We start from the raw sequence: 282346 nt of genomic DNA, 5'->3' as shown, positions 1-282346 counted from the left end.
TTGGACCAAAACACTAGACTATTTCTCTACCGGAGAAAATTAAGATTTAATTTTTAATTTAAACCCATGATGTTATGGGTAAAATGATTTTTGGGCATCGGTGGAGAATACACGCTATACGAAGGAGAGAAGGAAAAAGAGAAGATGTGCAGACTACCTCACCGAAAAGATCTCATCCCCCGACTCCATCGAGTTCCTCCTCCTTCCCCAGAACGATGCCTTCCACTACTCCAAAATCCCTAGTGCCCTCGATTCCAGCAGTAACGGCAACCACATCAGTAACGGCGATGGCGATTACGCCGCTTCAGTTTCTCACGACGCCATATCCAAGAATCTCCGACAGGAAGCTCATATAGTAGCCGGATCTCGAGTTCAGGTGGCTTCCATGACAAAGGACTTATCGTAGTCAAGAAGTGACGAGAGAGAAGAAAAGGGAGAGAGACACAAGGAGAGATAGGGTTTTTAATAATTTTAATTGTTTCAGATAAAAAATTCTTCACTTATTTAATTTTTAAATTATGAGTGGGTCCCATTATTGCCAAGTCATCATTTAACAGTCAAACTGACAGAAAATTTAATGGAGGTTTGACATTACAACAAATTCATAAGTTGAGGTATGACATCGCTATGTTTAAAACATGAGCTATGAGATTGTGGTTCGATCCATAGTTGAGGTAGTTTTGTGTAATTTACCAAAAAATAAAAGTAATACAAAGTCTAATAGGAAATATCTTTTAGATCCCAAAGGATTTCCCAACTTATCTCTCTATTTAGGATTTACACAATCACATTACGCCAATATTAATTGTAACCAAATTATTATGGATTAAGTACCTAAAACTTCCCAACATTTTAGTGTCATTCCAAATTGGTCTCAACATTTTCAAACATTCCAAAGAAGTGTCCAACTTATTGAAAATATTGCATCTGAAAAGTCTCAATTAATTTTCTCATTAAATGTACATGTGACAATGGGATTCCACTTATTTGCTTACTTGGATACTAAAATAATAGACATGAAGATGAAAAAAATACTAATTAATAAACAAATTCAGGAATAAAATGAAAAACAAAATGAAGATTGGAAAACTTCCTAACAAAGAAGAGGGTTAAGAATTTAGATAGGGTTTCAAGGGGTTTGTTTCTACTCATATAATTTCCTTTTAGTTCTTCTTTGTAGGAAGTGAAGATGGTGGTAGCCACATCATGGCAGTTCATACCATTTCAGCAACCTCCATGACCTTTTTCTTGATGTTGGCGGCTTGAGTTGTAGGGTGATGTTGTGGTTATGCGTTGGGTTTAGAGGTGATGGCCTGAAGAGGGTGCTAGTGACTGTTAGTTGGTGGAGGCCATGTTTCCATGACTTTCTATTGATGTTGGAGGTATAGTAAGCCTTAGTTAATTTAATTGAAATTTAATTGGAATTTAACGGATGTGGCATTTTCAATAAGTTGGATACTTATTTAGAATGTTTAAAAAGGTTAAGACCAATTTGAAATTACACTAAAAGGTTGGGAGATTTAGATACTTAATCCAATTATCATTTACTAAGATTTATCTTGTGTGAATTATGTGTAGGAAATGTACAAGTAAAAATTTCCACACAAGCATAGAAGAGAAGAAATAGTGTGGAGAATGAATTACACGTAAGCTTAGGCCACTTAGTGCTACGATCTAGTAGTATTCCTCTTCACTTGTAAGTGAAATGTCTTAGGTTCGATTCTTGCCAAAGACAAATTTGAACCACATTATTACTAGCTCATTGTGAGGCTAAGCCCACCCTTTCCCTTTAATGTAGATAATATCGTTTGTTCAAAAAAAAAAAAAAATTATACGCAAGCTTAAAATTACTTTGGAATACTTTTGTAACCAATAAAGAAAATACAGGTAAAACCTTTATACACCGTGTGGTGTGAGCCAATGATACTTTGATGTCTAAGTTAGACTTGAAAAAGACATCACAAGCTAATAAGTTTCTTGGCGAAGGAACAATTATATTTCTATAAATGAGCATGCATATATAGTTCCAAGTTTGATCTTGAGGATTCATTTGGGCACGCATGTCGCTTCTTAAGTAGTTGCTGGACTTTTACTTTTCTTCCTTTTTTAGCTTTTTATCTTTTTGTTATTTATTTTATTTGGTCTCGTTAAGAAAGTTTAATTATAAACACACGAGTATCTTCCTATCAATCTAACTTCTTATATCTTCCTATCAATCTAACTTCTTATTACATAGAACCTTTCCTTCTTCTTCTTAACTCACAACTTCTCCTTCTATGAGAACGTAAAAAATAAAAAACACCATAATAATATGTGATTTTGTTCAATACAGTGAGACAATCTATTTCAATTGAAACATTGTGTAGGTTGCTTAATTAACAAAATTAATTTAGATAAAAGGAAAAAAATAAACACAATTGATTTATTCTATAAAAAGGGATTTTGGTAATAAAAATTGATTTTGATTCCAGTTCTGAAAAATTGTAAATAGTTTCAATGAGAATTAGCTCTATTTTCATTCATGACAGTAACATTTTAATTGGAACGTCCAACTCCGAGTCATGTTTACTCCGATTCTTGTTTACCCTGATTGCTACTTACTCCGAGTCATGTGTTACTCCAATTCCTGATTACCCCGATTCCTACTTACTCCAATTTTTGTTTATCCTACTTCCTCCGATTCTTGTTTATTCTACTTACTCCGATTCTTCGTTAATAGACGCATCCTACGTGTCTTCACAATTCTTCGTTTAACGCTTCATTGATGGGATACTTGCGCAATATGTACTTCCATGCCTAAGACCACTTGAGAATATCGTTGAACTTGAAATCTTCTCTTAATAATTAGGACTGATTCGGAGATGCTCTCAAACTTCTCAAGTGACCCTTCTCAGAAAATACAAGTTCAAATTGCCTGCCAGTCCCTCTGAAGGAGGAGCTAGGTTTTCCGTTTTCCCCATGCCAATGCTTCCTCCAGAGTCCTTGAGGGAAGTTCATCCATCTCCCCTCTAGCGCTCCAGCCTTGGCAGCTTTGAGAAAGCAAGCACCATACAGGAGTTGAAAAGAACACGCTTGCATAGTTGTACTGCACGTTGTTGCTATTGCTGGGCAATGCCATAGCCGTAGATGATAGACAATCTGCTGCACGGGAAGTATGTTCTTTCCAATGGCATGTGATCTCTAAATTACTCATGAAATACTTCCACCCGACATATGCAAAGTTCTGTAATGGCATAAAAGAATTCAAATTCATTCCCCCATTACATTACACGATAAACTTACTATTTCTCATGATAACTTGATATTACTCTATTAGTTATTATTGTGTATGTTGCAGTCCTATTGGATTAGGAATGTGATTGTATAAATCCTAACATAACTATGATATCCTTATGGGATTCTACCATATCTCTTAGACTAGATATTATCATATTAGGGTTGTAATCCTAAATGGGTAAGGAATTAACCTTTCCTACTACTATAAAAAAAGGCACTATGAGGTGGAATAGAACGCACCTCACAATTACACGTCTCTCTCTTCTCTCTCTATGCCGCACCTCCTCTTTCCCTCTTCTTGCCGTGTTCCATTGATTAAATGACAATGTAGAACTGAAACCAAAATTACAATCTAGGTCAAATTCCTTACCAAAGTGTGTTTGGACTCGTAGTTCCTACACTGCCCAAGGTAACCCTGTTGTGTTACAAGTGGGAAACGAAGCGTATTGAGATGAATGAAATAGTGTGATATGATGCACGCCAACCATCTCGACTTCAGAATTCTGGACCGACGATTGAACCATGGGTATTTTCACCCCTATTTTCTGCAGATTTGACCCATCCTGGCTCAAATTTTACACTTGGAGTCCATTACACTTTTACCACCCATAAAGAAACCTACTATCCAAACTCTTCCATCCTGCGTAGCGAACAACACTTGCCCTAACAAGTCAAAGAGTTAACAAGCGCCCTCGCATAACAGACGACTTTGGTCAATAAGCTTTTACAGTGTGCCTTAGACGAGGTCTCCCGAAATAGGACAAAGGCAGACAACGACCCTTTTAAGCAGCATCCTGGCAAATAGCCCCTTCACTAGCCATGAATCGAGTGTTCAAGCAGCATACACTCCCGCCTGGGCTCTCGGGCTAGCGTATGCTCTTGTCTTAAGAGCGTAGAAGTGTGCACTCCCGACTAGGCCCACAGACAAGCATACTTTCACCGTTGGGACCACACTCCCATAATTAACATGTACAACCTTCCAAGCTAAGTGTTTATTCGTGGCTAGGCCCGCAAGGAGCATCCTCTACCTCACATCGGAATAGGCAGCATGACGGACAGAGAGAAGTAGTTACCTAATCTGGCTTAAGTTCAACCCGCAACTTACAAGTAACTTACTCACCTGCCAGGAATGGACCACATGCACCACAGCCGCGGGATAGACGAACCGAGCATAGGGAATAACATCCTAGACCAACAGGTCATGACCGGGGGCAGACAGAAGCTCTACTGCCCTAGCAGAGGCAAATTCAAGAAGAAATAGAGAAACTCATCACTAAGCGATTACGCGGATTTTAGTGCATTAAGACCACTGACGTAGCACTCAAAAAAGACGTAGCCTATATGAACAGCTCACCTTTTATTGACAAGATCGAGCAGATGGAACCACCCCATATACACTAGCAAATTCAAAGATTACTTCTGTTCCTACAAATACAGTAACTCAGCCTAATGACGGGCCGGGGGTAGACGGGTACCAAAATGACACACAACCTTACCACCAAGAACCAGGGGTAGGTCTTGTTCTTATCACCCTAGATGATTCAATACTGGAGCAGCACATCACCAGTAGCCGAGCGCCGCAGACTTAGTGGTTCAATTTTTCCTGTTGCGCACAACTTGACCCAAGCTGGCCCCAGCTCCGTGCTTATATCTGTGTTTACCCGCTATTCGGCTCCCAGCTTCTGGCTTCCGGCCCCAACCCCTGCTAGCAAAAGACTTAACGGTGAAGAAGCTTGCAATCCATTCAGATTCTCAGCTGACCACCCATAACTTTTCAGCGCGAAAATGTAAAGTAATTCCCTGACACCCATATGGATAAGCTCTTCAGTGCGAGAGGGTACATTAATTCCCCGACATCCATCTGGGTATGCTCTCTAGTGCTAGAGGGTAAACTAATACCCTCGACGCCTTTCGGGGTAAGCTCTCTAGGGCGAATGGGTAAACTAATTCGCCAACATCTATCTGGATATTCTCTCCAGCATGAGAGAGTGAACTAATTTCCCGATACCCATTTGGGTATGCTATCTAGTGCGAGAGGGTAAACTAATTCTTTAAACCCATTTAGGTATACTCTTCAAAGGAAGGGGGTAAACTGCCTATGTATTTCCACACAACTACTCATTTTGATGTGATTAGTTAAATAATTTTCATATTCTACGAATCTTTATCATGTTGTGATGCAGGCTACACAACTCAAAAGATCGAATACTTGAAGATCAGTTAAGCAACAAATGGTTAAAAGGCAACAACCGATGGCAAACTCAACAACTCGATGCCCTAAGAAGCCAAAATTCACGAGCATAGTGACTCTGTTGGATCATCAACTTTTTTCAAAGCAGCATGCCCAACCAACAGTTCTATGGCTAAAAGTTTTTCATGACGCTTTAAGCAAGCAAAGTTTAAAGAAAAACGAAGATAGAGTAAAGCGAAGAAAGTAGTTTATTAAATTTCTAGCAAATAGAAATTGATAAAATTATACGAAGATCACCAGAATATGACATAAGCTAAATAGAGCAGACTACTCATTTAGCTGCTTGGATGACCGTGGGCTCTCTAGTAGCCATCCTGCCTTCAGCAACCACTTTTTACTTAATAGTTTACTTATCTGACACTTCTTCTATAGCAGCTTCGATCTTGGCAGCTACATCCTTGATTGCTCCATCTACGACAGCTGAGAAATCAAACTTAAGCAGTTTCCTCCTTTTTAGCAAACAACACAAACGTGGCAGTAGCAGAAAAGCTTTGATGCATCTTTAACAGCCAAATCCATTTTTCCAAGTGATGGCATTTCGTAGTCAGTCTCTAAGCTCTCGATTACACTTACTGACATATGTTTGGGCATCATACCTGAAAGTGTAACCCAGGTTCATACTAGGACCACACAAGCTCAATTCCTAGATCCCTATCTATTAAACAGTTTTACCTTTGTGCAACCTTACCTTACGTAAGATGAACTCCTTTGGTCTTCACGAAGTGGCAGCTCCACTTGAGCTCTTCACCTTATGGTACAGATATCAACTCAAATCACGAAATGATATGATTTATGATATACATATAAAATCTATTCAAATGACCAATCATATTCTCCAGTTAAACAGTTGAAAGAAGAATCTAACTTGAATCCAAAAGCTTGGTCTAAAAATGGATTTAAAGCTTAAAACTAGACCAAGAACTTAATGCAAAACCTTAAACAATGTAACCCTAATATACAATGATTGGGTGTTTAATGCATGAACTTAGTTTTGCAACTAGGGTTTCATAAATAAGGGGGAGGAAAAAGGTGGAAGCATAAATACTATATCTCTCTCTAAACAATATGCACTAGCAAAAACCCAATTGAAAAGGAACCCTAGCTCCCTAAAAGCATCAATTTGTTTTACTTACCAACTAAGAACACTTGTCATATTACAAATTGATCAGAAAATATTAAGGGCTGAGATCTGACCATCAGCATAAAGCTGTCAGGAAACCTATGTGGGTAGCTCTTAATTTGCATGCCTAGCTAGCTGGAAAGCAGCGAGCAATTTTGACTAGACAACAACACTAAACAGAATGCATATACATGACCAACACCCAGACATTTGTGTTAATATTGTCTTCTTACGGTAGGCTGCTAAATCATATTTTTGTTGCATTAACCATGAATCTTTATTAACATCAAAAAGTAAATTGATATTTTATATGTAATATAAAAGAACAAAATAGTTAGAAAATAAGAGCACATCTGCAACTACACATTTTACCTTCACAACAGCCCATAATTTATCTCGCAAGGATCCCTATCGATGAACTCAAACTCACTGATCCAGCACCTAAATGTTGTCCTTAGCCATTAAATTGAACACCAATTTGTTTGGCCTTTGACACAACGTTATAATCTACCATTGTTGGACCTCTTCCCTTTTTATTTTTTGCTTTATTCACATCATCACATGAGTCCATCTCGTCACCATCTAGCAAGTCATCAAAATCCATAGACACCTAAAAATTGAAACCAAATATGTAGACAGAGATTAACAAAGGAATGTTTTGTGCCCTAGAAGAAAAAATGAATTTGGAGAGAAAGATTTCGTGGAGTAACCAAATGCAACTACCAGACCACTCAATTGAAACCAAATTTATAGAGAGAGATCAGTGAATAATCTTTTGCATCCTAGAAAAAAAAGAAATATTTGAAGAGAAGGATTGAGGGGATAACCAAATACAACTGCAAGCAACTGATGGAAATTTTTTCGTGGGTTTTTAATTACTTTTACTTTCCAATAAAAAATATTTTTCACTTTTATTATATTGGTTGTTTTACAATTATATCGTCATCATCCGAACCCTTGACATCTTCACACTTCTCCGTTGCCGGTTCTCCAACTAAACCACCCACCTTTGCTCATACATTTGAGGGACTGGCCAAATCAACAGTCTCTACGAACTCATTCCAACCCTTTTCCTCCACAGCTCCCATTACCTCTTCCCCTCTTGATCCCTCGCCTTCCCTCATTTTGTCATTGTCCCTTAATTCCTACTCTTGATTCCCCTCCTTACCCACTGGTTTTTCCTTCCCTCCCTCTAAACCATTTTTTTCTTGACCCCTTTTTCACCACCATCATCTTCTTCTACCTTTTTTTTTTTTTTTAATTTTCTTTTTTTAATTTCTTCTTCTTCTACAATAGTTTTTACATTACTGCCAATTTAACCACCATGGCCTTCTTTTGTTTCCACTTATTTATCTCCTTCCTCTTCTTTTGCTTTTTCATCTTGTGCTTCGTCATCCCTTTTCATGTTCTCATTCTTCTTCATCTTCTCATTCTTCTTCAATTTTTTCTTCCACATCATTTTTTCCTTCATCTTCTTCCTCGGTATTCTCTTCCACAAGTTTTTCTTGTACTACCCTCCTTAATTCCTCCACCACGCTTGACAGCTCTTCCACTTTCTTCACCAAATTCCTGTCTGATATATCCTTCTCATGGGCCAACCGTGTGAATGACACCTTCAACTTTTTCAACTACATTTTCAAATCACCGATATCATTTGTGTCAATAATCAAGTACTCAACAATCACAACATATGCATCGTCCACCCACATCTAGTACTCTGTGTTCCTCTCCGCTTCAGTTGGAACAATTTTTCTAATCCCCACAACCTGCCATTTAAAGCCACACATCATAAATACATTTCTCACGCACACAATATTCACACACATGCACTTTTAGTCATACAGTTCAAAATTTTATACCTCTTGGCTCTCGATTATAAACAACTACAGTTGCTCGTGGATCAACTACTTCTTCATTGTCTTCCACCATAAAATTCTTAGTGCAGCTGCTGGATCTACCATCTTGCAGTAATGTAAGGGCTTCTCAAGTTGGGGAACTTTTTCGTATACCTACACCTGCATGTATTCATCAATTAATGAATACTCAATCACATTAGTAAAGCTAATACTACCAATGAAAGTAACACTAAGAGACAATGAACTATTTATAAGTATTTTACTTTATCTGTAACAACCCATCCCTAATTTTATAATTTTATTAATTTTAAAAGAGTGAATTGACGAAAATGCCCCTAGAGGCAAGAATGTTGATTTTCATTGACCATCGCATAGTGAGACGTATGACCCATTATTTAGGGTATTCTTGTAGTAATCGACGATAAGAACACGTGGGCACAAGCGGAACCGAATTCAGAGCTACAATGAAGATTCTACCGATTACTGAGGACATTTTTGATAAATTCACTATTCTAGATATGCCCTTATTATTTTTAATATTTTCTTGGGAGATTTTTTTCTACTTTTTCTTTCTATCTGGTGGGATCCCCACTCCACCTATCTCGTGTCCCCCAATCCTCTTGGACCTCTCATTTTCTACCACCTCACCCCACTCCCATCTCTCAAACTCTCATCCCTTTCCCTTCTTCCTCGGCAAGCACTGAGAAGGTGCAACAACCTCGAACCACCACCAATTGTCGTCGCTACATCAAATTGAGACACAAACTCCATTACAACTTTGGATTCCTACACCTTCTGCCATTTCCTACAAGCAGCCCAACAGGTGTGGGACATTTATGGAGCCAAAAATAATCCCAAAAATCATGGAGTTGACACATGGATTATTCCCCAAGAAAAACAAGACTAACCCTATTAAATGAGTAGGGAGCAATCTCATTCACCACGCGCAGCTGAGTTAGAGCAGGCAGAGATCAATGACTGCTCAAGACACCCCTGCCCGTAGGAAAAGTCGAAGGTATTTATAATAGGATAATTCCTTATTCTTATCATAAATACATTCCTAATCAGAGAATACCTCTTTCAAGTAAGTAATCCTAATCCCATTTATTTAGGATATTTACCAACTTACTCCAAGATATTTGTTTACACAAATATCTTGGAATATTCTCACCCAAAATACCACCTAGGGCCGGCCACCCCTAAACACTAGAGGGCCGGCCCATACTCCTCTTCTCTCCTTTAAATACCCACTTTATCTCCAAAATTCATGAGGCTTTTGCTACCCGCAAACTTCTAAACACATTCTTTTCAGAATTCTAACTTTTGCATCGAAGATTCTTTGGCCAAAGCCCCCCTCCCCGGGTTCGTCATGGGCGTGTGAGGCTTTTGGCCTTAATTTTAGGTGTTATTATTTTGCAGCCGCAAATTCGTCAATCAAGGGAAGGTGGAAATTTGCAATTGGAAAAAGCTTTGAAAAACTGCTATATAATTTATTATAAACTATTAAATAATACACAATAAAATTTCTATAAATGCAAGAATAACAAGGAATAGAAGAACCTTAAGAGATCAGAATTTGATTCTACAACTTTAAGACAAGATTGCCCTTAGTGGTGCCTCAAGGTTTGCATTGGCAAATGTCTCCCAGGATACAACAATCTTTCTTTTTGCTGAAGTAGCATTCCGCTCCACAAAGAACAACGAACCAAAAGTGTTTAAACTCTCTCATTATCAGATACTAAACTACTCTAATTTTTAATTGATTTCTAGATGCAAAACTATATCTAGAATGCTTGACTTGGTGGTCTATTTATAGGTTTCGACATGCCCCCTTTTCAAAGGTTGTGTTTGCTTTGAAAAGACAAAGGATGCAATCTTTGTTCAACAGTCATATCACAACCTTGTGGAAAAGCTAGAGGAAACCGTTTCGTTTTCCAACTGATATATACCAAAGGTATATATAGCCAATTCAAGACTAACCCATTTTTCTATTTTAATTTCCATTCACTTGAATATTTAATATTTAAATATTAATAATAGGGTAAATTACATTTTCATACCTCAAATTTGGGGCCTATTTCAATTCCTTACAACATCTTCAAAACATTTCACTTTCATACCTTAAGTACTATTTTATTTCAAAATAATATATCCGTTACATTTTCCATCCATAGATCCGTTAAGTGCTGACGTGGCTGCCACATAAAGTATTTTTAGGAATGAGTCCAATTATCTAATTATATGTTTTTATTTCTTTTATACTCATTTTATATTTTCTAAAAATATTAAAAATCAATTAAAATCTTTTAATATTATGCATTTTCCAACTCCAAAAAAATATATTTAATATCTTATAATAAAAAAACTAATATACTAACATAAATTTATCTGGAAAACTTTCTACCCTAACTCAAGTAACAAATATATGAATGTATATAATACCTATACGTGAGATATGAAACCTAATTAAAAGGTAGAAAAAACATAACATACCTACAAGTAAGACACATTAATCTGTGACAGGTTGATTATAAAAAAAGAATTTGTCATATAGGTAGATAAATATAATTAACTTATGATATAGGTTGATTATAAAAGTTAAAAATAAAATCTATAAATGGGTTTTAAAGCAGGAGGAAGAACGAGAAATAACAAAAAAATAAATAAAAAGAAATAAGCAAAGAGATAATTGGGAAGCAATTTGATTTTTATAATAAATATTATCATTGAACAGATAATTATTGATAATTAAATAATTAAATATAACAATTGGACTTATTTTAATAAACTGGACTATTCCTACTATTGGCTCAAAAAATTGGACTTATATCAAGTTTTCCCTAATAATAATAACTAAGTATAAATTGTTTGTATGAATATATTTTTGTATATCATAGCAGCTGTACATAGGTAGAGATTTATACGAGGATGCGATGCTATTCTAGGTAAAAGAAAGCTAATTACAACCAATCACTATAATTAATCCAATCCTCTTATTGTGTCCTACAATCACTCCAAGCCATATATGTTAGTTGACTATTTTATTTCCTTTAACACTCCCCCTCAAGTTGGAGTGTGGATATCAATAACACCCAACTTGCCAAGATGCGAATGGAAGATAGGTGCTCTCAGTGGCTTTGTAAACATGTCTGATATTTGACGTCCCGTGTGCACATGAGAGGTCTTGACCTCTCCCCTCTGAATCCTTTCACGAACAGTATGACAATCCAGTTCTATGTGTTTGGTTCGTTCATGATACACAGGGTTCGCTGCAATATGTAGAGCAGCTTGATTGTCGCAGAACAACCTTGCTGGCTCAGGATGGTTTACACGCAAATCGTTCAATAAGTTCCTTAGCCAAGTAAGCTCACAAGTGGTTGCAACCATGGAGCGATACTCGGCTTCTGCTGAAGATCTTGTCACCGTGACTTGCTTTTTACTTTTCCACGGCACAAGTGATTTACCAAGGAAGATACAAAAACCTGTCACTGATCGGCGTGTGATCGGACATCTAGCCCAATCCGCATCACAGTAGCCAATCAAATTAAGTTGATTCACCGTAGGAAATAGTAACCCTTGTCCTGGTGCTTCTTTCAGATATTGGAGAAGACGATGTACTGCCTTAAGGTGATGAAGTGTCGGTTCTTGCATGAACTGACTGAGATTATTTACTGCATACGTAATATCTAGCCTTGTAATGGTAAGATAGATCAATTTTCCAACCAAACGTCGATATCGAGTCGGGTCCTTGAGGGCATCACCACCTGTTGTCGTCAACACTAAATCAGGTTCCATAGGTACCTTGGCAGGTCTTACGCCAAGCAAGCCAGCTTCCTCCAATATGTCCAGGGTATATTTTCGTTGGCAAATGGAGATCCCAGCTTTGGACCGTGCAACTTCGACACCAAGAAAATATTTTAATGGTCCGAGGTCTTTAATTCGAAAACATCCACTAAGAAATTGCTTGAGTTGACTAATGGCTTCCTTATCATTTCTTGCAATGATCATGTCATCAACGTAGAGCAACACCACAGTAATAGAGTGTCCACAAACCTGAGTGAATAACGAGTAATCCGCATGAGACTGTTGAAAGCCAATTTCTTGAATGGTAGATGAAAAACGTTGGAACCAGCTGCGAGATGCTTGTTTGAGTCCGTATAATGACTTGTGAAGTCGACAAACCATAGTCTCCCCCTGTCGACAATAACCAGGAGGCGGTAACATATAGACTTCCTCATGCAGTGCACCGTGAAGGAAAGCATTTTGGACGTCCATTTGGTGAAGAGACCAGCTGCGAACAACAGCAATGGTCAAGAGACAGCGGACAGTAATGAGTTTAGCAACGGGAGCGAACGTCTCTTTGTAATCAATGCCTTCGCGCTGCGTGAACCCTTTGGCGACAAGGCGAGCCTTGTAGCGTTCGATGGTACCGTCGGAATGGTACTTGATTTTGAAGACCCATTTACAGCCAATGGGGCGTTGGTGAGGGGGTAAATGAACCATAGTCCAGGTGTGATTGGCTTCAAGGGCTTCAATCTCAGAATTCATAGCTGCAAGCCAGTGAGGGTCATGGCGGGCCGGCTCATAAGAGGCTGATTCAACCAAGTGAGAGACATTATGAACAAAAGAACGGTGAGCAGGAGAGAGACGAGAATAAGAAACATACCGTTGAAGGGGATAGCGCGTGCCGGACATGGTGGAAGAGATGGCGCTGGGCTGAAGCAAAGTAGCATGATGGGTCTAATAGTCACGAAGATGGGCATGTGGATGTTTAATGCGGTCGGAGCGACAAAGGGGAAGAAGGGGTAGCGGAGGAGACGGCGCAGAAGCTGGCGAGGAAGTGGTGTCGGGGGGGTGAAAGAGGGATGTCAGGAGAAAGTGAGGGAGTGGGTGATGGAGGGAGGTCAGCATAGCATAAACACCCAAAAACCCGAAGATGAGAGTATACAGGTAGTATCCCATGCAAGAGTTCATAGGGAGATTGATGAGAAAGCAAGGGTGTTGGAAGGCAATTGATAAGGTAACAGGCAGTTTGTACACTCTCCCCCCAGAACTTTAAGGGTAGGTTAGCTTGAAATCGTAAGGCACGGGCAACATTCAAAATGTGACGGTGTTTGCGTTCAACGACCCCGTTCTGTTGAGGGGTGTAGGCATAGGTGTGTTGAAAGAGGGTGCCATGTGTGTCTAAAACCGATCGCAGAGATACGAATTATCCCCCATTGTCTGCACGGAGGGTTTTAATGTCACGATTAAACTGGGTTTTGACCCAAGAAAAAAACGAGTGCAACAAGGTTTGTGTGTCTGATTTAAATCGCATGAGATGAACCCATGTGAAACGAGTAAAGTCGTCTACAATGGTGAGGAAGTAACGTGCCCTAGAGGGTGTATGGATTTGGTGTGGCCCCCAAATATCACAGTAGATCAAATCAAAATGTGCAACTGATTTTATTGAACTGGAAACAAAAGATGAACGAGTTTGCTTTGCTAAAGGACAAACATCACAAACATGTGTAAAATCAAAAATAATTTCTGGAATGGTCTGGGATAAAGAGTGAAGAGGAGTTGAGGATGGGTGCCCAAGACGTTGGTGCCACAGTACCGAGGTACGGTTGACATGGTGGGTGAGATGAGGGTTTTGTGTTGGAGTGAGGTAGTAGAGTCCATTAAACTGCTTGCCCAGGCCAATCATCCTCTTTGTAGCCATGTCCTGCACAACACAAAAACCCGGGTAGAAAATCACATTACACTTCAATGCCCAAGTCAACTTACTCACAGACAATAGATTCACACGAAATTGTGGTACATGCAAAACTTCATCAAGGGTTATCTTGGGTGACAGTTTAATAGACCCAATGGATTCAATCGCAGCATGTCCGCCATTTGGTAAACCAACAAAATCATGTTGGGTTTTAGTGTGATTATGGCTGGGTGATAAGTGAGAAATATGATATGTGGCCCCGCTATCCACGATCCAATACAATGTTGAACGCGGATCATGTTGTGTAAAATTGCAGTTGGGTGTATAGATACCTGTTGCATGTACAAGTGGCAGATTGGTACCAGTCTTATTGCGAAGAAGGGCCATGAGTTGATGGTATTCCTCGGTTGTGAACGTTGGTTGATTGTTGGAGGTTGTTGCTTTGGTTGGGTCAATCTGAGCAGCTGGCAACGGTAGTGTTTCAACATTGTTGGAGGCTGGAGGTGCACGCCTATTTCTGGGCTGCACATTCTTCCCGTGCCATTTGTGTCCTTTAAGGAAGCCAATAAGGAAAAAACAACATTCGACTGGATGTCCTCCGTCACAGTAGCTGCATTTGAAAGTCTTTCGTGAATTAGGGTTGTTGGCACCATAGCCTCATTTTGGTGCTGTCGAATGACTGGTTTGCATTGCATGGGCAGTGGGTTCACGACGATTCACCACATTCAATTGGCGTTCGTGTTGAAGAACCAATCCATGGACTCGTCGTGTATCCGGGAGTGGGCTCGTCATCAATATAGAGCCTCGTATGGTTGAGTAATTCTCGTTCAGTCCTATTAAGAACTGCATGACTCTCTCTTTCTCTTCCCTGTCTGCATGTGCCTTGGATCCCTCGCATTCACAAGTAATGGGCTCATGATATGATGCTAATTCATCCCAAAGAGCTTTTAATTTTGTGTAATAATCTGAAACAGATAGCTGTCCTTGTCGGTGTTCGGCAATTTCTTGTCGAATCTGATAGATCCTGGAATCGTTGCCTTGCGAGAATCGATCCTTAAAGTCCCTCCATGCTGCTGTCGCAGTTTTGTAGTAGAGTATACTGTGAGCAATGTTGCCCTGCACGGATTGCCAAATCCAGGACAAGACCATGTCATTGCATCTCTGCCAAAATGTAACGGATAAATTATTTTGAAATAAAATAGTACTTAAGGTATGAAAGTGAAATGTTTTGAAGATGTTGTAAAGAATTGAAATAGACCCAAAACCTGAGGTATGAAAGTGTAATTTACCCCAAATTTAATACTACTATTTAAATTATTAAATTTCTAACATTTGCATCTACAAACGGTTATGGCGGAAGCAGTCTAAATCCAGCTCAAATGAATTGAAAAGTACGTCTTTTCTTTGGAACCCATTGCACAGCCTCCAACTAAAGTCCCTTGATTTTCTTCATTGTTGTTTAGAACTTATGTGAGGTCGGACAACACAAGCACATACCAACTATAACTGGGTTTGGGACAGGAAACAAGTTTTCGAATGGGAAGGGTGTTTTTTACGGCAATGATGTTTGAGCAAACGCATGAGACGGAGTGTTTTTGTAAGAGGACAAGACTTACATAATTAAGACGAAAAGTGTTGATGTTAGGGGTACAGTTTAAACCCAAGAAGGTTTGAATCCAGGTCGGGTACCATTTTAATTAAGTGACGGATACTTTATGGTCTCGGTTTCATCCTAAGCTCATTCTGATGGAATCATTTTCAGCTGTTCAATTTTCAACCAATGAACCACATTCCGTTCCCACGCATGATCCGGAAATTGTTGTTCACACCTTTGAAATCGCGATCTGGTTTAAGTGTATCCTATGGTCCTTGAATTTAATTTCCTTTATAGCTAGTAGGCCCCAGTACGGTTGGTGCGTGGTAGTTAAATTAGTAGCTAACTGACTATGAATTTTCATTAAACCCTGATAATGATTTTGCGTGGGACAATTATAATAAATAGGGGCTTTTAGATCCAGGTCCAAAAACGTAAGGAAACTGTTGTTCACACCTTTGAAATCGCGATTATGGTTTAAGTGTATCCTATGGTCCTTATGGTCCTTGAATTTAATTTCCTTTATAGCTAGCAGGCCCCAGTACGGTTGGTGGGTGGTATTTAAATTAGTAGGTAACTGACTATGAATTTTCATTAAACCCTGATAATGATTTTGCGTGGGACAATTATAATAAATAGGGGCTTTTAGATCCAGGTCCAAAAACGTAAAGTATTTTTAGGAATGAGTCCAGTTATCTAATTATATGTTTTTATTTCTTTTATACTCATTTTATATTTTCTAAAAATATTAAAAATCAATTAAAATCTTTTAATATTATGCATTTTCCAACTCCAAAAAAATATATTTAATATCTTATAATAAAAAAACTAATATACTAACATAAATTTATATGGAAAACATTCTACCCTAACTCAAGTAACAAATATATGAATGTATATAATACCTATACGTGAGATATGAAACCTAATTAAAAGGTAGAAAAAACATAACATACCTACAAGTAAGACACATTAATCTGTGATAGGTTGATTACAAAAAAAGAATCTGTCATATAGGTAGATAAATATAATTAACTTATGATATAGGTTGATTATAAAAGTTAAAAATAAAATCTATAAATGGGTTTTAAAGCAGGAGGAAGAACGAGAAATAACAAAAAAATAAATAAAAAGAAATAAGCAAAGAGATAATTGGGAAGCAATTTGATTTTTATAATAAATATTATCATTGAACAGATAATTATTGATAATTAAATAATTAAATATAACAAAGTAGACTTATTTTAATAAACTGGACTATTCCTACTATTGGCTCAAAAAATTGGACTTATATCAAGTTTTCCCTAGTGTTTATCTACCTATATATCACAAATTAACTGTGTTATCTACCTATACAATAAGTTTTTGTTCGTAGTCTATCTGTATCATAGATTATTTTGTATTATCTATCTATACAATAGGTTTTTGTTCATAGGCTACCTCTATCATAGATTCTACCTACATCACAAATTTTTTATCTACCTCCAGCAATGTTTCTTTTAATTTTTGATAAACTTATAAGATTTGTAATAATGTCTTTTTAATTAAAAAACGGGTAGATAAAGGTATTTGAAGATTCAAATTTTAAAAATTCAAATTTAAAGAATTAAAAAAAAAATTCCAGGGGCAAAACAGGTGTAATAGAAAATGAAATAAAATTGGACCCAATTCAAAAACAGCTGAATTTTTTGGACCTGAATCAAAGTGTCAGTTACCTACTAATTTAACTACCACCCACCAACCGTACTGGGGCTTGCTAGCTATAAAGGAAATTAAATTCAAGGACCATAGGATACACTTAAACCAGAATCGCGATTTCAAAGGTGTGAACAACAGTAAGACACATTAATCTGTGACAGGTTGATTATAAAAAAAGAATCTGTCATATAGGTAGATAAATATAATTAACTTATGATATAGGTTGATTATAAAAGTTAAAAATAAAATCTATAAATGGGTTTTAAAGCAGGAGGAAGAACGAGAAATAACAAAAAAATAAATAAAAAGAAATAAGCAAAGAGATAATTGGGAAGCAATTTGATTTTTATAATAAATATTATCATTGAACAGATAATTATTGATAATTAAATAATTAAATATAACAAATTAGACTTATTTTAATAAACTGGACTATTCCTACTATTGGCTCAAAAAATTGGACTTATATCAAGTTTTCCTAGTGTTTATCTACCTATATATCACAAATTAACTGTGTTATCTACCTATACAATAAGTTTTTGTTCGTAGTCTATCTGTATCATAGATTATTTTGTATTATCTATCTATACAATAGGTTTTTGTTCATAGGCTACCTCTATCATAGATTCTACCTACATCACAAATTTTTTATCTACCTCTAGCAATGTTTCTTTTAATTTTTGATAAACTTATAAGATTTGTAATAATGTCTTTTTAATTAAAAAACGGGTAGATAAAGGTATTTGAAGATTCAAATTTTAAAAATTCAAATTTAAAGAATTTAAAAAAAAAATTCCAGGGGCAAAACAGGTGTAATAGAAAATGAAATAAAATTGGACCCAATTAAAAAACAGCTGAATTTTTTGGACCTGAATCAAAGTGTCAGTTACCTACTAATTTAACTACCACCCACCAACCGTACTGGGGCCTGCTAGCTATAAAGGAAATTAAATTCAAGGACCATAGGATACACTTAAACCAGAATCGCGATTTCAAAGGTGTGAACAACAGTAAGACACATTAATCTGTGACAGGTTGATTATAAAAAAAGAATATGTCATATAGGTAGATAAATATAATTAACTTATGATATAGGTTGATTATAAAAGTTAAAAATAAAATCTATAAATGGGTTTTAAAGCAGGAGGAAGAACGAGAAATAACAAAAAAATAAATAAAAAGAAATAAGCAAAGAGATAATTGGGAAGCAATTTGATTTTTATAATAAATATTATCATTGAACAGATAATTATTGATAATTAAATAATTAAATATAACAAATTAGACTTATTTTAATAAACTGGACTATTCCTACTATTGGCTAAAAAAATTGGACTTATATCAAGTTTTCCCTAGTGTTTATCTACCTATATATCACAAATTAACTGTGTTATCTACCTATACAATAAGTTTTTGTTCGGAGTCTATCTGTATCATAGATTATTTTGTATTATCTATCTATACAATAGGTTTTTGTTCATAGGTGATGCGTTACGAATGTGACACACAAATTAAACCCTATTTGTGACAATTGTAGTAATGATGTAAGTAGGGATCGTTCTAACCGGGGATTAACTAGGGGTGCTAAACACTTTAAACTGACTCAAATAAATAAAACTAACCTTTAAAACACTTAACTCACTTAACAAAAACTCAAAACAAGTCCACAAGACTCCAAATACTTAAAAACACAAAATAAAACAAATACGAATGACTAAGACTTAACAAAATATGGGGGGATTGTGTTTGGACGAAATTAAATTAAATGGACAGATTGTAAAGAAAACAGACTGTAAGACAAATTGTGATAGACCAATGGATGATGGAATAGCTAAGGGGTTCTTCTCCACACATGAAATATATGCAACGTAAATCAACTTCCAGTTATCACTTCAATAAGTTATGAACCTCGCCACTCCAAGTTAATTAGGTCCGCTTAAATTAACCTTCAGATTTCCCTAGAATCATTGAATTGGATGAATATGCATCGCAAACAAATTATTCCTAACAAGTTCTCTATATGAACAGCATGATAAAGATACAAGTTAGAATCATTACGTTCTTTGGAAATCATAAGCATCGACAATGCATTTGTAACTATGAAAAGCATGATACGCTTGCCAGGAATCTACTTAACATGATCGTGACTAGCAACCTTCACTACTTGTGAATATAAATTCATAACGATTAGGTGAAACAAACTTATATCCTAGCACCAAATTCAAGCATGCAAATTAAGTGTGCACTCTCAATCAACATACAAGAATAAGTTCTAAATCAAACGGTTAAGCAAATTGTATTCACGACTTATGCAACGATAACTGGAAGTAATCAACTTATTTCACATATATAATCATGGTTTCGAATACACCTTTAGCCAAAACGAATTTAGTCAATCATACTCAAAGAAAAACAAAGATTACATGAATTAGACATTGAAATATAAGATAGAATACACCTAAAATTGTTCAACAACTCAAAATGAAGAGCCAAACAATCGCGTGAATCTATCCCTTTTCCTTGCTTGCGGCAGATTGGATAGTGATGGTTTATGGGCTGTTTTGATGATGTAGAATGGATTTTTGGGAGTGTAGAGGCACGGCAAGGTGTGTAGGTTGAGTGTGGATGGGTGTTTGATGGTTGGAAGGTTTGTATGGTGGCTGGAATGGTGGCTGGAGGGCACGGCAATGGAGAGAGTGGCTGCAGTGGTGCTTGCGGCTGAATGGGAATTTATATCCCCCAATGGAAGGGGAATGCACGACTTTATATAGAAATGGGAGAGAATGGATGAATGATTAAGAGTGCATGTGGCTCATGGTTTATGGGAGAATATATGGCGCAATGATGATGGGAGTGACAGCTAGGGATTTAATGTTTAAAGAGGGAATAAGCTGGAAATGGAAGGGGAATGCACGACACAAAGGGAGAGCATGTGGCTGATGAATGAATAATGTCATGGTGGCTGAAATAATGGGAGTTAATGAATGTGACAGCTAGGGAATATGGAAGTGTGGGGCTAAGGTTGGAATAATGTGATGGTGGCTGAAATAATGAAGGGAATGAATGGAAAAACAGCTAGGGAGTGAATGATTAAAGGGTGCATGAATGGAATGATTAAAGAGTGAATGAATGGGAGAGCATGTGGTTGAATGATGAAGTGGGAAAGCTGTAATTGGAAGGAGTGGAAGGGGAATGCACGACAATGGTGTTAGAATGGGCTAGGCCCTTTGTTTTATGTCCTAAAGTGCATACAAAGCCTTCAATTTCGTCCAACACTTTGGCTCCAAGCATAAGCTATCCATCCTTAGCCCAAAAGTGCTCCGAAAGGCTCCAAAATGCACTTCTTTGCTCCTTTAGCCCTTAGAACCTGAAAACATACGAAAATAACTTAAAAGACTTAAAGAACTAAGAAATAACAACGTAAATGCACAAGAACAAGCCAACTAAGTTGCCTAAATATGCTCCTATCAATAGGCTACCTCTATCATAGATTCTACCTACATCACAAATTTTTTATCTACCTCTAGCAATGTTTCTTTTAATTTTTGATAAACTTATAAGATTTGTAATAATGTCTTTTTAATTAAAAAACGGGTAGATAAAGGTATTTGAAGATTCAAATTTTAAAAATTCAAATTTAAAGAATTAAAAAAAAAAAATCCAGCGGCAAAACAGGTGTAATAGAAAATGAAATAAAATTGGACCCAATTCAAAAACAGCTGAATTTTTTGGACCTGAATCAAAGTGTCAGTTACCTACTAATTTAACTACCACCCACCAACCGTACTGGGGCCTGCTAGCTATAAAGGAAATTAAATTCAAGGACCATAGGATACACTTAAACCAGAATCGCGATTTCAAAGGTGTGAACAACAGTAAGACACATTAATCTGTGACAGGTTAATTATAAAAAAAGAATCTATCATATAGGTAGATAAATATAATTAACTTATGATATAGGTTGATTATAAAAGTTAAAAATAAAATCTATAAATGGGTTTTAAAGCAGGAGGAAGAACGAGAAATAACAAAAAAATAAATAAAAAGAAATAAGCAAAGAGATAATTGGGAAGCAATTTGATTTTTATAATAAATATTATCATTGAACAAATAATTATTGATAATTAAATAATTAAATATAACAAATTAGACTTATTTTAATAAACTGGACTATTCCTACTATTGGCTCAAAAAATTGGACTTATATCAAGTTTTCCCTAGTGTTTATCTACCTATATATCACAAATTAACTGTGTTATCTACCTATACAATAAGTTTTTGTTCGTAGTCTATCTGTATCATAGATTATTTTGTATTATCTATCTATACAATAGGTTTTTGTTCATAGGCTACCTCTATCATAGATTCTACCTACATCACAAATTTTTTATCTACCTCTAGCAATGTTTCTTTTAATTTTTGATAAACTTATAAGATTTGTAATAATGTCTTTTTAATTAAAAAACGGGTAGATAAAGGTATTTGAAGATTCAAATTTTAAAAATTCAAATTTAAAGAATTAAAAAAAAAATTTCCAGGGGCAAAACAGGTGTAATAGAAAATGAAATAAAATTGGACCCAATTCAAAAACAGCTGAATTTTTTGGACCTGAATCAAAGTGTCAGTTACCTACTAATTTAACTACCACCCACCAACCGTACTGGGCCTGCTAGCTATAAAGGAAATTAAATTCACGGACCATAGGATACACTTAAACCAGAATCGCGATTTCAAAGGTGTGAACAACAGTAAGACACATTAATCTGTGACAGGTTGATTATAAAAAAAGAATATGTCATATAGGTTGACACACCTCGACCGAGATCAGGGCATGCTGGCCGTCACACGGAGGTGACGTAACCATGTGCACGTGCGGAAGCTAATGAAATAGTAATATAAAAAGTACGAATAATTAAAAACTAGCATACAGAGTACTAAAACAAGTGCTAGCGTATGTGAGACACAAGTTCAGAGCAAGTCTACAGCAGTCCAAAATAAAAGATGCGACAATAGTACACCCGAAGGTGACCCTACGCTGGTGAGTGTCTGTCAGAAAAGCCGGAAGAATCCTCTGGGAAACCACCGAAACTGCTAAGCAACTAAAACCTGGAGGGGCGCAAAACAAAAGCGTGAGTGGGCAAAAACAAATCTTTTCTAAAACCATTTAGTAAAATACATTCTAACCCCTCGCCGTAAAACATGTATACTTCCCAAAAAATAAACATATACGTATGTATAGATATGCCAATCATGCTCAAGAATATGCCATGTCAGAATCTCGTAATGGAAATGCAAGTGCTCAGGTATAAATCATATCAATAACATATAAACTGCCAACCGGAGTCACCTAACGTGACCTGTACGGCTGCATATAGAGCTCAAATCTCAATCTTAATACTAAACCTGCCCACGAGTCGGAACCACCTAAAGTGGTCTGTACGACAGGCCTGGGTGTAACATATATATACGCTCTAGTGCTACGATCACGTGAAGGCTGTGCGAATAATCGCGGGTCACCTACGAGTCGGAACCACCTAATGTGGTCTGTACGACAGAACTGTGCACCTAACTTGGATCCAAGCTGAGCGTGTGGTGCGGGAGGTGAACATCACGTGAAGGACTGTGCCTTACTCTGGGTGGGAGCACTAACATCGGGGGTGCAGGTTACGAGCTCTCTAAGCATCTCAAACTACCACTGAATGTAAATATGAATAACACTTACCTGGCACTTACCTGTGCGTCCACAGCACCCAATATGCATATGTATATATATATATATATATATATATATATATATATATGCAACTACTAACATAACCAACGATGCATGAATAATGAGAATGTAATGCATGGCATAAACTAATAAACATTAATTCAATTTCTGGGAAAATATAGTATATAGGTATATACGGAAAACCAAAAGCCCACTCACTGGTAAGAGGAAGGGTCGTAGCCCCCTTGCCTCGAGTAACCACGCTCGTCCTCGGGATATGTATCACCTATATGCGAAATAACTACAAAAACATTAATTTAAAAGCACATAACCAACTTCTCGTAATAACTTCTCATACATTGCTCAAATTGGACAAATGAATATACCAACGTGCTCTACACAACCTCAGGATCACAACCATATTTTTAGAAAAAAATTTCTCCGCCGCACGCGCCCCCACGCGCCGGCCAAGGCACGGCCACGCGCAGGCACATGCCTGGCACGCTGACAGCATCAACTGACGCCGTGAGGAATATTCCGTTAGTTCTAACGGATTCCGTCAACGGCGTCAGGAATATTCCGTCTCCTTCCTCGGCGAACCTCCGGTGACGTCGCCGGCGCCGGAAAACTGGAAAAACTTTAAACCTTGATTTCTCTCGCGTTTCTCAACCATTTTTCACGATTCTTGTACCAAAATGACGCCTAGAACTAGGAGAACATAAATATACTACATTTGAGGGTCAAAAGCTACTCGATCATACCTGTCCAAACCTCCCAACTCCGGCCAACTTCGAACGCAGTGATTCCGACGTCAAAACCCTTCAAACGAAGCACTCCGAGGCTCCTTGGGACCTCACCAAGGCACCTACGAGATTCAAAATCCCAAAAACGTGCTAAATTATTTTTGCATGAATAGTACTCAAGTCGGACCTTGTGAAATCGACGTGAAAACGTCGGAGTTCTTACCTGAAAATGGTACGATCGTGCTCCTCTCAACCCCACGAGCTTGAATATGGGTTTAGTTCCCTCGATCTGCAAAGATTGGATGGGTTCTTGGTGCGTCCGTACGTATGTGTTTGAAAGGGAGAGGAAAGGGAGCACGGGAGAGAGACAGGGAAAAAAAGATAGAGAGACAGTGAGAGTGAGAGGGTGTGTGTGTGGCCCAACACATGCCAACACAACCCAAAACAGCCACTAAGCGTAAACGAAACGAACTAGGGGTAAAAATGTCATTTCACACGCACGTTTTAGATAATTTCGGGACGGGATGTCACATAGGTAGATAAATATAATTAACTTATGATATAGGTTGATTATAAAAGTTAAAAATAAAATCTATAAATGGGTTTTAAAGCAGGAGGAAGAACGAGAAATAACAAAAAAATAAATAAAAAGAAATAAGCAAAGAGATAATTGGGAAGCAATTTGATTTTTATAATAAATATTATCATTGAACAGATAATTATTGATAATTAAATAATTAAATATAACAAATTAGACTTATTTTAATAAACTGGACTATTCCTACTATTGGCTCAAAAAATTGGACTTATATCAAGTTTTCTCTAGTGTTTATCTACCTATATATCACAAATTAACTGTGTTATCTACCTATACAATAAGTTTTTGTTCGTAGTCTATCTGTATCATAGATTATTTTGTATTATCTATCTATACAATAGGTTTTTGTTCATAGGCTACCTCTATCATAGATTCTACCTACATCACAAATTTCTTATCTACCTCTAGCAATGTTTCTTTTAATTTTTGATAAACTTATAAGATTTGTAATAATGTCTTTTTAATTAAAAAACGGGTAGATAAAGGTATTTGAAGATTCAAATTTTAAAAATTCAAATTTAAAGAATTAAAAAAAAAAATTCCAGTGTCACATCCCGGCCCGGGCGGGACGACTTCCCGGGCCCGCTCCACCACCGTAGCACGATATTGTCCGCTTTGGGCTTACCATTCCCTCACGGTTTTGTTTTTGGGAACTCACGAGCAACTTCCCAGTGGGTCACCCATCATGGGATTGCTCTAGCCCCCTTCTCGCTTAACTTCGGAGTTCCCATGGAACCCGAAGCCAGTGAGCTCCCAAAAGGCCTCGTGCTAGGTAGGGATGAGAATATACATATAAGGATCACTCCCTCCCAAAAGGCCTCGTGCTAGGTAAGGATGAGAATATACATATAAGGATCACTCCCCTGGGCGATGTGGGATGTCACATCCAGGGGCAAAACAGGTGTAATAGAAAATGAAATAAAATTGGACCCAATTCAAAAACAGCTGAATTTTTTGGACCTGAATCAAAGTGTCAGTTACCTACTAATTTAACTACCACCCACCAACCGTACTGAGGCCTGCTAGCTATAAAAGGAAATTAAATTCAAAGACCATAGGATACACTTAAACCAGAATCGCGATTTCAAAGGTGTGAACAATAGTAAGACACATTAATCTGTGACAGGTTGATTATAAAAAAAGAATCTGTCATATAGGTAGATAAATATAATTAACTTATGATATAGGTTGATTATAAAAGTTAAAAATAAAATCTATAAATGGGTTTTAAAGCAGGAGGAAGAACGAGAAATAACAAAAAAATAAATAAAAAGAAATAAGCAAAGAGATAATTGGGAAGCAATTTGATTTTTATAATAAATATTATCATTGAACAGATAATTATTGATAATTAAATAATTAAATATAACAAATTAGACTTATTTTAATAAACTGGACTATTCCTACTATTGGCTCAAAAAATTGGATTTATATCAAGCTTTCCCTAATAATAATAACTAAGCCCTAATAATATCGCGTACCAATCATGATTTTGTAGCTACGTATTAGATTATTTCATTCACTATAAGTAAAAGGCCAAGTTATGGCCAACTTTCCCATCCCACAATCACTTGTCTCATACAAGTGTAATACAACGTCCTTAAGAAAAGAAGGCAATCCATAAAATTACAAGAAAAGCCCGTGGAATTAGAAGCTGCGTGGGACGTCCTTAATATCATGGGTCTTTTGAGGATTTGGGTCACCCTTCTTAAGACTCCTTGTGCAAATTTTTTGGGTAGGGAATGGAATCTGCTTGACATTGCCACAGCTGGTATGCTTCTGAGTGCGCATGTGCTTTGTTTGTTTGCACCGTTTTACTTCACATGGACGGCATTTTGGGTGGCGTTTGTGCTATTGTTCGTCACTGGTTTCGGAGTAACTCTTTCTTACCATAGAAACCTTGCTCATAGGAGCTTTAGGCTCCCAAAACTGCTCGAGTACTTGTTTGCCTATTGTGGGGTTCTCTCAGTTCAGGTACGTATGTCAAAACATCTCATAGCAATAACAACACTTTTTCAACTTTTGTTATTTTTCTCTTCTTTCTTCTTTGTATATTTTTAGGGTCTATACATTTTTAATAGGATCTGCATTAGGTTAATGAGAAAAAGCTGCGTTTGATGTGTTTATGGTTTGCAGGGTAGCCCGATTGAGTGGGTGAGCACACACCGGTACCATCACCAATTTACCGATACGGAGAAAGACGCTCACAGCCCACTTAAAGGATTTTGGTTTAGTCACATGGGTTGGATTCTCGACAGCCGTTCTCGGTTTGGAAGAGTAAACCACACACTTTCTCTTAGTCTCTAAGCTGATAACTTCCTCACATGTTATGTGGTAGAATATCTTTGGTACAAATACTAATACTTGTTTTGTTTAATCTTCAGTACGGAGGTCTTCGGAATGTTGAAGACATAAATAAGCAGCCATTCTATGTGTTTCTTCATCATACAGTCCTTTTACATCCATTTCTCCTGGGATGTATACTATATTACATCGGTGGATTTCCCTTCGTGGTTTGGCCAATGGTGAGAGAGCTAGATTTCTATTTTCCCTTTTTTTTTCTTTCTCTTTCCATCTTTGAGCATATATGTATATAGCTACAGAGCTAGCCCTCATAAGTTTGAATAATAAGTTCCTTATGATTTCAGGGCGTGAGGATGGTGGTCGCTTTCCATAGCACTTTCCTTGTAAATTCGGCTGGACACACTTGGGGATATCAAGCATGGAACACCGGCGATCTCTCAAAAAACCTTTGGTATATATTATAGGGATATTCATAGTTGCGAGATAAATATTCATTTTGAAATTTATGTTAACATACAAACATATATATATATATATATTGTATACATGTACGTACAAGTATTTATTTATGGATAATCTTGAACTTCTATAGGTGGTTGGGGCTGGTTGCACTTGGTGAAGGATGGCACAATAACCACCATGCTTTTGAATACTCAGCACGACATGGCCTCGAATGGTGGCAGATTGACGTGACTTGGTACATCATAAAATTTCTTGAGGCTCTAGGGTTGGCAACAGATGTGAAATTACCGTCGGAGGCTCATAAGCAACGTTTGAAGGCTAAATCCATGGCTGCTCAAGATTAGGTGGCTTGGCATGCCATGATGTATGATGGAGACCTTTGCTTGCTGGCTAGCTTAAACTTGTATTTGCTTATTTAGTTTACGATAAGATGTTATGGTTCATGCATGGTCATGGTATGGACCTAGCTTCTTGTTGATAATGGTTTGTATTCTTGTACTAAATCAATGCTCTACTTCAGAAGATGATCCTCGGATTTGTAATAAAGTGGTTTGAATTATAAGCAAGTTCGAAACAAGAGGAATTATAGTTCATGTCCAGTTAGATGTGTGTGGTTATGACATAATAACTTTCAGTCATTTTTTTCTTTCTTATATCGTTTACGTCATAGCCTCAACATTTTTGTATAATGGTAGTTGGGGCACTAAACATACAAAAGTTAAGGACGGATGGTATCAATTTTATCACTCTGCTTTCCTGTTTGAGAAAGGGTAATGTTAGGAAGACTAAATTTGCAGATAAAACAACATAGAAGTTGATGATTGGAATATTACCCTTAGTAATGCAAGGAAGACTAAATTTGCAAACTAAATGATGTGTCACTAATAGGAATGAGCATGTTTATCAATGCTTAAGTAATAAGCCTATCATTAACTTCCATGTCATTTAGTTTACAAAAATTTTGTCTACAAATTTTGTCTCACTAGCATTACCCTTACTTAATTGTTGATTGATGTGCTTATTTCTTATTAGTGACACATCATTTAATTTGCGAATTTAGTCTACCTAGCATTACCCTTTGAGAAATGCTAATTAGGACACTTGCCCCCAAAGCAATTCTAAAAGGACTCTCCACCCACATGGAGTTTCACTTCCCAATTAACTTAATCTGGATTCCAGGTTCTAAAAGACGCTAGGCACTAGTCGGGCAGCAGGTTAGGCTTAACCCCTAGGTGACTAGATGGGGCCTAGGCAGACTAGGCGGATTTAAGTAAATTTACTATGTATCGTATAAACAAGTGCCTATTTATATTTAAAAAATACATAATTGTATTGAGATCATAAATTGCAAAATAAAGTGAACATATAGATTATAAACTATTAGAACATACTAAAGCAGGGGAATAAGCATATAATGAGTGTCATCCAAGTACTCAACAAGTCTCTTACATTTTATTAAAGAAATAAAATGCAAAATGAAAAGTTATCGATTTTCTGTCTAAGTGAGAGTCGCGATGTAGGCAACGTTAGGCGAAAATTTTTAGAACAGTGCTACCAAATACAACTAATCATAAATTAAATTGAATTAAATTTTTTTTTACACTAACAGGTAGGAAGTAAATTTAGCCTCACAATGGGCTAGCAATAATGGTTCAAATTCACCTTTGGCCAGAATCGAACATAAGACCTCTCACTTACAAAGAAAGAGGAATACTACTAGCCGTAGTACTAAATGGTAAAAACTAATATTATTCTCTCTCCCTTTCCTCCTTCCTCACCCTTTCTTCTTCCCGATGAAAGACTTGAAATATTATAGTTTAAAAATTTTGAAATTATTCTTAGCAAGAAAAGAAAATTTAGTCACATCATCCTCACATGATTACAATAACAAATTGGGCGAGAAAAGAAACGGATTCAACTCGTGAAAATTGCGCGAGAATTTTTCCAGTTTTAGAGTTTAGATCTTGGGTTGTATTTCTTGTTTAGATATTTAAGTTGTGAGGTTTTTCGCTAATTTTTTAATGTGATTGTGCAACTTTCAAGTTATCATTACTAATTCATGGTGTGGAGCAAAAAATAATCCAAAAAACATAGAGATGACACGTGAAATTTTTTTACAATAAAGATGATATTACCCTCAAGGCATACTGGAATTTTCAAGCACATGCAACGGACAATAACGGTTCAATCAAGAAGAGTCAAAGGTGATCTTTATGAAATTTATTCAAACTTCCCTCGTCACTCCCTCGTTGACTTTATTCAATAAGGTAACCTCTAAAACTTCATATTTAATTTGGGAATAATTACCACGATAATTGCAAGATATTATTTCACATAATATCTTGCAATAATTCACTTAATTCCACCTTATATGGCCAGCCATTCTCCATCCAAAGGGCTGGCCACCCTCCTATAAATACACCACTTATCCGACTAAAATGCTAACCCGTTTGCCACTTACAACTCCTAAAAATACATTCTTTTCAGAATACGAACTTTGGCATCGAAGATTCTTTGGCTAAAAGCCCCTTAACATTCATCGTGGGCGCTTTTGGCATTAACCAAAGTTGTTATTATTTTGCAGGTGCATTTTCGTCAAAGCAAGAGACGACGAAAACCTACATCCACAAATTAGTGCTTTCGTTGAGAGTTTGATTCACACACTCGAAGAAGACTCTCGTATTCAAAGTTTCTCATTTCTCGTTCATACGTAAATTTTTCATATGTTCTTATTCCTAGAATTTTTTAATTCTTTGAAGCTCTATGGCAGGGAGGCTGTGAAACAATAATAGTTGTAGCCCACGAGGCAACAGCCCAGTAAGCAGCTGCATATTAGTAGGCCCACAAGGCAGCAATAGTAGCTGCACGAGGTACATCCTAATAAGCAGCTGCAGAGCAACAGGCCCACGAGGGAGCAGCCTAGCAAGCTGCTACAATGCAGCTAATCCAATACTTGCGAGCCCAAAGCCAGCGTGAGCCTAGCTCACCTCCAAGCCAAGCAAGCCAGACCAACCTGGCCTAAGCCGCAACGACAACTCACTCAGCCCAGGTACAATGCGCTTCTAGTGCCGCACCATGCCCGCATGTGACTTGACCCATTTCCACGACCTAGCCCAATCCCATGGTCCACATGGAAATCTGACCAGTCTAAGATCGGGTTAACCGTCCCGACTTCATATTTTTGGACCGACGATTGAACTAAGGGTATTTTGGCCCCGATTTTCTGCAGATTTAACCCTTCCCAGCTTAAATTTTGCACACGAAGTCCACTACACTTTTATCACTCATGGAGAAACCTACCATCCAAGCTCTTCCATTCAGCATGACAAACAACACTAGTCCGAACAAGTCGTAGGAATAACGAGTGCCCTCATGCAACATACGACCTTGGTGAATCAATTTTTACAGTGCACTGAGATGCAAATTGCCAAAGACGAGGTGTCCCGAAGCAGGACAAAAGTAGATAACAATCTTTTCCAGTAGTGTCCCTGCAAATAGCCCATCGATCATCCACAAACTTAGTGTTCTAGCAGTGTACACTCTTGCCTAGGTCCTAGAGATAGTGTATATTCTAGTCTTAGCGCACGGAAGAGTGTGCACTCCCTGTTAGGCTAAACCCTCAATGAGCGTTCTTTACCTCACATTAGAGTATAAGCACGGCAGACAGAGAGAAGCAGTCGCTCAATCCGACTCAAGTTCAACTGGTAGCTTGCGAACAATCTGCTCGCCTACCAGGAACGTTCCTCATGCACTGCGGCATAGACGAGCCAAGCACAGAGAAAATCAGCCTAGACTAGAAGGTCACGACCAGGGGTAGCTGAAAGCTCCGCTGCCCTAGCAGAGGCAAATTCAGGAAGAAGTTGAGAGACTCTTGACCGAACGACTACATAATTTCCAGTGCAACGAAACTACTGACGAAGAACTCCGACGAGACATAACCAACATAAGTAGGTCACCTTTCATGGATGAGATCGACCAGGCAAAACCTATGCGCAAGTTCAACATGCCACATTTCACCTCTTTAAAGGGAGATGAAGACCCGGAAATAGACCTAAAACACTACCGTAACGCGACAAACCTCTACCGAAACAACGACGCCCTCATGTGCAAGATATTCGCCACTACTTTGCAAGGCGAGACATAAGATTAGTTCCACATTCTACCGCCGCAATCTATACAAAGTTTCAATAAAATTTCTTTGGTTTTCACAAAAGAATATTCATCTTATTGCTCGATCAAAAAGAAGTTCGACCACCTATTCAACATCAAGAGGAACCCAAAGGAGTCACTTCGTGATTATATGAAGATGTTTAAAGCAGAGAAGGCGAAGATAGTCGGAAGCAACGACTTGATAGCTACTGCAGCCTTCCAAAAATGACTCCCAACAGACCACCCATTAATCGAAGAATTGATCATGGAAAAAGATCTAAATCTGCCAGACTCATTCGCTCTGGCAGAGAAGCATACACTTTGGGACAAGGCTTGGCAAGCAGACAAGGCACTCAAGCAGCCTTGAAAAGAATTGGCAATAGTTTAAAAGAAGGAGGATGGAAAGCAGTACAACAACAAAAGTAGGCCAAAGACCAAGCATAAGGACCGATCCCCTAAAAGAGGCATGATGCCGAAGAACTATACTTAGTTCTCAATCCCAATCCACCAAAAAGTCGATCTACATAGCCCAACTTGTAGAAATCGGCTTGACACTGAACAAATGAAGCCTCTAGCCCAACCGTATCACTCTTCAGCTGCTCGTTCTCCTCGAGCAAACCAATACGGACGTACTGCAGGTCATCATTTCTTTCTTCAGACTTTGGTAAGCCCATATTCTGACCCCTCACCCTCCCTCACTTTCTTTAAAATATGGCAAACTCGAAGTCAAACGGCCTACCAAAGAGTCGATCTACATTGCCCAACTTGTAGAAATCGGCCTGACACTGAACAAGCGAAGCCTCTAGCCTAACCGTCTCAGTCTTCAGCTGCTCGGGATCTTCCACTGCGCGGATTTCCTAAAAAATGAAGTCATAGGCACGTACAGTCACAGCCAAACCTACTACTCTAAGAGCACTCATCCATAAACTAGTTACTAGTAAAAATAACATAAAGAAATGTAACCAACGTTTATTGGAAAAGCAACCCTAAAGATTTGGGACCAAAAACGATTAGCGATGACCATTGAATAAGTTTCTTTAGCTTGAGTTGGGTTAAAATCACGGAATGTATTTGCACCATCACCATCTCTAAATGTGTCAATGTGTCTTGCTTGTAGGTATATTATGTTTTTTTCCTACCTTTTAATTAGGCTTCATATCTCGCTTACAGGTATAATATAGAACATTCATATATTTGTTAATTGAGTTAAGGTAGAATGTTTTGTAGATTATTTATATTAGTATATTAGTTTTTTTTTTAATTTTTTATAAGATATTAATTAGATTTTTTGGATTTGAAAAATGCATAATATTAGAAGATTTTAATTGATTTTTAATATTTAAAAAATATATAAAATGAGTATAAAAGAAATAAAAACATGTAATTAGATAACTGGACTCATTTCTAAAAACCACCTATATTTTTGGATCTAGATCTAAAAGCCCCTTTTTTTTTTCTTTTTTTTTGGGGGGGGGAGAGAGAGAGAGAGAGAGAGAAAGAAAAAGTACTTAAACTAAAATCAATAATATAAAGAATTTGATGATTTTATGGATCTATTTGATTTTATGATACTATACATAGATATAATTTACAATTTTCTCAAGCCGTGCAAGGAGAAAACTTCTTATATGTTTCTAGGGGGAGTATTATTCATCTATCCCAATAAGCCCTTTATCAAATCATTGCAATTGATGTTAGATCCCGGCGAGAGGGAAGAGATCTTTATAAAGTGGGTTTTTATGCCGATAAAGAATCAAATCTATTTAAATGTTCCTACTATTCTATATGTCCTTGAAAAGGTGCTCAACCTACAGGAACTGTTCATGATAGTTTAAAAAAAATAAAAAATAAAAAAATTGGATGATTTGTATATAGCCTTATATAAATTTTTTGTTTCTTTGCTATTTCCTCTTTTGTTCTATTTATATTATTCCTATAAAAGAGTGTCTTTTATAACAACAAAAATCTATTTAGATTTTATTGATACTAACTTTATTGATATATAAAATAGAAAAAAAAAAGATTAAGTGAACAAATAATAAATAAATGAAGTAATCAGGTCTATAAATACAAAATTTGAGACTACTGTCAACGAGTCAAGGAACAAATAGAAAAACACAAAGGATGCCTGTATCATCCTACATCGCCTAGGGGAGTGGATTTTGTAAGCCTTAATTGTCACATCCCGGCCCGAGCCCCCACCACATTTCGGGCTCGACTCCACCATATCACGATATTGTCCGCTTTGGGCCCCGACCACACCCTCACGGTTTTGTTTCTGGGAACTCACGCGAAAACTTCCCCGTGGGTCATCCATCCTAGGAATGCTCTCACCTGAACTCGCTTAACTTCGGAGTTTCAATATGCAGATGTAAGGTGATGTCTTACTTGATTCAAAGTTGGATGATGGAAATAAAAATGGTATGAAAGTCGTATTTTCCTTTTGTATTGAAGTTTGGGCAGTGTTCTATAATTAATTTAATCATTATCCAATTCAGTTTATCTTTCCATCCGATGCTCATTTGGCTTTATATCTGGTCTACTGTTGACGTTGTAGCTGCGCAGTGTGTCATATTCATGTTCTATCAATAAGAATTATGAGAAGTTATTTGATATTTGTTCTAGGCGATGATTGTCGGGACACCTCGATATTCGTGTTAGGGAGTTGTAGTGCGGACCTTAGGTGAGTGGGTCTTTTCCTTTTTGTCGTATATATATGATTGATAATTCCATAAACGCTTTTAAATTTATTTATGCACTTTATGCCATGTCATATATATATATATATATATATATATATATATATATATATATATATTCTAAATATTATGAGATGGTTGAGTTTTAGATTGCGTTATGGCATATCCATATCCATATTACCTACATATAATTGTTGTGAATGCTTTGAAGTGCTAAGGTGCACGCGGGACGCGCAAGTAAGTTCAGGTGAGTTTATGATGTTATTTGAAATGATTGAGTGATGGCATGACTATATGTATGTTATAGGCAACTCCGACCTTGTTGTACAGTTTGTAATAATAGGCAACTCCAACCTTGTCTTACAGGTTGCAATAATAGGCAACTCCGACACTGTCGTACATGTTGCAATAATAGGCAACTCCGACCCTATCGTACATGTTGCAGTAATAAGGAAACTCCGACCATGTCGTACAGGTTGCCCATGAGTCGTACAGGTTGCATTAGGAAACTCCGACTCCTGTGTCAGCATAGATTGAGGAACACCAGATTTTATTATACTATTGCTGATATGTAGTGATTTGGAATATTTATGGATTTACTATTGTTTTGCAATTCATTTCATACTATGTCGTAGTATGACTTTTTGGAAACCATACAGGTTTTACAGCGAGGGTTATAACGTTTTCAAAAGGTTTTTATTAAAACTTCATTTTTAGGCCCACTCACCTTTGTTTCTTTTTGCCCCTCCAAGTTTTAATAGGTGAGCTTTCTTATCGACGAGGATTTGTGGCAAATCTTGGTATTGAAGATTACCTTCGACGGTTTGATTCTCAATCCACTCTATTGTACTTTACTTATGCTCTGACGTCACACGTGAAATGGGTTCATTCCCTCTCACAGTGCACTCTTGTATTTAGGCACTTTTAGGTTTAAATTCATTCACATTTTCCACATCACTACATTTTATGGCTTCCTCACCTTCCAGGTGTCGGCCAACACAGCTCAATTCGGAGTCCTAATGGACATTCCGGGTCGGGATGTGTCAATGTCACTTGCTTATTATAGTGAATAAACCTCATTTTTTATACTTAATTTATTTTTCCACTAATATTGTATCAATGTTGTGTTGTATAGAAATGTTATATATAGTTCCAATCCAACACAAGGTCTTAGTTTTTTTTTTTCCCATATTTTTTCTTATGATTCTAACAAATTGAAATTGGAATTGTTAGTTATATGTATAAATTGTTTTTTCTTTTGTATTCTTTTCTCAACATTCATATTGACAACAGTGTATCAATTAAATACAATCTGATCATGGATAAAAGGATCCATTTATATCTTTGTCCCATAGCTTTTATTTCATTCAAATAATGGGTTCTTGTATTATTTGTGATACAAGAAGCCTTTTTTTTAATTAAGATTAAACTCAATAAAAATCTATATATAATATAGAATTAATGGATGACATAAGAGACAATGAACTATTTATAAGTATTTTACTTTATCTGTAACAACCCATCCCTAATTTTATAATTTTATTAATTTTAAAAGAGTGAATTGACGAAAATGCCCCTAGAGGCAAGAATGTTGATTTTCATTGACCATCGTATAGTGAGACGTATGACCCATTATTTAGGGTATTCTTGTAGTAATCGACGATAAGAACACGTGGGCACAAGCGGAACCGAATTCAGAGCTACAATGAAGATTCTACGAAACACCGATTACTGAGGACATTTTTGATAAATTCACTATTCTAGATATGCCCTTATTATTTTTAATATTTTCTTGGGAGATTTTTTCATTTTCTACCACCTCACCCCACTCCCATCTCTCAAGCTCTCATCTCTTTCCCTTCTTCCTCGGCAAGCACTGAGAAGGTGCAACAACCTCGAACCACCACCAATTGTCATCTCTGGCGAGCCAAACCTTCAAGCCACTATCAAATCTCGCCACGTCGATGAAGGTTATCAGCGTTCCAGCCCAGAAATACAACCAAGGTTACGAACTCGATCTCCATATTTCCCAACAAGAACATGATTTTTCGAGCAAGATAGGCCTGTGTTTATAGGGTTTAGGGACAAAAACCACGCGGGGATGCTTTCCCCAGTTTTTTCGATAAGGAGCCCGAGTTTTGCAGGCCATTTTCGACCAAACTCTGATCACGACTCAACCTTAGATTGGTATATTTCAATTCCTTATCTCATGAGCTTCATTTTGACTTTTGTTTCATTGAAAATGGTTAAGAATCAAGGTCGAACATAGCTCGAGATCCAAAAACCCATTTCCGAATCCAAACCCAGGATCCGACCAGGCCTATTTCTGAAATGAATCTGGAATATTGCTCGAAATATTCCTTGCGTTGACCTTTTAAAAATTTTCTTGGAAACCCTCCTAGGTTAATTTCGACGCCCCGGGTTCATTTTTGACATCCGTTTAGTGAAATTCCAAAGTTTTAACATAGTTGACCGCCTCGGCAACTCAGTTGACTTTTTCAGGTTGATTGTTGACTTTTCATTGACTTTTTACAAAAATTAATTGGGACCCTTCTTAGGGCATTTTGATGCCCTGATTTCAAATCCGCCCTCTGTTTTTTGAAATTCGATTGTGTAAAAATGTTCCTTTATTAACCGTACTTAGTACGATTATGTGAATTTACATTAGTACGTTATATATTTACGTGAGTGGTTTTATTTTCACATGAAATGCATTGCAAGGATCTTCGACGCCCTCGAGGCAGGTTCTACCCGACGACATGATTTATGAGGGGTTTTTTCTTTTATATAGTGTGTGTGTATGTGTGTGTGTGTGTGTGTGTGTGTGTGTGTGTGTGTATTTGTTTAGTTTCCATACATACATCTAATAATGAATTTTCTATGTGAAGCCATAGTTAAATTAACGTTTATAAGAAATGTTGTAATGATGAGAATTAGGAAATCATTATAAATCCTAAGGGATGCCTTAATTATAGTTATGGTTATGAATAGTATTATGTCGACATGAATTACCGATTTACCCCTGCATGATTTTATTTATGTTATCTGCTCATCATGTGCTACATTGGTGTTAGCGCTCCGCCAGGGCCAGGCTTCACGTGTATGTTCACATCATAATGTACGCTCACTTTGGATCCATTGTAGGTGTCAGTCCTGTCCTAGATTGATATAGGCAATTAGGACTCGTATGTGATGCGCATAGCTCCAGTGTTCACGTGATTGTAGTACTATAGCATAAATCATTATTACATCCAGTCATGTTCATGTTAGAATACCTCTGATGAGCTCATGTGTCAGTATAAGTCGATGGGCGCCTAATATTACATGTTCATTTATGCGAGATAGTGTGATTAGTGGATGTCATATGTTTTATATGTGAAGTATCATGATTTATTGTATTTATGAAGTATTAATGTTTACGGTAAGTGTGTTCATACTATACGTAGTATGCTATATTTGGAAACTAAACTTGTTTTACAGCGAAGGTTATATGTTTTCGAACAAGTTTTTTAAAGCTCTATTTTAGGCCCAATCACCCTTGTTTTTCGCCCCTCCAGGTTTAGTAGTAGAGTTTTCGTGTGGCAATGATTCTTGGCAAATAAGGGTATAGGAGAGTATCTTGTTGGCATAATTCTTATCTTACTTTTACTATATTTTACTTATGCTCTGCCATCACATGTAGACCTAGCAATTTCTTACATGATCCGTTGACACGACATGCAAATGACACGAAAATAATGAGTTTTGGGTCAACACGATAACAAATCGGGTCGTTATCTGGTCACACGATAAGAACCCGTTAATAACGGGTCCTTAACAGGTTTACACGAATGTGACACGAATAACTTGTTTCAACACACTTAGAAAAAAAAAAGTTTTTTGATGATTTTATTTCTTTTTTAACTACTAAAATAACATACTATAAATATTTATTACTGTATTATTATTTTATGTAAATTTAAATTTAAGTTTTATTTATTTATTTTTATAGTATACCATAGGCAAAGAGCGAGATTAAAAAATTATAAAACACATTAAAATTAAAGTATCAAGTAATTTAAAAATACCGAACACATTAAAAAAATTATAATAACTAATTTATAAGTGCGAAAAATGTGGAAACATATGCAAAGGCTCGTGATCGCATCTTTTACGCTTTGAGTATGGGTACAACGTCGTTTCAATTTTTAAAACCATACAAACCTTCATGAATAGTATTTTTAAGGGAGTTCAAAATAAATAAAATTCATCATCATTAATCTACAAGTCCAAAAAATGTGAAAGCATGTATAAACATGCAAGGTTCCTTAACCTTGAAATACAAGTCCCTTCATTCTACATATCCTTGAACACTTGGTATTCTATAGTAATGTACTAATATTTTTTTATTAGACTCTTATTTTGGAATATGTAATACTTGAAAGACAAATATTTTATATTTTTTATGTTTCGAAGTAATATTTATGTGACAATGTGGTATGCATATACTAATTTACTATTATGTTTTCTAGTTTTTTTTCGTCCCTTATGTTTTTTATTCTCATTATTTATTAATTTAAAATATATATTTTCTTCAACGGATAACGGGTCGAGTCATATTACCTGATAATACAAACGAGTCGGTTTCGGGTCAAGTCATATTATCTATTTACTTTAACAGGTACTACATGACACGACCCTTTAAGATATCAGGTATGACACGAACATGGAAAATATGACACGAATGTCAGGTCTAATCACGTGTGAAATATGTTCATTCCCACTCACATGCGCACTCTTTCAATTAGACAATTTTAGGTTTAAATTTACTCACATTTTCCACATCACTACACTTTATGGCTTCATTACATTTCTGGTGTCTACCAGCACAACTCGATTTGAAGTCTAGGTGGACATTCTGGGTCATGATGTGTTATTATCCCTATTTTTATCTGAGAGTTTTTTGTTCTTTCATCGGATCTGTTCATTTTTACTATGTTAAGAATCTAATAAATTAGAATGTTAATTTTTTTTTCTATTTTAATGTTTTGATTAGTTTGGATTGCATTGTGCAATTCAATCTTTTCTTTTTATTATTGAGATTCCGATTGTATCTACATATTCTAATTATTTTATTTGGGCTACTAACTCAACAGTAGAGTACTCAACTTTTTAGTGCAGCTATCATCCTTTACACATTTGTATGCAGTGGTGAAGTTACATAAGAGCAAAGAGGGGTGGCCGCCCCTCCCCTCGACGAAAATCAAGCCCAGGAGCAATGGTTCCGCCCTTCTGGTCCCGTCGGAAGTGAGCAATCCCTTCTGGTTCTCTGGTTTTTGGTGCTCTGCAACAACAGCAGCGTTACTGTGTTTCTATTTTCTATTTTCAAAACCTAGGCCAAAATGCCTCGTTTGGACCTGGGCAAAGAAAAAAAAATTTAGTAGAATGGTGCGTTTTGGTTTCTAATAAAAGGTGTGATAGCAGGGACCATGCATTGTTTTGTCATTTAGTAGCACGTGATCGTCGAAGCCTTAGCATTAACATCCTTCTATTCTTCTTTCTCGTGGGATTTTGAATGATTTCAACGCTGTATTTTTCTTAATAATTTTGATATGGAATTGGAACTACGTATGCTAGCAAGATAAATATTGGCTTACATTTTAGTAGATAAAGTGTTTTTTTTTTTTCAATCAACCATGTGTCTCAATAAACAATTGCACATCATCAATATGTTTATACTAACACATTCGACGTACTTGTGCACCCATTACATATGTACAATCGACCAAACCACATGTATGTACCCAATTATTAAATTCGTCATAGAGTACAAGAATTTCATTTTATTTTCACTAAGTTCGTCATAGTGTGGCAGTTTGTAATTAATATTAATAAATTATTAACGTCATTGTTATTGTCTACTATCTAAAAGGATTTGGTTGTCTACATTTTTTTTTAACCTTACACCCATTTAAACCCGCCCCTCCCCCCCTCCAATTCTTGGCTTCACCACTGTTTGTATGTATCAAAAGATTCGTCCATACCATATGTAGAGTTTGTAAGATCACAACTAATCCTGAAAGGAATAAATGGAAAAATCAGCATGTCGTATAAATGGATAATTCTGAGAATATTTCATTCTTACCAAATAGGTCCAAAACCTTATTTAAATTTTTTGAATTCTTATCGTGTAATAAAATAAATGAATTTGGTCGAGTAAATAAATGGGTAGAACCCTACTACGGTTCCAATTATAGGAAAACAAAAAGTAATGAGCTTCTATTCTTAATTTTTGAATGATTACCCGATCTAATTAGATGTTAAAAATATATTAGTGCTTAATACGGGAAAAACTTTTCGCATGAGTGGATTATAAATTTCTTATGAGTCCTAATTATTACCTATTACCCATTATGGGGTAGAGATAAATGTGTAGAAGAAGGCAGTATAGTGATAAAGATTATTCAAAATCAAAAGAGTGATTGGATTGAAATAATAAGGGACTTATATCCATCTTGTTACCCTAGAATGAACATAAATCAATTAGATGAAAAAAAAGAGGCTAGAGAGTCTATTGAAGAGTCTTACTTGTTCCGAGATATTTTCTTACCGTAATACCTTGTTTTGATTGTATTGTACTATGTATCATTTGGTAACCCAATAAATCCCCTATTTCTTTTCTTGTTCAAATTTAAAATGGAAGAATTTCAACGATATTTAGAACTACCTTGTTTTGACTATATCGTACTATGTATCATTTGATAATCCCAAAATTCACCTATTTCTTTTCTTGTTCAAATTTAAAATGGAAGAATTTCAAGGATATTTAGAACTAGATAGACATCAGCAACATGACTTCCTATACCCACTTATCCTTTGGGAGTATATTTATGCACTTGCTCATGATCATGGTTTAAATAGACCGATTTTGTTGGATAATGTAGGTTATGACACTAAATATAGTTTACTAATCGTAAAACTTTTAATTAGTCGAAGGCATTAGCATAATCATTTGATGACACTAAATATAGTTTACTAATCGTAAAACTTTTAATTAGTCGAATGCATTAGCATAATCATTTGAGTATTTCCGCTAATGATTCCAATCAAAATCAATTTTTTGGGCACATCAAAATTTGTATTCTCAAATGTTGTCAGAGGGATTTGCAGTTATCCTGGAAATTCCGTTTTCCCTACGATTAGTATCTTCCTTAGAGGAGACAAAAATTGTAAAATCTTATAATTTACAATCAATTCATTCAATATTTTCCATTTTAGAGGACAATTTCCCACATTTAAATTATGTATCAGATATACTAATACTATACCCCATTCATCTGAAAATCTTGGTTCAAACCCTTCGCTATTGGGTGAAAGATCCCTCTTCTTTACATTTATTAAGACTCTTTCTTCACGAATATTATAATTTGAATAGTCTTATTACTCCCAAAAAAAAAAGTGATTTTTTTCAAAAAGTAATCCACGATTATTCTTGCTCCTATATAATTCTCATGTATGTGAATACAAATCCATTTTACTTTTTCTTCGTAATCAATCTTCTCATTTACGATTAGCCTCTTCTGGTATCTTTTTTGAGCGAATACATTTCTATGAAAAAAAAAAAATTATATATATATATATATATATATATATATATCTTGTAGAAGTCTTCGTTAATGACTTTCAGACCGCCATCTTATGGTTCTTTCAGGATTCTTTTATGCATTATGCTAGATATTGATTTTTCTTAGAATGATACCCCTAATATCAAGAAAAATCAAATCTTTCTTCGAATGAAACCCCTTTTCTGATGAATAAGTGGAAATGTTATCTTATCTATTTATGGCAATGCCATTCTTATGTGTGGTCTCAACCAGGAAGGTTTTGTACAAACCAATTATCCAAGCATTTCCTTGATTTTTTATTTTTATTTTTTTGGGTTATTTTTCAAGTATGCGACCAAACCTTTCGGTGGTACAAAATCAAATACCAGAAAATTCATTTATAATGGATAATGCTATAAAAAGCTTGATACATTAGTTCCAATTATTCCTTTGATTGAATTTTGATATTATCGACCGATTTGTGCATATATGCAGAAATCTTTCTCATTATTACAGTGGATCCTCATGAAAAGAGTTTATATCGAATAAAATATATATGTGGTATCCCGTCCCCAGATTTATTGTATTTTCTTCTCAATAATAATGAAATTATCAAAACAACCTTAAGATACCAAGCAGACCTTCCACGTGGACCTCAATTTTCCCTTCACTTTTCAACTCTTATTTTTATAAACTAGTTATGTGTAAAACTATCGGGAGAATTTTAAAACTTGAATTGCGACCTTGTGCAGTGCATCACTGCCTTCTTGTGATGGGAGACTGATTTTGTGCAGTACACCCGTGTGAATCATGCATCAGCCTTATTAAGGCTTTGTGCATATCAATGTTTACCCTTAAATTTTTATTATTATATTGTCGCAAATGGATATTACATAAATATTTATTTGGGTTTTAAACACCCTACTCTCCCACTCCATCAGACACCATCATTACTTTTCCACTATTAAATCTCTCTCACTTCTTCTCTCTCGTTCCATTCCCCATTTTGTTCTCATGTGAGCCGGCCCTCTCTCGACCCCTCACTCAACTATCAATATACATCATTACTCACACTCTTTCTTCCACATTAAACTACACATCACCATCACTCCCTCTTTTTCCCCTCACTCTAGCCGGCTCACTCTCCCTCCCAATACCTCACTCTCTCTCTCTTTCACTCACATCCCACTGACATCTCTCCCACCTCTCTTAACTCTCTCCCGCAGCTCTCCTTATCCTTGCACACTCAATTCTTCCTCTCGACACAACCCAGGCGGCCACCATACCACGTCCAAACATGACCCAAACTCACTGAAAAATCACCTAAGCTTCTAGAACTTGTCCCTATACTCAAGAAAGCAAGAAATATGGAGAAAACGAAGAAATACTAAGATCAAAAAATGAACAAACCCGACGAATCGAAGCCCTCCATCTCAGTAAGGTGAACCTCCCTCCTTTAATCTGGACTTTTATAGTGCGTTTTACAAGCTTGCATGCAAGTTTCTGTGCGCTTAACGTATGTTCAATGGTCTGTGATGCATCATTTATCTCTTCAAATTCATAAGAATTCCTGAAATGGGAATGCAAAGCTCCACAATCTTCAAGAAACTTAGCATTGTTGCTCTCCACTATTCTGGTGAATGCATTAGGAGAGTAGAACCTGAAACCTTTGGATTTTTCTGCATAACCCACAAAATAACAACTAGTAGTCCTCATGTCTAATTTCTTTTCATTGGGATTATAGAGTTTACATTCACAGCTACAACCCCAAGTATGAATGTGAGCTAGACTAGGCTTTCTTCTTGTCCATCTTTCGAATGGTGTGGATGCAACAACTTTAGTTGGTACTTGATTTAAAATGTAAGTTGCTGTTTTGATTGCTTCTCCCCAAAGAAATTCTGGCATTTGTGAATGAGAGAGCATACTCCTTACCATCTCCTTCAAGGTTCGGTTTCTTCGTTCGGCAACACCATTTTGTGATGGTGTACCAGGAGTTGTATATTGAGCAGCAATTCCTTCTTGTTCCAGAAAAATGGCAAATAGTCCCTTTTGTTGTCCTTTCTCTGTGCACATTCCATAATATTCACCTTGGACCTTACAACTTTAATTGATTTCCCCAATTGTTTTTCAACCTCTAACTTAAATTTTTAAAAACAAGTTAAAACTTGAAACTTTTGAGAGATCAAAAATTTAAAAGCGTATCTGGAAAAATCATCTATGAAAAGAACAAAGTATGAATTGCCACAGATGGTTTTTGTTGGAAATGGTCCACATACATTAGTGTGTATAATCTCTACAAGATCTTTACTTCTTGTTGCTGTCCTTTTGCTTGTTGAGTTTGTGGTTTTGCCCTTAATGCAGTTAATACATTCTACAGATTCATTAAGGTTCAATTTTTGCAAAATACCATCCTTGATTAACCTCATTAATTATCCTTTCTTTCCAGATATGAGCAAGTCTTTGATGCCAAAGCATATAAGATTTGTCATCAAAGGACACACGTTTTGAGGCTAAATGTTCTATATTGAAGCATTCTTGATGGTAAAACTTGCCAAAGATCACCATTGGGAAATGCATAACCAATAAGATTGTCAAACTGATTCTTGAAATAAAATTTAACCTGATTAACATCCCCTACAAATAAAAAACCATCCTTGACAATTTGAATTACAGAAAATAAGTTCCTTCTCATGGAAGGAACATAAAGTACATTACTTAAATTTAAAACATAACTAGTTGATAATCTTAGTTTGACAGAACCAACAGACTCAACTACAACTTTATTCCCATTTCCAACATAAACATTGTAGATCTCCTTACTTGTTCTCTTCTAGCTTTGAAATCCCTGCAAAGAATTTGTTGTATGTATTGAACAACCTGTGTCAAACCACCAAGAGTTTTGAGGAATGAAAACCATATTTGACGCTACTGTCACAAAAACATTAATTCTTGATTAACCAAGCTTTAAAACCAGGACAAACCTTTCTTAAGTGAACCTCAGAATGACCAAAATGACATCTTTTGACACCACTATTATTATTCTTAGGTCCATGAGCAATGGAGGTTGCTTGAGTTTTTGCAGGTAACACAGTGGATTTGAACTGCTTCTTGGAACCAGAAGTTGTGCCAGCAATTAACACAGATTTCTTGAATGCAATTGACTTCTTTCCCTTGTAATTCTCATTTCTATGTACTGTAGTAATCTTCCCCTTGCCTTTTCCAGCATTCACAAGGTTGGCAAATTCACTAGTCTCAACCCTCGTCTTCTTCAAATCTTTCCTCTTCTTGACAGCAAATAGCAATAACTCATTTATACTCCAAATCTCCTTCTGTGTGTTATAACTCATTTTTAGTTGCTCAAAATCATTGGATAAAGAGTACAGCGCCATGTGCACAAGAAATTGATCTGTAATACCAATATCCATTGCATTCAACTTATTTGCAATATTGACCAATTTTAGCAAAAGTTCACGAATGCTCCCAAAACCATCATGTTTTGTGTTAATGAGTGTTGACAAACGTGCACAAGTTTCAGCCTTGTCTGACCTCTTAAACTTCTCTTCAACTCTGTCCATATAATTCTTAGCCAAATCACAGCTAGGAATTCCTCCTCTGATGTGTTTCTACATCGAATTCTGCATGATAAGCAAGGTATTGGAAGTATCAGTGGTTATTAGGGTTTCCTAGATATTAGGATGGCTTCCGTGTTATCAGGTATTAAGAGGCTTTGTCAACTGTTCAAGCTTGTGTCTGCCCGAGTATTGGTTGTTCCCCAGGTGGTTAATAACCGGGTTCCTTGTGTTTAGGAGTCTAGGTTGTCAACTCCCCTTAATCATAGAGCCAATGCCCTAATTTCAGTATTGTTGTTTTGCCTTCCCTAAGCCATCTGTTGTGGCGTAAATTAAGGAAGGCCTTCTCCCTATTTATGTGGGTTGTACATTGTAATTACTTTTATGATGAAATACAAAAACACAACAAAGAAAAACAACATGGTATCAGAGCAGGGAAAATAACCTGCTTCTGCTTTACTACTTGTTGAGCGTGTTCATCCTCCAACATGGCTGAAGAAAATCCATTAAGATCAGATGCTGAAAGTTCACCGATGATTTCATCCGGGAATATGCCTGAGATGGATGTTAATCCAAATCAAAGGTTAAGCTCAATTCTGTTGAATGAGTTTAACTATTTGCCTTGGTCGAGAGCTGTATCCCTCGCTCTAGGTGGAAGGTCCAGGTTATGGTTCATAAATGGGAGCATCGAAGTACCTGATGCTTCCTCACCAAACTATGAATCCTGGCTTAGCAAAGATCAGCTGGTTATGTCGTGGCTCATCAATTCCATGGATCGCAAGCTAGCTGAAATATTCAGCTATTCGGAATCCTCATTTCAGCTATGGGAGACTGTCAAGGAAATGTATGGCAGTCAGAATAATGTTGCACGAGTCTTCCAACTGAAAAGGGACATATCCAATCTACAACAAGAAGGTAAACCATTTGTGTAACTCTTAGGGAGCATGAAAAGCATGTGGAATGAATTAGAAACATATCGTCCTCATACGATCGATGCTGCTGTGATTTGCAAACGAGCAGAAGAAGACAAGATATTTCAACTTCTGTCTAGTCTCGATTCAGAATATGAAGATCTACGAAGTCACATACTCATGAACTCTGAACTCCCTTCCTTCACCAGTGTATGTGCAACAATCCAACGTGAAGAAGTGAGGAGGAAGGTCATGAACATGGGTACAAAGGCTAGTGTACCTGATGCCAGGGCTTATCTGACCAACGAGAGGAAGTACAAAGGAAAGCACCCACATTTGAAATGTCAACACTGTAACTATACCGGTCATGTCAAGGAAATGTGCTGGATTTTACATCCAAAATTAAAACCGGACTTCATGAAGGACAACAAGGGTACACAAAGGATGAACCGTACTGTACATCGTGCCAATCATGCTTCTGCCTCTACTTCTAAGGGGTCTGACACATTAAAAACCTTCACAGCAAATCCTGCTGAACTCATGAATGAGTTTGCATTGTACCTTCAAGGCAGGAAAGGAAGTGATGGAAGCAACCAAGGAGACAACTTGGAAGAAGAAAACTCGATGGCTTTACTAGGCAAGTTTGCTGGTTTCCTGGAGGACTCAAAAGCCATACCCCAAGAAGACATGCAAGGTATCATGAAAGCTTTTAAAACTGCTCTTAATATAAATATGTTGCATGATTTTTGGGTTGTGGATTCGGGTGCCACAGATCATATGACCAACCATATATCTAAGCCTAATAAGTTTGAAAAATTATCAAATCCCTCTCAAGTTTCAACTGCAAATGGGGAGAATGCAAGGGTTTTAGGAAAGGAAAAAATAAACCTAATGTCTGATGTAATTGAGTCAGTGGCCCTATATGTTCCTTCCTTTCCATTTCAACTCCTTTCTGTGGGTAAAATCACAAAAACCTTGAACTGTTTGGCCATATTCTCCCCTCACAATGTCATTTTTCAGGATTGTGCCACCAAGAAGACGATTGGTGAAGGGTTTTTCCTAGATGGTCTCTATTACATGTCAAAGAACAATCCCAGGGGGTTCCAAGTCAAGTTCAATCCCATTCAAGAGAACCAATTGTGGCATCAACGTTTAGCTCACCCGGCCCCAACCATTTTGTCGACCTTGTTTCCAAATCTAGGAAAGGATGTAACCTCATGTGAAACCTGCCATTTGTCTAAGGCCACTCAGTTACCTTTCAAATCTTCATTGTCCAAAACTAGTAGATGTTTTGAACTAGTTCATTCTGATGTATGGGGACCTATTAATGAATCTTTTGATGGTTATAAGTACTTTGTGATCTTTGTGGATGACTTCTCTCGAATCACATGGTTATATCTTTTAAAGTATAAGCATGAAGTAATGGAAGTGTTCAAAGACTTCCATAACCTTGTTAAAAACCATTTCTCCTCTCAAATCCAAACTCTCAGATCTGATAATGGTACCGAATACACATCTCATATCATGAAACATTATTTAAGCACTCATGGCATCATGCACCAAACAAGTTGCGTTGGTACACCTCAGCAAAACGGTGTTGTCGAACGAAAAAACCGTGACTTGCTTGAAAAAACTAGAGCTCTAATGTTACAAATGAATGTACCAAAGAGATTTTGGTCTCAAGGGGTTATGGCAGCTGCCTATATCATCAATAGACTCCCCAGCCGAGTCTTGGAGTTCAAGTCCCCTCTTGAAGTTATGAAAGGAAGCAAGATCGACCTCTCACATCTTAGGGTTTTTGGCTGCATATGTTTTGTCCACATTCAATCTCATCACCGAGACAAACTAGATCCCAGAGCTGCTAAATGTATATTTCTTGGTTACTCTTCTTCACAAAAGGGATACAAGTGTTATAATCCCCAACTGAGGAGATTACTTGTGTCCAAAGATGTTCAATGTGAAATGACAAGCCAAAGGGATAGTAGTATTTTAGATGTGTTCCCACTGCCAAACGTCGAGCTTGAAGCCTCATCAGAACAAGGTCACAACCATGAAGTCACAGATGGTGACATTGACGGCTGCACCTCAGGAGATACACTGCACGAAGGTGGGGACAACCAAGATGATACTCACACTGAAATTCAAGGTGTCAATGGATGTGAGACACCTACTCCTGCTCCACGCCGAAATCCAATGCGTGCGAGACAACTTCCCACAAGGTTTCAAGACTTTGTCACCTACAAACCCACACATCCCATCTCCAACTATGTGACGTACAGAAGAGTGACACAGGAACATGCATCCTACCTAAGTAGCATTTCACGATATAGTGAACCTCAGAGTTTTGATGATGCCAACAGCCAAAGAGTGTGGAAGAAAGCAATGAATGAAGAACTTCAAGCCCTAGACCAACACAAAACCTGGACCATCACCAAACTTCCAAAAGGCAAGAAAGCCGTGGGCTGTAAATGGATCTACAAGTTCAAATTCAATTCAGATGGATCGATTGAGAGACACAAAGCAAGGTTGGTGGCTCGGGGATTCACTCAAACGTTTGATGTGGACTACAAAGAAACATTTGCACCGGTGGCAAAAATGAACTCAGTCAGGGTTCTATTGTCTGTGGCTGTAAACAAGGGGTGGTCCATATACCAAATGGACGTAAAAAATGCATTCTTGCATGGCGATCTCCAAGAAGAAGTCTACATGAAGTTGCCACCAGGGCATCCCCAAAGCAATGAACCTGACTTAGTATGCAAATTGCACAAATCTATCTATGGGCTAAAGCAATCTCCCCGAGCTTGGTATGCCAAGTTAAGCTCAGTACTCATCAGCGTTGGTTTCAAAAGTAGCAATGCAAATTCCTCACTCTTTGTTCGAACTGGAGCAGTGGGCAAACTGGTTGTACTGATCTATGTCGATGACTTGATAATCACGGGGGATAATCCTGACGAGATCTGCAACCTGAAACAATCTCTCAGACAAAGGTTTGCAATCAAAGACCTTGGAATCCTGAAGTACTTCCTAGGTATAGAAATGGCAACCTCTCACAAAGGACTATTCCTTAACCAACGGAAGTATGTCCTGGACTTACTCAAGGAAGCCAACATGATCGATGCAAAACCTGTCATCACCCCTCTCGACAGCAAAATGAAACCTACCTTGGATGGCACGCCACTCACGGATATCAGCTATTATCAGAGGCTGGTGGGTAAGTTGATTTATCTAACCATCACCAGACCCGACATCACCCATTCTGTGAGTGTCGTGAGCAAATTCATGCAATCCCCAACACTCGAACATCTGAATCTTGTTAAAAGGATCATACGTTACTTGAAAGGTTCCGTGGGACGAGGTATCATCATGAAGAAGAATGAAAATACCCAAATCATGGGGTATTGCGATGCTGATTGGGCAGGCAACGCCATCGATCGTAAGTCCATTACTGGCTACTGCACATTTGTAGGTGGAAACTTGGTCACCTGGAAGAGTAAAAAGCAAACTGTCATTGCCAGGTCAAGTGCAGAAGCCGAGTATCGTGCCATGGCTTCAACTGCATGTGAATTGATATGGCTGAAGGGTCTTCTGTGTGATTTGGTTGAACCAACCACACTTCCTATGTCCTTATTTTGTGATAACCAGGCTGCAATGCATATTGCATCCAACCCAGTGTTTCACGAGAGGACGAAACACATTGAAGTTGATTGCCACTACATTCGGGAACAAGTTCAGTCACAGGTGATTCAGACACACTACACCCGCAGCATTGACCAACTGGCCGACATCTTCACCAAGCCCTTGGCCTCGCATCAGTTTCAACGTCTTCTGTCCAAGCTTGGCTCCATAAATCTCCTGGATCCAGCTTGAGGGGGAGTATTGGAAGTACCAGTGGTTATTAGGGTTTCCTAGATATTAGGATGGCTTCCGTGTTATCAGGTATTAAGAGGCTTTGTCAACTGTTCAAGCTTGTGTCTGCCCGAGTATTGGTTGTTCCCCAGGTGGTTAATAACCGGGTTCCTTGTATTTAGGAGTCTAGGTTGTCAACTCCCCTTAATCATAGAGCCAATGCCCTAATTTCAATATTGTTGTTTTGCCTTCCCTAAGCCATCTGTTGTGGCGTAAATTAAGGAAGGCCTTCTCCCTATTTATGTGGGTTGTACATTGTAATTACTTTTATGATGAAATACAAAAACACAACAAAGAAAAACAACACAAGGACATTTGATTTGCCCTAGCCCATCTTGCAAAGACTTCTCTTTCTTGTGCAGTACTCTGATCTGTCAATGCAGAAGGTTGACGAACCTTGAATGCTATGTTAAACTCCAACATACCAAGATTCATTCAATCTGCTGCTTCCATGGCTTGAAATTATTGCCATTCAATTTCTCTACATTCACCAAACTCATCATGTTGAAACCTGTGGCCAAAAATAATTACAAAAGTTTCTTGTCATACTTTAACTATAGACTCAGTCGCACCTTTGGGCAAGAAACTGTCTATATAATGAATTAGTTCCATATTTTGCATAGCCAAGTCATTGACTACAAAAACTATCCTTATAACAGTACCTTTGGGTAAGTTAGAGCACAAAGATAGATTGTAATCCATTACTCATTATACACTGATTATACAAATGAACCCAGTAAAGTCACTCCTTGGGAAGCATTTTACTTGTTAATATTTGTAAATCACACTTTCTGCATTATTCTTTGATTTCTGAAAAGTATCTAGCCCTACACTTTGGTGTTATATAGACTCATCTCAGAATATTTCCTTCTGTCATGAATGCAACATCAATTACATTTAAGTAATGATTCATTAGTGTGCTCATTTGCAATTCAGACCTTTTATTGCATAAATCATCAGGCATATACATACATACATATATATATATATATATATGTCGAATTGCAACTAATTGATACTTGGTAAATTAATAACTGATTGAAATAACAAAGATACAAACGATGCAATTCACAGAATTCAAATTTCATGTACTGATATAATATTGCATGCTGATACCAAAATTGAGCACTGTCATGCACAGCGGAAGAAAATAGCCATTCTTTATCCGGAAAAAGGTTTCAGTTGTGTGGCTCTGATACCACTTGTAAACATATTTATGTATAAGGATCGATTACAACTAAACCAATATGACAGTGCTTGAAACGATAATTAAAATTGTGCATGATCATATTAAATGCAGTATGTGCATGGTTAGGGTTTGTGATAGTATAAGAAATATATTTCTTCGAATTGTGCATGATCATATTTAAAATTGTGCATGATCATATTTCATCCAACATAAATGCAGTATGTGCATGGTTAGGGTTTGTGATAATTAAAATTGTGCATGATCATATTTCAACCAACATATAGCTTTCACACCTCTCGGTCTTCACCAACTCCTTTGCAAGATCATCAATTCCTCTCAATGATGAAAACTCACTATACTCACTATGCATCTTCATATCATGAATGTAATTGTCAAGTTGAATTGGAAGATTTATAGGGCCCATACAATCAAAATCTTAAAGATAAAGTTGGGCTAGACGAACAATTTTTGCTTTGTCAAAAGATGCAAACGTATTTATCGAACTTAAACATGCCATACAAAGAAGCAATTTGGTGTTTACCTTATTGAAGCGATCATTCAATTCCTTTAATTGCGTATCAGGACTTGAAAATAGAGGTCCACACGATAGTAATAGAAGTTTGTGAGTCTTGGAGCTTTACTCCTTGATTTTCCGGGTACAAAACGCAAATCCTCCATGTTAGGAATGACAATATCATGCTCTTGACAAAACTTTTGTACATCATCAAGCAAGTCCCCAAAGTCATCATCTCTCAAGAATTGTAGTCTTTGCTTGCATACTTCCACTTACGTCATCGCATTCACAATATCTTGATCTTTCTTTTGCAATGACTCATTTGTAATTCTCAATATGAGTCTCATCAAAAAAAGGAGAAACACAAAATCAAAAGTTTGTATGTCATGGAGTAACTTACTTACTTCACCTAAATTGTCTTGGTTGGTATCATCCTTAATCCATTTAAGCACCTCCACCACAGCTTCAAATATAACAATAATACTAACTATAGTACCATAATGTGAGTTCCAACATGTATCATAAGGACGCATGAGACTAATCTCTTGATTTAACCCTCTACCCGTTTCAAGATCACCAATATCAAGACCTTTCTTAATTTGTTGTAGTTGTTTCTCTCTAAATGCATCACGACGCTTACACGATGATCCAATAGTATTGACCAAAATACTAGCATTGTTGAAGAAAATGGCGACACCCTTAATTCCCTTTGCAACGGCTACAAGAGCTAGTTGAAGTTGGTGTGCAAAACGATTAACATAAAATGTTTGAGGATACTTGTTCAAAATCTTTGCTTTAAGGCCATTTATTTCTCCTTTCATATTACCAGCTCCATCATAGCCTTGTCCCCGTAAATTGGACATACTCAAATTTGTTGAGCAAATAATCTCTCAATGGCCTCTTCAAGCGAACTACTAGTTGTAGAGGAGACATGTTGCACACCCAAAAACCTTCAATCACTTCTCCTTCTTTGTTCGCATAACACAATACCACCGCCATTTGCTCTTTAGTTGAAGAATCACGTAATCCATCAACCAAAAGAAAAAAAAAATGTACCTTCCATATCTTTAGTAATTGCACCAATAGTTTCGATGGCACAAGCACGGACAAGATTTTTTGAATATCAGAAGAAGTATACTTGAGATTCTTGGGAGCATTCTCAAACAACCTTCCTAACTTTATCATTATGATCGGCAAGAAATTGCATAAGCTCCAAATAATTACCCTTATTGCTTGATTTGAACGATTCATCATCGCCACAAAAAGGCAAACCTTGTTGCAACAACCATCTTGTGCAATTAAGTGCGCCATGCAACAAAGTGTGATAATTAATGCAAACTTCATCAGTTTGTTTAATCACAAATGTTTCGAAATGTTGCTTTTGCGTCATCAAATCTCTAGCTTGTTGTAAAGCTTTATTATGAAGACTTCTAACACCTCCCTCATGACCTCGAAAATTGTCGAGTCCTTTCCTCCAATTTGTAAACCCAATCTCAGTGAAGACATCACTTTCGGCATTTCCCTCTTTATCACACTTGAATAGATAGCAATACAGCAAAATACAGCATCTTTTACTATACTATACTCCAATCACTTAAAATTATCAAACCAACGGGTGACAAAACATCGATTGTTGCTAACTTTTCTAGGCATGATGTGGTCTTTAGGTTGACAAGGATTATATTGGAGATAGTGTCGACGAATTGTTTCACGATAATTAGGTGGATAATCAAGCATTCAACGTCTATGTCCAGAGTCTACAGGAAGATTAGCCAGTATTTCATCCAACTCAATTACCTCACTTTGTTGGGAACTACCCGGAATACTCGAAGAAGGAATATTTGAAATATTCGAAGGAGGACTACTCGGAATATTCGAAGAAGGACTTAAGCACTATTTCTTATAATATCGTTCCATTATGTAACTGTATATGGAAAAGAAAAAAAAAGTCTTAGACTATTAATCCTAGAGTAAACTATACTATAGTCAATATGAGTACTAACTAATTAAACCAACAATTCAATTAATCAATACCAATATTCATATAAATTATTTAATACACAAAAATTCAATTCATAAATTAATATCAATAATCAATTAATCAATAACAAGAATTCAATTTTTACTCTAGACAATAATTTCATTCAACAATAATCATTCATAGGATTCATATTTATACGCAAAATAACTATATTAGTGTATTACTCTATGATTCTCTATTAATTAACTAAAATTTCGTATTAATTAATCAATTAGGGTTAGGGATAATATAAAATAGAAAGTTAAAAAATTTACCTAAAATTGAGCAATGAGCGGAAAACCAACCAACAAACAGTTGGCTGCTAGAGGTTGGCAGTAGCGACTGGCTTGGCTTGAAGGAGAAATAAGGAACAACAAAACGAGACAGAGGGAGGAGGTGTTGAACCGTGAAACTGTTGCTGGGATTTTTGTGGGGGGGGGGGGGGGGGGGCAATAAGTATTCTAATTTTCAAAAAGTGAAGGCTTCTTTGAATAATGGAAGGCATGATGGGGACAGTGGTGAGCTTAGCCTTAATGTGGTTCAAATTTTTTTTGACAAGAATCGAATCTAAGACTTCTCACTCGCAAGTGAAGATGAATACCGATAAATCTTAGTACCAAGAGACTCTTATTTCCAAAATCACAAGTGAATAAACCATTAAACAGTAAAGGGTAATTTAGTCAAAAGACTGGGGACATTTTGTATCTGCCAAAAAGGCCAACGAAACCCACATCACGGCTTTTGATTTTTGGTCCGTTCCACACATCTTCCGCTTCTGCTGCTGCTGCTTCTTCTTCGCTTAACATCGAAATTACAAATAAAAAACAGAGAGAAAGAGAGAGAGATATGGCGAGAAGGCCGGACGAGGAATACGATTACTTGTTCAAAGTGGTATTAATCGGCGATTCTGGCGTAGGGAAATCCAACCTCCTTTCCCGATTCACTCGCAACGAGTTCTGTTTGGAGTCCAAGTCCACCATTGGCGTCGAATTTGCCACCCGGACTCTGCAGGTTCACCTCCTCTCTCTCTCTCTCTCTCTCTGTATCTCTCTCTCGCTCTCCTGTATATATTTTTATATATATAGATGCATTACACACACACCCCCACGAAACCGATTGTGTTTGTATTTGTTACTGAGCCGGGATTGATCTCATTCTTTATGCTCGTTCTTAATGTTTCTTGAGTTAATTGGATCTGGGTTCTCTGAGAAATGCTTAATTGAACCGGGATTTGGATCGGTTTCCAATTTGTATAATGTGAAATTGTTCCAGATCTGCTAGTTTTCTTGGTTCCAGAATTGAATTCGATTTGTTGAATTCTCGAGAACCGATTCAATTGGGTTTGTTCTTCACTCCATGGGGTACCAAGTTCCATTTTGTAATCTGCTTACTTTTCTTTTGAAGTTTAAGCAGATCATATAGTTACTAATGATGTGAGAAATGAGAAATGGTGTGGAATCAAAGATGGATTGTCCCTAAATCCGATTGCCTATAAGAGAAATCCAAATTCCCTAACTACATACTAAAAACTTGCCCCTGCCTTTTGGAATCGATTACGGGCAGGCATTGTTGGGTTAGGGAGTTTGCTCTTGCTTGCCGAACATTGCCTTATGAGCCCTGAGGGAGTCTTGGGACGGTTGGTCATATCTTCTTTAGTTAGTCTCTTGGTATTTTTGTGGTGTTTAGATTATGATATCTTGACTGCGTTGGCGAGAAATTTATATGTAAAATTTTCAGTAACTTGTTTAAACAAATCTTAGTAGTGGACCAATACTGTTGAGATAACGGATTTCAAGTATGAAGACTGAAGAGGAAGGATCAATACTGGATGTTCACGAAACAATGAGAAGTGTGGATTTCCTCAAACTAGTATGCCGTCCAATGATTAGGACCCTTTATTTTTCAGTCCTCCATCAAGGTTTATAAATTAGACAAAATTGGAAATCATTTGGCCGTATGATAACCATCATTATCATTTCAATTTATCAGATCGTTTGCGTTTGTATGCACAATTTCGATGACTAATGGGTTCCTATTGGGCTAATTTTACCTTAAGTGATCTTTGAAGTTTAACCTAAGAAATGGATCACAAGTTGAAGTGACTGGAGGTTTGATTTCTACATTTTTCAATGATGTAGGCATCTCTTGGTCCGGCCCTGTATGTGGGTGTGTGTTAAACAGGTTCACTTATAAGTTGCTTGTGTTAGTGATACTCTTTCATATGTTTGACCAACTTTTAACTCGTGTTGAATTTCGTCTGTGCTTGCTGAACTTACTGAATATTTTGGGCCAAGTTGCCCAAAGTTAGGATTGGTCAGGTTCATACAAGCAAAGTCTCACCTCTATCACCCACCACTTCATTGCAATTAGATCACATCTAAAAGCTCTTCCTCTTGTAAAAGAATCATGACTTCAATTTATGAGATCCGTTGTGTTTGTATGGACAATAAATAATCTTTGAAGTTAAACCTAAGAAATGGACCACAAGTTGAAGTGACTGGGGGTTTGATTTCCGCATTTTTTCAATGATGTGGACATCTCTTCGTCCTTCCCTATATGTGGGTTTGTATTAAACAGGTTCACTGATAAGTTGCTTGAGTTGCTTGTGTTGGCGATACTCCTTCATATGTTTGCCAAACTTTTAACTCATGTTGAATTCTGCCTGTGCTTGTTGAACTTACCGAATATTTTGGGCCAAGCTGTCCAAAGTTGGGATTGGTCAGGATCATACAAGCAAAGTCTCACCTCTATCACCCACCACTTCATTGCAATTAGATCACATCTAAAAGCTCTCCCTCTTGTAAAATTATCATGACTGGAATATCATGCTCTATAAGACCTCCCTCAGTCGATAAGACAGTATTTTGGCTTACACTTGAGTGGATGAATGTTGTGTTGTTTAAGACCGCCTGTTCATTTTGTCAGGTCGAGGGGAGAACTGTGAAAGCTCAGATATGGGACACAGCAGGACAGGAGCGATATAGAGCAATCACGAGTGCCTACTATAGAGGGGCCCTTGGAGCTTTACTTGTCTATGATGTAACAAAACCAACAACATTTGAGAACGTAAGCAGGTGGCTGAAGGAATTAAGAGACCATGCTGACTCAAACATTGTGATCATGATGATTGGGAACAAGACTGATCTGAAGCATCTACGTGCGGTTGCCACAGAAGATGCCCAGGGCTATGCCGAAAAAGAAGGCCTTTCATTCATTGAAACATCTGCTCTTGAAGCAATCAACGTTGAGAAGGCTTTCCAGACAATTCTGGCAGAGATATACCGTATTATTAGTAAGAAGTCTATCTCATCAGGCGAGCCAACACCTGCAAGCATCAAAGAAGGGAAGACAATTGCAGTCACCGGAGATTCAGAGGTCAATACAAAGAAGGCTTGCTGTTCTTCAACCTGAGGTTGATTAAATTGAGTTTTTCCCGTATTTGTTCTCTTCCTCGTTTCGTATTCCTCTCTGTCGTGGGTTATTGCTTTCAACTTATTCTTGGTGCTTAGTCCTTTGTCAAACTATAATTTATTTTTCCCGTTGCCCGGGTTTTTTCTGTAAGGGGTATATCTATGAGGTATATAACAGTGATGATTAGATGGATGAAACACCTAAGTAAGATTAAGCCTCAAGAGGTTTGGATTGTATTTGTAGAAATACTTAAACAGGTCAGAGCCAAAATTATTACTTTTCACCTATTTACTAGAAACCGCATTCGAACTATTGCTATTAGAAACCGCTACGGTACGCTTGGTTTGAGGGAGTCATGGAGTCTAGGAAGGCTTATGCCTATACTCTCGCTCCGAAGTTGCGATGATTATTTTTTTTCGGTGTTTACTTTGAAACGAAATATGGTTTTGCGGTACTCGATATTTTTTAGGTTTTCTAACCAAAATGATCTTTGAGATTGACATACTTCTCACTTTGGTTCCTGAGATTTAAAATCGAAGGTCCTTGGGTTTGCATACCCTTAATTATTTTGAGTATTCCGTGAAAATATTTGTTCTATAAGAACCAAGATGATAAGAATATCATCAACTTAATAAATAATAGGCTAAAATTATTAGACAAATTTTTAGGGTATTTTTATTATTTCCTTATTTAATAGAGATTTTCACGAAAGACCAAAACGATTGTTCGTGGACAAACTCAGAGACTAGTTTTATTGATTTTTAATCTCAAAGACTAAAGTGAGAAATTATGTCAATCTTAGAGACCATTTTAGCTAAAAAGCCTATTTTTTTAAGAATTAAAAGCATTATGCAAGAGGCTCGTGGTTCAAGTAATCTTGTATTCAACATTTTTTTATGTTTGTTAATAGGAAAAATAAAATGGTACAACAAATTGTTAGGTCATTGCCACGTGTGTTTGGTTAATAATTTCGTCGTTTAATCTTTCTTCCACACATTGTTTCTTCAATATTGTGGTTCCAAAACCGTCGCCTTCACCTAGAATGGGTTTGAAATACTACGACGTGTTGAACAAATCAAGAGAAAATCTAAACCAAATACGGTGTATTAAATCCATCTCCACATTCAGGCACATTGTTTCTTCAATACGGTGATTCCAAAACCGTCGCCTTCACCTAAAATGGGTTGAAATATTAAACAGGTCTCGAACAAATCTAGAGAAAATCTAAACTAGATACGATGTTAAATCCCTCTCCAGATTCATGCACATTGTTTCTTCAATACTGGGGTTCCAAAATCGTCGCCTTCATATGAAATGGGTTGAGATACTAATCATGTGTCGTACAAATATAGAGAAAATATAAACCATATTCAACGTATTAAATCCAACTTCAGATTCAAGCACATTGCTTCTTCAATAGTGTGGTTCCAAAACCGTCCCTTCATCTAGAATGGGTTGAAAAAGTAAACCCTGTGTCGAACAAATTTAGAGAAAATCTAAACTAGATACGGAGTATTAAATCCATCTCCAGATTCATGCTCATTGTTTCTTCAATATTGTGGTTCCAAAATTGTCACCTTCACCTAGAATGGATTGATTGCTAACCACATGTCAAACAAATCTAGACAAAATCTAGACCATATACGGTTTATTAAATTCATCCCCAGATCCAGACACATTATTTCTTCAATATTGTAGTTTGAAAATCGTCACCCTCATCTAGAATGGGTTGAAATACTAACCACGTGTTGAACAAATCTAAAAAAAAAACTAAACCAAATACGGTGTGTAAATCAATCTGGCACATTGTTTCCCAATATTGGGGTTCCAAAATTGTTGCCTTCACCTATAAAATAGTTCAAGACCAAGGTAGACACACAATTATAGTGCAGTCATGTATCGTTCTCTAATTCCTTAACGAGTATTGAATTCCATTTTCAAAATGATGGGGTTAATTATTGAAACATTTGACGACCAAGATAAAAAGGAGGGTGTTAGCTTTGTAGAGCTAAACAGGAGCAATTCAAAACATTGAATCGATGATTTAATAGAGGTATATATTCGCATTATTGTATCTATTCAATTTTAATTCTCTCGTTTTAGCAAACCTTTGTTTTCAATTCTACCAAAAATGTAATATCAGATTTTTGAAATGGGCTTTTAGGTCATTTCCTGTAGGGCATATTGGACGACGCATATGTAGGTTCAGTTCAAGGGGAAAGGGATGTCATCCCACATTCCCTCTGTTGAATTGCAGTGATTTACCTAAAGCTGAATTTTCCAAGTTGATCTCTGGCTCCAAACATACAGGAGAAAAGCTCACTGTAATATCCCTTGTTTTTTTTTTTTTTTTTTTTTTTTTACTTCTTTAGTTTTGCATTACAAGACGAGTCTTGCGCAACAGAAATGTTGCTTCTTTGTAACAAAAAAATCACGGTTTCAAGTCATGAAAACAATATCTTGGCAAAGCAATAATCCCCTCTCCCGACCCTCAAAAAGTGAAGAACCTTATTGACTTGGAATCGCCCTTTATATCTTTAATTTTGTTAATTGGTGTGTTCCACTCAACTGTCCATCATTTTAATTTTGGAATTTGATCCAAAATTCTAAATAAATTCAAATGAAAATTTTAATTCAAACGGATTGACCAAAGTGGCGAGGAAAGGGTCACGAATTTGATTTTCTTCCGTGTAAATGAAAGAAAAACATCAATTAAAATGCTTTAACTCTCCCTTAGCCCAAAAATTCAAATCATTTATTTGATGAAGAATGCCATCAAACCAAAACTTTGTGGAAGGGGCAAAGTGAAGAAAATATCCAAAGGTTTGTAAAAGTTGATTTGATTCTAAGGATGTCAGTCAAACAGGTCGGACGTGTTGGAATGTCAACCCAATCCTAAACAGCCTTTCACAATTCGGGTTTGATGGGCAAAAGTTCATTCAAGTTTAACCAGGTTTGGGTTCACTCGGGTTTTCAGGTCTACCCATCATTTGGGTTCAAACGCGAGTTCGTGTCAATTAAATCAAACTAATCTAATGGCAATCCATAGGGAGGGGGTGCAAAGAACACTCTTAAAATGCAACTATCACTCTTCAATCCTGCACGACTTTTTCCTTGCATTTTTCAACATTTTTTCGTTAATCCTGCAAATTTTTTCTTTCAATCATCGTAGACGTTTAATACCGATCATCTAACAGGCCTAATTCCAGTTTCTCCGTAGACAAAGATTCAAGTAGGCAATATTTTACAAGTTTCTGAAGGATCCACACGACAGTTCGGTCAACACAGTTCCACTGCCTTAGGATTTTATAACAGATTTGATACTAGGAATGGTATGACTAACCACAACAATTGCTGTTCTGCTGAATTGGCTGGCCCTTCATTTCTACAGTTCCGCTCGAATTGTTAGCAGTTGGTTGGTTTCCCATTCTGCAAAATTTTAAACGAAAAAACAATTACGAAGATAAGAGTTTACAAGCAAGTAAAACCACAATTTAGTATCTGTCCACAAAATTAAACAGTAACAAAAACAAAATAAAGTGCTATTCCGTAAGATTCTTTTTTAATACCTCTTCTTCTTTTAGGTGTAGTTTAAAGAAGAAATATATCACAGATTCTGACAGATATTTTACGGTTATCATTGGAGCAATTATTAGGTTAAAGGAGTTTAGAATTATAGCATGGAAGAGTTGATTAGTGGTTTTACTTTTTCTTTATCTCGGCAGCCATGGTTAAGAAAGCCTGCTCAACATTGATCGAGTCTTTAGCACTTGTCTCAAGGAAAGGGATCCCAAGCTCGTCAGCAAACGCCTATGGTGCATCATTACAAACAAGATAGAAAAGTTAAGCCACAGCAAGAAATTATTAACAAATCATTGTTATTTATAGACAGCTTGATAGACAAAGATTGTATGTTCATCAATGGAAAATCACTTTCTCTGACTCCACATTCATGGGAATCATTCAGAACGTCATTAGGAGCATTTCACCTTCCCGGAAGCTCAAACCTCGAACACCCACTCTACTAATGCAAAGCACTTTGAGGTACACTTCTTAATGTCAAAAAGAATTTATATTGCAGCACTATAATATGCAATAAAAATAACCATACTTGTAACTGGAAATAAGAGGTAAATAAACATGCAAATTAAGCAACATGCAAACACGCCCACAGTTTTAACAGTTTTATGGAACGGGTTTGATGCTTTTAGTGGACTGAGCATATCAACTGCCCAAAAGTGTGGTGAAGAAAATAAGCATTTAAAGTAAACTGATTAATTGTTCACGCAACTAAACTACAACATTTACCTTAGCAGTTTGTGTGTCAACAACCTTGTTCTCAACTAAATCACATTTATTACCAACCAGAAGCTTGCACACGCTGTCATTTGCATATCTGTCAATCTCATTAAGCCACTGCTTCACATTATTGAAGCTCTCCATCTCGGTAACATCATACACAATCTGGATGAATTCCAGTAGAATTAAGACTCTTTCATTTATGGTAAAGAATGAAACCACACATTACATTCTAATGTAATATGAAAAAGTCATGCATAGTTAATGTTTCAGAATAGCTTTAAAAAAAAACTCGCTTTCATTAACTACCGACTTTAACATAGAAATGAAAGAAAGATGGTTAAGGTAATATTAAGCGTTTTGATTTAAAGAAAGTAAAATATATACAAAGGGTCAATAATCTACATCAAATTTATAACATTCTCAGCTAACTTCATCATGCAGGTTTGATCAATTGCAGCAAATCATGTGCATCCATCCCAGTTAAGGGTTTCTAGTTCCAGGGGCTCAAGATCTATTCTTACCAATAATTTTCCTCAACCCCGCTAACCCCCAAGGCACAAAAGAAAATACAAAAAGCAAGTAAACAATCTTACAATTATCCCATGTGCTCCTCGGTAGTAACTGCTTGTTATAGTCCTGAACCGCTCCTGTCCAGCAGTATCCCACTAAATAACAGAAAAGATGAATATGTTAATTTCCTACCGAATGTTGATTAATCAACAAGCAAGAGCAATTGAACAACCTATTCAGTTTTCCATGAGGGATCATAAATAACATTTCGAATAAATATCCTGTCTATCAATTTAATACTTCTACTGATCTGCCTAGGTAAGACTTGGTGAACTGGACTTACAACTATTCTCTCATGCAAGAAACATACAATTTTGCAGTTGTTTCGGAACAAAATTTCTGTTAAGTTGAAATTGTTCATCAAGAATGACACTACAGAAAAGGCATGCAAATAGATAGCCAATAATGTTCATTTACATCAGAAGCTTATCAAATTTTGGAGAACAATTTAACCAAAAGTCCAATATACACACAAAAATAAGATAACACCAATTGATTCAAAACCCATAATAGACCCATAACAAAAAAAAAATTATTTTAGTCAAACTTAAACATACATGCTAAATCGGTTATGGTGAGATAGAATTGGTTAAGGTGGTTTGGACATGTGAACCGAAGACATATAGATGCTACGGTTAGAAGATATGATTATGAGACAAAGGCTCAGGACAGGAGGGGCAGAGGAAGACCTAGGAAGAGGAGCTAACAGAAGACTTGACGCAAAACCAAGCGCATTAGCATTCTAAGATTCATACAGTCGACCCCAGTTAGTAGGAGAAGGCTTTGTTGTTGTTGTTATACATGCAGAACTCACTGGCCCCAACAAGTAATTTCATTTAATAGAAAAAGAAAAACGAAAGCAACCGCTACTCACAATCTGCAGCTTGACTGTCTTGCCATCCAGCTCCACTGTTCTGATTTTCTGAAAATAATAAGCAAACGTCAACAAATAAACAAAAACAACAAAGCAATTATACAAATATAAATATATACATATACACATATACACACATATACATATACTCACAAAATCAACTCCAATGGTGCTTATGTAGCTGTCTACATAGGAATCATCCTGAAAGCAAAAATAAAAGGCAGCAAAAGGCATTAATTTGAGTACCAATTACAGAAAAATTAACCTCAAAACCCTAAAATTTATTTCTAAATAAGCACAACATTAATTTTTAAACATAAAGGAGAAAAGAGAATTGACTGACAGCGAATCTGAGAAGCAAGCAAGATTTTCCAACGGACGAGTCCCCAATTAGCAAAAGCTTGAACAAATAATCGCTAAAAAAAAAACCCAAAAAATGCACAGAAAATCGGTAAGATAAAATTCAGGCACGTGATAAAAATTGACAGAAATGGGAAGTTTGGGGGAGAAGGAAAATAGCGCTTACTATTCGTTGCTCATGATTGAGAGTCGGCAAATTGAAATCGAAAATGATGGGGGAAGATTTTTGGGGTTTAAAAGACACAAGGAACCCAAGGGGCTCTTTTGTCTTTGTATTGTTCTCTACTTCCTTCCTTACCTCACGCGTCAAATCCTTGACACTCCAAAAGCTTTTCCCGCGGCCCCACTTTAAAGTTCATCATTTTTTACCTCTGTTTTTTTTTTTGTAGTTTTAACGAAAAACTTACAGTTCATTTTAATGAAAAATTACATTTTTACACTAAAAAATCAAACATGGTACTATTTGTGTTACCTTTTATTTTGTCCTTATCGTTAAAACTCAAAGTTTTTAAGTCATTTTCATTAGTTTTTCTTTATTTTTTTCTTCCGACCCTGGAATAGGTAGGTTACAGTAATTTACCACCAGTTATCTTAAAAAAAAAAAAAAAAAAAAAAAAACTAAATAGAAAATGATGATATTTTGAGTTTTTTGTTGAAAAATTTTAGTTTTGCATTTTTTTAGTATAATGATTTTTTTTTACATGTAAATCACAAATATTTAGTTTGATATCACATTATTAAGGCATATCTATTATTTAATTGGAAGTTATCGCATAAAATTTAAGTTTGCATTGGATCAACGTATGAATTTATTGTTTGATAATAAGACTACCATTAGTATCTTTTGTAATTCAGTTTAACATGATTGTACAAATTATGTAGAGGAGGACTTGTGATTATAATTGAGGTATTCATCTCCACATGATTTACAAAGATTTTTAAACTCATTTGATTAGACAAACAAAGTTAACATGTTAAACAATGGAAGTGCTAGTATGACTTTGCTTGTCTAATCAAATGAGTTCTATAAATCTTAACCATTGGCACGATCCGAGATCTATATGCTTTAGTTTGGGGTTTACCAAAAAAGCAAGTTTAGTGGCTCCTACTCAATCCAGATTCCTTGGTTGCAAATCTGCTCAAGCAAAATATCATCAGAAATATGATTTGCCAGTTGCCACAATATGTGTGCTAATGTGCAGAAAATGAAGATTGATTGTGAAGGAAGCTGCTTGTTTTGTAATGAACGGTCGCAAACAACCGATGATGTGTTTGCGCGATTGCTCACTGGCTGTCGGAGTTTGGAGGGCTAGAGGGATGTTCGTGAGGGACTATGTGACAAGCTTAGCCTGGAGTTGCCTAGGCACAGCTTTGCATTCGCTCTTATGATTCTATGGAAGGCAAGAAACTCTTTTTTGTACCAAGGGTACTGCTGCCGCTGGAGATCTTCGTAAGTGCAGAAGATAGGTTGATTAAATATCTACACCAAGGATTGACTAATAATAATGTAGTTCAAATTCATCTTTGGTGAGAATCGAAGTACTAAGTGGCCTTAGTTCCCTTGTTCTCTTACATTGATAGTTTTCTATCTTTTATATAAGTCTTTTCTTTGGCAAGAAAAGAAGATAATAGTTCACCAAAATCAATTATTTTTTTCTATTAAATTATCTAAAAAATGGGCAACTTCCAAAAGAAAAAAAAAAAAAAAATTAAAGGTCTTTAAAGTTAGTGGGCTTTTATCACTCTTAAATTTGATAGCCCATAAAGATGTTAATTGAATAAATGAGACGTCCAAAACTTCAACGTAGAAGGAAAAAAAAAATGAAAGTGTCAGCGTCTCTTTCAACTTCCTCACGAGAAAGCCGTTGTAGCCCTGCAATTCCTTCACCTCCTCCATGGATGGATTTTGAATTGACTAACATTATTTGACAAAATAATTGCCTTGGTGTAGCCTATATAGTCTTAGGGGTAGATCTCTCCCCCCTGCCGAAACATTTGGAGGGTCCCCGGAGGACCTTCATGGACGTTTTTCCAGCTTTCGGGTGGTCCTGGGACCACCTTGGTCCCTCTATGGATCCACCCCTGCTCACACCCGATAAGAGCAAGACTATTTAGAAACGAGTATGGAGAAAACCTAGCCAACAGAATGAATTGTAAATCTAGTGAATTAACAGTAAGGAAACTTGCACTACAAGTTAACTGACTTTTAATAAACTGATCGTGATTCTTTTCTATGCTTATGCTTTGCTTGTTAAAGATTTCAACTTATAAATACGTACATATATGGTAAACAATGAGTTCTAAGCTCATCGGCCTAAGAACCGGTGTCGAATCCTCGAAAAGGGGTACGATCGATGTCTCCAAGTAGATTAGCATGGACGTGAAGCAAGTTGATTGACCATAACTTTGGTTTTTCATCATTGTCTTCCAAACCTCAGGCCAAATCAAGCAGGATATTCATTAATATTGTGAAGGATTACGTACAAAGAGGATACGGTGTTTTAAGGTGGCCAAATCATTGTCCTCCCTCGCACATTGTTTTTAACGAGTGAGCCGTCTTATTTGGTTAAATCTCAACCTTTGCGTTTTGTGTTTTAATGCGCACAATAGTATCATCTAGATTTAAGGCGAAGTTGGTCCGAAGTGGTGGCCTGCTGCTTGATCTGTTTGTTAGAGCAAAAGGACTTGGCCAAATCACTGTTCATTAAAAAATCAAGGTCCAATAACATATTTAAATGAAAAACGACATTGACACAAATGATTGGAATTTGAAACGTAAGGGATGACATACTAAATTAAAAGTATATTGCAGAGAGAAATTATAAAATTATGAACACTTCAAGGATAGAAGAGTGGATTACTTGCGACGAAAACTTGTCCATTCTAATTCTTCTTAAATAGGATTAGATGGAATGAATTTTCTTCATAGCTAATTCTCTTCTAATCCCTTCCAAATGAAAAGAAATTCACTCCCTCCTTTAAATATCTTGAAATTTGATCATCTCCAATTCAATCCAATTATGTGTATTAAACAAGCCCATAGGCTGACAAGGCATGGCTTGATGGCAGCACAAGATCTCATATGGTTCGAGGAGCCTCTGAACTTAATTGTTGATCTTCTTTAAGAGGATATTCAAACTATGTAATTATAGTGTGACATATTTTCTTTCTTTCAATCGAGTTGAAATTCTGACAATATTTTTTTTCAATACTCACCTTAAAAAACCGTATCCTCTTTGTACGTAATCTTTCACAATATTAATGAATATCCTACTTCTCTAAAAAAACAAACATTGGCAAAATTCAATGATTGAAGTTGACATGAGATCATGATTCATGACACAAAGCTTATCTATAAGAGCAACTGTATGGTATGAGTTCACCACCACAGATGTTTCGATTCAATAATATCTTGTCATATAAAGTAAAACTTACACATAATTATTCGACCAAAACGCTACGACGATGAACCAATTCTTTCTCTTCTCTCACAAACCATGGACATTGTGCACATAATCGAAATTTTTTTCAAAGTGCCCGGTATTTAAGTGGGCACTCCAATTGTCTTAATACAGGTGGAGAACCACAAAAAAAAAAATATAATTTCCTCCACTTATATAAGGACATGTGGAGAACCACAAAAAAAAATATATAATTTCCTCCACTCATATAAGGACATGTGGAGTACCGCTTGAATACCTAGAACTTAGAAAAATCTCTCCACATAATCTAAGGAAAAAATAAGGGGAAATTGGGATTACTAGCCCAGTTACAGACCAACCAACAGAAAATAGCCTAGCTTCAATTAGTTCTCTTTGATGAAAATACTCTTCATTTAAAACCTACTTTTGAAATTGAGTATGTGAAGTTAAAAGAATCCCATATCAGTGGAAGGATAAATCTTGCAAAGGCTTATAAGAGGTTGGACTGCACCCCATATTGCCAATCAATTTTATGGTGGAATCTCAACTTCTTCATGGTATCAGAGTAGGTCCACGTGTGAAGCCCAACGGCAACACGAGCTCCACATCATTTGTTTCGTGTTGTCCACGTATTTGACTTGAAAATTAGCCACATATTAAATGACGTGTGAGAATGTGGACGTAAAAGAGTCTCACATTTTACCTTCACATTAATGAAAGAATAAACCTTGCAAAGATTATAAAACGTTGAACTGATCTCCATATTACAAATTAACTTTATAATAAAACCTCTTCTTCAAAATCATATGGAGGAGATCTCTGAGAGTCATAATTTCAGATATGCCGACCCTTCTCTCTCAACCTCTCCGTCGACTCCTTTTGCTCCCACGCTGCACTCTCTAGCTAAAATCACAAATCCTAACAGAGCATTTGGAAGAACATGTTAAGGAATCTGTTCGGAAGAACATGTTAAGGAATCTGTTCGGAATAACATATTAAGGAATCTGTTCGGAAGAACATGTGCCAAAGTAGTTGCGTGGATGTCTCGATGCTTTATTCTCCTTCCACTCAGAAAATGATAGTGCTAATAAGTGGTGTCATTGAATTAAAAATGTTGTATTTGACATTGATTTTGTTAATTTAAATATATTTGGTTTTCTCCATTGATATCATTTTCGTAGATATTGTGTCCCTTTGGTGATACTATTTTCATCAATTGGATCTATATCTCATTGATACACGATCTACATTATTTATCTCATGTTCGATATTGTGTTGTCGTAGTATGTCGACATCGATTTCAATATTTCATCGAGATAGTGTCAATATTTCTTCGATATGATGTTCATATGACATTGATATTTTACCAACAACAAAGCACAAGCACATCAACGAAATATTAATGCCATCTCAAATGGCATATCGATAAAATATACGATGACTCAAAATATTTTGTTAACAACTCAGAGTAAGCACAAGCACACATAAGTGATAAAAATTGGGTTTACCTTCTATACACTCTTGTTAATTTTGTTCCTTGATCTTTGGGTTTTTCCATTAGCACATCACATATTGTTGAATGCACCCCTCATAAAATATTACTTATACACTTTAATACAAAAAGACTATTTAGACCCCATAAGATTATGAATACACCTCAAAATCATTTTTAGTGTATATTATTTTCTTCAAGCTCTCGAAGCCACTTTCACCCGCTGTTGAACTCAACGATACAATTCATTGCAATGTCATTTATCAAATATCAGTTTGTCTTTATAATATTTCATTCGATTGGCAAAAATCTCTTCAAAGAAAATTGAACCAGTTTGCTTTTGATATGGTGGAGTTTGCTATTGCCTGTTGAGCGTGTACAAAAAACAAATATTGAAAACCTCATGAAGAAACTTAGGGCAACTTGTCAAATTATTTCTCCTTACTCAAGCCAATAGAAGAAATAGTCTTTCAATGTGATGGCTTGATGATGAATTGATGATGAACACTTCCGAAATTATCTTGAACAACCTTTTGAATTCACTTGCTAAGATTGCAATGGCTCTATTCTATTTTTTTGTAGAACTTGGTTTGCATTCGATGCTTTTGATCCAATTTCTTCAAATATGAAATCTAAAATCCCTAATTGACAAAAAACTAAACACTCAATTGACATAAACCCAGATGTTGATGAAGAGTTTGAGCGTTAGGTGTCTTATTATTGTGTATGTTGGTTGTGAGGGTAATATTGGAAAAAATGTAGGGTGTATTAAGATAAATTTTAGTTTAAAAAGTAAAGGTGGGTTTTATTAAGTATGTGGGGTATAGTTCAATTTATTTAATTAAAATGCCAGAAATTAAAAATGGTATGTGAAAGATAAAAATAAATGTGTGAATATCACTACCCTTAAAAATTAAGAGCAATTTAACTTGTAATTTCGTCGAAAAAAAGAAATTGATTTTTTTTTTTTTTTTTTTTTTTTTTTTTTTTTTTTTTGAGAAAAAGAAATTGAATTTTAACAAGATTCGTTGTAAAGAGCTATTAAACTCAATTTTCCAAAATAAGCCTAATCTCAGAACCTGCCTCGTGGCCCAGTTAAAGTCCGAGTCCCCAAAGCCCTAATTTACTCCTCAGTCCTCATCTTCTTCCTAAGCTCTCCTTTCCTTCTCCTCCTTCCTTCTTCCGCTTTTATCACATCGTTATCGTCCCCAAAGAAGCAGAAACCCTAATCTCTCCCCTGGCTTTTCGTCTAGCTCGAGAAAACGCGCGCAAACTTTCATGTAATGCCCTGCCCTGTTCAATCTTGAACCGGAGGTATATTTCTCACTGGTTTTTTTCTTCTAATTTTTTCGGTTTCAAATATTTTTATTTGAGTTTTACTCGAGCTTATCGATCTATGCATTCTGTGATTGAATAGTAAATATTTGTTCTTTACAAATTGCTCATGTCGAATTAATTTACTGATTTTTTTTTTCTCGATGACTTAATTTACTGATCAGAATGAATAGGGGTTAAAGTGAAGATTTTTATTTTTATTTGGAAAATTTGAGTTTCTGAACGCAACTGCTACAATTTCCGATTAAATTTGATGTTTTAGTTTTTAGTATCTATTTGTTAAGATGGAATTTGGATTTCTCTGATTCTTTGATTTGGTTAGTGTAAGTGCATACATGTGAATATGTACGTATGCATGTATGCACAGTATTTAAATACCGATATTGATGGAAATATCGATATGCAAATTTGTGGAAATATAGATGGATATATCGATATCAATATGGGTTGCAAAAGATGGAAATTTACTTAAAAACGTTTGAAATTTAAAATGAAATTCGAGGAATGTCAAACACAACATATAAGTGTTTCTCCGAGATTTAACTGATGTTGGAAATATCTACGAAATCTGTCGATTTTGGCCGAAATTGAAGAATTTCTCCAATATGGATGAAGTTTAGATTCCACTCCCTTTCAGTTCTTCCTCTGATTTTTTGAAACATCAACCATATCGAAGAACTTTTAAACACTGTGTATGTATGTAGTGGTGATGTGTACGTATGTAGTGGTGATAACTGGTTTTTATCTAGCTGAAATTTACCTTCGAATTATGTGAATAACCAGTGCGGACTTGCTTGGCTTTTAATCCTCTATAATAATAATAATTCTTTGCTTTTTTTTTTTTTTTTAAAATTGTGCTACAACCATATTGCCTTTTCATTCACTCAAAGGGGTTAATTTTAATTTGGATGTTTTACTTGCATTTTTATTTGAGGTAATAATGCCCTTGGAACGCTGGTTTGCTTATGTAAAACATTTCACTTTTTGCAGTTTCTGTAAGATTACTGAAATGGCAGCTGAAGGTGGTGGGAGGAGCTTCGCCAGGAGAGACCACCTCCTTGAGATTGAGACAAAGGTTCGAAGCTGGTGGGAAGAGAAGGATGTTTTCAGAGCTGAATCTTGTGAAAAGCCTCCCGAACCTGGGGAGAAGTTCTTTGGAAACTTTCCATTTCCGTACATGAATGGTTTTTTGCATCTTGGACATGCATTCTCACTCTCCAAGCTAGAGTTTGCTGCAGCTTACCATAGGTTAAGAGGTGCCAATGTGCTTTTGCCATTTGCTTTCCATTGCACTGGCATGCCTATCAAAGCGTCGGCTGATAAACTTGCGAGAGAGATTCAACTGTTTGGCGACCCTCCAGTTTTTCCAAAAGAAGTGGAACAGGGGAGTCAGGAAGTTGAAGCAGAAACAGAAGGTGCAAATAGTGGAGCACCTCCAGATAAGTTCAAGGGAAAGAAGTCAAAGGCTGCATCAAAATCAGGTGGACAAGCATACCAATGGGAAATCATGCGTAGTTTTGGCCTCTCCGATAGCGAGATATCCAAATTCCAAAATCCATACAACTGGTTGACATTCTTTCCTCCATTGGCAGTGAAAGACCTCAAGGCTTTTGGATTGGGATGTGATTGGAGGCGGTCATTTATTACTACAGACATGAACCCAGTTTTTGATGCCTTTGTGAGGTGGCAGGTGAGGAAATTAAAATCCATGGGCAAGATTGTGAAAGATGTCCGTTACACAATTTACTCTCCATTGGATGGGCAGCCATGTGCAGATCATGATAGGGCAAGTGGCGAAGGTGTTCAGCCCCAGGAATACATCCTCATCAAAATGGAGGTGGTTGCACCTTTCCCATCTAAACTGAAAGTGTTGGAGGGAAGGAAAGTGTTCCTTGCTGCAGCAACACTGAGACCTGAGACCATGTATGGACAAACAAATGCATGGGTATTGCCTGATGGGAAATATGGAGCCTTTGAAATCAATGAAACAGAGGTACTTATTCTAACGCAGAGAGCAGCACTTAATCTTGCCTATCAGAAGTATTCTAGGGTCCCAGAGAAACCTACTTGTTTGGTGGAGCTCACGGGCCGTGATTTGATTGGCCTTCCATTGAAGTCACCACGTGCAATCAATCAGATTATTTACACTCTTCCTATGTTGACTGTCCTGACAGACAAAGGTACTGGGATTGTGACCAGTGTGCCTGCTGATTCTCCTGATGATTATATGGCCTTACATGATTTAAAAGCCAAACCCGCTCTTAGAGCAAAATATGGCGTGAAGGATGAGTGGGTCATGCCCTTTGAGATTATTCCAATTATCAATATTCCTGAATTTGGAAATAAAGCTGCGGAAAAGGTCTGTGCAGATCTAAAAATCAAGAGCCAGAATGAGAAAGAGAAGCTAGCAGAAGCCAAGAGGCTGACTTACCTGAAAGGATTCACTGAAGGAACACTTATTGTGGGTGAATTCGAAGGATGGAAAGTCCAGGAGGCAAAACCGTTGATAAGGAGCAAGCTCATAGAGGCAAATGAAGCAATTGTATATAGTGAACCTGAGAAGCGGGTGGTGTCACGATCAGGTGATGAATGTGTTGTGGCTCTCACAGATCAATGGTATATCACATATGGGGAACCCGAATGGAAAAAACTGGCTGAGGAGTGCTTGTCCAGCATGAATTTGTATCATGACGAGACAAGACATGGATTTGAACACACATTGGGTTGGTTGAATCAATGGGCTTGTTCACGATCTTTTGGGCTTGGGACTCGTATTCCCTGGGATGAAGAGTTCTTAGTTGAGTCGTTATCTGATTCAACTATTTACATGGCTTATTACACTATTGCTCACATTTTACACAATGGAGACATGTATGGTTCCAGCAAATCTGTAATTAAACCTGAACAAATGACTGATGAGGTCTGGGAGTATATTTTCTGTGATGGCCCATATCCTGAATCATCTGACATCTCGTCATCCATTCTTAATAAGATGAAGCAGGAATTTGAGTATTGGTATCCTTTTGATCTTCGAGTGTCTGGCAAGGATCTAATCCAAAATCATTTAACCTTCTGCATTTACAACCACACGGCAATTATGCGCAAGAAGCACTGGCCTCGTGGGTTTAGATGCAATGGGCACATCATGTTAAATGCTGAGAAGATGTCTAAGTCTACAGGGAACTTTAGGACCATTCGCCAGGCAATTGAGGAATTTTCTGCTGATGCCACGCGATTCTCATTGGCTGATGCTGGAGATGGTGTTGATGATGCAAATTTCGTATTTGAGACTGCAAATGCTGCTATTCTAAAGCTAACTAAAGAGATCGCATGGATGGAAGAAGTTTTAGCTGCAGAATCCTCTTTGAGAATAGGTCCTCCTTCTACTTATGCTGACAGGGTCTTTTTGAATGAGATAAATATTGCTGTGAACAGGACTGAGCAGAATTACCGGGATTACATGTTCCGAGATGCGCTCAAGACTGGGTTTTACGATCTTCAGGCTTCTAGGGATGAGTACAGGCTTTCATGTGGTTCTGGGGGCATGAACCATGAATTGCTGTGGCGTTTTATGGATGTGCAGACACGTCTCATTACCCCAATCTGTCCGCACTATGCCGAATATGTATGGAGGGAACTTTTAAAGAAGGAAGGGTTTGTGGTTAATGCAGGATGGCCTGTGGCTGATTCTCCAGATCTGATCCTCCAGAGTGCCAACAAGTATTTGCAACATTCCATTGTTGTTATGAGGAAGCTTCTTGAAAAGCAAACTTCAGGCTCAACAAAAGCCAATAAGAAGGGTCCTCCAGTTAAAACCTCGATGGAAACCAAAAGGTTGATTGGTTTGATATATGTAAATGAGCAGTTCGATGGATGGAAGGCGGAGTGTTTGAGGATACTACAAAGTAACTTTGACCGAGATACTCGCACTTTTGCTTCAGACAAGGTAATTCTGGAGGCTTTGCAAAGAAGTTCAATTGGTCAGAGTAAAGATTTTAGACAAACCCAAAAGCTTTGTATGCCTTTTTTGAGGTTCAAAAAGGATGAGGCGGTTACTCTTGGGGTCCATGCCTTAGACTTGAAGCTACCATTTGGAGAGATTGAGGTCCTTCAAGAGAACTTGGACTTAATTAAGAGACAAGTGAAGGTGGACACTAAGGGACAAGTCGAGCTTGAAGAAGTAGAAGTTCTGTCTGGTACCGACCCTGATGCTCTTGCTAAAGCTGGTTCACTTGTTAAATTAATAGAGCAGAATCCGCCATCCCCTGGAAGCCCAACTGCCATCTTCTTGACCCGGTAATTATAAACTTGCTGATACATATTTGCAGTTTACATAAATGACTTTCAACTCATTCATAATTTATTTCACACATTTGCAAATTACAACACACATTGAAAACCAAAGTGTACTTTATTTTTTCAGTTATAATTTTACAATCATTATTTAGTGCTGCACTTGTTTGCTGGTCGATGGAGGGGAAAATTACTTTATATAAGATAAACCCTCTACTGGAGGTGAGGATTTAATTGTTTCTTACCCCACCCCGTAATCTCACAAACCAGATTGGAAGAACCAATAATAAAAATAACAAAAACTGTTTACAGATCTTTGATGTGCCACATTGTGTGCTATCTTGAGGCAATTTTGTTTTGGGGTTTGAGGCATGTTATGTGTCACGTTGGTGTAGATATGTTTTATTAACTTTTTTAGCGAAAATTTGTAATGTGTCGCATCATGTTGCACTGGTATATATATGTTATTAATGAAATAAGGCTTGTTCATCATTTGTTAGGTGTGTCTAAATGAGTTTGTGTTTGAAGTATAATGTCAATTTTGGTAATAGTTCGATTTTATGTTGTGCAATGTTCAACTCGAGTCTGGATGCAATGTTTTGTTTTTTAGGGTTTTGAGACTAATCATTGCATCCTTGGTGTTATTCATTAGTATGCATACTTGGTTTCTTCATTGCAAGATTTTGGTTGATTACGAGCAAACTCCTCTTCTTTTTGCTGATATTGATAGTAAGGGCGTCAGTCCCTGTGGAGATCAACCTTGCTTGAGCCATTTGCACTACAATTACATTGTTCTCTTGCAAGTATTTCTATGTGATAAAACCCTGGCTTTGCAGATGGCTAAAATCATATCACTATACCCAAATTATGTATTCTGATTCTACAGCCTTATCTCATTTCTATTTCATCTCTTGTATATCAATAGGTCATAACTCCGCTCTCAAACGTTGGCAATGAAAAATTAAGCCGGCTTGGAAGGTGATCCTTCTATACTTTGCTTGACAAGGAACTAGAGTGATTGCAGAAAGGCTTTCTGCAGTCAAAGCATATGTGGAGTTTTAAGTTACGTGTTGCTGAGAGAATTGCTTGCAGTGAAGATAACACATGTCAGACTTCTCCAATGATAAACTGGGGGAGGTTTTTTTGGGAGTGGCGCCTTGTATTTGAATTTTTGAATATCGGAGTTTAGTTTTGTGTTACTGTTCAGCATGTTGTAGACTTACATTATATCTTCAACAGATGGATATAACTTTTGCTTTAAAATTATTTCGGACCACCATATCGATGGTTTAATTGTTGCGTCCAGTCCAGTATATATTTGCAATTATATTCAGTTCATTCCCAGGGTGTAGGAATCTTTTTTCTGTTGAGAGGAAAGTGTGTTTTTTGGTCATTCAAATTTAACATCCTGTGAATCTGATCCAAGCTGGTTTTGCAAAGAACCGTCTGAGACCTTGGAGTCGGTGTTTTAAGGTGTGACACTGTCAAAGCACTCCTCAGTCTGAGTTCCAGAACTGGGCAGGTAGACAACAGGCACTCAAGAAACTTGTTCGGTCGCATCAATGTCCCGGAAATTACATATCAATGGAACTAGTGAAGCGCATCGACAAAACTTCGCCCTTCCTGGTCGTTTTCTAGTTCTTGTTTGACGCCCGTGAAGCAGGCGTAATTACCAACTTCGAAGTTAATATCATCGAAGTTGACCGCCGCGTGCTAGTAGTTGCCGTTTCTCTTAGCGACAACCGGCAATACAATGATTCTGTCCATCAAGTTCTACTCACCGTTAATCTATTGTAGTCATTGATATTGATACTCCTTGCAATTCTCACAAATATATTTTTCTTTTTAATTATAGAAAGTTTGGAGTACAAAATGAGAATTTTAGAGTACCAATAACAATTTCCTCCTTGTAATAGATGAATATTGGTTTCGTAACAGGTTATATACCTGTGGAAAATTGAACTGAAATCTCTAGTGTAAAAATAAACTGAAATAACGGTTTAGGGTTAAGGAAACACTTAACTTGGACAACAAGAAAACTCAATTCTATTTTCTTCTTTTTCGAACAATGGTTCGTTTCATCGTTTGTGTTTTTTGTGCCTTTCACTTCCGCTGCTACGCTTGTGCTGCTCGTGTCTTTCGTGCCTTTCACTCTGTCGCATACGCTTGTGCTTGTTATGTCGTTTGTTCCTATCACTTTCACTTTCATCAGACTCAGAACTAGCACTCTCATGTTCATCTTCATCTGACGCTTGATTTTGTTCTTGCAATATGAGCCGGGGCATCTGCTTCAAGTACTCGCGCAGGTTCTCAGTGACGCCGCCCAGCCCAATGGATGTGAAAAAGTTAATGGCAAAGCGGGTGTTCTTGGGATTATCCTTTGGGAAAATAGAATCATAACAGCCCTGCATCTGCATTGCAGGATCATTGAGTCGCTCATTCAGCAATCGAATGCCAAGATGCTGTGACAATTCCTGGAAAAGGAACTTGAGGAAAATCCGAGAAGATGAAGTGGTGTCCTCTTCCGTCAGGCGTATATAGGCCAGCACATGCCAGGGGAGGGCGTCTGAGCTGAGTAAATGCGCAAAAAACTTCGCAACATTACGTAGGCTATTTGTTTCAAGACGGTGGATCATGGAATACTGCTGCACAAAGCACTTCTCGAAGTTTTGTTGGTAGACTTTGTTGATCAAGCAGAACCTCTGCCCCAAGAGACCATAATAGCGGCTGTAGGTTCTCTCCTGACTGCAGCATTCCAGAAGCATGATGCATACTTCCATCTCTTGGCCAGGCTCAAGCTTAATCTCCATCAGCTTATGTCCCACCTCCTCGAAACATAAACCCGACATGCTTGTAAGATAGATTGTTCTTCGAAGATTTACGAGATTAGTCTGTGTCTGGTCACTTATTTCCATCCGCTGCTGCTCATCCTCTTCCTCTTCCTCTTCATCATCCTCACTATCCGAAACTGCATCAACTGCATCATAAGTACTGGCTTCTTTATCTTCAGACTCGTCACCGAGAATGGTTTTCTTGAGTTCTATGTACCGCTTTTCGCTCTCGAGGTAATCAGGATCGGGCTGAAAGAGATCAAGGCTAGTCTGTGGATCAATCTCATCTCGAAGAGAAATCTCATGCGTCAACTGATCTTCTTGCTCTACTAAGTCCAGCTCGGGAAGAAAAGCCGGGTGACCCTGAAACTTGGCCCGTTGCTTAGCGAACAAGTTTTCGATCAAATACAGAACTCTTCTCTCTGTCTCCCTGGTAAAGAATTCCACGAAAGCGCTCAAAGATAAAATAGAGGCCTTTAGGCGAAAGGTCCCGAAGCATTGATCCACATTCAGTCACAAAGACAACGGCAACTTCAACCTTGAAGTCTGTAGGATTGTCCAACAGAAAAGTGAGCAATTCCAAAGCTATAATCTCGTGAGCCACCTGCTGGTTCACCAGATGCGCTATGAACTTCGCGGCGGCTAGTAGCCGAAGCTTGTCTTTTCGATCAAAAGCTCTCTGAAATCGTAGCTGAGGCTTGTCTTTTAGATCAAAAGCTCTCTGAAATTGTAAGACGAGTCTTCCCAATAAAAGCTGACCAACCTCAGGAAACTTTGTGTTGACAACAGCTACCAATGCTGCAAGCACATTAGTGAACCAGGGCGACGCCGTCTGCGTTTTCATGCAGGATTGGCAGAATAGACCACGTCCGCGAATCAGATTCTCGGCCAAAATTTCCGGGATTATATACTTGATGTTGGTGACATTCAACTTGTTGACAAGGCCGTTGATACTCTTTCTGAGGGCGTCCCACGTCAACCGCTGATACTCAACGCTTCTCTTATCCTCGACTTGTTTCATCATACGGGACAACTTGAATGGGGGCATGTAAACTCCATGAGTTTCATCATCGTGTTCCAAATAGTGAAGACGTGAATTCGGCCCGCTGTTTTTACAGCCATCTTCGGTCGCCAGCCTCCTCTGACTCATAGAGATCGCCATTGCCGCCATAGTTTTGGTGCAGCTGCAAAAGATAAAACAACCCTATATTAACCCTAAATCCTTTTATATAGGAAGCAAATTTAAAATCGTCTACGAATTGGAATACTAGTAGGAATCGGAAAACTAATTAATAAGGAACTCGACCAAAAAAATAAATAATTAGAACAATTCCTTGTGGAAGAAGGAAAGAGAGAAAGTTATCTAAAATCCTAAAGTTTCTTAAAAATTAGGAAAACTATAAATTTATCTTTTCAGATTTTCACTTGGGTCCAATCTGTTGCATGAACTTTATCTCAAAATATTCTTTTACGATAAAATTTTCATTTGTGACCAAAACACGGTGGTACGTCATGTGTTTTTATATAAATGGTGGAAAATTTTAATTTTTAAGTCATTAACTTTTTAACACACATATCCCACCATTTTGTATAGAGATACGTAGTGTACCACTCCATGTTCCGATTACACTGAAAAATCTCTCTTCCATTACTATAATGTAAGACAAACATGAACCAAAAAAAAAAGAAAAAAAAGATGAAAATTAGACCGATAATTTACATTTTTCAATTGTATACATTCGATATTGTCACGTGCCGATCCCGAGATACATCCAAGATCGACGCATGGCGTCACCAATACTTGTACATGACATGACCAAAATGCAAATAATTTTTTTCTTTTGTTTCATGACTGCATTTAACCTTTGTTAGACCGCCTATGTACCGAAAGACAGAATCCAGCCATTCGAAATTCCCTATTCAATCTAATTTTGTCTTTCTAATAAGAAACCACAATTACCAATATCCACCAACCAATTCTATTCATTCACAGCCAAAGTTCCATAACCTTTATTTAGCAACCTAATCGATTACTACTAAAATTATTGAAAACGGGACTCGAATTTCCAAATTCGATGTCCGAAACCCACATGCACTGCCGTACATATTTTTATTTTATACACTAGGTTGGAGAGCAAAAGGCATTTTCAAAGTGCTAAATACTTTGGAGACAACCGAAGGGCCTGCCCGCCACGTAGTTTAAGCAATTTTTAAGGCCAACAAAACGACATAAAAAAAATAAGGAGATCAAAAGAAGCAGCAGACCTTGTTAATGAAGAAAGATGAACAGTTCCTGCCAACATTGCTTGGAGGCCTAAAACATCCAAGCAACAATGAGCCAGATAGAAGTTTACCTTTCCGATCGCAACCCATCTGTCATTATTCCATACTTGGAGCACACGGATCCTATAATTTTCCATGCTAATCCAAACGTGTAATCTAACCTGCAGAGTTGCCAAAAGGGAGCCTGTACCCTTCACATATCGATAGTAACTTTTTGTAAAACAACATCGTCTTGAATCAGGATAGACGATATCTAAGCCACATTAAGGATTCCTTGAGAGAAAGGGAGAGGAGGGCGGAGTTATTCAACAGAAATAACATAAATAATGATTTAAGACAACGATCCTAATATTTGTATTCTAGTACGGACAAGGCTCTTTATCTTACTTTTGCATTCTAGGAAGAACTGGAGATTTTCCTTATTATAGCCTCACTGCATAAACATCCATTATTCGTAAAATTTCTGGATAAATGAATTTATGAGTTAAAACTCTTGGAAAGAATAAGAGCAAGAGGTTTCCAACAGCTTCTGAATGACCTAGAAAACCAGTGAGAGAGGAGGCTACCAGGCAAAAATAGCGTGGCCTGGAATATGGTACACCAAACTGTAACAGACGCAATATGAACTCCTGCAGAACCAAATTTGTTCTTCCCAATATCTCTATCATTTTTGTATGCTTATCAGATGTCTGCAGCCAGGAGATAAAACAAAGGAATTGGAACAAAATCAAATCAATATTTTACCTACAATTAAGGTAAAACTTTCAAGAATTGACCTCAAATCCGACAACATTTTCCACAATTAACACCATTGGAGGTCGAGATGTGTGTGGTATCAACTCAATAATGTTGAGAAATGAAAATGCCTGAGCATCGCCGGATTGCTTCTGGAGACCTATCCATAAGTAACTAGTGAAAATCTGTTTAAGCCGTTGCCATACATCTGTAAAGACGAAAATGATGAAAACTAACACTGTCGAGTGTAAGGTTGGCCAGGAGGAGAAAGAAGCCATGCATCCGCCCCAATACGGTCGAGATCAGCAGCAGTAAGGCTCTGAATATTACCCTGTACAGACAAGAATATTCAAATTTCAGTGCAAGATGAGCTCAGGTAGGTTTAGGAAACATCATGTCTGAGCAGTTGAAAAGCCAAACATCAAAAAGCAGCTCAAAATACCAAACACCGGAACAAATGGTACTAATCCAAAACTGACCCAATGCAGAACCAGTTGAAAAGCACTTTTAAACCAAAATATTCAAACAAAATGTAAAACATCCAAAACTAACAGCATCTAAGAGATTAAGCGCCTGTTTGGAACTGTTCATGGAATGACAAAAAGTAATTTTTTATAACCAAAAGTGCTTCCGCCTATTTTGGCAAAAAAAACTTAAATAAGTATTTTGGATCATAAAAGCGCCGGAAGCATTAAGCACTTTGCATTTCAATAACAATTTCAACAGATAAAAGCACTTCTACAGAAGCGCTTAAGAGCAGAATGATTCTTACAAAAGCAGTCTCAAGGATCCCTAAGTGCAAGAAACTCAAATTGGGTAGCCATATATATACAAACTTTTGATCCCCAAGTAATCAACAAACACCACAAATTTGTACTTAGGCTGTGCACACTGTATAAAAAGGACCTTGAATTTGGATAAAATTACAAAATTAAACTAAAAAAATGGGAAGAACCTGATAGGGACGGTGGCCGAAATTGTGCTGGTAAACGTCGTTGGCGGTGTCGTTGATGTCGAACGCTTCCACAACTTCGGCGTTCACTCCTGCCCTCATTAGCGAGTACGTCTGACAATCGCAAAGATGCAAACTTGAGCAAAAAGCGTTGAAGAAATAAAAAAACTGGAAAGCAAAAAGGGGTATTTTGGGTATTTGGGTTATCGTATTACCATGCCGCCAATGCCGCAGTAGAACTCGAGGACCCGCCATGTCAGACTCACACAAAATAAGTAATTCAATTCCTCATTTTGATGGAATTGGACTCCTTAATTGGAGGTTGTATTCCAATTCCAAGAGTATGGAGGAATCGGAATCCATTTTTCTTACCCATTATCCTTAAATATTTATGATAGTTTCACTTTTGTCGGCCATCACTTTACCTAGCAAAGACCTCTTGTGCTTGGTTATTTTTCACAATTTCTTGTTTTTTTTAATAAACACTAGCATATATATGCCCACATACAAAGTGTGCGTGTGAACATTTTTTTATTTGGTTTTTAAACAGAAGAAGAGAGGAAGAGAGTGAGAAAGAACGTGGGAGTGCGGATGCAAGGGAGAGACATTTTTTTTTAGGTTACATGTTGTTATGAAGCATCACTACAGCAGAGGTGTCATTGAACTAGGAAGTTGTGGTGGTCTGTTGCATGACAGAAGATCAAATTGCAAATATCTTCACCAAGGGACAAACTCATCTACCTAAAACAACTTCTGGGAGTGAAGCAGGAAAGCTTTAAGAGGGAGTATTAAAGTTAACCTATGTTATCTTTTTGCATGTCCATTTTGGTATTTTTGTAAGTCTTTGCATCTCCAAACTATTGCCACATGTATGGCTTAGATGTTTTGTAAAGAGCTGCCCTATAGTCTTAGCAGTTGTCCTATGTACTGGGAACAATTATCCAAAGGGGTGTGTTATCCACACACCCCTTTTTATTCTCATACACCTCTTGTTAATTTCTGTCCGTTGATCTTCTTTAATTTATCTAATCCGACAGTCGAAAACTAAAAAGGTGTGAGAGAAGTAAAAAAAAGTGTGTGGATATCACATCCCTTATCCAAATAAAAAACTCTTCATGTGAAAAAAAAACCTCCTTTGCTCTCAGTTTTCTTCTTTGGTGTTTATGTATTTTGTGACATCCCATATCGTCCAGGGAAGTGATCCTTATATGTATATTCCTATCCCTACCTAGCATGAGGCCTTTTGGGAGCTCACTGGCTTCGGGTTCCATGGGAACTCCGAAGTTAAGCGAGTAGCGCGCGAGAGCATTCCCAGGATGGGTGGCCCATCGAGAAGTTCTCCTGTGAGTTCCCGAAAACAAAACCGTGAGGGCGTGGTCGAGGCCCAAAGCGGACAATACTATCAGTTTTTATTTGAACCAAAAGATGTTCATTGAAATAATAAATCCAAAGATGCTACATAAGTGCTTATCATCCTCCCCACTTAGGTACACGTATTATCTAAGGTTTGACCTTGTTATTAATCACATCACATCTGAGTAGCTAGAAGTTTCACACAACAGTAAATACAACAAGGTGCAATGCTATGCATAACCAAAAGTGTGATCATGCAATAATTATTATAACATAGAACTGCAGTAAAGGAGCCATCACCCAAAACCTAGAGGATGAAGGCCTCACTGCCAAGCCCACTCGTCCCCACTGATATTCTCCTTAGTCTCGTTACGTCCTGAAGGGGTCAATAAAACAAAATGTGAGTGGACTAGTTTTATCACAATTATAAAATCCTCATTTAAACATAATAACCCTTGTTTTGAAAATATACATAGTGAAAAACTATATAATATAATACTACCATAATAGTAAAGTCTCATTCATCAATATCAATGAAAAACCATCAAGTTAGGTCCAGAAATTATATCTTCCTTCAATCAATCATGTTAGCATCCACTAACATAAGTATAGCAAGCAGGAAATATACTAGCATCAACTAGTTAATCTCAATACCGGTAATAATCATCAACCCTAGCGTCCACTAGAACAAATATAACCTGCAAAACAAATCTACGACTGAAGATAGCTATACGACAAATCACATGATGACCAAGTGGTGAAAATAGATCACAAATGATCTAAAGATATTATAAATATCGTCACTAGTCTCGTCAGCGACTAACATATTAATATGCATCCGCATATCAAGCATATGTAAGCGTGTGTGTGTGTGTGTATTAATGACTAATTATGATTAAGCATTGCTCTTTTTCAAATTTTAATCATTTGACATGGTGATTATTACCATGGTACAGTGGTCGTATGAGGTGGTGTCGACAACAATGTTGGTGCAAGTGTCACGTGGTAATTATTGGCAACATAGTGATATTCTAAGTATTGTCTTAAGTGGCTGCAATAGTAGTAGGGATGGTGATTATGGTGGAGACATGTTGATGGGGTGGTGGAGGAATGGGGGTGGGGCCGTGGTGATGATAGTGGTAGAGAAGCGAAAGGAAAGAGCTCTACAACAAGGAGGTATATACAGTCGTGCAAGGTTACTTATAGGACAAATTTGAGATATCTAACACTTAATTAGACACATATGAACTGTAGTGAAATATGATTGTTAAATTTGAATTAGGATTTGTAGTTATCTCGTTTGTAAAATAAGCATGTTAAGTTGAATCGAACTGAATCGCAGTATGTAACAACACCAATAGGGTCAACAGTGGGAAACGAACCTGTCAATTGAACATCACTGGTGTGGCACGCCATCTCAGCAGCCATGTTAGTCTGTAGCATTATATCTTGCATCTCTTTCCTGAAGTCTGTGTGGTGATGTATTACTCGTAATTTAGCTATGAAAAGATGAAGTTACGCTTTATGTTCTTTTGTGTGCCTTTTTACGTGGACTAGATTTTCCGTTAAGCGTACGAAACTTGGATTTGTCAAGGAATTCTGATTGATCCAGAATGGCTGTTAGAGTTTGTGACTAGAAGATTCTGTTAGGGATCTTCAATTCCAATATATCGAACTCATGTATCTTTTTTCTTTGGATAATGGGCAGTTTGTAATCAGGCTTTTGTTATATGCAGTTGTTAATATGAAATATAATCATTGTAATTACTCGATTACACAAACACAATTATTGGTACAGTGTATATGTGCAGAAATAGTTAAGAAAATTTGACAATGATAGCATAAAACTTTCCAAACATTGGCATAGTCAAATTAGTTAAAGCACTGTCTTTCCTCTCTACACTCAAGTTCAAATCCTCCTAGTTTTCGCTTGAATTATGGCATAAAACTTGTATACAATGTTATTTTGGAACTGTGAAAACCCAGAGCTCCAAGGCATGGTTAACAACAATGAGCCAAGAATACTCCAAAAACCAAATGAAAACCCTAGTCCGTAGCTCGGATGGAACCAACTATCTTCAAGTAAACGACCAATTCCTCCCTCTTTTTGATCACCCGATGAAACTGCACTTTCTACATGGTATATATTGGTATTCAGACCATCTTCCATCCTAATCGAATCTAGAATCAAGGATGAGAAAAATGATGAAGATATGAATTAAATATGTGACATCCCACATCGCTCAGGGGAGTGATCCTTATATGTATATTTCTATCCCTACCTAGCACGAGGCCTTTTGGGAGCTCATTGGCTTCGGGTTTCCGAAATTAAGCGAGTAGCGCACCTGAGCACTCCCAAGATGGGTGACCCATTGGGAAGTTCTCGTGTGAGTTCCCAGAAACAAAACCGTGAGGGTGTGGTCGGGGCCCAAAGGGGACAATATCGTGCTACGGTGGTGGAGTGGGCCCGGGAAGTGGTCCCCCTGGGTCGGGATGTGACAATTTGGTATCAGAGCCTAACCCTGGCCGCGTGTGTGCCGACGAGGACGTCGAGCCCCTAAAGGGGGTGGATTGTGACATCCCACATCACCCAGGGGTGTGATCCTTATATGTATATTCTGATCCCTATTTAGCACGAGGCCTTTTGGGAGCTCACTAGCTTCGGGTTCCATAGGAACTCCGAAGTTAAGCGAGAAAGGAGTTAGAGCAATCCCATGATGGGTGACCCACTGGGAAGTTGCTTTTAAGTTCCCAAAAACAAAACCGTGAGGGAATGGTAAGCCCAAAGCGGACAATATTGTGCTATGGTGGTGAAGCGGGCCCGGGAAGTGATCCGTCCCGGGCCGGGATGTGACAATTTGGTATCAGAGCCTAACCCTGGTTGTGGTGTGCCGACGAGGACGTTGGGCCCTTAAGGGGGTGGATTGTGACATCCCACATCGCCCAGGGGAATGATCCTTATATTTATATTCCAATCCCTACCTAGCACGAGACCTTTTGGGAGCTCACTGGCTTCGGGTTCCATGGGAACTCCGAAGTTAAGCGAGTAGCCTGCGAGAGCATTCCCAGGATGGGTGGCCCATCGAGAAGTTCTCGTGTGAGTTCCCAAAAACAAAACCGTGAGGGCGTTGTCGGGGCTCAAAGCGGATAATATCGTGATACGGAGAAGTTTGACCGTGGCGATGAAATTTAGGTCAGATCCAATACTATCATTTTTTTTTTCCTTTGAAGTATTAGTGGGATTTAATGTTATTTATTATTTTTGTTAGATGCTAATAATGAGTTCAGTTTAAGTTTGCAATTTTATATGAGCATATTGTTAAAATTGTTAGTATTTTCATGGAAGATTATGTTAATGGAGAATCCGGTTTATAATTTTCACACATGGTCTCTAATGTCTACTCACAATACTGTAAGCCATTATCATGACTTCTAAAAGTTGGAATCGGTCTGATCATTCTCAAAGTACTCAAAGTACCCCTTATTTCAATGTAATAGATTGTGGAATATATATACTTCTATCAGTAGAAGGTGACTTAAATAATTCACTAATGAAGTGCACAAGATGACCATTTGCATTTAACTACTCCCATTCGTAAGGAACTTGATTAGTTTTGGATGAGAAAAATAAACTTGGAATTTGGATAAATGTCAGAATTTGTAAATTGACTTGCACTAATTCCATTGTTTGAATTCATAAACATAGGAATTTAGAATTTCCGCGTGAAAAAAACCTTGGAAATTAGGACCTCCAATTCCCAAGTTTAAATTTCATGTAAGTAGGTGTCATTTCTCAATTTATATGATTGAGAGCTTAAAAATAACAAATTCCGTATTCAATTCCATTGTTCTCTTAGGTTAACCAAACAAGAAAATTCATAAATTCTAGAAAATAAAATCCCATCAATTCAATTTCCGTCATTTTACAATTCCTTATTAATCTTAAATTTCTTCGTCCAAACATAGTGTAAATGTATTCATATCGTCACTTATAGAATCTTAGTCTTCACTAATGTCATTGCATATAATTAGATAACATAATTCAGCATTCAACAATATAAAATCTTAGTCTCCACTTATATATCTGTTAATGGATACATGAGATTAGCTTGGCCAAGTAATTCATATGATTCCATGGTGAGGAATAGCTTGACTTACTATCTCAACTTGCGGCATTGGTTAGGTAATGCTCAACAATTGTATTTTCTTCCTACATTTGTTTATGGTGGATTGCCCTAGTCCTGGTGGATACACCTGCTGCTTTCCTTTTCACCGTGCCCTCTACTACAATCCCATCACCTCCCCTTTCCTGTGCTTCTGACATCGTTCTTTTTCTATGTAAGCTCTTAAACCTTTGTAGAACTCATACATGTTGTGGTGAGTTCAGTGTTTGGCTATCAATCACTTTCAATTTTTATTTACATATTATTCATTTCATTGTCTACCAATCTTCACATGTGATAAATAGTACAAGTTAATTTGTAGATTTTGTTCAAACTTTCTGAGATTTGATGTGTCTTCAAATTGTTTAAGTGGAGATCTGGAACCATGACTTCTGCCAATCCATAAAACCAGGTGGTGGGGGAAAGCCATTCAGGGAACTCCGACAGCTAATTAATAGAGACATTTTCCTTTAGAGATTAATTGACGACTTAAGATTCGTTAGAACTACACAGTTTGGCTATGGTAGAGTAAAATAGCGTGATTATCCGCATATATAGTGAGATTATCAATAGCATTATCTATCAAAACTTTTGTATGTAAATAGTGTAAAAAGTATGTACACATCAAAGTATTATCCTTTATGTATAAATAATACTAAATACAAAAAAATTTGTACGGTTTTCATTCCCGCATCACCGCACTGGCATCGTTTGCTAGTTACCATTAACACACGTAACTTAAAGTTTTTATATCCCTCATAGCAAAATTACCATTAATACAGCACCACACAGACACCAGGAAAAAGAGATGCAAGATATAATGTTACATATTAACATGGCAGCTGAGATGGCGTGCGACACCAGTGATGTTCATTTGACATGTTCTTTTCCCAATGTTGACACTGTTGGTGTTGCATACTTCAATTAAGTTCAATTCAAATTAGCATGCTTATTTTACAAATGAGATAACCACAAATCCTAACTCAATTGTGAAAATCATATTTCACTATATTTCAGATGTGTCGAATTGAGTGTTAGATATCGCAAACTTTGTCCAGCAAGTAACCTTGCACGACCAAATACACCTCCTTGTTGTGGAGCTCTTTCCCTTCACTTCTCTCTACCACTACCATCACCACGCCCCATCCCCATTCCTCCACCACCCCAATACCATGTTGCACACCACAATCAGCACCCCTACTATTGCAGCCACTTAAGACAACACCTATACTATCACCATCTTGATGACCATCACCACATGGCACTTGCACTAGCTTCGTTGGTGCCACCACGTCATATGACCACTTTGTCATGGTAATAATCACCAGTTCAAATAATGAAAATTTGAAAAACAGCAATGCTTATTTATAAATTAGTCGTTAAAATATCTATGACAATCCACAAATTCTATTAAACTTTCTAATAGAAGTCTCAAAAACTCCATTATAATCCAAATAGAATTCAGTAAAATTCCACATGGATCAAGCTCAAAATTCATATATTCATAATTCCGTAAAAATCCATCAAACTCTATATACGATACACCACCTAAGATTATCTGAAAGCTACTAGCCCTGATTTCTGAAGCCAGGAAGATTTTGAGCAAACATTAAACAAAAAAAAAAAAAAAAAATTCTACCCTAATTAAAAGTTTAAAACCACACTAGTTTTCTTTGGGGTTGGACCAAGGACCATCTTTGTGCGTGGAAAATTAGGTCTGAATGTGATATGAATAAGGCATGTCACACTTTTCTTTTTCCATTTCGTCTTTTTCTTCTTGACTGACCTAAGAACTAGTCAGCAACGCGTCGGTCTTTTTCCATTTCGTCTTTTTCTTCTTGACTGACCTAAGAACTAGTCAGTAACGCGTTGGTCTACCATGATGTGGAGATGGATGTAGACAAAATAGCAGCTCTTTGATAAGCAATCGTGACTTTGTCTATTGCTTGACCTACACTTTATTAGTCTTGCAACCCTTATGAGTGCAATTATGCCAAGTACCACATGCAGCACGGCCCTTAGGAAATTTCCTGGCCCTGCTCTTGAGCGTGACACGCTTACTGACGCTGGTATTATCTTTCAACATATTGTATTGAGTAGGCCACAATTGGACCTCCTCTCCTCAATAATATGTTTATATAACTGGATGAAAGCACTACAAATTACTCATTCCCCACTCACCCCAAAGACTTGATATATAGTTTATATTAAAAAAAAAAAACCATATGGATAATCCCATGCGAGTTGTTTCACTTCTCAGATTTCTAAGCATTGTAATAACTATTAGCATTTGCTCATGCAATGGCAATCTGATCAGTGCGCCTTGCAAGGAATATGAGAGACAATCACTTTTGATGTTGAAGCAAGACCTCAAGGATCCTTCAAACCGGCTTTCATCTTGGGTTGGCAGCGAAGGAGACTGCTGCAACTGGACTGGAGTTATCTGCGATAAGAAAACCGGTCATGTCTGCGAGCTCCACCTTGGGAATTATTATGAAGATGAGGAATTTTCAAATGAGAGTTTGCGCTTGGGTGGTAAGTTAAATCCTTCTCTGCTCAATTTAAAGCATCTTAGCTACCTGGACCTATACAGAAATGATTTTGAAGGAATACAGATTCCTAGCTTCTTAGGTTCGTTGAAAAGTTTAACATATCTCAACCTTTCAAGAGCAAGGTTTGGAGGAACAATTCCTCCTCAACTAGGAAACCTCTCGAGTCTTCGCACTCTTTCTCTGTTTGCTAACAATTTTGTAGTTGAGAACCTTCAATGGATTTCTGGCCTTTCTCATTTGCAACACCTGGATATTGCTGCTATAGATCTTAGCAAAGTATCACATTGGTTGCAGGGGACAAGCACACTTCCCTCTCAGCTGGTAGAACTATATATGGCTGAATGTGATCTAGGTGTCCTACCAGGCGGAATTTCGAACATGACTAGTCTTCGAGTTCTTGATCTCGATTACAACTCTATCAGTTCTATAATTCCCAAATGGTTGTATACTTTTAGCAATCTTGAAACACTAGTTCTTTCAGAAAATAACTTTCATGGTGAAATTTCAAGTTCCATTGGAAACTTAACAGCCCTTGTCAATCTTGACATATCAGACAACCAACTTGATGGGAAAATCCCAAACTCATTGGGAAACCTTTGTAAGCTGATGTCTCTCCAATTTCCGAGGAACAATTTCAGCGGAAGCATTTCAGAAATATTTGAAAGCTTGTCTACGTGCAGTTCAGGTCGCATTGAGTTTTTAGATCTATCAGATAATAATCTTTCAGGTCATCTGTCTCAGCTTGGTAACTTCAAAAATTTAGGCTCGCTTTACTTTTCAAATAATTCAATATCAGGTCCAATTCCAGTATCCTTGGGAAATCTGTCATGCTTAGAAGGTTTGGCCATTGGTAACAATCAATTAGAGGGTGTTGTCTCCGAAGTTCATTTCACCAATCTTACAAAACTGAAATACTTTTCTGCGAGCGAAAATTCGTTGACTCTGAAAACTAGTCCAGATTGGCTTCCTCCCTTCCAATTATACACCTTGTTTCTAAATTCTTGGCATCTAGAGCCATCAGAGTTGCCTGCATGGCTTCAAACTCAAACAAATCTGTTTGCTCTTAACCTGTCAAATACAGCTCTTTCAGGTATCATTCCTACCTGGTTTTGGAACTTTTCTTCCCCTGGATTACACCTTTTGGATCTCTCTTACAATCAATTGTACGGAAAAGTTCCGAATATAGATTCTAGATCTTCAGAAGTAATTAACCTAGGTTCTAACCAGTTCCACGGTTCATTACCTCTATTTTCTTCCAGCATAACTACACTAGATCTTTCCAACTCCTCATTTTCCGGAACTCTGTTTCATTTCTTGTGTGACAAGACTGATGGGCCAAAACAACTTGCAATTCTTCAGCTTCAAGACAATTTTCTCAACGGAGAAATTCCTGACTGTTTGGACAATCTGCAAAACTTGACAGTTCTCAACTTAGAAAACAACAGTTTGGGTGGGAACATTCCAGCCTCCGTTGGGCACTTAGGACTCCTCCAATCGTTGCACTTGCGCAATAATCACTTATCTGGAGAAGTACCTACTTCCCTACAAAAATGTGAGTCCTTGGTCCTTCTTGACCTTCACAGAAATGAATTTGTTGGAAGCATACCAACATGGATTGGTAAAAGCCTTTCACATTTGAGAATTCTCAACCTCCGTTCGAACATGCTTCACGACAACATTCCTCATGAACTATGCAGTCTCCGAAATCTCCAGATCCTGGACCTCGCGGACAACCACCTTTCCGGAGCAATACCAACATGTTTCAAGAATTTCACAGCCATGGCAAATTTTTCAAACTCGAGAGACCCCATTTTGTTCTCCTCTGAATCATTTGGTGATGATGAAACTTCTTTCCAGTACAACTACATAGAGAATGTAATCTTGGTGAGAAAAGGTAGGGAGGTGGAGTACAACAAAATACTTACTTTGGTGACAAGCTTGGACCTTTCAGACAACTTTATATCCGGAGAGATCCCTAAAGAGCTGACCATCCTCATCTGTTTGCAATCATTCAACTTATCAGGAAATCTTTTGGCTGGAAACATCCCTTCAAAGATTGGTGATATGAGATGGTTAGAATCTCTCGATTTCTCGAGGAACAAACTTACCGGTCAGATTTCTCCAAGCATGTCAAAGTTAACATTTCTAAGCAACTTGAACTTGTCCTACAACTATCTGACAGGACAGATTCCGGAAAGCACACAACTTCAGAGCCTTGATCGGTCAAGTTTCTTTGGCAATAAACTTTGTGGACCTCCACTGGAGAAGTGCAGCACAAACCATGGTGGGAGTTCGGTTTCATCGGGTGATCAAAAAAAGGGAGGAATTGGTCTTTTACTAGAAGACGGTTGGTTCGATCTGAGCTTGGGACTAGGGTTTGCATTTGGATTTTGGAGTGTTCTTGGCTCGTTGTTGTTGAACATGCCATGGAGTACTGGGTTTTCGCGGTTCCAAAATAACATTGTGAGCAAGTTCTATGCCATAATTCAAGAGAAACTATGAGCATTCGAACTGAAGTGTAGAGAGAAAGAGCGTTGCTTTAACCAACTTGGGTACGCCAATGTTTGAAAAGCTTTATGATATTACTGTTGAATCTTCATAACTATTACTGCATGTATAAGTTGTACCAATATTTATGTTTGTGTATGCGAACAGAGTAATTTTCTTGCTAATTTCAAACAAATACGCAATTATCATAATCGTATTCCAAATAAACAATTGCACAACAAGAATCTAGTTACTGCTCATCATCCAAAGAAGTTTAGTTCTTCCCTTTCACTTCTCTCTACTTGCGTGAATCACCTCCTGTAAATATGACAATTTCAATACCATCATAAGTTTAGGCTCATAGCATCAGAATTATTATTTTAAATTGAACATATCATATGCTTGTAATGTCATGACACTATCAAAACAGAAATATTAGTGCCTTCAGATTACTATCATCGAAGTACATAAACTAAAAAGGAAATAAATGCATGCCAAACAGGGGTTTTATATGGTAAATTCGGAGCCATGTAAGGTTGTCAATGAAATGCACAAGGTACCGACAGTTAAGGAGTCTCGAATAAACAGATGGATGTGGATCATATAAACATTTCAGAGTTCATTACGATAAAACAAAAATACAGAAAGTTTACTGGGCAAATTCAGAAAGTGCATGGAAATAGTGCTAAACTAACATAGCTTTTTATGTCAAGCAATACGGAAAATTGATAGAAAATACAGAGTTCATAGAACAAAAGATGAGGTAAACTGCATCAAGCAAGCTGGAAACCTTATAAAAGTTCATGTTCTTTGCACAAGATGAGTCCTGGTTCCCAGCAAAGCTGAAAAGAACCACATCAAAGAAACAGAGGAAACAATTGTATCATTTGCTGTCGTACACCAAGAAAATTGGAAATAGATTGTCCCACTGTACACGCCAAAATGATAAATCCCAACATCATCTAAAGCTTTTGGAAGCAAGGCAAGGCAAGCAAGGGTCCAACCTTGGCCCTGAAAATACAGGGATTTGAAATAAGAACCATGAAACCGAACTCTGTATGCATTCACATGGTAACAAGTAAACCAAGCACAATTCAATGAGTAAAAGGATAATATGGCATTACAACACACTTCATATTCCATGTGATATGCAGAACAAAATAACCAATCTGCCACATACATAATGATACCATCTCATTCAACCAATAATTAATGATAGAACCGAAAGATGGTGCATGATGCATTAGCTAGCAATACATGCAAGTGGGGGGTAAGAATATGGTGATCCTTGTTCCCGGATCAAAAACTTGGTTTTTCATTTTACCTCGCAAAAAATCTAGAATTCAGACACAGAAGTCCTTATGATAAAACAAAAACCATAAGGAGACTAAGTGTTCATCCTTGTCATCACCATAGAACTAAACAGATGTAATTGAGTCACAAGAGACAAGATCCTGGATATGTACAGATCCTCTCTGGTTTAATACTCAATAAATACTGCACATAAGAGCTACAAAGCACAAGCCTTCCGAAAGGGAAAAAGGGTGCAAATATTTACTTCTTAATACGATAAAGTACATAGCTTCCCAATTACAAATTTTACATACTTACATCACTGGACATTGGAAACTTTGGAGGAAAAAAAAAAGAGACATTGGAAACTAAAACAAGCACAACAAAATGTAGCAATATATACTTGTTTCTTACAATGGAGAAAAACCGGTAATGAGATTATTAAAAACAGATGACACGAAACAGTACAGATTTCCCAAGTTTAAATTTCAGTACAGATTGAACAATCAAGATAAGCATGAGAAATTGTAACAATTATTCTCTGATTCTAACAAAGAATGCTACTGAACATCCTAAAGATAAAAGTTATCTACGATTGAAGTTTGTTCCTGGAGAAAGTAAGTTCCTTACTTCCATCAAATATTCATCATTTGAAATGTGAAGTGAAATACGGAGATTTGTCAACAACGCTTCTTGTTCCCAGCTTAAGGACCCAGAAGCATGCATTGCCACCAGAGTATTGCGATAAGCATTCAATTCTAACCTATGTATTCCTGCTGCTACATCCTCTTTTAGTGGAAGGGAAAAGCTTTCATGCGCATACTTTTCCAGATTGAAGTGAAACAGTTTACAAATTCAAAGTATGTTGACTAAAATGAAACAAAACAAAAAATAAGCAAAATATACTCAACCCAAAGCCCCAATATATCAAACTGCACCAAGCTAATGAAAAGCTCCAAATTTGAATACAGTATCAGACTCGGAGTTCTTGGGCAAGCAATTAACACCAAAATGTTTAGCAAAACAATCCAAACGTATTCAATTTAACATAAAAGTAAACGAACAAAGCATTGAGAGCGTATATTCGAAACCCTAGAAATCAAAATTAGAACAGATTTGACTCACCTTGCTTGAGATTTTTGGAAATTCGATCAATACGCGAACAATATTGCTCTGGATCCTTTGTGTACCGGCTTCAATTAGGGATTTCCAGTCTGTAGGGTTGAGAATTGCGAGCTTGGAATTGGGAGGAAAATTAGAAGGTTAGGGTTTGCACTTTCCTGTTTGTGTGTAAGAATATGAAGAAAATGAAATTGTTTACGAATTTATTGGTTTATTTATTAATTTTTTTTTTTTTTTTTTTTTTTTTGGTCCGTTTGAAGTTTTGCCCTCGTACAGAAGGGAGCATACCCTTGGGTTAATTTACACCTAATTTTAGGAGATTTATCACTTTGATTTTTCTAATATGTTTTTAATTCATTTTAAGGAAGTGGATGGATTTTTATTCTTTTTTTATTTATTTATTAATGTTGATTTAGAAGTATTTGGGTGTTTACTTGCTTCTTAAGTGCTCACTCAGTAATACGATTTGGTGGTATTCATTTTCATGTGAAAGTGAGAGGTTTTAAGTTCGAATATAATGGATAATGAATTCGATACCAAATTAGGTTACCCATTGTGTTGTTTTGCCGAACTCTCCCTCCCTTTAGTGTAAAAATATCGATGTACTCAAAAAAAAAAAAAAAAACGCCTTGCTTCTCAAGTGTCCAACATTTTTAAGCATCTTATTCCATCAACAAAAAAATGTGGCCAACAATTTTCTAAACGAGGAATTTGTGTCACTTAATACTACTGTAACATCCCACATCGACCAATAGAGAGAGGGTGATGTGCCTTATATGTACATACCCACCTCTATATAGCACAAAGCCTTTTGGGAGCTTACTAGCTTCAGGTTCCATCGGAACTTCGAAGTTAAGCGAGTTCGTACGAGAGCAATCCCAAGATGGGTGACCCACTGGGAAGTTCTCGTGTGAGTTCCCCGAAACAAAACCGTGAGGGCGTGGCCAGGGCTTAAAGCGAACAATATCGTGCTATGGCGGAACTGAGACTAGGATGTGACACTACAATCTAGTATTCCTCTTCACTTATAAGTGAGATGTCTTAGGATTGATTCTCGCCAAAGACGATTGAACCACTTTATTATGACTCGCCCATCATGAAGCTTAGCCTTACTCTCCCACCCTCCTTAATGTAGATAATATCGCTTGTTAAATAAAAAACGAGAACTTGGTGAACAAGTTTTGCAAGATGAATTGTCTTTGGACTTATTTGAAATTATATTTATAGAGTATTTATGCTCACAGGCACTATTGTACTATTGTTAAGAATATTATTGGAAACAAATTGATTTTTTAATTAAAAATTCAAGTGTTCTTGTAATCAGAAAAAATGAAAAATATTTCCAATCCAATACACCAAAAATATTTGAAATAAAATGTTATTCCTTTTTCTTTTTTTTTTCAATTCTAAACGCGATAGTAGCTCACACGCGCTTAAGTTACTTTCTACCATTGATGCATCATAAAAATTAACGACAGTCACCGATGCACGCGTGCGCATCCGTCCTAGGATTTACACTTTTTTCTTGACAAAATTAACTAAAAACGACAACTAAGAGAAAGAGTCAAGCTAGAGCTGTTGAGACAATTGAAAAAGGAAAATTAGAAGTCCAAGATGGAACAATGACAACATTATTACCCATCCAAGCCAGCACATTTGCCGCATAATTAGTTTCATGAAACGCTCAACTTTCTCATCTCTCTATATTCTATATATACTAAAGCTCAGCGGATTGGCACTGTTCATTAACAGTGCCCACCCGGTTTTGTCCCTCGCCTGCTGAGCAATTTTTTGTCCTTTTCTGGAATTGTGCAGTGAGTTGGCCATTTTGTCCTTTCCGCTTTCTGGTGCCGTTCTCCATCATCTGCGGTTCTTTGCTTTTAAAAATCCAAACAATATCTTTATAATTTTTTTCCTTTTTGGCGCCACAAACTATGTGGCTGGATTTAACTCCTGACAACTATAATCATTTGTTTTGTCCTGCAGTCTATTTGTTTATCAATTTTTTGTCCAAAAACCAATGTGTTTATCCACGGGTAAAACAATTGGTGATTGTTTTGTTTATTATATATATATAATTGTTTTTCTCAAGAACTCCCCCACCGACGACTGTTGCAGCTCTCTCTGAAAGTGGGTTTTCTTTTTTATGCATGTTATTATTTTATTTCTCTCTCACTGTTTCTTTTCCATTTGAGAAAGAGGCAAGAGGAAAAGGGGGATGCCATTGCCATTGCCATTGCCATTGCCATTGTCTGGTGGTAGCAACGAAGGCCCATTCCTCGAAAAAGGAATAATAAAAACAAAGTGGCAGAGAAATATACATACATGTGTGTATACTAATACTCAACAAGATAAAATTACTGTTCATTAACAGTAAGCGGACGAAAGTGCCCTCCAATTCATTTGTTATCTGCCCATTTTTTCCTTTTTTTAACAGTAAAAATACGACTTTGCCTTTCATCTCCACCTGTCGATCACTCCTCAGCTTCTGTCATTTTCAATGGCATAAATGCCCTCTGTTTCTTCTCCATTATGCCGTTTGTCCACGCGTCGCTCATCGCTCCACATTGACTACTTCTCGACCTTTCTTCTCTACTTTTCCCTCCGTTCCACTTTTCTCTCTCACAATTCCCTGCTTCTGTCCCTCTTGAACCTCGATTCCTTTCGCTCTCCAAGGCTACCTTCTCTCCCTCTTCCACCGTGCGATCTTTGTCTCACAAATTACCAACCGCACTTTCTTGCTAAAAAACCTTCACTGCTTTCTCTGTTGCTAGAGGTTGCTTTCTCTTCTGCTCCAGCAGGGCCTTCAGTTCTCACTTAGATTCCAGAGTAGAAGCCCAGAAAGCTAATATGGCAAAGCGAGAGCTTTCCAGCACTCTCAGGAACTTAAAAGGTGAAAAGAAACGATAAAATTGCAACTTTTTTGGTTTTTTATTTATTTTTAGTGTTAATTTCTGATTAAATTATTATTTTCGATAAACCCTTTTAGAATCTGATCTAGGTTTTGCTTAAATTCATCTTGGTGTTGTTTAATTTTGAGTTATATAATTTTCTGGTGGACCTTTAATTGTATTTACATATTAATACAACGTAATTGGGTTATTTTTTTAATTACTGTAGTTTATGCAAAGAGCAACTTAGAAAGAGGTGAAGAAAGAAGAAGATGTCAAACCATACCTTATCACCTCAGGTACCTTTTAGACCTATTGCATGTCAAAATCAGCTTCAAATTTGTGATTTAATATAATTGAATTTTAACAAGTTGTTAGTGAATTTGTAGAATTTTACGTTTAATAACCAAGTGGATTACTTTACTTGGTTGGACCTGTTTTTATAGCTATATTTCAACCTTTCCTCTGATGGCTTTTAACGATTGGATTTCTCGAGTCTACTTTCCATGCTTTGACCATTTCATTTGGCAGGGGGTTCTGGGTTTTGGAGAATTCTTCATTAAATTGGTGGGTTTGTAGAATTGTACCCTTATATTTCTGGGTTTGGTTTTATGTCAGTTTAATAAATTTTTTTAGGTTTTGCAGAATTTTTTGTGATTAAATTTCTGGGTTAAGTAGCGGTTTTTGAGGTTGTGGTCTCCAAAAAAAGGTAATTTTTACATTAATTCTGTGAAAATTTGTATATATCAATGTGTTAGAATATTTAAGGGAATTTAAAATAAAATATGGTATTGGTATTGGTGGGGACGATGTATGGGAATTTTTCAAGGATTATTGGAATCTCATGGTAAGGAGTGATGTAGAAACTTATAGCTGCAGCAGTTGATGCAGGTTTCCTTTCTATGAACCTGATTTTGGATGGGGAAAGCCACCATGGGTGACTTCAGGTACAGAGTTCAAGAATCTAATTGTGTTAATGGATACACGAGATGGGGATGGCATAGAAGTATCCTTGAATCTCAAGGAAGAAGACCTGGCCATATTTGAAAGCACTAAGGAGCTGCTTGAGTATGCATCTTTAAATCCAACTGTAATTTTGTTTAGTATTGTTGAACCTTTTATGATCTTTCATTGTTTTGTTTCTTGCTTCTGTTTTTCTTAGGTGTGTGCTAAATTGGATGTTGGTTTGGTTGTTTCCAATCTTTCCCCACGACTTTCGATACCCAATAGAGAATATGAAAAACCCAACTTTAATTTTGTAAATTTTTTGTCCTAAATGAAGGTAACATGGGAATTTGTTCCGAATGGTGTTCAAAGAACTTCAAACTCAACTTTGTCCTGAATGATGATCTGTTCTCTGGATGTCTGATATCAATTTTTTATCTGCTCAGAGTGATCTGATTTACATCTTTTGCTAGGGTGCTAATGTGCCTCCACCATTCAATTCATTTGAATCTACTGGTCTCCCATATGAGATTCAGAGGTATGGAATTATTCTTCTGTTTTTGTCTCTTTTGTGTAATCCTGGTAAAGTTACCTGAGTGTTTTGTGCAAAGTTATGTGATTGCTAGAGGTCCAATGTTGAGTTCCTCTTTACAAATGCTTCTCAACAATTGAGCCCTTTTTGTCACTATTCATATTGCAGGTTTTGAGCTTCCACAAATTTCAAGGCGTTCAAACTTTACTCTCGAATGAAATGGTAATTAAATTTCTTAAAATTATAGTTTATTACTATAAAAGATAAAGACTTATTTTCTCAGCATTGTAATCTATGTATGTTTACACGTTATCCAACTTGCTTCTACAAAATCAAAATACTTATATCCACCTACAAAATTCTGTTGAAGAAGTGAGATTTTTAAACTGCAGTTTTTCTTTAATTATTCACAAATGTATGTACAAGTTAACGAAAAAACATGTATGCTTTTTTGGTGAATTTAATTTGAATTGTTAAATTTTGGTAACAAAAAAACCTATGATAAATTAAAAGACTATCATTAAATAAGATTTTCTGCTCAGTGTACCTCTATATAGTTCTATTTGAACTCACATTTTTTTTTTTAATTTAAATTTTATTTCTTTGCATAGTCTGGAAAAATTCTGCTTTCCTAATCATTTCACACAATTTTGTTTAGTTTTAAAAGTTTTGCTATAATTTTCTCTGATGAAAGGACATTCTGTGACAAAAAACCAGGATCAATTTGTTTGCAGCTTGAAGATTTCTACTTTCACCAAGTTTATCTCCAACTCCAGGTATTTTCTCCCATTGACAACTTAAAATCAACTGCACTGCACCTCTATACTTGCATAACTCTGTTTTTCTCTCCTCCTTAAATTCATATATGGAGATAGGAAGTTTAAGAATCTTTGTTCCTGCTAATAGGTTTAATAATAGTGACATTTGAATGATCTTTGTTTCCAGGAAACTGATTTTAAAGAATTGTAGCTGATGATTCAGAAAATAGTTAGATTTTTTAAAGCTGACACAGGTTTTTATGAATATCAGGCTTTGAAATACAATGTTGTTCTAGGTTGTCATCTAGATTCCCAATCACATGTTTCCACGGCGGTTTCAAAGAGGTCCTTGAGACGATCAGATGCTGTACTCAGCAGCCACCGTTATAATAAGGTTAGGTGTTGAGGTTTTTCCTTAACTTATTATTCTCTTGGAATATGAAACCCTATGTTTTTCCTGCATGTTGGTACATGTAAATAACACAATGCTTCATAATCTTTTATTTAGAGTTTAATAAATATGATAAAAGTGGATCATAATTTTTACAATAACCTAACTTGGCTATTTTTGAAGGTAAGACCGAGCGTCATTCTCTTGGTCACTAGATGCCTTGAGAATTTATAGTCACTCACCCAACTTGGGATTTGAGTAATCATGAATAACTCGATTTTGTGTTACTATGTGATGCGGTGGTGAGAGGACTTTGGTATGGGAGGGAGGACTAGAGAGAGATGTTTAGATTTGAGAAGGGTAATTGGTATTGAAAATTGAGATGCCTATATACCATGGCAGGGTCGGTTCCAGCTTTTTCTTTTCCTTGGTATGCATTATTTGTCCCTTTCTTTTAATTTGTTAAGTTTAATTTATTCCTGCAATTTTGTATGAACTATATGTGTGTAGTGATAGATTGTAAGGTGATTGAGATTTGTGCAGGTAATTACTATAAATACAAATGGATGGTGCATACAAATTACTATAACTTCAAGAAAAAACAAAACAGATCCAGATACCAATTCACTTCAGTCCCCAAACATCTCGATCCATTCCAGCTTTTTCTCTTCCTTGGTATGCATTATTCCTCCCTCTCTTCTCTTAATTTTTTCTTTTTGTTTAATTATTTCTGGAATGTTGGAACCTGAATTTCCAGAATTATTGTGATTTTGGAACCCTAATTTGGGATGCATGTAAATGAAAAGTCTTATATATTTGGTCTTTGCTTACAACCTCTCTCTGCTCTTTTTCTCTCTCTCTCCAAAACTCAATTTTGAAGTTGTCATGCATTTTTTTTTTTTTTAATTATCACTGTCACCTTTTGATTTGCCTTATGGTTTTATCATCGTACATCATTAGTTGACTACTGTCTTTGTTTTCTTCTGCAGCGTGGAGAGCTGTACAAGGCACTTTCTGCAATTTATTGCAAAATAATGTCAGTTATCCCTTCTTTGGATACAACTCAAACTGGGAGCAAGTCTGGTATCCAAGCTTTACGTTCGTTGCATGTAGCACATGAAAAGTCTAAGAATGTAGTAAGCTTTATTTGGCGGGTATTCCCTCAATAGTTAAGGAAACAATTATTTTCCCCTTTCTGCTTTGAAGAAATAGAATTCTCTTTAGATGTTTAAATTTGTTTCATTCATGATGAGGTTGTGTATAAATTGCATTTGCATTTGTAACTCAGTTTTTGACTCGAACATTGTTTATAAAGATTGCAGGTGCATAATCTTTCATATAATTTTCAATCCCGCAGCAACGCGCGGGTGCAAATTCTAGTTTATCTTCTATATGTCATCTACATTTCTTCCGCATCCCGTTCATCATCCTTCTTTCGCATTACTTCATTGCTAAATGGGCCCTAGGGTTCCCAACATTTTGCTCTAGAGATTATTTTCGAAAACAGTTTCTTGGGTCCGGCTGCAATGGTATATTCCACCCAATGACATGAACTTTAAACAAAATCTAACTGTTGCAAACATTCATTAAATGTCTACATGTAAGATCTAATCGTTGATTTCCATACCGCTCAGACATTAGTTATCATGAAAGAAAAATTGCATCTTCTTCCAACTCTTTCTTTCAAGGTGAAAATTCACTATAAGACATGCACATGAGAAACGTCGGAAAAAAGTTGAGAAAAGAGTGGATTATAGAAATCTTTTGCTGATAAATCGGAGAGAATTCGAAACCAAATCGGAACCAATTTCACAAAATTATGAATCCTCGCACGTCTACACTGAAAACTTTCATACAACATCGAGCAGTATGTGCTCCAACGCTATAATTTAATATACCATAGAAATGACAACATATTATGTTACATGTTAGAGTTAGCAGAGATACCCGGGGAGAGAAGTTTAAGGTTAGTGGTTGATATAGTGAGCCAAACGTATAGCTGTGGGTGAGATCTGCATCTACTGCATTTGGGTGTCTTTAGAATAATCACGATGATCCGACAAATAAGTATTTGAGTAACGGAGCAACCACACTCAAACTGTTCCCCAGCAATGCATAACTGCAGCATAAAAGAAACGGACAGAAAACGTTAGTCTTGCTGAACAACCACTGTCATGCTTAACTGTAATATCCCAACAAAACAGGAAGCTGAAACTTCTTGACATACACCGAATAATTTTCGTCAAATAAAAGGCACAGCATTGTTTATTTTCTGCCAAAATACACATCAAGCTGAACATGAAATAGTGGCATACTGTTGCCTAAGGCTTATGTGCTGTGGAAACTGAAAATCTTCCGGGAGAGAATGCAAATTAGCAAACTAAGTAGGTCAAAGAAAAATTATCAATTAACACACCGAGAACATGAACCTAATAAATGAAGATCCCTAAAAGATATGTCTAAACGAAATTAGCATACCTCCCTCGGGGTAAAGTATCTAAGGTGCTGCTCCTTCAATAAAGATGCTTTATCCTTATTCTTTGGCTGCATGCATGTCACAATTTTGCAAATGTCAAGTAGCGGAAAAGTCATTGAAATTGTTTCTTACTGAGTCATTATGACCAGGAACTGAACCGTGAAGTATAAGAACTTGAAATAGTAACGAAAAAGGATACCCATGGCACTTCCCCACCTCTCTACCAAGCTTAATGGAACAATGTACTGATCTATGATGCCACTACAAAATCCATTCCCTTCATCTTTCTTCAATATTCCTTCAGTATTTGTAGAACCAGTAGTGGTGCCCACAAAATTGGACTCTGATTGGTCACTGCAATTCTTGAATTAAAGAAAGCTTTCTATAGGCTCACAATATTCAAGTAACGTATCCCGGCTCTCTTGTGGTTCATTGAGTTCAGAGAACACTGTCTCATCAGCATTTGCATCCCCAAATAATGGCCCTAGCAAGCGAAGAAGCTGATTATCGAAAACTTGATTGTGAAAGGTTGAAGGTTTCCTCTTTGCCTGCAGGATAAATGAATTTATGTGTTAACTCTTGAAAGAATAAGAGCAAGAGGTTTCCAAGAGCTTCTGAATGATCTAGAAAACCAGTGAGAGAGGAGGCTAACGGGCAAAAATAGCGTGGCCTGGAATAGGGTACGCCAAACTGTAACAGACTCAATATGAACTCCTGCAGAACAAAATTTGTTCTTCCCAATATCTCTATCATTTCTGTATGCGTATCAGATGTCTGCAGCCAGGAGATAAAACAAAGGAATTGGAAAAAAAAAAAAATAAATAAATCAATATGTTACCTACAATTAAGATAAAACTTCCAAGAATTGGCCTCAAATTCGACAACATTTTCCACAAATAACACCACTGGAGGTCGAGATGTGAGTGGTATCAACTCAAGAATGTTGAGAAATGAAAATGCCCGAGCATCGCCGGATTGCTTCTGGAGACCTATCCATAAGTAATTCGTGAAAATCTGTTTAAGCCGTTGCCATACATCTGTAAAGACAAAAATGATGAAAACTAACCTTGTCGAGTGTAAAGTTGGCAAGGAGGAGAAAGAAGTCATGCATCCGCCCCAAACAGTCGAGATCAGCAGCAGTAAGGCTCTGAATATTACCCTCTACAAACAAGAATATTCAAATTTCAGTGCAAGATGAGCTCAAGTAGGTTTAGGAAACATCACAAAGCAGCTTAAAATACCAAACACCGGAACAAATGGTACTAATACAAAACTGACCCAATACAGAACTAGTTGACAAGCGATTTTAAAATATTCAAACAAATTGTAAAACATCCAAAATTAAAGCATCTAAGAGATTAAGCGCCTGTTTGGAACTGTTCACTAAAAGTAATTTTTAATAACCAACCGCGCTTCCGCCTACTTTATGCAAAAAACTTTTTGAGTATTTTTGGGGCATAGAAGTGTCGGAAGCACCAAGCACTTTGCATTTCAATAACAATTTCAACGGATAAAAGCACTTCTACAAAAGTGCTTTTGAGCAGAGTGATTCCTACAAAAGCAGTCTCAAACGATCCCTAAGTGCAAGAAACTCAAATTGGGTAGCCATATATATAAAAACTTTTGATCCTCAAGTAATCAAACACCACAAATTTGTGCTTAGGCTGTGCACACTGTATAAAAAGGAGCTTGAATTTGGATAAATTACAAAATTGAACTAAAAAATGGGAAGAACCTGATAGGGACGGTGGCCGAAATTGTGCTGGTGAACTTTGTTGGCGTTGTCGTTGATGTCGAACGCTTCCCCAACTTCGGCGTTTTTGGATTGCGGGGGAGGTGGGGGTGGGGTGGGATGGATTGGGGTTTTTGGATGGGAGGGGAGGTGAAGAAAGTGGAGGAGAGGGAGGTGGGTCGGGGGAATGGGTAAATTATTATAATATTTTAAACGCATAAAAAAATTATTTTTTTTGTCATGTGGCACAAATTTGGCAGTCACGTCAGCCCAAATGTGTCAGCATTGTTGGCACCACCATCTCATATGACCACTTTATCATGGTAAGAATCACCATGTCAAATGATTAAAATTTGAAAAACATCAATGCTTATTCATAATTAGTCATTAAAATATATGTGTCAATCCAACAATTCTATCAAAATTTCTATAAAAGTCTCACAAACTCCGTTATAATTCAAATAGAATTTCAGTTCCACATGGATCAAGATCAAAATTCAATCAATCAGAATTCCTTGACAAATCCAAGCATCGTACGCTTTACGGAACATCTAATCCACTTAAATAGTGGAATATTGGGAGACTCCTTTGGGGTTTAAAAAGGCACACAAAAGAATATAAAACGTAACTTCATGTTTTCATATTCCCTCATTGTAAAATTACTAGTAATACATCACCACACAGACATCAGGAAAGAGATGCAAGATATAATGTTACAGACTAACATGACTGCTGAGATGGCGTGACACACCATTGATGTTCAATTGACATGTTCTTTTCCCACTGTCGACCCTATTGGTGTGTTACGTACTGCAGTTCAGTTCGATTCAACTTAACATACTTATTTTACAAACGAGATAACCACAAATCCTAATTCAATTGCAACAATCATATTTCACAACAGTTCACATGTGTCTAATTGAGTGTTAAATATCAAAAATTGTCAAATAAGTAACCTTGCACGACCGTATATACCTCCTTGTTGTGAAGCTCTTTCCTTTCACTTCTCTACCACTATCATCACCACGGCCCCACCCCCAATCCTCCACCACCCCATCACCATGCCACCACAATCACCATCCCTACTACTATTGCAGCCACTTAAGACAATACATAGAATATCACTATCTTGCCAACAATTACCACATGACACTTGTACCAGCATTGTTTTCGCCACCACCTCATACGGCCACTTTATCATGGTAATAATCACCATGTCAAATGATTAAGATTTGAAAAATAGCAATGCTTATTCATAATTAATCATTAATATATATACACACACATGCTTATATATGCTTAATATGTGGATGCATATTAATATGGTAAGTCTCTGACGAGACTAGTGACGATATTGATAATATCTTTAGATCATTCATGATCTATTTTCACCACATGGTCATCAGGTGATGAGTCGTATAGTTATCTTCGGCCGTAGATTTGTTTGCAGGTTAAATTTGTCCTAGTGGACGCTAGGGTTGATGATTATTACCGGTATTGAGATTAACTGTTTGATGCTAGTATATTTCCTGCTTGCTATACTTATGTTAGTAGATGCTAGCATGACTGATTGACTGAATGTATGATTTATGGATTTGACTTAATGGTTTTTCGTTGATATTGATGAATGAGACTTTACTATTATGGTAGTATTATATTATATAGTTTTTCACTATATATCTTTTCAAAACAGGGGTTATTATGTTTAAATGAAGATTTATAATTATGATAAAACTGGTCCACTCACGTTTTGTTTTATCGACCCCTTCAGGGTGTAACGAGACTAAGGAGAACATCAGTGGGGACGAGTGGGCTTGGCAGTGAAGCTTTCATCCCTTGGGTTGATGGCTCCTTGACTACAGTTTTTTCTATGTTGTAATAATTATTGCATGATCGCACTTTTGATTATGCATAGCACTGCACTTTGTTGTATTACTATTTACTGCTGTGTGAAACTTCTAGTTGTTATGGTGTGATGTGATTAATAACGGGGTCAAACCCGAGATAATACGTGTCCCCAAGTAAGAATGATGATAAGTTCTTATGTAGCAGCTTTGGATTTATTATTTCAATGAACATTTTTTGGTTCAAATTCTTACACAACATAAATATCTTACTATGGCTTCGTTATTAAGTTGGTTTGTGACGTCATCTACAGATGGGGTCTTATAGTCAATTTAATGTAGATCATCACGTCTCGATCTCGTAACTTGTGTGCCATCATTATCTCCAATTTGAGTAGATTATTGTTATACTTGGTCAAATAAAACTGAGATGAAGAAACAAAATTTCCCTGTTGTTTTTTGAAAAAGGATTTTTATAGATATACGAGAAGATGAAGTAGTGTCCTCTTCGTCAATCGTACATTGGAATACTCTTGGAGAAGCATTTATCAAAACTATCCGGGTGGGACTTTGTTGATCATTGTAGGATTTATGTATTAGATAAATAAAATGTTAATCCATCTAAATGAGGGTGTTTGATTGATATAATTTATCTTTATTATTATTGGGATAGTTAGAAGAAAATTAAGAGATATTCATACTGGAATATACTTAGGATTTTCATGGGCTAATTTGTCGTTCTCCACTCTTCCGAACCACTATATAAGGAAGTCTCGAGTGAAAGAAAAACACAACAAGAAAAGCAAAGGTTTTCATAGTTTATATTCATTCTAGGGCCCGACGACCTTCGAAGTTCTAGACGTACTCTAAATTACATAAGGATGGATGGCCATAGAGTAAAAAAAGAAACAGAAAGAAACGCTTAAATGGATGGAATCAAATTGAGACAATCAAAATCAATATGAAACATGAATTAATTTGCAAAAAAATATAAAAACACGTGAATTATTTACTCAGGGCAAAAGGGCCTGTTGGAACTATCCTTGTGACTAGGAATATTGAAGTGCCTCAACCTCCCTTCTTGTTTTTTCATGTACCCTTCACAAAGAAAAGCCTTGGAGAACTTATCTTCCACATCCCTATTCACATCATGCACAAACACATCAGTCTCTCCCCCCTCTTTGTTCCTGGCCATCATCCCAGCCGTATAAATGGCACTCATCCTCCCTGGTGCTTCATCATGATACCCTGTGGGTGCATCCACCATGATCAAATCCCATTTTATCTCATACACTTCACTGGGCAACCCCTTGAGTGCCAGCTGGCACACGCTATACCTAGGATCACCAACTGCAGTGCACTCAGGCCCCTTCCCAACATCCATGAGACTGTTAGCCTCGTTCACTTTGCTGTCGTATGTGACATGGTACGATTCCAAAGTGGGGAAGCGGCGCCGGATTTGCTCTATCCATGACTCGTCTTCTTCGAGGAAAATGGTGCGTCCGCCGTGGTTGAGGGAAGTCCACATGAGGCTGTCGTGGCCTAGGCCGAAGACGAGGAAGTTGCAGGGCGATTTCTTGTCCAAGACCTTGGATGTGACTGAGATTTCTTTTAGGGTTTGTTGTGGGGTGATGGTGGAGGTTGTGTAGTGGATTAGGGCTTTGGCTAGGGAGGTTGGAATCTTGTTGCAAGTCATTGTGGACTCACAACTAGTTGATTTTTCGTGATCATCTACAGCTTCTTTCCCCGAAATGGGGGATTTTTCATTGGAGGAAGCTGGTGATGAATCAGAACTTGACCTGAAGACAAAGATGACAACCAAAGCAAGGAAAATTCCAAGGAGGAGAAGCTTAACATTGAAAGTTGGATAGGTTTTGGTTCTCATGGTTTGGCTGGTTTTATCTGGTTTTTTGTGTGTCTTTGATCAGTATGTGTGGAGAGAAATAGGTTAAGATGGGAGGTTGGAACCCTAAACCATGCATATATATGTGTGTGCGTATATACATATATTATATATATATATATGCAAGTATGTATATGTAACGGTTTTGATTAATTTGGTAAAGTGAGTTGGAGGAAGAAAGAGACTGGGTTGATGAGGAGGCGTTGCGTTGTAGTACTTGTAATGGATGCTTAAACACGAAGGGAAGGAAGTTGGTTCGGATGCTTAATTGATCAAGACATAAGAGCTGCTAGGATTCTTTGTGAAGCAAAGGGAACAAGTTAAGGTTGGTAGATCTACGAGTTCCATTTGGTTGCAGGTCTCAATTGTTTGGCCATTTTTAAATTCTGAGATTTGTTTAGTGGCTGCTTAATTTCCTGAGTTAGGAGGTGTTGATGATAGGGTACTAGGTTTATTTATGGAGTTGTTACACTCCAAAAACGTATCATAATTAAGTATCATACATACTAAAGCTCGTTTTTGCTTATCCTTCTTAATCAGGGTGTAGTGTTACCCCGCTATAGATTCGTGCCATGTGTTTACAAACTAACCATGAATAGTTCATACATGTAATTATTTCTTGTGAAAAAGAAAAATAATTTAATTAATTAATTAATTAACTTACCATCTACTCTTTCTTCAGTTTACACTCATTAATTTAGTTTATTGGAATCTTAAATTGCCAAATGTATACTTTTCTCTTATATGGTAAGTGAAGTGAATATAGGGATTCCTAATATTCCAAAAATATTTATAGGAATTTTGGATTTCTGATCCAAATTTTTTTTTTAATCAAAATGTTCTTAGCTTAAAAATTTTCAATTCTTTTATAGTTATTTACAAAAGCAAAATATTATTTTGTAAGGGTAATGCTAGGGAGAACAAATTTTTAAATCAAATGATGTGATTGTCGATAATTGGACTGTTAAGTATTGATTAACGTGTTTATTTCTTATTGGTGACATATCATTTGGTTTAGAAATTTTGTCTCCCCTAGCATTATCCATTTTGTAATCAATTTTTGTATTTTTATCATGTTCATTGTTAGTTTAGATACATTTTATTCATAGTCGTTGTAGTTAATCACAGAAATGGATTTAAGTTTTAATCAAATTATTATTGAAAGGGACTCCAGGATTTTGATTCAAGCAATAAAACAAGGGTGATGCTATCTACACTAATTTTTACTTTCTACACACCCCTTGTTAATTTGTCTTTTCTTCTTTAATAAATTTCTACGATCGGAAATTAAAAGAGTGTGAGAAGTAATGTGAGTTAGGCCAATTAGCACAATACACCATCCCCGCCTTGCACCCAAGTTCGTATGTTCATCTCCTTAAATTAAAATAGCTTACAATATTACCTTGTAAAAAATTAATCTACGACAAACAAACTGCACACATCGGAGGCTTATCCTTAATTATATGCACTTGTGAATGTGATGACAAAACCTTCTACTTAATCATATAACTTAAGCTTTTACTTTACAAAGAATGTAATAGAGCTGATTGAGCAAATAGGGTTTCAGCTTGTCTCCAGCATCTCAACACCAAAGCGACGATCTTCTCTCGGCATCTGGTCACGAAACAATTTTCCGGTTTGTCAATAACAAATACCATCATTCCGGAGCAGGTTATAAGTCAATGCCCGCAGATTTAAGACACTTCGAATGCAAAGATTAATACTCGTTCTGAATCAACTCTAGCATGTGATGATTAGTGCTTGAGTTGATGGCGTACCTTGATAAATCGAGTACATATTTGATGTGATATAATCAGAAGGAGCTCCATGCGTCCCAGTTTATCTTTCCGTGATGAGATTTATCAAGTTCTCGAAAGGAATATTTCTTTAATATCAGAATTATGCCGATCTGAGGAGCTCTGGCCTTCAAAATTAAGGCAGTGCAATTCTCTCTTTTGTCATCACCTGCCGTTTCTTACATGCTGAAGTAGGGATTCTGTTTGTCCATTGTCACTGTTAGCTTTCTTGGTTTTGGTCTTGTCCAGGCGAGCTTTGCGGACAGCATGTTGTATTTGTTTCTCATGCTCCTTGAGCATCTCCTCAATGTTTCCTCCAGGGGGCATCAATGGTCCAGAGTAGTGAATCCGGTTCTTCTTGTTAGCATAACCCTGATACCAAACGGAAAATGATTTAGTATTAATCATGTTAAATATTAAATTCTACAACGGCAGTAAACAAAGGTGTAGACTTTTAAAATTAAACATGGAATAGATGAAAATGGTAAACTCCTTTACCATTGCGGACTCCTTCCCAGATGGCTGTTCATCCTTCTTATGGGAAGACCTTGGCCTTTCCAGAAAATGGCGGGACCAATCATGTTTCGCAGAGGAATCCCCATTGTCTAAATAGTTATATCTTCCATTCATCCGCTCCTCTGGCCAATGTGGATTTGCACTTTCTATATTACCATCAAACCGTGAACCACTTCGAACTGAAGCTGAATTAGAAAACCTCGATGAGTGGGCAGCTCCACGATACATATAAGACTTCTGCCTGCTAAACTCCGCACCATTCTTAGAGTGGCCAGATTGCAAAGATCCAAATGCACTTGGGTGCACTGACTGGCCAGAATGGGAGAAGGCATTTGGTGCTGCTCCTTTGGGAGGCTCAATAGGAAAGCCAGAGCCGCTATCCTCTTCCGGATTGTACTTCTCACTGATGCTTTTGGGGTTAGCCTGTCCTTGTCGCTTCAAGATTAGAAAATACATACAACAAAATGTTTAGAACCTAAATAAGTAATTCTTTGCAACAATTTGAGTTTTGTATTTAAAAACATGAAGATATAATTACAAACTTGTAAGGGAATAATACCTGTATTGCATTGGCATCTGATGCTGGCACAGCCTTTGAGTCTTTGGAACTCCCACCTTTCCCACCAGCTGCTTTTCGCCTGGTTCAGACGAGAATAATTTTCAAGCGCGAGTAAAAACAAGACTGATCTTGACTCAAAACACACATACACATCTCTTTCCATTAATTAGGTGGACTCTTGTTTGAATGTGTGGTGCCAGATTAACATCTTGGCAACATAACATGTGAAATATCTAGCAAGAGAACATTATTCTCTCTGTATATAGATACTCTTTAATGGTATGAGTAAAGAGATTTCGTAACCAACGCCTGCACAAGGACCTGAAAATTAGTTAATACAATTTGGAAATGGCTCACCTTCTAGCTTCCTCGTCTCGGAGCTTGGCATCAAACTCCTTGCTCGGTGGGTACTTGGGCAAACTTGATGGATCACAGGGAAGAGGCAAAGATGTGAAGAACTGGGAAACAAAAATAAATAAAAATAGATCAGAAGTAAGATCTAATTTCCAAAATTGTTTCCAATTGACAAGATCACAAAATCCAACGGAAATAGGCAGCATGGTTTCCAAAAGCAAAGAAAACCCGTGATTACCTCACTCTGAAGGGCAGAAGACGCTGTTCCCCGACCTTCAGGTTCTACATCTAGAAGAACCTCTAACAGGGCCAATGAGGATCGAGGGAAGTCCTTGAATGTCTCAGCAACGCATCGCTTGTAGGGATGTGCTGGTTTAAAAATAGTTGCATGTGGCAATTTTGATCTCTTCCAGTATTCTTCAGAAGGTGAGCCACAAAGTTTGAATATCTTATGTAGTTGCTCCACCTTCAAAAAAAATAGACAATGAGATCTCATCACAATCAAATAGCCATTGGTATAGTTGCTAGATTCATGTTAGAGCACAAGGGCTTAACCATACAATATGACATTCATTAGAATCTGGTTACATAATACGTTCGAATCAGCCAAACATCAAGCTCATGCTCTTGAACGACTAGAGTTGCATCTCAGAGTAGTTCAAATTCTTCATGCTTACATTCTAAGTTACAGCGCATATATTTATCAAATGATGGTGGGAAGAAACAAAAAAAGAACAATGCAGTTGTGGCCTATTTCGGACCATTATGGAAAAACCAGTTATCAAACACGTAAGCAAGACTTTGTGTTTATATTCCCCTCTCATACCGATAACACATTCACACACAAAGATACTAAATTCAAAGTTTGCTGTTGGGAGTTTAAGATGACTGAATATCTAGTTTTTTTTTTTTCCACATCTAATACATGTAAAGCAAGCGGACATAAATATAAATACGTTTACAGTTTTAGGTGTATATATCATGAAGAAGCTGGGAAAAATACCTCTGTTCTTCCTGGCATGATAGGCTTCCCAGCAAATAATTCTGCAAGAATACAACCAGCACTCCACAAATCCACAGCAACCCCATAGTCTGTAGAGCCAAGCAGAAGTTCAGGTGGTCGGTACCACAAGGTTACTACCCGACTTGTCAGGGGCTGCTTTTGGCGGGGTCGGTAAAAGGTTGCTAGCCCAAAGTCAGCAATCTTAAGGTTGCCATAATGGTCGATCAAAAGATTTGATCCCTTGATGTCACGGTGCAAGATACCATGACTATGACTATGCTCAAGTCCACGAAGAAGCTGTTGCATGTAACACTTAATCTGCAACCCAGTGCACGAACAACACATGTCAACAGCAAGAAAAGATTAGTCAAACGTCCTGCTACTATAATAAAAATAAGATCAGAAGGATGAAAAGACCTGTGCTTCAGTGAACTTGACTCCAGGTCGTGCTGCAATCCCTGCAAGATCATGCTCCATGTACTCAAAGACAAGGTATAAGCTGCCCGAAACCCTTGATGTAATCAGACCTTCAAGCTTCATGATATTGGGGTGATCAAGCCTACGCAAAATAAGAATTTCTCTCGCCATAAAACGCACACTTTCTGGATCCATATTGGCAAATCGCACCTTCTTCAGTGCAACTATTTTGTTTGAATCAAGATCACGGGCTCTGTACACACTGCTGTAAGTTCCTTGTCCAATCTGCATTATACGCAGAACAGAAAAAAATCACTAGAAATAGGACTAAAATAAAATGTCCTTAATGTGGACACCGACAAGAGAGGAGTAGTTTCAAACTTCTTGGTTTCATGTGGTTCTCACAAACAAGGTATCAATGCAACAGTGAGCATAGATGGGATCCATTAGTACTGTAGGCTTTGTAGCTGAAAACTTCAATAAGAAGTAGATAGTTTTAGTTTTTTTTTTTTTTTTTTTTTGCAGTATGAGTGCATCTAACCTACTTTAAAATCTTGATATGCATGATAAATTTACTATCAGAATGCTATTAAATTTACCATCAGAATGTGCAAGCATATATATCTCCTTACAAATAAAAATCTACTGACACCACCTGACAACAATTGTAAGCAAATCAATCTGACAAATTAAGACTTTTCTAAAGCATGTCACCAAAAAACTAAATGCGCATTATGCTCTTGGTACAAACTTAAAGCAAAACTCCAAAACAAACCCCAAAATTTTAATTTACTCCGAAAAGTAAATGAAAAGAATCAGAGATTCACAATAAACATGTAATATTCACACCTGAAATTTTTTAAATGTAGGAGACGTAATACATTGTTATTAAACGAGAGGATTACAGATATAAAAGCAAACAAACAGACCTTCTCTAATTTCTCGAATGAGTCTGCCTTGAGAGGCACCCATCCATTAATCGCTTCACCTGCCACTGCAGTCAGCCAAGAAGGCCATCCAGCAACAACTTGTGCACCTCTTTCTCCATTTCTTACGCTGGTTATCCTAGTCAGCCCAGACGGTAACTTTCCCCCACTTGCCCCACCCTCCATGAAGGGTTTTGTGGGTTTCTCAGCAACCACCATCTTCTTCTCCCCTTCATCCGATGAAATAGGAGTTGACCCTGCATTGTCTTCTTTGTGGGGATTGGTTATCAACCGCGCAGTTGCATCAGCCCCAACTGCAGCTTCTGACCGTTTTGAAGACTTGTTTGATTTTTGTTCTTTGTCTCTACGATGATTCTCAGAAACGTACTGATTGGCTGACCTTCCTTTAGAGCAAATGCAGCCCATTATTCTACTTCACAGTCCCTTATTCCAACAAGAATACTGCAAAATTCATATATTTCCCAGTGCAAAACGCCATTTCTCAGGCCGAGATTTTTGCAGCGAAAGCATGTAATCCGATCAGCATTGCATCACCACTTTCAACTGATCAATAACTTAACTTCTCCAATCAACAACTTCTATATAATGAATGCACCCTTCGATTAGTTCTTGAATACGAAATGCACGACCAGCAGTTCAACTCAAATTTCTACAAACCAAGGGAAATGGCAAAAGTATAACTCACAAAAGAATCCAGATCTCCGAATCGACGGTTCTAAACGAATACCTACCAAGAACAACAAAAGTATAACTCACAAAAGAACCCAGATCCCCAAATTCAAGAAAACTCCACCAATGCCAACAACCCAATGAGGGGATTTCTCCACACTACCAGTTGATATTAAGAATCACCTAATGTCAAATTCACAAATTACAAAAACCCAGATCGAAGACAAGTCGTTCAATCAAAATCAACCTCAAGCAGGAAACTTTTTGTCAAAAAAGGCCAACGCTTTTTATCCAGTGGGAATTAGAGAGAGAGAGAGAGATGGAATCAAACCTGCAGAAAGAATGAGAATTGGGGAATCAGGCAATGCAGAACGGAATCAAATGGCGGAAAAGGAACAACAGAGCGACGTGACTAAGTAGCGAAAATTTCTGGGGCCAATGTGGTTAATTCCATAAATAGAAAAGGTAGGTAAATTCCAACGAAAGCCATCCAAGACTATTACTTTGAATGGCAAATATTTACCCTTTTGGGAAATTCAAATGTGGGTTATGACAGACGAGCAACGGGGAGATTCTAGAGAGAGAGAGGGGGGGAGGGGGAGAGATTTTAGGATCTGGAATTACGATGAGCCAGCCAACGATATTGAACTCGGAAGAGGCAGAGCTCTCTCAGACACCATTCCACTCTGTTTTCTTCAACAAAGAAACCGAGCAAGTTTTATTTGCTTTGCTTTCTGTTATTGGTAGTTTTAGAGAGAGAGAGAGAGGGAGAGAGAGGGAGAACTTAAAATTTACGTTCGAACAAGAGGCGAAGAGAGCGACATACAGAAGGAAGAGAGAGAGAGATACCACACGGGTAGAGAGTTGAGGTTCTGCAACGTGGCGACATGTGGGTCCAAGATTATTGGTCCCACAGGAAGATGAATGGGACAGGACTAGTCAAGGTCCAGAGCATTTTTACTTACCACCATTTAGTGTGGTATATGCTCATTATCTTATTTATCATCATTAGATGAATTTGAATTGCGAGATTCGTGTAGTGGATAAGCACAAATATCAAAATTCAAACTCATTTAACAATGATAAATAGAATAGTAAGTATACACCATACTAAATGGTAATGAGCAAAAATACACTCGTCAAGATCCATGCTGTCTTTCTTAAAATTTAATATCGTTTTAAAATTCGTCTTATTTTTTTTAATATTTTTTTTAATCGAGTAATTGATAACTGTTAGACAAAAGAACATGACATAATGAATCTCATTCCCATAACTACGTTTTCAAAATTGAAATCCAAATTTAATTAAATGAAGGGGGGTGTATGGATAATGGTGCAGACAAAGAGGAATTGTACAAAAATCCGAATAAACATAAAATTGTCAAACCTTCGTCTCAAAAATTGGCGCCAAGACCTCAAAATTCATGACTATTGTATAGTTCTAGTTGATGGACATTTCAGCTAAGTTTTCCTCTCCCAGGTAAAATGTTCTCCACTTAACCCAGTTCACTGATCTGATTTAGCATTATCACGGCCTTCATTCTTACATTCATGTGTATTCCTTTTAGTTGGCTCATAGTCTTTACATTCTTTGAGGCAAGCACGACACATTGAAAACCCAAAAGTCCTCGGTCATTAAGACATAAAAAATAACTTAATCGAACCATCGTCTTAATTGTTTGATTTAAAGATCTCGCAAAAATTTACAAAATCTCTACACATACATTGTCTGTTGACAGCCTCTAACAGTAGCGCGCATGCAATCATCTTTCCTCACAAATCTTCTCTTGGCATTAAGACTGAAAGAAATACTCGAGCCAAATCATGTGTTGGCGTGTCCAAACGTCTCTGGAAACAGTGGAAACAAAATTTCAAAGGAAGGCTTTGAGCAATTTCTTCTTTTGCTTTGACCAGATCCTACCATCTCCCTTCAACATACCTTTAATTTAGCAGAATATCCAATCAATTCAATCCTAAATACCAAACGAAGACTAAATTTTGACGTGCAAAATGTACTAAGAAGAAATTCGTGTCAAACCCTTGAAATTAGCTCAACATGACCTTTGGCTGGTGGCGACTAACAAAGTCATTGTTGAACATGAACAGTCTGAACACCCCTCTAATTACGGAGAGATTTTCTCATGTCACCGAACATAGCAAACATTTATTGTACAACGATATGACTGGTATTAAATCTTGGTTGCATGAGAGAATCTCTCCTAATTATAGCTCCCCTCTTCAGCTCAATAATAACAGTAAGTAAATTACCATCACGACGTACTAATGGTGCAGACAAACCAAAGATTCAAAAGCAATCACGAAGAAGCTCACAACAGAAATTACTAGCGGAAAGCAGCGTCTCAGTGTCAAACCAAAGATTCAAAAGAAATCACGAAGAAGCTTATTGGCGAAAAGTACACTGTAACTGTCTTTCTTCGGCAACTTTTGATGACTGCAAGTTTTACATTATGCTCAAAAGTCCAAACGCAGGAAACCCATATGAACCGAAACAACCTAGAAAGTCCTCGAGTATTTTCTAATTTCGTACATGATTGACGGTATGGACACTAGATCCTTGTTGAGAGCAGACCCACCAACAACCCTCTTTATGCAATCCGAGAGCCTAGTGTAATAGAGCAACAGCTGAGTCAATGCCGCCCTCAAGATCTCCATACCACACAAGAAGTTGCTGAAAGAAGTTATGACGTCTTTGTGCATCAGTTCGATTGCAGCTTTCCATCTACTTGCAAAGTCCTTCACGAGGGGCTCAACCTCCGCAACAGTTATAGGCTTCTCAGAACTAGCGCTTGGATCCTCCGCTGATAAGGAAATTGCAAATAAGTACATTAATATAAAGAGACTAGAAGGGTATAAGACGCCAAAGCATTATTCATCAAAATACTTACAAGCTCGGGTTTTAACAAACTTGATTAAATCACCAAAATGCTCTAGTAGTAGTTCTTCCTGCAAGGAGAGAGGTGAAAGCTTAAAACAAAAGAAGCAAAGCAAAACCATATACTGTAAAGGGAAGAAAGAACAAAAGAGGCTATACGTTTGCGTTATTTCTCCCATTCTCATCATTTTGATTACAATATACTGGTAAGTAAGAGAAAGCATTTGATTGGCTAATGGCTATAAAACCTAATTTCTTCTTAATTTAAAAACATATAATCTATAACCAATTAACTTTCCCCTTAAAGCTTCCTGGGTGAATTAAAGGAAATAACTGTTTCCACTGATGCAAATCGTTATCCCTTCCTATCTATGAAAAACGGACCATTACTTTTATAAGTAAAATCGACTTTTATCAACTTCATACTTTTACTTGATATGCTTCCATTTATGTTCTTGTTAAAAACTTCTAAAGAATACGCAAGCAATACCGAAGTTCCATATCAAATATGAATTAGAAAGATAAAATGTTTAGCTGATACCCAAACTCATATAATGCAACCTTCAATTTGCACCAAAACATTATCTGCAAGATAGATAGCACGACCAGACACTTACCACAAATAATGCCGTGTTGCTTTTCAGAAGTTCCTCAAAGTGCATTTGAATTTTACCACCTTCTGGATCAGCTTCCTAGTATTCAAATGACAAAAATTGTAAAAACAGCAGCAGCCAAAGCATGCAACTGATACAACTGAGCATGTTCAAGAAATCTTGCCAGACGCTTAAATTTCACCTTCATGTTGATATAGATTCCTTGATGTTCCTTTTCAATTTTGAAAAGACAAAAGAAACTAGAAACTGAGTTTACCTTCAACACAGCAATCGTCATATCATAATTGTTTATCAGAAACACAGTTTGTAGTTTTGGTTTTGGAAATGATTTAGCAAGCTTGATAAGCAAGTCGTCAATAGCCATTCTCAGTCGCTCCAAATTTAATTCAAGCTGCGAATCATGAAAGGATAATTAAGCCCATGAAGTGATCAAGAATCTTACTGAGCATTAAGTTTTTAAGTTCATTTTCTATATCTAACCTGCCCATCTCCATATTCCACATTGAGGTGGATAAGTGAAGCTGTAAATTCAGCATAACGCCTCATGACATAGTGAGGATGAACATCATCTTCCCACAATGTCTTCACATTTGCATTCCGCAGACTGTTTAGATGCAGGTCAAACACCATCTTAAAGCGAGGCCATAGGGCAATATTGACCTGTTAATGTTTCAAATCAGACGGCAAAGTCATTACATGCATTTATGATATAAGAGCCCAATACAAGCTGTGCTTTCAATATGATCCACTTGAAGAAACATAAGTCAATACTAGCAATTTGTAACTCTCTCTTTACATTTACCTATCGTCAACCATCTAAGAATACACGAAAATGCATGCAGAATGCAGATGACAAGATTAGAATGCAGACAAATTAAGGACACAAACCTTATCAAGGTATGAGTCCAAGCATGGAATACGCCGCCTAGACATAATGAGCTGCAAAGGAAGGAAAAAGAATCAGAAATAGAATATCTTCTAGCAAACGCACCACAGAACACAGGTTGAGGGTCTCATTAGAATGAGAATTGTCCAACACTTTCTGTTCAACATCTATAGCCAAGTGACATGTGGCTATGCCACATAGTATGCACAATATGACCATGTCATGAGTTTGTGGTACAAACTACAAAGTAAGAACACTCACATCAGGACCAAACCTAGAAAAAAAATGCAGACAACATGGAGGCCCAAAAAAGTTAACTGATATTTAAAACTATTTGGTTTATTTATATAAGAAAGTTAGAAGCACAAGATTGATCCGGAGAAAGCACAAGGAATACAAGAAGCATGGACAAGTAGTCCATGAAACACCTCAAAAAACAAAAGAAACACGACAAATTAATGAGAAAACCTAGACCAACATACAGACAACCAGGTTAAATAACAACTCTGGACATGATTAAACTCCTTTACAAAAAATATGATCTTAGGAACTGGAACACTACCTGGTGCTGGTGTATTATGCGAATCATAAGCATTACCCCAATAGCATCGTAACAATTTGGAAGTATTGAATTGAAGTGCTCGTCAATTACAGAAAATGGGCCTGGCATTAAAAAACATTAGAAGTCATCAAAATGAACCAAATTTTCAAAAAGAAGCACAGTGAGATCTTCAAAAGATCCAAAGTGATCATCTGAATCTAAACACAGTCACCAGTAATGCTTTAGAATTTGGGAGAAGTTTATGCTCTTTGTACTTATAATCAGTATGCATTTTGCCAAATATTTAACCATAAGAAGATGAATTAAGAATAGCTGTCAGATTTACCTGCAAAAATTTCATAAAATATGGATTCTTCACCAAAGAAATCATCGCAGAAATGATACCTGCATATAAGAGGGGAAAATTGTGAAAACAAATATCATTATTTGATCAATTTTCCATTAGCATTTTAGAAACCATTAATGAGGAGCAGAGGCAAACTCTAGCGTACTCGGAAGTAGCAGTATCCATAAGTAGCTTGTGCAAGCTCCTGAAGAGGACCTCGTATGGATACTTGATGTTGCTGGCTTCAGCTATATGTGGAATCAATGCAGGTTCCTCAATTTCCTGGTAGATAGCAAAATTCAAACATGACATGTTTTTTTACATGCAAGATATATAAAGAAAATGCCATTATAAGAAAACTAACAATAGCTGCCCATTACAAAATCATCATCTATCACATTTATACCAATTGAACATATAAAAATGGAGTATAAGACGAAGTATAACAATCCTTATCAAAATTAAAATACTCACAATTAAAGAAGTTAAAGATCTCCTCAATTTGATTATGACAACAGATTTAAAATGTTGATCATTCTTCATTCATAAAGGCATGAATCATGATACAATGATCAACATAACAGAAGAGCTCCTCTGTTGCTCCAGCCTATCTTGCAATTTTTATATTCTTCAACATATATAGCAGGCTGTTCTAACATGTAATGTCACATTGCTAAAATAGTGGGACAAAAATGGCAACATTCAGCATAATAATCACTATGCCATAAATAAGTTACACAGGTTGCATTAGTTTGTTGATAGTTTTTCGCAACTATTTTTATGAAAAAAGGAAACAACCCTTTAGCAAAGATAATAAAGTTAATATCATTTTCCCATGGGCTTGTATAAAATTGGATTAACGAGTTAGTTGCAGTAACAAAACCTTTAAAATTTTTCTCCTCTCCCCAAGGGCAAAGACAGCAGACCGGTTCTTCAGTGGTTCCCTTCCTCTTAAAAAGAGACTAGTGTTTCTAGTCTCAACACCAATTAAATCACTAGATGTTGCTATATCTAACTGTAATTTCTCAAGTGCTTGAATGTAAGCGCGGAAATGTGCACTGAGAACCTGCAAAACATATAACTGAACTTCAATATACTACATACATTATCCATTTTCTTTTTGCCCCATTTTTTATTAATGGGAAAAGATGTGCCATTATCAATTACCCTTTACAATAGTATTTATAGCATAAAATCCAACTCCTTTAATAAAGCTGCATTCAATGTTAAAATGAGGTACCAAGGAATGAACTTCAAATATCAGGGTCATTTCAACCATGCAGAAAGGCCCTTTTATATGAAGTTATGAACCTTAGAATATTAAAGAAAAAGGCCAATTGTGTATAGAGTACTGGTGGGACAAAATGTAAACAGTTTAAAACAAGGTAATGTATAAACATGCAGCAATAGAATAAAACAAAGTATTTGTACACTATTTCTATGTTGAAACCAAATTTTATAAAATAGAGAATATAGCACCAAATTTAATCAATCAATTAACATGTGAATAAATAAATTTGTGTTTTCTCTTATGCCCCTCTTGTTAGGAGGTTCAAACATTAATTCCTCAGTAAATATGTGTTTTCTCTGCATATAGGTTTGCTTTTGAGCATTTAGCCATGGTTGACTAGTTTTTGACTCCATTCTTTTCTATCATCCTCATTCTTCCGCTCTAAATTTCTTCAACGACTCCTTGTGTCTCTATTAATATTAAAACCTGTAAAATACATAACTAAAAAGTCAGTCCCTTAACTCCCTCCTTCTACCTAACAGATCATTCGCTTCATTCTCCCCTAACTTCCCCTTGCATTGGATATCATAGTACAGTTGCATAGGGCAGCTAAGTGTATCAAAACTCTGACCACCATGAGTTTCACATCTCATGTAAGTAGTTTTTTTTTTTTTTGGGAATTTCTGTCCTCAAAATGACAGGAAGGCAATGCGTAATTTGGATGTCAGATGAAGCAATGAGAAAGGCACTTGGGTTCCACTTAAAAAACAAGACTTTCTAAAGACTTTTTGATGAAGTTGGATACAACCTGGAAGTAAACATTTATAAAGCTTGTAATCTGCTAGTAAACAGTTATAACCTGTGTAACCAGTACCCAAAAAGACACAACAGAAAAAAAAGAAATAAATTTGTGAAGCATTTTTTATGAAGTAGGATACTATCTGCAGTTAAACATTTATGAAGCTTAGCTTCGGCTTTGATGGAAGTATTATAGATCAACAAAATGTACAATCAAAATCACCTAATCCAGAATTGATAATAGAAGAAAACAGAGAGAATTTTAAGTTAACTGGACAATGAGGTTGTGACACTCCCTGTTTATGTATGGTAATTCATCTAGCAGTATTCTAGTTCTTCAATATCATAATTCAAAGACAGGTCATCATTTTTAAAAGTATTGACCTTGTTCATTGTGTCAATGTATGCTCCGCGAACCTCAATATATACATCCTTGCCATGTTCCTTCAGGAAGGAAACAACATACCTACATTGTCACACTGGAATCAGTCAAATAATAAATCAAACAAAAAAAATAAAATCATTCTGATAACAATATCCATACACGCCTAACAGATACCAGCACTCGCACCTGAAATAAACCCAAAACAGCATGCACATTTAACAGATACCTATGTTTGGCAGTGTCACACTCACACATTACTGGTACATGACTGAATGCTATATTTATACAGAAACAATATCACCATGGAGAACTTGTTCTGAACAGCTCAAGGAAGACTACTTTTTACAATCATTTAGCACTACCAACACATAATCCAGAAAAAGGATAGTAGGAGTGGGACACACATAAAAATGACAGACTGTATAATCCAGTTTCTCCTAATCTTAAACTCATGAGACAATCAAATAGTTTCACAGCCGGATTTATCTCGTACGATCAAACTCATAAGTGAATCAGATAGTTTCCCGGCATCAAAATAATAAGCAACATAACTTTTACCCAAATCCTCTAATATCCCATGTAAATAGACCATTATCCTTAATAGTTGCTGCCACCCTGAATATCAGCAACTGGGGCTGTCAATGGGTTGGTTCAATGATCTGAATTCAACTTGAATTTGATCCATTAATATGTGATATCAATGGAAACCAACTAAATAGAATTGAGAATACTGTAAGAAACTACTCACTTGTACTTCAAAAGAACATTCTGCTGAAGGATCTGGATATTTGTTTTAGGTTTTCTCAATGCATAAAGCTTCTGAACAATGAAGTCAAACACCTGTGGAAAGATAGATATAGACAGATGAAAACTCATACATTATGAATCTTTTGTAGAAGAGATGGATCATTGAAATTAAACAGCAGCATAACTTGACAACAACAACAACAAAGCCTTATCCACTAAGTGGGGTCGGCTGTATGAATCCTAGAACGCCACTACACTCGGTTTTGTGCCAAGTCTAAATCATGCCTTGACTGGTTTAAATCATGCGAAATTAACATTTCCAAGAAAATAAATACAAAAGAGCTTGAAGACCTAAGAAAGTGATCAATATTTTCAAATACTGATATAAGACCTGAATTAGTTCGAAACCTAAGATGTGACCAAGTTTTTTACAAACTGATATAAGAGAACCAAGAGTTAGCTCAAAATAATGTACTGAACAATGAAATAAAAAAGAATTCATTCTTCCGTACATAATTAGGGGAACACAATAGAACTCAAATACTAATCCATAACAACTACGAACAAGAATTCAACTAAAAAATTGTCTATATAAAATATGTCAGTTAAAGGTTCTTGCTATAGAGAACGCGGTTAAAGACAGATGGAGAGGTTATTTTCATAATCTTTTCAATTAAGGACATGAAAGGAGTACTTCTTTGAGGTAGTTGAGTAACTCAGAAGAGTGTAGAAACTACTCCTTTTACCACTGAATTAGGATGTAAGAAGTGGTTGTAGCTTTGAAAAAGATGAAGCATAGAAAAACAGTGGGCCCAAAAACGAAGAAGATGTCAAATGAGTGACGAAAGAGCACTCTGGTGCCTATCTACAAGAATAAGGGCGACGTACAAAATTGCATTAACTATAGGGGTATTAAGTTAATGAGTCATATAATGAAGCTCCGAGAGAGAGTAATTGAGCATAAACTGAGGCAAGAGACAAGGGTCTCGAACAACCAATTCGGGTTCATGCCAGGGCGCTTTACCATGGAGGCAATCCATCTCTTACGAAGATCGATGGAAAGATATAGAGATATGAAAAAGGACTTGCACATGGTCTTTATAGATTTGGAAAAAGTGTATGATAGGGTCCCAAGAGACATTCTTTGGAGGATTTTAGAGAAGAAAGGAGTACAAGTAGCATATATTCAAGCTATAAAGGATATGTATGATGGAGCAAGGACTGCCGTAAGAATTCATGAAGGACAAACCAAAAGCTTCCCCATAACTGTAAGGTTACATCAAAACTCATCTTTAAGTCCTTACCTTTTTGCATTGGTAATGGATGAGTTAACGGGACATATTCAAGATGATACTCCTTGATGTATGCTTTTCACAAACGATATAGTGTTGATAGATGAAACTCAGGAAGGAGTAAATGCGAAGCTTAACCTTTGGAGAGAAGTGTTGGAATCTAAAGGTCTTCGCCTAAGTCGATCAAAGATAGAGTATATGGAGTGCAAATTCAGTGCAAACGGAGGCCCAAATGAGTTAGGGGTGAGGATTGGAGACTAGGAAGTACCAAAGAGCGACCGCTTTCGCTACCTAGGATCTATCTTGCAAAAGAACGGAGAATTGGATGGAGACCTCAACCATAGAATACAAGTTGGATGGATGAAGTGGAAGAGTGCATCCGGCATGTTGTGTGACCGTTGCATGCCACTGAAGCTCAAGGGAAAATTTTATAGGACGGCAAAAGGCTGGCAATGCTTTATGGCACGGAATGTTGGACGGTGAAGCATCAATACGTACATAAAATGGGTGTAGCGGAGATGAGAATGCTTCGTTGGATGTGTGGGCACACAAGAAAGGATAAGATTAGGAATGAGGATATCCAAGGTAAACTAGGAGTAGCCGGAATTGAAGGAAAGATGAGAGAAAATCGGTTATGATGGTTTGGACATCTAAAATGAAGGCCTATTGACGCTCCGGTTAGAAGATGCGATCACGGGACAAAGGTTTAGGGCCGAAGGGGTAGAGGAAGACTTTGGAAGAGACTCTAAGAAAAGACTTAAGAGATCTAATGGAAGACGTGACACAGAACCGAGCGCAATGGCGTTCTAGGATTCATATAGCCGACCCCACTTAGTGGGAAAAGGCTTTGTTGTTGTTGTTCAAATTTCAGCTTTTACCGACCATGGATTAGTAGTGTGCATGAGGTTGTAACCATATCATAACTACAAACAAAACATTGAGTGCATAACCTGGTAGTCTAGACTAGAGACTGCGAAATCCCTCCCAATAAATTAGTTACTAGTTAGTAGACAAATACCTCAATTACATTGCTTCCCATATAGCAATGGACATACTCACATGCGCACATGTTTAACTGGCTAGGATGACCAATTTTTGTCACAAGACCACTAGATTTTACTCCTAAGAGGCGTTTACAGTTCTACTGACATAGATCAGGCATGTATGATAAGAACATACAATTACACAAGCAATTAGGTGATCAATATCAGACAGTTTATCTAGCAACTCTAGTACCAACCTTGGAAACTGCTTTCTGTCGGAGTTTTTCAAGCTCGGGCTGAACATCTTTTAGGGCTTTTGAAGTTTTAACCATAAGATCTACTTCTACAAACTTGAGCTTCTTACTTAGAATCTCTAAAGTTCTCATATATTCATCATTCACCTGGATAACAACGACACATTGAGCATGTTAACAGCAATGAAAGAAAGACAACACAACATAATACAAATTCAATATGCCAACTAAAGAACATGTTACTCTCCATTAAGTTTCACTTAAGAAATGATACAGCTGAGATTGTGAGAAAACATTCTTGTCAAGATTATAATGGCACTTTTTTATCATATACGAACAGAAAAAAACGTGAAAAATGATGATATTGCATTTACAAGGATAAATTTAACAATTAAAAGAATAAGATATACCTCGCCTTCAACAATTATGTCTACCATTCTTGGAGGGACTATAATATCTTCAACAAACTTTGCCAATTTTGATTCTGCCACCTGTTAAATGAACATAAACCGGTCATTCATATAAGAAACAAGAAGCATATGGATAAGAAGCAGACCAACTATGCCTACCATCAATTCACCTTAATCAATAATGATGATTTACAGGCATTCCATACCATATTATCTGCTAATCTAGTAAGAAATTTGTACAGATATTATTCCAACAATTTTATAACACAAACCAGCAAGCTACGGAGGAGCATGCCTCATCAATACTCAAAAGGTTATTTGTTAATTGAACTCAAGAGAAGCAAAGACATAGAGCTTTTTATACAAACAAATGGTACCTTGCGATTCTTCAGCTTCAAACCCATGTCCATAGACTTCTCCTGAAGAATTTTGATGTCTGAACTTATTGAACCAATCTCTGACTGGAAAAGAATTCTTGAAGTGTTAATGACATTTATATAATATATGTTAAGGGTGAGGATAATTGACAAACAATCCCCTTAAAATTCTATGGTTTGTTGTATTTATTTAAGGATAGAGTGGCTGATTGCATGTTGTGCTTATTTTTCAGATCACTCCTTGTTCTCCAGTCTTATGCTTATGTTTTTAATAGAAGCTCTTGCTTTAAATTTTTTTTAAAAAAATATTGGAAATAAAATAAAATCTCAATGCAAGAAATTGAAGGTTAAGCAACAAGACTTGAGGAAACCAAATATGAAATTAATAAACCAAAGGAAAAGGAACTGGAAAAAGGAAATGGATATCATTTAAAATGCATGTAATATTGGAAATTTATGTGCTTTTGAGTTGTATCACAGCTGAAATGATACTAGTATTGTTTTCGAGCATAGTTGTGGGATAAAATAAAAATTTAGAAACCGTTTAAAAGAAACACATACTTTATTAATGAAAAACTGGAAGAAAAAAAATATAAAAGTCCATATATCTAACATAACACCTTCAAACTCAAACACTGTACATTCTTTTAAACACCTCCACAATCAAGAAGAATACACTAATTAGAATTTTAGAATATAACTAAAATGGAAATCAAAAGTGGATTTTTTAATGCATTCCTATTAAATCACTGCAGCAAATATAACTGACATGACTCAAATAATGGTACTATACATATACAAAGTATTTGATTGAAGCAAAACTTTATACGCTGGTCAAAAGAAGGAATATTTTTTTCTGTAAAGTAATCCTCCTAGAGATATTGACGAGGGTTTTTATTTGGGTATATATGTTTATGTTAAAGAGTCATCGTTAAATATATTTTCCGCAAACATAAGTGAGAAGCCAGAAGTCTTTCTATCAATATAAGCAAAAGAAGATACAGTCATTCTGTGAGTGAAAGGACCAATCTACCTGAAATCCACTCAGAAGAGTTTCCATCTGTGACAAGATGCTGTCACAATCACGAATTTGATCATGAAGAGATACCAGATTATCACTTTCTTTAATATAGTCCTGCAGTATTGCATAAAGGAAGATCCGAACGATCAAATTAATTATTCCCAGAACCTTATCCACTATATCCACTATATATATAAATTTAATGCAGGAAACTACATGGGAGCCATGCATAAATGATTTTCACAAAAATTAATAACTATGCACCATAGAAGAAGCATTTATGCTGAAAACAGCGAAATTTGACAACATTATTTCCAAATGCACCAAAACACAACAGGATGAAACCAAAATCTTAACCCTTCACAAATTTTCACAGCCTCTTCCAAGAAAAATGAGTACCTCTCAGAAAAGATTTGAAACACATAACAAATGTTTGATAACCAAAACGAGAACAGTTCACCGTGAATAAACCTTGTTACAAGGTAAATATGGTAATCACAAAAAGCTCAAGGAAGTACACATTTCAACAGGAATATTAACACTATCTTATTTGCACATATTATGCACACAAGCACAGCTACTCAAGTGAAACAAAAGAAAAAGAGGAACTATTATCACGATATCAATCACTCGATAAATCTGTTAGAAATAATTCAACTAGGGAATGCACAAAAAATAGTAAAGAGAATGTGAGCGAACGAGAACCTGGATGGAGTCCAATTCAACTTGTCGTATATTGTTCTCAACCCCCTTTGTATGCTCCCGAAGTTTCGTGCCTTTAGACAATATGTTTGCAACTACCTACATTAGATGATATATAGTCGAAAGATTAATGCATTTTAGTGATAACCACAAGACAATATATTCCCAACTTTCTACATCAGATTCAGATGATAGATAGAAGAAATATTGATGCATTTGAGTAGTTCATCACAAGTAATAGAGCGACGAAATTACAAGGAAATTACTGTATTCACTATTCACACAAATTACACATAAGTATTAAAATGGGATAGGTGTCCAACCACATGAATCCTTATGAACTAACTAGCTTATTTTCAAAATGTAAATAAGATCATATGAGTTCTCTGACCAGGAAAAAATCACTTCCAGGAATTCCATTTGTCATGAGTTCATATACTTCTCCTTAGTCAACGGATAATTACATTTCACAAGAACCATTTTCAAAACCTCAAAGCACAGAGAAAAGACCATTCTCTCTTATCACAATAAACAAAATACCAATTAAAAGAAATACGTTGGAACCATGTATTGGAGCATTAAAGAGCATGGAAACTTGAATGTTACTCACATCATCGTGTTTACATTCTTCCAATTCTTGCTGCAGTCCTTCTAACGATATATCATCACTGAAAGGTGAGGAAAAAGTTACAATGGAATCATTTCTGAGATGATGCACTCTCAGACTATAATTTGAAATTCTAGAATACTTATTCCATCTGTCATCAACATACTCAGCATAATATGCGGCCGCGCCGCACATGCATTTCAAGTAAGCAATTTAATTTGCACGCATAAACCTCTCTAATGTTTGTGCATGGCATTACTCATACATGGGTGAATACTGATTCCTAGTGTAGTATCCAATAGCTGTTAGCCAAAATTTGACAATGTGAACTCAATACATCAACTATGTAGATATACGAAATAAGTAAATACCTGCTTGCATCCTCCTCAACGGTCAAGTCCCCAACGAATGCACCCAAATCGAAAACCGTTTTCTGAGCATCACCATTGCTCACATCATAAGAGTCTCCCTGCAAGCACGCAAGCACAATGCCCGCCAAATCGTAATTTAACACAATATTTTCAAAATTAGGAAGCAGATCATACTAATTAAGCTGTTGCTTCATCAAATTGAGCAATGTAAGGTTTACCTCTTTGTTGCTCGAAACATAAGCCATGTTGATTGTTGAGTGCAAGTGATTAGAAGACCCAGAGGACCCCGGCGATGAAGAGAGGTGCGTCTCAGTATACACTGATTTCAGAGGAGTTTGACCGGAAACAAAGCTCCGGCGACGGTGAGGACCTCAATTCCTATAGGGATCCGTGAAATCGAGATTTAGAAAGAAACCAGACTAGAAATTAAGAGCGAGAAGGAAGAAGGAACAAAGCTCCGGCGACGAAGCAGAAGAAGAAGAATCTGAACCGTAATAATGCGGCAGCATATGGGCGTCGGAGTGAAAGTCTGAACGTGGAGGAGGAGGACACACTCTGAACCTTTATAAGGAGGAGGAGGAGGAGGAGGAGAAAAGATAGAGAATTCCGTGAATCCAACTTCAACAGCAACAACAAATAGATTACTGATCATAGGGGCATTTTGGTAATACTATTAATTTCCTTTCGATTCATATGAGTTAATACACAGTATATATGGTTCAATAGGTTTCATATTCTGATTTCACATAGTTTTAACAAATAATTTAATAAGAATCTGATTATGATTCCTCATCAATCTAATTTTTTTTCAATGTAATTTCTCTCAATCTGATTACGAATTAGTAAACAGCTAGGAGTTTAAATATTTTGAAAGAGTTGTATTCGATTAACATTTTAAATAAAGGGTGATTTTGTATGAAATCAATACAAAATTATCATATTGATAATAGATCAACAATATTTATGTTAATTATAAATAGGTCAATCATGTATTGTAACACTTAAATGCATTTAAAATAAACAAAAATTACAAAATATGCCACTACAGTTGGTACCCACTCCAATCGACACCCCATTTCTCATATTTTTTTCATATTTTGGAATGCGTTAATACGAATCAGAGCAGTGTCTGTTTCTTGGTTCCTTATTTTTCATCGCTCACACGCCTTCTATGCTTCATTATTTGCACGACTCTTTATTTTTACATTTGGATTCATACACTACAATATAATGTCCGTTTCCTATTCTATTTGTCTTCTTTTAAATTTTGATTCAAAAACTATAGTGCAATGTCCGTTTCCTAGTTTTTTTTTTTTCTTTCTTACATTTTGATTCAGACACTGCAATGTAGTGTCCGTTTCTTAATTCTGTTTTCACATTTCTATTCAGACACTACATTACATTGTCTATTTCCTGGTTATCTTCTTTTTCCCGTCATCATTTCCACATTTCACGGAGTCTCCCTTGACCCATAAAATTACTTCTTTAAGACAATATAAATTTCATATCATAGAACAAAAGGAGATAGAACCCATCAAATTAATCAAAACACAAAAAGATTTCAAACCCAAAAGAAGAAAACATCAAAACCCATAAAATTCAACCCCAAATTCATCCCCCACAAATGCTCATCACGACTTTACCTATTTTGGGCTCAACAAGAAGGCCTTGCCAGTGAAAGATAGCGGCAATGAGGCGTATGTATTGAAATCATAGCTTTTGGGGTCTGATTTTCGGGTCTTTTTTCTCCTGCAGGTGGTGGCCGTGGTGTGGTGCTGTCGAACAGTCCCACCAAGAACAAGTTGCTAGATTGAGAGTGGGAGAAGGCTAAGAGAGATCGACGTGGTGTCTTGGCGGGGGAAGATGGAGCGCACATGACGGCTTGATTGCATATTTCGCAAATCTGGTTGGCAGCTAGTTGTGGGGTGGAAGAGAAAGGTCGGGCAGCATGTAATCACAATTTTTTTTGAAAAAAAATGAGAGAAAATGAGGGAAGGGTAAAATTGTAACTATGATAATGCCTTAAAGCCCATGTAACATTTATCATTAACCTATTCCTAATTAACAAAAATATATCATTGAGTCCATAACAAAAATATGTCATTGATATATGACTAAATAGTAGTTTTTGTTAATCTTTGACTAAATTACATTTAAATAAATTCATAGACCCTTTACCACAATGGTGGAAGGATGTTAAGTTGCATGACAACGTGAGTTCAAATCTCGTCAGTGACTAATCTGACATTTAATTTAACAAAATCTATCTTTTGACACACAAAAAATTATAACTATATTAGTGACACACCCCGACCAAGATCGGAGCGTGCTGGCCGTCACACGAAGGTGACGTAGCCACGTGCACGTGCGGAAGCTAATAAAGTAGTAATATAAAAGTACGAATAATTAAAACTAGCATACAAGGTACTAAAACAAGTGCTAGTAAGTGAAATACAATTTCAGAGCAGGTCTATAGCAGCCCAAACGAAAACGACAACAGTAGTACGCCCGAAGGCGACCCTACAATGGGGAGTGTCTGTCAGAAACGCCGGAAAGCCCTCAGGGGAAACCACCGCAACGGCTAAGCAACTAGAACCTGGAGGGGCGCAAAACAAAAGCGTGAGTGGGCAAAAACAAAGCTCTTTGAAAACCATTTAGCAAAATACATTCTAACCCCTCGCCGTAAAACCTGTATACTTCCCAGAAAATAAACATATAACCGTATGTATAAACATGCAAAACATGCTCAAGGGTATGCCAATCATGCTCAAGATATGCCATGTCAAAGCCTCATAATGAATGTAAGTGCCCAGGTATAAATCACATCAATAGCATAACATCTGGCAGCCGGAGTCACCTAACGTAACCTGTACGGCTGCATCTAGAGCTCAAATCTCAACTCTATAACTGAACCTGCCCACGAGTCGGAACCACTCAAGGTGGTATGTACGACAGGCCTGGGTGTAACATATATATACGCTCTAGTGCTACGATCACGTGAAGGCTGTGCGAATAATTGCGGGTCACCTACGAGTCGGAACCACCTAATGTGGTCTGTACGACAGGCCTATGCACCTAACTTGGATCCAAGCTGAGCGTGTGGTGCGGGAAGTGAACATCACGTGAAGGACTGTGCCCTACTCTGGGCGGGAGCACTAACACCGGGGGTGCAGGTTATGAGCTCTCTAAGTTTCTCAAACTACTGCTGAAAGTAAATATGAATACCACTTACCTGGCACTTACTTGTGCGTCCTCAGCACCCAATATGCATATATATGTATGCCACTACTAATGAGTGCAATGATGCATAAACGATAATAATAACATGCATGGCATAAGGCAAATAACCCTTTTTAAATCAATTTCTGGGAATATAAATGTATATAGGTATATACGGAAAACAAAAGCCCACTCACTGGTATGTAGAAGGGTCGTAGCCCCCCTGCCTCGCGTGTGCACGCTCGTCCTTGGGGTACGTGTCACCTAAATGCGAAACAACTATACAAACGTTAACTTTAAAGCACATAACCCATTTCTCGTAATAACTTCTCATACATTGCTCAAAATGGACAAATGAATATACCAACGTGCTCTACACAACCTCAGGATCACAACCATATTTTTAAAATAATTTTCCTCCGCCGCACGCGCCCCCACGCGCCGGCCAAGGCACGGACCTACGCGCCCCCCACGCGCGGCCACGTGCCATGCACACTGACGGTGTCAACAGACGCCGTCAGGAATATTCCGTTAAACTGACGGAATATTCCGTTAAACCTAACTGACGCCGTCACTGCCGTTAGGAATATTCCGTTAAACTTAACGGAATATTCTCCTTTCTTCTCCGGTCTACCCTCGCCGGACTCCGGTCGCCGGAAAACTGGGGAAAACTTCAATTTCACTATTCTCCTTCGTTTTTCAACCATTTTCTATGATTCTTGTACCAAAAGAAAGCCCTAGACTAGTAGAATCACGTTACACAACTTTTAATAGCTAAAAACCACGCGATCATACCTGTCTCAAAACTCAAAACTCGGCCAACTTCGAACCAGGCCTTCCCGACGTCCAAATTCGTCCAACGAGCTACTCCGACGCTCCTTAGGACCTCACCAACACACCTACGAGCTCAGAAATCCCAAAAACTCAATGTATAAACTTTGCATGAATAGTACTCAAATCGGCCATTGTTGAATCGACGTGAAAACCAAGGATTTCTCACCTGAAAATGGTATGGCTGTGCTCGCCTCGACCTCACGAGTTCAATGGTGTAGTTGGTTCCCTCGATCTGCTAAGGTTTGAGGGTTCTTGATGTGTGTCCGTACGTTAATGGTGGAAGAGAAGAGAAAGAGAGAGAGACACGGGAGAGACAGAGGGAAAAGGAGAGTGACTGAGTGTGTGAGTGTGTGTGTGTGTGGTCCAACACATGCCACACCACACAAAACAACCCACAACGTGACAAAAACGAACTAGGGCAAAAAGGTAATTTCACACGTGCGTTTAATAATCCCGGGACGGGATGTCACAATTAGTGTTTTAATTTTAAAGTATTTAAAAATACGAAAATTTTAATTAATATTTTAAATAAATTCATAGTAGTAAATTAGTATTCTATTAGAATTTGATTTTAAAATATTTTTAAAATACGAAGAATTTTAAGTGATTTGGAGCAATTTTGTAGTATTTTAGACTTTAGGAAATCAAGCATTTAAGATTTTTAATGATTTTACATAATTCACAAAGGATTCGTTTGGAAGTGTTTTAAAATGGTTAAAAGCACTTTTAGCGAAAAAGTTTTTCGATTCAATCTTTTGGTAAAAATGTAATGAAATCCTGGAAAAACACTTGATCGCCCAAAAGGTCGGGAGGTTCCTCGAACCAAGACTGAGAGACCGAATCATACAGAGTCATCCAAATTATTTTCTATAAAAACTCTTTCAATTATTTTAAAAGCACTTTTAACGACCACATAGAGTCAACGAAACTCCATAAAACGTCATAGGGTTATAACTTTTTCAAAATTCTTTCAATTCCTAACTAAAACCTGCAACTGGTTGGTCAGGTTAAAAGAGCAACCCAACATTTTACAATTCAAGTGCGGGTTTAGTATCATGTTTACTTTTCTTTTGTCAACACAATCGGGTTTTTAATTCGATAGGAAAATGTACATAAATAAAATTGTGGTTGAGGGGAGAGTCGGAGACTTGTGTAAATATTAAAACGATGACATGGATATAATTTTCAAAAAGATTAACAAGTTGTGTTCTCTTAATTATAGTAAAATAATGCTAAAATCACTATCACTATTAGCCAAGATTTCAAAGGCTCGTTTCGAGTATCTTGAGTGCGTTTTAAAAGAAGCACTTATTTTGTGTTTTTTATTTGTTACTTTATCGACTATAATTGTTTGAATCAAATTTACGCGCCTCCGCGTACGACTGAGTCATAGCATTGAAGAATATTTTTGTCAATTTGTATTTCGTTTGACCTATTGTCAAAGATGCATAGTATCGACTCTCTACAATCATTGGAGTAACTTTTACCATGTACGACGCCAAGCCAATGGTGATGCTCATCAGTTAGCTCGTTATGCTTTTCACTTTGACTTTTTGTTTAACTATTTTGAGAATCCTCCAAATCTCATTTCAAAATTTATTATTTAACGAGTACATCAATTAGTTGTTTGTCTGTTGATGAAATTTTGTACTAATGAGATCCTTTCTTATTGAATCTACCGTCGTATTTAGAAAAAATTATTTTTAAGTTGTATTATTCTTTACTTGTATGTGAAGTCTTAACTTCGATTATCGATGTCATGTTCAAACCAAATTATTACAACTAACATATTAAGAAATTAAAATTATATTTTTGCAAAGGGTTATGCTGTTTTAGTCAAAAATGCGTAGAGGAGGAAACTCGAGAATCTACCGCCCAATCTCCCAAAGAATTGTCCTCAACGGAAAAATAAAACAAAAAAATAAACAGCAAAAAAATAACAAACAGGAGACAAAGCAAAGTCACTGTAAACGCCGCCACGACATTGCCACGTAGGCTCGAGAAGAAAGCGAAGCAAGCCTATTAAGTTTTCGAACCACGAGGCTCGGACGACACAGCTGGAAACAGGCTGTCACCAACAAAGTCCCACTCACCTATTCCCCTAACTAGTGTCTCTCTCTCTCTCTCTCCAGTCACTCTGTTCTCTCTCTCTGTCTCTCCCTCTCTCCCTCCTCTCTCTCCTCTCTCTGTGCAAGTTAGGGTTTTCTGATCTTCTCGTCCGATTCTGCACTTCAGGCTTCGGCTTCAGCAGATCACGATTCTCGGCTCTGTAAGATCTCGATTGATCTCCCTTTTGCTTTAATTCGTACTAATTTGTGCCATCGTTTCTTGAATTTAGGGTTTCTATTATGTTTGCGGCTTGCTGTTCTCTTTGTGTTATTCATAATTCGTTTAATTTTTCTGGGTTTAGTTATTTTTTAGTCATTTTTGTGACTTTTGTTTTTCTTGTAATTTCTTCTTGAAATGATTTGGAATATAATGTTTGTGCGAGGTTTATTATTTTGAAATTCGGTTTAATGGTTATGGACTGTTTGGTTGCTGAGAAATGGTAGGAAATGAAAAGAAACTAGATTATAAATTCAAACTATATTTTCCAGTTTTTGGGTCTATTATAATGGATATCAAATAAATGAACAACCTTAGGCTTCCTGGTTTCGTTTTTGTTTTCTTTTTTATGATTTGTTTGCGCATGTCGATATAGCTGGATAGAATATCAGTAGTGTCCATGAATGAGATGCAATACTAAGATTTTTGTCAGATTATAAGAGTATAAGCAGTTTAGAGCAAACACTCTTTTGTGAGAAGAGAGGTAATGTAGTTTGATTGATATTTTCGTAAGCTTTAAAAGCACGTCAATCGTTCGAAACTAGTTCTCACAATGCCGAGGGAAGTATGTTACGCAAGCAATGAGATTCCATCCGCACTTCTTCTTTCTGGACATGTGATCTACAGATCTCTTCTATTACAAAGAGTAGATATTTGGGTGCGCAGACACTTTGACGTGCTCTAATTTTTTATGCAAAAATTGGTACTTGCAAAATCTGACATATTCATAGAATCTGTAATCACTTATTATTTGCCTCGAGTAAAAGCTATTCTTTCATGTTTCCTCTTTTAAGTGGTATGCATTTGTCTTTATTATGTTTTGACAATCTTATATGGGGTTGGTTATTTTGTGTGACCTTTTTACCCTTTCTTTCAGGTATGGCAGTTATAAATTTTTATTGGTGTACTATTGTTTAGCTTGTTGTTTAATTAAAGTTTAAGTTATCTGAGTTATGTTGATTGTAACCATAAATTTTTTAATCTTCAATCTTTGTAAACCCTTGTGTGCTCATGGTTTTCTTCCATCTGTTTTGCAGCTGTGTGGGTCACATAATCAACCTAAGAGCCCAACATTGTTCAGATAGTGTTGGTGCTGTATGGTTGTTCATGGGAATGTCCTGGAAACATGAACTTCAGTAATTGATATATCTATGAGTGCGATGAGAATCTTCTGGTATTACTATTTAAACTGCTTTGATAGTTCTCGTTAATTCTGGGAAGGAAGCGTTTACGCTACCAGAGGATCATTGTATCCATGCTGGCAGAGAGCATGCGTGGAATCTGTGCTTCGGGTAATGCCCCTGACGAGTATTGCTGCCGATACACTCGGTGTGTTGACCATATGTCTAGTTGCTCTCTTGATCCTTCTTGGTTTCCTCTGCATTATTTACTTGTTTTACTTTCGCTCTCGCATTCGTAGTCAGGGTTTTATTCAGCTGGGTTATTTCAGTGGCCCTTGGATTATCCGAATCACTTTCATCGTGTTTGCAGTCTGGTGGGGTTTCGGTGAAATTGTCCGTTTAAGTCTGTTGAGACGTGAGGGGAGAGTGTTGAACGCCCTTAACTTGAAATGGCAGGAGACTCTTTGCAAATGTTACATTGTCTCAAACCTTGGGTTTGCAGAACCATGCCTATTCCTGACGCTTGTGTTTCTACTTCGTGCGCCCTTGCAAACAATGGAGACTGGAATTCTAAGCCAAACGTGGAATGGGAAAACAGCTGGTTACATTTTTTTCTTTTGCCTTCCAGTGGTTGTTCTTCAGCTCTTTGTTATTTTAATCGGACCCGAACTCTACAGGAATGAGAGTTTACGTAAATTGCCTTCCTACTTCACAAGTACAGTGCACAAGACTGATCACATTGCCCTCTGCACTTACCCCTTGCTGAGTACCATCCTCCTTGGGATTTTTGCAATCATTCTTACTGCCTACTTGTTTTGGCTTGGAAGGCAGATTTTGAAATTGGTCATCAACAAGGGTCTACAGAAGAGAGTTTATACATTGATATTCTCGGTTTCAAGTTTCCTTCCATTAAGAGTTACTTTGCTTGGTTTCTCTGTTTTATCTAAACCAGAGCACATTCAGTTTGAAGCTCTTGCTTTCTTGGCTTTTCTTGCACTTTTATGTTGTGCCGGGGTGTGTATATGCATGCTTGTTTACTGCCCTGTTGCGGATTCTTTAGCCCTGGGGAGTTTACAGGACTTGGAGAGTAGGAGAGTTAATGATGATCAAAATGACACCATTTCTCTTATTGCTAACCAGAGTCATATGGAGGAAAGTTCTGGAATCAGCCCATGTAGAAACTCTGATGTGTCAGCAAAGCGTGGATCAATTTCTTTTCGTACTTTGGAAAGGGAGGAGGGTTCTTCTAGGGTACCCTTTGTGGAACTGAGCCTCTTCTCTCCTAGTCGAGATGCATCACCCCCGGACTCACCTCCGCTGCTCGGGTGGCCCATGCGCCCCCTTCCATCATCTCACTCACCAGTAGTTCAAGTTCACGGAACCACAGCTAGATAGAAGCATGCAGCCGCAACTGAGTTCGCCTGGTCAATATCAATATCAATTTTGTGGTAAAGAAAAACTGATTGTAAAGGGTTTAGATTTTTGAATAAGGATTTTTATTCTTGGTTTGTTTTTCTAGTTTTCTTCAGATTAGTGATGGGTTTTTGCTTGCTTGATCGAATTCATGATATGATTTCTCTCGCTCTCTCTGAATCCACCTTGTTTGCTGAAGTGAAGATCTAATTGTATTATTATATGCAAAACCTTTCGATTTTGATTCGAATCTGTTGAGTTGAAACAAGATTTTGTTTTCCGGTTGGATGAGATTAGCTACCAAATTGTAGACAGACTCGTTTGCTCAAAATCTACGGGACTGGTTTGTTGTTTCTCAATCGATCGATCGTCTGAATGGTTGAAGTTATCGGTTGTTACGTGGTGTAATGGAATACCAAGTATTTTAACTGAACCCTCGAAATCGCAAGTGGTTTTCTATCATAGTAGTGGAGAGGAGTGTTGTTTATGCATCACGGTGTTGGTTCGAACTCCATAGGCTCTTTAATCAAACATTTAATCTAACAAATTTATCGTTTGACCAAAAAAAAAAAAAAAAAAACCCTTGAAATCTCTCCAGTTTCGCTGAGGTTTCTGTGCTTAATTGCTTATTTTGCAGGATGACTTGAGAGAGTATTGCTCTTCCAGCTCCTCCACATTTTTCTATTTGAAGTTCTATCTTTGTAACTTTTGGTTTGAATTTTATTGCGGGTCCTCAATATGCTACTTTTGCTGGACCTATAGCTTCACAAGGGGTAGGTAAATTACAATTTCAAAGTGGGACGAAAAGTTTGTGTTTGTGAGAGTAATTATGATGATTAAATTACATTTTGCATTTTCAAGTTTTAAAACACTAGAATCTCATCTACAAATTTTAAATTTTACTGGAATGTCATACATTCCTTGGTCATTTCCTCAATCATAATTATTTTCAAAAGGTTAATAATGATTAGGAAGAAAATAATTTAAAGTTAAAAACCTAAAATGGACCACCCACACACCCTTGCACGGTTCCACCCTACTACCCACCCATCGTCAATTCATTTCCGCCTCACCACCAGCACAGCCGCAGCCACATGCGAAAGAGGTGGAATCTCGAACTCGAACTCGACCCGTCTCTACAAGCAAACCAAAATTTTAAAACTTCGGCTACCCTGTTAGAGTCCGTCTCTGACACTCTGTGTGGAGTGTGGTGTCGTGGGGATGGAGGCGATGGTGAAGAGGTACCAGCAGAGGTTCAGGAAGGTGAAGGATGAGATGGATAGCTGGGCCCTGCTTCAGTCTCGCTTGATTTCGCAGTTCAGGAACGCCTCCTCCATCATCCAGAGGTTGCAGGTCTCGAACCCCCTCTTCTTATCCATTTATTTTTTCCATATGCAGCCACGAAAAACAAACCCACCCCAAAGAAAAACCATTTCTTGATATGCCTTTTGTTAATTTACAACTTGGGTTTCATTTCTTAACTTTGCCTTTTTGATCAGGTGCTTCAAGATTCCAAGAACTACGGCCGTTTGAAAGATGTCGTTGGTATCGAAGAGGCACTACTGGCAAAGCAGATGGAATCATTGCAAAACATCTTCCTTTCCATGAAGAAAACCATGTAAGTAACTTTCCTCCTGTTATTTTCTTTCTGGTACTGGTAACCGGGACTACGGCAGCTAGACTTGGCCCAAAACCGAAAGCAGTGGCTTTTTAGGATTTATACAGCCGACCCCGCTTGGTGGGATAAGGTTTTGTTGTTGTTGTGGTGGTAACTGAAATTTATTATGAATGCATCCATTTCAGTCCTAAACCATGATTATTTCAATTGAAAGCATAGCGTGCTTATTTGCGTATATCTAGTGCTACCAGTCATTTTTTAGGTGGAAAGGGGGAAAAAGGTTAAACTTGTGTTGTTATTTTCAGGGAAGAGTTTCATGGTATTGTACTGTCTCTTGGGAAGATCCATCGTGATGGTAGGCAGATGGTAAAAGGCGGTGCTTCTGGTCAGCTGAGTGTTAAACAACTGCAGCAACGAATTGGTGTAAAGCCCAGTCTTGCAGATTGCTTAGATGGGCTTGTGCTGCTCCAGGACATGCATTGCTCTGAGTATGTAACTCTTTGGTGTCTTAAATGATAATTGTTGTGTGCTAGCTTTGAGATGTCAAACGAGGTTTCGCCAGATGTCATTCCTATTTTTCTGTGACTTTATGGTAATTGGATGTATTGGAAGTTTAATCTAAATTGCTGCAAAATGTCTGGTCCTCTCCTGCCCACACGCACAGTCGCACACCACGCACCAATGTAATTAAACTTTCTTTTCGGGTTATATATTGGTTGAGACTCGAGATCATGAATAATTTTCTCTTTTCCCCTTCCTTTATCAGGTACCTTTTGAAGTCATCATTGGTTTCAGCACTGTCAGAACTGACCTTGAAACCCAGGTGTGCGAAGTACTTATCTTCTAATCAGAACTGATATTTTTACCTTTCTAATTTGTTTAGGAACTTGATCCTTCCAAATGTGAAGAGATTCTGTTGTAGTTTGGAAGATGTTATTTAATGCAACTTTTATTCTTCTTTAGCATGTAACATCGAGGGAGAATGAACTGTGTCGAGATTCAGCTCACCGCCCTTGCAGCCCACCCTTATTTATATGTTTGTAGTTCAACTTTCTCAATTTCTGAGTTTCCATTCCATTTTTTCCGGGCTGGGTGTTTTGGGAGCTCAGATCAGTAGGCTGAACTTTATTTGGACCTCCAGTGTACTTGAATTTTTTATGTTACAGTTACTAGTCTACTATAAATTTGGCACACTTTGGAACTCGGTGTAATCTGCAGATGTGTCAGCCATTTTTTAACATGGTCATATTTCAACATATTTCTTCCTACTTTTAAGAACTAAGCTTTTGTACTTGACGTTCGTTCAATAATTTTCCAGTGCCAGTGATTTGGGAGCACTCCAGCAGCTCTTGGTTGATCAGCCTAACATCCCCAAGGAGGAAGGTAAGATACAATATGTGAGAGGGTTATACCAATCTTTTCAACTATATATGCTTTGAGCCACTTTCCTTCCATTTTCTTGTACAAATATTTGTGTTACGACTGGTTTTGACAAGTTAATTGACGTGGAATTGAAACTGAAACCGTTGCCCTTTTGTTTCATTTGATATTTGGTCAATCATCTATCCTTTGTGGTCCATTTGATATTTGGTAATTCTTTCTCTTCTTTTTGCAGTTCAATTCATCTTTGATATCATATTTGCAGAAGAAATCTGTTGATGTTCTCTGAAACATTTCTGCCGGCTTTCCTGGATCTGGAAGGAAGAATTTGATAGGAATTTTTACCACCTACAAAAGTAGGGATAAAAACACTTAAAAATACTTGCAAGAGTATAAGGTTGTTGTAGTATAGCAACTCAAGCAAGGTCGTTTTCCACAGAGATTGAATAAATAATTTGTGTTTAAAACCAACTCTTAATTAATTATTGAAAACAAAGTTTGGAAAATGTTGATTTTAGAATTTAATATAATAAAAACGAATTTTAAAACAAAACAATTAAAGAAATTAACTAGAGAACAATTTAGATGAAGTCAATTTGTAAAGCCTAGGGTTTCGTTGTTTCCTTAACAATCCTATGCAATTCTATCAATTACTTACAAATTTCCACACACATGCTTTGAAGGTTAGGTTTTCCTAATGCATATTATTTTCGTGATGTTCAAGCGAAAACGTATATCTAACATGCAATCCTTTTGTGATGTTCAAATCAAATATAAATATGCAAGACTCATTAAGCTTTGTGAAAACCCTTTGAAAAACCATGCAACTCTTAAGAGCGTGATGTTTGCCTTAGGTGAACTTACAATTACTAATCACAATAAACCCTCTTCATAAAACAAATATTATTAAGAACATGGAAAGAAAGCACCTAGAAAATAAACTTGAATTGTCAAAGGCTTGTGCGTGCGTTTCCACCTCTCCTTCCCTACTAACCCTAACAGCTAAAAAGTCTTATTTATACTACTACAAAATAAAACCCTAAAAAGTCTTAGAATAAAACTAGGAAACATAATATAAAAAAATAAAACAGAAAATAAAAGGTTTTCTATTTAAACTGAAATTCAGACTTCTTAGAAAATCAAACTTTTAACCAACCAAATCAACTCCGATTTGGTCCAAAAAGGTCTCTTTTGAAAGCTGAAGATGTCCCTTACAAATCCTCAGAAGGAATATTTCTCAAAATATTCCATCTTAACCTTCAAAATGCCCAAAATGTCCAAAAATGTCAATCTGGAAAAGCTGTGCATTGGGCCTTTATTTCATTGCTACGGTCAAACGGCTTAGTATAAAATCTCACCAAAATAATAACCAAAATATACCAAAAATAGGGAATAATATATAGTATGAAATCGACTCATCGGAATTCATTAAAAACTCGAAACCAGTCAACACATACTTGTACTCGAACGTACCAGTAATTCATGCAAGAGTTATTTGATTTGGAAAGTACGAGTGAAGAGTTAGACAGCAAAAGGTCCCCGCAACGTTTTATGTTTGGAAGGGCCCCAGACGGAGAATTCATTGTAACTCGAACTTATAGAAACTGGAAACTTCCTCTGTAAGCTTTCAATTATATTTCTGAATAATCATTTGTACACTGTGAAGACATATATATATAGCCTTTGGCTATTTACAAAGATACCCCTTAATTGCCTAACCTTATAACAGTTCGAACTAATCACAAACATTAGCACAGCTAATTACATTTAGAGATAACAAACTATTTAACAGTAACTGAAATGGGTGACTTGTCATTTTCCCTAATACACCCCTTCAAGCTAAAAGGGGAATCAGAACAAATTCCAATTGGAAGCTTGGAGCACAGGAACTAAAATTGACTTTTGGATAGGGACTTGGTGTGAAGATTAGCTAATTGGTCTTCACTGCAAACATATTGTACTTTGAGAAAATTAGCTAGAACCAATTCCCGAATATAGTGGTAATCGATCTCAACATGCTTTGTACGAGCATGAAAGACAAGATTAGATGCTAGGGAGATTGCTGAGATGTTGTCACACCAAAGTGTAGGCAATGTAGGGATAGGGAAGTGAAGATCTACGAGGATTTTGTAAACCCAAGTAAGTTCTGCAGCTGTATGAGCTAATGAGCGATATTCAGCTTCTGTAGATGACCGTGCAACAGTCCTTTGTTTCTTAGCACTCCAGCTAATGAGATTGGAGCCTAAGAACACACAATAGCCACTTGTAGATCTTTTATCAAAAGTGCAGTCAGCCCAGTCAACATCAGAGTATGCTGAAAGATGGATTGGACCCTTTGTGAACCACAAACCGTGATAAAGATAACCTTTAAGAAATCGGAGAACTCGTTTAGTTGCCTGAAGATGTTGTTCCCTGGGAGCATGCATGAATTGGTAGATCTGGTTGACAGCAAAAGCAAGATCTAGTCTAGTCCAAGTTAGGTATTGTAACCCTCCAACAATAGAGCGATATTTAATGGGGTTGGACAAGAGAGGGCCACTATTATCTAATTTCTTGGAACTAAGTGGTGTGCAGCACGATTTGGCACCCTCTATGTTTGTTTTCTTAAGAAGATCAAGTAAGTACTTGGATTGATGAACAAAAATTCCTTGTGATGATCTGTGTACTTCTGAGCCCAAGAAGTAGTGTAAAGGACCAAGATCCTTTACTGGAAACTGAGAACTGAGTTGTGTGATAAACTGTTGACAGAGTTGAGAGTTAGAATCGGTTACTAGAATGTCAACAACATACACAAGAATAATAACTAAATGAGGACCATTGAGAACAAACAAGGAGGCATCAGATGAAGATTGTTGGAACCCAAGAGAATGAAGAGCTTGAAATAGTTTATCAAACCAAGCTCGAGGGGCTTGTTTTAGTCTATATAGGGATTTCTTCAACTTGCAAACAGAATTAGGAGAATTTGGATCAAGAAACTCGGGAGGTTGTTGCATGTAGACATCCTCCTTTAAGTCACCATGAAGAAAGGCGTTGCTTATATCTAATTGATTGAGAAACCAATTATATTGGACAGCAAGAGTGAGTAAGATCCGAATTGTAACTGGCTTGGCAACTGGACTAAAGGTCTCTTGGAAGTCAATACCTTCTTGTTGATGAAAGCCCTTTGAAGAAACGACATGTATCAGCGCTTCTGTAACTTTTCAGTCCATGATGTTGAGTTAAGGTATTACCGAGTAAATCCCGCAACTTTGAGATGGTTTTGTTGTTCTAGTATATAGTACGATGTATATGCCTGAAGCTATCAATTAGTTTTTACTTTTCAGTATTTTCAGTCCTTTGGAGGTTAAGTACTTGTCAATTTTTACATCCGGATCCTCATTGTGAGGATTTTGGAGATCCGTCAATCTTGTCCATTCATCATATATCGTGAAGTCAGAAATTATTTTAAATATTTTTATTTAAAATTAAACACAAATAATATTTGATAAAATCTGATCGCATGATGTACGATTAATGAACACGATTCATGGATCACTAGGATCCTTACCAAAAAGATCTGGAGAGAATCCTATTGGGAAGTAAAAAACAAGGTTTGGTTTGATGTGGTACAATATTTGGGGGGTACGTTTTTACTCTTACGCAATTTTTTTCGGTAACAGTAATAAAGATTTTAACTTTTAACTGGGAATCAATGCTCTCACTGTTTTGGATTTGCATAAAGTTTTTGTAAAAGTAGCTTTTTAAAAAAGTTGTCTGTCTTAGATTTGCATAAAGTTTTTGTAAAGGTAGCTTTTTGGATTTGGATTTGGATTTGCATAAAGTTTTTGTAAGGGTAGCTGTTTAAAAAAGTTAGAGCTTGGGCAAGGATGACAAGCATAAATCAATAAATAGTTTAATTTTTTTTAATGATATTTATCTTCACTTGTAAATGAGAGGTTTTAGATTCGATTTTCGCTAAAATGGAATATAAACCATATTATTGTTAACTCATTGTAAGGTTGAGCATACCCTCTTTTCTTAGTGTAAATAATATCATTTGTTCAAAAAAAAAAAAAAAAGTTCAAAATCATGGGTCCATAACAGCAGAATCAGAAGTAGCACTACACATGCTTCTAAAAAAAATGGTTTTTTTTTTCATTAAAGCAAGTGAACTATAGTTTACCAAACACTTATCTGTTTTTTTTTCACTCCTATTTATTTTCACAGCACAATAGAAGTAATTTGAAAAGAAAAAAAAACACAGCAACCCCAAATTAGCCCTAACAGAAATGAAAGTATACTTATCCTTTTTTTAAAGATAATAATGTAAACTACAATTGATTTGTACTGAATGCGAAATGACGGATACGATATTATGATCAAGAAGCCTAACTCATGTTTAGAGTGTGTAATTTCTTGATTACCATATCTCAACGACCATACTTTAATTCGACATGAATCATCTTGGATTCTCTTTTAGAGTCGCAAGACAAATCAAGAAAAAGAAAAAAATAAGAAGCCCACCATTTTATGAGAAATTGAAGCCATGTACTATTTCAATTTTTATTTTTTGAAAAACGATAAGGTAATCTCACTAGTTCATGTTAATTTATTTTTACTTAAGCACATTACTCTTCCAACAAAAAAATACTTAAGCACATTGCTTCCAAACTTTCATTTTTTAGGTGATACATTGGCACAAGACTTAAAACATTTACGAATATTAAATTAATTGTCACATCATAATAAAAATCGTTATAGTATAATATGTTTTTACAGTACCATTAATTTGCCTAACCGACTATATTTTGTTGCTAGAACACTAAAAATCGACAACTTAACCAATCAAACAGCGGTAAACCTCCTATAAGTTATGGATTTAATCAGATAAGTGTGTTAAAATAATAAACATACAAGTCTCATTCCGAAATTCAAACGTAAAGAAAACCGAGACACCTGGACATCTCACTCACCAACCAAGAAAACAGAAGAGAAATAGTTCTTCAAATATCTCAATGTCGTTGTCATGCTGTCGGAGTTATATAGACTTTTGTTGGGTTTTATTGCGTTTGGATTGGACATGCATAACGGTCAAAGGCCGGCCTTTAACCTCTATGTGATCAAACCATTAGCATTATCCTCCATCTCTCTCGCCCGCCCTCTCCCTCCCTCTCCTGTGTCTCTGGGTTGGAGTTCCAGTCTGATAACTGTCAGGTTTGAATTATATACACAGTTTTGTTCATCGCTTTGGGTCGATTCTTTTGCATTTTCAAGTCGATATTTTTGTTTTCGATCAAAAAAAAAAAAAAAAAAATCAATGTTTTTGTTTATGTTTATTTGGATTGTTGGGTCGGGTTAATGTTCAGTTGAAATCGGTCATGAAGATTTCTTATCTTGATTTGTATTCTTGTTTCTTTTTTGTTTTTGTTATGAAATTTGAGGTTGTGTGAATTGCAAATTTCAATAATCCTGCGGAATCAGGATGCATTGCAAAGTGATCAACTAAAGTCAAAGGAATGTGGGTCCTACAGTTATCCAAAACATTACTAACTGGGTTACCACTTCTGTAATTTCGATCATCTTGCAGAGGATTCTCTGAAATTATTTGCAGTAGTTTTTTTTTTTTTCCTTTTTTTTTTTTTTGGTGGACGAGAGGGTGGAAAAGGGCATTTTTTTGTTACCAACTTATCGAGGTAAAATGGTAGCTGTAATTTCTATGCCTGTGTTGATGTTCTTAACTTCCAGTTAACTGAAGGCACATGATAAGATGAAGAACATTATTAATTAATCATGTAACTGCGGTCTGTCCGATTAAGTGCTGTTTTGTTTGATACAGGAAACATGCCTGAGAAGAAGATACTGGAGAATGGGTATGCTGAAAGAGATTACGAGCATTCGGATTCTTCACTTGAAAAGGTAGGATCAATACATATTATTTGTAGCAGCATTTCCTGTTTGTTTGAAACAAGTAAATTGAACCTGTTTTTGATGTGTATTAAAGGTTTTGACTTTTAACTTGTCCTTATATTCTTCAAAAGATGAATTTCGTGTACTTATCCGGCTAATTACTGACTTTGCATTCTCTTACGAAAAGCCTGTGACTTTTAACTTCTGCTGAATATGTCTTAGAGGCTTTAGTTTCAGCATCTGTTTCGTATGCATCTTAGAGGAGACGGATAATTGTGACAATGCAACTGTGCTAATAGATGAAGTAATTGTATTCAGTCTAACTTTTCAATGTCTTCATGTATAGAGAGGAAGGCTGATTACTTTGCATCATTTTATATTGAAGACCCACTGTGTTCATGTCTCTACTCTTTAAATATGAAAATTGAAGAAAACGCTTAGAATCTGTCACTGGAGAATGCTGGCTTTGGCCAATAAAAATAGTGGGTTTTTTATTACTTAACATAGTCCGTGTGATGTAATTAAGATCTGACAAGTGACCTAAGACTGTTGATTGAAATTTGTTTGAGACTTGAAAGTTTTGTGCTATTTGGTGCTCTCTAATATGTACTTTCTTTTGTCTATCTGGATTAAGGTCGACCCTGGGAAGCCTGCATCACTGACATGGCAACGAAAATTAAACAGCAAGGGCAGTGCACCTTTGCCATTCACTCTAAGTTTAAAAGAGATAATTCATTTGGTAAGTTTGCAAATTTCAATATAAATGTTTATTTAAAATCCTATGGGTCGTGCGATTTCATGTTCATATCTTGAGTTAGAAACACTTAATTATGTACCCTTTTGGAAAGAGTTAAGGTCTTTTAAACAATATAGAATGAAGGAAGTTTGAAGTACACCATATATGAATGTACGAAGTTTGAAGTGCACCATATATGAAGTTGAACAAATGACGTATTGACTGGAGATATTTCGCATGAAGTTTTGGCCTTAGGCCTTGGTGATGCAGCATATCACTGACTGGTGACTGCCATTTGATATCTGACCTTTACCTTCTTTTATTGTTTCTCTCAACAATATTGCGTGTTTCGTTTTTGGTAGGCTCCAATAGGTATTCGCCTATGGCGTCATATACGAGAAGAAGCTGCTAACGAAAGGGTAATCTTCTTAATGTAAAATGAACATAGTTACTTTGATGATTGCTTATTTTAGGGGATCCATCTAATTGAATTTCTTCCTAACACGGACGCACCTTTTTGTTTTTTATCTGCAGGAGGGCTTCATTGATCCATTTGCCAAGCGCTCTCTAACATCTAGTCATGGTGTCCCCCTTGGTGGTATTGGGTAACTCATCAATCTCTCTCTCTCTCTCTCTCTCTCTCTCACACTCTCTCTCTCACATAAGCATAACCAATTGCATAGTATATAAGTAAGACAAATTTTTATGCATATGTCTATCTTGTTGTGTGTATTTGAAGCTTTCTGGTTACGTTTAAGGTCCATTTGAAAACCTTATCATTTTGGGTTTCAGTTTTTAATTTTCTATTAATTTGATAGAGACGAAATATAGGGAGAAGGTCAAACTTTTATGGGTGCATAGTATTTGCTTTTTTGGGGCAGTTTGCTTGGAGAGAAACAAGATGATTTTTTAAGACGTTGCTGGTGGTGGGGCAGATAGACGTATGTTGTGTATATCATACTTGAATATACATTTATTTGCATATCATATTTGAAGGTTCATTTTTTGATAACCAAAGACATTGTTGAACGTCACAAGATGCAGGGAATTATTATTGAAGCTAAATATATTTACTGTACTCTGTATCTATTTACCGTTTCTCACAGGAGAACTTTTGGTTTTCCCAATTTATTTGTTTTGTGTGTTTCAACCATTTTAGCAGATCAGTTTGTTTGCAAATGTGTCTTATATAATCCTTTTGTTTGCTTTCTTAGGGCAGGAAGCATCGGAAGAAGTTACAGTGGTGATTTTCAGCGGTGGCAGCTGTTCCCTGGAAGATGTGAAGAGAAACCTGTTTTAGCAGATCAATTTTCTGTAAGTTAATTCTTATAGAAAGAAAATTAGAAAATTATGTAAGTTTATTGCTGGCCATCTCGAGGCATTTCTTTGCTAATGCTTTCAACAATCAGAAGTTATATAATATACACATCCTCTTGGGGAGAATTATGTACTTAATGGAGTGCAACACTCTAGAAGCATAATGCATCTCCTCATGTGTTAGACACTGATGGTCTCTCAAAAGAGTCTACAGTTGTTCAGTTAAGTGTGCAGTCCCTTCAAATTTAAGTCCATGATTTCTTTTGAAATCTTTTACAAAAATCAATAGTTTTATGGTACCTCATCACATAACCTTCATTTGATTTTTCCTTAAGTTATAAGATGCATAAATGTCTGATACAATCTCAATAGACGTCCTTTTAGCTTCGCTCTTATCCCTTCTGGAACCTTCTGATAATATTTCATCATCATTTTAACCAAATAGTTGCTGTAGCCTTTCTTATTAGACCTTTTTTTGTTCAAGATGATGTAAAAGTTTCTTCCCTTAATTACTGAATTACAAATGCTGTGCCAGGTATTTGTTTCCCGCACCAATGGTGAAAAATATTCTACTGTGCTCTGTCCGAGGAGCCCAGATGATCTGAAGTAAGTTCCTAAACATGAAACAAGAAAACTTGTTTACTTTTCATTATAATAAGGAAACCCCTATGAATGAATGAATGAATTTACTGATATTGTGTGCATGAACAGAGGAAGTCAAGTTTCAGGGATTGGATCTTGGGACTGGAATCTGAACGGGGATAATTCTACATATCATGCCCTTTTTCCAAGGGCTTGGTCTGTTTATGACGGTAAGATATATCAATTGTTATACATCTGAGTGGTATTATGTTCTTTGTGGGTCATAATTTTCTCTTTAATGCAGGGGAACCTGACCCAGCTCTTAAAATAGTCTGTCGTCAAATTTCACCTTTTATTCCCCATAATTACAAGGAGAGCAGCCTACCTGTTTCAGTTTTTACTTATACGGTAAGAATGTTCTGTGAGAAATATGTTTTCATAAAATCTGTCGCAGCTGTATCAGGAGTTTTCGTTTTCTTTCTCTCTTTCCAGCTATATAATTCTGGGAAGACTTCAGCTGATGTCACACTGCTTTTCACCTGGGCAGTAAGTCATTTTCATTTTTTGTGAATTATTTTATTTATCTTTTTCTTTTTGTATGTTTTCTTGGCAATCTTGAATCGAGACTTATCCCATGAGATTCCATTACAACTAATTCAAAATCATTTCGGCATGTCCCATTCAGAATTCTGTTGGAGGGCTTTCTGAATTTTCTGGTCATCACTCCAATTCAAGAGCATTGTAAGATCTTGTCGTTAGCTTCACTTCTCTTTGGATTTCCAAATTAGACCTTTGAGTTTTCTAAATAACATGCATGTGTACTTAACACATGGCGGTGCATATATATTTTTCATGATGTATCTCTAAATGTACCCTATTGCTCATCACCTTAACTAAAATTTACTCTAACCCACAGTATTTAACCTTTTAGGATGAAGGATGGCGTGCATGGCGTACTTCTACATCACAAGTAAGTTTTCTTTCTTGATGGAAAACAATTATTGAAATGATCTGCTCAATTTATGACATGTTTGTTATGTTATCTACATGTAACACTCATTATTTGCAGATACAGGACTGCAAATGGGCTGTCCCCAGTGACATTTGCAATAGCAGCACAGGAGACTGATGGTGTTCACGTATCAGAGTGCCCTTGCTTTGTGATATCTGGTGACTCAAAGGGTGTCACAGCTAAGGACATGTGGAGTGAGATAAAAGAGGTCAGCAGATTATGCTAACATTTTCATGTCATAGAAGTATCTTCATCCCTTTGTATTTTAATTGTTACAAGGAAGTAGTTTATAAGGCTAGATTTCACTGTTTCAAACGACACTTTGATTGTACCAAATATCTGGTCTACATACAACGATTTTGTCTTTTTTTTATGGGAGATTTTCATTTAATCATTTGATGCTCTTGAAGGAATGGTGCTGGGTAGGAGACCCATTTGATTTTGGTATATTCGAACTATTCTTATATTCTTCAAAAACCTTGATACTTGTGCCTCTTTTGTTACAGCATGGATCCTTTGATTGTCTTAATTCTGCAGAAATGCCATTACCTTCAGAACCCGGATCATCTATTGGGGCAGCCATTGCTGCGTCTGTGGCAGTTCCATCTGGTGAAGTACGTACTGTAACATTTTCATTGGCATGGGATTGCCCAGAAGCAAAATTTAGGGGTGGGAAGGCGTATCACAGGTGGGTGGCCAAACACATGGGGGAAATATATGATATTGTGGAATAGTATTTAGTTATTTACGTGCTGAAATTTGTTTATAAACAGGCGGTACACTAAATTTTATGGAACACATGGGGAAGCTGCTGCAAATATTGCTCATGATGCCATTCTTGGTAATGGTTGATTACATACATTTCATGTTGGTGAATTTTTTTAAGGCTGTTAAATATAATTATTTATTCGAGTGTACCTAATTCATGGTCAGTCACTCTTACATAACCCTTGTGTCATCATCCAACCCTAAGGTACCGTTTGGTACGTGGGACGGGACGGAACAGAGTGGGACAAGGCGTTCCGTCCCACGTTTGGTGCGCCTAAAACGGGTGGAACGAGCTGTTCCACGGGACAAGTTTTGGATGAATTTTCGTTCCACCTCACCCCCCTGGAACGACTCGTTCCACATCCGTGGAACACAAAATTATAACCTCTCCGTCTCCTTCTTCCTCCTTGTTTCCATCCGAGGGCATCTTTGCTCCCGCTCCGTTCCGTTCCGTCCTGTCCCGTCCCGTCCCGTCCCATTCCGTTCCATCCCGTCCCGTCTGCATACCAAACGATACCTAAAGGAACATTGGTCTATAAACTAGGAAGTGGTCACATAGTATATTGTCGCCCGGTCACACAAAGGAGTGTGAAACTCACCTACTCCTTTAACTAGGAAATCCTAATTCACCATATCTTTTGTTATATTATCCATTGATTGTCATCGGTTACCTTACATCCTTTGTTTTTTATTCTATTTCCTTGAAACATAGAGCATCGCCATTGGGAATCCCAGATTGAAGCATGGCAAAGACCAGTTCTTGAGGACAAGAGACTTCCAGAATGGTGAGTTTTAGATGTCTAATCTGATTTGAGCGTATGTCTGATCTGATCAGATTCCTAAGATTTGTCAAAGTTCTCTGCAGGTACCCTGTCACTCTGTTCAATGAGCTATACTTTCTAAATTCCGGGGGCACAGTTTGGACAGGTATTTGTTAAGTTCGAGATTTTTTGCGGTGAAATTTGACAGTTATAGTGAAACATTAGTTAATCTTTTTTTCATATAAATCGTTTTGCAGATGGATCACCTCCGGTCCATAGCTTAAGAAGTATTATAGAAAGGAAGTTTTCCCTTGATAAGTCCTCATTAGGTTTGAAAAGCGTCATTAATGCACCCGAACAAAATGATACTGCTATCGACATTCTTGGAAGGATGACATCAACACTTGAGCAAGTTCACACGCCCATAGCAGCAAACTCTGCATTTGGAACAAATCTCCTTCAGGAGGGAGAAGAAAACATTGGTCAATTCCTTTATCTTGAAGGAATTGAATATCAGATGTGGAATACTTATGATGTCCATTTCTACTCATCTTTTGCACTAGTCATGCTATTTCCAAAACTTCAACTCAGCATCCAACGAGACTTTGCAGCAGCAGTAATGATGCATGACCCCAGCAAGATGAGACTTCTCTGTGATGGAAGATGGGTCCAAAGAAAGGTTCTTGGAGCTGTTCCTCATGATATCGGCCTCCATGACCCCTGGTTTGAAGTAAATGCTTATAACCTGTATAACACAGATAGGTGGAAAGACTTGAATCCCAAGTTTGTTCTCCAAGTTTACAGGGATGTGGTTGCCACGGGTGATAAGAAGTTTGCAGAAGCCGTTTGGCCCGCTGTTTATGTTGCAATGGCTTATATGGAACAATTTGATAAAGATGGAGATGGAATGATTGAGAATGATGGCTTCCCAGATCAGACTTATGATACGTGGTCAGTCTATGGTGTGAGTGCATATAGTGGTGGGCTGTGGGTAGCAGCATTGCAGGCTGCATCAGGCATGGCACGAGAAGTAGGTGACAAGGGTTCAGAAGTTTATTTTTGGCAAAAGTTTCAGAAGGCAAAAGCCGTTTATGCAAAATTATGGAATGGATCTTACTTTAATTATGACAACAGTGGTCAAGCTTCTAGTTCATCAATTCAAACTGATCAACTGGCCGGACAATGGTATGTTGTGACTCAACTAACATTTTAGATATTTTGAATGTCATCTATTCATGCCAATCAAAAGATTCCTTTCACAAAACCATCACACACGGTGAAGTTATTCTCTTTAGTCATGACCTATACAGTACTTTGGGGAAATCATGTGGTTATTTGTTCTTTAGTAATGCATGGCGATGAATTAAAACTTACTGTCTAGCTACTTTGTAGGTATGCCAGAGCATGCGGTCTTTTGCCAATTGTTGACGAAGACAAGGCACGAAGTGCACTGGAAAAGATTTATAATTACAATGTCCTAAAGTTTAAGGATGGAAGACGAGGGGCTGTTAACGGGATGCTACCTAATGGAAAGGTTGACATGTCAACATTGCAGTCACGAGAAATATGGTCCGGAGTTACATATGCTGTAGCTGCATCGATGATTCAGGAAGATGCAATTGATATGGGATTTCATACTGCGGAGGGAATTTATGAAGCTGGATGGTCCAAAGAAGGACTTGGGTGAGTTAACTTACAATCAGTAATTCGAAAGCTCAAGATTGGTAGAAGTCGGACATCAAATAACCATAGGGTGGTTCTTGTGTAACCTCCAAATTTGCTCATATTAACCCCTCCTCTGTGCATATTTCGTTAACCAGATTTACCCTTGAAAGAAATAGTATAAAAGAAAAAACCTCTCATCACCACAAACACAACTATCATCTCTGTCTCCAAGTTCAGTTGAACTTTTAACTTATAGGAACAGCTTGAGCCTGATATCCATCTATATTTGGGAATTTTACAGTCACAAGTTTCAGATTGAGTTTATGAGAGCACCATATCTGTTTAAAGTTTATGTTGGATGTTAGCTTAAACAAATGGCAATACATGACTTCTCTTCCAAGTTTCTGAAATGCGACCATACTGGAGATTGTCAACAATCTCGTTGAAGGGAGTCAAGGGATATATGATCCATTAAATGTTGGCTCACTTGTTGTCAATTTCTTGTTAACTCAACGTATTGATGTACATGTTATCTGCTCTCTGTTTCTCGCTTCCTAACTCCTTTATCATTTTATATCGACAGATACTCTTTTCAGACTCCTGAAGCTTGGACCACCAGCGGCGAATACAGATCTTTAGCTTACATGCGCCCTCTGGCGATTTGGTCAATGCAGTGGGCTTTAACAAAACCACCGCTGTTCAAGCAGGAGACGGAATTAGAAGTGGATGAAGTTATTTTGCTTAGGCACAAGGCTGGATTCTCGAAAGTGGCTCAGCTTCTAAAGTTGCCACCAGAGGAATCATCAAGAAGTATTTTGCAGACTGTTTTCGATTATACCTGCAAGAGGATGTGGCTGTGAGTGAAATTTCTGCCCGCGTATAGCATCTTGAATCGTGATTCTTGTAATAAATCGATGTTTATACCACATATTGGTGCTGTACATTCAATAAGAAGAAAACCAGTTTGATTAGAAGGTATTTGTGTATATTACCATTCTATAAATCCCCTAAGTTGTATTAAAAGATCTGCAACTTCCTTGTGCTCTTCAATTTTCCTTATAAATTTTGGATCCAACTTTTAATAGTGGTTTGTTTTTATCTATATCTATATTATTAAGGCAGAAGGCATTATGGTTTAATGTTTTAGAAGGCTCGCCTCAGGGTGCGCCTAGGTGGCCTCTGAGGCTGGACGTGAGGGTTGCCACCTCTGTTTTGAGGGAGTAGGCGGAAGGTTTAGTTGGAGTTGCCTAGGTGGCCGAGGCGCGCCTCAGGGTGTCCAGGCGCCTCTGTTTGGCTGTTTTTTTATTTTATTTATTTATTTTTTTAACTCCCAAACCCAAATTTTGGGTAGGGTTTTAACTGCCTCGTTTATGTGTGCTTATTGTGTTTTTCATCCTCTATTATATATATATATATATATATATATGTGTGTGTGTGTGTGTGTGTGTGTGTGTGTGTGTATTTTTATAATACATGTGTGTGCTCATGATGATTATTGATTAATAATTTTTTTTTAATATAATATATGTGTGTATATATTAAAAAATTTAGGTCCCGGGAGGCTTCGCCTCACACCTCAGACCTAGGCCAGGCTATCCCTCTCCCTCGGACGCCTCGCCCACACCTTGGCATTTTAATACACTGTTATGGTTAAACATTCAAATAATCTCAAATTGGCCTCTGTTAATACAACCAGAAGAAGAAAAAAAAATCAAATATATAAAATTGTTCGAAATCAACGGAAAAACTTGACCATGAAACATCAAATTGTATATTTTAAATATTATTTTCTCTATTTTTAAGTACCTTCAAAATATTTTAAGAGGTGTGTAATGCCGGTTATAAAAAATGTTTTTCGCATGCAGATAATAATGTGATTAAATTAATTTTCAAATGATTATTTTTTTTTTTAAACAAACGATATTATCTACATTAAGGGGATGAGGGGTGGGCTTAGCCTCACAATGAGCTAGTAATAATGTGATTCAATCAATTGTTTGTTAAATATTATTTTCCATATTCTTAATGTAAATTCTATAGAAACCGATTTTATTATGTAAATTCAGCTGCTTTAATTGGTTTATGAGGAATTTCTTCTAGCATAATCTAAAATTATTCATTTACTTCAAATATTTGTTGTCAATTTATGCAAATAAATACATTTAAAAGGTATAAGTCGCGTGTGACATCCCGTCCCGAAACTAATGAAACGTATGTATGAAATTACCATTTTACCCCCCTAGTTCGTTACTATACGTGTAGTTTTGTGTTGTGTGGTGTTGTAGGACCACACACACTCATACCCTCTCTTTCTTCCCGGGATTCCCTCCCTCTTTCCCTCACTCTTTGTCTCTCTCTGTCTCTGTCTCTGTCTCTCTCCCCGAGTTCTTCTTCTTCTTCTTCTACATACGGACACACACACAAACATACTCAAATCTTCACGAATCAAGAAACCAAGACCACCCTCGTGCTCGTGGGGCTGAGAGAAGTCCAGTGGTACCAAATTCAGGTAAGAATTCTAACGTTTTCACGTCGTTTCGACAATGGCCGAATTATGTACTGTTCATGCAACCCTTAAACTAGCTTGTTTCTGGAATTTTGAAGCTTGTAGTTGTGTTTGTGAGGTCCCAAGGAACCTCGGAGTGTATCGTTGGACGGAAGTGGACGTCGGGATCGTCCTGTTCAAAGTTGGCCGACTTTTGAAGTTGTGGACAGGTATGATCTAGTAATTTTTAGGCCTTAAAACTAGTCTAACGTTGTTCTACTAGTCCTAAGCTTCGTTTTGGTATAAAGATCGTGAAAAATGGTTGAGAAACGAGTGAGAAAACACGATTTGAAATTTTCCCAGTTTTCCGGCGCCGTCACCGGCGCCGGAGTCTCGCCGGAGAAGAAAGGGGAATATTCCGTTAAGTCTAACGGAATATTCCTAACGGCAGTGACGGCGTCAGTTAAGTTTAACGGAATATTCCGTCAGTTTAACGGAATATTCCTGACGGCGTCAGTTGACGCCGTCAGTGTGCATGGCACGTGGCCGCGCGTGGGGGGCGCGTAGGTCCGTGCCTTGGCTGGCGCGTGGGGGCGCGTGCGGGGTCAAAAAATTATTTTAAAAATATGGTGGTGATCCTGAAGTTGTGTAGAGCACGTTGGTATATTCAATTGTCCATTTTGAGCAATGTATGAGAAGTTATTACAAGAAGTTGGTTATGTGCTTTTAAATTAACGTTTTCGTAGCTTTTTCGCGTTTTGGTGATACGTATCCCGAGGACGAGCGTACACACTCGAGGCAGGGGGGCTACGACCCTTCCACTTATCAGTGAGTGGGCTTTTGTTTTCCGTATATACCTATATACATTTATATTCCCAGAAATTAAATAGAAAGGGTTAATTGTTTTATGCCATACATCATATGAATGTCGTTTACGCATCATCGCATGTATTAGTAGTGGCATACATATATATATGTGCGTATTGGGTGCTGTGAATGCACAGGTAAGTGCCAGGTAAATGTTATTCGTATTTACATTCAGCAGTAGTTTGAGATTTGAAGGACGACATGATAGAGATGTGATTAGAGAGCTCATAACCTGTACCCCCCGTGTTAGTGCTCCCGCCCTGAGCATGGCCCAGTCCTTCACGTGATGTTCACCTCCCCGCACCTCATGCTCAGCTTGGATCCAAGCTAGGTGCCCAGGCCTGTCGGACAGACCACATTAGGTGGTTCCGACTCGTAGGTGACCCGCGATTATTCGCCCAGGCTTCACGTGATCGTAGCACTAGAGCGTATATATACGTACACCCAGGCCTGTCGTACAGACCAACTTAGGTGGTTCCGACTCGTGGTCAGGTTCAGTTGTTCAGTTAATGAGTTTGAGATTGGAGCTCTATATGCAGCCGTACAGGTCACGTTAGGTGACTCCCGGCTGCCAGATTATATGATATTGATATGAGTTATGCTTGAGCATTTACATTTATCATGAGATTCTGATGTGGCATATTCTCGAGCATGAATGGCATATTTTGGAGCATGATTAGCATACCTATACATACGTATATATGTTCATTTTCTGGGAAGTATACAGGTTTTACGGCGAGGGGTTAGAATGTATTTTGCTAAAGAGTTTTCAAAGAGCTTTGTTTTTGCCCACTCACGCTTTTGTTTTTGCGCCCCTCCAGGTTCTAGTGGTCTAGCAGATTCGGTGGTTTTTCCCAGAGGGCGTCCCGGCATTTCTGACAGTCACTCACCATTGTAGGGTCACCTTCGGGTGTATTTATGTCGTATCTTTCCTTTTTGACTGCTGTAGACTTGCTCTGAAATTGTGTCTCACATACGCTAGCACTTGTTTTAGTACTTTGTATGCTAGATTTTAATTATTAGCACTTTTATATTACCTTCTTAATAGCTTCCGCACGCGCACATGGCTACGTCACCTTCGAGTGACGGTCAGCACTTCCTGATCTCGGTCGGGGTGTGTCATCGCGCGTAGTACGCCGTGATTCAAAAAATATTTTCTACACACGCTTGAGCGTGTTCATGAAGGTTAGTCTATATTATTTAGGTAGAAGGCGTTATGGTTAAACATTCAAATAATCTCAAAATGCCCTCCGTTAATACAACCAGAAAAAACAATCGAATGTAAAAAATTGTTCGAAATCAACGGAAAAACCTGACCATGAAACATCAAATTGTATATTTTAATGACCACAAAACATCAAAGAGTTGCATTTTTTTTTCTTTTGTAACCAATTGATCTGTATACCCGTACACAAATACATGGAGCAAAACAATAACCTGTAAGTTGGGAGCGACGCACGTGATAAAAAGAAGGAGTGACTAATTTCTAGAAACAACGTTTTAAACTACTATAATCCATTAATTCGTAGGGATGAAATTCCAACTTAAGTGAAATGAACGGCAAGAAATTTAATGTCTCAATAACCGCTCTTTTATATGTATGAAGAAAATGAATTAAGTTGTAGTTACCGCCGCGTGGCAGGTACCCATTACGTCTGGCCAATAGGACTGGAGGGAGTTCCACAAGGCTAGGATGGCCAACAGTTTTTTTTCCTTCCCATCGGACTTCATAAAAATTCTAAATCCCACATCAAATTGTATCTTAAAAAAAAGGAGGAGAATATCAAACTTGTCTGCTTAGTAAAACTTCAGGAGAAATCTCTTGCTGCTAGAGCGGCTTTCCATCGAGAGGGAAACCGCTCTACCATCATTACAGTTTTTTTCATGAACTTTAATTGTTTTGAAAAATCTGACTACCATCAGAGTACGAGAGTAATTCTGTCATTGAAGTTCCTGTTTAATCCCAAATTAATTCCTTGTTTTGTTTACGTTTCCGATTTCCATTCAATCTGGAACTGTTGCCATGTTTTTTTTTCCATCATCCTGTTTTCTTATCCAGTTTAAAATATCAGAAAGGACATGGCGGCGAATCGCAATCAGTGCACATCTCCTCTGCCCGGTGAGTGGATGAAGGGCAAGCTGGTCGGGTCTGGTTCTTATGGCAGTGTTCATTTGGCCATGAGCAAAGCCACAGGAGCGCTTTTTGTTGTGAAATCTGCGCAGTCAAGGGATGGAGTTGATGCTCTCGAGAAAGAGGTTAAGATTCTCGAGAGTCTAAATTCCCCATACGTTGTTAAATGTATGGGGAGGGAAAAGGGTGAAGGGAAATGCATCAATGTGTTCATGGAGTATATGGCAGGGGGTAGTTTGTCAGATGTGTCGCAGATATTTGGTGGCGCATTGGAGGAAGAGGTGGTTCGGTTGTACACCAGAGAGATTGTTCACGGCCTACAGTATCTTCATGAAAGTGGGATTGTGCATTGTGACCTCAAGGGCAAGAATGTGCTCTTGGGATCCTCCGGAAATGTCAAGTTGGCAGATTTTGGCTTTGCGAAAAGGCTAAAGGACTCAAAAGTTGACGGGGCTTCTGTGCAGCATTCTTTGCAATGCATTGGCGGAACACCATTGTGGATGGCTCCTGAAGTTTTGAGAAACGAAGAGCTAGATTTTGCTTCAGATATCTGGTCCTTGGGATGCACGGTGATTGAAATGGCTACTGGGAGGCCTCCTTGGGGGAATGAGATTTGGAATCCGGTTGCTGCTGTTTTGAAGATTGCTTGTGGCAACGAGAACCCTCATTTCCCGCAAAAGCTCTCGGATGAAGGATTGGATTTCTTATCAAGGTGCTTGGAGAGAGACCCCAAAAGGAGGTGGTCCGCGAAGGAGTTGCTCAACCATCCATTTGTGTCCGGAAACTCAATGCGAGTTTCAAGAAAGGGCGTGGCCTACTCACCGGTGAGCACATTAGACAGTAGACTTTATGAAGAGGCTTCTGATTGTTCTGATGAGGGATTGAAGATCCAGGATCGCGATGAGTTCCCCAGCAGCCCGAGTAGACATCCTTTTTCAAGAAGGCAGCATATATCCGAGAATCACTTGGAGTCGTCAGGAAATTGGATTACTGTTAGGTAAATGATTACGAGATCACATTACTACAGCAGAAGAATAAAAACTCAGTTTGTACATGATCAGAAATTTGTGAAAAGATGTAGAGACAGCTAGCCAATAGAGAGAAAAAAATACAGGTTTGTCTGTTTTTCCAAGTAGTTATTTTTGTGGAGGTATATCCTCTCTTTGTACACTCATAGATTTGCAAGCAAAATATTCAGTTTAATTTGAATCACTCTTCATATAACTTTCTCTCAGACATTCTCTAATCGGTTTGATTCCACAAAATGAGAGACGTAGAAACTAGAATCACAAACAAACGCGATGTATATGAATTTTGCTCCATTCCAACAAAAACATTCCTCTACAGCATTTAAAATTTTTCATGAAAAACGCATATCCAATGCTCGTTTGGAGTATAAGGTTTAAGGTTGTTTACTTACTAATGCGTTTGTACATAACATAGTTGAAAACAGAGAATCTGCATGCAGATTGTTCACATATATATGTTTGGCTTTTACAGAGAATTCCTTCCTGCTCACAGTTCCTTCTCGTCTTATCTCTTTAGTTTGAAAGAAAGAATTCAAGTTTGATGAAGTCCTACCGTTTCTTGTCAAATATGGCTCCATTCGTTTTTTTGGGCTATTCACAAATAAGTCCATCTAATCTCCCTTTCACAGTCGAAAACAGTTGAAAGAACCGGTATAAGTATAAAGAAACTATTGCCAAACCCTAACTGTTATTGAACTCGGTACTAACAGTTGATACTTGAATTCTCTTCAACTATATCCACCAAATAGTTGCAAACGAAACATTAGTTTACGAACATGAACGCAAGAGGTTCCCCTAGTGTGGCTGCATTTGGTGGTATCTTTCGAGATTTTACGGGTAATTCTCTTGGTTGTTTTGCGGGTTCAATAGGTTTGGCCTCTTCTTTGGATGCCAAACTACATGCTGTTATTCATACTTTATCTTTAGCTTGGGATAAAGGTTGGCATTCCTTATGGATTGAATGTGACTCTTCACTGGTTGTTCATTTTGTCTCTTCATCCTCACCTTCCTTGACATCCATCCCATGGAGGTTTTTGGTCAGTTGGCATAACTATCGAGTTTTACTATCCTCCATACAGGTTCAGATTTCTCACATTTTTAGAGAGGGTAATTAAGTTGCTGATTGTTTGGCCAATTATGGTGTTGAGCACCCCCGTGTACATTGGTGGGATTCATGCCCCTCTTGTGCTGCAGCTGCTTATTCTCATAACCTTTCTAAGCTTCCTTGTTTTAGGTTTTGCTAAAAGAGGTTTTCAATTGTGGTTATGAATTATTTAATGATCTGGGTTTGGCCTCATGCCCCCCTGACATATTGTATTTTTCTTGTTTATCAATAAATTCTCCTCAAAGTCTCTTCTCATGATAGCAATGCTGGAGTGGGACGAACTTTGTGGCCAAATTATATAAATAAAAAAACATGAACGCAATACACAAGCACAGATCGATCGAGTTCAAATAAGAAGAGGTACTAATATAAAGATTTATATAAATCCTTCCCCCACAAATAGACAACCAATTCACCATCATGATAGACACAGGAATTCATTTGCAAGGAAGCAATGCTTAAGCATTCAACATGCTGGAATTTTTCTTGCACCCGTACAGCTTATCCATGTACCACTGACACTTGCTGATATCACTTAAAATTCGTCGATGCACTGCACAAAGGTGGTCATATAATTATGGGGTTTTTTTTAATCATTCAAGAAGATTAAAATTTTAAAAAAAATCTGGTGATATTAATTATTGATTTTAGACATTTAATGTGTACTTAATTCAAATTCATATTATATTTTTGTTTTTATATTTAATAGAATTTTTTTTGTCAAAGTTTTTATATTTAATAGATAACTTATTTAATGTTATTACATTAAAATTTAAATTTATTATTATACAATTTTATTTAACTTTCTCCAATTAGTGTATCTAAACATCCATATCATAATATATTTTTCTAAATTAGGGTACCGAAATGCCTATACCTAAATATATTATAGTGAATCAGTGACAGATAAGAAACTATGTAAAAACATAAGTGTACCAAAATTCCGTACCTAATTATATGATACTAAATTAGTGTACCGAAATGTTGGTACCTAAATATATTATACTAAAATAGTGTACCGAAATGTTCGTACCTAAACATATTATACTAACCCATTGTACCGAAATGTTCGTACCTGAATATATTTTTATGAATTAGTGGCAGATAAGAAAATATGCAAAAACATAAGTGTAACGAAAAATCTCTATGAAAATATTTTCTTATATAAGATGCCTACCATAATGAGAATTAAAATTTATAATATTTTCATAAAATTTAAATTCATAAAATTGTAAATAAGAAAAAAGAAACATTGAATACATATGCTAGCATTAAATAGAGTCTAGGGACTAAAATTAATTTTTAATCTTGTATAAGACATTTTTCTAAACTTCATCTTATTTAGGGATTAAAATCTAGTTTTCTATATTATTATTTGCCCAAAAACCAAAGGTCATCATATAATTAGTTTGTAGTTTTCGAAAAAAGCGAAAACTGCAAACGGTCCCTGACACAATAAATCTTGAGGAAAATAATGAAGGGAAAAGGACGTAGCGAGCATTGCATACATCTTTTGGAATGCCTTGGAGTGATACTGCAGGCATCTGAACCACTGATACTGCTTGTGTTAGCCATGGTTTGTAGTGTGCAGCAGCAGGAGCTGGAGGAGCAGAAATAGCAAGAACAGCAGGATCAGCAGAAGCAGCAGCGGCAGCGGCAGCGCAGTGACGTGACGAGGACCCATCAAAGCATCCACAGCCCTGTTGGCCACTGCATATCCAATCTCAAAAGCCATACCTGCATGCAACAAGACCAATTCGAATGATTGTAGTAATTATGCACGGTTATTATAAGCAATGTTTTAAAAGGAAAAGGCGTGAGTGAGGCGTTAGATGGATAGTCCCGTCTAGGTGAAAGCCTTCGCCTCACGACTCACGAGACCAATTTTTTAATACATATTTTATACATATAACAATATAATAGTCACAAACAAGTTCAACTTCACATAACCAAGTTTAATCAAGCAATCAATTAATCAATTTCAAACATCTACTTAAGCAAGTGCATATTTATATGAGAGTCTTGGATAATATTTGGGTGGGATAGGTAGTCTTAAAAAAAGAGAAATAAGAAAAAATATAATAAATTAAAAAAAAAAGAATAATATAACATTAAGAAAATAATAATCCAAATAAAAAGATGTTTTCTTTTCTACGGCCAATCATGAGAATATTCAGGAAAATAATAAAAACAAAAACAAAGCAATGCTTATCTAATACTAGCCTCTTTGCACGCACTAACGTGCGTGCGAGAGACATTTTTGCATCACAGCGCTACGCGCCCCAAAGATGTGTTGTTTTAAATATTCTTATATTTCTTAAGTGATTATTTTATAAATTGTGGGTGTGTCTCCATCACAACAATTTCTTATTATTTTCAATCATCTAACTTAGTCTTTTTGCACCTGCTCATTGTACAGAAAAAATGAAATTTATGAATTACACCATGACCATTCCATATTTTTTTTTTTTTGCTTGCTGATTATTATGGTGTCATTTTTTTTGTTTGGCTGATAGAATTTGGTTTCACGAACTAAACTATGCTTGGTCATTATTATCACTTTGGTAATTACTAATTAACAAAAAAAAATAAAGTTAATCAGTGTAGTTAGAATTCTCTTATATCCATCAGTATCGTTTTACCCATATGTATTGTACAGGAAGAAAATCAAGAGTTGGGTTCCCTAGTCAATAAGGGATTAAAAATGGTGGATGTCATTTTCGTTTACTATGATAATGGTGTTATCGTTATGCATGCCTTATTGTCATATTGCCATGTTCCTTGAAGAATTTAGCAGCATATATTCCATCCAATTTGCACATATGTGAGTAATCTCTCATACAATTTTTACTATTTTTCCTTTAAAACAACAACGAAGATAAAATGGGAAAACATAAATGATTAAAAAAATCTGAAAATATGACATGTAATTTCATTTCTAAATACATGCTGATAAAATTTAATGTCCTTAAATCAAAATTTTCAGATTCATAAGTTTTCAATCAAAGTTATGGGACGGGCAATTGTTTAACATCAAGGCATTGGTAGAACACGCACCAAGTAATAATAAACTTGATTTTAATTATGACAAATTCAAACTGCAATGAATAATTTGGAAATGTGAATGCCTCTAATTGTTCAACGTCAAGGGGTATTACTTAAACATGTATGGGATGCTTCACCTATTTGACGTTAAACAAATGTCCAAGTTGCAGCTGTTTCCCTCTCCTATTAATGGAAGTGATTTACTTAAAAACTTGGAAATGTGAATGCCTCTAATTTATATATGGACATTATATAATTGTCAAATATTTAAAAGTCAAGCATTTGGTTGGAGCATAATTCGTTTGATTTTTTTTTTTTTTTTTTATGATTATAAGGGAGTGGGAATAGATGAAATATGGGATAGAGTTTGATACTGGGTAGCTTTTTGAGCATCGGTTTCAAATGCGAATAGAAAATGGAAATTTATATTCATTTACAAACGTAAAGGTGTAAACATATCAATATCAGGATCTGTACAATTTTGGCAAGAAATTTTTCAGACACTCAATATCCCAGAAGCGTAAAGGTAAGCTTATGATATTCTTACAAAAATGCTATGAGCCTCTCTGAAAAATCCTTTAGATATTCTTGGCTATGTGATACGGAGATAGCTTTATCTAACCATTGGATTTTTTGAATCACGTACTTCGAAAATGTAATATTCTTGGCTATGTGACGAAATTATGTGATTGTAAGCATTTATAATGGAGTGTGTGATACTAAGATAGCTTGATTGAGAGTTTTCTAGAAGGCTGGTACATATGATATTGGGAGTTTCGTTACATTCATGCCTCTTCTAGTTATACTCATGTATCAGCGTTTATTTGCTCCCTATCAGTAACCTTTGGAGTTGAGGATTCTAAAAATGAAAGAAATGAACCTAGAGATGCATATGAACTTGGATTTGGAATTTAACGCATGTATAAAACAGCACAGGTACATATTACAATTTTGAGTCCTCAAAGAAACCAAGTGAAAGCAACAATTCATACACAATTGAAAGATCGGATCCTCACCAATATCTGTCACTGGCTCTCCCTTATCTTTTCATTACCAAGAATACACTTTCCCCACCTTCCCTTTTCTTTGAGGCCTGACGAATAGGTCTGCAAACAAAATTGATGCATAAATCTTCAGAATATATTCCAAATGAGATCTAGTTTATGTTTCTATCAATTATTTAGCATGATTCCAAATGGTACTTAGCTTAATTATCGAACTAAGAAGGCACACAGCACACCACTTTATTACAAAATTGGAAAAAAGAGAGTGAAAAATATTCAAGGAATCAATTCCAACTATGTCTGAATTACACAAATCACAGAGCACATCACTTCATTCCAACTAAAATATTGAGCATTCAAGGAATCTGAACTCATAAATGATTACTAACTTTTTTTCCACTCAGCCAAATATGTGGTAAACTGCCAAAAAAAATAAAAAATCCAAAACATAAAAGCTGTACTGAAAAGCTGAAACATGCAAGGAGGGCTTTTGAGATTAGATGAAGAGAAGTTAAGGCTTTTGAGACCGAAGATGAAGACAACCCAGTAGGATAAAAAAAGGGTATCTTGCACATTCCTTTTTGATCATCTCATGCTTCTGAAAGTTAACATGCCAACTAAACCTTTCATATTACATTGTGCGATGAATTTTCAGCATAAATTGTGAAGGAAAGGATGTCGATGGAATGAAGAATCTTCTAATTAACTTCTAACTAACTTCTAACCAAAACAGTGGGAGTGTAATTAAGGTGTTGGATGAGGTAGAAAACATCAGATAGATGTTCTGATAACTATAACTATTTGCATGTATAACATAGGAGGCCATTCATAAAATGCAAACACATTCCGAAAGTGTCGAAAGTGCCAAGGCTAATTAAGGTTAGGGGAATTTTTGGAAATAACTCGGTGCTAAAAGAAAAAAGCCAACTGTTCTGCTATTCTCACCTTTCGTTTTCTTCAAGGCTCACTGCCAACATGAGCTCTACGGCAAGAATAGACTTTCCCACCTTTCCTTTTCTTCGATCTTCGACGAATAGGTCTGCAACCAATGAGTATGTAAAACCATAAAAAAACATGAATTGTATTTGTTTTAATAACTTGAATCGGATTTATAAAAATTGAAAGAGCCTGAAAAAAGAAAATATGACGACACAGTAAGTTGTAGGATAAAAAAAAGGGGGAGGACTGAGGTGCCAACTGAAATAATTCAGGGGGAGGACTGAGGTGCCAACTGAAACATCAAGTATTGGTACCAAAACACAAAAGAACTTAAAAGTCAAAATATAAAGCCTCCATAACAATATTTACTTTATCTCACATCAAGTATTGGTACAGAAAGTTTATACATTTGAAGTAAATCAGTTAAGTTATTGTCATGTTTCCTGCAAAAGATCGTAAGCACCTAACCAACTGCAGCTATATAATACCATGACTTCAATAATAAGGAAACATATAACATTGAGAGGTAATTTTAGACACAACTTCCCCCCCATCTGTTCGGAATGCAACCATCTTTTTGTTCATCACCCTTTGTCTAGTATGATAAGGAAGAAAGGCATACCAACCAACGCAAAAATTCACAGAAATGTGAAGGTCAAGTCAATCTATCCAAAAACTTAAAAAGTAAACTGTGAAAGGAAAACATGCAGTTATTCCTATTTTATTTCAAGATGATTAAATTAAAAGAAAGATCAACCCAAAAAAAACACAAACCAATGTAATTAGACAGATCCTTTAGCAAAAATCAAATCTTGGTAACATCCAAAGGTTCAAAAAACAATTAATCAAATTTGCAGCAATGAGAATGTTCATGAATAAAACCCATTACCAGAAAAAGCCAGTAAATGAAAAATCAAATTTGGGGATATTAATTCATTTCTGATGCAATCAGAAGATTCGAAACACTGCAGAAAGCAAATACAATTCAGAAAAAAATTTACAGATACATTTTTAAATTACAAAGTACCAGAGAGAGGTGGAAAGGAAGTGGAAGAACAGAGATGGAGATTGATATTGGTGGGTGGAGATATAAGGTTCAATGTTTACCCCCAAATCATTTATAAAAAAATTAAGAAAAAAGAAAGAAATACATACTGCTCGTGCTCCTCCTTTTAAACTCTTTGAGAGTTAGTGAGAGTTAGCTTGCTGAAATCAACAGTTTTCAATCAAGATCAACAATCAATCAAGGTTTTCTTCAAGCGATTATGTCACAAAATTTTCAAATTTGAAAGTGTAGCATTATCGAGAGAAATAGGTTTTAGTGTAAAAGAAATCTCTATTTGGTAGGCTCTCTCTAAATCCAGTTCCTTATAGCCTGCAAATGAGTTGTGGAGATAATTTTAGTGAAAATTGGAAAGATTATGTAGTATGCTCGGTAGAGAAGGAAGGAAGAGGACCTTTTTTCCATCATATCGCCACCTCCATCTTTGTTCTAGACAACGTCCCAGCACCTGTATTATAGGTTTGACGTATAACAAAGTTCAAAACAATCACATATTATGCATGTGTTTAGTTCACAAAAGAAATCAATGCTGATATTGTATATCGAAGATATAAAACTGTGTACTTGCCCTCTATCCGATAAAGGCACTCAAAATCAAAAGATGATGGTGAATTGGTGAAGCAGATGCTAAGATTAGCAATTGGATTAGCTTTTGTTCTACAATTGGTGATGCATATGCTAAGATGGCTTTGGAAAACAAAGCGATTGGAGTCATACCCTTCCAAATCAAGAGAAGCAAGTTGGCAAAATTTATCATACATTAGAGGCATACCTTTCTGAACTGTGCAATCAGAGTCGGCATTAAATTGGTAGTAGCCTGAAATTAACAATAAAAAATATATATCAAAATAGAGTCGGCATTAAACAGAGATGCAGGATAAAAATAAAATATGTCACGTATAAAGAGGTCATATTCGTCCATCTCATGCTTCTGAAACCACACAACGAACTCGTGAAAACCAAACTTAGCCTCCTTCCGATTACTCATCTCTAAATACTGGTGGTATGCAGTTGATTAGTGTTGAACCTCCCACCAAACACAAATTAAAGAAAATCCAAAAATTGCTCTTCAAAAGGGAGAATAATAAAAAAATAACTCACGTTTTTTTCGTTTTACTTTTGCTTCTCTTTTCTTCACCGACCTCCTCCTCTGCTTGTTCGTATTCGAGTTTCAGTCTTGCTGCCTTAATCTACAAAACCCAAAATTGACTACAGTAAACACAAAACCCACCAAGGAATTACCTCCATAAAAAATGCCACAAAAAAACACATTAAGCTCCACATTCAATCATCAACCCAAAAACTTGAAATCCCTCGAGAACTTGAACAAACCCCCCAAAAACCAAGGAAAATACAAAAAATCTAAGACTGTATCATATAAAAAGAAAATGCTTACCAGATTGTCTTTGAGTGAGTGCGTGTTCTGCCTCAATGCAATCTTTGAGAGAGCAAGAGTGATGGAAGCTACTAAGGACACATAAGGAAAGATGGAAAAAAAAAGAGAGAAGTGTGCAGATGATGGGACCAAATAAAAAAACTGCAATTGGAAAAAATCTTGAATCAAAGGTTGAAATCGAAAGCTAAATGGAAAGGAAAGTTGGGGTGCACAAAATGGAAAACTTACTTAAATATGGCGATCGGAAGAGAGAAGGGAAGATGAGCAACAGCCAGGAGATTGGGCTCCTGAAAGTGGGCGTCCGGGATCGAAGGTGTGAAGAGGAAGGGCTCCAAGACGACGTCCTGAAGTCTGGTTTCGAAAATTGGGCTCTTTTCGAATATTCATCTGTATATAGCGGTGGTATGTGGGCAGTTGTTGTTGAACCTTCAACTGAACTCAGATCATGGGAATCGTTGAACTGCTCTTTGGTTTCGTCGTGGGAATCGTCAAACTATTCTCTGGTTTCGATCGTGGGAAGTTGGAGTAGGACTGATAACTGAACTGGCAACTGTCTATTCCTTTTCACTTTCCATTAGGTTTCAAATTCTGTAGTTAATGTTATTACCTCTTTATCCTTCTTTTGGTATTAAATCCTTGATTTACGCGGAGTCATTAAGTAAGGGCATTTTAGGAATTATTGAATGCTTCACCAAACTGGTCTTCTCCCTTTATCTATATATATATAAAGTGAGAAGGCCAGTTTGGTGAAGCTTTCAAAAATGCCAAGAAAGCCCCTTCATTTTCTTCACAATTGAAATCCAAAAAAAATTCGAAAATGAGGACAAATTCGTAAACAACCATTACTGAATAGAAAACAAATAAAAAAAAATCTATAAATGGACGTGCTTAACAGTTAACCCTCATAAACTGCTAAGCAGTTATATTAAACAAAAAGAAACAACTAAAAGTAGGGGACGTGATGAATAATACAAACAAAATAACAGGGATAATTTTGTCATAAAAAAATATATTAACAAAATAGTAGAAGCAGTTTCTTCCCACTACCTTGCGATAATGGAAGGAAACTGCAGTTTTCTTCCAACCGTACCAGCAACCGCACTAGCAGAAATACAAAGGAGTTTTCTTCCCACTAATTCACTCAGAACCAACCGCACCAGCAACTTTCATGTAAGCTTCGATCTTCCTCTCACTCTATCTTAGTTACCCATTTGTTGTTCATCTGGATCTTGCTTTGATTAAGCTATTTGTGACTGAAACTGTCGCCTTCATTGCCATCTTCTCCAGGTACCCAACTTCCTAGGGTTCATTTATGGGTTTTTTTTTTCTGTCATTAATATGGAATGGTGACTATCTTACGCAATGGGTGAGATTGGGCATCTACAGAGCTACGTAAAATCCCCAAGTCCAGTTCTGATTTTTCACTCTTTTCATTTTCTTTGTTCCTTGCAGATTCGTGAAAATGATTGGGACTACAGTGTCGAAGCTTTGAAAATTCCATGGATTTACATGGTTGCACTGCTCGAAAATTTCCTCATTAGTTGCTTGGACTTTTGATTAGCATATAGTTCAATTCTCACTCTTCCCGGAGATTACATCTACTTCAAGTCCCATGTCTCCCTTTTCATAAGATCCCAGTACGTTTCTTTTCACCTCCATTTCTCCATTACCCTTTCGAATTTCTCCTTTTTTTTTTTTTCTCTTTTGATTTTGTTCTTGGGGTTTGATTCTTTAGTTTGATTTTACTGCTGGTTTTTTTGTTCTTTTGGGTTTAGTCTCACCTTTTTATAAAACCCAATTGTAAGATAGTTCCTATGTTTGTGCATAGTTTTGTATTTCAACTGTATTATGATATGGGTTTTTTCTCCTAATTTGCTCAATTGTGAGTTGAGGTTCTGCATGCGCAGCTTCTTATGTATGTACCCTTTTTTAGCTGTAAAGCTACATGATTAATCAATTTTAGGTCTGTTGATAAGCAGGTTTCTGCCTATTTTTGTTTTCTTACTGTGTATGTAGATTGGTATGAATAAGTGGCCATACTATTTCAGTGTTTGTTGGGGATGAGAGTGGAATCATAAACCGAATAGCAGGAGTTTTCGCCACGAGAGGTTACAATATCGAGTCTCATGCTGTTGGTTTGAACAAGGACAAGGCTCTCTTTACCATAGTTGTGTCTGGGACTGAAAAGGTGTTGAGGCAGGTTGTTGAATAGCTCAACAAGTTGGTGAATGTGACAAAGGTTAGTGGACGTCTTTAGTATTTCGTGTAAAACCTTTTGGTAGTTTCTGCATTATCTTCACTTATAATTCTGCTTTATCAGGTCGAAGACATCTCAAGGGAGCCACAAGTAGAACGTGAACTAATGCTTATCAAACTTAATGCATATCCAAGTATCCGTGCATAGGTAAAAATTTCGATCATCCAACCAATATTTAGATAATCGTTCTAATATGTTTAAATGATCCACCCCTAAGAATAATCATCAGTAATATGTGGTTTGAATTGATTTCATTGCATTTCAGGCTTAATGACTTGAAGCAACGTGGTGAGTTTTATGCTCTTCGTTCGATTATAGTATATTCTTTTACAATGACTTTAAGTATTTACATAGACAGTTTTGCAATCTAATTTTTTTTTTTATTTATAAGTTTTTGCTAAAGATGCACAATTCAGTTTGGATGTAGCCTTACAATTTTTTTATTAGAATATGATGTTTTAATTGCTCTCTTGCTGAGTAAAGTTTTGGACGGTTTGGCAATGTGTAACTGAAGTTCTGTTTGTCATTGTATCCAAGCAAGTGTTGTTAAGGCATCATTTTGGTCACAAGTAAAGATTTTAAAACTCAAACAAAACATGAGATCCATAAATGATTGTGAATTTTCAGAATTTTTACTTCGTGTTGGTGATGGGAATGAAGATGTTATTATGGATGATATGGTAAAACTACCTGAATGCATGGTGATACCATGGGAGAGTGAGCATTCCATTAATCAATTAATTGCCAAAATCTTCCCTGACTTAGAGGATCATATAAATGATGCAACCTACATGGTGGAAAGAGCAGTGGTAACTCCTACAAATGAAGATGTTGATATGTTGAATGAAAAGATAATCAATATGTTTCCGGGTTTAGAAGAGACAATGTATTCATTTGATTCAGTTGAGGATGACGCAAGGAATTTGTATCAGCCAGAGTTCTTGAATTCAATCTCACTTGGTGGTTTGCCTCCGCACAAGTTAACTCTGAAAAGAGGTGCTCCAATCATGCTTTTAAGAAATATTGATCCGAAATTGGGATTGTGTAATGGTATAAGATTATTGTGTCGTGGTTCTTACTGAAATCTTATTGATGCTGAAATTCTAACTGGACAATTTGCCGGATCCAGAGTTTTCTTACCAAGAATCTCTCTCAAAAGTACTGATACTGCTGGGCTTCCATTTGAACTTACAAGAAAGCAATTTCCAGTGAAACTAAGTTTCTCTATCACTATAAACAAATCTCAAGGTCAGACAATACCACATGTAGGCATTTACCTTCCAGATCATGTCTTCAGCCATGGACAATTATATGTGGCTTTATCGAGGGGGGGTCTCAAAGTCAACCACAACCGTGTTAGTAAAAAGTGGCTCCATAGTAGGCCAACAAGGTGTATTTACACGGAATGTAGTATACAAAGAAGTCTTGCTTCATTCCAGCTAATTATGGTGATTCCTAATAGGTAACAGCTTTATTAACGATAACCTTTCAGTATGCATTTCTCACTTATCAATTAACTATTTTTATTTGATTTTTAATTTTCTCACTATCGTTTGTAGATTGGCAATGAAAATTTGAAGCATCAATCATGAACAAATGGGTGGAAATTGCAGCATTGATGTCAATATGTAAACTTTCTTTTCAAAAGAAACAGTGACATATAGACTCTATGAGTATTGTGAATAATGTACATATTGTTATGTAGGATTTATATTTTGACATTTAAATTGTTTTGTATTTTGCTACGAGTACCTACTGTTTTCATCTACTATTTATTTTATTTTATTTACATATACTTGCTATTGTTCATAGGCTTTAGGTAGGAACTTGCATCTAAAATCGTATGTTGTTTGATAAGTGCATGAATAACATTTAAATCATTATTTTACACAAAGTAAAAACGAAAAACATGATAACTTTTTAGGACGTGCATGATAAAAAAAGTTCCTCTTTGCACAATACATTTAAAGTATATCTTGACAATTACAATAGGAAAAACTAACACAATACACCTTTAGGGGCGCGTAGCGCCGGTGATACAAAAATGCCTCTCGCACGCACGTTAGTGCGTGCAGAGAGGCTAGTATATATAGATATATCTAGTATATGAGAAAATAAATATTATAAATAAAAAGTGAAAAGAAAAGAGATAGTGGAGTAATAAATGTCTTTAAAGTGAGATTAGTTTTAAAAAGTAAAGATAATTGGGTAATAAATATGGCAAAGTGAAGTCAGTTTAAGCATTAAAAAAAGAAAAAAAAAATTAAAAACACAAACTCAGCCTAAAAAACCTAGCAGTCTTCTTCATCTTCTTCATCTCCTTTGTTGGTGTTCATGGCCTGCAACTCAAAGCATCTCTACAACTCTAAAAAATTTCCAGACTTTTGAAACTTAAAAAAGAAAAAGGGACGCACAATCGACACTTCAGGTGCCTAGGCGCGCCCCAAGAAGCCTATGTAAGATCCCACATTGCCCATGAGAGTGATCCTTTTATGTATATTCCCATCCCTACATAGCACAAGGCCTTTTGGGAGATCACTGGCTTCTGATTCCATGGGAACTCCGAAGTTAAGCGAATAGCACGCAAGAGCAATCTCATGATGGGTGACCCACTGGGAAGTTCTCGTGTGAGTTCCCAAAAACAAAATCGTGAGGGCGTGGTCGGGGTCCAAAGCGAACAATATCGTGCTACGGTGGTGGAGTGGGCCCGGGATGTGATGGACCCTGGGCCGGGATGTGACAGCCTAGGCGTGTATTTTGCCGACTCCCTTAAAACAGAGACGAAAATGGTGCAGCCTCGCCTCTAAGGCCGCCTAGGAACGCTCCAGGGCGAGTCTTTTAAAACACTGATTATAAGCAATCAAATGAACAAAAAGAAACTTACCTATCTACGTACGTACGTGCTCTGAATGAACAAAAACATAAATCCACCACTACCAGTTGGAGGTGGAGCTGGAGATGGAGAACGATGAGCTTGGCGAATTGCATGTGCATGGTAACCTAGAGCTGGAGATGGATAGATTCAAATATATATCTTTAAATTGAGTATTTTATATAGTTGATTTTGAGTGTTTAAACATGAATTGTGAGAGATTTTGCACCAAAAATACATTTTGTAGAATATGAAGACGATAATTTGGTGTTATGGCAAGGGAAAGAAAAACAAAACAAAATAAAAAAAAATAAAAAATGTTATGAAACTTAATATGAATGCCACATATATAATTATGTAAGGTAGCAAACCAAGTTAGACTTTCGGAGGCAACATTTAAAAGGCTTAGATAAAAGTCGTAGCATGGTAAGTTTTTCACCATGCACGTAAGGATTTGTCAGATGAAAATCTCTATAAATAGAGGTGTGTTTGTAACCTCAATACAACACATCAGATCAAGAGTAAAAAGTAATAATACATATATCCCTCCCCTCTTTTTACCTACATTATTTGTGTGATGCAGTCACAAAACAAATCCCTCAACTTATTAAAACGTATAAATATGATTATTTTCGTCAATTTCGTTAGACCATTGCTATAATTTATCATCTTTGGCAAATGTTATTTCTTCACTTTTGCCTACTTATAATATAAAATATATTTAAATAAATAAATATAATTGAAGGGGAGGATCGGCCGATCACGCCTGATCGTCCCCATATTTTATAGAATATCCCCTGCTTTTTTCTCCGATTCAGAATATGTGAAGGAACAGACTTGGAGTTGGAGTTGCAGAGAGAGAGAGCTTCTTTATGTTTGCCTACAAACCCAAATCCCTCTTCCCATCTCTTCCAAAACACATTTCAAATTCCCTACTTTCTCACTCCTCCTCCTCCTCCTCACTTGTCTCTGCACTCCCGCCGCGCCCTTCACTCCGCCAAACCAAGCAAGCCCATGCTCACATCATCGTCTCCGGCCACGCCGCCTACTCTCCCCTCCTTTCCCATCTCCTCTGCCTCCTCTCTCTCTCCCCAACTACTACATTTCACTACTCCCTCTCTCTCTACCGTTCCATCAAATACCCATCTGTTTTCGCCACCAATAACATGATCCGCTGCTTCGCAAAGGGCGATTCGCCTCTCCTTTCCCTGCTTCTCTTTTCCTCCTCCATGCTGCGATCCTACGTCAAGCCCAACAACCATACTTTTACTTTTCTGCTTCAAGCTTGCAGCAAGGCTATGGCTCTCACCGAAGGAGCTCAGGTTCATGCCATTGTTGTAAAACTTGGTTTTGGCGGGTATGTTTTCGTGAGGAATGCTTTGATTCATTTGTACTGTTCTTGCTGTAGAATTGAATGCTCGAAACGGGTGTTTGAGGAGAATGTTAGTTCCCGAGATGTGGTTACTTGGAACTCAATGCTGACTGCTTTTGTAAGGGACGAGCAGATTGGTGTTGCAGAGAAGCTGTTTGAGGAAATGCCCGAGAGAGATGTGATCTCGTGGAGTACGATGATCTCGGGTTACGTGCAAAATGGGCGGTTAGAACAAGGGTTGGAATGCTTTAAACGGATGAAGGAGGAAGGGATTAGGGTGAATGAGGCCACATTAGTCTCTGTTCTTTCAGCGTCCGCGCAATTGGGGTTGCTCGAACATGGTAGATTAGTTCACTCCCTTGCTGAGTCTTTGAATTTTCCGTTGACTGCTTGCCTCGGCACAGCTCTGATTGACATGTATGCAAAATGTGGATGCATCGAACAGTCTAAGCTCTTGTTTAAAAACATGCCCCAGAGAGACATTTGGACATGGAATGTCATGATCTGCGGATTGGCATCACATGGCCTTGGGAAGGAAGCACTTGCACTTTTTTACAGGTTCGTTGATGAGGGTTTCCGTCCCGCAAATGTGACTTTCATTGGTGTCTTGGGTGCCTGTAGTAGAGCAGGTTTGGTAAGCGAAGGAAGACGTCATTTTAAGTTGATGACGGAAAAGTATGGCATATTACCTGAGATGGAGCATTATGGGTGCATGGTTGATATCTTGGGCCGTGCAGGATTTGTAGATGAAGCTGTTGAGTTGATTGAGAAGATGACGGTTTCCCCAGATCCTGTATTATGGGCAACACTCCTTGGTGCCTGTAAGATACATGGATCAATAGAATTGGGTGAAAAGATTGGGAACAAATTACTAGAACTGGATCCAACCCATGACGGGCATTATGTACAACTAGGCAGTATATATGCAAAAGCAAGGAAATGGGAAGACGTTCTGAGAGTTCGGAGATTAATGTTTGAGCAAAATACTAATAAAGCTGCAGGTTGGAGCTTGATTGAAGCACACGGTAAAGTTCATAAATTTGTTGCAGGGGATAGAGAGCACGAACGCTCTCTAGAGATTCACAAAATGCTGGAGACAATTGGAACACGAATAGCAGAAGCCGGCTACTCACCGAATGTCACATCAGTTTTGCATGATATAGGGGAGGAAGAAAAAGAGAACGTTATAAAGGAGCACAGCGAGCGGCTTGCGATGGCTTTTGGCCTGTTAGTGACAGAGGCTGGGGATTGCATCCGAATCATGAAGAATTTGAGAGTTTGTGAGGATTGTCATGAGGTAAGCAAGATAATTTCGAAGGTGTTTGAGAGAGAAATTATAGTGAGGGATGGAAGCAGATTTCACCATTTCAAGGACGGAAAATGTTCCTGCCTTGATTATTGGTAGAGTAGGCTTTGCTTTCTGGAGCTATTACCCTGCCTTGTTCACTGATCTCTGGAAAACTATTTAGTAACCATTTTGGTCTCCCCTATCCTCTTCTTGTTATGCCGTTACCAATCGCTCGAGAACCACGATCTTTGGCTCTAGAACTGAACCATTTCCTTGTATATGAGAAGAACTTCCAGATTAATAGGAAGGGAGTGAAATGAATCAAAATTTTCCAGAGTCTAGGAAAATTTTCAATGTGCCCGGACATGATCACCGTTCCACAATCTCCTACCACCACTTTTATGTCACTCCCGTCACCCACTACGACAACTACCTCTGTTTGCATTATCTTACCTTGCCTACCACTCCCATCCTCGCCACCGCCGCTACTGCTACTGCCACCCACCACCTTCACTCTTACTTTGCTACTAGCACCTTGTCACAACCATTACCACCACAACCTCCTATGACCACCTTACCACCTCCTCCCCAAACATGACTTCCACCAACCCCAACATGACTACCACCAACACCACGACAGCCACTATCGATGCCGGGACCACCGCCGCAACCTTTTATGACCACTTTATCATGATCATAGTCATCATTTTAATTAAAATCCAAAAAAAAGCCGCAAACTCTACTTCCATGTAGAATTCAATCAAAATCCACACGATAGCATGGAAGTCAAATAGCTTGTCGTATAAAGTTTATCATTTCCAGCCCAACACACGACATTCTCGATTTTCAAACTAAAAATCTCTTACGTAGAGTTAGAAATGAATAAATTAGACCGTAATATTACGTGGCAGGAATACCAAACATTTAAGTTAAAAAGAAAATTGTACCAAAAAATGGGTGCATTTTTGCTCATCACCCTCAAGTAGTAATTCCCACCACCCTATTTATCACTTTTAGATGAGTTTAATTTTGAGATTTTTGTCTATGCACCAATACAGATCTCAAAATTTAAACCAATTATAATAATATAATTCGCTCGAATTCCTTCCATCCCTTGGATAGATAGAGGGGAGGGCAGAGCTTTTGGTTTGTCATGTTGTCAAAGAGTTAAACAATAGTTTTTGGTGTTGTCAAAGAGTTGAACAATGAAAATAGATGGCGAGTGCCTGATTGAATTGATCGGGTCATGTAGGAATAAGGTTCAAGTCTACTGATTTGTTAAGATGCTTCAGCTGCATACATCACTGCACTTCCACTTGACACCTATTGTAATGATAAAGGGCTCGTCTAGCCGTGAACTTCTCTTAAATTCTTAAAACTTATGTCGCTCCACTCCCATAAAGGTAGAAAACCCATCGCTGTCCTGGATGTGCTACCGAAGGCTCTGGGGAAGTCAGAATAGGAAAGTGCTCATCTTGAGGTTCTAAAGCAAAGATATCCACGTGGCAGTTCGTCCTATTAAGATATTCACGACTAATAAGTATTAGATATTTTACAAATTTTCAACCAATTGTATTACATTTAGTCTACTTGACAGTATAACCGACGAGAGATTTTTCAAAGTATCTAGAATATCAACACATATGCCACGTGTCATTATAGATGTTTTTTTTTTTTTTTTTTTAATTTTTCCGGACATTTCTCTACTAGAAGGTGGCGGTGACCAAAAATATGCTCACCCGAATATAAAGACGGTGTAAAGTGGAGGAGCAGAGCGAGTGATGGGATTCCGCTTTCTTTCCACCCAAACCAAAATGTTCGAGGCAAAATTCCAGATTATTCTTTTCGCATTTGACCCAAACGGCATGGCTTTATTATGAACTGCCCCCCATTCAACGCAAAACGTCTGTTTCTCACCAATATTTTTTGTTTCTACTCTCACAGCGCTAAGCACTCTCGTCTTTCTAAGCTCCTCGTTCCCTCCTCACTGGGTCTTGCGTTTACAGAAAGCGCCATTGCTGCAAACGCAATGGACTTGTTCTTTGAAGGCCTAAGGGTAAAGGTACTCTCTTTTGTTGTTTCTCTCAACTGGGTCTCTTACATTTTCTTTGTTTATGGGTTTACTAATTTGGTAGAACTTGAATACATGAAATGCTGCATAGGAAGATAAACATTCCCACAAAAAATAAATTGAAGAAGAAGCTTATTGATTAGACTTTGGAGCTACTGCATGTTATTGTTTGAAGTAGTTTTTGCTTTCATTTGGGTAACTGGGTTCTTTTTCTTTTCCTTTTTGGTACATGCATTTGGGGGGTCCTTTTTATTTTTATTTTTTTTAAGATGATGAGGTTTTTCCTTGATCTTTTTGTTTTGTTTTTGGTACTGTGATGTTAGCTGATGGTCATGCTTAGAGAGAGAGAGAGAGAGAGAGAGAGAGAGAGAGAGGGAGAGGAGGGGGGGGGGGGGCAGTGGCAGTGGTGTCTTTTTTAACTTTGCTTTGATTTGACAGGTTTAGGGGAAGCTGTTGTGATACAAGAACTTGGGTTGTTGAATTGGCATTTTGGGGTTGAAGAATAGAGGGTTGATCAAAATGCCGAGAAAGAGTAAAAGAAGAAAGGAAGAAATTTGTGAAGATTATTGCTTTCGATGCAAAGATGGAGGAGCTGTGAGGATATGTGATTATAAGTGAGTTCTGAAATTTTACAGAAAATTGAAATACTAGTACTTCATATATTGCATTGAGGAAGGCAACTTCGTCTTTCCACAATGACAGTAGGTTAATTCAGTGGACCCTGGAATCAAAATCCTGCAGCACATGTTTTTTTGTTGGTGCTTATAGATGGCTTTATTTAAATTTAAAACCGGACATGCTATATGAATGTATTCTTTTGGTATTGTTTCAAGATGTCCTGTTGAATAGCATGCTTTCTTTCCCCACAAAATTAGCCATGCACCCATCAGATTTTTTGTTGACTTTTAACTATGTTTAGTATAATGGTTTTTTGGGATTCAGAATTTAGGGTTCTTAGATTTTGAGCATTTAACTCTAAATTCAGGAGTCTGCAATTGGAGAACCCAAAAATTAATTTAATTAGGAAAGCAATTCTCAATTTCTCATTCGTTACATTCTGTCACATTGTAATTTTAACTTAATTGCGGTGTATTTTTAAGAAGTAGCAGGCATGCTAAGATTTAGGACCCCCAGCAACCTGAACGAAGAAAGAAATAAGAAACTAAAATTTAAAAGCGGGACAAGTATGAATAACTATTAGAAATGCATTTTAGGACTGATTCTTATCATTAAGTATTTTAATAAGACCCTATCATGTTCTATGTCATTTGATGAAAACTCAATGGTTATAATGAGAATGGATTACAGAATGTAGGTAGACAGTAAGCTTTCTGTGAACTTTTCAAATTTTATCTATGACTTAGAGCATAATTTGTTTCTCATTTAAATACATAAAGTTATGTGGCTAGATATTTCTCATCTAAAAGGATTTAAGATTATCAAAAGGATGCAACTAGTCAAGGATGAGATTTCAAAAGGAAGAACCCTCCTCCTCTCTAAGTTTTTGCTTTTGGTCTTTTAGTTGAAATGCTCCCTCTAATCTTTCAGGGACTGTCTAAAAGTTTATCATCCTCAGTGTGTCGAAAAAGATGACTCGTTTTTGAAGAGCAAAGATCGCTGGACTTGCAGTAAGCTCTCAATTTATTCTATGATAATGCCTCAGCTTTACAACATGTCATTGTCAATGAAATATGTGCGTTTTATGCATGGAAAAAGGTGCGATGCGTACAATTTTCTATGTTATGTTTGACACTCCCAAGGTATGTATGCATGAAACTTGACCCGATGTATTTTAGTTATTCACCATAAAGATGTTCTCAAATCTTTCTTCAACTGACTTTCGCAATTGTGGCTCTCATACCTTGCATTCAAATTGTTCTAAAAAAAGGAGGAGATAAACTTTGGTGAAATGTATCAATTTCATAAAGAATTTAACAGATATGTTAACTCTTGTAGAAGTTTTGGTGAAATGTGGCCATGGAAGATAATACTTCCTTCAGTTCATTATTATTTTTTCTTTTTCGAAAATGTAGAGTGTTATCAGTTAATAAAAAGTAATTTATATACTTTAGGTGTTATCTGAGTTTTAGTATTTATTATCTCGTCTCTTTTTGCTAGCATCAATTTGTAGAGAATAGATTAGCCAGTTAGTAATATGTTTTCTTGCATTTCAGACCGCCATTCTTGCTTCATATGCCAAAGAATTCCCAAGTTTTACTGCTTTTGCTGCCCGCAAGCTGTGTGCGGACGTTGCCTCTGTGATGCTGAGTTTGCTGTAGTTAAAGGGAGTGAAGGATTTTGCAATCATTGTTTGAAGCTTGCAATAATGATAGAAGAAAATGTGGATGTGGATTCTGATGGGGTATGGTTGTTTCTGATTAATGCTAAGAAAAGACTTCTCTTGTTTCTTCTGCATAATTGAATTTTGTTTCATATGAGAAATCTAAAGTAGGAAACTCTCCCAAGCAATTGTATTTAAATACGAAATCCAAAAATTAGATACTAAACCTAATGTTTTCTGGGCCAATTAAATTTTCAGTCCTTTTGGTTTGGTCCGTGTTCTACTTTGGTCCTGTAGTTTCAATTTTGGCCATCAACCTTGTAGTTAACTGATAAATTTCATTAGGAAAAGTCAAGAAGTAGTAGAATGTCCATGTGGTGTTCACATTTGCAGTTGAATTGTTTACTTTTTCTCTCATAATTTATTTACTTTTTCTCTGAAGTAGATTCAATTTAAACCTGCTTGTTATGCTCTCGTAACATGGAAATGTATTGAGTACAATTGTCTACAGCAACAACAACAACAACAACAACCAAGCCTTTTCCCACTTCTATATGAATCCTAGAAAGCCAGTGCGCTTGGTTCTATGTCATGTCTTCCGTTAGATCCAAGTACTCTTAAGTCTTTTCTTAGAGTCTCTTCCAAAGTCTTCCTAGGTCTTCCTCTACCCCTTCAGCCCTAGACCTTTGTCTCGTAGTCACATCTTCTAACCGGAGCGTTAGCAAGCCTTCGTTGCACATGTCCAAACCACCGTAACCGATTTTCTCTCATCTTTCCTTCAATTTCGGCTACTCCTACTTTACCTTGGATATCCTCATTCCTAATCTTATCCTTTCGCGTGTACCCACACATCCAACGAAGCATCCTCATCTCCACTACGCCCATTTTATGTACGTGTTGATGCTTCACCGTCCAACATTCACAACATCGCCGGCCTTATTGCCATCCTAAAAAATTTTCCCTTGAGCTTCAGTGACGGTCACACAACGCGCCAGATGCACTCTTCCACTTCATCCATCTAGCTTGTATTCTATGGTTGAGGTCTCCATCTAATTCATCCATCCAGCTTGTGTTCTATGGTTGAGTACAATTGTCTATTGCATGAAAATTCCATGAATTAAAGTACAATTGTCTATTGCATGAAAAATACCATGACTCATTATCGAAGGATTTTACTCTTTATTGTTCGAAGTTGACCCCACTAAATGAAATTTATGGCTCCATCCCTGATCATTCCTGTTTCTAGTCATTATGCATATTTGAAGTTTCATATTAGTATCTAATGAGGGTAGAGAGTTAATAATCATGTCCATGGTAAATTTGTAAAAATCATGTTAAGATTGGGGATATTAGAATCATAATTTTTAAAAATTAACTTTGTTTATCACTTTATCTTATTAAGTTGCTTCATAAAATTTGAGATCTATAGATAACGTAAGGTCCAAAAGAGAAACCTTGAAATACAGGATTTTTTTTTTTTTTTTGTTTCTTTTAAATACTGTATTATTTTGTACTTGAAGTTGTTATTTCTTTCATGTACAATTATTTGTAAATACCAATGTTTTAAAGAACTCGCCTCGGGGCGCGCCTAGGGCGCCCTTGAGGCTGGGCGGAGAGGCAAACGCCTCAGTTTTGCTGGAGTAGGCGAAATGCTTCGCCGGAGACGCCGAGGCGGCGGAGGCGCGCCTCAAGGCGTCTGGACGTTTTTTTTTTTTTTTTTTAAACTATCCAAACCCAAAACAACGTCGTTTGGGTAAGGATTTTCAGTCTTCACCCACCATACCTTCGAATTCGACCCATTTTTCTGCCTCTGCCTTTTGCCTTCTGCGGCTCTGCCTTGCTTCTTCTACTCCCGCGCGCCAGAAGCCCAGAGGCTCAGAACATCGGTGTCGCCACGCCGCCACGCCGCCGTCACCTCAGCGCCATCAGCCCAGCCCCAGCGCCGTCAGCAAGATCCCAAAGGTTACGGTTTCTGAAATTAGGGATTTATTTTCTGGGGAAGGGGTTAATAGTTTTCTGGGGTTAATGGGGATTTAGTTTTCTGGTTTTGCATTTTCTGGGGAAGGCCGAAGGTGCTATGCGAGAGAGAGACAGAGAGAGAGAGGAAGAAGCAGAATAGAAAACAGGGGACAGAGCCCACGGTTTTATGTCTGTGTGGCTGCCAAACTGTTTTGCACTTATAGTCTTATACCATAAACTTAATGCTTCTGCCGGCTGCCATAAATTGTGTCCATGTGCACTGCCATAAATTGGCACTTAGATAAATTGTTAGAAATTGGCACTAAAGGGTTAATTGTTAATAAATTAATTAAAGGATTAATTTATAAATTAATTAATAAATTGTTAGAAATTTATTTAGATGAAGAGGATTTAGATGAATGATTTATATATTTGTTTGTATTTTGATTTATATGAAGATGATTTGGATGAATGATTGTTTTCTTTGTTTGTATTACCTTTTGAATGATGAATTTGGGTGATATTACCTTTGAATGATGAATTTAAATGATATTATCTTTTGAATGACTATGGATTTGAATGAAAAATTGAGAATGGATGTTTATTTTACATAGTATTATTTTTTAATATAAAAAAAAATTAAATCCTGTAAGGCTTCGCCTCACGCCTCACGCCTCACGCCTAGGCTAGGCTTCGCCTCGGACGCCTCGCCCACGCCTCACGCTTTTAATACATTGGTAAATACGGAATTACGGATATAGTGACCTGTGGCCTGGTCACTTCTCTGGCTTGTCATTTTGGTTTGTTAAGGGAAGTGAAGCAGGCCTTCTGTGATTTGATGATATAGATCTCCAGATTCATCCTCTTTGTCATCTCAGAATGTGCTCTTTTGTTTTTCAGGGGAGAGTTGATTTCAAAGAAAGAAATACGTTCGAGTTCCTATTCATGGAATATTGGGAAATAATAAAAGAGAAACAAGGCTTATCTTCAGAGCAGGTTTACTCCGCAAAAGACTTACTGAAGAATGGTGAGAACCATACACATGACTCTGACTTCGATTTAAACGAAATTTCTCAAGAAGAAGAAAGTTTTACTGAATCTGATGAAGAAAGTGACGACGAAAATTGGAAAGATAGAGAAGAATACATGCCAGTTGGCAAAAAGAAGAGATCCAAGGGAAACCAGTGTGCAATGAAAAGGAAAGCAAAAGCAACGAAAATAGAGTTTAGAGGATGGGGGTCAAAATCTCTCTTAGAATTCCTCATTTCCATTGGGAAAGATACAACCAAGGAGTTATCACAGAATGAAGTTACCACTATAGTTTCAAACTACTGTAAAGAACACAACCTTTTTCACCCACAGAAAAAGAAGACAGTAATGTGTGATCCAATGCTACAGTCTCTTTTGGGAAAGAAATCTATCAATATAAATAGGTTATATAACCTTCTGGATGCCCATTTTGCTGAGAATCTTGACTTAACCGAGGAGGATGAGACTGACAGTAGTTCTGAAGACAATGATAAGAATCTTATGGTGACTTGTAATAGGCAGCCCAAGTTGGTCTCAGATAGACAACCTCAAAAGACAAATGTAGTTCCACTTGTGCGGAAAACTTGTTTTGCTTCCATAGTTACTGAAAACATTAAACTTGTGTACCTGAAGAGGAGTTTGGTGGAGGAATTGTTAAAGCAACCTGAGACTTTTGATGAAAAAGTAGTAGGAAGTTTTGTGAGAGTCAAATCTGACCCAAATGATTATTCACAGAAAAATTCTCACCAGCTCTTGCAAGTCAAAGGTAAGTTCTTAATGATGGCTACTAATTTTGAATGGTAATGACTGTTCATCTTTTCGTCTGATATTAAAGAACTCAATTCTGTTTGCTGCAAATATTTTCAGCAGTTCGTGAAAGTAAGAATCCTGATACAGTTATTTTAACAGAGTTTTTATCATGGTGTTAGCTGGGGAATACATCTGTTTGGTTTTCATGCAGAGATTACAATGTTTTTTTTCTTATACGAATATTATGACAAAGTAAGATATCATAAATAACGAATTCAATGTGTTAGCTTGATATGTATCGTTGGCCCATTCCATACAGTTTAAGCTTTTGGGGATGGTTGTCTAACATTGGGTCATAGTTTTAGTTGCATAAGGTCTTGGGTTGGAAACCAACAATCTACATTTTGCACATGTTTGATCTCAAAGGTGTATTGTAGGCATTTGCCTGTGTCCGCATGAGTGCACGGATCAGGATGGGGTTGTATATGATGGGGGATGGTTGTCTATAAAATCTCATAACCATGTAAAAGTTAGACCACTAGGAGCTTAATGAGATGCAAGGCTTAGGTTAGGATCACCTCACTACAATGAGCTTCCAAATGGAGAGGCTCCTGATTCTTATATGTTAGAACTGTAATCCTGCCAGTTTTCTCCTTGGATGATCACTTATGCTTTGTATTATCATTTCATACTTTTCTAGGCATACGGAAAACTTCGAGCAATGGTGAAATGAATACAGAAATTTTCATGCAACTGGTCAATATGCCAAAAGATGTACAGGTGTGCGAGCTGTCAAATGATGACTTCTGTGAGGTAATATTGTTGTGTCAATTTTCTTGTAAGATGGTGAAAGTTAACTGACTTGGCTTTTCTTTTCAAAGAACAAAACTAAAAAAACTTGGTTCATTAGAATGGCGTTTATGTAGGTCAAGTTTTTTCGTTGAACAAGGTTTGTAAGATATAACATTTAGTTGTTCATGTTTGTTAAGGGCACTTACTTTGACTCTTGTGCATAATTGTCATTCCTTATGACTCATAGAGATTATTCTTTCTTTTCAAACACAAATTATGGTTACTGTGGCTGAGAACACTTACCCCTATACCCAAGACTAGAGTTAGAGTGTAAACCTCCCCCTGTCCCTACCCTTTCGCCTCCTTTGTGCCAAATAATGAGAAAAACAAATTAAAGGTGCAAACTCAGAAACCAAAATTGCATGAATCAATTAAAGTTACTGCTTTCTATATTTTGCGTGTTTTTCACAGAATGAGCACTCAGTTGGATTGTATGTTATGCAGGAAGAGTGTAAAGATTTACATCAGAGAGTGAAAGAAGGAAAGCTTAAGAGGCCCACTATTGTAAGTTTTTGTTATGCATAATCAATTTAGTGTTTTCTGAAAACTTGTAGATAAATGAAAGCTTACCTTTACAAAAAGTTTTTATTGAACTTGACAAATTTATGCAAATGTTGAATAAGATTTTAACCTATCTAGAATGAAAGAAAGCGGTGGCTTAGGGTAGGTAATTTGGTGACGGGGTCCTTCTTGGAAATGGTCCCGGAGTCTTAATATGGAGAGGGGTTCCCTTTGGCATGCTCTGAGAAGTGAATATAGGTTACATGGTAATACGTTGGGATTCCAAATTAGTAGTCTTCCCTTTTTCCTTTCTTTTTTTTAAAAGGAGTCCAAATTAGTAGTCAGGGGATCAATTTGTTGCCATGGAAAGATATTGAATATAATTCACCAGTTTGTGAATTATATTGATAATGACATTCAATCTGTGATACATCAAATTGATATTGATAATGACTCAACCAATTTGTCCATTGATTCATTCCAGAATTACAAAGATTCTTACTCTGATGGGTTATGACATTACTCGTTTTCTTCTTTCGTTGTTTTGTGGTGGGAAATGGATAAATATGTATGGTTTTGCAATATTGGGTGGGGGAAGACTGTTATTCATCATTTTCACGTTTTTAAAGACTTTCCAGTTTTCATAGTGTTTTCATGAATAGCATGTGTGTAAATTCTTATTTTCCAGCCTGTTGGGATCAATGTCACTTTTCCTTATATATTTACATTTAAAAACATATTTCTTGTACAAAATCAGATGATCCAACTTGATAAATAATTTAGACAGCCAATTACAAACTGTCTATATCTTTTATTATTTTGTAGTATTTCTGAAAGCATTCGTCTTTCATTTATAAATATATTTAGATCGCCTATATAATTTTTATTTAAACTCAATTAATATAACTTTAAGATAAATTAGATTAGATATAAATTATAAAACAAATACTTCTGCAATACTTGGGTTTGCATAGAGTATTTGATGTATTTCAACTTGTTAATCAGGACTTTCTTGTTTGATAGGTGGAGCTTGAACAGAAGGCTAGATGTCTGCACAAGGATATAATGGAGCGTGTGCGTTTTCTTGCTTTAACCTCTAACAAGAATATCTGTTTTCTATGTTATCATAATTTTGAGATTCCCAATAGTTGAAAGTGTGACTATGGATGCCTCACAAATAAGCTGGGGCATGCTTTGGAAAGATATTGACTTCATATTGTTTTCAGACTGTAATATATGATTTGAAACTGTAAAAACGCAAATATGTTTTTAACTGTTAGACCAAAAGTCTATTTAGCGGTGCAATAATTTTTTCTGTTTCAGAACACTTGAGAACAGAAACGGTATGAAAAACAAAACACCATCTTTGGAAAGTTTTTCAAAATACCTACTTAGAGAAATAAAATTACAACGTCAAAATGAGCAAAATCAAAGAACAGTAAAAAAAAAAAAAAAATCACATATAACTGATATAAGTATTATGTTTCTCCCTACTCTCTGTGTACTGTTTTGCCTAATATTTATTTAAAATTCAGCCAAACAGGCTTTATGAAATCTTGTATGGCTTTGTGCTAGGTAACTGTCAGCAACACATCTCTTGTTGTTTATATTTTCTACACTATGCCGTTATGGAGTGTTTGACTATTCGAAAAGTGTCTATTGTGCAATGATCTGTTTTTTCATGTGACTTTCATACTCCAGTATTTGCTCATCTTTCTGTTGTGTGTGGATTTTAACGTTCTTGCTTGCCTTTTGATTTTATGTACTTCTGAATCATCTGGTCAAAAACATCTCAGTGGATTGCTAGAGAGCTGTCTCTGTTGCAAAAGCGCATTGACCAGGCAAATGAAAAAGGATGGAGGAGAGAATATCCTTTCATTGATGTTATTAACAACATAACAAAAAAGTTGGTGTATGACATATGTTGGGAAGGTTTAGGATATTATGATTGTTATAGTATACATGTGTAGTTGTAGAAACCTGGAGATGTAGGGACAAGTTCATATTGTGAAGCAATGTGTTGACAAAATTTACTATGCTAGATAGTTCTTGAATATGGACAGATCTGATATGTTCCTTGGTTCTGTTGCATTTCATTCTTTTTAGATATTTCATTGTGTAGATTGTCTCGAGCTATTAAGTTTCGCATGTGACCCTTTGTTTTTCAGTGACTAGGAAGTATCAAGTGTGCTAGTTGTTATAAAATCTATATTAAGTTGAGATGGAACCAAATGTTTCTAGTCTTAGTTTCTCTCAATTTTACATTTTCAGAAAAGGGTATTGGTTCAGCTCTTTGACTAATCCTACTGCAGTGTCTAGCACATTTCCAGGTCTGGCCTTAATCAAATTGAAATTGTTTACATTGTTAAATTAGAATGTTTGCAACATGAAACAAAAAACGACATTCCTTTGTTCTTTGACCCCCTTGTTCATTAGTTTAGTTTTTTCTTTTCCGTTTTACGCTGGCCATGAGTGGTCGACAGTAGACTCATATAATTTATCCCTATGTACTACTTTATCTAGATAAGAAAATTGTGACCCTTGACCTAAATTTTCTGAATACGCTTGAGCAATACTTGGATAAGAAGCTGCTTCTTGAGAAACCATCAGAACAATTCCGATTAATAAATGAGGTTCCAGAAGTAATTGCAGATATAGAAAAACTTGAACCTACTTCTGAGAACTCTCTAAGCCAGGATCAAACAGAACATGATGGATCGCCTGAATCAGCCCCCAGAGCCAGATGGTCTTCTCAAACTCCCAGAACTGGTCTAGCCAACAGAACTGTCTACCATGCAAAGGGCGGAACAGATCCATCAGGTTTGTTAAGCTTGTAATTTTAAATATTGTTAAGAAGCTTCTCTTGGAACACCGTTGGAACAATCACGATCATTAAATGAGGTTCTCGAAGTGTTCGCAGGTACAGAAAAATTTAAACCTACTCCTGAGAGCTCTCCAAGGAAGGATAAACAAGAATGTGATGGCTTTCCTGCTTCAGCCTTCGAAGGGTCCTCTCCAACTCCAAACACTAATTTAGCCAATGGAACTTTGTGTCTTCCAAATGGAGGAACTGATCCGGCAGGTTTGTTCTAAGCTTCTGTCTCAGAATGATGAGTTCTATATTATTCACTCGAGTTCATTATTATTTCCACTAATCAACGGGAATATGGACATGCTTGCATGCAGAAACAGCGTTCCTAGATCATGACAAACGTTACCATTTGATTCTTAGTTCTGAAAGTGACAAGTATTGGATGTAACTCTCACAGAATTTTTTAGTATCTTGACAATTTTAGACGTCCTAAAATTCTACTCTTGCTTCGGATTGAGGTTGATGAATATGAAATTGAAATTTATGTCAAATCAACTGTCACTCTGCATAAATACTATTTTTGTTAACCCATTCTGTTTTCGATAAATAGTGTTTTCTCCTTACTTGCTTTCTGGTCAGTTTCACTTGGTAATGTGATTTGAGTAACTGGCTCTTTGTGAGGGCAACATCTTTTCTAAAAAGAAAGTGATTTCAAGTGTTAACATCAACGTAAGATACTGCATGATACTTTAGTATGTAAGAGTTTTATTGTTGGTATGTAAGTGTGGACACCATTTTGATGCATCTACTACAGAGCATGGTAGTAACATTTCTACCGGGACTGACTTCTGTAAAGTTGATTAGACAATTTCATATTTTGAGTCCAGAAGTTCGAGGTGGCATTCGTCAAAAGGAGCACCAATTCGTTCAAGTGAAGAACAAGTCTCATAAAGTCTTGTTCTCTGAAGAGTTCGAAAAAAAACATCTTGATTTTGCTTCTCAAGGGAAACCTGATGTCGACCTGCAAGAGCCGCACCATTTTAGTTCCCGTGTCGATATTAAAAGGCGAAGTGAAGAATGTGTTGAGCAAAAATTGAAAAATGAAAGCACATCCAAAGCTGAGTTAATTGAGCTAAGCGATGATGATGAAGATGTACATGATGAAGTTAAAGCACCTGCATCTGAAGACCCAGATTCTGCACTGTGGCATTGTATGAGTCCTCTTGGTGAAACAAGGGGCCCCTATAAAATGTCATTGTTAAGGCAGTGGAACAATTCAAGTCGTCGTCCATTGAAATTCAAGGTTTGGAAGGAGGGTCAAAGCGAGGAAGAGGCAGTGTTTCTTGATGATGCCGTTCGCCAAAGTCTTCCCAGTACGTAGATGTACTACTTTGCCAGTCTCCCGTGCATCCAAGTTGAAAGGCGATCGGGTGCCAAGTGATTTTCCAGAGGCTAATAGGTACGAGTTTTTTGAAGAAATAGAAGAAAACTTTCTTTGTGAATTAAACCTTCAGCCTTTAGGGATGATTAAGCAGACATGATTTGGGGGGGGGGGCGGGCAATGTAAATAGCAAAAGCAAAAGTTGGGTATATTATGAAATTAAAGGAGAAATTAGGAAGAAGGCGATCAAGTGACAATTGATCTTGCATCTTGTTTTGGTTCTAAAAGAAAAGTTACTAATATCCGTACATCGGTTAAAGTTGCATGGAACTTAGGCTCATTTCAAAGTCTTTTGTTTAATGTTTAGTGTGTCTGTAGTGCATCTGTAGTGTTTTCGTGCTTGAGTAGTTCGTCAGTAGTATTCTTGTAGTGCGTTTTTAACAAGTGAGTCTAAAGTTTCTTGGTATTTTGAAAGTCCCTTGTTCAAACATAGGCTTAAAGTTTGGAATGCGAAACCAAAATTACATCCCAAATTTGCTTCTTCACGAATGTAATGTGGGTTTTAATCCAGTCAGAGGATTTACCTCTCCTTATGGTGGGTGTGTGTGGGGTGGGGCCCGTGGGGAGGGACGGTGTGTGCTTAGCTTCACAATGAGCTAGTATTAATATGGTTCAAATTTGCCTTTAGCTTATTAATGTTAATTAATGAAGAAAAACATCGCAATTATTAAACAATATAATAATAATTCGCCTTTTGATAATCCAAATTGATTCCAAGCAAGCCCAATAATTGATTCTTGGGTTAAGAAGTAACGCAAATCATATTACACAAGCTGACGTGGAACAAGGGGGCCGCAAGGTTAGAATTTTTTATTATCTTATACAAAAGGATCTCCATGATTAGCGGGCAATCAAGGTGGCACGACTGAAAAGTCCATTATATTCCCATCCCATGTGGTGGGTTTTTTTTTTTTTTTTTTTTTTTTTAGGGAAACCCCATGGGGTGGTACTCCATGTAGTTTATATTTGGCCAGATTGGATTATTAGTCTCCGTGGTGATATGATATGTGGAAGATAATCTTTGTGGTAAAAGAATTAGGATTTAAGCACCTGTGGTGAAATCTGTTAGGATTTGTGACCAAAATTGAAAATTTCGTCAATTCTCCGTTAATTATTAACACATGAGCTACACATATTTGTAACATCTCACATCGTCCAGGGGAGTGGATCATCTAAGCCTTATATGTATATTCACATCTCTACTTAACATGAGGCATTTTGGGCACTCATTGGCTTCGGGTTTCGTAGGAACTCTGAAGTTAAGCGAGTTCACGCGAGAGCAATCCCATGATGGGTGACTCACTGGGAAGTTCTCGTCTGAGTTCCCAGAAACAAAACCGTGAGGGCGTGGTCGGGGCTCAAAACGGAGAATATCGTGCTACGGTGGAGTCGAGCCTGGAATGTGGTGGGAGCCCAGACCGAGATATGGTATATTAGGCTAAAATGGAACTCTGTTAATTAGTAGCACATGGGGCTACATGTGAGACTGACTTTATCTTTTTAGTCTCACATGTGAGCCTTATGTGCTAACATTTAATGGAGAGTTGATGAAGTTTTCAATTTTGGATCTAAATCCTAGCATACTTCACGATAAGAATTTAAATCCTAATCTTTTTACCATAGAGATAATCTTCTAACTACTTTATCACCACGAACTAATAATCTAATTAAGCCTTTTTATTTTTCAGATTTTGTTTGTTTTAATACTATAAAGTTGCACTATCGCTAAGCAAATAAGTGGTGGCACTGCAACGACACTAAAATGATGGTACGTTTTGTTGAGAGAGGATCCTCGCCAGATCTTTCAATCACGTTCGTTCATTGTACATCGTGCGGTCAGTTTTCGTCAAGTACTGTTTATATTCAATTTTAAATAAAAAAATTTACAATGATTTTTTACAGCACAATGTACGATGAACGGATATGATTTGAGGATCCGGCGAGGATCCTCACTCCGTTTTGTTGGCCATGTATAATATAAACAATGGTTTGACAGTTTGTTAAGGGAATTCAATTTTGTTTGCACTCGAGATTCTGTGTTAGAATTTTCTTTTTAGTAGTTTAATGTAGATATTTTATAGTTTGTCAAAAAAAAAAAAAATTAAAATCATTGTTGTTCTACTTACCTTAATATTTTCGATTAAATTTCACAAACATAGGTATATCATCGACAAAATTAATATTAGCTACCTCAAAATCTAAATTTCACAAACAGATTATATAATATGGAACCTAATGATCAAATAGGAATTGAATCGAATCGAATCAATTTGAAAATGGACCCAAATTAAAATTACACCAAGAGGACAATCTCTTAATAAAGAAGAGGGTAAAGACATTGGATTCAAAGAGCTTGTTTTTGCTCATTTGATTTCCTCATTCGCCTATTCTTGGCTCGTAAAGCTTCTAGTTCTTCTCTTGTGGGCAGTGAAAATGGTGGAGACTGTATCATGGCAATCCATATTATTTCAGCAACTTCCATGAACTTTTTCTCAATGTTGGCGGTTTGATTTGTAGGGTAGAGTCGGTGATTTTGCTTTTGGGTTTGGAGATGATGGCCTAATGGTGGTGGTGTAACCATTTGTTGATGGAGACTATGCTTCCATGACTTTCTATTAATTTTAGAGACAAAGTAAGTCTAGTTAATCTAACAAACTTTTAACTGAAGGTTAATAGATGTGACATTTTCAATAGGTTAGGTACTTTTTTGGAATCTTTAAAAAGGTTGAGACTAATTTGAAATGACAGTAAAAGGTTGAAGAATTTAGATACTTAATCCTATATGTATTTATCACCATCTAACCGTCAAAATGGTACATTGTATTAATACATATAAATATTATAATTAAATCCAAAAAAATATAGTTTTGTATCAAATAACTTAATTTCCTAAACTAAAATTCCAACTTTACTTTTGACTTTCTTTTAATAATAATTCACTTTCTAAGTTGGAGTCTTTCTTTCCAAAGGATATTCGAATTAATCTCTTATGCAATGATTGAAAAGAAAAAAAAAAGACCGAAATCAAAAGAAAAGGAGAAGGGAAAGAGAAGACAGAATGATACCTGTTAGAAGCAAGTTAGGGCGAGTATATGGGAAAGTTAGACGAGCGAGTAGAATACGCGAGTGGTGGTGGCGGCCCATTTCCCCTCCACTATCCAAACATTCCAGCGTGTATAACACTCTCCCGCGGCGCACGCTTCGGGCTCAACGTCTCTTTCAAGTCGTCATCTTTATTTATTTTTTTTAACAAGCAATATTATTTACTTATTAAAAGTAAACTAATATTTTGATTTTATCTCTAATTTAATTTAAAATATTACTATTTATACACATATTTTTATCTTAAATTTATCATTTGATCATGTTGGATAGCATCATCTTTTATGTACCTACAATAAAGGAAAATATTAAGTTTAACCTCACAATGAGTTATTAATAATATGATTCAATTTCGCTTTTGGCGTTTATAAATGAAGAGAAATATCACTAGAACGTAATACTAAATTGCAAAAAAACTTACTATGTTATTTAATAGCAACATCCTTTCATTAAGGACATATTTTTGCTCATTAGCCTCAAATAATAGTTGTGCTCGCCACCGTATTCTTCATGATTTTTTATTTTGAAATCTATGTAAGAAATAAATCTTAAATTTAAAAATTTAAATTTATACAAAAATAATAAGTGGCGTCGTTACCACTACACAATGCACTCTTTAATTTAAACCCACTTCCATGCCTCTTCTTCACCTCCCTCAGTCTCTCTCCCATCCAAATACACTAATTAATTATGATTATTTATTTATTTATTAATAGTTGGTAATCTGTCTCTGTCTCGTCTTTTTCTTCACCAGCGTTTAGAATTGAAACTGGGAAGTGCTGGAAAACGACATCGTGTGGTAGGGGCTTGGCAGTTGGCACCCTCTTTGCATGCGTGCCTTTTGGCATATTACTGTATTCTCGACTTTTGGGTGTCCAAAGACCGACTTTTTTCTTTCCAATTCCTTTCTTTTCTTTCACATTTTGTATTTACAAAACTTCAAGCCCAAACAAACAAAGGAAACAAAACAGAACTTGTCTTTTCAACTTCTTTCTTCTTTTCAAAGTTCCCTGAAAGTTGCAGCGCCAATGATCAATCCTGTAAGCCTCCCTCTCTCTCTCTCTCTCTCTTCTCTGATTATCTTTAACTGTTTTCCACCTACCAACTTGATATTTATTGTTTTCGGGTTTAAAGAATTTGGTTTTGTTTTGGAGTTTGAATGCACCCAAACCATTTTTCTTGTGTGCTGTTTGGTTGCTGCGAAAAAAGTAGTCGTTTTGTGCTGTTTGGTTGCTGCGAAAACGTAGCGGTTTGTGCTGTTTGGTTGCTGAGAAAAAAAAAGGAGTTGAAATGGAAGGAAAATGGAAGTCTGGGTTACCCATGAGTTCAATTTTGTACAAGCTATGGAGATAAGAACTTGAATGTTAGCTGCGACTTTTGGTTTGTTATTTTTTTTTCCTGAAAATAAATTATCTGGATGAGGCTTTGTTAATAGAACAAAGAAAAGTCTTCAAATTTGAGACGGAGTTATGGTTCTCTGCGATTAAAGTTGTAGGCTTGCAGCACATTAACTTGAGAATTTATTCGGGATAGCGAAAGTTGTGTTGCTATGTAGAAATTGGAATGGTGAATCGGTTGAATTGTTTTTCTCTGTTTGCTTATTGAGAAGGTTTGGAGGAAACTTACTGTCTGTTGTCTTTTAACTGCCACGAGTTGAATCCCGCATAATTGATGGAAAATTTGCATGTTAAGTATTGACAAGAATTTCTTCGGCTAAGAAATGAATTCTTTTGCATTGATTTTGGTTTGGATTCTGGACGAATGTTTATGACTACTTGTGCATTGAAATGACTCCTATTTTCGTTCTTCCTTCATCGTGTTCTTTCCTATTTATCCTCTCCTGTCCTGATATCACCAACCAACGCCCTTGATAGGATCAAATGCAATACAGCGTGATTAACTTTTAAGATTACTTTTCTCATTGTTTTTCTCAGGCCTCTACGCTGTCAGACCCAAAGAATAGGTCATTCTACTGCAGTCTCTTCATTGTATCTTCATTGATCTGCGGGGCTTACTTCATCGGTGGTGCATCCATTGCTCAGGAGTACAAGGAAGTATGTCTTTTTGTTCTGCAAGTTGTGTACAGTGTGCACCTTTTACTTCTGTATTAACAAAAAAAACAAAGTTCTGATACCTTTTCTGTATTATCTGTTATCAATTAAATAGTCCCAGAAATCTTTCTTGCAGAAATTAACAAGATGGAAAGTGATCTACAATACACAGAATACAACTTTGCATACATGCAAGGTTTGCGTCTTACTGGGAAGATTAAGTGTTCTTTTTATGGCACTTTAAGTTACTTCTATTGCTGAAAAATTTTCCCCCTTCATCCTCAGAATCATTGCCAACCTTCAGGGAGTGAGGCATTACCAAGAGGAATTGTTGTCAAAACATCGGACTTGGAAGCACTGCCTTTATGGGGTTCATCTGTGAAAAATGTATGCTAAGCTATGGCGAGTTCTTGTTGATTGATAAATGATAACGCATACTTATCCTTTGTATGAGAAGCATGACTTTCATGTTGCTAATAAGTGTGTTATCCCGTCTTCCGTGTGCCTTTTATGTATCATTTAATAAGTGAAGGGCATATTAGTATGCTGGAAACATCTTAGTTGGATGACATGTTTTATTAAACATCACAGTAATTTCAAATATAAAGACAAAGCTCTAAAATGTAATGAACTGTTCAAGTCCCTTTTTTCTTTGCGATATTTTTAGATGCAAATTTTCATCTTACCTTGCTTAGTAACCTTAAGATAATATGGTCCTGTTTGATAATATTTCATTTTCTTAGTTTTAGTTTCACTTTTTGTGTGATATCAGAGGAACAGATATGGGGAAAATGAGGGACGAAGAAGAATGATGGAATGAGAGGAAAATAAATAAAGAAGCATGAATGTAAACAAATCTTAAAACAACTTAGCATTCATTTTATATGCCTTTTGCATTTGTTCTACCTCTCTTTTACCATCATTTATCCAATCTTCTCTATCCCTCATCTCTCCATTCTTCTACATCTCTTCCAATCTCTCCCAACTTAAAATGGTTGCTTGACTGGATTTGTTGTGTTTTCTATTTCCTTCCGAACAAAATTGCTTGTGGCATCTACTGTCCTCTTAAATTAAACATGCCCTTGCACCTGTTTACTTTGATGTAAATCATTATCTCAAATCGGTACGGAACTTTTTAACATACATGTTTCTTTGCAATAGACTGCAAAATGTTGGAGAATATTTTTTTGGACTTTTCGTGCAAATAAGAAAGCTTGAAATTTCTAGTTTAGGGACACAAATTCTTGCCTCCACCTGGTTCATTCCTATTAGTACTCATTATCTGCCTTGTTAATACATTAAAATGTGTTTGTTTGCATATATATCTATATATATTTTTCTTTTATTCTTTTCAGGTGTTTATACTGCCTAAAATTTGCAAAATTCTTATTTCAGGAAAACTCAAAACCTTCTAAGAGCTTGCTGGCAATTGCAGTTGGAATAAAGCAGAAAGAGATAGTGGACAAAATTGTCAAAAAGGTAGTGATACATTTGGCTCATACCCTTCACATTAGAATATTTTCTCCATATTATTCTAAATATCTGCTGTTGTAATGCAGTTTCTATCAAGTGATTTTGTTGTAATGCTTTTTCATTATGACGGTGCGGTGGATAAATGGAGGGATTTACCTTGGAGTGATCATGCCATACACGTGTCTGTGATGAATCAAACAAAATGGTAACGGTTATTCTCTCACATGGTTACTTAAACTAAAGCTAGTTACCCTTGGGTGGGAATGCTCTATACGTGTTCGGATTACATCTTAATGAAACAGTACTGTATGATGACATAGGTGGTTCGCCAAACGTTTCCTGCATCCAGATATAGTTTCGGAGTACAAATATATTTTTCTTTGGGATGAGGACCTTGGAGTTGAGAATTTTGACCCGATGCGGTAAGCATCGTCGCTTAACTTTTTAGAATGATATTGGCATCTGTGTAGTGATTACTGATGAATATTGCATATCATTCTTGTCTGCTATGATCCTAAGATAAAATAGACAATATGACACACATACTTTTATTTTCGGCTTACAAGACTTCTGACTGACATCTGTACTGATAACTTTAAAAAATTCCCATTTGATAATGTTCATGTTGACTGGAATATGGTAATTAAAATGTAGTTAACTGGAATATGAAATGGTGTAATCACAAAGTCATTCAATCAATGTTTGACAGACAAGAAAATAGGAAACTGATTTGATATCACACAGAGATATAATGCATTGTGTTTTGAACATGTCATGCAGATATCTATCCATAATTCAAGAAGAGGGACTGGAAATATCACAGCCAGCACTTGATCCTGACAAGTCAGAGGTGTATCATCCAATCACTGCACGTGTGAAGAATTCAAAAGTGCACAGGTTAGTGTAGGATGTTTTCTGGAAAGTGGATTTCCTTGGTACCTGTAGTGTCTAATGTTGAAGAGACCAATGTAACATAGGACTCTTAGTACTTGGGCTGCATCCTTGCTTTAAACCGATCTCTAAATATACTATAGTCATGAACTTCCAAAATGAGAAAACCTAGAAATTCCAAATTGTATCGTCTCTTTTTATTCCAAATTCTCTCTTCTTTGGTTATCTTATTCAAAACCTAGTATACATAAGTTCATTTGGAGGTTTCAGTTTTGTGGATTTTTCTTTGTTCTGTTGGAATGACAGTTTTGTAGAGTTAGAGCTACAGTTAACTTTGAGAAGAATGGCCAAACCGTATGTATTTGCTTTGTGCTCTTGTACTGTTACCTTATACTCTCTCGCTCGGTTCTTTTGCTTTCTGGCATGGCGACCACTTTTTGGGATTTTGTATTAACTTGTACTTCTCTCAGTATAAGATTTTATTTCGCACTCTAGGATATCAAAGTATACATAGAACTGACTTTGATCTGTCTTTGCCTACTTTTTCAACAGACGGTTTTATAAGTATAAAGGCAGTGGAAGGTGTGACGACCATAGCTCTGCTCCTCCTTGTGCAGGGTAAGCAACTGCCTATGTGCTATTCTCTGCGTGTAACTCTATCAAGCATTACTTTGCTGAAAAGTTTCCTTCGGGTGTTTGGTATGGTCTATTATAACAGTTGGGTGGAAATGATGGCGCCTGTATTTTCAAGAACTGCTTGGCAATGTGTATGGTACATGATCCAGGTACACAACCCCTACAAAACCAATACCAACCACCTTCACAGCATCATTACTTATTTTTGGTAGTAAACAACAGTATACGACAGAAATATTGATGAGTATGTGCAAATATATTTTGTTATTTAAGCCCCGCCATTTTTTTAAATAATGGTGATGCTGAATAATCCATGTAAGTTAAACACAAAAGGATGGCTTGTAGTAGAAACAACCGTTAAACGGAAAAGAAATATTTTGGAGAATTTGTACTATTTTCGAAGAAGAGAATCTGGTTGATCAGGTCAGTAGCCTTGCTAGCAAGTATACAGTTACTATGCACTGTATTTCTTCTGAAATTTCGGAAGTCAAATTGGATATGATAAATCTGTACTATATTTCTATCTTTTCTTTTTAGTAATTTGCTTAGAAGAAACTTTGTCGTGATTATTCTCTGATTATTTATTATCCCTACAGAATGATTTGGTCCATGCATGGGGCCTGGATGTGCAGCTTGGTTATTGTGCACAAGTAATTTTCCTGCCTTATTGCTTCCATTTTTAATTCTCTTAGTTATTGTTCACAAGTACTTTGTGATAACAGAATCTTTTATCTTTCAGGGAGATCGAACACAAAACGTTGGCGTGGTTGACTCAGAGTATATAGTTCATCTTGGTCTTCCTACGCTTGGTGTCTCAGATGGAAATAAGGCAAGCATCATGGCATCTTGGGTCATTTAACTATTTAAAATAGTAACGTGGAAGAATTGTCTTGATTGTTATTCCATACATCTATAGCAGATGCAGCATCATTAGTGTGAAATACTTGGATTGATGCAATCATGCAATATGCAGTCTATAAACATTTCAAACATATTATTTATTTTGTTCTAGCAGGATAAGCTCGCCTATGGTTCCATATTATTTTCTGACCTTTTTCTCTTTCCCATCTATTCCTTTGCATAGGTGACTAATTCCCCAGATCCGTCTCAGAAGGGGGACTCGAAAGCATTGGTGTGTTTTGAATTTTTCCTGTACTTGATTGTTTTGTTTTTTCAGTCAATGTATTAGATTCTTTATTGACCTATAATGTGAGTTCTAATGTGAGTTCATCATTTGTAATTTCAGGCCCCATCTGCCTCTGGTAAAGTCAATGGTAGATCTAAAGTAAGCATTCTTAATTTGTCTAATTTTCGTAAACTGCTCTGTCCTTTTACTATCTCGTATTATCTCCCTCTCCGTGCACACCCACGCATTTGCAGATGATGTAAATATTGTGTAAATTCATATACATTGTTTGCAACTACTTATCCGGCAAATGTTATTTGCTGGCAGGTTAGGATGCAGTCCTTTATTGATATGCAGATCTTTAAGGAAAGATGGAGTAATGCAGTAAAGGAGGAAAAATGTTGGGTTGACCCGTATCAACTAACAACAAACTGAAGCGAGCGTAAATCCTATTTACAGGACATCCATCATGCAAAATGCAAGGTTGGTGGCCATTCTTATACACACAACAAAAACCAGAATAGCGTAACTGTGCATACATTTATCGCGTGAGAATATATCGCAATTGGTGTATAGAATTTTGTGGTGAACCAAATTCATTTGAACTGCCGACTGACGTGGAAGTTGTGATGTGAAATTAACTTACCAATGCCGTATAGCTGGTGTTGGTGCCTGGTGACACAATGCATTGTTGTATTCCAGGCAGGAACGATCGGACTAGCTTTCGTGTTGTGATCATTGTAAATTTCAGCATATAAAAGGATCTACCTGTCGATGTGTGTAAACCTATTGATTCATTGTTTTTTGATAACGTGTGTAAGGCGGTTCAGAGTAATGTTTAGGGTGAGGGAGGTTTTGAGCTTCTGTTTTGTTCTGCGAATTTGCTGTCTGTTGAGATGCATTTGTGAGTAAAGCCACCTGTTTATCTTTGTTGGTTTCTCTCAATTACAACACAGATACAAGATTATATCTCAATACTGAATGACATGTGCTTTCGAAATACAAAAATGATCTTTAGGGTTGCGTAGCGCCTGTGATAATACGCAGGCTCTTGTACGCGTGGGAGGCAAGTAGAATCCTACCCTAATTACAGTTAAAAATTATATTTCTGTAATACATGTGATAATTACGGATGAATATACACACCACAAACTGGGAAAGCCTGATCGGACAAGTTTGGAACGAAGAAAACCATGGTGAGGTTCATGAAGCGCCTTGTTAAGGAGGTCAGCAGGCTGATTGTAGAAGAAATATAGCAAACTCAATGACTGCCAAGAGCTACATTTTCAAGAACAAAATGATAATCAGGTTCAATACGACGTATGCGAGCATGATGAACTGAATTAGAAGCAAGGTAAGCGGCACTAAGATCGTCTCAGTGCGGTAGCTGGGGTATTCAGGGAAGCTCGAAAATTTGCTTCTCATAGAAACTACAAAATGTTTTTATTGAGGGTGACTCCAAACTTGTCATTGGCACCATACCGGGCCACTCCTCAGTTTGACTCTACCTCGGCAGCATGTTTTAAAGAAAGCAAATTTCTTAGCGGATGCCATTACAAATGTGTGCTATTCTGTTGGTGAGCACTTTTTATGGATTTAAAACAACTATATACCGTTGTCTGCTAGGAATGCTGTTTTTTTTTAAGACCAAGTTTTCATCCAGCTACTTGTACGAACGCGCAATTTCTAGAGGAGCAGAGAACCCACACTACTGTATCTCTCGCTTGTCAACAGAGCCATCACGATTGTTGTCGAATAGGTCAAGGATACGGGGTGGTAGAGGGATTAGAGACGACGCTTTCATTGCTTTCTTTACCTCTTCGAATTGGACACCATACATGATTTGTATGGCACACCGGTTTATGCGTTGCACCGACTTTATGAACGGCTAGATTGAATGTTTGGATTACAGCATGCAAATCTCACCGTCCATTTGTGCGGTGCATCCCATACACCGGTGACTCATGCACTGTAGAATTTTCGTGCAACGGATCAAAATAAATGTAGCCGATAGCAAGAAAAGTTAAAAACAATCTCTTCCAAAGAAACAAGATACAGGTGCAGCTAAATATGTAAAAACCACCACATATATAGATCTCTTCTGTATATACATCACATAACGACATTCCAACATCGACTTAGTAAACGGAAAATTGTTTCCAACGTTTCAACAAAAGCACGGAACACCAGACTGGGTTTTCCGGTCCCTTATTGGACTTACTCAATACTGCAACTAGATATACCTATTCTTAGATGGGAGAGTTGCGGTATGGGAAACCCCGAGTTCTCGAGGGTTATAAACGTCTAAAAGTCCAGCAGATAAAGAAGCAACTAAACATGACAAAGCTTCTTTATTTGCTCAACCGTGTAAACCACCCGCAAACACAGATTTGGGTTATGACATATTGGCATATAAACATCTAAAAAGTCCAAAAGATAAGAGAAGCAAATAAAGTTGAAAAGAAGCTTCACCTAAACTGTGGGACTCCAACGCGTATATATTGGAGCAGTCAATATAAGAATAACCCACTTCATGGGAACCAGGGGTCTTGGTTCAGCGGCGGGTCCATAACATTATAACCAACAGGCGCCAAGTGCAAGGGGGAGCCAAATCTTATGTCGACATCTTCGTTGGAATTGTTACCAAATGGAGAATCAAATGCCATCAACTGATCGAACTGAATTTCCGGGGATGAAAAATCTGGATGAAGCATAGGCATGGGGGACTGTTCCGACATGTTCATGTTGTGTCCTATGTCCGGCCCTTGACCATATAAGTTATCATTCATCGGAAATTGAAAGTTAGCCTGCTGCTGATTGCGATCATCTACATCATTTAGGTTTCCAGGATTGCAGTTCTTGTTTTGCTGTATATTACCATCATAGAATGACATAAGCTCGGATATCATTTTCTGCCCATCCTCAGCAATTCCAAGTCCCGAAGAATCAAACCTACCTGACTGGTTCACTGGTTGTTGAATTCCAATTCTCGAAGCATCCAACCTACTTGACTGGTTCACCGGTTGTTGAATTCCAAGTCCCGAAGCATCGAACCTACTTGACAGGTTCACCGGTTGTTGAATTCCAAGTCCCGAAGCATCGAACCTACCTGACTGGTTCACCTGCTGTTGATTTCCAAGTCCCGAAGCATCAAACCCACTTGACTGGTTCACTGGTCGTTGAATTGCTGGTGTTGGTGGTTGAGCAATGGGTAGAGAGAAGCCCACAGGTATCTCATTGTGAATCTGAAAGCTTGACATTTCCAGAACTTGTGAAGAATTATTCCGGTATGGACAATTCAACTGATGATTGTTTCTTGCAGTTATGTCAAGAAAACCTAGACGGTAATCATGATACGGGCACTGCAGATATTCGCAGGTGTAATACTTCTGATCTAACATCATTTGTGGCTCTTCAGCCAGCTGCTTCCTCTTCGGACCAAAATCCGAGTTGATCTCGATGAGCTCTCCCTTAACCTGAGGTAACACCTGCCTCTCTCTTTGTCCAGTGGCTCCAATGTTGAAGTGATTAACAAGAGGTTTGCAATCCTCTATTTCAATATTTTCATCATCATCAACCCCTTCAACATCATAATCACTAGTACCACTGATTGCGACAGACTCACTCCCACCAGCAAATGGAGGTGGACATCTATCAGGATATAGCCTCCGGGCCAAAGCTTCCTCCTGGTTTATAATGGCTAGCCAAGTGGCGCTCTCCTTAGCAGTCATTTTGTCCTGCAAACATTTGGACTGACGAACAAGCTTGCGGATCTTTGCAACATCTGGTGACATGTGCTTAATCACAGCCGTGAGAACACCAACCTTCCAAGCCTTCTTCAGATCATGAGGCTTCTTATATGGGGGAGGACCCTGATCCTGGGAGAGATTTAGTTGAGGCCACCATTCCTCGTTACCAGTAGGCCACCAAGGAGGAGCAACACCCTTCTCCAACGGGAAACGTCTTTGGGGTGGATTGCAGTGCTGCATCAAAGCTGACAAAAGTGAACCAAGAGTGGTGTCTTGGAGCTCCTGTAAGGTGTGAGGAGTGGATGCCACTGCACCGAAGTCTTCATTCTTCCCAGGGATTGAATGATCTGCCTGGTACTTAGAAATCGCAGCTGGGCCATTACGGTCAAATCTTACTTTTTCCTTCCACCATGCTCGCAGATTGTCAGAGGCGCCACTCACCGGTTTTCCTTTTTCAGGGATAATTCCATAAACAAAACCCTGAGCTTTGCAAACTTCCATCATTTTCAGCATATATTTCAGGATTCCATCTTGTGCCCGTGACATCTTCTTCCTCCGCGCTTGTTCCTGTGATTGACGCTGTCTTGCATTATCAACTCCTTCCCTTCCCTTAGTTTGTTCTTTCAGCCTCTTCAATCGCATTCGATCTCTCCACATCCTCTTCTCGAGCTCATCAACATCCATTTCTTCATCACTATAATCCTCCTCCACAGTTGCCTCTTGTTCATGTTCTGGAGCTGCATCCCCTTCCCCAGATGGAGCCAAAAGATAGTCAAGATTACCAGAGAAACCTAACTCCTCAAAGATCCCCATTTAGCACCGACACAAACCACGTCAACTTCTCCGCCCTTCTCTCACTATTAAAAAGATTTCCAATCTTGCGCACAGTACTTAGCTTTAAAACTTCTAAGAGCCAAGATTTGCCACTCAACCAGGAAACGTAAAGAAAATCAAAGCTTCTGCAAATGAAATAAATTACAAAAAACTCAGTTCAATCCAAAATTGTAGCAAATCATAGATCAGGTACAATGAACTAGCAGTAATGATTTTAATTCAATGAACGTTTTAAGTTTACAAGGGAAAGTTATAACTTCATAAATACGGCTAATCACAAATATAATACCGTAAAGAAATCAGAATCACTACCATATATTAGATGGGTATCAATCCAGCAACTAATCCAAGCAAGCAAACAAGGGAACGTAACAGATCTCCTTGTTTTCACATTCAGAATGAAAAAGGAAATAAAAGAACCAAAAGATAATCCCAACACATGGCCCTCATCACTACAAGCAACAAAAGATGCGATTCTCGAATAACCCAGAAAAAACGAGAAAACAACAATCCACCAGGGTCACGAAAATCGCGAGGTAGTAGCAATAAAAACCAAATTTAAGTAACACGTAATACCCTTCAACTGCGAACGGACTAAAGCTGAAAGAACAGAGCCAAGCACCTACAGATCTACTATCATCCAGATTCATTTTCTTCACAATAACACATTATTAACGAGTATTGACAGCACCAAGTTTCGGGTTTTTAATTATTGTTTACACAAACTGATACAGCTCCTAACGCCGGTTTACAGCAAATATACCACCTATCAAAGCAACCTGATTCACTTACTAATCCATTTTCATCATTTAATATAAACCCGGAAATTCAACGGATCTATCAATCGAGATCCAAACATATCATTTCCAAATTTTGCAAAACAAAATATTAAAACACAACGAAATAAAACCCTGGAAATAAAAATCAAACAGAAAATTAAAAACTATAGTAAACAACAAGGAACACCAAACAAAACCCAGAGAGAATCTATTACATATACCTGGAAATGACCAAGAGAAGAACCCTAGAGTGTAAGATACAGTAGAAGCAAACAGATCAACCATAAAATACCTTGAAATGTCACAAAATTGAGAACAAAAATATTTATTTATTAATTAAGCAGATAAGAACAGATTAACCTAAACAATAAACAGAACAATCAGATATGGAAAAAAAACTAATACTTAATAAAAAACATAAATAAATAAAAAAGTAGAACATGAAGGTACCTGATTGATTGATATCATGTGTTTGTAGGAGGCATTGGAGCTCCTTAAGCACTCTCTGATTGCTCAGACAGAGAGAAATGAGAGAAAATTTTCTTTTCTTTTCTTTTAGTGGTCAGAGGAGAGAGAAGAAGATAGAGTGGCGGCCACCAGCTGGCTGTAGGGACAAGGATATCAGGAGAAGCAAGCAACAGTGACCTATTTAACTAGGGTTAGGTTACGTTTTAACCGCGGTTGATGCGTGGGGTAATCTCTTGTTTTTTGGATATGGAATAAATGAAGGGGTAATTGATTTCATTTTTGTTTGTTTGGGTTGCATCTTCAGAGAAATGTCAAAAAATCCATTCAGTAATAACAGTAAAATAAAAAGACAATACTAATGTTTTCTAATCGAAATGTCAATTTATAAGTAAATTTATACGTAGCATAACGTGAAATAACAGCAAAATTTTAGAATTTATGAGAGTGTCACATGGCCATGAAATTTGATATGCCGAGTCATATTTTTGAATTTGGATATAATAGTTTACAACATTCACTAGGATATAGAATAATTATTTAGAAAATTACGTAGTTTTCTTTAGAAATGTTTATTTTATTGAGGTACACATCATTAGTGTACAAACTCTTTTTTTTTTTTTTTTTTTTTTTTTTTTTTGTATTTTTTGTAAAACAATATTATCTATACTAAGACCATCTCCAACCTTTGGGGATAAAACTTAAAAATTTAAGCCAAAAAATTTTAAGTCATAACCTATAAAAGAACAAGAAGAGGAAACGGAAAGAAAAAGAAGACGAAAACGATGAGGAAAAGGAAAGAATGAAAAATAATAAAAGTTTCCGGTTTTCAAGGCGTCAAAATGGTCTCCTTCGTTTGGGAGTCTCTAAGTTGATGTGAGTGATGGGGACTATGGGTGGAGGGGAGGGGTCACACCTCACACGTGGTGCTTTATGAAATGGGGAAGGATGCATGCACCTCTTCATAATTGTCTCTTTATGATTTCTGACCTCAACTCTCAATCGCTATATAGGGTTTTGACCGGTTTTGGTGCTCCAAAGTTCAAAGTGGGACACCAACCCAAATAAAATCATAAATAAAAGAGAAAGGATTTCGGGGATGATACCAATGTGCATGGTTTGATTAAGGGATGCCTGGCATGGCTTCCTAGTAGTTTTATTATGGGAATTGGATCCTCTCTTGAGCAAAGGCTTGGGATCCTCTTGACCTAATAACATGGGTCGTTGGATTTTGATTCAACGGCTATAAACAGAGGACCTCTCTAAAAGTTATAATAATTTTAGCCGTTGGATCAAAATCCAGTGCCCCATGTTAGTGGGTCAAAAGGATCCCGAGCCTTTGCTCAGGAGAGGATCCAATTCCTTTATTATGAACCACCCAACCCACTATGTGGGATTTCTACTTTTTTTTTTTCAAAATTAGATATAATCATTTAAAATGTCTTAAGTTATATGGCATATATGCTTAATGTGTTTTTAAATTTTAGACTTGTTGGATATTTTTTTTATATTTTATTATTCTTTTATTATCTTATTCATGAATTTCATACAAGTATAATTTTTTATGTGTCAATATGCACTTATTTACAAGATATACAAGAAATTTACCTAAATCCGCCTATGCACCTGTCTAGATCCCATCTAGCCGCCTAGGCACTAGGCGCCAACCCACCGCCCGACTAGCAGCTAGCATTTTTTAGAACCTTGGTTAGAAGTGATTTTTCGTCTAAAAAAAGTTAGAAGTGATGCTAGTGCGTATTTTTTTGTTATTGATGTCTCTTGATGATATCAAGCAACATATTTTTAAATTAAAAAAAAAAAAAAAAGGTTTTCTAAATATTCACCTTTGAGTTTGGATGGATTGGACAAGGATCCTCTCCGGATCTTTTTTGTGGGGATTCTGGAATCAATCAATCATGTCTGTTCATCGTAGATCGTGCGGTCAATTTTCGTTAGGTGCTATTTATATTTAATTTAAAAATAAAATTTAAAAATAATTTCTAACCGCATGATGTACGATGAGCGACACGATTAATTGATCATTCAAATCCCCACAAAGAGAATCCTATTCCAGATTTTTATACTATCTTAAGTTCTGTCAAAATGAGTCATGTAAAAAAGACTATTACTACAATTGAATTAAAGTTGATAGACCATTGCTCCAATTGGATTAAAATTGAGAAACAATTTCTCCAATTGAGTTAAAGTTAAGAGACCATTAATACAATTTTCTTATTTCATTTTTCATATTTGTCATTTAGTTTAGCCTTATGCGCTTGGCATTGACTTTTTTTAACAAAAAAAAATCATAAATGCACGTTTTGATTACTATTGCATGGCCAGCAAATAGTCTTATCTGATATACCTGCGAGCATAGAACTCAATGAAACACATTATTATGAGGTCAATCTTGGATTTATATGGCTATTAGATCCGTCCAAAGGTCAATTTTGAGAGACAACGAATAAGGCACCAGAAATGTCAACGTTGTAGTTAATGTCATTCGTATAATCGTATTCATTAGATAAGATACTGTCAATGTAACGTTGATTTTTAAAATTAATACATTTTTAGTACTAGAACGTCAATTTATTTTTTGAACAAAGAATAAATATTTGTCATATTTTTTTGTCAAATAATAAATTTGTTAAATTAGATGTTAGATTAAAAAATCAATGAGATTCAAACCCCCTGTGATAGAGAACCACTTGCACTAGCACGTCCATGTTAAGTTGTTAATATAACACAGGTCGACTTTTAGCGGGTCAATTTCAAAAAGCCTACTCATTATAGAAGCTTGGGAGGGCCGGAAGGACCCATGAGTTGAGCCCACAGTCCACGAGGTGTCAATTCCCCATACTCAGCAGCAATCGAGAAAAACTTGTGCGAGACTCAACGTGCCATTTTCAATAGCACTACGATTCAATCAAAATTTGACATGTGATTAAATTTAAGTAAAATATCTTATTTACATAAAAACTAAAAAATATTATTTTCGACATTAAAACAAATAAAACAAAAACACACATCCAAAGTTCATCCACAGGAAAAGCCTGGAAGATAAACTTTTATATGGGTTGATGTTGATCAATTTCCTAAGTAAGGGATTAATTGGAATTGTATAGACTTTGGTCATGAAAACAATTACATATAATCGAATTCATATTCGTTTTTTTTTTTTTCAATGATGAATCATTTTCTACAAACACAAAACATTTCTCCTTTATTTTTCAAAGAATTAGACTAACCATGACAGGAAAATCTATGAGAATGGAAAATATAAAGCTTATTACCTCAAATTTTAGTCAAACGATACCGACATCCGCGCGGGAGAGTGAATTCTCAGATGATAGAGGATTACTTTAGTTGGGTGATTGGAGTCTACTTTTAATTTTACTAATTTTTATAATATATTTTTAATTTTTATGTAATTATGAAATCTTTAAAGGGTAACATAACTCTGAAATCATAATTAAAAATCTTACCATATGTTAAATTTTGATTGAGTCATAGTGCCATTAGGCATTATCCAATGGCAAGTTGAGTCCACACAAGTTTTTCTCGCAGCAATCAGTACTGGTTTGGTACTAAGGTGTTTTTATAAAAAAAATGGGTATAAAAAAAACTGGGCTCAAAAAAATGTTTGGTAAATACTTAAAAATAGCTTATTTTCACAGTTTTGGATGAAAAAAGTTGAAAACGTGAAGCAACAAAAATGAACTTATTCTCACAGTAGAGCAAAAACAGTTTTTTTTTCAATGCACATCAATACCAAACCAATCAGCACATCACCAGCTGTAGAGATTTCTCTAAGGGCGTGTTTACGTATCCGTAATCGGAATGAGAGTGTGGAATTGAATTCCGATTACGGAGTACTCCAGTATTTACTAAACATGGAGGGATCAAAAAAGCAGTGAGGCCCACACAAATTTTGGAATTCAATTCCTTGTATTGGTGGATTCCCTAGATATAGGTGGTAATCCAATTCCTGATTGTTTGGGCAATCGGAATGACACTTTTGTTCCTTTTATGCCCTCACTTACTTTTTTTATTTCCAAGACTATCCTTTATAAACCTATTAAAGTATATAAAATATTTGATTTGGGACAAGGGCATTTTAATAATCATACTAGTTTACATTCCGATTATGCTGAATTAGTAAACCGCTTTATGAAATTCTATTTCGATTCCAGAACATTTAAGTAAACAGCTTCAACAGGAATCTGATTCTGACTTCTCCTCATTCCAACTCCTCCTCAATTCAATTCCTCCTTAATTCAATTCTTCATATTTTCATTACTGTTACTAAACTCTCCGTAAATTCCAAAACGAACCCCAAACAAACCTACTATTTTCTCTTCCCTCCACCTTCCCACTCTCCGACTCATACAGCATTTCTTGGTCTACACACGATGAAGTGAATTGGGTCGGGTCTTCCACCAATGTCCGAAGAAGAAGATGATGAGAAAACCCATGGCCGTCATCTGCCACCCACCTGAGCCTTCCTCTTCCTCCTCCTGAAACCCTTTTATTCCGTTTCCTCCCCCGCCACCGCTCCTCTTCCCCTCTCCCCCGAACCGCACGATCTCTCCACCTAGCTCTTCTCCCTTCTCTCCCGCCCCAATTGGCAGCGCCACCCTTCCCTAAAAAAACTTGCCCCCTCCATATCCCCTTCCCATGTCTCCTCCGTCTTCGCTCTCAAACTCGACCCCCAAACGGCCCTCGGATTCTTCAACTGGATTGCCCTTAAACCCGGATACAAGCACACTGTCCAGTGCCATTCTTCCCTCCTCAACATTCTCCTTCCCAATGGGTTTCTCCAGGTCGCGCAAAAGATCCGAATTTCCATGATTAAGGCTTCCAGTTCCCCTCAAGATGCCGTTTTTGTGCTCGAATATTTGCGGGCATTGAATGGCGCCGAAGAGTTCGAGTTTAAGCTCACCCTCAGGTGCTACAATTTTCTTCTAATGTCATTGTCTAGGTTTTCCCTGTTTCAAGATTTGAAAGCTCTGTACTTGGAGATGTTAGACGATATGGTTTCGCCAAATCTGCATACTTTTAATTCCATGATCAATGCTTACTGTAAATTGGGTAATGTGGCTGAGGCAGACTTGTATTTCAGTAAGATAGGGCAGGCGGGTTTGCACCCCGATACGTTTACCTAAACTTCTCTGATACTGGGGCATTGCTGGAATAAGGATGTGGATAGCGGTTGTAGTGTTTTCAAGCTAATGCCACAAAAGGGTTGTCAAAGAAATGAGGTTTCCTATACTAATTTGATTCATGGGTTTTGTGAGGCTGATCGGATCGATGAGGCTCTCAAGTTGTTTTCTCAAATGGGGGAGGATAATTGTTTTCCGACTGTGCGTACATTTACAGTTCCTATTTGCGCCTTGTGTAAATTGGGAAGGAAAATAGAAGCTATGAATCTGTTTAAAGAGATGATGGAAATGGGTTGTGAACCAAATGTTCATACTTATACCGTGCTCATTGATAGCATGTGTAAGGAAAATAAGCTTGATAAGGCAAGAAACTTGCTAAACAAGATGTTGGAGAAAAGGTTGGTTCCTAATGTCGTCACGTACAACGCAATGATTGATGGGTACTGCAAGGAGGGAGCAGCTGAGCTGCACTTGGTATTTTGGCTTTGATGGAATCGAGTAATTGTTTTCCAAATGCTCGGACGTACAATGAATTGATTTGTGGATTTTGTAAAAGGAAAAATATACACCAGGCAATGGCACTGCTTGGTAAGATGCTTGATTGGAAACTCTCACCATGCCTATATACATATAACTCATTAATCCATGGGCAGTGTGAAATAGGTCATTTGGAGAGTGCTTATAGGCTGCTTAATTTGATGAAAGAAAGTGGTTTGGTTCCTGACCAATGGTCTTACAGTTCTCTCATAGACACACTCTGTAAGAAGGGGAGACTGGAAGAAGCTCATGCCCTGTTTGATTCTCTCAAAGAGAAAGGCATAAAGTTGAATGACGTGATCTTTACTGCTTTGATTGATGGTTATTGCACGGTTGGGAAAATCGACAATGCCCATTCTTTGTTTGATAGAATGCTTGCAGAAGACTGTTTGCCGAACTCATACACTTACAATACCTTGATAGATGTGTTGTGCAAAGAAGGAAGACTGAAGGAAGCATTATCACTGGTAGAGAAGATGGTAAGTATTGGTGTGAAAGCTACAGTTCATACTTATACAATTCTAATTAAACAAATGTTGAAGGAAGGGGACTTTGACCATGCTCATGGGCTTTTAAACCAGATGGTTAGTTCTGGCAATCATCCTGACCTATTTACTTACACCACCTTTGTTCATGCATATTGCGGCATAGGAGATGTAGAAGAGGCAGAGAAATTGATGATTAAGATGAATGAAGAAGGAATTGTAGCAGATTCGTTGACTTACACATTACTAATTGATGGATATGGACGCATGGGATTAATTGATTGTGCATTTGATGTTCTTAAGCGCATGTTTGATGCTTCTTGTGATCCTTCGCATTATAACTATTCCTTTCTGATCAAACATCTTTCAAATGAAAAGTTGACAGAGACAAGGAATAATATAGTGGGAATGGATTTGATCTCAAATGTCTCCTTAATTGATGTTGCTGATGTGTGGAAGATATTGGATTTTGACATTGCTTTAGACCTTTTTGAAAAAATGACTGGACATGGTTGTGCACCCAGTACCAACACTAATGACAAACTTATAGTAGGTCTTTGCAAACAGAGGCGCTTGGAAGAAGCCCAGAAGTTATACAGTCATGAAAGAGAGGGAAGTTTCTCCCAGTGAGGATATTTATAATTCTCTTCTTAACTGTTGCTGTACATTGCGAAAGTATGGAGAGGCAGCAATCTTGGTGGATGCGACGATTGAGGATGGTTATTTACCGACATTGGAGTCCTCCACGTTGCTTGTATGTGGGCTTCTTGATGAAGAGAAGAGTGAGAAGGCAAAAGCAGTTTTTTGTACTTTGCTTCATTGCAAAAATAATTACGATGAAGTAGCTTGGAAAGTTCTCTTTGATGGTTTACTTACGGGGGGTCTTGGCAATATATGCTCTGAGCTCGTAAGCATCATGGAGAAGATGGGTTGCCGGCTTCATCCTCAGACATATTCAATGTTGATTGAGGGAATCGATAGTCTGTAAAACTGCTGGATTTTTTTTTCTTCTGGGATTTAATTCTTTATCTGTGAGCACTACTGCAAGCAAAGTGATTTTAAACCTTATATTCCCAGAGATCTGGTAAGCACTGTGAATTGTGAATACAGAGTGTTCACACTATAAGATGCCACAAAGCTCATTATTTATGTCTCGGGAGAATATGATGCTGGATTTGTAGTCTTTATTTGCGCTGTGAATGTACCGTCTCTTCAGTGAGCGCATATATGTTTCTCTGGGACGAGGACCTCAGCATTGAGGATTTTGACTCAAAATGGTCAGTATAACCAGTACAATCTGGTAAAACGTTCTTAGCATCTATGTGGTAACTGCTGTTATATTTCACTGTTTTGGCTGATTTGATTTTTTAGATAACTGATGCATGAAATAGCCAGAGACTTATGCATCCTTATTTCCTGCTCACTAGCCAGTAGCCACTAGGTACTAACTGCAAATTGGGAATTGGAAATATTAGAATTTTATGCTTTTGTTTGATGTGGGTGCACAAGAAGTTAAGACCTAAAATGGTGGAATGTCAAATAACAGTTTCAAAGCCATTCGGCCAACGCTTTATATAAAAGAAAATTGGGCACTGGCTTTACATTTGACACATAGACAAATGTGAATGTACATTTAGGCATGATAAATTTCCCACACAAAATTAGAAGGGGGATATTGAAAGGTGTTTGATGTATAAAAGTGATGGTGAAAGTACAAATCCTTTGCTGCTTCAGTTTCAACTTCACCATGCTTGGCAAATATTTGTTTTGGGAGGTAACTGATTGCTTATTTTGTGCTGGCAGGACGATCTCAGCTTTGGCGCTGATGTTCGATGTTGTTCACTCTTCATTCCATGTATTCGTTTGCACAAGTGAGTAAATTAGTAATGCCCTTCCTCCTCAGAAAAAGATTCGAAAACATGTGTGCTTGAATTCTTTGTTAATTTGTTTTCTTGCATTGACAATGGAAACGCGTCATCTTTTTGTAATTTCAAACAGTCTCGGTCCCTTTAAAGTCAATAATAGGCCAAAAGTAAGCCTATCATTTTCTTCCAGTGCAACCACTTATCTAGTTAGTGTGACTTATCGGGTTGCTAGGATGCTGGTCCTGTATTGCAATGAAGATCGCGTGCGGTAAAAGGGGTTAGCAGTGTTTGTTTGCTCCATGCATATGCCAACTATATTAGCAAACCAAATGTAAGAATGCAAGGTCGGTGGTCGCCATTCTTATACTCATCAGAAAACAGAAATCAGTACTGTACGGCTGTGATTGTGCGTGCAGATTATCGGGCGCAGAACCAGCTGAGCTGGGGGAGCTTGGACGGAATTGGCTGGTATTTATTCGATCGTACAGCCTTACCTGCTGACATGATATATCTCAAACAATGTATAGAATTTTCCTGATGATTTCAGACAGCTGATGACAAATATTTCAAGTAAAGGACGACGTATGGTTCCCACGTAATGCAATCCCGTTTAAAAAGATTGTCCAGTAGAGGACGTATGGTTGTACATTTCTTCGGGTAAATTATTAGTGTTCATCAAATTGCATTTGTGTATACAGCAACCTCATTATCTCTGCTCCTACAAGCTTTCGTTTCTTTCTATTTGTAACGGGTTCGATTTGTGCGTGTCATCCTCATCCTTGTAGTTGTTTCGACCCCACCCCGACTCATGAGGACATCACCAATCTGGATCCTGAATCAGATTGGTTGTTGGCTAATTAAAGCAAACTAATTGGTAATCATACTACTAATTCTCAAACAAACTGGATTTGGATGTGGCTTACACCAAGAAACCAAAGTTGATGGAGGCGATCATTAACGAGACATTGCTTCAAATTCCGAAGCATAAAGTGGCAGCAATGAGAGAGGAAGTCATAAGATTGATTCCGAGAGTGCTATATGCAGATCCAAGGGCATCCAGATTGGAGACAGTTGAAGATGCATTCGAAATGCAGAAAACTAGGAAGGACATGAAAGAGGGTAGAGATCCTGGTAATGCTTTCTGGGAAATAAACCCTACTGAATTCGATATGCCTAAGCTTGGGATGAGGGGAAGAAAATTTAAACACAAGTATAACTGAGTGTTTATTAATAAGCAACAATCGTGTTACAATGCAGGTATTTCCAAAAGTTAAATCACATTTGAATTTGGAATTAGCTTTCTCTACATTTATGTAGTACCTTCCCTTTCCTAATTGTATACCAGAAAAGAATGTAGAGTGATGAATGATTACTTTTATCCGCCATCGAGGTCCTTAGCATGAGCAAGCATACATTAGGTTACAATGTTGGCAAACCTGTCTCCTGTTTGGAACTTCAGGACCTCGGTTTCCACACCAGCAATTAGCTACTGGGGCCAATTAATCAAACCTTACAGCGAGCCGATTTAGCTGCTACTTTGCTTTGCATCGCGGATGTGGAACATGAGCTGCAAGATATGCAACTTCAGACCAATCATAGAAATAGAGCAGACACATGCACTACGATATATATACAATTGTCTGCTTATGTAAATGTTCGAGTTTAGAGTATATATCAGAAACAAAACTGAACGAAATCCTGAAACGTCATTTTGATACAAGATAAATATAAGCCCAAAATACATAACAAAATATCTGGATTCCTAATGACTAGGTTCCATTATATTTAGGCATGCGAAGAAATCATGAAAATAAACTATAAAATAATTTTTTTTATGCATTTTCCATCTCAAAACTTCACATTGTGCCTTAACTCTGCAAAACTAATTCTTAAAGGCGACATATTTAAACTTCACCGTTAAAGAAATAAGCAGATAATTGAGACATTACCTTTGTCCCTACATAAAATGTCAAAAGCATGCCTGCCAAAACGGGAAGTCCTGTACAAAGAATATCATCGGTCCCCTCAGAAGCAGCATTGTATAAGGATAACAAGAAACCTCAGGACATGAAATTTCAAGTTACCTTCTCGTTTAAGGAATTGAGAAATCAACCAACTAATCCCAGATGGTCCAATAACAAAACCAACAAGGTTTGCTACCTGCATAAACATTGAATGCTTGTATTGTTAGCATTTACGAATTCTTGTAAACACATAAGGTGATTTCCAGTTTGCAATACCCACTAGTTTGGCAAATGCATATAACACAATACATTTTTAAGTGCTAGGACACTGAAACCAGTGGGATGTGCAAAAGAACCATTGCAAAAATGAAAATGTTAGGCTACCCTTCGCTCTTTAAACGCATATGTTTCAATAAACTGTCACTGTAAAAAAGGCCTTATGTGGCTTGAATCATTTAGCCTTTCAAAAGAGAAAAAGGTAGACAAATTTTGCAAAGGGAAGGAAAAGACTACTAAATGTTTATATTTGACAAGTGGAGAATTTCAGATATATAAGCATCATCAAATTAGTCTGAAAAAAATAGAGCAAAATGACCTTATTATTACTTCCATTTCACTCAAGTAAAAGTGCAAATATCTAAATTCAATACCAGCATCAACAGGAATATAAAAATAGTTATGATTGGTATATGCTTTAATCAAATACAGGATACAGACCATGAGACAAGTGATAGTAACTGCACCAGCAACCGCACTAAGTTCACGAACAACAAATTCCCCATGAGTACTCTTAACCTGACAACAAATACATGACAAAATAATTAGTAAGCTCGACAGATAAAAATAAAGGTTAACATACTCCTCTTCTCTTCGTCTCCCTCCCCTTCTCATCAAATAAGCTTCGCATATGTGTAAGTATAAAATAATGAACTACAACGAGAGAAATCACAAAGCAAAAGGGTTGCCAACATGGTCGAGTTCCAGAGCAAGTTTGCGATTTTTCTTACAAAACCTTCAGGGTGCGTTTGTTGCACCAGACTATCTCGGACTGGACTAGCTTTATAGACTCAGTTGGACTGGCTTAGACTAGACTAAGACCTGGTTTGGTACTGAGGTGATTCTGAAAAAAGCTGGTATCAAAAAAAGCTGGGAGCTGTTTTTGTGTTTGGTAATCATTCAGCTTCAGTTTTTTTTCACAGTTTTGGGTGAAAAAAAGCCAAAAACAAGAAGCTGCAAAACCTAGCTTTGAAAAATCGGCTTTTTTTCACATCTGTTTTGCATAAAAGTTTACCAAACACTATAATACTGTTTTTTTTTTGTCAAAAGCACTTTTACAAAAAAGTTTACCAAACACTCTGCTGCTTTATTTCACAGCCGCTTATTCTCACAGCACAACAGAATCAGCTTTTTTTAAAAGCACAGCAATACCAAACCAGACCTAAGCTGGATTGACTTAGTGAAGCATTTCGTTTAAAGTCGGACTAAAAAGCATAATTAAGGACAAAAAGGAAAAAATTAGTTTTTGTTAACAAAACTTCCTCCAGAATTTTCTAATGCAAAGAAATTGAACCCAACATCAAAATTTTTCTGTAGAATCCAACTACACCTAGCAACCAAATTTTACATTCTCTCAAAAATGTGATTTGAACCCTCAAATTTTACATTCTCTCAACCCAAAAACAAAACTTTCCAATAAATCAATGGAACCCAAAAGCCTAGCTGAAAACCCATCGAATTTTTCAATTGGGAACTCAACTTTCTATTGAATTAACACTCATATGAATTAGAAGAACCCAGATAAAAATCACATTGATTTTTCGAACTTTCAAACTCATCTTTCCATTGATTTTCAATCTTTCCTCATTTTCCAAATTACCCCTCCAATCCTCTCTCTCTCCCTCCCCCCTCAAACTGTCAAATGTGCCCCAAAAACTTAACCCCTTTTCAGGAAGCCAAACATCTGCTTTCTCGAAAAGAGAGAGAAAGCACTGAAATTTCCACAGAGCTCCAAGACTTGTCGTCAAATTCAATGCGATTTCTCAACTGGGGACTCGAAATTCAACCTGGAAGTGGGCGTCCGCCATGGCCAACCTCTCGATCTGCTTCTCGGCTCGCAGCGTCGGCAGTTTCTCCACCAACACGCCGATTTTTGCTGTAACATCCACCGATAGTGGCGCCGCTTCAGCTGTGAGCTGCAGTTCCCCTCCCCCCCGACTTGGGCCACGAAAGAGCAAGCACCGCGACGCCTTGGTGACAGCGCCATAGAAGAAGCGGGGACTGTATGTCAGTGAGCAAAACTTGGGGATTGGATGTCGGCCTTCCTCTCTAGTCCCCCTTAATACCAAGCGAAAGCTTGGGATTAGATAGCCTGCTTTAGCGAACCCCGGAGGGCCTCGTAGTCGAGACGAGTCCCATTTATTTTAGTCCGAGGACATACCAAACATAGTATTATAGTCCTACTTAAGCCAGTCCCTCCTAAGGAGGTGAAACAAACGCACCCTCAAAGTACAAGATTAAGTCCACGATTTTTTTTCCCCTAAAGCTTGAAAGTCAGGGTACATGCTTCAAATTGATTACCATCCAACAAATCAGAAACCCCTAATCCGCAAGCCAACAACAGCTAACTGATTGGGTTTATGGGAGGTACGAGAATTGGGATGATCATCCTCCCATTAGTAAAACCAAACAAAAGAAAAACAGCAAAGGTAATAGGAACAAAGAGGTCACCTGAAATGCATTGGTTGCTGATTTCAGTATCATTTCCGGAATAAAAAATAAGCATGTCAGCCATGCCCACGAAAGAAGCTTCCTAATGCCAAAGATAAAAATTAAGTTAGAATAAGGAACAAATTTCAATAAGGCTCTACTCCCATTTGACAGAAAGCTAAGATGTATTCAATAAGAAAAATTCAACAGCCAGCAACAAGTACCATTCTAGATCATGCCAAATGGCAACAAATGTGAATACAACCCATACATTGAGAAGCTTCCTCCGAGTGCCCCCAAGAGGAATGTACAAATACCTATTGTTTTCATGTCCCAAACAAACATGTCAGAGTTAGAAACAGGATTACAAGAGAAATTCAAAGCACAACAGGTTGAAAGTTTCACCTCACAAGCCATTTGTTGTAGGAAGCATGCCAGTTCTTCCAAAAAGTTTCCAAGTTGTAGCAATTATTTATACACCTCGGCATATTCTCAGGGGCCTCAATGCCACATATCTGCAGTAATTAGAAAAAAAAATCATTGTCCCACTGCAAAGCAATATCAATAATAAAAGATACAACTAATTTATAGTAGACGGACAACCCAGCAGTAAACGCCAAAGTTCAGAAGAAATATAAAAAAAAATATTATTGACATATACACACCAGTGACCAGAACCGGAAATAGCGCCATATCAGAAAAAACTTTAGCCACATGAAGATTAAAACCTGCACCATCATAAGAAAGTAAATCACCTTTACCTAAGCCAAAACAAATAGATGAAGTCACCTAACAACTAGAATGGAAATCCAGACAAAGTGAAACGAAAATACTAAAAGACCCAATTAAAAAAAGGGTCTGATAAAAGTTCACCAAATAAGTTATTATATCTAGGTAAAGTAACCAAGTAACTTTACTTTGCGGCAGACTGCAGAGTGTATGAGTATGGTGAGGAACTTGAAAATACTTGCATAAGCAATTCTTACATCATATCTATGAGGAATGTAAAGATTACAATTTAATGATTGATAGTATTACAAATGAACTTATTACAAATAACAATTTGGGGATTGATTTAACTTTTAATAACTAACTCTCTCATGCATTTTCTTTGCTCAAAGAAGGTTATGGATACCATGTATTTTAAGATATACTTGTTCATTATTTTTTATATTCTCATAAGTAGGAACTATCACATTATTAAACATTTAGTCCATGCACAAAGAGTCCAAGGTAGGTGTGTTTTGTATATTCTGGAATTAATTACTACATTACCACCTCAAATTAAAAGTACATTATGCTGCTTCATAGTGTATTTCAATCATATAAAAAGCTTGAGATAGTAAAATTCTAATCATCAAAGACCTTGATACTGTAGGATCATCTCTTACCCCATATCCAATAATAAACACATCCATAGGGTATAACTCTTTCCACATGCCACTAATAGGTACAGAAAAAGAGAACCTAGTTAATATCCAAAAGATAGAATACACACATGCATGGGTGTGCGCACAGACACACATACACGATACAGGGTGTATCTTTAACTAGATACTCACCTGATTGCAAACGCATTGTAATAAAAAAGATGTGTCATTAATTCCATCAGAAGAAGACTGAACACCCAGCGCAAACCATACCAAGCAATGTCTTTAGCTGAAAAGTTATTTTGAGGAACATCCAACTGAAAGAACATTGCAATAAAGGTAAATACTGAGACTCTGTAGAACATACAAGCACGGACTATCATCTCCAACAATATGGGAAGCACATCCAGTGCACTTGGCAATCCATAAATGACCAAATATTTCAAATTATTAAAAAAAAAAAAACAGTACCAATATTGAAAGTGACAGACCTGTGAGGCAAATGCATTGAAGCTTACAATCGGCCCAGTAAGATAAAGAGGTGCATACACCAAATAAGCAAGGTAAGTCGTAAATGCATACATGTCATTCTGGACACCTCTCTCCTGAGTATAACAAACACATTTATGAACACATGGAAAATCCATTTGGATGAAAGTTGATTTAAGGATCCACCAACTGCAATAATACTAGGCTCGCACTTAAGTAGAAGGCATAAGCTAACCTGTAAAACATGGTAACAAGTTTTCCCTGATTTACAAATATTGCAACGCTGAATGTGTTTCTGCATACAAGACCAAGAAACATTAGCACTTTGTAAATAGCTAAAGTGCAAAGTATTAAATCCTTGACAATAATCGGCATGCATGAATAAGCAGAGAAAATCCATCAGAATGAACTAGAAATCACCAAGATTCACAGTAATTACATTAAACAAAAGAGGGTTGCTGAAAGTATGTTAATGGATACTGGCACATGAATTGGCCTAAGAATTTGTAGTTAATACTACACTAAATTCTGTTAACATAGTAATTGGCAAGCCTGTGAAGGACAATGTTAAAGTACCATTGAGTGCAACCACAGAAAACTAACTAGATATCAACTTCAAAAGCAAGCTGCAGAGCAAGAACATTGAAAACATGCAGGGTTGAGTGATGTGAAAGTAATAACCACTCTTGACTCTCATCCATAGAACAAGCTGGAAAGAAAAATACCATAAAGTTCTAAAACAAAAAGTAACACAAGTTTTTTATTATTTCAGTTTCAGGCCACAATCATAGGTGGGCTGGAGACTAACCTCTAAGTCAAACCAGTTTGGCATATACAAAGAGGCCTAATAGGCTTTCAGAGGAAAAAATTAATCTCCTAAAAGGGTTTTAATGTATTAATTACATGGTGTATTTTAGGTTCATTGTTTTGGAGTCTCATATTCAATGTCTTTGAGTCTCTTATTGTCACATGATTAGGTGTTGTGAATTTTCTTTTAGGATTTCAAAGTGTATTAGCTGTGAGGCTAGATTTTTTTCTAATTTCTATGTAAAGTGAATCCAATACACCAATGGTTTTTGCCAAAGGCCAGAGAGTGATCCCAGATCACTCTTTTCTTCCTTTCTCTTACTAGTGTCCCGCATCACCACCATAACCAGAAGCGTTGGACGGTTAGTAATATCGTTTCCATGTAGACTCCGTGACAAAGTAATTCTATAAAATACATGCTAGAAAAAAAAGGGGGAGGGACAGAACAGAGAAGATAGCATACAGATCACAGCTCAAAGGAACACAAATACCTTATGGTCAAAATGAGAATCTCGATGTGCCCAATGGTAATCATAGCCAAAGCTTATCATCCGCAAAACAACTGTCACAAACAACCAGAATAAGAGATAAAAAAAAATATCACAAATATATACTAAAGTATAAAAGCAGGTTGCAACATAGATTTGTGGCTACATGGTAGATTTGTGTCTACATAGGTATGCACGTATTTCATGAAAGGTCATATGCACATGATATGGAAAAGAAGATGAATACACAGTAATGAAAGTATGATAACTGGAATTAAAATGTCAAAACAATAATGAGGAAAGCACAATACCAAAGTTAAAGCAAATGTGCCATCTAAAGGTGCCCCGAAAGTTGTCCAAATATGCCCAGCGTTGCCTACATAATAATATGCAGAACCAGTAAGCAGATATATCACAATTTAACTGTTAAGTACCCAATGAAGTGCTAAATGGCCTAGCCCAGCCAACAAAACTCACCCAATTATGGAGAATGAATATCCTTCATAAACACGATTGCACAGAAGAAAGAATATGTTGAAAATCCAAAATACAAAAGGGAAGTACTTTGTTCGTGCAAATATCTGCAAAAACACAAGTCCAGTAATGTATGGCAAGAACTCAAAACAGTAGCGCATAACTCTAACAAAGAAAGAAGCAAAATGAACTATTGGAATAGACTCAAAAACAGTAGCCCATATGATGAATCTGGTAAATTGTTTTTTTGAGAAGAAACTATAACAGTTTATTAAAAAAGAAAAGTGTAATACACAGAAGTGGATAAGAAATCCACCAAGAACAGAACAAGAAAAACTCTCCAGAGGATCAGATTACAAGTAGGACAACCTCAACCAAAATCATTTTACTACTGCTAACATATCCCACAGTATGTGAGAAAGAGAGTAATTCTTAAATTCATTTGAAACTGAAGCCCAGAAGGCTGCCCAATATCTTACTCTTCCCCATAGATCTGCTACCCCCACACCAGTATAATCCTCAAAAATTCTTTTGTTACGCTCCAACCAAATGTTCCAAAAAACTGCCGACACCAGACAACCCCACAAAGCTTTAGCTTTCCTCCCAATTCCTAGAGCATCAAAATTAGTGCTTAGAAGCTCGAAACAACCCTTTGGGATGACCCAACTTACTCTAACCTCCTGAAACAATTTCCACCACAGTTGAATCGTGTAAGAACAATGAAGAAAAATGTGGTTAACACTTTCCTCCTTTGCTTTACACAAACTGCACCAATGGGGAGAGATGCAAATAAAAGGACTTCTCCTTTGAACTTGATCACAAGTGTTGAGCCTCCCAATAGCCACTAGCCACACAAGAACTTTGACCTTCGGAGGAACTTTTGATTTCCAAATCTGAGAAGAGGGTGGAAAATGTTGCACAATCCCATTGTTGCTCAAGAAAGAGCGATAGGATTTGCAAGTGAACAATCCTGATAATTCCAGTTTCCACCTTCTATCATCCGCTCTTGATTGAGACAATCGAACATTTTCCACTTTCTGTAATAATCTAGCCGCCTCTTCTATCTCCACCTCATTCAAATTTCTCCTGAAATCAAAATTCCAGCTCAAAGAATTGATAGAAAGATCCACAAAACTTGCAATGTTCTGGTTGTGCATTCTCGATAACAAGAATAATCTAGGAAATTGTTCTTTCAATGGTCCCCCTTCCAACCAACCATCCTCCCAACACCTCACCCTCTCCCCATTGCCCACCTCAAACTTGCAACATTGTAGAAATGATTGGAGACCACACGAAATATCTTTCCAGGGGCTTCGACTTGAACCCCGCAATGGAGGATTTGCATTCCACCCATTATCCTGCAGCCCATACTTGCTTCTTATCACCTTGTGCCAGAGAGAATTTGGTTCCTTTGGGAATCTCCACAACCACTTAGCCAATAACGCTTCATTCTGATTCCTCAAATTCCCTACTCCTAAACCCCCTTCCTCCTTACTTTTAATAACTATCTCCCATTTCACCAGGTGGTTTTTCTTTCCTTCCTCCACCCCCTCCCAAAGAAATCCTTTCATTAGTTTTTCTAGGCGTCCAATCACCCCGCAAGGAATTTTGAACAAGGACATGTAGTAGATTGGCAAGCTTCCCAAAACAGATTGAATCAAAGTTAATCTGCCGCCTCTGGATAAGAAGGCCTTCTTCCAATTTTGAAGTCTTTTTTCCATTTTTTCTACCACTGGATCCCAAAACGTAAGTGCTCTTGGCCTACCCCCAAGAGGGAGACCCAAATACTTTATTGGCCAACTACCCACCTCACAACCCCAAGAATCTGCCAACCTTTTTAATTTCTCACAATCTGAGTTTATTCCAGCCAAAGAACACTTTGCTTTGTTGATTTTCAACCCTGAAACAGTACAAAATAAATTGAGCACCTCTAATAAATTGTTCCAAACTTCCTCATCATCCGCCAAGAAGAAAATAGTATCATCAGCAAATTGAAGATGAGAGATCTCCACCCTTTCTTGCCCTATGCCTAAACCTTTGATCAGCTGATTTTCTTGAGCCTTCTCCATTAATCTACTCAAGACGTCCACTACTAAGGTAAAAAGAAAAGGTGACAGTGGGTCGCCTTGTCTCAAACCTCTTGAAGCATGAAATTTTCCCCTAGGCCTCCCATTGATCAAAACAGAGAAATTTGCAGAATTTAGACATCCCTGCACCCATTTTCTCCATCTAATGCCAAAGCCTTTTCTTTGTAAAACTTCGTCTAAAAATCTCCACTCGACATGATCATAAGCCTTTTCAAAATCGATTTTAAACACCAATCCCTCCTCTTTCTTCTGCCTCACCTCTTCTACCACCTCATTTGCAATAAGGACAGCATCCAAAATTTGTCGGCCTTTAACAAAAGCTCCTTGATGTGGAGAGATTGTGCTGCCCATAACCTCCCTTAATCTTGAAGCTAGGGTTTTCGCCACAATTTTGTATAATCCAGTAACTAGGCTTATAGGCCTGTAGTCCGTCACTTTCAAAGAATCTGACTTTTTTGGAATTAGACAAATAAATGTTTCATTTGTCACCGCATTTATTATTCCGGCCTCAAAGAACTCCTCCATGACCTTCAAAATATCCACTTTCAGGAATTCCCAACAGTGTTGAAACATTTGCAAGGAATAACCATCTGGTCCTGGCGATTTATCCCTTCCACAATCAAAGACTGCTCTTTGTACTTCCGATTCCTCAAAAGGCCTCTCAAGCCAAGCTGCCTTAGATTCACTTATTGAGGCCCAATTGATGCCTTCCAAGCCCCAACATACCTCTTCGTTACTACTAAACAGGGACTTGAAGAAGTTAACGATATGTTTTTCTATCTCTTCTGCATCCTCTACCACTCCCCTATCATCCACTTCCAACCTTTCTATATAGTTTCTCTTCCTTCTTCCACTTGCTATTTTATGGAAAAATTTAGTATTACCGTCCCCTTCTTTAGCCCATTCCACTTTACCTCTCTGTCTCCACTTCACTTCTTCCTTATAAGCTAGATCTTCCACAAGGAAAAGTAACTCTTCCTTCTTTCTTTTAGCAGCAACATCTAGCCCTTCCAACCCTTCTCTCCTATCTAAATCCTCTATGCTAGCCTCAGCATCCTTAATTTGTTTCTCGACATCACCAAAACTTTCCTTACTCCATCTTTGCAACTTTCTTTTGATAGCTTTTAACTTGTACAAAAATTTATAACCTTCCCAACCCTCCACCTGCTCAGATTGCCACCATTGTTTGAACTTGTTCCTGAAATCTGGGTGCTGTAGCCACATGTTTTCAAATCTGAAAGGACTTGGCCCCCATTTCACCTTGTTAGTATCTAGTTGGATTGGACAATGGTCAGAAGTGACCCTTGCCAAAGCCATTTGTCTTACCTCTGGAAAAATCTCTTCACAACCTACCGAGATCAAAAATCTATCTAACCTCCGACACACAGGTTCTTCTCTGAAGTTTGACCACGTAAATTGAGCATTGAGCAACTCCAAATCCTTGAGTTCTGTATCTTGGATGAAATCATTAAAGTTCCTCATGCTTGTAGTCATTCTTCCCCCATTTGATTTCTCATTTACAAATCTCACCACGTTAAAATCTCCTCCTACACACCATCTTGGTCCGCAAAGACCGTAAAGGCCAGCCATTTCTTCCCAGAACTCCTTTCGCTCTCTATTTTTGCAGGGACCATAGACACCAGATAACCACCAGTCCAACCCATTGAGGGCTTTAATTTTTATGGAGATAGAGAAACCTCCAACCAAAGATTCAATAACCGAGATGTGTTTGGTGTTCCAAATCACAGCTATACCCCCAGATCTTCCTTGAGCAGGGGCGTAAATCCACTCTTTAAATCTGCTTCCCCAAACACTAGCCACAAGCGATCTGTCAATTGATTCTTTCTTTGTTTCTTGTAAGATAATAATATCGGGCTTTAATCGCCTGAATTGCTGTTTCAAAATCAACCTCTTCTGCCTACTTCCCAATCCTCTAACATTCCAGCTAATTATCTTCATTAAATTTGACAATGCCCCCTTGAATTTTCTTTTCTGCCTTGTTTCCACCCACAAGCTTGCTAGCAATGCCTTTCCCAGTATTCCTCTCAAGAAATAAAGACCTTTTCAGTGGCACCAAAGAAACTTTCATATTTGACATGAATTTGGTAGTTCGAGTTTGTGCTTCACGTTTGACTGATACGCTAGCCGACCTTTTCCTTCTGCTGTACTTTAACAGTTTCTTGTTTTTTCCAGTATCTTTGTATTCAACTTGTTCCACATTGTCTAAATTTGCTATATGATGCGACTGAGAAGGTACCTCATCCAACGTCGTCCTTGTTTCCATTGTTGTATCAGTGAAGAGATTGTGAAACACATCGTTACAGCGATCAAAAACATCGAAGGTTTCTTTTTCGTCTTGTGAAGAATCACCAAACTCCTCCTCTGAAACTGATGATTGTGACATGTATTCGTCTTCACCAAAATCTGATAATTGAGAATAATCCAGACCAAGATCCTTTGTCAACCTCATCCTTTGTTCAGATGATTCCTCTTCAATCAACCTGCCCGATGGCCTAATTGGAACATCATCGACATCACTTTCCTTTTCATCCATCTGTTCGCAAACATTATTTAAGAAGGTGAGATTGGGAGATTGAATTTCCTTCAGTTTAGGCCTCTCGAAAGGAGTCAGATAAGATCCGAACTCATCTGGAAGAACAAGCTTCAGTCTTTTTCCACAAATATCAGAATCGCCAAATCTCCCAAGGAAATTCAAATTGAAACACATTGGAGTTTTACTTGAAACACCCTTGTGATGAGCTTTCATAGCCGAAGAACATTGAGAATTGTTCACTGTTGAATACTCCAGCAAGGATGTCTGCATATTATCCATGGTTGACAAAACCATTCCTTCTTGTAGTTGAAATCTCGGCCCATTGAATTCTAGATTAATTGGGCCTACACATGACCCCGCAAAAAGATTATGTGGGTCAAGACCCACCATCCTTGCAGAGTGAAATAAAGAATTCTCCTTATTAATGGAAGGCCCACATGCCTCCACTACCATTTTTTTATTCCAAAATAGACCACTTTTGAGATTAACCTCCCTTTTTGTCCTATTAAAATAAAACCCCTTCGTTGATTTTTGTGCTCCTTCGGCGGGAATACCACCGCCACCAACTGTCCCACATACCTCCAAGCCCTTGCCTATATCCGAAAAGACCACTTCTTTCTGACTTCCTTTCTCTAATGAATTATTAAAATAATCCCCTGCAACTGCCTTTTCTGCTCCTTCTGAGAAATCCACTACTTCTGTCATTTCCACCGCTCCTGTCAGTTTTCCTACTCTCTGCTGTTCACCTTGCTTTCTTACAGAAAAAGTAGAGTCATTAATTACAGGCTTCTCAACCCGCACACTCTCTGTCACATGCATGCTTTCTCCTTGCTTTCTTTCAGATCCAACAGTGACAGGGCATTCAAAATCTCCAATCTGAAAACAGACACGTGTCCCTGATATAGGGGTAGTCTGTTGAAAATCTGCTTTCGCCGGAAGGATAATTCCGGTGATCCTTTGTAACTTCGATTCAGTCTTCAAAGAGCCCTTTGTTATTGTGGTTACTCCACAATCTGCAGCCGAAAGATTAGGTCTCTTTGCTGGCGAAAGTTGACGGATTTTTACCCTGAAAACTGATTCTCCATCTACCACATTTACGAACTCTGGAATAAAGCCAATGTTGTTGCGTTTGATTTTTAACTTTGCTTCAATCAAAAAACCAAAGTTAGCTGTTCTACGATCAACTTCTACCAGACCACCGCATGCATCGCCAATGTTTTGGAAAAAATCATTGGTCCAAAGATGCGGTGGTAAACCTTCCAGAGCAACCCATCCACCATAACTAACCACCTTTCTGTCGTTTGATTTGATACTGTCCCACCATCCAGACAGCACCACATCAGGTAACTTATTCATGGCTAGAACTCCAAGTTGTGCAATTTTTGTTGCTTCCTCTTCGTTCTGACAAACAAACAAGGCCTTGTTGCATTGGAACGGTGAAAGCCAAATTTTCTTTCCCAGCAGATTTTGAAGTGAGGCCTCCACAACTCTCCAAGGCTGATGCACCACAAGTCTCTCACAAACGATTACACTCCCCCAACTATAGGATTCCGTGGAAGTATCTCTCATATTCCAGTTTTTCTTGATCCATCTTTCCTCTCTGACGTTTCGAAGGGATGCCCCATTTGTCAACATCTTGCCTCCAAGAACTGCGTCTCTATACGAAACCTGAGGGCCAAACCCCGAGTAGCTGCTCAAAGGCTCAATTCCATCCCTCTTCACATTCCTCTGAGAAGTCCCGGCTCTCTTTCCCCCTCGGAGAATTTCAGACAGTAGGTCCTCCAAACTTCTCCAGCCGAAAAAGTTACTTCCTTTAGGAACGAAGATATTCCTGACAAAACCATCCTTTTCTGTTTTGGACAGAACAAGAAAATCCCCGTTTTTGTTGTGGAATCTTTCAACCCAAAACTGATAATTATGACCTCTATATTTTCTGAAGAAATTCTGACCGCTTGTAACTACCGCCTCCTTTAACTGATCAATGAGCCAAGCAGCGCAGCCCAAATCGAAAGAAATCTGGTACCCTCTGTATCTAGTTCTCTCTGTTAACAGAATCCTTTCACCAAAAGACTTATCTTCCACCTCTAAGATGAAAACCTTTTGCTCGACTTTGTAATCCCTGGATAAATGTCGGTAGGTCATCTTCTCCCCCTCCCACATACACATGATATGATAAGTTAGATATGAATCTGGTAAATCATACAAGAAGTTTGCAATTATAAATTTTTTTTTTTTTTTTGTGGGGTGGGGGGGTGGGGTTGGAACTAGAATATTTCCATCAAAGCCCCAGTAAATTTTTATTTTTTATAAGAAACACAAAATTTATTAAAATGAGAAAGAATGTAATTGTATATAATAAGCTTAAACAGTTAACATTTGAGCAATAAGGTACAATGCAGAACTTTTAACTCCTAGAAGCACAATGTGTATGATGGCATAAAGTGCACAAACCATCAACTGTTACGCCAACAATACATAAAAAACAAGTTTTGACCTTTTAAGCCTAAAAATGTTGGAAAACAAATTCTTCACAAGAAATCACGTTGTTTTGGAAGCTGACCAATATTCTTTATGTATTCATAACACATACTTTAGACTTCATGTAGGACCTGTATATATCAGAAAACAAACCTAATTCAAGAAAAATATTGCAATACAAATATAAACAGAAAAAGGACTAACGATAATGTGATAAACAAGAAGGGAACTATTATTGGCAGTCGGCACCCCAAAAATCTAATTGTACACTCCTCATAAGAGTATTTTTCTTTCTAAATATAGAAAGTGTGGAGTGCACTTTTAGATTTTTGGAGTGACAATAACAACTCCCTAAAAGAAAATGCATTGCATTATGTATCCAAGCATGAATGGAGCTCACCTTTACCAAAAGAAAATTCATTGAAGCGATTGCGAGGATAAATATAATGCTTGCAAAAACAACGGAAGTCAGATAACTGCACCTCCTACAAAAGAGCATATAATCCAAGTACAGTTATGAAGGTAAGACATACCAGGCTCCATGCAGATATGCTAGGTATGTGAAAGAAATCAAAATCCAAATAATGGACATCCCTCTTGCTTTTAAATGAAAGCTTGTCCTCAGCAAATTAGCAATCAACGTGAACATTGTGAAAACACCGGTAAGAACAGGAAAATTTCCTCGAAAGTTTCTCCATTGAGCATCAGAAACATCCTAAGCAGAAAAAAGAAAGGTGCTTTTCAGGTAAGCACAGGAATATCAGAGAATAAAACTTGAATCGTTTTTTTAGAATTTTCAGTACATCCAATGTTTTTAACACCATGGTACTGCAGTAAATCAACACACGAACAAGAGTCATATATAGAAACGGAGTAATGCTTCTGGAATTTGAAAATCTATCTGCTAGTGATAACTTCTGCCTCAATCTAATTCACATTTCCAGCCTCAGGAAACTTTCCAAAGGTTGAGCATTAATGTGCTCTGATCCCCTATTTTCCAAACCATTATTTCCAAAGATAATAATTGCGAAGGAATAGAATTTACGTACAAACATACATCATACACACACACACACACACGTTATATATATATATATATTCAAACACCATGCCATTTGAAGGGCACCACTGGCCCTTCGGGCAACACTCTAAATTTCGTCCAACTCCTTGTTTAGCCAGCTCAAAACTGAGCTAAACGCTAATCCCTAAAACCCGACTCCACACCACAAACAACTAATCGAAAAACTTAAAAAAGAAACAGGGAAACACACACACACACACACAGAACTAAACCGCCCGAACAGCGGCATGTCACAGTCCACTTCAGAATTTACATATACAGAACAGTTAAACTGCACCAGAGCACTTTCCCAATTATCTGAAGTAGAATTTCCGACGTTATTTTTGAACAAAAAAACTGAATTTATAAAAAGAAAATAAAAAGTAATGAAATTGAAGGAAGAAACCCACATTGAGGCGATGAGGAATGAGCCATCCAGGGCGCAAACCGAAGAGCTTAGCATGATGATCTGCGTATCAGAAAAATGGGTTTTCAATAAATAAATAAAGACAAAGAAGAAAATAGATGAAGAAATGGATGATACCGCACCGCGCGAGAGTTGGAGGGATCGATGGATGATGAAGGCATAGAAAGCAGCTGCGTAGAGAATGAGAAATCCCACCTCTCCTTTCAACATCTTCATAGCTGCTGCTGCTGCTTCTGCTTCCTCTCTCTCCTGAATTTCAAAATTTGATTTTGTTGTGTGGTTTGATCTTGGTGACCAACAACGGCACCATCTATCTCGTTTCTGCTCTGCTCTCTCTGCTTTGTTTAAAGGGGACAGTTGAAGCCCTTCTACTGCCACCTAATAGTAAAAGAGATCTCAAAATGCCGATAATTACCAGTCTGTCACTATTTCACTACCAAAATTCGGAAATTCTTATAAGAGGAAATTATAGCAATGATTTCTCAATTAAAAATTTATGATCATTGGTGCTTTGACTCATCAAAATGTACAGTTATGATAATTTTCATCAACTCCTTTAAAACTTTCGTCAAAATAAATCACGTGTCACGCGTGAGGCTGAATTAAGGATCAAATATAGAAATCCAAAGAAGAAAAATTATAACAATGTTTTCTCAACTTTTACCCGATTTGAGAAATGGTCACTTGAAAATTTTGAGAAATGCTTCAATTGAGTTAATGTTGAGGAACCATTTCTACCATTTTCTCTTATAGGGACTTCCATTTACACTCTTAATTTTGCGAGAAACATTTTAATGTGTCGGGAACACGACCTGAAACACTAAGTATCATAATATAATTATTTAATTTTTTTGTAAGTATGTAATTACTTGTATTACAACAGAAGTATTGAATCATGTCCTCAGTGAAAAATTCTACAAAGCGAGTGGTTTTTATTTACATTAGCAAGTGCCCACACACAATGTATAAAGAATTTCATTTTATTTTTTATTTTATTATGAAGTGGGATTAGTTTTTAAAATTCTGAAAAAAGAAAAATCAGTTTTGAAAATTGGAATAATGATGAGAAGTTTCTTCGAATGCTTTTTGTTTTTCACTTTATTTTTTGTTTAATTTTTAAATAGAACATGTTATACTAATTTGGTTGTGAGGGGTCAAATTTATCTTCATGTAATTACCAAATTTGTCCTATTTTTTTATTTGAGTTCAGTTTTGGCAAGGGAGTTAAAATAGTAATTTTATAGTATTTTGATTGTTGTTGAAGATTTGTTTTAAGGAAAACTAATAAAAATGTTTTGAAAACTTTGAGTTTTAACGATAAAAATAAAATAAATAGTACTAGAATTAACTTTTTAATATAAAAATATGATTTTTCGTTCAAATAAATAGTATCGATAATTTTTCGTTAAAATTTCTATTAATTTAATAGGCAGGTTAGATAGAGGGTGGGTGTGCCTAGCAAATGGACGGGTTCAGTTAGTAGACCTCGTCTTCCTTCTTCATTAGTATAAAAGACGCTCACAGTCCGGGACACACAGTTACTTATTGAAGGAGCTGGGGAGAGAAAGAAAGCGCCAGCCTCTCCCTCGGTCCGTACAAAAGCGCGCGGATTATATCTCCAACAACCCTAAAACCCTAATCCCCCGAATCCCATATCTGAGACTTTGACAATTTTGATTGATCGATTCGAAATTCTTTTGATTTTTGAGAAATTTTGTGCCCGCCAATCGCGAACAACAACAAGAAGATGTCGTCGTCGTCGTCCAGGCGAGTCGTGAAGCGTGTAAAATACAAGGATGCAGTAAAAAACCCTGGCACTCCCGGCGTTTTAACTATGGTGCCCTATTTTTACTTATTTCTTCAAGTTTTCTCTCATTCGATCGCATTGCTTTTCGCGTTTCACTAATTACTGCTGTTGTTATTCTGCAAATTTGTATTATTTTCTACGATTGCTGATAGATGGTTATGATTTATGGGATCAGGGACATAGTTCAAAATTTCTTACATTTAAGGACATAGTCGATGAGGTTAAGCTTGCAAATCATGCACCAACAGTTGGGTTGTATTAATGAGTTTTGTCCTCGGTTGTAAGGATACCTTTGCTACAAGTTTTGAGCCAAGATATAGTTTTTGCTGGGGTCTATATGTCAAACTTCCCTAAATATGCGGCAATCGGATTTCATTGGTTTAATGTCGTTTTTGTGAATATGTTGGTCTGTGTAGGTTGAGAACAGGTTTGTGTTCAAGCCAAACGATCCCACGTCTGCCAGAATGCTTGATGTGGAGTTTAGACATATTAAAGGTACTCCTCATATTTGCAGCGGATTTATTTCTATGAAGCAAACACCTGGTTGATCATTATTTTGCTTATTTTTTTGAAAAGTCTTAGTACTCCTAGCTAAAAGACCCATATCTTTGCTAATCTTGATATTCAATCATTTAATTTCTCTGGATTATGTGCTCGCTATTGGAGGTGTTTTTTTAATTCCTTTTTTCTTGTTCTTGCTCATGAACTTTCAGGTCACAAAAACACTAAGGAGGGATCCAAGCAACCACCTTTGCTTAATCTCAGCAGCAGCAGTCGTGAGGTTTTCTTTTAGTTGTAATTTATGTTACATCCTACCACAATTTATAGCTTCTCTGATGCAGTTTCTTAATTCTTTGTTGATGGGATTCTTGCAACTGTGATGCTCCAGGGTATAAGTTACATTTTTGAGTTTCAAAGTTATCCCGATCTTCATGAATGCCGAGATTTTGTAGGTAAATCCCAATCACTTCCAGAACATGTATGAAATTTTATGATGATTGTGTCCAAAGGCTTATTTTCACATTTCTCTTTTGCTCTATATTGCTTCTTGTTGTTATAAATGTTTAATCTTGCGTGGACTGCATCGTAAGAGATAGCCAGTATCCATTGTATTTCTTTAGAAACCACTCAATGACTCATTCATCTGCAAATCTAACATTCTGCTGATTAATTCAACTTCTGTTTCTAGTTGAATTTTGTGAGTTTTCCATGCAAATACTGCCTGTAGATGCGGCCGTGGGAGGAGGACTGTTTTAATGCCTTTACCTTTTTTTAGTTATCTACAAGATTCTACATAACATTCAGTTGCCAACAGTTGTTTTTTATGCCACTGCTTTCCTTACGAGCTTTGTCCACTGAAACTTATTTTGTTTTGTTCTTGTTAGATTATTTGACTTTTCTGTCTGGGTGTGTTTTAGTTAATTATTTACTCTTAGATTGTGCTATTTGGTGTCTTTGAATAGGCAATGCCCTATCTAAGGCTACAGAAACTGCAAAAACTACTTCTGAGAGAGATGGAGTTACATTCCCTGATGAACAACTCAGTGCAGCAGAAATGGAGCTCCGTATGAAGTTATTGCAAGAAGACAGGTAGCTTTGTCTCCTCCCGATCAGATAGCAAACACCAGCATTTCACATTTTGTAGCGCCATGGAATAGTTTTGGATTAATTTTATTTCCTTATAGAGATGTTTTATTTTTAATAATTCTTTGGCTGAACTATAATATGGGTTTTTACTTTCATCTTAATGCAATAGAATCTCAGCAGGAAAGAATTAGGATAACGCACACTTTCTACAAGTTCACATGTTTTTATTTTCTATTTTGTACCATATTACATAATAGAGTTTTCTAGTCATAGACTTTTGCCCAGAATAAACTACTAAAGATTGTTAATGACAAAGTAAATCTGATGATAGCTATTTAAGAATCAGGACAATACACACCACCAACTCGTATGTTGTTTATACAAGATTGCCACTTGTCTTTATTTTCTATGTACTTCTTCTATAATAATTCTTACATTCTCCTAGTCATAACTTACCCCTAGAATCAACTTTTAATGAAAAATGTTGAAATAAATTATATAAATCTAATGACGGCTAGTGAAGAATCATGAAAGCACTCCATCAAGTCGTAGATTGTAAGTTCCCACCTGTTTTTCTAGTCAAATGTTTTCCCCCAAAACCAATTAATAACAGTTAATGTTGAAATAATTTAATGTAGATTCTGATTAGTTTGATTCCTAGCATTGATCGGGTACAACTCATACTCACTTAAAGACCAAACCTGGATGGACTCCACTTTCAACATGCTTCAGTCCCTTTTCAGTTTCAGATTGCTGAATTCAAGCATTTGGTTGATTTCTTGTCTTTTCTGCAAACAATTTGGTCCCGTGGTGTTTTCGACGAACCATCTCCTTCTTAGGTTTTTTTGGCTCGTCAAAGTGTCCTGGTTGGTTTAGGATTGTTTTAGGGAAAATTAGAGGTATACCGATTCTTGTCCTAGAGGGTTTAGGAAAGAATTTCAGTTTTCCTTACATTATGTTTGGATGATGGAAATAAACTTGGGATTTTGACAAAAGTCAGATTTTATAAATTGGTATGCACCAATTCCCTTGTTTGGATTCATAAACATAGAAATTTGGAATTCCCACATGGAAAAAGAACTAGGAATTTGGGACCTCCAATTCCCAAGTTTAAATTCTATGTAGGTAGGTGTCATTTCCCAATTTTCATGAGTGAGAGTTTAAAAATAACAATTTCCGTATTCAAAATCCATTTTTCTTTTAGGTTACCCAAACAAGTAAATTCACAAATTCTAGATAACAAAATTCCGTCATTTTAAAATTCTTTAGTAATCTTAAATTTCCTCATCCAAACATATCGTTATTCAATTTAGGTTTGGATTTCTAGAAGTCATTTTGGATTTGGATAAGTGTATTTTCCTAATCCACTTAGAATAGGAATTCAATTAGCCTTGTGACATGTAAGCCGAACCTATGCCTATAAATAGGTTGCGGCAAGGCATAAATCTGTGTGAGAAAAAACTGTGACAGCCGAGACAAGAGAGAGAGAGAGAGATTAGTTCTAGGGTTTTGCAAAAGTTCTGTAACTCTCTATTATTAATCAAAGGAGCAGCGATTTCTCTACCTAGAGAAATCAGAAATCACAACTGGACGTAGGCAAAAGTTCTGCCGAACCAGTATAAGTCTTGTGTGTTTCTAAGTTTTCTATATTTGCTAGTTTAGTCTATTGTTGTTGGTTACATTAAAGAACAAGGTCTAGTGTGCGGTTTTTTCAACACTCCTGGTACAAGCAGTCCACCAAAAAAAAAAAAAAAAAAAAAAAAGCAACTCCACATGAACAAAAATATCCAACTATCATGTTGCCTTGTTCTGTCTACAAGTTATTTCCTTGGCCTTTGTTTTCTAGGTGGAAATTTGGACGGTAATTATAGTAATAAAATCTTGTAATTTATGTTTATGATGAGCTGAGGTTTTGAGAAGGTATGTTGCAATTTCTTGTTACTAGATTGTTTGCTTCTGAGCTTTCTGTGTATAACTACTGTTTTAAGTCACTAAATTTTACTCTTCACAGTGAATTGCAGAAACTTCATATGCAGTTTGTAATCAGTGGTGTCTTGACAGAATCTGAGTTCTGGGCAACTAGGAAGGTGAGATACCGTAATGAAGACAGATTCTTATTCATGTTTGTATAAGTTGTGTTTAGTTTTAATTTTCAACTGCAAGCCTATACATAGTGTTGGTTCCCTTCTCCACCCACAGTACTACACTGACAATTGAAACAAATTTAGGAGAAAGTGTATGGTGGTTACTGTGACATTTCTGCCTTTCCAAATTTATTGCAGAAGTTGCTTGATGGAGATAGCCGTACAAAGCCAAAACAACGGGTTGGTTTTAAAAATTCAATGATTTTGGACACCAAACCTACAAGTGACGGTCGGGTAGAACATTGAACTCTCTCTCTCTCTCTGATCCATGATTTGTTTGTTCTTGCCAATAGTTACAGCTGGCACCTCCTTGATGACATTTTAATAGAACTAATTTGTGGATAATAAAGGGTTCCTTTAGTTATCCATAACTTTTTCATATCATCAACTTGTGGTGCTGAAACTAACTATTTTTGTTTTTTTGTTTTGGGAATTGTCCAGATGAACAAGGTTACATTTAATTTCACTCCAGAGATTAAATATCAGGCATGGTTATCCATTTTTCACTTCTTTGAGATAATACTTCTTTCATTTCCAACAAATACAAGTACTCTGAATGATAGTTTAGCTATCCATATTGAAAACCTCTCTTTGGCGCTTACACTTAAAGTTTTTGTTACACTGCTTTTCAGATCTTTGCTCTCAAACCAGCTGTTCACCAGGCATTTCTTAAACTAGTGCCCAGTAAGGTAGTGAGGATATCCAAACAATTCCTTACATAACCACACTATTCCATGTTAGTCATCACCCTTAGTTTGTTTGCGGATGATAAACTGAAATTGAGTAGTTTGTTATTGGCTTTCTTACTTCGCACAAAGCATGTTTTTCTAGCTTTTCCTGTTTATAATTCCAGATGACAGAAAAAGACTTCTGGACAAAATATTTCAGAGCTGAATTCCTCCACAGTACCAAGAATGCCGCTACAATTGCAGCAGAAGCTGCCGAGGATGAGGAACTGGCAATTTTTTTAAAGGAGGATGAAATAGTGGCAAGGGAAGCTCGTCAGAAGGTGCTCTTAAAAAAATTGTTTCCTTTGCCCTCTAAGTCTTGATTTACCTTGGATGCTGCTGGTGCATTTGTTTATATTCTTATTTTTATGCCTTTCTGTTTTTCTAGATTCGACGGGTTGATCCAACTTTGGATATGGAAGCTGACCAAGGGGATGATTATACACATCTTCCTGTATGTTTTCTAGAACCTTTCTTGAGTCTCTGATTTTAGTAGCCTCTATGTTTGCACAAAGGCAGCCTTCTAATTTTCTTCTTACCCCCAAATTGTATGGTCGTTTGTCATATGATTTGCAGTCATAGATGTGGTACATTGGAGAAACATTCCTCAGCAGTTCCCCTATTTCATATTGATATTCAGAATACCCACTTATGCCTTTGATCCACAATGAATTTTTTTTCTTATCATCCTTAACGTCGTCTCTATGATGCCATAAAGTTGATTTCATTTTTTTCCGTGTCTGATCTGGTTGATATGTCTTAAAAATCAGGATCATGGGATTTTTCGTGATGGTAGCAAAGACATCACTGAACTGCAGAATGAGCAGTACAGGAGGACTTTATTGCAAGACCTTAACAGGCAAGGGGCTGTTGTTCTTCAAGGAAGAACTGTCGGTTAGAGTTTCTCCTGAATCTATTCTATTTTCATTCCTATAATTAATAAATGTCGTGAACCACTTCTATCTACTTGCATTAAGTATAAATGATTTTGGTGTTGTTTGATTAACTGGCTGAGCTATATTTTTCATCTATTATTTAGTAGATAACTTTGAACCTGACTGCAGATGGGGATTTAGAAGATCCAGAAAATGTTGCAGAGGCACTTATGCGGTCAAGACAGGGTTAGCATTGTCTTTTGTTCCCCCCTTTGGTTTATCCATTGGGATTTTTTATCCATGCCACTCTCCCCTCAATATTTCATCTTTTATCTTTCACCGGTTGTTTTTGCAGAGCCTGAAGAGAGTGCTGTGCAGGAGAGACTTGATAGGATTACTCGGATGAATGAGATAGATGACCTTCGAGAGCCTCACGATCATCCTGTTGCTCAATTATGTATTAAGGTTCACCTTGACATCATTCTTCCAACAGGCCAACGGTTTTAATGCAGAAGTTGCACTCTTTTTGTTTTCTTCTGACGCTGCAGATCTTTCATTTTTTCTGAAAACAGGATCCTCGAGACTACTTTGACACGCAACAAGCTAATGCACTGAAAACTTTGGATGACTCACGAATTGGAACTGAACAGAAAAAATGCAGCATGACTACTGAGGAAGCATATGGCTCATTGAGGGAGTCTATATCTAAAATTAAGAGCATTGGATTGAAAAATTCCACAGTTGAACCAGAAATTGCTCTTACGGTAATATAAGTGGCTGGTCTTTATGATATGTACAGTTATAAAAATGTATACTTCAACTGCCAGAAATTTTACTGCCCATTTCTGTGGTGTAGGTTCTTAATGGGCTGACTCAGAATATTTCAAGTACCAAGTATCAACTTGGAAAGAATCCTCGGGAGAGTATTCTGGACAGTTTGCCGAGCAGAACGAAAGAGGAACTGCTGCATGTAAGTGAATAACACTCGTTTATTTTCTATATACTATTAGCTGCTTTGTAAGTAAAGTATTATAGTGGAAGTTAACTGCGGCTGGCTCTGTTCTCTTTGACATAGAGTTGATTAAGTTGCATTAGGTTTTGTTTACTTCACAGTTCTTATTTGATTTATGGGTACGTTCTTATTCCAGCATTGGATGTCCATTCAAGAATTACTGAGGCATTTTTGGTCTTCATATCCAATTACGACAGCTTATCTTTCTACAAAGGTTAGCTCTGTTTCCTTTATGCTTTACGAAAATCATTACTCATTAACATCACTGTTTGAATCTCTTCAACATGGGTTTTTTTTTTTAAAATTATTTTTGTTCTTTGTGGATTCATTAAATTATTCACACAGGTAGGCAAACTGAAAGATGCCATGTCACAAATCTATCGACAGCTAGAGGTATCATTCCTGCTATTTTATTTTTTTTCTCATTTGTTTTGTTTCCGGGCTATTTAAACATAACCCACATGCATTTTCTAAGCATATGAAACACCATTTTGTGGTTTATAAAAATAGTTGTCAGAAGTTCAAAGCTATAACCAATTTTGGTCTCCTTTAGTGTCATTATTGACGTTTAGCTGTTTTAAAATTTTTCATGTGGAATGTGGAGTAATTTTATAGTAACTGCTGAAACCATCCCACTAGTGTTGTCTGCCTCATCTATTCTAGGTTCCTTCACCTCAAAAGTGGTTAGTTCTCTTGGTGCCTTCTTTGCCTCGTGGCTAACACAGTTACACAGTATCATCCTCTATTAAATCCGATCTCCATATAGCTTTCTGACAATCAGTTGGGGATCTTCTGTGAATGTGTCTTAAACCAAACTGCATGTCAATGGCAACCTGGGTGTACGGTGGATCTTCATTGGAGTGGATAGATGGAAAGAGATTTGGAGGAGAGAGACATTGGTTTCTTATTGGAGGATTTGATGCATAATTTAATTTACTGCTTTGACCGCTCTGAGATTCTTAGCTAGTGGTCCACCTTCGCAGTTCAACATCTTAGTTCTGTTTCATGAAAAAGGGTGTAGGAAAAACAGAAAGAAAAAAAAAAATATCATTTTGGTTATCTTTCGAAACTCTCGTTTTTGTTTTTCATATATGCAATATTGATTTCATGTTTATATCCCGCATTGTAATCAGGCTTGATTGTTTTGAAAGAAGGTTTAGGATCTACTTGGTTCACGTATCGGTTGAAATTTTCCAGGAGATAAAGGAATCAGACTTCCGGCACCAGGTTTCACTCCTTGTTCGTCCAATGCATCAGGTCAGGACCTTGCTTCCATTTTTAGTTTTAGCTTTAAGTGAATGAATTAATAAATTTGAATATGAATGTGAAGAAACAATCTTGTTTATAGGATTTTTACAACGTGTTATCGATGACAGAGTAAGCTGGAAACTCTCTAATGCTTTATACGATCAACCTTTTGTAACATGCTTTGCTGCTTGTTCTGTAGGCCAAGTGCGCTCTTTCTGTTTTGTGTATTCTTTCAGCAAAAAAGAGTATTGTCTTAAGGAACCAATCCACTTGCGCTAAACTATTTACTTTAGTGTTTATATTTGATTGTTTTGGTTGCGGTTAGTGGCCTTTATCTATAGGCTCTTGATTGTTTTGGTTATATTTGATTATTTATAGGCCTTTATCTATAGGCTCTTGATTGGTAGTGGCCTTTAGTGTTTATATTTGATTGTTCTGGTTGCGGTTAGTGTTTATATAATGATTATTTTGGTGCAGGCTCTTGATGCGGCCTTTCAACATTATGAATCTGACTTGCAGAAAAGAGCTGCAAGGAGTGCAGAGATGCCAAATGGAAATGCGTAGGAGAAAGTTTGCCCTTGATTGGTTCACTCAATGTCCCGCGTTTTATCTTGTTGCGATCGTATACTGCATCCAATCAATTTTGCTATGAGGTTGTGCTAGATTGACGAGGTTTTTTTGACGTTGTAAAATATACATTGATGTTCTTGAGTATTGACCAATTGTGTCCAATTGTTCAATAGAGGAGTCAACAATTGGGTGGAAGTATTCTTGTATGGACTAGCGGCTTCTGCGCAGCATTATGTGTTGCTTCTAATAACATACATTTTTCTCTACGCCCTATTGACTCCAAGTTTGCGTTTGCAGTAGCCTACTCAGTGGCACTAGTAAGTACACAAATTATTCGGGAAGGTTTTTTACCAAGGCTCACTGCATTAATGTGAAGATTAAAATTTAGGATGTGCTTATGTTTCTTTCTTTTTTTTTTCTTTTGATTAAATTGACAACTTTCATTACAATTAAAATTAGTACAAGGCCCAAAAAAATGGGTAAACAACTACATGTAAAGTAAAAGGCCCAAGTAAAATGAGAGCAGCGACCCAAGATACAACAAGAGGCCCATACAAGCTTAGGCCTGAAGGCAATAAAAAACAGACAATAAAAAATCCTAATCTCCAGCAGCAAAGACCACATCGTTGCCCCGGTCACATCCTCGAAGGCGGCCAAACTCCGAACCGATAAAGTAGACACCAGATCTAAGTCCCCTTATGAACCCCTACAAATATATACAAACAAAGTAATATGTGGGAAGAGGGTGAGGCTAAGGGGTATGTAAATACCCAACACTTGGCCTCAATGGAGATCCGGCATGCTGGTTGGATGAGGGGAAGTGAGGGCAGGAAGTGGAAATGATATCCAATTTTTGCAAGCCGATCCAAGCACATGGTGGGATGGGGATGACGTATTGCAACTAGGGAGGTGGGAGGTGGGAAGAAGGGAAATAAAAGACAAAAAAGCAGTAAAAGCAGGCAAAAAAAGGCCAGATAAGAGGCAAGAAGCCCTAGATAGTTGAGACTCGGCTCAAGGAAAACTGGGATTAAACTCAAGGGAGAACCAAGAATTAAAAAGGAAGGGAGAAAACTGGAAAAGATGAAGGAAGATGAGAAGGGAAGCAGGGAGGGGGAGGAGATGACGGGGGAAAGAAACTAGGGAAAGTGCAAAGAAAGGAGAACCTGAGAAAACCCGGGAGGAAAAGGAGAAGAGGGAGGAAACGAATAAAGGAAGGAAGGAGGGAGGGAGGATGCCTCCGACACCTAAGCCAAAGGCTAAGGTCGGCGCGAAATTGCTGGGAGTCTTTCACAGAGGGAAGTTTAGAGAAATAAGAGGGGAGACTTTTTGTCTGCGTAATTCGTCCATGCTTATGTTTCTTTTATTATATTGCTTTGTTTCATCCTATGATAATGTTCAAGTAGCATATCTTTTGATTATGATGTTTACATTTGAGTTTTGAATAGGCTAATTTGGTCTTTTACTTTTGGGTGAGAAGGCGAGGCTAAAGCCTCTAAAATTGCAAGATGACATTGTTAACACTCAAAATTGTAAGGTTAACAAACTTAATTAAATAGCATAAGATGGGCAATGGGCTAAAATTAAATAGATTCAAATAAATAAGTGGTTCATTCTTCAAATCGGGCTACGTCCATTATATTACTCTTAATAAATTGATTTCAAGACTAAATAGCACTTGGCTAATACATTCACTCTATTTTCTCCGATTCGTCCGACCCCATTATGGAGATCTTTACCTGCCCCTTGAGGCCTCTCAAACCGATATTTAATGTTCTAACTACTTGTTCTATCTTTCTGACCACTTTTCACCTATTTGCCCAGGTTTCTATCAACGAAGTGACGTTCTGGCAATCAAAAGGCAAAACCTTTCAAGGGCCAAGTGCCTCGAGCATCCCGTTCAGACCTTGGTTAATCTGCCTTGCCGAGCAATGTCTTGATTGCCCTTATGTCCCATTCTAGGTCTTTACCATTGTCTGCACGTCGCTGAATAGTTTAAGTAGCACAGTTCAATTCTTGGAGATCTGTGCCATAAAGTTGTCAACACTCCCACATGATCTTAGTCGGGTAGTCCTTATTTCGTCTCGGATGGTAGGGCTGGCTCTCTCCGAATTCCTTGGGCCTTGGGTTTTCTGGCCTTTCCTTAGGCTTATGTCCATGGGTGGGCCTAACTGGGCCATCGTTAACAAACACGAAGCCTTGAAACACCTAAAACATCATCGTCCAAAAGAAACCTAATACAATAAGGGAGGCCACTTCCTAGGTCAGTAAGGCGGTCTGCCACCTTGTAATTCTCAAGAAGATGCACAACTACATATTCCAGCAAAATGTGATTGTGGACTCATTTGGAAAATCACTTGAAAATGTCTTTAACATGTGCCCCTTTCATAAAGCAATTCAAGGGTTTTTTTGAACACATAAGAATTAAAAAAAAAAATCTAAACATAATTGAAAGTATTTTTAGTGTTTGAAAGCGTTTTTTGTTATTTTTAAAAGCACTTCCAAACAGCCTTAACTAGGTGTGGGCACTTGAACCCAAAAACCAAAACCGAAACACGAACCAAATTGAACAGCACTGAACGGTTTGGTTTTGCGGTTTCAAAATGGTTTCGGTTTGAAACTGAACCGAATGAAGGAAAAACGGTTTGGTTTCGGTTCCGGCCATCTGAAACCGAACCGAAACTGAAACCACATAAATTTATTAAATGTTAAATTCTAATTGATTATTTCATTGAGTCCATACATTTAGCTCAATCCGAGGGGATAGGTTTCGTGATAAATCAAAACCGTAGCTTCGGAAGAAACACTAGTCAAAGAAGCCAAACTAGTACACTGAATTCGGATAATCTAACTCCTGAAGAGCGAAGAAAAGAGTACTTAATCCAAGGGTTGTCAAAGCTAGAAGGATTGAGCATTGAACTATCCAATGTGAACAAAGCAGTAACCATAGAGTATGACAGCTTCATCCACATGTGCTTTGCTCTGCTCTAGGCAATCGTGTCGGCGAAATCAAGAAGCTTTTGGTAGAGAGTAGCAATGCCGAGAGAGAAGGGTTTGCAAGAAAAATGAAGCGGTTTTTGGAGGAATGTGAGGCGGAGCTCACAGTGGTGAGAGACGAGCAAACTAGGGTTATGGAGCTTGTGAGGAAAACAACCGAGTACTACCAAGCTTCGAGAGACAAAGGAGCTACACCATTTTAGCTTTTTGTTATTGTGAAAGATTTTCTAGACATGGTTACCCTTGTTTGTGCAGAAATTTCAAGTAAACTATAGAAGAAAAGTTGTACCGTAGAAGAGAATTGAAATGTATATAAAAGAAAAATGAAATGAGATACAACTAGGTAACCATAATACTTTTTTCAAACAATGATGTCAAACCAAACCGAACCAAATGGTTTGGTTTCAATTCGATTTTAACCTCAAAATCGTACCGAACCAAACCGCAAAAACTTTCGGTTTTGATTTTGATTTCACTCAAAACTGCACTAAACCGAATTGTGCCCACCCTGACCTTAACTGGAAAAATACATTCTTTCGCCAAAAAATAAAATAAAAAGCATCTGGGCTCCGTGGGCAAGTTTGCAATTCAGCCCAACTAGTCTATGTCTAATGCTCTGGTCTGGCCCAAACGTGAAAGGACAGTTTTTTTTTTGGTCGGAGCATAACGCCCGCAGGGCAAAAGCAGATAACCACCAAACCCCTTCTTCCTTCTTCCACCTTCATTTCCCAGATTCCTAGGGTTTAAGCATTTGCACCTCTCTCACAGTCACAGTCTCACAGCCATGTCATTCTACCGCCTGCTCCTCCGCTCTCTCCGCCGCCCTTCCACCCCAACAACCCTACCCCTAACCCAATCCCTCTCCTCTCTCCACCTCCACAACCCTAGCCATAACATTCCTCTCCATCTCACCACCCCCACGCGCACCTTCGCCTTCTCCTCCACCGAAGAAGCCGCCGCTGAGCGCCGACGCCGCAAGCGCCGCCTCCGCATCGAGCCCCCGCTCAACGCCCTCCGTCGGGACTCACGCCCCCCTCCTCCACGGGACCCGAACGCCCCCCGCCTACCTGACACCACCTCCGCCCTCGTCGGTCCCCGCCTCAACCTCCACAACCGCGTCCAGTCGCTCATCCGCGCCGGAGACTTGGACGCGGCCTCCGAGGTTGCGCGCCGCTCGGTTTTCTCCAACACTCGCCCCACCGTCTTCACCTGCAATGCCATTGTGGCTGCAATGTACCGCGCCAAGAGGTATAATGACGCTATTGCCCTCTTCCACTTCTTCTTCAATCAATCAAACATTGTTCCTAACATTGTATCTTATAATAATTTGATTAATACTCACTGCGACGAGGGCCGTGTCGATGTGGGCCTGGAGATTTATCGGCATATAATTGCAAATTGCCCCTACAGTCCCTCGCCCGTGACATACCGGCATTTGACTAAAGGGTTGGTCGATGCTGGAAGGATAGGTGAGGGTGTGGACTTGTTGAGGGAGATGTTGAATAAGGGCCACGGAGCGGATTCTTTGGTTTATAATAATTTGATTAAGGGGTTCTTACATTTGGAGAATATGGAGAAGGCTGTTGAGCTTTTTGATGAGCTTAAAGAGAGATGTTTGGTTTATGATGGGGTCGTGAATTCAACGTTTATGGATTGGTTTTTCAACCAGGGGAAAGAGAAGGAGGCGATGGAGTCATACAAGTCCTTGCTTGATAGACAGTTTAGGATGGTCCCGGCAACTTGTAATGTTCTCTTGGAGGTATTGCTTAAGCATGGGAAGAAGAAGGAAGCCTGGGATTTGTTCGATCAGATGTTGGATAATCACACCCCGCCAAACTTCCAGGCTGTGAATTCGGATACATTTAACATTATGGTTAATGAGTGTTTTAAGCTTGGAAAGTGTGATGAGGCGATTGCCACCTTCAAGAAGGTGGGGACAAAGGTGAATTCAAAGCCATTTTCTATGGATGTTGCGGGGTATAACAATATCATTGCTAGATATTGTGACAATGGGATGTTGCTGGAGGCTGAGACACTGTTTGCAGAATTGTCCTCAAAGTCATTGACCCCGGATGTCACGACTCATAGGACGCTGATTGATGCATACTTGAAAGTAGAGAGGATAGATGATGCTCTTAAGATATTTAGCAGGATGGTGGAGGTTGGTCTGCGAGTGGTTGCTAGTCTTGGTAATAGGGTGTTTGATGAATTGATTAAGAACGGGAAGGTAGTAGACTGTGCGCAGATTTTGAAGAAAATGGGAGAAAAAGAACCAAAACCCGATGCCAGTTTTTATGAAGCTGTGATCAAGGGCCTTTGCAATGAAGGTGCGCTTGATACAGGCCGTGATTTATTGGAAGAGATGGTGAGGTATGGCATTGGTGTTCCTCCAGCATTACAGCAGTTTGTAAATGAGGTTTTTGGAGAAGCTGGGCGTGGTGAAGAGATTCAGAGAGTATTAAATACAAATAGGCGAGGATACCAACCACTACCTAGGGAGGCACCACCTCGGCAATTCCAACCAAGGTCGCCTCAAATGGCAGGACAGGAGCCTCCGTCAGGACCTTCTCAAATGGCAGGACAATATCGTCCGTCTTCGGCACTGCCTCAAATGACTAGACAATATCAGCCGCCATCTGGACCCTATCAGCCACCATCTGGAACGTATCAGCCGCCTTCTGGACCCTATCAAATGACTGGAACTTATCAATCACCACCAACACCTCCACAGATGGCTACAAGCCAGCACCCCACAGCTCAATCCCCTCAAATGACTGGACAGTATTACTCTCCATCAGGAGCCTCCCAAACAGCAGTACCACTCCACCCTCCGTCCGGACTCCCTCATGTGACAGCTTTGTACCCGCCATCTGAAGCTTTTCAGAGCTTAGGACCACAGCGCCCTCTGTCAGAACCTGCTCAAGGGACAGGATCTCACCAATCACCATCAGAACCCCCACAAAATACAGAACAGGTGGCAGCTGCTTGGTCCTTAGATATCAAGTGATTGATAGAGATGCCGGCAATTTTGTCTTGATTGTTAAGTTGGCCAATGCTACATTGAACTTACGTTAAGTGTCTCTCCATGCTGCAAGCTTAAAGCGTTCAATTGGGTGTATAAGGGGCTCTCGTGACTGAATTCTCTTTTATATGCTCTATAGCGATTAATAGGATAAGTTATTTATTCTTGTGCTCGGCCATCTTTATGGTTGTTAAAGATTACTTTGACTTATATGAAAATTACCATTCAATTATCAAGTTGTGCATGTTAAATATGTGTTGAGATTCACACCCTAAAGATGCACGGTAGGTGAATACATCCTAGTGAATGGTTCGGTTTGGTAGTTTGATTGTTGTTCTTCAAACCGGTTCCTTGTGGTGACTTGCATTTTTGCACCATTTGGCACTGCCCCAGCTTTAGTTTTTCAGGGGACTATGCTCGGTTGAAATCTATTTCTCCCCCCCCATTGCTTATATATTTAATTGTTGTCTATACATTCTATTGTGTTCTTATACAGTCGTGTTTCATTATTTTTTATTGATAGAAGAAAATTAGTGACACTGTTATGGTTCTTCATTCTACATCATTTTCAGTATTTTGTTTTGAATCAGTATGTCTGTGTATATTTCATTTTGCTCCCATTGACTTAGCTCCTTTTTAGTCGACTATGTATTTGTATTTGTATTCAGGCAAGTACTTGGCCTTGGTTTGAGAGATGAAAAATCATAAAAGACCGTCTTATCTCTTACTTTTCGAGCAGGACTTGTTAATTAACTTGTATTGAGTAATGTTTCATTTTTCGCTTCTTTCCTTTGTTTATATGTGCCTGCTAGTTACCTACAATATACTATATATTTGATGTTTTACATTCCATATAGCCAGGCGACTCAATGTCTGGTGTACGTACGTATACACGAATTAATGCATACTATTTGAAATTCTATGACTGCTGTAGAATAATGCACTGTGGGTTGTGTTTCATATGCGTATAATTCTAGGAATGCAATGCATCCTCTCGTCTTGAGCAGTTGGGCTAACGGTTAGGGTTGGGGGATCATTTCAATTTTCTTATGAGAGAGCATTACAGGTACGTATGATACTCCCCCCTTGCTGCAGTCTAATGTTGGAACACAATATCTAGCTTGGATTACAGGTAAAACAGGATTAGGGCTTCCTGCCAAGACTTGATGGGAGTTTCCGGTAAGCACCCGCTGTCACTGTGCCAGGATCAGGGGTTCGCTGCAGTCTAATGTCATCGTCATGTTGCCGGAGCAACAGACAGTCTCCGCACTGCTGCTGGTTAGTCCACTGTATTCTTCTCCAAAGCCGCTTCTTCTTCCCCCATTTTCTTCCAAATAAGTCGGGATCCCAGCCCTCGGCCTCTCCAGTCCAAACCCAATCCCAAGCCCAAGAAATTCGGAGTTGTTAAATTCTGAAAAATGTAGTGGGAATGTCAGCCAAGATTCTGAGATGTATTGCCTTTCCTTGGACTGAGATTTTGGTTTCCATTGTTGTTCAGATCTTGCTTGTACGAGTGTTTTTGTAAACGTGAACTTAGAAAAGCAGATATCTGAATTGAAACGCTTGCTGACACTCTCTAACACATGTAAATTCCACATACAGATATAAGCCCCGTCTCTAATACATGTAAATTCCACATACAGATATAAGCCCCGTCTTTTACATGAGTGTGTCATAAAATGTCAATTTTGTGCCTACAATAGAACAAGAATAATAAGTCAAATTACATGTACAGTCGCTGTAGTTTCACGAGTATCTAACTTTTGTATCGAATACGAATATGCTCACTCCCATTGGTTGTTATTTGATTTCACCAAGACAACACAAGCCAAAACTCGAGGCTTTCTCCAATGTTCATCAAAAGTGCATATTTAAGTTACATATTATAACAATTATTTAGTACTATGGTCTAGTGGTATTCCTCTTCATTTGTAAGTTAGAAGTTTTAAGTTCGATTCTCGTTAAAAACGAATTTAAACCACATTATTGTTAATCCATTATGAGGTGTAGCCTACCCTCTTCCCCCTTAAGGTAAATAATATCGTTTGTTGAAAAAAAAAAAAAAGTCACACACTACTTTAGTCTAAAGTAGGAAATCCAAATACACTGTTCAACTGAACAGTGTTTTTGGCCCAATTTCACTTTATTTACAAAATTGCCACTGCCTTTTCTTTCCGCCCCCTCCGACTCTCTCTCCGTGTTCAACTGAACAGTGATTTGGGGAAATTTCGGTTTATTTACAAAATTGCCACCGCCTTTTTTGGGCTGCTTGTGGAAATCTGATCCCATGTTTTGATTGGTTAAAATAATTAAGAGATAAAAAAGAGTGGAGAATTAGTGTCAAGAGTAGTGATGGAAAAAATGAGGAAAAAAAGACAGATGTGGAAGAAAGGGAGGACTGAAAATCGAGGAAAGTGAAGAGAAAAAAAAAAAAAATGGAAAGTGAGCAGCCAAAAGAGAAAAAATGAGGAAAAAAAAGGCTTCATGTGGGGATTTGGCAAAAGAGAAAAGCAAGAGAAGGGAGACAGAGCAGGAACAAGGTGTGGTTTTGTTGTTGGTTTTATCCAAATTTTTGATTTGGAATTTGCTTTGAACTTACGTGTTATTAGTTTAGTCTAATTTAGTGTTGGTTCATCTAGGTTTGTGGCTAATTTAATGTTAATGTTGATCTAGACGTTTATCTAGGTTTGCACCACTGTTTGTTCTCGGTTTCTGTATGTAGTTTTGGTAGAATTGGACTCTTCTTTTTAACTTAATTAAAGTGTGCGAGACTTAATTGAATGAAAGTTTAGTTTGGTTTGATCATGATGAGGTGTTTGACGTTGGGTGTATCATCCTTTGGCCAATGGAAATGTGTAATTCCCATCTTCCGGTGATAAGCTTTTAGGATTTGTGGTTCATAAAGATCATTCACTGTATAGAAGCATTATGATTTCTGGGCTTTGATGTTTCATTTAGTTTTGTTATGTTTGGATTACAAGTTTTTCAAATGGTTTGGTTCTTCTTGGGCCGTGCTATGCAAGAAGGTGAAGAATTTTAACTAAGGGTTCATCCAGGAGCTCTGTGTGTTACCGTTAAGTACGGTGTTCATCGATCTCAACTTTTAATTTGTTTCTCAATTTTTTATAGTTTTGGATTTGTAAAAACCCTTGATTGAATTGGATACTACCATGGTCCCTTACAGGAGAAAAAAGCTTCCATTTTTTTTCTTAAAATTTTAGTTTTTGTTATTTTTTTTTTCAGAGGAACTCAGGTGGTAGCTGTATGACTAATTAGCTACAAAAGTTATATATTCTTATGAGTACGCTATGGATGCTGGTTTGCTATGTCACTTTTTGGGATGAAATTACTATAAATACACAGGAAAAATTGGATTGATATTATTGGTCTTGTTATAACAAAATGGTTTAATTATTTGATTTAACGGAATCTAACGATTGTTGTTCCATTGTGTAACTTAAATATGCAATTAATGTGCATCGGAGAAAATTCAAGCCAAATACATTTAACTTTAACTTTTGTATAATATATCTATAACTTTTGTATAATATATTGATGATTACCTTCCGAATTTTGAGAACTAACTCATTCTCTCAACTCAGTGACGGAGAGAACCAACTCAATAATATCTCTATATCCAAAACTACCTGCCTGTACATTTTTGCATTTGGGACAAAATCGACTCGAGTCCTACCAAAATTCTCCGCTGAAAAAGCCGGAAATTCTCAATATTCCATCACCGCCGCGGCGAGCTTGAGCAGAGGCTCCAATGCAGTTGGTGCAAACTTCCGAGCAAATAGGTAACATATGGATTTCATCTCCGCATTGTACTGACACGGCGCTCCATTATTCCTTATCCACCGCAGGAAATCTTCTGTAATATTGTCTCCTTCGTACGTTGTAGGGTGCGGACCTCGCAGTGACCAGTCAACCCATGTCACAGTCCGATTCGAATTCAGCGACCCTTGGAGCATGTTGATGTAAGTAGGCAGGTAATGCTCATCCGGGAAGCATGCAGGCAAACAATAGTTGCTGAAGATTGTGTAATACTTTGTTTCCGAAACTATATATACGGATAACGCACGGCTAAGTTCAAACCACTGCGACCCTTTCCTCCACTGACGCAGTGTAATATCGGGAAACATATTGCGCCTGTAACGCCCACGGCCATAACGCCCAGGATCATCGTATGACTCGACATAGCTATGGTTTGAAGCAACGAGATACTCGTAGACAGTAGTGAAATTATAGATCGGGATGCAGCTCTCCGAGAGAAGAACAAAGCGCTCATTGGAGAGGTCAAGCAAAGCATTCGCTAGAAGGCGCCTCTCTGCATCAAGCAACGTTAGTGTCCCCCATGAAACCGGCTGCAGAGAAGAAATTTTTTAAAGGTAAGCATCAGGTAACTCTTTAAGAACGTAGACCATACTATCTTCGCGAATGATAGATGGACACAAAATAATAGTAAATGCTACATACTCTCGGGCCTTTTTTTTTTTCATCTCAGATTACTCGATAATTCAGAACAATCTCAGGGTACAAGTTTAAGACAAATCTAAGTGATCTAACAATATCGTATACCGCTACCTAACTGATACGTGGACATTACGCCCATTGAAACTCTCTTAAACTACGAAGAAGGAATTACAACACCATGCTAAAACTTAGTGTTACGACGACAAACAAGTAAATCTACTGTAAGGATCACGAAGAGGAAATAGCAAGACATGGATTCAGAAAAAAGAAGTTTTGCACCAAAGCAATAATGATTCATAGCACTTCAATTGAGGCTACTTGTACCTGACTGGGGATTTGGCGTAGATAAAAAGGAGAGGTGGTAGATACATTGAGCTTATAACCCGGAATCACGTGGACGTAAATTGAGAAATACTTGTCATGGCCCTGAAAGAACCTCTCCCATAATGGCAGCAAGGGCAAGGGTCCTCTAGTCAAAAACATGAAAGCCACTTTAGGCACTCTCTCGAATGGAAACTCTCGCTTTCTCGGCACCATTGAAGCTCTCCAAAAGAGCTCATCATCAGACAGACCGTGTGTCAAATTCTTCGGCTGAAGAAACGTCTCCATACTCATACAATCAACCTTGTCACTAACTGGCACAATTGTACAATTCTTCTCCTCGTGCGGCTTATTGGCGGAGAGGTGATTGATAAGCGAATAATTCTCAGTTTGGGAACCAAAATACCGGTTCATATGCGCCCTCGTTGCTAATCCTATAACGACCCCCATAACAAAAACTATCAAGAACGAGAGAATCTGCAAGAGTTTGAGCAAACCAGTGTTCTTCTCGTAGTCTTCTCTGCCTCTTGCCATGGCTTTCCAGTTTCCAGAAAATAAATTCAAATCCAAATTCCCAGTCTAAATTCTCAGTACCATTTATGTAATATATGAACACACAAACACTTCAATTCTGGAGAATCAGCAATGATTTATAACTGAAACTGTGAACAAATAGTGCCTCAAACCACAATTGGAAAATCAAAGGAATATAACAAAACTCAAAGTCCTTTGGGTACCTCTAACTCAATCGATGAATGATGGATGATGAAGATATCATCCAAAAACTATAAACATCCAGGGGAAAATTCTGGGGAGGAAGTAGATGAAGCAGAGAGATTTGATTTGGTGGTGAGAAGAACATAGAGAGTGGTTCAGAAGGAAGATGTGAGAGAGTTTGAAGACAAGGACCTCACAAACCGGAGCATATACAAAGTGGGGTTGGTGATGGATTTTGACTGGGAGACGAGAGAGAGGGGGGGAGCGTGTACTTTGTGGGCTGACTCTGATTGAATCCGAGTGCTTTGTTTGTTTGTTTGTTTACGATTGAAAGAAAGAAAAACAGCGCCAGCAAAGTGGAAAGTGGAAACTTGAAAGTTGAAAGTTGGATATCAGGATTTGGATTTCCACAAATCCTCAACCCCACGGATACTCAGTTTTTCATGACGTGCGCATGTCCACTATAAACCCCCTATTTATTTTTATTTATTTATTTTTTTTTAACAAACGGTATTGTCTATACTTGTAAGAATCGAATTTAAGACCGTAATACTAAGTGACTTATTTATTTTATTTTGAATAAGGTGTTTTGTTCAAAATTACCAAACATTGTACAAATTACAAAAAGCAGCTTAAAACAGTCCAATCGAAACTTAAACGTGAATATCAAGAAACAAATCTTTACATTTAAAAAAAAAAAAAAAACGTGTTGGGTAAACACGACAACAAGGCATAAACATACAGAGAAACACGTCTCGCCTCTTCAATCCCATATGTCAATACATATAGCAAGCATCAAGTTAGACGTAGTCCGCTAATTTAATAGGGCTCAATTTATGGAAACTTTATAAAGAAAATCGCGCGTAACAAAATTTGGGTAGGAAAAATAGCATTACATATCACTTGTGAAGTTGTAATTTGACATTATTTCATATCACTTAAATCTTGATCGAAATATGGATGATAAAAGAATCGAATTGCATTGTGACACAATCAAATTGCATAGTAACTACAATCGAAATTCCATTGAGTATCATGATTATTTCACATATATTTCTATCTAATTCAGATAATCATGACATACTGCTAAATGTAACGCATGATTTTTGGTTCTATATTTGGAGTAGCTGCTGGGTTTGTTTTGGGTGAGGAAGGACCTATGGTTCACAGGTCACACCGGCGCTTGCATAGGCTCTTTGCTTGGACAGGGTGGCTCTCGCAAGATCTGTTGCCCCTGGTAAAGTGATTCCCACGCGACCTATCCCTCTTCTCTTCGAGACCCTTGATTCTTTCTTGCATCACTTGGAGTTATCGGAGGCCCTTTTGGAGGATTTGGACATTCAGGAGGAAGAGATGGAGATGTATCTTGATCTCCACCCCCTTACTAATACCTCACCATACACCGTAGTTGAAACAATGTCCCTTCCTAAAGCTGCTATTTTCTTTCGGGAGCTTGGCTTCAGGCACGTGCTGGTAGTGTCTTAATTCGACAAAAGGGTATGTTTCTCTCTGTTAACTATTCAATATGCATGTGTCTAGTGCTTGGTGATTATTACACCGATGAAAAAGAAGGTGAAATGCCAACTTACTGATAGTTTAGCGTTGTAACATTTAAGAGTCAATCGTATTTTCATTTATGGATTACTGTGATACACAAGTTTTATTAGTTTCTATTAGCTATTGTGATGTAAGATCTCTTGAGTTTCTGAAGCTGGGAAACGCAGGTAGCTCCAGCTGCCCGGCCGCCGTTGTCTCCACCTCCATCATCAATTCGATTGGAGAAATTCAATAGCAAAAACAAAACGGCAAATTGAAAATAGAAACGAAACCACAACATGCAAATCTTTTGAAACAAAAAAACAGATCGAACGAGAAAGAGAGCGTTTTATACTGCTAGGGGAAATTGAGCTCCAGATGCTCGATGCTGAGAAGCTCGCTCATGCTTATCGGATCCGATCGATTCAATTGATTCGAAAAATGGTGGAATTCGAATTGAATCGAAAACGAAAACAGAGATTGGGTTGAGAGATGAGAAAGGAAGAGAGAGAGAGATTTGATTGGTTCGATTGCAAAAATGGAATATTGTTTCCGTGCAAAGGAGAGATCGAGATAGGGCGGAGAGATCGGGAAAGGAAGAGAGCGTTTAAACATGCAAAGGTTTGCCGTCAGGGGCAAAATTGGGAACTCATTGCTTAAGCCGGTCTCATTGGGCTGGTTTGACGTTGGATTTGTTTTAGCCATTAAATAAAGTTATTAAAGTGCTTTTGGTTAAAATTCAATGTTTTGAAACTTTTTTCATTAGTTTCTTTTAATAATTTTGTTATAGGGGAGCGGAGACAGAAATCCAATGGCTGACTTGGAAGAAGAGAGTTGCTTGTAGACAGTTGTTGAACTTTTATTGTAGAATATTGGTTTAAAATGTTGTTTCTCTTTCTTGTAAAGTACTACGTAAATTACTTTGTTTAGTGTAATGTTTTCGTTCAACACTTTCACCTGTTGCAGATAGCATTAGAAGCTCAGGTTGCAGATATCTTTACCAAATGCTTATATAATCCTAGTTTTTTTTTTTTACAAAACTACAACAATCATGGGCTAGGAATCCCCAGTTAAGAGAATCTAAGTTAAGCCTTACATATCGAGTGCATGTGTCATAGGGCTGATTTAGTATTGCTGTGCTTTGAAAAAAAACTGATTCTGTTGTGTTGTGAGAATAAGCGGCTGTGAAATAAAGCAGCAGAGTGTTTGGTAAACTTTTTTGTAAAAGTGCTTTTGAAAAGAAAAAAAAACAGTATTATAGTGTTTGGTAAACTTTTATGTAAAACAGATGTGAAAAAAAACCGATTTTTCAAAGCTGGGTTTTGCAGCTTCTTGTTTTTGGCTTTTTTTCACCCAAAACTGTGAAAAAAAGCTGAAGCTGAATGTTTACCAAACACAAAAACAGCTCCCAGCTTTTTTTGATACCAGCTTTTTTCAGAATCACCTCAGTACCAAACCAGGTCATAGTCTTATGCTACATGACTCGGGTAATTTACAAAACAAAGTTGAATTGACCTCGATCTTGCAGTCGGTAAACAATCCATGCTTCGAAATTGTTTTAGGTCAAATTTAAACGCGCACACATACGAATATACGTTCAAAACTATTCCATTCAACAAATCTGGTAAAAAAGATGAGATGAATGTTAACAAAGTACATCATTAATAGCATAAAAGCTTTATATTCTATAACAAGCACTTTATACTTTTTTTAAGTATAACGTGCTTGTTATAGAATATAAAGCTTCTATGCTATTAATGATGAAGTTTTTCCTTAAATTCTCATTCTTGCAGAAGAGAATGCTTTGAATGTGTTTTATTCTTCTCATTTAGAGGTATATATAATCATATACAATCTTACTGTAAACAGGAAAAAATAATTACAATATAATTACAAGACAATCTCCTAAACTAGGAAACCCAAGATTAAAGGGATCCCGAAATAATAGGAAATTTATACAAAGTCAACACCTGCTGTGTCCTTAAAATTTGGTTCAAACCCTTGACGATTTAATTTATGGTTCTTCAGGTGTGCTTTTAGATTTGGGGTTGACTGCTGCAATATTTTTGCCATGTTAAATTAGTATGGCAAAAGTATTACTAAACGTGGATTTGTTTTCGTTTCGGTGTTTGTTGGCGTACATACTACGCCAATACATTAAACATACGAACGGTGGTTGCTAGGAAGCAGCAACCCAATACATTAAACATAGGAACAGTGGTTGCTCGGAAGCAGCGCTGGGGAAGGGGGATTCAATAAAGAATATTGGAACAAACAATGATTTTATTTTGTCACTAGAATTTTGTTTCTTGCGTTTTCGGAAATAAAGAAAAGAAAAGGGATGGATGTCAATTTGAAAACCAGCTAGTGACCCTCCTAGAGACAAGAGACTCCCGTGAAGAGCGGCTTCTTTGCTTCTTCCCACTTGCCTCTATTCATACCACCCAAATCTACCAAACTCGTCTACTCCCCCCAAACGAATAGGATCCTCTTCGGATCCTTTGTGAGAATCCGGATGATCAATCAATTGTTTCTATTTACCGTATATCGTGCAGTTAAAAATTTAAACTTTTTATTTAAAATTCAATATAAATAGTATTTAACGAAAACTGACCCCACAGTATATAATGAACAGATACGATTGATTGATCCTCAAATCATCACAAAAAGGATCATGAGAGAATCCTCGTCCCTCTCAAAAGATTTCTCACTACAGAACTAATCGAAATATACCATCATCTTGGCATCCATAGCCTCAGAGAGGGAGGAAATCGCCGCCGAAATGGCAGAGATCGACGATTCCAAAGTAGCAATCCGAGCATCCATGGTCGAGAATCGGATTGTACCTTAGAGCATAAAGGGACGGAAACCCATGATCAAATTGGATGATACCAATGGTACCACAAGATTCTACTTTAGAGCATCTCCAATGGAGTTCCTATATAGAGACAACCATCGTATAAAATGAGTATAAAAAAATACATGGACAAAATGAATCTTCAATGGATCGGAAAGTGAGTCCCTAAAGTATATGGACTCGCCGGATCCTTGGTGTATGTACCCAAATTTAGGGACTCTATAGGAAGTGAAATAGTGAATCCAATATGACAATTTAAGTAGAAAAGTAGGCGTGGATTCTAGTCTCATTGCTTTGTCTTTTTTTTTTTTTTTAATGGAGGGTCCAGATTGATTTTTGCTTTTCAAATTTTTTTACCATTAAAAAATCAACGGTTCTAATTAAATAACCGTTTCAATTTAGGTTACTCTCTCATGTTGTTCTTTCATCATTCCTATAAGCATCAAATTATCCAACCAAAACTTACCACAACTTAATCTCCTATTCTCAGTTTACTTGTACTCAATTCACTCATTCCGTTTTTGTGAAAGAAAAAAAAATTGGTACCGGAATTTGATTTTTACTTTTGGTTAAAATGTTCACAAAAATATTTTAGTAGAACGTAATGTTAAATTAATTCAAAAAATGTTAACATAAACAAAAAATATGCACCTAATCACATTATCACATAAAATTGTACAAAGTTCAAATTTAGGTATTCTGTTATAATAAGACTCCTGTTGAAAACAATATTCCTTTAGGAACAATAAGATTCTATTTCAATCTCTAAATAAATACTCAAAAATAGTGGTAGAAGTCTCGAACCAATTGTGCAGATGAGCTCCCAATTGTTTTCGTAAAATAATGTTTAATTGAAAATGACCATTGGCACACAAAGGCCACAAATGGCTGAATGTAACCACCCCAAACAAATATCCTTAATTACCAGCGACAGAAACATTGATAAACTAATAAATTTTCTGATTGTGACTATGCTAATCACAAACACATAACATGGACGGCTAATATCAATTGATCTATAGGGTCCTCACAGAAAGGATTTTCATCCGCCTCGCTCGACTCCCACCTCCCACACCGAACAAAGCGGATCCAGTTTGTCTCCTACTTTCCGAATCCAACCCTACACGACAAACACAACACGCTAATACAAACAGTATGCGCAGTACGCCCCTTCCCCTCTCTTACCCAACCCCCTCCCTCTCCCTCCTGCGCACCTCACTGTTCCATCGCCGCCATATTCTCCGCCACCAAAAACACACGTTTGAAAATCCGACAAAATCTGCCTGACTTTTTATTTATTTATTTTTTTCAAGTAAGTTGATGGATTCAGATAAACCCAGCAGCTTATTTCTGGGTAAGGCGATGAAGCCCACGTGGACATCTCTGCTTTTCGTACTCACCATCATGGTTGTCCTTTCCTACCAAAATTTCTCGACGAGGTCGAGGCTTCCGACATGGGTCGGGTCGATTTGGCCAACTGGAGGATCCGAAACCCGATCGGATGCCCCGGCCAGCAGCTGTGCCGGGTTCTTCGGGGATGTGCCGAAGCGGAAGGTGGTGATGTCCATCGAAGCTTTCGGTGGCGTTGGCGACGGAACCACCTCCAACACGGAAGCGTTTAGGAGGGCGATACTCCACATGCAGGCTTTCCGTAATACCGGTGGGTCCCAGTTGAATGTCCCCAAGGGAAGATGGCTGACGGGGAGTTTTAACCTCACCAGTAATTTCACGCTTTTTCTTGAACACGGCGCTGTAATTCTTGGCTCCCAGGTAAACTAGTCTCTGTTTTTGCTTTGTTTGTATAACTATTTTATCCTGCGGAATATTTGAAGGGGTATTTTCATTGGGCGGTTATTCATTTCCATTTGGTGAGGACGAATACAATAACGGTTGATTTGTGTCATTTTTATTCGTAGGATCCAAGGCAATGGCCTGTAATTGAGCCATTGCCTTCTTATGGAAGAGGGAGAGAGAGGTTAGGAGGAAGACATATAAGCCTTGTTCATGGGGATGGTCTCACAAATGTTGTCATTACAGGTACCGAAAAAACCCTTCATTTATTTTCTTATTCATTTGAGTTGGCCAAGTAGTTGTACCAGTCTTTAATTTAAAAGTTAATAGATTATTAATTTTGGTGGACATAAAAGCTTTCCATCAAGGAGGTATTAAGCTTAAACAAGGTGGTGGGTCGACTTACTGATGAGTTTCTTGATAGCAACTAACTCACGTTTTATGAATTGTTTTTTGGATCCTGATGTTTGTATGCAATGAATTAGTTTAGTTCAATTTGTTTGTTGCCATCACTATCAGGTTTCCAAAATTTCTGTCCTCTCTTTGCTACATAATTTTTTTTTGTAATTATATTTTCCGGAGGGTGCTTTGTGAATGATTATTTGGGTCCTTTCAGGTCATAACGGGACGGTTGACGGTCAGGGAAAAATGTGGTGGGAACTATGGTGGAACAGAACATTGGAGCACACCAGAGGTCACCTCCTTGAAATAAAAAACTCTCGCAACATTCTCATCTCTAACCTCACCTTCCGCAATTCTCCTTTTTGGACCATCCATCCTGTTTACTGCAGGTCTACATCCCCTGCCCTTTTCCTCTTCGTTCTTGTTTTTTTCTACTTGTTTCTATTCAAGTTAATGCTAATCTGTAGTTGATTGGAAATCCAAAACGATAAGATTATGTTATAAGCTCATTATTATGTGTTTGTTTCAGTAACGTTGTTATCAAGGACATGACAATCTTGGCCCCCCTTAACGCTCCTAATACTGATGGTATAGACCCAGGTATGCTCCTCTTCTTTCAATTTAACGTAACATCTATGTATCCAAATTATTTATAAAATTTAACATTGAGAAAAGTATGTTTCCTTTTTTATGCATATAAGTTGTGCATGATGTTTATAAGTCATGTATGTTCTTGTTCTTCCAATTTAGCACGACATGATTCATCTAAAGTCTAAACTAATCAAAGAAGTTGGCTTTGCCACCATGTAACAGGAAAGATAAACAAAAACCTAATTCAAGAAGTTAATGTAAAGAAGCATGTCTCTTTAGAAAATTTAACTTGTATTTTGTGTTTCAGATTCCAGTACTAATGTGTGCATTGAAGACTGTTACATAGAGAGTGGCGACGATCTTGTAGCAGTGAAAAGTGGGTGGGATCACTATGGAATCAAAATGGCTCGTCCAAGCTCAAACATAATAATTAGAAGAGTTAATGGCACCACTCCAACTTGCTCTGGAGTGGGAATAGGTAGTGAGATGTCTGGTGGGATTTCAAATATCACCATTGAGGATTTGCATGTTTGGGATTCCGCAGCTGGGGTGCGGATTAAATCTGATAAGGGTAGAGGGGGTTACATAGCGAATGTTAGTATAAGTAACTTAATGATGGAAAGGGTGAAGATACCCATAAGGTTTAGTAGAGGGGCGAATGATCACCCGGATAAAGGATGGGATCCCAAAGCTGTTCCCCATGTAAAGGGGATTTTTATTAGTAATGTGCTGAGTTTGAATTCAACAAAAGCCCCAGAATTGAAGGGCATTGAGGGGGCATCATTTGAAAGGATATGCTTTAAGAATGTCACAGTACTTGGTCTGGCTCCATCTGCAGCGTGGCATTGTGAATTTGTTTTGGGTTTTGCAGATGGGGTATTTCCAGTGCCATGTCCTCAGATGGAGGATATGGACTCGTTTGGCTCTTGTATGCAGCAGTGAGTTTCTTTGGATGGCTTTTGGGTACATTTTTGAAGATACAAGGTCTAAGTTTGGAGGGTGAAGTCGAATTACTCTGCAGAAGTTGGGTCTGCTTTTGGAAATGAATGCGAAGCACATTGCGGAGATGGGCATAATCAGCTCGGGCATTTTGTAAGTGAGATGTCTAGCTGCTGGTGTTCAATTTGCACATAGAGATGCAGTTTTCTTGTGTATTGGATCCGTTGTGCACAAGCTAGATGGGTGATCACCAGAATTTACTGACTGTTTCGTTGCCGTGGTCTTTAATTATTAACCTCGAGAATGATTATTTATTTGTAACTGTTGCCTGCGGTGGTGCTACACATACATACTCAGAAAGTACAGATGATAGCGATGGTGAAAACCGGAGATAAAGCTGAACTTGATAGAAATGATACAGGGGTAATGTAACATTGTTTTGTGAACTTCATATTCATTTCGTTTATGATTGATTTATGTTAAGAATTTACAAGATATGTGAGTGTATATCCAGTTCATCTATCTTTCAAGATACCAGGTATTCAACCAAAGATGAAGGATCGTCGAAGCTTTTCAATTAACAAGAAACTAATCTAGATAGATACATACAATATTGCAGATTTGATGCGTACATTGTATGGTTTAAGGTGGAGAGAAAATAAATAGATTTGGACGGATGGTTGGTTGTCCCCTTTGTCTGGGTGATCACCATTTCCAGAAAACATTGGAACCACACTTGTACTTGTCCTTGCCTTCGCACTCTAAACTCAGATCATCAGAGAGAAATGGTACTTTCTGCATCCATGCATACAGGCGTACATACACACACCAAGTTTAATTAATTAACCAAATTCACTAAACATTGGTGAAACCGAAGAATTTCAGCTCGCTAAATCGATTAAATAAAATAAAACTAATTGTAATTAAACTGTATTTAAGCAAGTTAATAGTGAGTTTGAAGATACCTTTTGCTTGGCGAGATCTTGGCAGCCAGTGAAGTTCTCTGGGAACTTGCATGATCCAAATTGAACAGTGAATGCTCTTGCAAAGTTTGCACCGCTCGTTGCCAGCCTCTTCTTGTCATTCAGTTCCTATAAATATAGATACAACAATATAATTGATATACATAATCAAATATATTATACATACATACACACACACACACACATGTATCTATATATGTCTGTTTACAGAGGATGTAGCTAGTTGTAGTTACCTTGTTGGCCTTGCTTTTTTCGAGGTAATCATCAATGACACCGGCATTGGCAGCGGAGTTGGACGAAACAGCGGTGAAAGCAACGGCCGCCAGGGAGAGCAGCGCAGCCCTTCTTCCAGCAGCTGCTTGACTATTTTGTGTGCTAGGCTGTTGGGCCCTGATTGCTACTACTTTGGTCTGAGCTGCTGATTCAACTGAAGGCATGCAAGTCGTCTTTGCTTTTGCAAGTTCAGATATTCTGGGGCCGGAGACGGCATAGTTGCATGCCAACACACTAGAGTTCATCGCTGCCATTTGTTCCTCTCCTAGTTTCCTCTATAGTTTTTGAGGAGAAGAATGTAATCTGGATGTATGATAAGGAGTGATTGTGGTGGGATCGTGGCGGATAAGGTGAGATTGCGTTGCTCACATCCTATTGGCAAGCTTTGCACTTTCATGCTTCTGCTACTAGTTTGGGTCATTATTTGGACTTGGTTTGTGTGGTGGCTTTGTGTTCTGGACCCACTTTAATTCTACATTTTTTGTGTGTGCGAAGTTAACAACATTATATACATTATTATTGGGAGATATGCGTTGAACCGTATAATGTGTTTCACATAATAATTTCGTGTTAAACTCAACGTCCACAAGATTCGAAACTTAAAACCTCTTCCTTAAAATAAGATTGGAAATTAGAAAATCACATCTTATTCTTGGTGTCAGTACGCTTCTCCTCCTAACAATACAGTGAGCAAGAAAGGAACTAAACATGTTTTTGGTGACGGAGACATAACCCTAACACAATATCCACAAATTTGGAATACTAGGTAAGTACTTTGTCATAAAGAAATTCACTATAACTCTGATGTAAAACTCCCTAATGTCGAAGGAGTTAACATTTGAAATCTAAGTTAAGATTCGTAAAGTAATTTTTTGTAATTTTATTAGGTGTTGTTGTAGTTGGAGTGATTTTATTGAATACTATCAGACATTTAGTGTCATTATGGACCTTAAAAATTACACAAGACTAACGTGGCTTGCAAGCCGTAAATCTAAAACCTAACTATTTTCTTTAGAAATCTGGTGTGAACGCAGACACGCCAATACGCGGCCGAATGGACAAGCATATACTTTGTTCTATATATTCCTCTCGACCAGATCACTCTAACCCTATGGAAACCTTTATCAGACAGTTACCCCACGGTCGAGCCATCGACCCGAATAATGAAGATACCTCTTTCATGGATCAAATCTGGGACAACGTGCTGAAGATGCGTGCGTCGATAAAGAACTTCCGGAAAAGTTTACGATTCAAGGAGCGGGCAAGACTGTCCAGACTACAGGATCATAGGAAAAATATCAAGGATACTCACCAATTTCGAAAACCCGCCCATCCAGGCACCACCAAGAATGGCTGGCCAAGGTCTAAGCATGCTGACCTGAGAAATTGCTCCAAAAGCACGCCGTGGGAAGCCATAGAGAACCCAAGGTCTATTCCAAATCCAATGTTCGGGAAGAAAACTTTTTCCCAGGGTCAACCGCACAGCACTTTCAACCATTCTATTTCAACTATATATCCTTTAGTGCTTTCGTCAAAGATCACCACACACAAATGAGTCATAAAACATGCCTTATCGCACGTTAAAATGCGGTCAAGTGCTTAATATATAGGCAGGCAGTGTCAAGTAGGCGATATTCTTTTACATGAGAGACAGAACGACTTTACATTTTTTTTTTTGAGAAGTATGTCTCTAATGTAAATGAATTTTGCCCACCTATAGAGTATGACTAAAATGTCCAAAAATCTATATCGTTAATTTTCTTTCTTAAAAGGAGAAACAACCCAAAGTTATTTCACCTTCAATCGGCAGTGTAAACCCAAGCAAACAAGAAAATAACAACATGCACGTCAAAACATGAAAATAAATCAAACCCTTAGAAACGCAATGGACAGAACGTAATGCAATGTTGTGGAATGGAAAGGCTTTGGAGCCTTCGGAAATGCACTGTAAAGTGCAGACTTGGCCACATGAATTCCATAAATGGCATGGGCCGAGGAAGAACACCAACGTGGTCACTAGGCAGCCATGGAAGCCGCTAGAAAATGGGTGGATTAAAAGTAATTTTGATGCGGCATGGGATGAACAGTTAGAGATTGGAGGAGTGAGGGTAGTGATATGGAACGACAAAGGGGAATTCATGGCTGCAGTAGCAATGAGAGTTGAGGGAATTGGTTCTCCATTGTTGGCGGAGATTATGGCGGCAAGGGAAGCAGTGATTTTTTCTCAACACCAGCAGACTACAGACGTGGAAGTTGAAGGGGATGCTCTGATGGTGACCACGACACTTCAACATGAGGGCCTAAAGGATTCATCTCCTTTTGGGCACATTATTGCAAATACTAGACAGATTTTAAGTGGTTTTTCTCAGTGCAAGGTTACATTTGGCCAATGCTCGACGAACAAGATGGCACACAGGTTGGCTAGATTGGGTTTCGCCCTTGATAATCCGGTAGTTTGGTTCGAGGAACCTTTTGATGTAATAATGGACCTTTTAATTGAGGATAATAATTGTATGTAATCTTTAGTGATGCGGGACGCTCTTTTTCCTTTTGTCCGGATTGAAATTTCCGACAAGATTTTTATCGAGACCCACTGTATGCATCTCATCCTATTTGTACGTATTAATTTTCTATCAATGAATATCGTAACTTCACTCAAAAAGCCATTTTTCAGTTTCTCAGAAAATTGAAATTTCAGACAGTATTGCACAAACACACAAACCTACATATGTTTAACCATAAAGCAAGCATATGCCTAACAAAATTACCCAAGTGAAAGATCGTACGTTTTACAACTTTTGGGGGCGCGTGGCTAGATCATGGTGCAGGTGGAGTGTGCTGGAGCCCAGTCCTTCAAAATAAATATACGAAATTGGACGTCAAATTATAAACAAAGATGAGCAAAAAAATTGTGTAGTCAATTACACTTACACAAGACACACTAAAACTAAGATTACTCATCTATACTTTCAAATAATTTATAGCATTCTCGAGTATTGAATTCTCCGTCATGTAGAGCTTTTAAATTTAATCCAATGATTCTAAAAAATAATCTAAAGAATTTAAGTGACAGATTATTCAGTATTCTTTAACTTTAGGGAGTGTTCTTAACTTTAGGGTTTAGGGTAACCCCGACCCTATACTTTTTCTCAGTTTTATTTTAAGACCACACGTGTTAAGAGACACAAAACTCTTAAAATACGCAATAAAAATTGATAGCCATCAAATTAAACTTTTAGAAAATCAAAGAAAAAAGTCAAATTATTACCAGTCATAGAATTGTAATCAAAACATAAATCAGCAGCAATTTGATCTGAAAAAGACCTGAAAATTTTACAACAAACAAATTTAACCAAATGTTTCAAATTGTAAGATATAAGATTAATAACAACTTTATAAACTACGGATCTTAAGCATGTCTAATGGAGTAGGTAAATGAGTAGGTAAATTTCTTTTGATGAGCCATACAGGCAAAATCTAGAGTAGTCAATTGAGTAAGCAAACTTTGCCTACTCCTTTAGAGTAGACAACATTGGAGAGATGTTTTTGTGTAGCAGGAATTCGTCGAGTACATCAAATGTCGTGATTGCATTGAAGAAGAAAATTTTAACAATTTATGTTATGAAACTTGATGTACCTGAATGTGTTTCGGTACACTAAAAAATTTCTCGCAACATTGCCTACTTTTAAATGTGTAGGCAAAACTAGAACTCAAATACATATTTATAATAAAGTATTCTGTGTGAGGGGAAGATGCAAAAAAAGATACAAGTAAATATCAAATGTGAAAGACAATAATAAAATAAAACTTTGCCTATTTAGTTTGCTTATCCTATAGGACTGACATATTATTTTATGAGGCAATTTAGTAAGCAACTTGCCATATCAATTACTATGATAAATTTTTACCAATTACATTTGCTTACACCATTAAAAATGATTATGGGGCATCGGATACCTGGAAGGTTCAAACCCGAACCAGATGTTGTGGGGGGTTGTGGACTTGGTGAGGGAGCCATTGGTGGACAAGTAGTGAAATCGTCTGTGCCTGAAAAATAAAAACACAAAACAGTAAGAAAAAAAACACCCAAACTCTAGAAACTTGACCTCAGAATCAGCTTTTGCACCACCCAATTCAAGAAAGAAAAAAAAGTTGAGAGATTTAGTAAATTCAAGAAAATTAAAAATAATAAATAATTACAATCAAATATTACCTTGGTGGTGGGGGTTCAACGGAGAAAAGATGGTTGTGGGGTTTAGCTAGGAAGAGGAGGTCGTGTCTGGTGGTGGTGATCAGTGGCATTAGATGAAGTGTTGCATACAGAGATTGTGTGAGCTTGTTTACCTACCCTATATACAAGGTTCTAAAAGATGCTAGGTGCTAGTCAGGTGACAGGTGTTTAGGCGAACTAGGCGGATTTAAGTAAATCTGTTATATTTTATATAAATAAGTGTCTGTTTATACTTAAAAATATATATAATTATATCATAAATTACAAAATAGAATAACATATATATTATGAAGTAATGAAACATATTGAAAACATGGGGAACAAGCATATAATGTGTTCATTTAAGTATTAAAAAAGTCTCTAACAATTTATTATAAAAAAAATGCAAAATGAAAGTTATTTATTGTTTATCTAAGTGCGTTGCGACCTAGGCGGGTGTCTAGGTGGGTTTGGGCGGGCTAGGTGGGTGCCTAGGAGGTTTAGGCGCCCTTTCTAAATTTTCAAATGCCTAGGCATTAATCGGGGCGCTGTCCAACCGCCTAGTGCCTAGGTGGCGCTAGACGGAGATTTTTAGAACAATGCTTATATATCTATAAACTAGTGTGTGCATGTGTGTGTGTGTATATATGTATGTATTTTTTTTACATGAAATATAATAGGCAACAAGTTGTGCAAGTTCTTGCGTATTATATTTACAAGAGTAATCAATTCATCCTATTAAAAACTAGACAAACTTTTCCCTTTCGTATCATCTTATGAAGAGTAACTTCCACAAGTCGTTTCTTATAGGTACATTGTCGACAACTATTATAAAACAGAATTAAAAAGAGAAACAAACGTATTATAACTAGATAGAAGAAAAAAAATGCGAGATGAGGGAGAAACTAGGAGAATAGAGATTGTACTATTTCCTTGGGGAAAAATCCCTATTTGTGCTAATTACATGAGTACGGTAAAAGGTATTAACCTTAAATACTCATCAGACAAGTACATCTATAATCAACAAATGATCATATATCCCTAATCAATAACTTGATTAAGGCGATCCGTATTTACCACAAAGGGGGCATTTTTCATGTGTAGAAAACTTATTTATTATTATAGGAGCGACAACATACATGAAACTCATTATCCACGTAGCAATTAATGAATGCCGCCATTTGAGGATTTAGGTTTTGAACCTAGTGTTTGGTGCTGCCCTTTGAGGGTTTGGTGTTGCCCTTTGAAGAATTATGTTTAGAAGCCGAGTGGGAATTACCTTTAAGAAGATTCTTCCACCAGTGAGCAGAGAGTTTGTAATGTCTTTTGAGTCCGTTTTTGTAATCCACATAGATGATACCGAATCTCACACTGTAACCGTTAGTCCATTCAAAGTTGTCAAGCAATGACCACGCAAAGAACCCTTTCACATTAGCGCCGTTCCTGCTCAATCAAATGTTAGATAAAATCATGTTCGTGAAATTATGGGTCAAGAAATGAGAACAAATCAAATCTTTACTTAATTTTGTCAAGCAATCACTTACTTAATGGCTTCTTGAACGTAATAAAGATGCACATCGTAATATTTAATTCTTTCTTTGTCAATGAGAGCTTCCTCAAGTGATAATTTGGGATCATTTGCCTCGTCAACTCCTACAAAAAAAAAGAAGTGATGTTTATTTAGTTTCATGTGGAAATATAAATGGCAATACGTGTATATATGTATATATGATTTGACATAACTACCGTAACTACCATTTTCTGTGATGTAAATAATTGGATTTTTATACTTCATCTTTGTGTAAGTTAACAGTTCTTGAAGTCCTTGTGGATAAATATAAAGCCAATTTGAAGCAGCCTGCAACCAACCATATGAAATTATGTGAGCTACAACATGATATGAGGTAAGAGGGTTTATAAATTTAATATATATTATTTTCATTTTTTTGAAAAGCGATGCAACTGGTGGCAAACTACGGTTATCCACTCATTAGGCTTGGAGGAGGCTAACTGGAACTTACAAATTACCCATAATCACGATTAAGCAGATTCACAACTTACGAAGTATCGAACCTAGGACTTCCCTTTTTTTTTTTCTCCTTTAAGGGAGCTACTGTTCACATTTTTCTATTCTGCTATTTGTTGTGGTTGTTTAAGTTTAATATATGAATTAATCGTATATATAGTAGACGTACCATTGGACCGATGGGGACTCCATTGCGGTTGTCTGCCACAATAATATTCATTTGTCAAAGTCTTGTTAGTGTGCTTTAATTCAAAAAATTATCGGAAGCTAATTAAAATTTTAATAAATTAATTACTCACTTAATGATTCGACGTTGGCGTCGGTTGACTGGCTTGGCTGCTTTACAGACTTATTGGCAGTAACATCTTTTGCATAAGACGATGAGTAGTAATTCAATCCAACAAAGTCATATGAACCTTTTAGCATTTTGGATTGCTCTTTGGTGAAGTTGGGCAATCGATTTCCAACTAGGCGTTGCATACTCTTTGGATACCGACCCCATGTCACCGGATCCATAAACCTATATTTAAATAAAGAATTTTAAACATATATTAAGCAAGTATTAAAAAATGTGAATTGTAAATCAAGTTATCTAATTAGTTTAACTGCTTTAGTAATCTAATTATTTAGAAGAGCGTAAGTACCATCCATACGAAAAATCAAGTGCTCTAAGTGCAGCTTCTTTATCTTCCGTTGAATTAGAAAATGGAACGGACCAACCTGAGTTAAGCGTTATTCCGATCACGCCCTTTTGTGTAGCCTGTGCATGCATGCATATTCAATATTAACATTTGATTATATGGATATATGTATGTGTGTGTGTGTGTATAAGCGGCCACCCCAAGTCAAGAAGGCTCTCTGCTTTGCGAGAGTTGGAAGAAAACCGCTTATCATGCACAACACTTACTCTTGCTTTGCAAAGAGACTGATTTCACGACTTGAACTCATGACCCTTTTGGTCATAAAGATGCAACCTTTTAGTTGCATCAAGGCTCACACTCGTATATGTTTATAGAGATATATATATATATATATATATATATATCTATATATATGTAACTTACTTGATACTTGTCTCTGTACACATTTACAGCAGCTGCATGAGCTAGAAGTTGGTGATGTGCCGACAAATATGGCTCCGTCGCCGAATTCCCACCCTCTTTGCATTTTGTATGGTTAGAGCATCGGCCTGGAGCAAATGCTCCAACTGTATAACCTTGGACGCTATAAGTTTGAGGCTCATTTAACGTGATCCAGTGCTTAATTTTGTCACCAAACTCTTTAAAGCAGAGATCTGCAAAGTCCCGAAAATCGCTCCTATATGAAATAAAATGTTTGGTTAAATTTTGAACTCTTAATTAATTGAGCATTTCACGAGTTTATAAGTGCTGAGGAAGTTCTTTCACTTACACACTGTTAGGGCTTAAGAAGCCAAGGTACTGATCCTCCAAAGTCTGGGGAAAATCCCAATGAAAAAGTGTCACAAAGGGCTTTATACCTGCAATATTTAAAAGTTAATACAATACAGAAATAAAAATGATCAGTAATTAGTAATTTCTTATTCTTTGAGGGTCAAATTAGTCTCAAAAGGGTCTTGGGCATAACCATTGGCTTGAAGCTCATGGAGGAGATTTTTGTAATAATTTAGTCCTTCCTTGTTCACTCCCCCACTTATCGTTCCATCTGATCAAAAAGTTTCGGGGAGAAAGAAAAACAATGTAGTACATTAGAAGAACAGAAATACAACAACAATCAAGTTTTATCTCACTAAATGAGGTCAGTTGTATCATGTATGAATTCTAAAACGTCATTGTGTTCGATTTTGCATCAAGTCTTCCGCTTCTGCGGTCATATTTATATTATATAATTAATTAAAACAATAGTCAATTTATTACATTATATTAATTGTCTTACTAGGTAACAAGCGAGACCATGAGATTGAAAATCTGTAAAAATCCCAACCCATATCCTTGAGAATCCCAACATCTTCCTGTAACATGTCGAAAGAACCTTGTTATTTTTCTTGCACTCAAATTCTTATAATTAGTCTTCGCTGCTACATTCTTCAAAAAGAATTAAAGGTAAAAAAAGTGTGACTTATACCTTATAGCGATGATATGAATCAACAGCCACATCTCCATTGCTGCGATCTGTTATCTTATCTGAATTATTTTATTTGTACATAAAATATGTAAGCACCTTATAAACTGATTGGAAGCAAACCTATTTGATGAAAACAATTTAGATTTTTAGCGTTTAAATCTAATTTGCTCGGTAAAACATTTAAATAAAAACAAAAAACCTAATTGCAAAATACACTCTTGAAACTTGGATCAGTCACTTTACAAATGAGTTTTTATTACAAATGGTCCCTAAAATGATCAAACTCATCATTTTGGTCTCTCGCTTTCAAAATCAATTAATATTGTCCCTGACATTCGCTATCCCACATCAATTTGATCATTCCGTTAAGATTTCGTCAACTCTTCTGTTAATTTGTATGTGGAACCTACAATCCAATGAAATGGTGACACGTGGATTACACAAAATAAGGGGTTTTGTTGCAAATGGTCCTTGCCAATGATCCAACTCCTCATTTTGGTCCTTGATTTTCACAAATCAATAAATTTGGTCATTGGCTTTCACTACCGCACATCAGTTTAGTTCTTCCATTAAAATTTCATCAATATTTTTCGTTTGTGTGCTGATGTCGTCCCACTAATCCAATCATATAGCTTCATGTGGATTAACCATAAGAAACTATTATTTTTTTACGAGTGAAGTAACAGACGAGTATTTCGCGCTAATTAACATTTTTCTCACATCCCAAAACCCTAATTGGAAAAAAAATTCAATCTAAATTCGACAAAATCGAATCCAAATTCAATTCAAATTTGATAGGATCATAAACAACTAGAGAGAATGAGGAGTGAGTTCAAGAGGCCAAGTACTTTAGTGGTATCATGATGCATTCTTTTTCTTTTTGAGCATACCCTGATGAAGACGACGATGACTTTTTTTTTTTTTTTTTTCTTCTTTTAGTTTTGGTTTTTAGTTTTAAATCTTAAAAAAAATAGTTTCTTGTAGGTAATACACATAGCGCCATATGATTGGATTAGTGAGACAAAAAATATTGACGAAAGTTTAACGGAAGGATTAAATTGACATTCGGTATTGAAAGTAGAGATCAAATTTATCAATTTTTAAAACTCAAGGACCAAAATGAGGAGTTGGATCAATGTCAGAGACCATTTGCGATAAAAATTCTTATGTTGTGTAATCCATGTATCACTAATTCATTAGATTTGTGGGTCCCACAAACAAACTAACAGAATAGTTAACATAATTTTAACAGAATGACCAAATTGATGTGTAGTAGTGAATGTCAGGAACGACATTGATTAATTTTGAAAGTGAGAGACCAAAATGATGATTTAAAAAAGATGATTTAAAAAAAAAATTCGCATAAAACTTTAGATTAACTAGATATTTGGTAGAAAATATGCAAGTTGTCTTTGATTTCCGCTATGTTAATGTTGTATGGAAGAAGAGGAGTATGAAAAGTAAAATAATTCACATACCTGGGTATTTGTGAGTGAATGTATCCCAAATACATGGTCCTCTACCCCCTTCCTTTGCAGCACCTTCAAACTAATAGAATTCCCGAACACACAACAAATTAAACCCAGCATTCTAGTGAGAATTAATTAACCTTGAAAGAAAAAAAAAATTATATATATAGAGGTGCGTTACGTACCTGGTAAGCCGCTCCGGCAGACCCGAATATGAAATCGGGGGGAAAACTGCTCCGGTTGACGATGTGATGAGCGTCGCATGAAGCATAGTCTTTAGGATGATTTTGCTTGGCAGATTTACTAGTTGTGACTGTACAGCCAAGAACAAGCAGGAGGATGAAACCTAACTTAATCATGATGTTTTGATGCTGATTTTTAATTTTGTTAAAATTTGAATTCTAGGGTTAGCTATTGGCCCTTTATATATACACATAATATTTCTAGCCGAAAAAATCATGATAGGACTGAAAGACTAAATTTGGATATATATTGTCCGTCTTTTTTGGTCTAAAGAAAGATCTTATTAAACTCGAATAGAAACAAATATTATCTGTCAAGCCAGTTTTAGGATTATATTTATCATCATCGATCACCCTTCCGTTCCATGTTTAATCCGTATATATATTTGACTCCAATAAGAAGCGGTCAATCCATGCATACGGAAAGATTTGTTTTCCAGTTGACGATGTTCAACCTTCTGTTTTAGACTCAATAGAATAACGGATATGATTTGACGAACTGCTAAGGAAACCTAACAAATTAAAGATTAAAAACATTTTCACATTGGATAAAACAGGATAATTGTAAGTATTTGATTTTTCTGGCGACATGCCTTTTTTATTTTTTGTCTTGCTTTGATAAAGATGTCTAGCTTTTGAAATTTTAAGATTATTCATGGCTATTTTGACATGCAATTAAACATCTTCCTACAGCCTTGCAATTATATTTAATATACCTTTTAATTCCTGAATAATATATCAAAAATCCTAAAATCTGATATATAAATTTGTAGAATTCAATTTTAATAAAAAGTCTTTCAAATTACGCATGAAAAGTGATATATGCTCTTCCTTACAGGCTTACTGTAGTATCCCACATCGCCCGTGAGGGCGTGGTCTCTGGGCCTTATATATCCATTGCCAACCTTAAGTTTCAACTAGGCCTTTTGTGGACTCCCTGAGGGGAGGGCAGGCGCTGGCTACGGCTGAGTACCGGTCCACAGAAACAAAACCGTGCGGTAGCTCTGTCTTCGGGCAGGGAATGCCAAAGCGGACAATATAGTTGGAGCTGAGGGTTGGGATGTGACAATTTTGGTATCAGAGCCAGACTCACGGTCGTGGTGTGCCGACGAGGACGTCGGGCTCCCTAAGGGGGGTGGATTGTAGTATCCCACATCGCCCGTGAGGGCGTGGTCTTTGGGCCTTATATATCCATTGCCAACCTTAAGTTTCAACTAGGCCTTTTGTGGACTCCCTGAGGGGAGGGCAGGCGCTGGCTACGGCTGAGTACCGGTCCACAGAGCTACCGCACGGTTTTGTTTCTGTGGACCGGTACTCAGCCGTAGCCAGCGCCTGCCCTCCCCTCAGGGAGTCCACAAAAGGCCTAGTTGAAACTTAAGGTTGGCAATGGATATATAAGGCCCAAAGACCACGCCCTCACGGGCGATGTGGGATACTACACTTACACCAATGCGTTGAAGAATTTTCTATTGTACCATCGTTGAAATTTCTGTCCTATCATGACCGAAATTTCACTCTACTTTTCCTTCTATATTTACTAGTGATTTAGCGGTTTTTCAATGATTATTTAGATATGTGCACTCAAATTCAATCATGTTTACAATTATTAATAGAAGAAACTATCCATCTATTTGTTTGGAGGCCTTTCTATTTGTTGTTGGTAACGTGTACTTTATATTTCTTGCTATTATTTGGTAAGTTCATATTTCTTTTTGTATGTATTATTTGGTAAACCCTAAACCCTACTTGTACAAGAACATTATGCCAATAAATTATTATATACCTTCCTTGAAAGGTCCAGAATCATGTGATAGTTCCATCACAAGCTCAACCTGCATGTAGCAAGTACTTTTTATGAAACGAAAATGAAACGAAAAATATAATTTAAAAAACACTAAGGGATAAATTACTAGAACGATTCTAAAGCACAAATAAATTGGAGTAACAAAATAACAAATAATTCGTCCGAAACAAGAATCAATTTAGGATGCCATTGGCACCTAAATACAGAAATTATAAGTGCAATCATCTGAGTTGATTCACGCCCTACAAAGTTCTCTATGGCCTTCCTGAAACCGTCATCAATCAGATAATGGCAGCTAGCTGTAAGTTGTTACGGGCAGATTGCCTGTGATATCATAAAAACCATAATAAAAGAAATTTTTATGTATGTTGTAGACCTATTAGATTAGGAATGTGTTTGTATAAATCCTAGTGCATCTAGGGATATGTTGGAATATTCTCTAGGGTTAGATATTATCATCTCAGAGTTGTAATCCTATTAGAGTAAGGAATTAACCTTCTCCACTACTATAAATAAAGACACAATTTGGTGGAATAGAACATACCTCACAATTACACATATCTCTCTTCTCTCTATGTGCCGCACCCCCTATCACTCACACAATGGGGTGGAATAGAACACACCTCACAATTACACATATCTCTCTTCTCTCTATGTGTCGTGCACCCTATCACTCTCACAATGTGGTGGAATAGAACACACCTCACAATTGTTCAGTAAATTATGCCTACAACACATTATCAGCACGCTCTTGACGTTGTGCTAACAAGAGTTTGATCTTCAATCAAGGGAGTATTACGTCTTAATCATTTTTTTTATGATTAATTTATTATTTTATTGAATTGATCTACATGCTATTAATTCAATTTAATTTTTCTGTGTTGAACGTGATACAATGCATTGGATATGCAATTCCAGCTTTCTGAGAAGGATCTTCTACAAATTGAAAGGCTTTTGTTGTTTTCTACCAATCATGTACGCTTAAAATAAAGGAAGAAATTTGAAATGACCATGAAGCATGAAAACATTCCCCATGATGCATAAACCCCCTACATTTATATTTTCCTTCCGATATATATATTGTATATGTTTCATATATTTGTCAATATATATATATAGGGCTGGAAAAAAATCCCAAAAATCCCAAACCAAACCGAAAAAATCCCGATCCCAAACCAAAAAAATCCCAAACCAAAATTCCCGAAATTTTCGGTATGTCATCCCGAACCAAACCGAAATTTTCGGTATGGGATTCGGTATTGCATCTCCATTTTTTCGGTATTCCCATACCGAATAGAATTAAATATTATATATATATATATTATTTTTTAATATATCAAGGAAACAAGGAAACAAAGGAGCAAAGACCATTATGCATGCATGAACATATCAGTATACATATATTATATATATACACGGACAAGGTGGGTACAGGGCATGCAATTAGTTGAGCTCAAATTTTTTTCTTTTGTTTTCGAGTACACAATATGGTTGTTCTTTCAGACATGGGTGCCGCCAAAATTTTCATTTAATTACAACTATGTGGAGGAGGAATCAAAGTTGGAATGTGGGGTGAGATGGCATTAGATTTTTTGATATGATATGCTCGTTCTGTCAAATTATTGGCATTAATCAGTATATATTATCATAATTATTGGATATGATTTGTTTGTTCAACTGGCATGGCTTTTGGCATTTTTCTAGTCATTCATCTCTTAGTAAAACTGTATACGTGTTTCGTTTTCTGCATAATATGTCAAATTTTAGCCCAAAAACATAATATGTCAAATTTTAGTCCAAAAGCCCAAAAGCATTTCGGGATTCCCGATTTGTCCCGAAATCCCGAAATTATTTCAGGATTCCCGAAAATTGGGATTCCCGAAAATTTGGTTTGGGATTGGTATTGAATTTGGGATTCCCAAAAATTTCGGTTTGGGAATCGGGACAAGGGTTTCGGTATGGGATCCCATACCGAACCACCCTATATATATATACACACACACACACGTTTCATGCATTACGCAATTTTTGTTATGTGGAATATGTGAGTCAAAGAATCGAAAGAAATTAGAAGCAATTAGGGTTTTTCAAACCCTATAAATTTCGAAAAAGAATTTAAAATTTATGGGAAATTTTCGGCGGAGCCACGGCCTAGGGTTTTGAATGTTGCTGGGCCCGCAACCCTATAAAGTAGTATACCAGCATTTGTTTGCTGGCCTCTCTCATGGTCCAGCTTGCGCCAGACCAAGCCAGCAGGTGCTGGGCTTGTCGGTGCACTCGGCCCAAATTAGCCAGCCAGTATTTACTTGCTGGGCTTGCATTGCATCAACCAGAAGCCAGGGAAAGCTGGTCTTCCTTCACGCTAATGCCCAAATCCAGCAAGCCTATCACTGATCGGCTTTGCCCTCCTTCCCTGGCCCAATGACTTACGTTCTTGTTGGGCTGTTGTGCAGCCATATAATGGAGCCCAAAGGCCTGCAGCTTGCTGTAGGGCGGTGACCCATTGCAGTCAGCAATTACATGTTGGGCTGCGTACCTTTTTTGACTGGATGCCGTATTTTGGCGTCCTCTGCTTCTTAATCATACCCAAATATTTTTGCCATATTTTTGGTTAACACTAATTAAGCTATAATTCACTTGTCACTTGGTCCGTCACCAATTGAATCTAATAAGACCTGCATGTCATTATTTTGCTTCCACATTCGACCTCGTATGGTCCCGATCTATTGAATTAATTAAAAGTGACCAATAATCTATTAATATGACAAGAAATCCAAAATTATTGGTCTGAAACTCACTTTTGGACATTAATGATTCAATATTTTAATTCTCTTCTTTGAACAATTGACATCCATTCGTAGTCCCGAAGCGCTCACACTTGAGTTCCTGAAGAAACTCAAATCCACTACACTTAAATCAGTATATTGTATTATGTGTTCTTATAGAAACCTATCTTTTATGTATGTCTGCTCTTTGGTGCAATAAGTAAAAACTTGTATAAATCTAAATTCAGATGTGGTTTCCCATCAAGGAATAATTAAAGGATAGACAAGACACTTCCAGCATTGGTTGGAGCTAGGGGACAGGCCACCAAACAAGCCTGAGAGCCCGGCCTATTGACTCTAGCATGTAGGAGCTCAAGGGACAAGGCAGGCCCGAGTACCAGGGCTATCATGAATTGCCAGCTCGCGAGCTTGAAGGCTATCTGACTCAAGGTTGACGTCAGCCAGACATCAACCCTATTTTTTATATTTTTCTGTCAGACGCGTGCACTGCACCCGTGCGTAGGGGCGCGTCACCCAACATGTTTTCAACAAATGGGGCTCGCGGCGCAGTTTCAAATTTTTACCGTTGGGAAGCCACGTGGCTTCCCATGGTCCATTGGATCTCAACGGCAAGAAAATGTGGACTGTCAGATTTGCAACGGTAAAAAAAATAAAAAAAAATCTTATTTAATATCAACCGTTGGATCTAAGGTCAACGGTTGATATTATTCTCCTTTATAAATAAAAAAAATAGTTTTAAAATTCATAAATGTTACCGTTGTGCCATGTGGCACAATCTGGAGTGTTGGAATTCAATTTTTTTTTAAATCTAACGGCAGAGATTAATTAGTTGAATAAAAAAAATTAAAAATTTGTAAAAAATGAATAAAAATCCAAATTTTTTTTTTTTTTAATATTGTTTTTACTTGTCTATAAATACCTTCTCATTATCATACCTTACACCACAATTTCATATTTTCTCAACTACTTTCAACCACATTTCTATCTTTCTCTCAAAGTTTCAATCCAATTTTTTTTCAACAAAATGACTACTGATGCAGGTACGAATTGGACGCTTCTTGAAGATACTGCGTTGTGTACTAGCTGGGTTTAAGTTACTCATAGTTCATTTACGGGTAATGAGATGCAGTTACGAGAAATGTGGAGTCTTATTCATATCAATTATCTTGAGAAAATGGGTGGGAAAAGAACCAATGAATCGATGTTCAGTCGTTGGAAATTACTTAGCCAATCGTTTAGTATGTGGAGAGACGCCTTAGCACAAGCCAGTACTAATATTCGAAGTAGGGAAAATTACGCGGATCAGATAACAATATATTATTTATTTGTTTGTACTATACCCAAATTTACATTATAATTATTTTTTTTTATTATTTATTTGTTACATACTTTCATTATAATTATTTGTTTGTATTATTTATTTGTCCTACTTTCATTATAATTATTTGTTTGTATTATTTATTAATTACCTACTTTCCTTATAATTATTTGTTTGTATTATTTATTTGTTACCTAATTTCATTATAATTATTTCTTATCCTGCATTGTGTAGCAACTTCAAACACAAGCTTGGTATGGTACCAAAACCAAAACAAAAAATAAATCATTCAACCGGTGGGAATGTTGGAATATTGTTAAAGATTGTCCTAAATTCAAAGTTGTGCATATCGGTCCAGAAGTTTTCATGAACAGCACCTCTCTACACTCTACACCTGATCATGGCTCGCATGTTCATAAAGATGAAGTAGAAGAAGTGCCCGAAACGCCCCCCTGAACAAGCATCGGGATCAACCCGTTATCCAATTAGGCCTCAAGGTAAGAAGGCTTCAAAGAGAAAAGGGAGTGCTTCGAAGAATGATTAGGCAAAGTATGTAGAACAACTTGCTCGCCAAGGTGAATTGACTTTGGCATGGGAAATGATGAAATTTGAGGCTAATAAGGCTAGAGAGAAGGCAAATGCTGCAGCTGTTGAGAGAGCATTTCAAGCTAATGAGAGAGAAAGATAGCTACTTAGGCAAGAAAGGAAACATGTTAGAGAAGAAAGAATGACTCAACGAGATCGTGACATTATGAACACGCCTTTAGAAGGGAAGTCTCCAAATTCTAAATATTTTGGGAAGTTGGAGAAAGCGGATGTGGTGCAAAGGAGGCGTGCAAGAGAAGCGAGAGCAAGAAGAGATGGTCCTAGCACGACAAGAGAAGAACATCCTAGTACCACAAATTGGTTAAGTGATGATGAATAGAGTACTTTTTGTAATTGGAGCCCACAATTTTCCAATCACTTTGAGTTGTAATTTCTTGTTATTGAATAGCGTACTTTATGTTGTTTCCAATTTATTGATTTTAGTACTTTATTTAATTTGGTAATTTATTTATATTAAGAGAATCTTTATTCAAAAGACATTTAAACACACCAAATAAAATTACATAAACATACCAAATAACAAAATACTCACTAAATGAACTAAAAGAAACTCACTAAAATTAAATAAACACACCAAATGAACTAAAAGAAACTCACTAAATGAACTAAAAGAAACACACTAAATGAACTTAAGTATCTTGAGCTTGTTTCAATTCCCACTAGTGCTCTATCAAATCAATTTGTCAGGCATTGTGCATATATGGCCTTTGAAGTGCAGTATATCGTTGAATGATCAATTCATTGTAACGACCATCCCTTTCTAATGCCTCATGTTGCACGGGTTCTTCGATGGCGTCATGAGCACAATATATACGTGTTCTTGAATTGTTCATTGTTAACTTTTCGGATAATGACATGTGGCGCAACGAGAACGATTAAAAATCTTATCCGAAATTACAAATAAAATTATTTTGTATTATTTTATAAATAAATAAAATACTAATATTTTATTGCATATTGCCAAGGCTATTGAAGTGCAACAGTGGAGATACAAAAGGCGATTACTGTTCATTAAGGGCAGTTACTGTTCATTGGGTGGATAACATAATGTATTGCCTGGGAGGAGAGTTCTCATGCTGGAATTGCTCTAATTGCCTTCACAGCATTTCCAATTGCTTCCACGTTTCCAAATATTAAAGATGAATGGTCATTAAAAAGCATTTTTTTGCTAAATATAATAGAGTTGAAAGTCTAAATGATATGTGCTAATAAAATGACATAACGAAATAAAAATAACAAGACCTGGTGGTAATAGCATGCTTCAAAATGCGAACTTGGATAGTAAGCTCTAGGATGACATCCCAATAGGTGTCCATATAACATATCTCCACCTATAAGATTCAGACCTCCAATAACCAGCTCATCCCCTTCTTCAGCAACAATAAGTAGTACATGGTCTCCCATCTTTTCCCCCATTTGGTTAAAAAATTCCCTAGTCAGGTATGAAGTACCTCACCTGTGGATGCAAGTGAAATATTAAACAACTTCACGACAAAAAGCAAAACGACTCGGAAACTTATATGTTAATAAGTTTTCACATTAATGTATAGCACAAAAATCTGATTTATGGCATATAAACTCAGAAACATCTTGAAAACATGGCTAAGGAAAAAGATATATGAGGAACCAACTTGTTATCAGTGGTGTTCCGGGACAAGTTGCAGAAGCAATCCCAGTGTCTAGCCATGGTCAGGCTTATTGTTCTAACTGTCTTCTGTAACATAAAGTGTCATGAATCAACTAGAATTCCATAACAGAAAACAACAAGAGTGGAACTTTCTGCATATCTTTTTATCGAGTGTTGATGTGAACTATTTTGGATGGTTTTAGAAAGAAAATAAAAGCTTTGTGTATTCCCAAAGTATTGTTAGAAAATCTTTTCTTACATAGATGAAAATTCATTGAACAGTTTATCACAAGATGTAAAGACAAATACTCTTAACCAAGTGATCTAAAACCCTCATTAGAAATGTTTAGTTTAGGGTTTAGGGTTTTGATGAGCTATATAGGAAAAATCAAGCTCTAACGGAGTAGCCAATTGAATAGCCAAACTTTGTCTATTTGGTAAAAGACAATTATAAAATAAAATTGTCTATTTGGCTTGCCAACTCTATAGGTGTGACACAATTTTTTTTTTGGAAAATACCTTAAAATGGGACAATTTCTTAATCTTGAGACAAAAATAGGACAAACTGGTTATGTATAAGTCATGCACACCATGCATAAAACCGAAATTACTAAAATACCCACATATAAATGGGTTATTTCCTCCTATTTTCTAATCTCTCTCTCTCTCTCTCTCTCTCTCTCTCTCTCTCTCTTCTCTCACTTTCTCCTTCACACTCTCTCTCCCTTCTCATTGTGCACACACGGTGTACTGTCATCCCGACCAATATTGTCCAAATCGAAGCCACCATCAATTTCATCTCATCCTCACGAGTCCAAAACACCTAACCTTGTCACGACTCTCATCCCCAACCGTTGCGATTGAAACTCAAGCAGGCCGTGAGTTTTCCGGCCATTTTTCGGCAACATAACAAACAACCGAGGCTCGAGAACACCACCACTGGACTCGTATCGAGGGTGGGAACAAAGCCCAATCATTAAATGTTGATGTTTTGTTGGATGAAGTTTTCATGATTTGCTCATTGTATGTACACGACGTGCAAATGATATGCTCACATATCTGAGCCAACCCACAAACCCAGAGCTCACATCTCTCTTTTTGAAATAAGAAAACTGAAGTCATCACATGTGATGTCACCACCATATACACTATATGCACACCACTTGCACATCATATGTACGATACAATTACATGATATGCACAGAACTGAAGATCGAGCAACAAGCTGCTCACCACATAACATACGTGCATCATAACTAGTGAACATTCTCACTTCTCATATTAAGATGTAGCCATACACACCATATGCACACCACATACACATTACAGAAAATTTTTCACAAATTTCTACAATTGGACACTTGAAATTGTTCTATCCTAGTTTTGTAGCATGTCAAAACTTGAAATTTATTCCACAACCCATAGGCCCAACATGAAACACAAACCCTAATTTAACTTCTAAGTATTAATTCATCTTACAAACAACCCATTTATTCAATAAATCATTGATGAAGGAACTTGGAACTAAACACCCTACCTTACTATGCATGCTGAAGCTTCAGTCATCGGAAAAAATGGAACTTTCCGTCCAAAACAGAAAATATGGTACAAAAGTTAACTCTCTTCTCACCCCTCTCTCGCATCCATTTGTTAGAAATCAGAGGTATGAGGTCAACCCAAAACCCAGCTCACTATTCTCACATCTCTTTGGACTTCACTCTCTTCGAAATCAGATGAATTAATACTTAGAAGTTAAATTAGGGTTTGTATTTCATGTTGCGGTCTATGGGTTGCGGAATAAAATTCAAGTTTTGACATGGTACAAAATTGGGATGAAACAATTTATGGTTCAAGTGTCCAATTGTAGAAATTTGTGAAATTTTTTCCATAATGTGCATTTGGTGTGCATGGCTACATCCTAATATGAGAAGCAAGAATGTTTACTAATTGTGATGCACATATGGTGTGCCTCGAAATTTAGCGAGTATGACTACAACCTTGTTGGCCTCAGCGAAAAACAAAATTAAGAAAAAACTTAGAGGACATTAAGGATCATGCGTGTCCATGAAATAACGACAACGAGTATCATGTTTTCCACGTGCACGGTTAAGCGGTGATTGATATACGTACCAAGACTTTTCAAGCTGCCATTATAACCTTATATACGTAACAATTATGTTTTATTTGTATCCACTATACCAATAGGTCATGCCGTCAAAGTTTCTCATTAATGCAAAAGGCATCTCATTGCTCGATCTTCAATTTTGTGCATATCATGTGCATGTACTGTACAAATGATTTGTATGTGGTGTGCATATAGTGTATATGGTGGTGACGTCACAGGTGATGACATCATTTTTCTAATTTCGAAAAGAAAGCTGTGAGCTCTGGGTTTTTGGGTTGGCTCAGATTTGTGAGCATATCATGTGCATGTCGTGTATATACAATGAGCAAATCCTGTAAAATTCATCCAACAAAACACCAACATTTAATGACTGAGCTTTGTTCCCACCCTTGATGCGAGTCCAGTGGTGGTGGTCTCGAGCCTCAGTTGTTTGCCTTGTTGCCGAAAAATGGTCAAAAAACTCGCGGCGTGCTTGAGTTTCGATCCCAACGATCAGGGATGAGATTCGTGACAAGGGTAGGTGTTTTGGACTCGTGTGGACGAGATGAAATTGGTAGTGGCTTCGATTTGGACGGTGTAGGTAGGGATGACAGTGCACTGTGTGTGTACAGTGAGAAGGGGAGAAAGAGTGAGTGAAGGAGAAAGTGAGAGAAGAGAGGGAGGGAGGGAGAGACAGAGTAGAGAGAGAATGAAATCAGAAAATGGGAGGAAATAACTCATTTATATACAAGGGCAATTAAGTCATTTTAGGAGTAGGAAAAATCATATTTTTGTCCAATTGTTGTGCTTGGCGTGTGCATAATCGAAATGCTCTATCCAAGATTAAGAAATTGTCCTATTTCTGAGTATTTTCCTTTTTTTAGTCAATTTAGTAAGCGACTTTGTACATCAACTATTATAGTATAGTTTTATCTATATTATATTTGCCTACACCATTAGAAGTGCTTAGGTGCATTGGGTATCTGGAAGATTCAAACCCGAACCAGATGTTGTGGAGGGTTGTGGACTTGGTGAAGGAGTCGTTGGTTGATAAGCAATGTAATTGTTTGTGCCTGAAAAAAACAAAAACAAAAACAAAACACAAAATAATAAAAATAAATAAATAAATAAAAACAACGCCCAAACTTAGTGTTGGCCTTGAGGGTAGTCTATATAGGCACCCGCATAGGACCTCCACTTCAGAGGGGCCCTCAATTTTTTTTTAATAATGTAAATATATAATTAGGAGGTTCCGGATTTAAGGCTCCAAGCTGGTGAGTTTTCTTGACTGTGGTCACGGTGAAATTCCTCATAGCCTCTCTGAGCCTTGAAGTGATGGATAACCATAGCTTGCCACCATAGTTGAATTTAGGTTGATTGTAAATGGAATTAGGATTTTCGAATCCATGTTCCCTCTAGGAATTTAGGATTTGATCGTTTAATTAATTAGAAGATGAAGTCTAGTGTTTTGATGAGTGCCAATTTCAAAGCTTCTCAATTGCAGATGAACTATCTTGATCAAATCTTATCATTGACCAATTATGTCACAAGAAAGATTGAATGAGTTTGCTATTTTGTTAATTGAAAAAGAATTGGTTGAAAATTTTGATTAAGTAAACTTAATTAGTACAGTTGCACCTAAAAACATGACACGTGTAATATGTAAGTAATGTTTCCATATGTTTCTTCTATTGTTATTAATTTTTTATGATATTTGATATAGAAATAGATTTTTTTTTCATGTATTCATGTCATATTTTTTATACATATCAATGTACAAATGGTCGAGTTTCAGAAAACTCTAGAACCCCACGTTGAAAACTCGACTAGAGTCCCCAATTTCTCAGGGCCGGCCCTGCCTAAACTGTGTAGAAATTTGACCTCAAAATCAGCACCTGCACCACCAAATTCAAGAAAAGTTAAACTTAAAAAAAATAATCCAATATTACCTTGGTGGTGGTGGTTCAACGGAGAAAAATGGTTGTGGGGTTCAGCTAGGAAGAGGAGGTCGTGTCTGGTGGTGATCGTGGAATTAGATGGAGTGTTGCTTAGAGGATTG

The 282346-nt window shown here is 37.3% G+C and overlaps 27 protein-coding genes, 6 long non-coding RNA genes and 4 pseudogenes across 88 annotated transcripts; 22 read left to right on the top strand and 15 right to left on the bottom strand.

The window, feature by feature from the left end:
* Positions 1 to 13922: 13922 nt before the first annotated feature.
* On the bottom strand, positions 13923 to 15905 carry LOC148690322 (uncharacterized). Its single transcript, XR_015957365.1, has 2 exons — positions 14534 to 15905; positions 13923 to 14210 (listed from the first exon to the last, which is right to left on the bottom strand). It is a non-coding gene; the product is annotated as an uncharacterized LOC148690322 (long non-coding RNA).
* A 10200-nt stretch (positions 15906 to 26105) lies between these two features.
* LOC137719520 (palmitoyl-monogalactosyldiacylglycerol delta-7 desaturase, chloroplastic) lies at positions 26106 to 27910 on the top strand. Its single transcript, XM_068458568.2, has 5 exons — positions 26106 to 26521; positions 26684 to 26824; positions 26932 to 27072; positions 27196 to 27302; positions 27444 to 27910. The coding sequence occupies exons 1-5, from the start codon at positions 26225 to 26227 to the stop codon at positions 27655 to 27657; spliced, it is 900 nt and encodes a 299-aa protein (XP_068314669.1). The 5' UTR covers positions 26106 to 26224; the 3' UTR covers positions 27658 to 27910.
* A 24473-nt stretch (positions 27911 to 52383) lies between these two features.
* LOC148690321 (uncharacterized) lies at positions 52384 to 53750 on the bottom strand (annotated as a pseudogene).
* An 833-nt stretch (positions 53751 to 54583) lies between these two features.
* On the top strand, positions 54584 to 57551 carry LOC137713396 (ras-related protein RABA2a). Its single transcript, XM_068452688.2, has 2 exons — positions 54584 to 54864; positions 56779 to 57551. The coding sequence occupies exons 1-2, from the start codon at positions 54700 to 54702 to the stop codon at positions 57262 to 57264; spliced, it is 651 nt and encodes a 216-aa protein (XP_068308789.1). The 5' UTR covers positions 54584 to 54699; the 3' UTR covers positions 57265 to 57551.
* Positions 57552 to 60491: 2940 nt separating this feature from the next.
* On the bottom strand, positions 60492 to 63666 carry LOC137713403 (ras-related protein RABD1). Its single transcript, XM_068452700.2, has 8 exons — positions 63537 to 63666; positions 63354 to 63426; positions 63164 to 63211; positions 63011 to 63058; positions 62160 to 62231; positions 61573 to 61728; positions 60971 to 61074; positions 60492 to 60693 (listed from the first exon to the last, which is right to left on the bottom strand). Exons 1-8 carry the CDS (start codon positions 63548 to 63550, stop codon positions 60603 to 60605), a joined length of 606 nt encoding a protein of 201 aa, XP_068308801.1. The 5' UTR covers positions 63551 to 63666; the 3' UTR covers positions 60492 to 60602.
* A 5666-nt stretch (positions 63667 to 69332) lies between these two features.
* Positions 69333 to 75205, top strand: LOC137713414 (leucine--tRNA ligase, cytoplasmic). 2 transcript variants are annotated; one of them, XM_068452708.2, is made up of 3 exons: positions 69333 to 69598; positions 70610 to 73915; positions 74838 to 75205. In XM_068452708.2, the coding sequence occupies exons 2-3, from the start codon at positions 70629 to 70631 to the stop codon at positions 74842 to 74844; spliced, it is 3294 nt and encodes a 1097-aa protein (XP_068308809.1). In that variant the 5' UTR covers positions 69333 to 69598; positions 70610 to 70628; the 3' UTR covers positions 74845 to 75205. The 2 variants fall into 2 exon arrangements, with proteins under 2 accessions (XP_068308809.1, XP_088541647.1); XM_088685521.1 differs by lacking the exon at positions 74838 to 75205 and having other exon boundaries at positions 69371 to 69598; positions 70610 to 73919.
* Positions 75206 to 75734: 529 nt separating this feature from the next.
* Positions 75735 to 81172, bottom strand: LOC137728279 (uncharacterized). Its single transcript, XM_088685522.1, is given in 7 exon segments — positions 75735 to 77167; positions 77169 to 77927; positions 79009 to 79299; positions 79414 to 79459; positions 79593 to 80092; positions 80717 to 80827; positions 80929 to 81172. Coding segments are annotated over 3 exon segments (2091 nt in total). The 5' UTR covers positions 79164 to 79299; positions 79414 to 79459; positions 79593 to 80092; positions 80717 to 80827; positions 80929 to 81172; the 3' UTR covers positions 75735 to 75990.
* Positions 81173 to 88003: 6831 nt separating this feature from the next.
* On the top strand, positions 88004 to 91480 carry LOC137713433 (receptor-like protein EIX1). Its single transcript, XM_068452725.2, has one exon. The coding sequence runs from the start codon at positions 88455 to 88457 to the stop codon at positions 91281 to 91283; it is 2829 nt and encodes a 942-aa protein (XP_068308826.2). The 5' UTR covers positions 88004 to 88454; the 3' UTR covers positions 91284 to 91480.
* A 4781-nt stretch (positions 91481 to 96261) lies between these two features.
* LOC137731757 (uncharacterized) lies at positions 96262 to 100542 on the top strand. Of its 23 annotated transcripts, none has more exons than XR_015956992.1 (12): positions 96269 to 96576; positions 96804 to 96873; positions 97106 to 97141; positions 97220 to 97283; positions 97457 to 97642; positions 97737 to 98057; positions 98220 to 98273; positions 98786 to 98827; positions 99081 to 99203; positions 99384 to 99630; positions 99744 to 99875; positions 100190 to 100542. XR_015956992.1 is itself a non-coding variant. In XM_088686355.1 (7 exons), the coding sequence occupies exons 2-7, from the start codon at positions 96847 to 96849 to the stop codon at positions 100367 to 100369; spliced, it is 558 nt and encodes a 185-aa protein (XP_088542481.1). In that variant the 5' UTR covers positions 96272 to 96576; positions 96804 to 96846; the 3' UTR covers positions 100370 to 100542. The 23 variants fall into 23 exon arrangements, 1 of the variants encoding a protein (XP_088542481.1); XR_015956988.1 differs by having other exon boundaries at positions 96271 to 96576; positions 97021 to 97141; positions 97466 to 97642; positions 97993 to 98057; positions 98769 to 98827; XR_015956990.1 differs by having other exon boundaries at positions 96271 to 96576; positions 97021 to 97141; positions 97211 to 97283; ... (1 more) ...; positions 97993 to 98057; positions 98769 to 98827.
* A 443-nt stretch (positions 100543 to 100985) lies between these two features.
* On the bottom strand, positions 100986 to 103600 carry LOC137728289 (tRNA (cytosine(38)-C(5))-methyltransferase 2-like; annotated as a pseudogene). Its single transcript, XR_015956974.1, has 7 exons — positions 103412 to 103600; positions 102743 to 102837; positions 102515 to 102657; positions 102329 to 102431; positions 101679 to 102224; positions 101428 to 101580; positions 100986 to 101319 (listed from the first exon to the last, which is right to left on the bottom strand). The product of XR_015956974.1 is annotated as a tRNA (cytosine(38)-C(5))-methyltransferase 2-like (transcript).
* A 2450-nt stretch (positions 103601 to 106050) lies between these two features.
* LOC137728931 (glucuronoxylan 4-O-methyltransferase 1) lies at positions 106051 to 107249 on the bottom strand. The gene has a single exon (XM_068467743.2). It carries the CDS (start codon positions 107135 to 107137, stop codon positions 106262 to 106264), a length of 876 nt encoding a protein of 291 aa, XP_068323844.1. The 5' UTR covers positions 107138 to 107249; the 3' UTR covers positions 106051 to 106261.
* A 1253-nt stretch (positions 107250 to 108502) lies between these two features.
* LOC137744399 (putative serine/threonine-protein kinase At1g09600) lies at positions 108503 to 114235 on the bottom strand. Of its 5 annotated transcripts, none has more exons than XR_015957033.1 (10): positions 113748 to 114219; positions 112730 to 113396; positions 111801 to 112085; positions 111384 to 111701; positions 110619 to 110846; positions 110384 to 110484; positions 110027 to 110105; positions 109450 to 109902; positions 108934 to 109323; positions 108503 to 108769 (listed from the first exon to the last, which is right to left on the bottom strand). XR_015957033.1 is itself a non-coding variant. In XM_088686438.1 (9 exons), exons 2-9 carry the CDS (start codon positions 113150 to 113152, stop codon positions 109117 to 109119), a joined length of 2094 nt encoding a protein of 697 aa, XP_088542564.1. In that variant the 5' UTR covers positions 113153 to 113474; positions 113748 to 114148; the 3' UTR covers positions 108503 to 109116. The 5 variants fall into 5 exon arrangements, 2 of the variants coding, with proteins under 2 accessions (XP_088542564.1, XP_088542565.1); XR_015957032.1 differs by having other exon boundaries at positions 112730 to 113474; positions 113748 to 114148; XR_015957031.1 differs by having other exon boundaries at positions 112730 to 114235.
* Positions 114236 to 115735: 1500 nt separating this feature from the next.
* Positions 115736 to 128574, bottom strand: LOC137713487 (vacuolar protein sorting-associated protein 52 A). Of its 2 annotated transcripts, XM_088685111.1 has the most exons (21): positions 128365 to 128574; positions 128093 to 128252; positions 127875 to 127972; positions 127507 to 127564; positions 126900 to 126995; positions 126207 to 126308; positions 125174 to 125257; positions 124797 to 124877; positions 124390 to 124533; positions 121859 to 121950; positions 121110 to 121191; positions 119580 to 119762; positions 118863 to 118978; positions 118697 to 118755; positions 118372 to 118472; positions 117812 to 117862; positions 117404 to 117583; positions 117180 to 117314; positions 116927 to 117001; positions 116323 to 116380; positions 115736 to 116235 (listed from the first exon to the last, which is right to left on the bottom strand). In XM_088685111.1, exons 2-21 carry the CDS (start codon positions 128117 to 128119, stop codon positions 115931 to 115933), a joined length of 2127 nt encoding a protein of 708 aa, XP_088541237.1. In that variant the 5' UTR covers positions 128120 to 128252; positions 128365 to 128574; the 3' UTR covers positions 115736 to 115930. The 2 variants fall into 2 exon arrangements, with proteins under 2 accessions (XP_088541237.1, XP_068308890.2); XM_068452789.2 differs by having other exon boundaries at positions 128093 to 128558.
* A 5414-nt stretch (positions 128575 to 133988) lies between these two features.
* LOC137713498 (uncharacterized) lies at positions 133989 to 136881 on the top strand. The gene is made up of 2 exons (XM_068452800.2): positions 133989 to 134196; positions 135290 to 136881. Exon 2 carries the CDS (start codon positions 135548 to 135550, stop codon positions 136766 to 136768), a length of 1221 nt encoding a protein of 406 aa, XP_068308901.2. The 5' UTR covers positions 133989 to 134196; positions 135290 to 135547; the 3' UTR covers positions 136769 to 136881.
* A 976-nt stretch (positions 136882 to 137857) lies between these two features.
* On the top strand, positions 137858 to 140290 carry LOC137713507 (uncharacterized protein At5g43822). The gene is made up of 6 exons (XM_068452812.2): positions 137858 to 138139; positions 138286 to 138404; positions 138710 to 138892; positions 139171 to 139227; positions 139723 to 139787; positions 140020 to 140290. The coding sequence occupies exons 1-6, from the start codon at positions 138008 to 138010 to the stop codon at positions 140061 to 140063; spliced, it is 600 nt and encodes a 199-aa protein (XP_068308913.2). The 5' UTR covers positions 137858 to 138007; the 3' UTR covers positions 140064 to 140290.
* Positions 140291 to 144797: 4507 nt separating this feature from the next.
* Positions 144798 to 153593, top strand: LOC137713516 (uncharacterized). 4 transcript variants are annotated; one of them, XM_088685741.1, is made up of 20 exons: positions 144798 to 144977; positions 145600 to 145679; positions 146305 to 146409; positions 146769 to 146825; positions 146941 to 147011; positions 147621 to 147720; positions 148259 to 148329; positions 148435 to 148535; positions 148610 to 148713; positions 148798 to 148851; positions 148991 to 149046; positions 149237 to 149275; positions 149375 to 149525; positions 149824 to 150005; positions 150091 to 150158; positions 150798 to 150870; positions 150951 to 151012; positions 151104 to 152031; positions 152239 to 152529; positions 153095 to 153593. In XM_088685741.1, the coding sequence occupies exons 2-20, from the start codon at positions 145605 to 145607 to the stop codon at positions 153369 to 153371; spliced, it is 2865 nt and encodes a 954-aa protein (XP_088541867.1). In that variant the 5' UTR covers positions 144798 to 144977; positions 145600 to 145604; the 3' UTR covers positions 153372 to 153593. The 4 variants fall into 4 exon arrangements, with proteins under 4 accessions (XP_088541867.1, XP_088541869.1, XP_088541868.1 ...); XM_088685743.1 differs by having other exon boundaries at positions 144835 to 144977; positions 149381 to 149525; XM_088685742.1 differs by lacking the exon at positions 144798 to 144977 and adding an exon at positions 145205 to 145456.
* A 4035-nt stretch (positions 153594 to 157628) lies between these two features.
* On the top strand, positions 157629 to 159203 carry LOC137728296 (mitogen-activated protein kinase kinase kinase 18-like). The gene has a single exon (XM_068467126.2). The coding sequence runs from the start codon at positions 157943 to 157945 to the stop codon at positions 158993 to 158995; it is 1053 nt and encodes a 350-aa protein (XP_068323227.2). The 5' UTR covers positions 157629 to 157942; the 3' UTR covers positions 158996 to 159203.
* A 4856-nt stretch (positions 159204 to 164059) lies between these two features.
* LOC148690320 (uncharacterized) lies at positions 164060 to 168295 on the bottom strand. The gene is made up of 8 exons (XR_015957274.1): positions 167803 to 168295; positions 167575 to 167715; positions 167280 to 167368; positions 166951 to 166995; positions 166573 to 166626; positions 166271 to 166490; positions 165122 to 165215; positions 164060 to 164278 (listed from the first exon to the last, which is right to left on the bottom strand). It is a non-coding gene; the product is annotated as an uncharacterized LOC148690320 (long non-coding RNA).
* Positions 168296 to 168557: 262 nt separating this feature from the next.
* Positions 168558 to 170019, top strand: LOC137716390 (uncharacterized). Of its 2 annotated transcripts, none has more exons than XR_015957211.1 (4): positions 168558 to 168744; positions 169027 to 169211; positions 169623 to 169813; positions 169895 to 170019. It is a non-coding gene; the product is annotated as an uncharacterized LOC137716390 (long non-coding RNA). The 2 variants fall into 2 exon arrangements; XR_015957210.1 differs by having other exon boundaries at positions 168560 to 168861.
* Positions 170020 to 170064: 45 nt separating this feature from the next.
* Positions 170065 to 171287, top strand: LOC148690319 (uncharacterized; annotated as a pseudogene).
* A 2148-nt stretch (positions 171288 to 173435) lies between these two features.
* On the top strand, positions 173436 to 175558 carry LOC137713530 (pentatricopeptide repeat-containing protein At5g48910). Its single transcript, XM_068452843.2, has one exon. The coding sequence runs from the start codon at positions 173576 to 173578 to the stop codon at positions 175478 to 175480; it is 1905 nt and encodes a 634-aa protein (XP_068308944.2). The 5' UTR covers positions 173436 to 173575; the 3' UTR covers positions 175481 to 175558.
* A 1470-nt stretch (positions 175559 to 177028) lies between these two features.
* On the top strand, positions 177029 to 189339 carry LOC137747128 (uncharacterized protein At5g08430). Of its 9 annotated transcripts, none has more exons than XM_088686005.1 (13): positions 177029 to 177186; positions 177308 to 177425; positions 177873 to 178048; positions 178983 to 179062; positions 179609 to 179796; positions 182575 to 183469; positions 184154 to 184266; positions 184750 to 184809; positions 185830 to 185880; positions 186603 to 186673; positions 187370 to 187626; positions 187727 to 187888; positions 188506 to 189339. In XM_088686005.1, exons 3-13 carry the CDS (start codon positions 177954 to 177956, stop codon positions 188997 to 188999), a joined length of 2466 nt encoding a protein of 821 aa, XP_088542131.1. In that variant the 5' UTR covers positions 177029 to 177186; positions 177308 to 177425; positions 177873 to 177953; the 3' UTR covers positions 189000 to 189339. The 9 variants fall into 9 exon arrangements, with proteins under 9 accessions (XP_088542131.1, XP_088542132.1, XP_088542126.1 ...); XM_088686002.1 differs by having other exon boundaries at positions 177107 to 177179; positions 187718 to 187888; XM_088686004.1 differs by having other exon boundaries at positions 177111 to 177186; positions 177308 to 177419; positions 187718 to 187888.
* Positions 189340 to 192952: 3613 nt separating this feature from the next.
* On the top strand, positions 192953 to 199267 carry LOC137748264 (uncharacterized). Of its 3 annotated transcripts, none has more exons than XM_068488393.2 (15): positions 192953 to 193201; positions 194096 to 194215; positions 194349 to 194408; positions 194498 to 194599; positions 195608 to 195691; positions 195772 to 195890; positions 196006 to 196107; positions 196466 to 196582; positions 197129 to 197194; positions 197295 to 197361; positions 197809 to 197862; positions 197952 to 198041; positions 198297 to 198344; positions 198459 to 198497; positions 198666 to 199267. In XM_068488393.2, exons 1-15 carry the CDS (start codon positions 192992 to 192994, stop codon positions 198771 to 198773), a joined length of 1386 nt encoding a protein of 461 aa, XP_068344494.2. In that variant the 5' UTR covers positions 192953 to 192991; the 3' UTR covers positions 198774 to 199267. The 3 variants fall into 3 exon arrangements, with proteins under 3 accessions (XP_068344494.2, XP_088542706.1, XP_088542704.1); XM_088686580.1 differs by having other exon boundaries at positions 193036 to 193201; positions 194328 to 194408; XM_088686578.1 differs by having other exon boundaries at positions 193050 to 193201; positions 194334 to 194408.
* Positions 199268 to 200409: 1142 nt separating this feature from the next.
* Positions 200410 to 204314, bottom strand: LOC137713582 (ETHYLENE INSENSITIVE 3-like 1 protein). 2 transcript variants are annotated; one of them, XM_088686577.1, is made up of 3 exons: positions 204151 to 204299; positions 203922 to 203992; positions 200410 to 203046 (listed from the first exon to the last, which is right to left on the bottom strand). In XM_088686577.1, exon 3 carries the CDS (start codon positions 202898 to 202900, stop codon positions 200870 to 200872), a length of 2031 nt encoding a protein of 676 aa, XP_088542703.1. In that variant the 5' UTR covers positions 202901 to 203046; positions 203922 to 203992; positions 204151 to 204299; the 3' UTR covers positions 200410 to 200869. The 2 variants fall into 2 exon arrangements, with proteins under 2 accessions (XP_088542703.1, XP_068309001.2); XM_068452900.2 differs by lacking the exon at positions 203922 to 203992 and having other exon boundaries at positions 204151 to 204314.
* Positions 204315 to 208512: 4198 nt separating this feature from the next.
* LOC137708327 (uncharacterized) lies at positions 208513 to 211498 on the top strand (annotated as a pseudogene).
* A 1232-nt stretch (positions 211499 to 212730) lies between these two features.
* Positions 212731 to 213510, top strand: LOC148690318 (uncharacterized). Its single transcript, XR_015957085.1, has 2 exons — positions 212731 to 212871; positions 213000 to 213510. It is a non-coding gene; the product is annotated as an uncharacterized LOC148690318 (long non-coding RNA).
* On the bottom strand, positions 213414 to 229492 carry LOC137738173 (membrane-bound O-acyltransferase gup1). Of its 3 annotated transcripts, none has more exons than XR_015957083.1 (19): positions 229241 to 229474; positions 229102 to 229160; positions 228165 to 228346; positions 228032 to 228080; positions 220516 to 220619; positions 220350 to 220414; positions 220042 to 220112; positions 218979 to 219038; positions 218746 to 218859; positions 218447 to 218571; positions 218276 to 218327; positions 217550 to 217612; positions 217290 to 217399; positions 217109 to 217201; positions 215617 to 216987; positions 214896 to 215269; positions 214299 to 214374; positions 214164 to 214213; positions 213414 to 213781 (listed from the first exon to the last, which is right to left on the bottom strand). XR_015957083.1 is itself a non-coding variant. In XM_068477801.2 (19 exons), exons 1-19 carry the CDS (start codon positions 229332 to 229334, stop codon positions 213740 to 213742), a joined length of 1569 nt encoding a protein of 522 aa, XP_068333902.2. In that variant the 5' UTR covers positions 229335 to 229492; the 3' UTR covers positions 213414 to 213739. The 3 variants fall into 3 exon arrangements, 1 of the variants encoding a protein (XP_068333902.2); XR_015957084.1 differs by having other exon boundaries at positions 214896 to 214973; positions 216906 to 216983; XM_068477801.2 differs by having other exon boundaries at positions 214896 to 214973; positions 216906 to 216987; positions 229241 to 229492.
* Positions 224410 to 227415, bottom strand: LOC148690317 (uncharacterized). The gene has a single exon (XM_088686590.1). The coding sequence runs from the start codon at positions 227317 to 227319 to the stop codon at positions 224545 to 224547; it is 2775 nt and encodes a 924-aa protein (XP_088542716.1). The 5' UTR covers positions 227320 to 227415; the 3' UTR covers positions 224410 to 224544.
* A 1068-nt stretch (positions 229493 to 230560) lies between the features above and the next one.
* LOC137713632 (general transcription and DNA repair factor IIH subunit TFB1-3) lies at positions 230561 to 239355 on the top strand. 8 transcript variants are annotated; one of them, XR_011065324.2, is made up of 20 exons: positions 230561 to 230955; positions 231342 to 231420; positions 231639 to 231706; positions 231815 to 231878; positions 232389 to 232515; positions 234524 to 234599; positions 234795 to 234890; positions 235098 to 235142; positions 235289 to 235345; positions 235510 to 235665; positions 235773 to 235838; positions 236155 to 236278; positions 236449 to 236505; positions 236615 to 236724; positions 236832 to 237023; positions 237116 to 237229; positions 237408 to 237485; positions 237617 to 237664; positions 238426 to 238528; positions 238997 to 239355. XR_011065324.2 is itself a non-coding variant. In XM_068452960.2 (20 exons), the coding sequence occupies exons 1-20, from the start codon at positions 230866 to 230868 to the stop codon at positions 239081 to 239083; spliced, it is 1794 nt and encodes a 597-aa protein (XP_068309061.2). In that variant the 5' UTR covers positions 230561 to 230865; the 3' UTR covers positions 239084 to 239355. The 8 variants fall into 8 exon arrangements, 3 of the variants coding, with proteins under 3 accessions (XP_068309061.2, XP_088541810.1, XP_088541811.1); XR_011065323.2 differs by having other exon boundaries at positions 238405 to 238528; XR_015956658.1 differs by having other exon boundaries at positions 237116 to 237233; positions 238997 to 239086.
* A 3399-nt stretch (positions 239356 to 242754) lies between these two features.
* LOC137739722 (pentatricopeptide repeat-containing protein At1g10270) lies at positions 242755 to 246685 on the top strand. 3 transcript variants are annotated; one of them, XM_088686474.1, is made up of 2 exons: positions 242755 to 245057; positions 246238 to 246685. In XM_088686474.1, the coding sequence occupies exons 1-2, from the start codon at positions 242868 to 242870 to the stop codon at positions 246250 to 246252; spliced, it is 2205 nt and encodes a 734-aa protein (XP_088542600.1). In that variant the 5' UTR covers positions 242755 to 242867; the 3' UTR covers positions 246253 to 246685. The 3 variants fall into 3 exon arrangements, with proteins under 3 accessions (XP_088542600.1, XP_068335508.2, XP_088542599.1); XM_068479407.2 differs by having other exon boundaries at positions 246226 to 246685; XM_088686473.1 differs by having other exon boundaries at positions 246172 to 246685.
* A 707-nt stretch (positions 246686 to 247392) lies between these two features.
* On the top strand, positions 247393 to 249659 carry LOC148690316 (uncharacterized). Its single transcript, XR_015956194.1, has 3 exons — positions 247393 to 247645; positions 248708 to 248905; positions 249010 to 249659. It is a non-coding gene; the product is annotated as an uncharacterized LOC148690316 (long non-coding RNA).
* On the bottom strand, positions 248559 to 250662 carry LOC137715298 (glycosyltransferase BC10-like). The gene is made up of 2 exons (XM_068454576.2): positions 249906 to 250662; positions 248559 to 249472 (listed from the first exon to the last, which is right to left on the bottom strand). The coding sequence occupies exons 1-2, from the start codon at positions 250434 to 250436 to the stop codon at positions 248831 to 248833; spliced, it is 1173 nt and encodes a 390-aa protein (XP_068310677.1). The 5' UTR covers positions 250437 to 250662; the 3' UTR covers positions 248559 to 248830.
* Positions 250663 to 251622: 960 nt separating this feature from the next.
* LOC148690315 (uncharacterized) lies at positions 251623 to 253105 on the top strand. The gene is made up of 2 exons (XR_015957212.1): positions 251623 to 252116; positions 252946 to 253105. It is a non-coding gene; the product is annotated as an uncharacterized LOC148690315 (long non-coding RNA).
* Positions 253106 to 255935: 2830 nt separating this feature from the next.
* On the top strand, positions 255936 to 259230 carry LOC137713650 (Pectin lyase-like superfamily protein). The gene is made up of 5 exons (XM_068452977.2): positions 255936 to 256782; positions 256929 to 257049; positions 257420 to 257594; positions 257735 to 257805; positions 258104 to 259230. The coding sequence occupies exons 1-5, from the start codon at positions 256333 to 256335 to the stop codon at positions 258736 to 258738; spliced, it is 1452 nt and encodes a 483-aa protein (XP_068309078.2). The 5' UTR covers positions 255936 to 256332; the 3' UTR covers positions 258739 to 259230.
* Positions 259231 to 259276: 46 nt separating this feature from the next.
* On the bottom strand, positions 259277 to 260353 carry LOC137713659 (photosystem I reaction center subunit N, chloroplastic). Its single transcript, XM_068452989.2, has 3 exons — positions 259952 to 260353; positions 259701 to 259826; positions 259277 to 259530 (listed from the first exon to the last, which is right to left on the bottom strand). Exons 1-3 carry the CDS (start codon positions 260243 to 260245, stop codon positions 259441 to 259443), a joined length of 510 nt encoding a protein of 169 aa, XP_068309090.2. The 5' UTR covers positions 260246 to 260353; the 3' UTR covers positions 259277 to 259440.
* Positions 260354 to 261895: 1542 nt separating this feature from the next.
* LOC137728307 (uncharacterized) lies at positions 261896 to 262510 on the top strand. The gene has a single exon (XM_068467131.2). The coding sequence runs from the start codon at positions 261896 to 261898 to the stop codon at positions 262508 to 262510; it is 615 nt and encodes a 204-aa protein (XP_068323232.2).
* Positions 262511 to 263262: 752 nt separating this feature from the next.
* Positions 263263 to 270159, bottom strand: LOC137713668 (beta-glucosidase 24-like). The gene is made up of 15 exons (XM_088686182.1): positions 269986 to 270159; positions 269810 to 269879; positions 268332 to 268390; positions 268143 to 268218; positions 267834 to 267911; positions 267639 to 267726; positions 267293 to 267545; positions 266873 to 266988; positions 266528 to 266748; positions 266398 to 266429; positions 265958 to 266060; positions 265747 to 265855; positions 265482 to 265648; positions 263950 to 264039; positions 263263 to 263315 (listed from the first exon to the last, which is right to left on the bottom strand). Exons 1-15 carry the CDS (start codon positions 270157 to 270159, stop codon positions 263263 to 263265), a joined length of 1689 nt encoding a protein of 562 aa, XP_088542308.1.
* Between the last annotated feature and the right edge of the window lie 12187 nt (positions 270160 to 282346).

The sequence above is a fragment of the Pyrus communis genome, chromosome 15 (genome assembly GCF_041283825.1).
Source record: "Pyrus communis isolate YQ-2024b chromosome 15, ASM4128382v1, whole genome shotgun sequence".
NCBI classification, from domain to species: Eukaryota; Viridiplantae; Streptophyta; class Magnoliopsida; order Rosales; family Rosaceae; genus Pyrus; species Pyrus communis.
The sequence above is the reverse complement of the archived record's forward strand: the minus strand, read 5'-3'. Positions and strand labels throughout refer to the sequence as shown.

Excerpts from the sequence above, each read along its gene's own strand:
- LOC148690317 (XM_088686590.1), bottom strand. The coding sequence starts at position 227,319 with ATGTGTATGTGGGAGGGGGAGAAGATGACCTACCGACATTTATCCAGG.
- LOC137713650 (XM_068452977.2), top strand. The coding sequence starts at position 256,333 with ATGGATTCAGATAAACCCAGCAGCTTATTTCTGGGTAAGGCGATGAAG. Across the intron at positions 257,050-257,419 it reads CACAAATGTTGTCATTACAG|GTCATAACGGGACGGTTGAC; the intron begins GTACCGAAAAAA and ends GGGTCCTTTCAG. Across the intron at positions 257,806-258,103 it reads TACTGATGGTATAGACCCAG|ATTCCAGTACTAATGTGTGC; the intron begins GTATGCTCCTCT and ends TTTGTGTTTCAG.
- LOC137713403 (XM_068452700.2), bottom strand. Across the intron at positions 63,212-63,353 it reads GCTTGCTTCTCAGATTCGCT|GATGATTCCTATGTAGACAG; the intron begins GTCAGTCAATTC and ends TTTTGCTTTCAG. Across the intron at positions 61,075-61,572 it reads TTGACACACAAACTGCTAAG|GCGTTTGCTGACGAGCTTGG; the intron begins GTAAATGTTGTA and ends GATGCACCATAG.
- LOC137744399 (XM_088686438.1), bottom strand. The coding sequence starts at position 113,152 with ATGGGCTGCATTTGCTCTAAAGGAAGGTCAGCCAATCAGTACGTTTCT. Across the intron at positions 109,903-110,026 it reads CAGATGCCAATGCAATACAG|CGACAAGGACAGGCTAACCC; the intron begins GTATTATTCCCT and ends CTAATCTTGAAG. Across the intron at positions 109,324-109,449 it reads CTGGGAAGGAGTCCGCAATG|GGTTATGCTAACAAGAAGAA; the intron begins GTAAAGGAGTTT and ends GTTTGGTATCAG.
- LOC137713433 (XM_068452725.2), top strand. The coding sequence starts at position 88,455 with ATGGATAATCCCATGCGAGTTGTTTCACTTCTCAGATTTCTAAGCATT.
- LOC137713659 (XM_068452989.2), bottom strand. The coding sequence starts at position 260,245 with ATGGCAGCGATGAACTCTAGTGTGTTGGCATGCAACTATGCCGTCTCC. Across the intron at positions 259,827-259,951 it reads AAAAAAGCAAGGCCAACAAG|GAACTGAATGACAAGAAGAG; the intron begins GTAACTACAACT and ends CTATATTTATAG. Across the intron at positions 259,531-259,700 it reads AAGATCTCGCCAAGCAAAAG|AAAGTACCATTTCTCTCTGA; the intron begins GTATCTTCAAAC and ends GCATGGATGCAG.
- LOC137713668 (XM_088686182.1), bottom strand. The coding sequence starts at position 270,159 with ATGATTAAGTTAGGTTTCATCCTCCTGCTTGTTCTTGGCTGTACAGTC. Across the intron at positions 266,989-267,292 it reads TGTACAGAGACAAGTATCAA|GCTACACAAAAGGGCGTGAT; the intron begins GTAAGTTACATA and ends ATGCATGCACAG. Across the intron at positions 266,749-266,872 it reads CTTGATTTTTCGTATGGATG|GTTTATGGATCCGGTGACAT; the intron begins GTACTTACGCTC and ends ATTTAAATATAG.
- LOC137713498 (XM_068452800.2), top strand. The coding sequence starts at position 135,548 with ATGCCCCTGACGAGTATTGCTGCCGATACACTCGGTGTGTTGACCATA.
- LOC137728296 (XM_068467126.2), top strand. The coding sequence starts at position 157,943 with ATGGCGGCGAATCGCAATCAGTGCACATCTCCTCTGCCCGGTGAGTGG.
- LOC137728931 (XM_068467743.2), bottom strand. The coding sequence starts at position 107,137 with ATGAGAACCAAAACCTATCCAACTTTCAATGTTAAGCTTCTCCTCCTT.
- LOC137713414 (XM_068452708.2), top strand. The coding sequence starts at position 70,629 with ATGGCAGCTGAAGGTGGTGGGAGGAGCTTCGCCAGGAGAGACCACCTC.
- LOC137713516 (XM_088685741.1), top strand. The coding sequence starts at position 145,605 with ATGCCTGAGAAGAAGATACTGGAGAATGGGTATGCTGAAAGAGATTAC. Across the intron at positions 149,276-149,374 it reads GGCGTACTTCTACATCACAA|ATACAGGACTGCAAATGGGC; the intron begins GTAAGTTTTCTT and ends CATTATTTGCAG. Across the intron at positions 150,871-150,950 it reads GACAAGAGACTTCCAGAATG|GTACCCTGTCACTCTGTTCA; the intron begins GTGAGTTTTAGA and ends AGTTCTCTGCAG.
- LOC137713487 (XM_088685111.1), bottom strand. The coding sequence starts at position 128,119 with ATGGCTTATGTTTCGAGCAACAAAGAG. Across the intron at positions 117,002-117,179 it reads TGACGATTGCTGTGTTGAAG|GAAGCTGATCCAGAAGGTGG; the intron begins GTAAACTCAGTT and ends TTTGAATACTAG. Across the intron at positions 116,236-116,322 it reads GTTTGTTAAAACCCGAGCTT|CGGAGGATCCAAGCGCTAGT; the intron begins GTAAGTATTTTG and ends TTTCCTTATCAG.
- LOC137748264 (XM_068488393.2), top strand. The coding sequence starts at position 192,992 with ATGCGTGCCTTTTGGCATATTACTGTATTCTCGACTTTTGGGTGTCCA. Across the intron at positions 196,108-196,465 it reads GAGAATTTTGACCCGATGCG|ATATCTATCCATAATTCAAG; the intron begins GTAAGCATCGTC and ends CATGTCATGCAG. Across the intron at positions 196,583-197,128 it reads AAGAATTCAAAAGTGCACAG|ACGGTTTTATAAGTATAAAG; the intron begins GTTAGTGTAGGA and ends CTTTTTCAACAG.
- LOC137747128 (XM_088686000.1), top strand. The coding sequence starts at position 177,954 with ATGCCGAGAAAGAGTAAAAGAAGAAAGGAAGAAATTTGTGAAGATTAT. Across the intron at positions 185,881-186,602 it reads ACAAGGATATAATGGAGCGT|TGGATTGCTAGAGAGCTGTC; the intron begins GTGCGTTTTCTT and ends AAAACATCTCAG. Across the intron at positions 186,674-187,369 it reads GAAAAAGGATGGAGGAGAGA|GCTTGAGCAATACTTGGATA; the intron begins ATATCCTTTCAT and ends TTTTCTGAATAC.
- LOC137738173 (XM_068477801.2), bottom strand. The coding sequence starts at position 229,334 with ATGAAGATGTTGAAAGGAGAGGTGGGATTTCTCATTCTCTACGCAGCT. Across the intron at positions 218,572-218,745 it reads TCAATGCATTTGCCTCACAG|TTGGATGTTCCTCAAAATAA; the intron begins GTCTGTCACTTT and ends ATGTTCTTTCAG. Across the intron at positions 214,375-214,895 it reads TTACTATCACTTGTCTCATG|GTAGCAAACCTTGTTGGTTT; the intron begins GTCTGTATCCTG and ends ATGTTTATGCAG.
- LOC137713582 (XM_068452900.2), bottom strand. The coding sequence starts at position 202,900 with ATGGGGATCTTTGAGGAGTTAGGTTTCTCTGGTAATCTTGACTATCTT.
- LOC137713632 (XM_068452960.2), top strand. The coding sequence starts at position 230,866 with ATGTCGTCGTCGTCGTCCAGGCGAGTCGTGAAGCGTGTAAAATACAAG. Across the intron at positions 236,506-236,614 it reads ACTTATGCGGTCAAGACAGG|AGCCTGAAGAGAGTGCTGTG; the intron begins GTTAGCATTGTC and ends TTGTTTTTGCAG. Across the intron at positions 238,529-238,996 it reads TTGTTCGTCCAATGCATCAG|GCTCTTGATGCGGCCTTTCA; the intron begins GTCAGGACCTTG and ends ATTTTGGTGCAG.
- LOC137731757 (XM_088686355.1), top strand. The coding sequence starts at position 96,847 with ATGTCAAACCATACCTTATCACCTCAG. Across the intron at positions 98,274-98,785 it reads CTTTACTCTCGAATGAAATG|CTTGAAGATTTCTACTTTCA; the intron begins GTAATTAAATTT and ends ATTTGTTTGCAG. Across the intron at positions 98,828-99,080 it reads AAGTTTATCTCCAACTCCAG|GCTTTGAAATACAATGTTGT; the intron begins GTATTTTCTCCC and ends TATGAATATCAG.
- LOC137715298 (XM_068454576.2), bottom strand. The coding sequence starts at position 250,436 with ATGGCAAGAGGCAGAGAAGACTACGAGAAGAACACTGGTTTGCTCAAA. Across the intron at positions 249,473-249,905 it reads TACGCCAAATCCCCAGTCAG|CCGGTTTCATGGGGGACACT; the intron begins GTACAAGTAGCC and ends TCTTCTCTGCAG.
- LOC137713396 (XM_068452688.2), top strand. The coding sequence starts at position 54,700 with ATGGCGAGAAGGCCGGACGAGGAATACGATTACTTGTTCAAAGTGGTA. Across the intron at positions 54,865-56,778 it reads TTGCCACCCGGACTCTGCAG|GTCGAGGGGAGAACTGTGAA; the intron begins GTTCACCTCCTC and ends TCATTTTGTCAG.
- LOC137713530 (XM_068452843.2), top strand. The coding sequence starts at position 173,576 with ATGTTTGCCTACAAACCCAAATCCCTCTTCCCATCTCTTCCAAAACAC.
- LOC137719520 (XM_068458568.2), top strand. The coding sequence starts at position 26,225 with ATGGGTCTTTTGAGGATTTGGGTCACCCTTCTTAAGACTCCTTGTGCA. Across the intron at positions 26,825-26,931 it reads GCCGTTCTCGGTTTGGAAGA|TACGGAGGTCTTCGGAATGT; the intron begins GTAAACCACACA and ends TTTAATCTTCAG. Across the intron at positions 27,073-27,195 it reads CCTTCGTGGTTTGGCCAATG|GGCGTGAGGATGGTGGTCGC; the intron begins GTGAGAGAGCTA and ends TTATGATTTCAG.
- LOC137728307 (XM_068467131.2), top strand. The coding sequence starts at position 261,896 with ATGTTGTGGAATGGAAAGGCTTTGGAGCCTTCGGAAATGCACTGTAAA.
- LOC137713507 (XM_068452812.2), top strand. The coding sequence starts at position 138,008 with ATGGAGGCGATGGTGAAGAGGTACCAGCAGAGGTTCAGGAAGGTGAAG. Across the intron at positions 138,405-138,709 it reads CTTTCCATGAAGAAAACCAT|GGAAGAGTTTCATGGTATTG; the intron begins GTAAGTAACTTT and ends TGTTATTTTCAG. Across the intron at positions 139,788-140,019 it reads TAACATCCCCAAGGAGGAAG|TTCAATTCATCTTTGATATC; the intron begins GTAAGATACAAT and ends TTCTTTTTGCAG.
- LOC137739722 (XM_088686473.1), top strand. The coding sequence starts at position 242,868 with ATGTCATTCTACCGCCTGCTCCTCCGCTCTCTCCGCCGCCCTTCCACC. Across the intron at positions 245,058-246,171 it reads CCCCACAAAATACAGAACAG|GTACGTATGATACTCCCCCC; the intron begins GTGGCAGCTGCT and ends AGAGCATTACAG.